This window comes from Tubulanus polymorphus, chromosome 9 (genome assembly GCF_964204645.1).
Source record: "Tubulanus polymorphus chromosome 9, tnTubPoly1.2, whole genome shotgun sequence".
NCBI classification, from domain to species: Eukaryota; Metazoa; Nemertea; class Palaeonemertea; order Tubulaniformes; family Tubulanidae; genus Tubulanus; species Tubulanus polymorphus.
The window spans coordinates 8,211,881-8,499,588 of record NC_134033.1 but is presented as its reverse complement, the minus strand read 5'-3'; the positions used below and the strand labels follow the sequence as shown (position 1 = coordinate 8,499,588).

General features: G+C 34.8%; 5 protein-coding genes across 5 annotated transcripts; 4 read left to right on the top strand and 1 right to left on the bottom strand.

The window, feature by feature from the left end:
- The first annotated feature begins 84,624 nt into the window (after window positions 1-84,624).
- LOC141910519 (uncharacterized) lies at window positions 84,625-85,323 on the top strand. Its single transcript, XM_074801213.1, has one exon. It carries the CDS (start codon window positions 84,625-84,627, stop codon window positions 85,321-85,323), a length of 699 nt encoding a protein of 232 aa, XP_074657314.1.
- A 4,832-nt stretch (window positions 85,324-90,155) lies between these two features.
- Window positions 90,156-91,145, top strand: LOC141910518 (uncharacterized). The gene has a single exon (XM_074801212.1). The coding sequence runs from the start codon at window positions 90,156-90,158 to the stop codon at window positions 91,143-91,145; it is 990 nt and encodes a 329-aa protein (XP_074657313.1).
- Window positions 91,142-92,110, top strand: LOC141910517 (uncharacterized). Its single transcript, XM_074801211.1, has one exon. The coding sequence runs from the start codon at window positions 91,142-91,144 to the stop codon at window positions 92,108-92,110; it is 969 nt and encodes a 322-aa protein (XP_074657312.1).
- Window positions 92,111-111,900: 19,790 nt separating this feature from the next.
- On the bottom strand, window positions 111,901-184,586 carry LOC141911320 (uncharacterized). The gene is given in 27 exon segments (XM_074802319.1): window positions 111,901-115,609; window positions 116,071-116,357; window positions 119,358-119,549; window positions 119,688-119,951; window positions 120,981-121,115; window positions 127,740-127,874; window positions 127,954-128,256; window positions 128,327-128,614; window positions 135,463-135,526; window positions 140,278-140,585; window positions 140,688-140,831; window positions 140,952-141,284; window positions 141,568-141,789; window positions 141,898-142,288; window positions 142,429-142,544; window positions 142,725-142,794; window positions 145,437-145,915; window positions 146,490-146,697; window positions 148,699-148,863; window positions 148,968-149,066; window positions 154,107-154,229; window positions 154,396-154,458; window positions 154,541-154,585; window positions 174,581-174,715; window positions 178,385-178,432; window positions 184,005-184,053; window positions 184,256-184,586. Coding segments are annotated over 27 exon segments (5,025 nt in total). The 5' UTR covers window positions 184,357-184,586; the 3' UTR covers window positions 111,901-115,351.
- Window positions 184,587-185,376: 790 nt separating this feature from the next.
- LOC141911379 (uncharacterized) lies at window positions 185,377-279,253 on the top strand. The gene is made up of 36 exons (XM_074802378.1): window positions 185,377-185,593; window positions 190,866-190,925; window positions 191,012-191,146; window positions 192,091-192,135; window positions 193,293-193,355; window positions 193,470-193,550; window positions 194,039-194,122; window positions 196,533-196,595; window positions 197,041-197,118; window positions 197,232-197,399; window positions 197,632-197,694; window positions 198,008-198,160; window positions 198,593-198,809; window positions 203,614-203,814; window positions 209,894-210,079; window positions 214,538-214,635; window positions 215,216-215,407; window positions 217,263-217,431; window positions 226,448-226,558; window positions 227,084-227,295; window positions 227,655-227,808; window positions 229,784-229,897; window positions 229,977-230,147; window positions 230,291-230,380; window positions 239,706-239,864; window positions 240,758-240,943; window positions 248,303-248,436; window positions 248,797-249,157; window positions 249,346-249,531; window positions 251,480-251,613; window positions 251,964-252,228; window positions 258,043-258,250; window positions 260,655-260,767; window positions 262,153-262,358; window positions 270,750-270,836; window positions 273,649-279,253. The coding sequence occupies exons 1-36, from the start codon at window positions 185,498-185,500 to the stop codon at window positions 273,901-273,903; spliced, it is 5,298 nt and encodes a 1,765-aa protein (XP_074658479.1). The 5' UTR covers window positions 185,377-185,497; the 3' UTR covers window positions 273,904-279,253.
- The last annotated feature ends 8,455 nt before the right edge of the window (window positions 279,254-287,708 follow it).

Below are 287,708 nucleotides of genomic sequence, written 5' to 3'. Positions count from 1 at the left end.
AGGGCACCGTAACAACGACTGGTATTAAGACTAATGTCTATTTCAACCTGACTTGAGAGCATTCCAGGTGGCCTAGCTCAGTCAGTTTTGGTAGTACATACCTGATAAAGCGGGTCTTAGTAGGACCAGAAAGGACGGGCAGTCGACCTAAATCATCATTTTTTAATCCATTTGAAACTGTATTGAAGGATATCCAAAAAGACTTCACTGAAAGGGGTTAAATGAAGAGAAGTGACTCCATGATTTGAAAGTTCAACAATATGTTTCCATGCCTACGTCACCAAACTTCACTTGAGGCATGGAAACATATTGTTAAACTTTCAAATCATGGAGTCTCTTCTCTCTCATGAACCCCCTTAAGTGAAGACTTTTTGGATATACTTCAATACAGTTTCTAATGGATTAAAAAGTGATGTTTTAGGTCGACTGCTTGTCCTTTCTGGTCCCATTAAGACCTTTATCGGGTATGTACTACCAAAAATTAGCGAGCTAGGCCACCCGGAATGCTCTCAAGTCAGGTTGAAATAGACATTAGTCACAGCCATTGTTTTTGAGACGGGTAGGATGGAAACCGTCCTCCGGTGTACGTCCCTCTGGAGTACATGACCGCGAGGGGTACCTCACTTGCTACAGGGTGCATATACCTAACTTGCCACAGGAAACATAATACAGATATCAGTCGAATGAATGACTCTGTGTATACTGTAGATTAATTGAAGAAATCCCACAAATCGAATTTTATATGAAATAATTTATTAGAACCCTGTAAAAATTGCATGTTATAATAATTCTCTTCTTATAATATTACCAGTTTTTTTCACATAACTCAACTGGCCAAATTCGTTAACGTCCAATTCAGCCCCATTAAGGTTGGACTTCATTCTATTTGCTAATTAGGGTTTTCTGACTTTCGTCGAAAACCCTCTTGTAATTCTGTTGATTACTATTATTATTAACAACATATCTTCCACTTTTTTTCATCACATAAACTTCATCTTCTCTCGGATTCGACAACTAACAGCTACTTAACGGAATGTAGAATTCTGATAGAAATATAACAGACTTTCCCTCCGCGTAGATTCTATCAATGCACTCTGCACCCTATTTTAAACTTAAAAATATAGCTGCAATGGAGCGATAACGGGTTTTCTGCAAATCCACACCATGCCATTCAGGTTGGTAGGAATTATTGAAAATCTAAATGCCGATACATGAAATATAATGTATTGACAGATTTGAACCTAATATACGACCACTGTGTAAACGTCCAATGTGATTCAGCTTTGAAACCGAACTTACATGGACGTAAAATCAATAAATATAAATTGATTAGACCAAGCATTTATTTTGTATCACCACGCTTAAACTAGGGGTCCAGGGACACCATGCCCACTTGGAAAGTGGTTCCAAATGCTCAACAATCTAACAATTTCAATATTCAATGCCCCCTGGTGACCATATACAAAAACCAATGACCTTGAAACTCACCACAATCATAGAACATGTCAGCAGCTACGATTTTGTAATTGATTGTGATAACAAAATATGCCTCGTTACCAATTTAATATGGAAATTCTAAGTTATTCTACTATTCAACGCCCCCTGGTGACCATATTCAATACCAAATGACCTTGAAACTCACCACAATCTTAGAACATGTCACGAACTATAACTTTTGTAATTGATCATGGAAACAAAATATGCCTATGTACCAATATAATAAGGAAATACTAAGTAATTCTACTATTCAACGCCCCCCTGGTGACCATATAGAATAACAAATGGCCTTCAAACTTGCCACAATCATAGATGATGTAATGAGCTACAACTTTGCAATTGATTGTGTTTACAAAATATGCATTAATACGAATATAATATAGAAATACTAAGATATTGTATTATTCAACGCCCCCCTGGTGGCCATATACAAAAACCAATGACCTTGAAACTGACCACAATCATAGAACACGTTATGAGCTACAAGTTTCTTATTGATTGTGGTAACAAAATACGCTAAGGTATCAATATAATGTGGAAAAACTTTTTCCTACCTACGAATGAGTACTGATGACACCAAGATGGCCGCTGATTGCGTCATAATTGGCTGATCATAAATAGGTACCTGCCTCAGGAGTCCGATCGACCCAATTTTTGTTAGGCTGATGAACCCTGGGGGGATTCACATACATCGGAAAGATCAAGGTAATTGATCAAAGCGTCTTCAAAATTTCCCTCAAAAAGTTCAAAAATGTGTAAAAAGTGTTGATTTTGGCGAACAACAATGGCTGCCAGTCGGCCATCTTGATTCTTACAGGGCCCGTTTTTGGGCTGAAGATTTGTCTAGGGTAGATACATGTGTAACCCAAATATCAGGACATTACATTGAAGCGTCTTCAAAACTTCCCAAAATAACTTGATTACGTCTACGGACGGACGAACGGACGGACGAAAAATGAACGTAATAGCCCGCTGGGACTAAAGTCCCAAGTGGGCTAAAAACCACAGCGAGGCTCGTTGCTGCACATAAGTTATGAAAACACGGGAATCGAACCCTTATGATTAATTACTCCAACAATGCGAGAATTACGCGAATGGAAACAAATGACAGAAGCCACGCGACCGAAATAAAGGTAGATAAACCACTTCCAATGTGAATTTACCACCCCGCACCTAAGGATTTAAGTACGGTTACGTAACATAGACAGAAGGAGAAAGGCAAAGGAAGAGAGGAGAGGACACGGAAGCGAAAGAAAACAATAAATCAAATTCATTTCAATTTTTGCTACAATGCCCCCTCTAGCCCTCTGCCTGTACATACAAAGATAAAAGGCAATGGGCGAAAATGCCCAAGAAAATTGCTAGAAAACACCATCCAATACAAGAAAGCATACGAACCAGATCTACATTCTTATTAAATACTACTAATACATGCTAATACTAATATTATGTACTAACATTACTAATACATAGTAATATTACTTATATCACATTGTTCAGTACAAACTATACTAACAGATCAACCAACAAATAACATGAGATAAAACTCTAAAGACAACAGGATAAAAGGAAGGCTTGACAGGTTACTCTTCACGTCGACGTTGGTGAATCACTCTACAGATGTTGCACAGTTGATTCTTTCATACTCTGTAACTATCTCTGATTCGAACATTACGTGGGTATGTAGCTTGCGTCCAAACTTCTCCGCGACTTCCTGAGTAAGTCCTGCCAATTCTCGACACATCATGCAGAAAATACATTGCGGTAGATCATCTGGGTGATGTAATATCTTGATGGTTGACTTGTACATAGAATGACATGTACATGTTTCTTGGCGCTCTGATGATATGATATTTCCGGAAGCTAAGTAATTGTTGAAGTTGAGGTTGACGGCTGTTTCGGTGGTTCCACGGGCGGAATGGCAAACGGGAGCACGGGTGTCGCTAACAGGTCGTCAACAACCGGATTTTTGGTGACAATCCGCCGTTCTGGACTGACGAAAGTTTTCGCCGGCGATACACTTTCTCGCTTGGCAACTTCAGCCGCTACAAAACTTAAAAACAAAGTCTTCGGCGGGGCGGACCTGTTACATCTGGAAAAGTTGGTTCAGAAACGGTAACATTGTCGATAGGCGCTAGGTCATCTGATGCGATGAACTCTGACAAACTTCGACCGACCGTTTCGTCTCGATGTTTCTTCTTTGTACGAGTGCGAGTTGTGTCATACGCTCTTGTAGAGTAGTTGCACACCTTCACAGCGAAAATTTACATTCTCACGTTTGGGGTTTTTCTCCCAAACGCGTAAATGACGGCTACTACTTGTTGAGATGGAGAAACTGCCATTGCAGTGTTTACAGGTCCACTTCTCAATTTATGACTTCATATTACTAAGAAAAGCATGCAAGTATTATATTCGAAGTGGCTACTCGTACGGACCCGTACGCTAACTTCCGTGAATTATTCGTATGTACACCGTATCACAGCGCCACATACATGAATTACGTACGCTAATTATTCGTACACGTCGTACGTACGGCGTTTATTCATACGCACGTCGTACGTACGGCGTTTATCCATACGCACAGTCTTATAAATACGCAAAAACTATATTGATACGCATATGGTGCGTACGATCTTTATTCATACGGTGTTGTGTAGAAAATCTATGCTCTTCTTTTTTAATCAGATTTACGCATCAGTATTTGATGGGGAATGGGTAAAACTGATCATAAAACCGATTGCCATATTTTTAAAATACAACTAACTTCAAATAAACTTTTAAGTTACAAAATTTATTATTAAGAAAAAATGAAAGTAATAGCAAGCACTTAATACAAATATTCGACTATTGGGAGCAAAAGTTTAACTGAAGAAACCATCATGAAATATACTATATACAGCAAATAAAAATCAATACTGGGATATCGTCATAAGAAAATCGTCATGAGAAGTACTATTACAAATGAAATACAGCAAATAAAATTTAATACTGGATTATTGCATTTGAATAAAATGAGATGGTTAAAAAAGCACAATCACATCGTTATAACATCACAAATGAAGGGAATGAAATAAAATATATACAGCAAATAAAAATTAATACTGGATTATTGCATTTAAATAAAAAAAGAAGGTTAAAAAAGCACAATCACATCGTTTTAACAATTTATCACAAATGATGGGAATGAAATATACTATATACAGCAAATAAAAATCAATACTGGAAACTAGTCATAAGAAAATCATCATGAGAAGTATTATTACAAATAAAAATTAAATTTAACATCTAACATCATTTAAGAAATATTATATACACACGTGAATATCTTGCATCACTGCATAAAAGAACAACAAGTTCGACAAAACCATATTTTTTTCTTTGGAGCGGCTGCCAATCCAACACAGCTTAAATGATACCAGGACAAGCATCTATCACAACCAACTGACTCATCATCCCCCAAAACTTCTGAAAAGAATTACAGACCCACTCCCCAGACCTGTTCAGTTCAACCTGAAGCTTCAGCAGTTTTATCCACGCTTGTTCCTTGAAATAATGTTTCACTCTTGATAGTGTCACCAGGTTTTCATCAGTAATGTTCATTGATCAATTTTCTTTGCATAAATGTGAGACAGATATTAGTCTTTTCCCAGCCATCACATTGCTTACAAGGGTATCAGGTACAATCGTCTTCAATATAGCTGTAAAAAAGAATTATAAATCTTAAAAAGTATTATATAGCAAATAGTATTTCTTAATTAATATATACTTAGATAGCCTCCTGTCTATTGACTGAAATCATGGTGCTTGTTTGATAGCTTACCTACCTCTTTTTCAGATGGAGACATATTCAAAAAAGTTGCTGGTTTACATTTCCTTTTAAGAGGTAGACCTATTGTAGTTTGTTCAGCACCTTTCGGTCTACCACGCTTAGCCATCCTTGGTGGCATCTTCATATCACTAAGATTTACTTGGTGAGAGTTGTCATTTTCTGAAACAAAGGTTATCATTATGGAAGGTTATTAATAATGCTATTTCTAGAGGAATTTAAATCATTTCTAACTTGATTAAAAGCTATACCTTTGTTATCCATTTCAATGTCAGTGGTTGGGGCTGGAGCTTCAGTTTCGGTCTCATCTTTCAATGTTATGTTTGCTATCTCAGCGAATTGCCGCAAAAGTACATCCACCAAGACAATCCCAGCACACGCATCGCCTTTTAACCTGGGGTCATACTGCAACAGTATGCTGATAATGCCTTCTAAATCTCCACCCACCTTCTCCATCAGCTGAACATGTACTTTTGAGGCATTATAAATCGTCTGGTTCTTCGTACGATAGTTTAGGAGAGATCTACCCAGTTGGCGTTTCTCTTTAGATGAGGTGACTAATCTTGCCAGGTGTCCTTCTTTGGCGAGTTCAGCTATATAAGCCAGTAATTTCTCTGTAGAATAGAAATCAGATGATATCAATAGGTACGATAGTTATGTATTAAAAGAACAATCCAAAGCAAAGGATACGTACTGTACAGTGACTCGGTTTCTCTGGGCTTTTTATCTCGAGGAAACCGCTTCTTTTTACTAGGCAAGGCTGAAATTAATAAGATAATTTGCTAAAACATAAATGTGAAAATGAAATTACGAAAAATTTGTATGGTCTATCTAATCATCTAGACATCATCATTATTTATTACCTGATATAGATACATCAGATTGAATAACCATGTTGTTTCCCTGTGCAACTCCTGATCCTTGTTGGATTTTAAAAAAAATATTTTGGGGTCATATGGTTTTATATATTAGTATATTTGGAGTTAATATCTAATCATAAAGAAAGTAACTTACCCGAAGAATTGTCGTCTGAAATCTCAACCGAGCCAGTAACTGGTAAATCTATGCGAGGAGTTTCGATGGACAAATAAAGGTCGTCTCTATTTGACGTTTCTGTGTCAACAACTGCTAGATGAAATTCAAAAAACATTCCTAATTTTTAACACGTACTTTTATGTACAACAGGGCAGATAATAAACTAAATAAATTTCCAGTTTCATTTACGTACAGGAAACACCGATGTGTTCATCGAGAATAATGTCGGCATTGTTAGTTTCAGCAACTGCAGCAACATAGAATGTCTTGCCGGTCTGCAGATAACCAAGCACTGACTTCATTATTCCAAAGTTATGATTGAATTCACGCATCCCGTATTCCGACACAACCGATGCAATGTTCTGAGTTATAGCGATCACTTTACGATACTTTTCATGCGCAGATAAAATACGTATACGGGAATTATCGCTACTGGTCTTAGGAATGGATGAAATATCAATTTCATTGACGTTATGACTACTGTTGGAGTCACTAAATGCACGATGATTAGATTGGTAATATGATCTATACCAATGCCGTGCACACCGGGCTGATAAACATCTAATTCTTCTTTCATTCGGACGCTAAATATATGCAAACATGGTAAATTCATGGATTTGTAAACAGTACATGCGCATGAAACAGAAGTTGTTGCATTCTTTGTCAGAACATTTTCACTTATTTCTCCTCGTTTCTCAAATTGTTTTTCCAGATGTCCAAATGCAAATGGTGTAAAAAGACCCATGTACAGATACTCTGGGCTACCGTTTATATAATTTTTCACCGGAACTTTTGTTTTCATTTGTATAGCTCTATGATCCCTTTCCAGATTCAATGACTCTATGCAGAGCATCAAGTCTCTCCAGAAAACAACCATGCTACTGAATCTTGACACGACACTTTTAATTTTTCCGTTTATAAATTCAAGTCGGTTGTTTGTATTCGTCAAGTAATGAGCGTGTTCGTTTTTCAAGCCTTGTACCCATTGATGTCGTATCTCATGCCAGTTTTTATCGAAGTATGTAACAACTCTCACAATGTTCAGATCTTGCAACAGCCTATAGTTCGTGTCATACTGCTGTTCATTCTTCGAATAGACCAATTTAGACAATATTTCGAGCACAGTTATACGCTGGTCGGTACTAATGTTCATTTTTTTCAGTTGTGACCTCACGTTTAAAACTACGCATTGTATGAAAGAGACATATTAGAGGTGTCGCATTTTCAAACTTTTTTGTGAGGTCATCTCTTTCTGTCATATCTTTATCCGTGATTATTACTCTGACATCATCATTCCAACGAACCTTATGCTACTTAAAATGATCTGCTAATGCTTCAATAGACTGACGGGTCTCATCCATAACGACCCACAATCCAACAATTTCGGATTCGCCGTTACCATCGATCACCATCATAACATACAATGGCATACGCAGATTGTTCAGTTTGTGCGTAGCGTCAACCAGAAGCAATTCCGGATAGCTTTCAAACATCTTCCGCATGTTGGGTGACTGATAGAAAATTCCAAACATTAAGACATTTTCTTCATCCACTACAACCTCTACTACAGATCCTAAAAATAGAAAAATTTATTTCACTTAATTGTGAATTAACTTTACAACAACCTTTCATTACAGACATTCTTAGGAAAGTATACCATTAGTTTTTTCGGCTACAAGATCATTCAGATCGTTTCCACCTTTTTTGTCTGCAGTTGCAATGTTGTGCAGATCTTTCAGTGTAACTACTTTCCCACACGACGCTACCAATTTATCTTGTAATATCTTCTTATTAGCTCTCATTTGTAACATGGACTGTGCCATAGCAAATTCATCCCCTTCCAATTTACGCACCTGAGGGAGATGTTCGTAGGCAGCATGTAATCAGAAGAACAGTTTCGTTAGGTAATATAACATGATAGAATAGACAAAAGTTAATGTTAACGCATATATACCAACCTTAGATACGTCATGATTGTGGCATTCATCCATATCTGTGATGACTAGTTTCTGTCCATCGGCAGAAGTACGTATTTTGATAAAGAACGAACAGTTCTTTTGGAATGTTCTGAAAAAGACAAAGACTGCATGAGGCCACAATTCACATGACTGTCAAAATGACCTTACTACACATCAACATGCCTATCAGGCCTTACTTAAGAGAGTTGTTGGCCTATTTTGCTTTGACTTTGATTAAATACTTTTTTTTGACCATGAACATATGAATGTTTTAAGTACTCTAAGTGGTCATCTTACCTTTGATTGGGCCTTGTACCGTTACTTTGCGATTTGAAATTTTTCCCTCCATGGATACATGCGTAGTCAAGATCAGCGTATACCAATTCAGGTTTAAATACTCGTTTAGGAGCCCTGCGCTGAACTATTCCGATTGTCCTTGAGCTACGTTTGTAGAGTTTAACGAAATTTGCATTTTCATATTCTTTTAACTTTCCGGTGAGATCCTTGTAACATTCAAAAGTTGCATTTTTTCGATATAAACAGACGGCACTTCCAAAACCGCCGCCATTCTTCTTCAGGGTTGACGGTATATCCAGGACTGAAAAGTCACCTAGTGACCTTCACCTTAATATTCGGTCGCAATGAATTCTTATTTCCAAGGCCGTTTGACTGCACCAGTTTTGGCGGGACATTTTATGATTTTGGGCGCAGCGGCGCTTGCTGATGTAACTGGTGATGGAAACATGACTACGGCGTATTTTGATTCGTTTGAAGCTGTATGTGAACACATCAGATCCCACGAGATAGAGAATGGGACAAAGTACTGTGTTCAGCATAAAGATCCGATTATTAATGACCATGGTAAATCATAACCACGACACGTGGTTATTTTCTTTCCATTACCATTGCAAAAGTACACACTTTTACCAAATTTTTATTATATACGTAGCCCTAGTCAGTGTAGTGAGTGATTTGTTTGTGGACCCTTGTTTGTTGTCGACCATTTATACTTATTTGATATTTGTACCCCCTTTTTCAAAATGCTTGATCCGCCCTTGGTCTTGAATCGTGTGTGGAAATGTGTATTATAAGTTTTATGCTAAAAAGAGAGAAAGGTTTTTTATTCTTAAAAAATCCCAAATAGGCAAAAAATATATGATTTCATAAAAAGAACTTCAGGTACCGAATTTTATGCAATGAACTCCACTGTTCAAAACCTACTTCACCCGGTCCCTATATCTTAAATGAAGTAGGGATCTTTTTGATTAAACCTGCTTATATGTGTGGTCATTAGGTTCGAGATAGGAAAAATTACGCGGAAAAATTATGTTTTACAGATTGGAAAAAATGGCTTGGACAAAATCGGCGAAAAAAATCTGGTTCTTCCGACGAATACAAGAATGCACCAAACATTCCTTACGACGGTCGTCCATTTATGATTATGGGGAAAATAACATGGAACTGCCATCACGGAGTTGATTATAACAAAAACAAGAAGGCCATGTATGCAAAAAAGAAAGACGAAGAGATGGTTAGTTATACCTACGAGATGATTGCTCGTAGGTTATACCAGTGTTGTATTTCATTTCTAGTTATCCTGGAGCATAGAACTTTTATTTTTAAAACATAGGGCCTAGAAAGATTTTGGCTCAAATCACATTTAGTACAATTCAAATTTGATTTGAAAAAGGAAAAAATGTCCACTCGCAATAGTAAGGTAAATTATGATTTACACATTCTGGAGGTGTTGAAATGATAATTTCATGAAATTACATGAATAAAATTGTAGGATTTGGTTAATATATACCTGGCATTGTAGATTTTCATCTAAGTTTGTGTATATGGATGATGACTTTTGGGGAACCTAAGTAAATGGTTCTTTATTGCTGTATCGATCAAGAAAATTTAGCGAAACGAATTGACGATTGGAAGACTTCTGAAGAAAGTCAAGGAGATAGCTTCTTTTTTCGCCCTTCCCATGAAGCAGACGATGGGGAAATGAAAAACTTTCTTTTTTGTTATCAAGCCTCTTGGCAACGAAGGTTCATCGATCGTTATGGGAGTGATGTTTGTCTCCTCGATGCGACTTACCGTACCGTTCGCTATGCTCTACCTCTTTTTTTCTTGGTTACGCGCACGAATGTTACTCTGTTGTGGGAGTTTTCATTACTGAACGTAAAGATGTGGAAAGCATAAGAGAGGCATTATCTATCTTCAGAAATTGGAATGTGGATTGGTATCCACAAGATTTTCTCTCTGATTATTGCCCGGCCGAAATAAATGTGATTGAGAGTGTTTTCAATGGTAATTAGAAATTTAGGATAATATGTGAGCCTTTGTATTTAGTTTCTCACATTTCGTATTTATTCTTAACTTTTCTCACATGTATTTATTATTAAAGGTGTGACTGTGCGTCTATGTGCCTTTCATCGTGAGAAAGCTTGGAACGAGTGGCTTTCAAAAGTAGATCATGGAGCAACTGGTAAATATTATACAACTTCATATACAAGAGATATACCGGTATTAGGAAAAAATCAGTGCTGTTTTTTGTAGCAAAATATGTCCCCTGAGATCAATCATTATTTAAATTTATTGTACACAGATGGTGTCGTATTTTATATTCTAACAAAATTATTCAAACTGTACTGTTATTTAACCATGTATTTTCTAAATTCTGTCAAAACCAAATTGAAATATTACCGAATATACAAACGAACTAAGCGCGCTGATCATCACGAACGTTACAAGAAATATCGCAACAGGTTGAATCGATTGCTTAAAGCTGCGCAGAAACAGCACTTCGCACGAGCATTAATTGCTGCGAAACATGACCTGAAAAAAACTTGGTCGATTCTAAACCAAGTTATCGGTAGCCCTAAAGATATAAATATATGCCCACCATTTAGAGACATAAATGGTGTAGACCTTGACCCTTTAGATGTAGCCAATAAATTCAATTCTTTCTTTACTAACGTTGGTAGAAACTTAGCGGACAAAATTCCAACAACCGAAATCTCTCCCCTATCATACCTCCAACCCGATTCTTCAAATAACCTGTTCCTAAACCCAATTATTCAGCAGGACATTTTATATATTGTCAATAATTTGGATGCTAATAAAGGTGCTGGGCCTGATGATATAAAACCTAAAATTGCTAAGTCTGCCATCTCTGAAATAATGGAACCATTACTATACATCTTCAATAAGTCATATTCAACGGGGATAGTTCCCGACGCTCTTCAAATCGCCAAAGTTACCCCAATTCATAAAGGCGGTGATAAAAATGAAATCACTAACTACAGACCTATATCAGTCCTTTCGTTCTTTTCTAAAATCCTAGAAAAAATTACCTACGCCCGTATAATATCCTTTGTTGATAATCATCATATCCTTAACCCTCATCAATATGGCTTTAGGAAAAATTCATCTACGGAACTTGCACTGCTTGACTTTACAGATCATATCTCAAAACAGGTTGAAAATGGCCAATTCTCAATAAGTATTTTCATTGATTTATCGAAAGCTTTCGATACAATCGACCACTCAATTTTGATCCAAAAACTACACAGATTAGGCATAAGAGGCTTACCGAATGATTGGATTAAAAGTTATTTATCAAATCGTAAACAATATGTAGACTACAACAAATCTCCTTCCAGTTATCAGCCCATCTCGCACGGTGTCCCACAAGGTTCTATTCTTGGACCATCACTTTTTCTTTTGTATGTAAATGACATAATACATGTTTCTAAGTTATTCAAGTTTATACTGTTTGCTGACGACACGACCATTTCTTAATGGCCAAGACTTTCGTTATTTCTCGATATTGTGTTTGCCATACGTACATTCCAGGTTCTATAATGATTGAATGCTGCAACTGCAAAACATGGTTACATTATAAATGTGCAAAGTTGTCAGCTAATGATGTTGCACATATGGCAACTGATGATGAGTATCTATGCTCTACTTGCAAAAGCAAAAACTAGGTTTTATCGTTTTGTGGTTTGTACATAAAAACTCATTCTAACAAAACGGTCCATGCAGTGAATGAATAATTACCCGGTATATACGGTACAGAAAATGTATTGGGTGTATGGAAACTTCTAGACTTACAAATATCATTTTAATTTGTCATGATATCTATCTTAGATAACATCGGTCAGGATTAAATGTTTCTTTATCATCTTATCTATTCTAGGAATGTTTAAAGTATGTATCAATTGTAAGTACATGTATTATCGATGGTAAGTACATATCCTCAGTATATGCATGTAGCTTGGAGTAATCATTTGAAATGATTACTCTTAGCATGTAGCACTTCTATCAACTTAACCACTCTTGATTTCAATATTTTTATTTTGCACTGTTTTATATGCACTTTATCATATCATTTAATGGAACCACAGCACTTCAATATGATATCTAGTTACAGTGGAACATCGTTTTAACAAACTGATATTGCGATTTTGGATATTAGAATTTCATGACGAGTAAGGCTAAGAAAAATTGATACCTTGTTTCTCTGTCTGCTCGGCTTAAAAGTTGACCCGACCGGCAGCCTATCTACCCTGTACATTACTTTTTTTTAAATCGTGATCAATTTTACCATAACTGACCCGGCAGCTATAAAATTTAACTTATTGAAAATTATATTGTATTTAAAAAAAATGACCCGGCCGCTGCGGAGAAACAAGGTATCATTTTTGTTTAGCCTAAGACATTATTTACTTAACGTACCTCCATACTGAATATATATGACGAAGTATAATTAATACTGCATTATAATGAACTAGACCAATTATTAAGAACAGATTTTCTGGTCCTCTGAAGTTTGTTGTAAAAAGGTTCCACTGTACTCACTTTATTTGAATGACTTGAAAATTACAGCAATTTGGTTCGATTGAAATTGGAGGTGGGTGCAGGTGCCCCTACAAGGATGGTCAGAATGCATAATTTGTAAGCTTGCAATGAAATAATCAGCTGTAGCCTATGCTTTAATTTGTATTCAATATATACGATGTAACATTTGTATCGGTGGATGATCATGTATTTTTGCGTGGTAGCACAAAGAATGGGGACAAGAAAAGCATTGCTGTTTTTCAATTCAAGTGATTGTCTGAAATAAAGGATTTAAATTAAAGAAACTAGTATTGTGTTTTTCTTCCGGATTTTCTCTATCCTCGTATAACGTACCAAACTTCAGTGCAGGAAAGCCAGTAATCTCTCCCATAACTCCAATGATAAACAAGAAGGACATCGCTTGCTCATTTGTTTAAAATAGGAGCCGTGCAACCCGTCAAAAAGTCGTCTGCTCCAGTCCATACGTTTGTTGTCAAAATATATTGTCTGTATATATTTATTGCGCACACCTATTATACACTGTGTTTCATCAACCAGTTGATGTTGACAAATATCGGAAGAAGGAGAAGAATATCCCCCTAGCACGTGTATTCGTTTACAATAATATCTCGGAAGCGAGAAAAACGTGTTGTAACCTGCGCAGATACATGCGCAATGTGAGGTGAGTAATAGGGGTAATGGGCTTTCAGGCCAAAGGTCGAAGGGTCGAGCTCATTAAAAAACAAAACATTAAAAGTAATTTAAAACTATAATATATTTTCATAACCGTGTGTATTTTATATTATAACTAAATATTTATTCTACGATATCAATAATTTAAATTTAAAAAGCATATTGTATTAAATCAATTGGTCGCTCCACTTCGCTACAGCTCCGCTCCGCGACCAATTGATTTATTTACAATACACAAATTCATATAATCAAATATATTTTAATAATAATAATTATTCTATTATTCAACTGAAATACACACGGTTATGAAAATATATTATAGTTTTAAATTACTTTTAATATTTGTTTTTAATGTACTCGACCATTCAACCTTTAACCTGAAAGCCCATTACCCCTATTACTCTTAAAATAATCATATACATGAATAACATTTAAATTGACAGATTATTCAATATAAAAGTATATATTTACAACATTATTTCAATATTCATATTTGTGTGAGTTAGATTTTTAAACATTAAAAGTGTTAGTAAAGTGTGATTGAAATAATACATGATATAAATCATTGAACTTCTAAAATCAATTTTAATAAAAATTTTAGTATTAAAATGGAAGCAAATAAGTACTACTGTCCAACATGTAATATCAATATAGATAAATCCCAAAAATCAAGACACAATAAAACTAAAACACATTTAGAGAATAAATTGAAACTAGAATATAAAGATGATATATTAGAAACTAAATTAGATGAATTAAAGAATGAAAAAGAAACATACAAATGTGATACATGTAATCAATCATTCAGTGATAAAAGATATTATAATGACTATTTAAAATCTAAAAGCCATATTAGAAATAAGAATAATGATATTTTAGGTGAAGATTATTTTGATAAAGATAATGATAAGAAACAGAAGACAATTAAAAGCATAAAAAATAAATTAACCAATAAAAGACAATACATGGAAGATGTAAGAAAATAAATTGATTCATTGAATAATAAAAAAGATATAGAGATAACCGAAGCATTTAAAAGTGATATTGGTCCAGCAGCTATCGAGTTTAAATTTCATAAAGGTAAAATATTAGAAGAAAATAAAAAACATTTAGAAAATATGAAAGAAATAATAAAAATAATTACAGATGTTGAATATCCTAAAATTAGTATATCAGTTAAAGTAAAGTTTATAAAATCTGAAGATAAACCAATATATAATATAAATTCTCATTCACAACATATTATTTCAAAACAACATATAGATGATAAATTAGATAAATGTTATAATGAAGTAAAAACTAAAATAGAAGAGAAATATTTTGAAGGGTCTGGTTTAATATTTGATGAGATAATATTTATAACTTTACATGTTTATAACACAAAATATAATAAGTTAACTAAATCGAAACCAATTGATGAAAATAATGTATCATATTATAAAGAACCAGATATTGAAGTTATATTAAACTACCATTTAAAACTAATGCTGTTATAAATGTACAAAATGAAGATGATAAATGTTTTCTATGGGCTATAATAAGTTGTTTACATCCAGTTGAAGATTATAATAAACATACTTATAGATTAACAAATTATAAACAATTTGAAAATAATTATAAGATAGATAAGTATCCTGTTATAATTAAAAACATCCCAAAAATAGAAAGAGATAATAATTTAAGAATAAATGTATTTGATTTAATCAAATTACCAAATACAAAAGGTAACAACATAAAACATTATACATTATAACCTTTATATCTATCAAAAGATTATGATTCAAATGATGTTATAGATATATTATATTATGAGAATCATTATATGTGGATTAAACAAATCGATTTATTTTTTAAATCAGAAAATGATCACCATAAAATATATCTTTGTAGAAAATGTTTACATAGATTCAGTAATGAAAGTACATTATTAAATCATAAACAATTATGTGAAAATCATGATTATTGTAAATTAGTTTTATCAAATGAAAAAGATAAAATATTAGAATTCAAAAAATATGATTACAAAAATAAAGTATCATTTGTTATATATGGAGATTTTGAATCATTAAATAAAGAATTAACTGATCAAGATAGAAAAGAAATATATTATAAGAGAAAGAAATTAAATTCTAATGAAAATGATTATTCTGAAGAACCACCAAAAACAAATACTATTAAAAAGATTCATCAATCAGCTGCAGGTTTCGGGTTATATATAAAATCGGATTATCCAGAACTAATTGAAAGTGAATATTATCATTATAGAAATGAAAATGTTATCAATCATTTTTGTGACTTATTAATTGAATATGAAATAAGATTTAGTAAATTATTGAATATATACAAATATAGAAATTATAATGACAGAAGAAGATAAAGAAGAATTTGAGTTTGCAGATAAATGTTATTATTGTGTAAAGATATTTAATTATAAAGATAAAAAAGTAAGAGACCATGATCATTTGAATGGAAAGTTTAGAGGCGCTGCACATGAGAATTGTAACTTACAAGCTAAGAAAATTAACTTTGTACCAGGTTTATTTCATAATCTATCTGGATATGATGCACATTTATTCATCAAACAGTTATGCCATAAAATAGAAGAAATTAATAATGAAATAGAAAGATTAAATTCAAATAGATCAAAAGATAAAATACCAACTTATAAATTTAGAATGTTAGCTAAAACATCTGAGAATTATATATCATTCCAGTTTGGTTGCCTAAGATTTATAGATTCATATAGATTTTTAAATAGTTCATTAGATAACTTATCAAAATCATTAGTTGATGATGAATTAAAGATATCAAAACAACACTACCCAAATAATGATGATTTTCAATTAATGAGATATAAAGGCGCAATTCCATATTCATTTTATAAATCACATAATGATTTTAACATAACCGAATTATTGAAAGAACAATTCTATGATGAATTAAAAAATGAATATGTTAAAGATGAAGCATATAATAGAACATTGAATATTTGGAATCATTTCAAAATAGAAAATCATGGGCAATTAGTAGATTTATATTTAAAATCAGATGTATTATTATTATCGGATATATTCGAAAGGTTTAGAGATGTAAACCTAAAATATTTCAATATTGATCCTTGTCATTGTTATTCATCACCAGGATTAACATGGGATTGTGGATTAAAATTTACAGATATAAAAATGGATTTGTTAACAGATATAGATCAATTATTATTATTTGAAAAATCTATAAGAGGAGGAGTTTCAGGTGTATTAGGGGATAGATATTTCAATGTAAATGATAACCCCGGATATAAGTTATTATATATAGATGCAAATAATTTGTATGGTTGGGCAATGATGGAACCACAACCTTATGGAGTATTTGAATTAACTGAAGTTTTACAAAATGAAAATAATGATAAATTTGATTGGAAGAAAATAATCCTAGATATTGCAGATGATTCAGATACTGGTTACTTCTTTGTTGTAGATTTAGAATATCCTGAAGATAAAAAATTTAAATCTAGAAATCTAGCTTACTGCCACGAACATAAAACCGTAACTCATGAAGAATTATCAAATTACCAAAAAAGAATTAAACCCGAAAATCATATTCATACAGAAAAGTTAATGGTAACTCAAGAAGATAAATATAATTATGTAGTACATTATAGAATGTTAAAGTTTTATTTGAATCAAGGAATGGTTCTAAAAAAAGTACATAGATATATTTCATTTAGTCAATCTAAGTGGTTAGAAAAATATATAGATTTTAACACCAAACAGAGAACTGAAGCTAAAACTGATTTCGAAAAAGATTTCTTCAAGTTAATAAATAATGCATTCTATGGTAAGACTTGTGAAAATATTAGAAATAAAAATGATATTGAGTTAGTTAGTAATGGTAAAAGAATTAGACATTTACAATCATATCCTAAGTTTTTAGGTAACAGAATATTTGATGAAAATTTAGCTGCAGTTAAGATGAGAAGAACATCAATGAAATTTAATAAACCAATCTATGTTGGCGCTTCAGTTTTAGAATTATCAAAATTACTAATGTATGAATTCTATTATAATATATTACAACCACTTTTTGGAGAAAAACATATAGAAATATTATATTTTGATACTGACAGTTACATATTAAAGATAAAAACTGATAACATAACTGCTGATTTAAAAACATTAAAACATCATTTTGATTTCAGTAACTATCCTAAAGATCATGAATTGTTTAGCAATAATAATAAAAAAGTTCCCGGTAAATTCAAAGATGAATTAGGTGGTGAAGAAATGATAGAGTTCATAGGTATTAGATCTAAAATGTATTCATATAAAACTAAAGAACATGAAGCTAAAAAGTTAAAAGGAATAACCAAAAGTGTAGTAGAAGAGAATATTCATTTCAAAGATTACATCAATTGTATATTCAATGAAGAAGTTAGAAAACATAAGATGAGATGTTTAAGATCTGAAGATCATGAAATGTTTATTGAAGAAATTGAAAAGATAAGTCTAAACCCATTTGATGATAAAAGAAATATTTTAGATAATGGAATTCATACAGTTGCATATGGTTGCAATTTAGATGAATACTTAAAATTTAAAAGAGAAGAAACAAAAGAGAAAGAGATAATGAAAAGAATTCTAACGTGTTAATCAAATTTTAATAAAAATATGTATAATAAATGGAGAGTAAACAAACACACAGTGAGAACAACAAATTATTTCTAGAGAGAATTAAAGATATAACAAATGTAAAATCTGTAGATTATAAATTCAAAAAGTTAACGGAATTAACAATCCATAAGAAATATCTAATTACAAATATGGATACAGTTACTAATAATTATGGAGATGAATTAGTTATACACTTAGAATATGAAGGATTAAAAGGAAATACGTATAAATTCAGAACATATTTACCGGATAGATTTCATAGTTTATCAAGTGAAGACTTAGAAGAATTATGTTCTGGAGATTTCTATTTCGTATACAAAGGTTAGAATGAAAAGGGGCACCATGAAATAGATTTCGAATAAGAAAATATGTAAAATAAATGGTGGAATTAAAAGAATACAGAATATTTGTTGATTCTAGAAGACTTACAGATTATAAATCACATAATTTACTAGTACAATTAGATAGAGAATTTAAGAATTGTGTCGATTTAAAATTAGTTAATATAAGTTTATGTAATTCTTTTTATAATATATCGGATAAAACTATTGAACATAGAGCTTTTTTAATTTTTAATAAAAATAAAAATGAATGGGCCTATATATATTTAAAACCGGGGTTATATAATTTAGATACATTGGCACAAGAAATTAATAGAAAAGCCTGGCACAAGTCAGGTAATAATTCCGGGTTAAATATTAGATTTTTAAAAAGTGAGAGTACTGACAAAATAAAGATAAGGTTGTCTAATAGTGAAATACATGCATTTATGGTAAAAAAAACCTATAGCTAAACTGTTAGGAATTCCTCCAGATAAATCTTTTACAAATATTGATGCTACACCAAACTTAATACCTTTTACACACTTTTATATCTATTGCAATTTAATCGATCCTACAAAAACATTCGAAGCAACTAAAGATATAACTTGTAATTCTGGTTTACTAAACATTTTACCATTGAAGAATGTTAAAGAATTTGGAACGCAAATAAATTATAATTTAACAGAATGTGATTTCAAACCATGCATTCCTCGTTTTAATAATTTTAGATTAGAAATTAGAAATCACAATGGATACTTAATTGATTTAAATAATTTCCCTGTAATTTATGAATTAGTTATAAGATGTAGAGAGTAATTTTTTTCACTATATAAATGAATATAACTGTTGGACCGAGTATATGTTTTGGGTTTGATTTTAAACATGGTAAAGAAATGAGAATTAAACTAAATGATGTAATTACTGATATAAAAAGTAAATCATTTAACAATGCATCAATGATTAATAAAGAAAATTATAATATAGAAAAAGTAATTGATTTAATCAAATCACCTTTAGAATATTATGAATTAAATGAAGATGGAATTATTGATGATATTAAAAAAATAATAATTGAAATATATACAAATGAAACTAGTAATGAAAAAAATGTTGAATAATTCATAAATGAGTTAACTAAATATTTTGATGATAGTAATTTTTTTGATAAATAAATGAGTGATAATAAGTGGATAATAACTGGATTATATAATGGCGCATTACTATCAGTTGGAACTGTTGGTTATTCAATGGCATTAAAAAAAGTATTTAAAATGGGAAGTGTTAATGTTGATAGATTTGATATAAATGATATTTTAAAATTAACATTAGCAGTAACTTTATCTAATTTAACTATTGATTATTTGGAAAAACAAAAATATATTCCTCCCATATAAATGCGTAATTATTTTACTAAATAAATGGCTTCTGCTGCTGTAACTATTATAGGATCGGCAATTGTTAACGCTTTAGCATTTACTGGTGGCGGATATTTATTTAAGCATATTGATAAAAATGGTTCATTAACAGAACAAAAAAGACATAACTTAGCATTAGAGAAATATAATAAAGCAGCAGAAGAATATAGAGAAAAGAGGCAAAACTATATGGATTATATTAACAAGGAATTATATGATCAGAAGATTTCACATAGAGATTTTCAATCAGTTGATGATGCAATGAGTTCATATAACGCGGTAACCAATAAAGAAAAATCTATACAAACCTAAATTATCAGATTATTATACCCAAAGTAATGAACAGAAGAAATATGAAATAATATGGATTTTAGGCGGAACTGTTATTGTTATATTTGTTGCTTATAAGTTTACTAATTAGTAATTTTTTTTACTAAATAAATGGATGATAAAGTTGATAATATTGATATTATTCCTCATGATATCAGTAAAACTAAATTAAAAACATATTTAGAAAAACAAATATTAGAATTTGAAAGTGACTTAAAAGTTAAAAAGAAAAAATATTTAAAATCTAAAATTATATATTATTTGATTATAAGTGGTTCGGTTACAATTAGTTCTGTAATAACATTTTTAGCAATATTCAGCCCATTAACACCTTTAGCTATATCAATTGGTGTATTAGGATTAAGTTCAAGTGTATTAACTGGTATAAGTTCAAAATTAAATATAAAAAGTAATAAAGAAAAAATTAAAACTAATATAAAAGAAATTAATAAATTAAAGAATACACTAGATTATATAATAAGTTTAAATGGCCATATAACAGTTGAAGAACAAGATAAATTATTAAAAGAATTAGTTAATTATTAATTTTTTAGTTATATAAATGGCAGATAGTTTTCCAAAAGCTTTCCAATATAATAAATCAATTAAATATAATATTCCAGCAATATATTTTAATAAAGATATTACATATAGAAATGAAGTTTTAAATTCATTAATTGATTTATATATTTATGTTACTGAAAGTAATAGTTTTCATGTAAAGATGGAAAATATATTCAATGTTTATGAAATTAATTTTGAAAAAGAATTAAGTAAAGCAAAATTATGGATGTTAAAATCAAATATGCAATTCTGGCAAAACCAATTAAATTTTGCTGTTTATTGCGCAACAACAGGATGCGGAATAAGTTGGAATGATCATTTAAATAAACCAAGTTTACCATTAATATTATCACTCTTTAGATTTCATACATACTTTCAAATAAGATTAATATTAAATGAATTAGAGTGTCCTTTACCAGGGTCTAGATATTTTAAAGAATTAGATAATAACATTAATTTATTATAGTATTATAAAATATGTAATGAATTTAATATAGATATAAATAATTCTGATTTTAGATCAAAGATGGGAACAATTACAGGGGGAGATTTATCTAAAGTAGAGAAAGCTTTGGATGCAATGAATAATTCATCATTTCCAATCGGAGGTTTTGCTGTGCCTTATACTAAAAATATAGAAAAGAAATAAAAAATACAAACTCAAAAACGTTTGAATGGAATGAAATACCAAAATATTATATTTATATCAAACAACAACAAAATAATGATGGTTGGGTTAATTTTATTTTAGAAAATAGTGAAGGTTTTACTAAAGCTGGAATACAAAGAATAAATCAATCTATTAGAACTTATTCGATATGTATTTTAGGTGCGCAAGTTGAAACAAGATCCCCAATAATTGGAAATTTAAATACATCATTTGATACACAGAAACAATTCAAAGTATTATTTGAAGATTCTATTCATAATGATAAAAATAGATCGATTCCGGAAAACATTGTAAGATATCAAAATTATTTAGATAAATCACATATTAGATTAAATTATTGTATAGGCCCTAATCTATTTATTATTTCTAATGATTTAGTATTAAAGATGGGAAATATAATTGGTTATAATAATCTAATTAAAACTGCAACAATAAATAATTCATTTGGATTGAATGATATAAATAAAAAGATTATCACTGCTCCAAAATTAATGGAAGGTTAAAAAAATAAAAAACACATTCAATCAACAGAAACTAAAACTAATAATATTAAATTAAATAATGATTCTAAAATAAAAGATTACAATACATCAGAAAATTTTAAAACTGATAATATTAACATGATATAATTAAACTAAATGATGATAATAAATCCCATGAAAATGCAAAATTAGCTATAACTTGTATATTATATATTGAATATTATATTTTAAATTTTAATTTTTTTATTATATAAATGGATGAAGAAATTCCATTGGTTACTTTTGGTGACGCCCCTGGTATAAGTGATGAACCACAACCTGATTTTAATGAAACTTATATTGATAATGATGATGAATCAGCATATAATTCTAATTTAGCAGATAGTGGTTCTAAAGCCCCATCAACAGATGAATTTGATAGAAGGACTAGATCGAGAATAAATCCTGAAAATGAAAATCAAGGTTTATCAAGACAAAATTTAGAAAATATTGAATTTATGTATGATTTTCAACATGTATTTAAAGATTCTGGATATAATATAAATGATAAAGGCGCCAGACTTTTAGTACAAGAATTAAAGTTTTTAGATGGTGAATATTATTATAAATTGAAAGATGATTATTATATTAACATCTCTTATAAAAATCAAGACAAAATAATAGCAAAATCAACTTTGCTTAAGTCTGACTCATTACTATCTAGAATTAAGAGAATAATAAATAGTAATAAAATTGAAGATGTAACACAAGAAGAAATAAATCAAAATAAAAGAGTATTTAAACAAAGAATTAATGACTTATTTGAAACAATCGATAATAATTTAGAACCGGAAACAACTTCTGAACAGAATAAAACTTCCAAAACTAGTAAACTTAACTCAAACGAAGTTCAAACTGAAAAACTTTTACCGAATGGATTACTTGATGCAACAGATCAAGAAATAGAAGCTTTAAGTATGTTTTCTAAAAAAACAATTAGAGAAATGATAAGTATACGAAATGAAGCTGATAAAATTGCGCGCGAAAAACATATTAGATATAATAAAATTAAACCTTTAGAAAATAAATTATTTGACACCAGAAAAGAATTAGAACAATTAAAATTAGATAGAGAATTTAAAGTTATTGAAGAAATTGAATTTAAAAAAAGAAATGCATATTTAGAAAAAGAAATTGATGATTTAGAATATAACATAGAATTTCAGAAAGAAAAAATGAAATTATTATTAAAATCATATGATTATTGTATTAATAGATTAAAAGTTGTTGTTAAAGAGTTAATACTAAAACCAAATTCTGACATATCACTAAAAGATAGAATAAAATTATTATTTAAGTTTGAAGGAATAACAATTCGTTCAATTCTAACAGCTGTAACTATGTTATTTACAACAATTGGTTTAGCTATATCAAATGCTTTGAAATCTACTCCTACTCCCAATAAACCAGATAAACCTCCAGAAACCAGATAAACCTCCAGATAATAATTCTATACAAGATAAAGTTAAAGATGGTTTAAAGAAATTAGCAAAATATTTATGGGAACTATCAAAGAAATCTGCTGCAGCATTGCCAGGAATTATTGCATCAATTGTTGGTTTTATATTGAAATCTGCAGGAAACATTATTAACTTTGCTGCTGAACATATTATTTTATTTTTAATTACAGTTGTAAGTGCTATTATTTTTGGTTTAGTAAACATGATAAAAAATAAATAATTAATTTTTTTGTTAAATAAATGAGTGGGAGTTATATCAATCCTTCTAAGAATCATAGAATATCTAATGCTATTAAAGCAGAAAGATCACATCATATAATTACTCATAACCCTTCTAATATTAATCCTGATGAAACTTTATATGTTAGAATTCCTCGATTAACACAAATACTTTTTATGTTCCAAATAGTATTTATTTATCAGCCGATATAAAAGTAATCGGTAATAATAATAATTATGTTGTTGATAATGTTGGGAGATATTTGATTAAAAAGTTAACAATAAAGATTGGTCCAGAAACAGTTTTCTCATTAGATGATTATAATTTATTTATGCATTATAAAGATTTATGGTTAACTAAAGAAAATAGAAATAATATGATATTTCAAGGCATCCAATCAGAAAACCAAAATAAATTAAGATCAGAAGCTAATAGCGCAATATTAACTAATGCTGTAGATAAATTGATAAAAAGTATATATGGAAGCAAATATAAAATTCCATTAGACTTTGAATTGATAAATAACAATGCACCTTTATATAAATACGCAATTCAAGAAGACGTTATATTCGAAATAACATTTGCTCCTGTAAATGAAATTGTAATATCTAGCGTTAATAAAGAAATGAGTTATAAATTATCGAATATATGTTTAGAATATGACACAGTAACTGATGAAAATATTTCAAGTATAATTCAAACTAAATACAATCAAGGATTTTCATTATTATATGATTATATTGATAAATTTAAAACTGTAACTATTAATGCAAATGATGAAATTATTAATGAGAATATTAACTTCCCAAGAAGATCTATTAAAGGTATATTAATATTTTTTACCATTGCAACATATACTAATGGCGCAATAAATGTTGATAATTATTATAATCCTGAAATAACAAAAGTAGAAATAACTATCGAAGGAATAGCAAATAAAATATTTTGTCAAGGAATGAGAATGATTGATCAATGGCCAGAAATTAGAAAACATTTTATGAATGAAAAAGTAAAATCATCTGAAAATTGTAACATTAATCAAATTGATTATTATACCGGTAATAAATATGCATTATGGTTAGATTTTAGAACAACAGAGGATAATTCATTACATGGTTCTGGAAAAAAATTACAGAACACTAAAGATGGAATACAATTATTCATGACAAAGAATAAAGGAATCAAAAATTTTGAAATGCACATTTATATTATATCTGACGCACAATTAAATATTGTAAATTCACAATTAGATAGTGTTATGTATTAAAATTTTAACTTTAATAAAAATTTATTATGTAAATGGAAGGAGGTAAAGTATATAAACATATTCCATACATCGATACACATGAAAATAATGATGGTTTGTATTATGTAATACCTTGTAATATAGCTTTGATATTTGATCCTATTTTCAAAATTTATAAAACTAAACTAATAGAAATCGATAATAATAAAAGTGGTGTTGTTGATAATTTAAGTAATGTAATTGATAATAATGTAATACCTTCTACATCTAATAATGTAATACCTTCTACATCTAATAATGCAATACCTTCTACATCTAATAATGTAATACCTTCTACATCTAATAATGCAATAATATTAAATGTTAGTGAAAATAGAAATTATTGTGAATATTGTAAAGGTGAATTTTCAAACGCTCCATCAAATTGGAATAATCATATGAATACAAATTCACATATTATTAATGTAATAGATCGTGTTGGTATAAGAGAATTTATAGAACACCCATTTAATTATGTTACAAAGTTTGTTTCAAATAAAAAAGTAGATGGTAAAGATTTATATAAAGATTTATTAGGTGAATTTTTATCTAAGGAACCTAGTAATGATGAATTAGATTTATCTGCTGCTAAAAAAATACTAGAATCAAGCATTGTAAATACAATATTAAGGTCAAACACTAAGAAAGATGATAATGAAAATGGCGCCGTATGGCACCCACATGGTGATATAGTAACAGATAAGCATATTGATAATAAAGATTCTATCAAACTTAAATCACAAAATAAAGATATAGTTGAGATGACTTATAAGTATATCAATAAACCAATTATTTATGAAGATACGGTAGAGCATTTGAATAAATTGTTAGGGTCTGATGATGAATTGGAGAGTGATGATGAAAGTGATTCAGAAAGTAATTATCTAACACTCAAAAAGTAATAAAGGTTGAAAATTGTATAAAATAATAGTAAATAAAAAAGGGGGTTTTAAGTATTAAGGTATCTAATACGTATTTAATACATATCTAATACGTATCTAATACGTATCATTTGAAAATACCTTAAATCATATTTCTTTTTTAAATTTATATTGAAACCTCAGTAATAATAAATAACCTTTATTATTTTCAAACTTATTCATATATTTGTTGAAAAAAATAAAAATAAATTGGTTGAAAATTATATGAATAATATTTATTTTAAAAAAGGGGGTTTTAAGTATTAATGTATTTAATACGTATTTGATACGTATTAAATACGTATTAGATACATAGGTATACAAATAGTTATTTTATAAATTTATATTCATAGGGAAATTGTAATCTCAGTAATAATTTTGAACCTTTATTATTCTTTAATTTATTCATATATTCATCATGTAATTCAGTAGGTATAATTTGATTTTCTTCCAATGATTGTTGCATAGATTTTTTATCTTTGTTATAAAATAAAACTAGAAATCTTATATTCTCCCTAAAGTCTTTAACAATTGAATTATATTTTTGATTTAAAACCCATGTTGTTATCCCAAAATGTCTCCCAGAGAAAGCTAAGTAACGTAACTCACTTTCTCTCACTTTTGAATCATGTAAATTTGTGCAATCATCTATAATGAATAATGTATTTGATCCTTTATAAGTATCAATTGCTATTTTTATACAATTATCTAAATTTTCTTTTACTGTTTTAGGATCTAATATAATAAATTTATTATTTCTAGTAATATTTCTATCATAAGTTTGATTAAATTCATACGTTGGACAAAATAATACTATATTATCAAAATAGTTTTTATAAACAGTTTCTAACAAGTCTAATATGAAATGTGTTTTACCACAATTGGTTACTCCAGTTATTAACATATTATGCGGTTCAAATATAAATAAATCTTTATTCATTTATTCTTTTAATTTTACTAGATAAAATCCATTCATTAAATTTATCATCGTATCCTTTATATTTCACCAAAGAATACTTTTTTCCTTTAAGAGTTTTTGTTTTCAATACTTTTTCTATTTTGTATTCTATTTCATCTGGATTTGGTACAAGTGATACTTCTTGTTCATAGAAATAACTTAATATTTCTTCATCTTTTAGATCTTCTTATTTATAAACAAAAGGTTTAGTTAATATTATCTTTTTAATTTTAAATATTTCTTCTGTAAAATTAGGGGTATAACCTTTATAAAATGTTTTTCTATATTTAGATATTCTTAGGTGTTGTCCTATTTTAAATTTAGGTTCTCCGAAATCATGTGTAACAAATGCTCCATATAAATTATTCCAAACTATTTCCGAATTATCTTCTTTTCTAGCTTGTATAGGTTTCATATTTATAGAACTATGTTTAGAATTATTATAACCTTTCACCAAATCATCTAACACATCGATATATTTATATGTTTCATTAGCAGTAAAATATTTCCACATTCTAGTTTTCAATGTTTTATTAAATCTTTCTATAATAGATGCTTTTTTATCTGAATGTGTTGAAAAATATTTTACATCGTTATCAGATAATAGTTTTTTGAAATGTTTGTTATAGAATTCCTTACCTTCATCAAATTGTATCTTATCTGGAATAGCTTCTTTAAATATATTCTTAAAAGCATTTGTAACTTCTATTCCAGTTTTATTTTTGATTGGAATTGACTATGCGTATCTACTGAATATGTCTATAACATTTAATATCCAGAAATATCCTTTGTTGTATTCCTCTAAGTTCATCATGTCAATTAAATCTGCTTGCCATTGTTGATCGATATATGAAACCATAACTTTTCTTGTTAAATAAGTTTTATCCATTTTCTTGTGGATTTGATATGTTGGTTGATTTTGTAACCATGATTTCAATTCACTATATTTTATATCACCATGTGGGTGCCGTACGGCACCATTTTCATTATCAGATTTAATTATTTTATTCCATAATTCTGAAACGTTAGAATATGATACTTCACTTTCTGGGTTATAATATAAATCTCTTAAATATTGTTCTTTTTTCATCTTATTTTAATCCATTAATAATAATCTTGGTTTATTTTCAATGACTTTATCATTTGATTTATTTTCTGGTATGATAGGTTTATTATCATTGGAATCATCTTTATCATCACATTTGAATTTTGATTTATATATTACACCGGATGATATAATAACTGTTACTAATCCAATTTTAATATATAATTTATAATTACTTCCAGCATTAGAAGAATCAGATGGATTATTATTTGAATTAATATCAGATAAAGTCTGTGTTTCATTTATATCAGTTAATTTCTTTTTCTTAGCTTTTTTTAATTCTGAAGATCTTTTCCCTAATTCTCTTGCCCATATAATTTGTTTTTCAGATCTAGGCTTCTTCTTAACGCTATCACTCATTTATTTTAGTTAATTTTTGTTCTGATTCATTTTCTGTTTCGACGTTTGGTTGTAGTACAGCGTCATCTGTTTCGTTCTTACCTGATTTATATTCTATAGGCTTGATGTTCGAAAATGTTATGACGCCAGTAGAAATTAATGTCATAACCGATCCTAATTGGAATGAAGCATAACCAACCCATTTTTGTAATTCAGTCATAACTAAGTAGTCATTTTTCAAATCACTATATAATTTATTTTCATCATCAATTGGTATTAACTGGTTACATAACTTAGAATTACATTTGACAATACCATCTGAAATAGAATCATTTATTCTAGCTAATCTAGCTTCTTCATAAATCTTAAAATATTTTATTACTTTATCTGGTTTCATAGAGTCTAGTTCTTGAAAAGTAATGATTCTATTTAAAAACTCTTTAGTTTTTCCACCGGCAATCAATAGTTCTAGATGATGCTTACAATATAAATAGTATTCATAATCTATATTACAATTAACTTGAGCACAATTAGTTACAGCTGTGTCTTTATTATCACTTATACCCAAATCATCTAATGTCTTTTCAATATCAATACTATTCTTACTCGATTTCTTTGACATTTATATTAGAGAAAAAAGCGAAAAAAAATATAAGTATTATAAAATGATACCAGTATCTCTTTAGATTAATACTAGTTAGTTAAAGGTAAAGAATTTTAGTATTAGTTATTGTTTTTTTAGTATTTTTTATTTGCGATATAAAGTATTCTCTTTTGAAAAGAATTGTAAAAGAAAATATTAAAAATTAAAATAGAAATAATGGCTAGTTGAAGTTATTGTTTCTAATTCTATTTGATATCTCACTACTTTCGTTTATCTATTAGGAGCAGTAATTATAACTGTCCAGATAAGTCATTTCGGATCCTTGATATCAAATTCCTCAACGTATTGTTCATTATTTGGATCATTGTTCCATTGATCAATAAATTTCTTTGCCTTTGTTAACTGTTCTAAATATAACTGTAAATCTAGTTTATTAGATTTTATTTGATTTTCTTTCTTTTCTAAAGGCCTTAAATTTTTCCAACCCCAAATAAGTTTTTTATTGTATTCATCATTCATGTTAAATCTAGATATTGGTAACACGTGATCAATATGGTAATAATCCCCGTAATTATCTATATTCATTTTATCATCGAATTGAAATGTAATCCATGATTTGAGAAATTCATCTGAACAACCCAATAGATTAGATAGTGTTTCTGAATGTGTTTCTTTGTTGAATAATTGTGTTAATCTAGATCTTAAGCATTGGTTCAATCTAAAATTAAGATCTGTTTGATATCTTTCTCTCATATATTCTGCCATATAATAATTATAATGTTCTATCTTCTTGTTGTTATCTTCTCGGTATTGTTTGGTATATAGTTTAAAACAAGTTTTACAGCAATATTGAAAACCATCTTTGCTAATCTTACGCTTACTAAATTCTGTTAAAGCTAATTTATCTAATTCACATTTAGAACACTTCTTGTAGTATATATTTATAACACCGGCAGTGTTATTTGTAATATTGATAATTTGTGGTTGTTCTTGTTCCATTTATTATACTTATATTATTGTATTTTTACTAAATTGGTTAATATTTTAGAATCCTCTTCCGTTTCTTCGACCAACGTCATCCTTTTTCATTCCTCGCTGCTTTTGATAAGTTGTTTCGATTCCTTGATATCTAAATAATACCACTGGGCAAAACCGCGCATTCGTGCGCGGTTTTGCTTAATGCGCATGCGCTAATCATAATTATATATAATTATGTAAATTGTGTAAAATAGAAACAACCGACATGAAATATCTAAAAGTGTTCGCATTAGGCAAACCGCGCATTCATGCGCGCTTTTGCTTAATGCGCATGCGTTAATCATAATTATATTTACATAATGAATATATAATTATGTAAATAGAAACAACCGACATGAAATATCTAAATCATACCACTGAGCAAACCGCGCATTCGTGCGCACTTTTGATCAATGCGCATGCGCTAATCCTAATTATATATTCATTCTGAATAGAAACGACCGAACATAAAAATTCACCAATCGGATTTACACAATACATTATACAAGTTGTTCGGCCGTTTCTTCCAATACATCATTTGATTTCTATAAATACAATTTATAATTACAAACATTTTTTCAATTGCTGGTAAATATTTAACTACATCAACAAATGTTAAACTTAATCATTGGAGTCTTAATGTTTTTGAAATTCTTATATAGTTTCTTCGTCGATCTTTTGGCGATTCTTGTGTTTCTTGTGCTAATTTCTATTGGTTCGATATCCCCATTGCTGTTGATTCCTCAGTCAGAAAGAGTATCTTGAGTTTCTCTATCACTTCTTGATGCGTATGGCGTTTTATTAATCTAAAAGATATTAGCGGCAACTCTAGCCATCTAAAAGATTACTAAATACACTTAAATATATCTAGAGGTTTCATATTTAATAGCCCTAATAACTACAAAAAACAGTACTTACATTAAGATTTAGAATTGTAAACTATAAACTCCTAATTTCGTTTCAATAGATAGAATATCCTGAGCACAATGTTACAGCGTCTGTTCATTTCTTGCCACGTCATCTGGTTCCGGTTCTAGAGTGTTCTCTACACGTTTGCAATAATGATTCATATGTCTCGGCGTCATAGTAACAGCTGTAACAGCTGTGAATGTATAGATTTATTCAATCGTTCATTACATGAAATGTATATAGGCTCAAATAGAATCATGTTCTAGTATAAACAGCTATGCATTATTTCAATCACACTTTACTAACACTTTTAATGTTTAAAAATCTTACTCACACAAATATGAATATTGAAATAATGTTGTAAATATATACTTTTATATTGAATAATCTGTCAATTTAAATGTATTCATGTATATGATTATTTTAAGAGTAATAGGGGTAATGGGCTTTCAGGTTAAAGGTTGAATGGTCGAGTTCATTAAAAAAAAATATTAAAAGTAATTTAAAACTATAATATATTTTCATAACCGTGTGTATTTCAGTTGAATAATAGAATAATAATTATTATTATTATTAAAATATATTTGATTATATGAATTTGTGTATTGTAAATAAATCAATTGGTCGCGGAGCGGAGCTGTAGCGAAGTGGAGCGACCAATTGATTTAATACAATATGCTTTTTAAATTTAAATTATTGATATCTTAGAATAAATATTTAGTTATAATATAAAATACACACGGTTATGAAAATATATTATAGTTTTAAATTACTTTTAATGTTTTGTTTTTTAATGAGCTCGACCCTTCGACCTTTGGCCTGAAAGCCCATTACCCCTATTACTGAGGTGACTTTTCAGTCCTGGATATACCGTCAACCCTTCTTCAGTCTGGTGTCAAACAACTTCCTGTGTAGGTGGCGCTGTGTATAGCCTAGGTGGCGCTGTGGTACGGTGTACGTACCATTAATTTGCGGAAGTAAGCGTACGGGTTCGTTCCAGTAGTCACTTCGTATTATGATACTAGCAGACTGGATCGATAGGGCTTATAAAAGCCATTCGCCGAAGCGGTCAGGACGTTTCGTCTGTCGGCCTGAAGACGTCACAACATGATGAGTCTGAGCTTCGACATCATCATCGACGGGCGGCTCAGAAATATATGGTTTAAGCCGGTCATAGTAGACCTTGATCGATCTGTCAGCTTCGAGTTCAGATATTTCATAGACGAAATCGTTAAACAAACTCTTAACAACACGGTCCATGCCAGTGGCACGACAATGTTGACGATCGGCCTGACTTGACTGCTGGTTTGTGTACCCAGACCAGATCTCCAACTTTATATCTCTGACCATAGGCCTTCATATCCTAGTTTTTCTTGTTACGCTTCGCTCTGAGAGCCAGGTGTTTGCGATTGTGATGAAATGCCGACCTTAACCTGTCCTGTAGCTCCAGGCTATAAATTATGATAGGCACAGAAACATTCGTAATAGGACCACCAGAGACTATATCAACAGGCAGGTTTACTTCTCTGCCAAACATCAGATAGTTTGGACTAAACCCGGTACTGTCTTGGACGGACGAACGATAAGCCATGGTGATAAAATGAATCTGTCTATCCCAATTAGATTGGTTCTTATTCACTGTCATAGCCAGACCATCTAATAAGGTTCAATTATATCTTTCGACCAAACCACCAGAACAAGGATGGTAGGCTGTGCTCCTGGTCTTCTTCATATCGAGAACCTGGTATAATTCCGACATTAATCTGGACTAAAAATTTGTTCCTTGATCACTGTGTAACATCCGAGGTATGCCGAAACGACAAATATACTCCGTAACCAGAGTACGAGCCACAGTCTCAGCTTCTTGATTTGGCAAGGGATAAGCTTCCACCCAGCGAGTGAAATAGTCACTAATGACCAAAATCACAGCATAACCCCTGTCAGTGATGGGAAGTGGGCCGAGAATATATAGAGCGATGCGTTCCAAGGGTAGTTCTACTCTGTAGTCGTTTAATGGAGCTGCTCTCATTTTCCTTGGAGACGTCTTCCTGGCACCACACGTCCGGCAAATACTACGCCATGACTTAACGTCCAACCGAATACTATACCAAAAATATCTAGAATGAACAGCAGTTAGAGTTTTAGGGAAACCAAAATGAGCTGCAGTGCGGGCGGAGTGAAGACTGAAAAACACATCGCGTCTGAAAATCTCAGGTAAGAAGATTAACTTTGATTCGGGTAAACCGTCTCTTTCCTTAATGATATATTAAACGCTGTAGGAAACTTCTAAATTCTGCCACCTAGACCAGTAAAATTTACTTTTATCATCACTATGTGATACATCCTGCCACGATGGATTTCCACCCTTCATCGGCGCCGCTATCTAACCATGAAATCGGTGTCCTTTTCTTGTTCTTAGGCTCTTACAAGGAAAGGATTCGTCAAAATTGAGACAAGAAATAGTGACTGGGCCTGTGCTAGACAGAGCAGTAGAAATCCCAACACTGTTGGCTGGACTACTAGATGCTACGTTACACGGAGATACGGCCGAGTATCCGCTCTTCGAAGCAGAAAGACCGTCTGCACATTCCCTTCTGGATAGAGCATCCGCGTTCAAGTGATTTCTACGTGGACGGCGTTGTTTACCAAAATGATATTCCGCCAAAACAGTGAGCCAGCGTGCGGCCTGACCCTCCGGATCTTTGAATGACATGAGCCATCTCAAAGATCCGTGGTCTGTTCTAAGTAGAATTTTCGATCCTCAAAGGTAATGTCGAAAATGCTTTATAATGGTGACTACTGCTTATAATTATCTTCTTGCCACGCAATAATTTCTTTCTTGTTTAGATAGGGTATGGCTACCATAGGCGACAACTCTCTCTATACCATCATGAGTTTGAGATAAAACTCCTCATAAGCCCACTCCGGAAGCGTCTGTATCTAGAATAATCGGCAACCCTGGAGTGAAATAAGCTACGACCGGAGCTGAAGAAAGCATACTCTTCAATGTAGATAATGACGTTTGGCATTCATCAGTCCAACCGAATAGATGGCCTTTCTCAGTAAGTCTATGTAACGGTTTTGCGATAATAGCATTTTTTCGCGGAATTGTCTGTAGTAGGAAGCTAATTCAAGAAATGATCTAACGTCAGTCTGGTACTTTGGAACTGGCCAATTGGCTACGGACTCCACTTTGCTCGGGCCGCAGGAAACTCCAGACTCCGACACGATTTGTCCCAAGAATAATGCTGAAGGTTTGAAAAAGTCGCACTGTAAAGTTGAATCAAAATTCTTTTCAAAAACTATGATGTCATCTAAGTACATTAAGCAGATTTCATTTTGCAAACCACCCAAAAGTTGCTCCATCAATCGTTCAAAAGTAGCTCCAGCATTACATAGACCAAACGGCATTTTGTTGAATTGATAGAGTCCATTTCTCACTACAAATGCTGATTTTATCGATTTTTCAGATAGTTCCACCTGCCAATAGCCAGAAGCTAAGTCCATGGTACAAAAATACTTCGCACCCGATAACGAACGGATAGAATCATCAAATCTGGACAAAGGATAAGCATCTTTAACAGTAAGTTCATTTAATCTTCGATAGTCGACGCAAGATCTAGTACTGCCATCTTTCTTACTAACAAAAACGATAGGGCTTGCCCATGGCGAAGTAGAAGGTTCAATCACCTCTCGCGGAAGCATGTCTTTCACTAATTCGTCTGCTAAGACCTGTCTAGCTTGTGCTAGTCGTCGAGCTTTCTGTCGAGCAAAAACATACGTGACTTAAGGCAGAAATGCAAGCTCCGGTGTCAATTAAACTATCGACCTGTCTATTATTGATATTTCCATTGATGATTATGTTTAATCTGCTTTATTGAATCGTTTATCTGAAATACTTAATCTAACTATTGGTTTATTTGTTTCAGGTTCAAGCGACTTCGACGAGAGCTCTGCTGCCTGGGCTGATACGGCTCTCCTCGGACCAGCCATCTCTCGTTTCCCTGGTGCTTTGAATTTGGGACTCTACAAAATCGAGCAATGTGTCCCATTTCACCACAGTTATAGCATTTGACATTTTTCTTCTGTTCTCTGCGCATAAACTGATCTCGGGGACCATTTTCGTTCATCATTACGGTCTTCATCATGTTGCTGAGTTCCGGATACTTGTTGTCTTAACTGTCGCATTTCTCTTCGATCATCAAGCTTAACCGTGTTAACATGACCCAGACTTCCTCGCCCACGGTACTCTTCGAGCTTGGTAAAACCTCCCAGTTCAACTGCAAAACGAACTAACTATAGTCTACCCCAGTGGTTATGATCGCGGTGCATCAAACAGTTCATATCATCGCAGATCTGGAACCCTGTGGTTTCTATGTGCTAAACCCTACAAGTAACTGAGGTCAGGCAACTACTATATTCAAGAGTGAATAATACTAAAGTTTTCCCATCCTGGTCATTCACTTCTCTTTATTCCTCTAGATTTGGTTTTTTCTTGTATATTCTCAAAGAGAATTACTTAAAATGTATTTAAGCATGGAATTTCGTGGATTAATTTCTTATTTTGTGCGCTTTACAAAGCTAGACATGCGCAAATATGTTAACAAATGACTATTTGTGGATTTGATTATTATCTCATGATTCGTACGTACTGTGTTGCTATTTTGCTTAAACACCGTCCAAATATAATGTTTCAACTTGAAAATTAGTTCTGACACTTTCTAATGTAAACATTGACTTTGGTATCCTCGGAAAATATTCACTCTTGAATGCAACAAGACTACAAAACTAATTTTTCCTTGCTAATTTCTTCATTTTCTTAGTGTAAGCTTCGAAAAGTTTTGCTCTTTATTCACTCTTGCCTGTTACTATAGTAACAAGCAGCTGGGGTCCAGGGAGTCAGGGATGCTCATGGTGAGTTTGACCACTTACAGCTGTCAGTATCAATTAAATTGTTGTTGATACTGGCTCTTTGAGAGTGGAAATGCCGCGATCATAACCACTGGGATAGACTATAGTCTCGCATCGACTTCTATACAGCCGCATTCGCAAATAGTAGTCACCTAATGCGTCGACAAAATGTGTTCTAATTATTCGATCACGCTGGCGGGAATCAAGGTCTGGATACCTTCTAGCCGATAATGTCGTCGGAGCTTAGCAAACTCACGTAACGTCTCATTTCGTCTTCGTTTTCTATTTCTAATTTCAGCCATGAAAAAATCTGCCTGATTTCCGTAACCGAATCTACTGTCAAGTATTCTATTCAGTTCGTGAAAATTGGAACGATCACGTGCCGGGACTGCACACGCCAACTGTCTCGAGCAGGACCACGTAGCAATGCAAACAAGTAATCGGCTTTCATCTAGAGCCATTGATTCGTGACACTGTTTCGAAGACTCGACTGTAGTCTTGCCAGGGAATTTTGCCAGAGTACAACTCGGGCTTCATCTTGCAGACACTAAAAGACTAATCTCGTTGATACGGCCGTGTGTCACTGGGAACTGGAACTGGTGGTTATTCTGGCCAGATAACCTGGAGTAACTGCACACAGCCTCTAGTCCACATTGTTATTCCCTCAGACGCAAATCAAAACACATTCTCACCTCCAGCTACTCCGCGATTGGCTAACGAAACACGTGCAGCAACGTCGCACACAACAACAAAGGCTGTGATTGGTAAAAGACCACAGCGAGGCTCGTTGCTGCACATAAATTATGAAAACACGGGACTCGAACCCGCATGATTAATTACTACAAAAATGCGAGAATTACGCATTAGAAACAAATGACAGAAGCCACGCGACTGAAATAAAGGTAGATAAACCACTTCAAATGTGAATTTACCACCCCACGCCTAAGGATTTAAGTACGGTTACGTAACATAAAAAGAAGGAAAGGCAAAGGAAGAGAAGAGGACACGGAAGCGTAAGAAAACAATATGTAACAATTGTCGTCTTGGGGTATTCTTATGGATATATCGGGGTAAATCGACGCTGTAATAGGGGACAATCAGAATCTTGAACCGGGACAAATAGAAGCACACACAACTCACCAAGACAATGGTTTCTTTTCAAGAGAGCGATAGATACGCCACCTATCGTTAACATTTATTATTACAAATACGAATACACTGTACTAAAATATAATAACGTCGCAGTCAAATCGTTACACCACTCCCCATAAAAATGCGTGCTGAAACACGGTTCAGTACCAAAGATAACTTTCGCAATACTATAAGTCCAACACGATAACATTAAATTCCAACGCGCAGGGTTTCCATCGCAAAAAGTTTACAAGAGATAACACACGATGCTATAGCACAGTGCCCACATGAGTTTTAGATGATTATTTACACTTCCACTGAATATGCAGCAAGAGGTAGACAAGGGTTCACCGCCGCAGGGTTGATGGCTGGCCATTTACCGATATCTGGTGTTGGCACCGCCATCCCCACACCTACTCACGTGTCAGTACTTGCGGTCTATATACAAGTGATGGTCTATGATGTATGATGATTCCAGTAGCGCTGAAAAAGTAATAGTAAGAGGCCAGCAGAAAAAGTTCTAATACACAGAACCAGGACTGAGGCAGGGATGCATGAGTCAAAAGGCCAGGTTTCGTAGAGTGGGTATTGACCGTAGTGAGGTGTCCAAAATTTAGGACTCTAGATGACTCTTGACGGAGGCAATAACATGATGAACTACTTCGTTGACTGCCTTCAGTCGATAATGGATCCCTCTGTAGTCATGGTCTGCGAGATCTGGATGTTCGATGGTGCTGAACCCAGCTTTCATGAAGTGTAGATTGATACGGTCAATCGGGATGACCGTCTCACGCTTGCCTCTCATACATGGGGCCTTTGGAACGCGAAGGTGGAAGATCGGGACGAGTGGATACTTCCGCCGTATCATGTTTGCTAAGGAGTATATCTCCTTGACTGTGTCCCCGAATTCCCGCACGTTATTTACCCCGTGGTTAACGACGACAGCAGAGAAACTGGCGCTCATCAGTCTCATCAACTGACTTACGTCTTCAACTCGCTCTCCTGAGTGAGCGATTACATACAAGTCATCGCTGATCTTGACTCATTTGAATATCGAGTCGCTCAACAGGAGAATCGGACGCTGCAGATCTCCAACTCGAAGCTGCCGTTTAAGCTTCTCCAGCTTATCTTCGAGGCGTAAACTCGTACCCCCATGCTGGGATATCAAACAGCTGAGTTCTGTACCCAGCCGATTAAACCGTCCCAACGACGTATATGGCCGTGAGCGCTTAGCTGATGCCAGAAAAGCCTTGATGCCATCGACTATCGAACCCGCAACCATGTCCCCTGGCTGGTACAAGTGGCGCTCACAAGAACTTACCAGAGCGCTGAAGTCCGGAGTCCATTCAGGCTCAGTCCTCTTTGTGTAGCTTTGTACGTATCTCCGCACATCATGCACAGCAGCTTTCTTCAGATCTCGGGTTTCTTCGTTCAACGTATCCAACTGGAGCACGTCAGACATTTTGGTAGCTAAAAACAGAAGAAAACAGAGAAAAACGTTAAGTTGGCTGGAGAGCAGAGAGTTTAACCAGTGAGGTGTTTTCTGTCTCGCAGCAATTTTCCCGCTGTCTTCAGCCACAGGTCATTCTTCTTCCGGATTCTGGATCATCGCTGACAGCAGGTGGTACAGTCACCATCAACAGCTGTACTTGCTACCGGTATCGAGCAATGACGAACAAAGTCCCCAAATCCGGCTGGCTGTTTCAATGGTCTCCTCGGGCGCAGACGACCAAATTGATCTCCGTTGTCGACCGGTGGATGCGGCTGGGCATTTTCCACAGGCTGACCCGCTGGGGATCGAATTCAGCCTCTGCTTCGATTGGTGCAGCGTTATCTGTCGGTACTGCCACACTCCGGTCGTTTGGGCGCCTCCAGACAATCTCCTCATCATCGCTCCCTGAAAAGCTGAACTTTCACTCTCAGTGGGCTGGTTGGGGCTCTACTGTTCTTTCATCCGTTCTGGCAGGGAAACCCCTCTTAACGTTGGTAGGGGGCTGGCCAAACGCTGGCTTCATATCATTTAAGTTGACCGTCTTTGCTTTGGGAGACCCCCCTCCAGTCTCTCCCTAACCGTATGGTGCGCCTCCTGAAGGTTTTCGTGTACATCACGGCTATACTTAGTAGTGTACACTGGTTCTTCGGGTGGTCCAAACATGATATCCAGAGTCAAGACCATCTCTGAACAAAAGGTCAGGTAAAAAGGGGTTTCGCCAGTGGACTCCTGAAAACTAGAACGGAATGCCATCAGGCAAGATGACAGCTTCGTATCCCAGTCATTGCTGGTTTCATTCACGGATATGGTCAGTATGGCCTTGATTGATTTATTTAAGTTTTCCACCTGACTATTTTCCATTGGGTGATACGAGGTGGTACGTGTCTTATACCTGATACCCAACAGTCGACAAACTTCTGCAAAAACCTTGTACTCAAAGTTGTTTCCCCGGTCCGAGTGAATGCTTTCTGGGCAGCCATACGTCGTCACCCATTCGTCCACGACTTTTCTAGCTACAGTGGGAGCCTTCTCATTCCGTACTGGCCATGCCTCCACGCACTTACTAAAAGCGTCCTGGACAACAATAATGTATGAACCCCTAACCTTAACGTCCTTGCCGGGAGCCGTAACCAATTCAAAATCAATTGGTTTCAGGCACCCCACTTCACCCACATTACTCGCCTCCCAGACTGAAGTCTTCATAGTCACACCAGCGATGTCGAGAAGCGCAGAGATTCTTCCTACACTATTGACTATAGCAGAACAATAGAGGCTAGTGTCATGGATATCTACATTCTACACACTTCTCACTAATGGGGCGGGCCCTCGGTCACTGTCTGTTGGTAGGTCTGCTTCCGATTCCGGGGTGCACTCTGGAGAAGAGCTTTGACCATTAAGAGGTGTGCTCTCCCCGTGGTGTTAACCACTAGAGATCACTCGACGGGTTTTGGCTGGGCCTCGTTTACCATCGCCCGTTTCCCCCTCGACTCTTGTTTTTCAGCTAACCGGCGAGCTGACTCAAAACCCCTAGCCAGGGGCAGAGCCTCTGACAAGGTCTTCGGCTGGGAAACGTACAACGGTTCCCTAGCTGTTAATGGTAGATTAATCCCGGTCAGAAACTGATCACGAGCCAGCTCGTCTTGTAGTGTATGTCCAGCGTCTGGATAGGCGTTTTGGGCAAGCTCCATTAGCGCGTCGGCCAGGTTCTCTGGCTGTTTTTGCTCGCGTGCCTTAATCATGAGCTTATAATCGCCAGGCGATTTTATCAAGGACATACGGTCTTTAATCGCTTCCGAGAATTCATCGTAAGTCGGTTTGTCCAAGTAAAGGTTTTTAATCGCCAGATATGACTCATGGTCCATATACATCAAAAGATGATTCTTCTACACGGATGGATCAGTTATCCCCATGAGCTCACAATAGCTGTCAAATCTCTCGAGCATACCTTAAAATTGTGGCCAGCGCTGAAAGTTTTAGGCGCAGGTACTTTGACCTAGATGGGGTCACTAGGTTTGGCCGGCTCAGAGGGTGATTCGGACCTCGTATTTTCAATTTCATGTTCCACATTGGTGTAACAGATGTGAGGACCTTATTCCCATCGAGGTGACTAGCATCATGTTCGGAATTTTCCCCCGGCATTGACATTATAAGTACAAGTCAGTTAATTCAAGTCAGTCACAATATTATATAAAAAAATATACCCAAAGTTAAGTTATTCGTATACCAGTCTCCCCAGCAAGCAATGCCTATAATAATAAATTTCTTTTCTAATTTTTCTCTTGTTCCAATTCCGATCAAATAGAGAATATGACTAGTTAACGGTTTCAACTGCTATGAGTGTCTGTTAGTAATAGGAAAAGTGGGCTTTCAGATATGGAGGTCGGAGGTCGAGCTCACTCAACCTCTCTCCCTCTAGAATGAAAGCCTCAATTCCCTATTACTCTTAATAATTTCATATAAATGAACATTATTTGCATGAATTTCATTTATTTTAAAATCATTTATAAAACATATAAAATCATTTATACGTTAATTACAAAAGTGTGAGTAAAGTGTGAGAAATAATTCATATTTTAACAGATTTCGAATAAAAATATAAGTAAAATAATTAGATTTTTAAACATAAAAATGTGAGTAAAGTGTGAGTGAAATAACTCATATTTTAGAAAAGTGACGAGTAATTAACGAGTTGATTAAAATTAGATTTTTAAACATAAAAGTGTGAGTAAAGTGTGAGTGAAATAACTCATTTCATACCAGAGTACGAGAGTACGAGACACCCCTCATCACTTTCATTTCCCACATGGTGATATTCAATAAATTTAAAAAAAATTATTTTTTTTGCTTTTTTCTAAAATATTAATCCATTTTTTTTTATTGTCAATTTTGGAATTTCAGAAGTATTTTCATTTTTAATAGCAGTTGTTTCAGAATTATTAATATAATGAATTTTATTTGATTTCTTATACCAACTACACCCAATCAAAATGAATACAATTACAAATCCAGCTATAAATATAGATATTTATCAAATATTCTATTATTAGAAGGAGTAGAAATAACAATATTTTCACCATTTTTATTACTTATTTTTTCTTTTACAGCTTTTTATATTCTTGTGATTTAATTTCTAATTGCCGAGACCATTCAATTTGTTTCGGACTTCTCGGTTTTTTCTTCACATCTTCCACCTTGCTCATTTATTATAGAAATATTTTTACTTTCAATATTTGAAAATGTTATAACTCCAGTTGATAATAATGTCATAAATCCACCTAATTGAAATGATAAATATCCAATCCATTTATTCAATTCAGTCATAACTAAATAATAATTTTTCAAATCGGCATATAATCTATTTTCATCTTGAATTGGCAGCATATAATTACATAATTTACTATAACCTTTTACTACATTTTCTGATATCGCATCATTAATTCTAGCTGTTCTCGCGGTTTCATAAATCTTAAATAATCTAATAATTCCATCTGATTTCATTGTATCTAATTCATTATAAGTCAAATTTTTACATTTCCCAGATGCTATTAATATTTCTAATTGATGTTTGCAATAAAGATAATATTCATAATTATTATTTGTTGTAACATTATTTAAAGCACCATCATCTGGAGTTAATTTTGTTTCTGTTATTCCTAAATCATCTAAAGTTTTTTCAATGGGAACATCACCATTTTTAGATTTTATTTTCTTTTCACCTCCCATTTACATAACAAACAAATTAGTTGTGTTGTTGCAACTAGAATTCAACTAGATTTCAACTAGAATGTAACTAGAATTCAACTAGATTAACAAGCTAGTTGAAATATTGTTGTTTTTATTTATTTCTTGTTGAATTAGATTTGATTTTTGTTTCAACTACTAACAACTAGATTTCAACTAGAATGTAACTAGAATTCAACTAGATTAACAAGCTAGTTGAAATATTGTTGTTTTTATTTGATTTTTTTCCAACTACCAAAAACTAGAATTCAACTAGACTAACAAGCTAGTTGAGTTTGAATAAATTCATATTTAAATGGGTGTTGTAATCGAAATAGTAATTTTGATCGTTTATTATTTTTCAATTTATCCATATATTCATTATGTAAATCATGTGGAATAATATCATTTTCCTCAAGCGCATTTTTCATCGATTTCCTATCTTTATTGTAGAATAAAACTAGAAATCTTATATTCTCCCTAAAGTCTTTTACAATTGAATTATATTTTTGATTTAAAACCCAAGTTGTTATCCCAAAATGTCTCCCAGAGAAAGCTAAATAGCATAACTCACTCTCTCTAATTTTTGAATCATGTAAATTTGCACAATCATCTATGATAAATAATGTATTAGATCCTTTATATATATCAATTGTTATTTTAATACAATTATCTAAATTGTCTTTAACTGTTTAAGGATCTAATATAATAAATTTGTTATTTATAGTAATATTTCTATCATAAGTTTGATTAAATTCATATGTTGGACAAAATAATACTATATTATCAAAAAAGTTTTTATAAATAGTTTCTAATAAATTTAGTATAAAATAAGTTTTTCCACAATTTGTTACACCAGAAATTAACATATTATGAGGTTCAAATATAAATAATTCCTTATTCATTTATATATTTTTAATTTTACTTGATAATATCCATTCATTAAATTTATCTGGCCATCCAACCCATTTTACTAAAGAATATTTTTTTCTTTTAATAGTTTTTGTTTTTAATACTTTTTCAATTTTATATTCTTGTTCCAGATTTTCAGTACTTAAACTTAATTCTTCTTCATAAAAATATCCGTCAACTTCTTCACCACTTAAATCTTCTAATTTATAGACATATGGTTTTGTTGTTATTACCTTTTTTATTTTATATATTTCCCTAGTAAAATTTCGATCGTAACCTTTATCAAATATCTTTTTATATTTAGAAATTCTAACATTATGACCAACTTTGAATTTAGGTTCACCAAAATCATCTACAAGAAATGCCCCATATAAATTATTCCAAACAATTTCAGCATTTTCAGGTTTTCTAGCATCAATAGGTTTCATTCCAATTGAAGAATGATAAGAATTATTATAACCATTTATCCATTTCGGTAAAATATCAATCCATTTATAAGTATTATTTGCTGTGAAATATTTTGATATTCTTGTTCTCAATGTTCTATTAAATCGTTCAACAATTGCTGCTTTTTTAACTGATTTTGTTGAAAAATATTTAATATTATGAACATTTAAGAGTCCATGAACAGATGAATTATCAAATTCTTTTCCATCATCAAATTGAATTTTTTCTGGCTTTAGTTTACCACCTGAAAGAAATTTTCTTAAAACATGTGATGTTTGTGCAGCATCTTTTCTATAAAGTGGGAAGCTCCATACATAACGACAAAAAATATCAATTATGTTTAAGATCCACCAATAATCATCATTATCTTTCTTAACATTTTTAATATCAATTAAATCTCCTTGCCACTGTTGATCTACATAACTTACCATAGTTTTACAGTTACAGTTTTAAATTTATCAATATAATCATATAATAATGAAAATACTTGATTGCATTGAGTTTGAATTGAGTTAGCAATATTTTCATCAGTTACTGTATCATATTCTAAACATATATTCGATAATTTATAACCCATATATTTAACAACGCTAGACAATACAATTTACAGGAGCAAATGTTATTTCGAATATGACATCTTCTTGAATTGCGTATTTATATAAAGGTGCATTATTATTTATCAATTCAAAGTCTAATGGAATTTTATATTTGCTTCCATAAATCTTTTTAATCAAACTATCTACGTCATTGGCTACTACTGCATTATTAGCTTCAGATCTTAATTTATTTTGGTTTTCTGATTGGATGCCTTGAAATATCATATTATTTCTATTTTCTTTAGTTAACCATAAATCTTTATAATGCATAAATAAATTATAATCATCTAATGAGAAAACTGTTTCTGGACCAATCTTTATAGTTAATTTTTTAATCAAATATCTTCCAACATTATCAACAACATAATTATTATTATTACCCGGTTACTTTTATATCAGCTGATAAATAAATACTATTTGGAACATAAAAAGTATTTTGTGTTAATCTAGGGATTCTAACATATAAAGTTTCATCGGGATTAATATTTGAAGGATTATGAGTAATTATATGATGTGATCTTTCTGCTTTAATAGCATTAGATATTCTAGAATTCTTAGAAGGACTTATATAACTCCCACTCATTTATTTAACAAAAATAATTTCACTTACAACTGTAATTAAAAATAAAATAATATGTTCAGCAGCAAAGTTAAGAATATTCCCTGCAGATTTAAAAACAAAACCAACAATTGATGCAATAACTCCGGGTAAAGCTGCAGCAGATTTTTTAGATAGTTCCCATAAATATTTTGCTAATTTTTTCAAACCATCCTTAACTTTATCTTGTATAGAATTATTATCATTTGGGGGTTTATCCGGTTTATTTGGAGTAGGAGTACATTTCAATGAATTTGATATAGCTAAACCTATTGTTGTAAATACCATAGTTACAGCTGTTAGAATTGAAAGAATTGTTATACCGTCTAATTTAAATAATAATCTTATTCTATCTTTCAATGATATTTTAGAATTTGGTTTTATTAGATATCTTTTGAAAACATCTTTTAACCTTTTAAAATTATTTCTAAATTCTTTTAATAATATATCTCTTTCACCTTTCTGTACTTCTAAATTATCTTTTAAATTATCAATTTCTTTTTCTAAACGTAATTCTTTTGCCTATATTCTATTTTATCAATTACTTGTCGTTCTAAATCAGACTTTAATTGTTCTATTTCTTCATTTGCATTAGTCAATTCTTTTTCTAAAATATAATTTTAATATCTCTTATACTTTTATTATGTGCAATTTTATCAGCTTCATTTCTTATACTAATAATTTCTCTAATTGCTTCATCAGAAAATATATTTAAATCTTCTAATTCTTGATCTGTTGCATCAAGTAACCCATTTTGTAAAAGTTTTTCAGTTTGAACTTCGGTTGATTTAAGTTTACTAGTTTTAGAATTAATAACTTCTTTAGGAATTGTTTCTGGTTCTAAATTTTCATTTATTATCTTCAAAAAATCATCATTTCTTCGTTTAAATTCTATTCTATTAAGAGTTATCTCTTCTTCTGTAACATCAGTTATAACATCATTATTGATTTTCTTAATTCTAGATTGTTCTAATTTAATTAAAGTTGGTTTTGTTATTATTTTATCGAGACTTTTATTAGAAGATATCTTAAAATAATAGTCATCTTTCAAATGCCAATAATAATCACCATTTAAATATTTCAAATCTTTTACTAAATAATTCATACCTTTATTAGTTATATTGAAACCAGAATTTTTTAATATTGGTTTAAATTTTTCAGTTAATTCTTCATATTCTAATTCCATTTTTAATAAACCTGGATTTTCATTTTCAATATCCAATGTTGAACGTGCTTTATTAACATATTCATTAGTATCAGGTCTTGCTAAATTAGAATTATATTCTGGATCATTAAAACTTGTTTCACTAATTTTAGGTTGTGAATCATCGCTTATATCAGAGGGGTCATCTAAAGTATCCACGGGGTCATCTAAAGTATCCACATCATCTAATGGAATATTTTCTGTCATTTATATAATAAAAAAATTAAAATTTAAAATATAATATTCCTCCTATAACAATTCCTATACAAGTTATAGCTAATTTAGCATTTTCATGGGATTTATTATCATCATTTAGTTTAATTATGTCATGTTGAATATCGTGCCGTACGGCACCATTATCAGTTTTAATATCAGTTTAGTTTCAGTTGTTTGAATATGTTTTTTATTTTTTTCACCTTCAATTAATTTTGGAGCAGTAATAATCTTTTTATTTATATCATTTAATCCAAATGAATTATTTATTGTTGCAGTTTTAATTAGATTATTATAACCAATTATGTTTCCCATCTTTAATACTAAATCATTAGAAATAATTAATAGATTAGGGCCTATATAATAATTTAATCTAATATGTGATTTATCTAAATAATTTTGATATCTTACAATGTTTTCTGGAATCGATCTTTTTTATCATTATGAATTGAATCTTCAAATAATACTTTAGATTGTTTCTGTGTATCAAATGATGTGTTATCATTTCCAACTATTGGTGATCTTGTTTCAATTTGCGCACCTAAAATACAAATTAAATAAGTTCTAATTGATTGATTTATCCTTTGTATTCCAGCTTTAGTAAAACCTTCACTATCTTCTAAAATGAAATTAATCCAACCATTATTATCATAAATTTTATAATTATGATAAGCTCGAATTTTATGCATATAATCAATTCTTTTTATTTCATACTGTTCACCAATACCTTGTAATTTACCATGCGCTCTAAAATCGGCATTAATATTTATATTAAATTCATTACATATTTTATAAAACTTAGATAGATTAATATTATTGTCCAATTCTTTAAAATATTTAGATCAAAGGACATTCTAATTCATTTAATATTATTCTGATTTGAAAATATGCGTGAAATCTAAATATTGTGTGAATTAACTTTAAATCAGAATAATTCAAATTTTTATCTAAGTTATTTAAATGATCATTCCAACTTATACCACAACCAGTTGTTGCACAATAAACAGCAAAATTTAATTGATTCTGCCAATATTTCATATTAGATTTTACTTTATATATATGATATTCATCTCCAGTAAAAGTAACTTCATACGCATTAAATATATTTTCCATTTTAGAAATAAAAAAACTGTGATTCAGTAATCATTAGAAATAATTAATAGATTAGGGCCTATATAATAATTTAATCTAATATGTGATTTATCTAAATAATTTTGATATCTTACAATGTTTTCTGGAATCGATCTTTTTTATCATTATGAATTGAATCTTCAAATAATACTTTAGATTGTTTCTGTGTATCAAATGATGTGTTATCATTTCCAACTATTGGTGATCTTGTTTCAACTTGCGCACCTAAAATACAAATTAAATAAGTTCTAATTGATTGATTTATCCTTTGTATTCCAGCTTTAGTAAAACCTTCACTATCTTCTAAAATGAAATTAATCCAACCATTATTATTATCAATTTTATAATTATGATAAGCTCGAATTTTATGCATATAATCAATTCTTTTTATTTCATACTGTTCACCAATACCTTGTAATTTACCATGCGCTCTAAAATCGGCATTAATATTTATATTAAATTCATTACATATTTTATAAAACTTAGATAGATTAATATTATTGTCCAATTCTTTAAAATATTTAGATCAAAGGACATTCTAATTCATTTAATATTATTCTGATTTGAAAATATGCGTGAAATCTAAATATTGTGTGAATTAACTTTAAATCAGAATAATTCAAATTTTTATCTAAGTTATTTAAATGATCATTCCAACTTATACCACAACCAGTTGTTGCACAATAAACAGCAAAATTTAATTGATTCTGCCAATATTTCATATTAGATTTTACTTTATATATATGATATTCATCTCCAGTAAAAGTAATTTCATACGCATTAAATATATTTTCCATTTTAGAAATAAAAAAACTGTGATTCAGTAACATAAATTTCTAAATTAGTTAATGAATTTAAAACAAAATTTTTATATGAAATACCTTTATTAAAATCTATTGCAGGAATATTATATTTAATTTATTTATTATATTGGAAAGCTTTTGGAAACCCCATTTATATAATAAAAAAATTAATAATCTATTAATTCTTTTAATAATTTATCTTGTTCTTCAACTCTAATATGACCATTTAAACTTATTATATAATCTAGTGTATTTTTCAATTTATTAATTTCTTTTATATTAGTTGTAATTTTATCTTTATTACTTTTTATATTTAATTTTGAACTTATACCAGTTAAAACACTTGATGATAATCCTAACACACCAATTGATATAGCTAAAGGTGTTAATGGACTGAATATTGCTAGAAATGTTATTACAGAACTAATTGTAACTGAACCACTGATAATAAAATAATATATAATTTTACTTTTTAAATATTCTTTCTTTTTTATCTTTAAGTCACTTTCAAATTCTAATATTTGTTTTTCTAAATATATTTTTAAATTAGTTTTATTTATATCATGAGGAATAATATCAATATTATCAAATTTATCATCCATTTATTTAGCAAAAATAATTACTAATTAGTAAATTTATATGCTACAAATATAATAATAACAGTTCCACCTAAAATCCAAATTATTTCATATTTCTGTTGTTCTTTACTTGGGGTATAATAATCTGATAATTTAGGTTTGTATAGATGTAATTTTTCTTTATTGGTTACCGCGTTATATAAACTCATTGCATCATCGACTGATTGAAAATCTCTATGTGAAATCTTCTGATCATATAATTCTTTATTGATGTAATCCATATAGTTTTGTCTTTTTTCTCTATATTCTTCTGCAGCTTAATTATATTTCTCTAATGCTAAGTTATGTCTTTTTTGTTCTGATAATGAACCATTTTTATCAATATGCTTAAATAAATAACCACCACCTGTAAATGCTAAAGCGTTAACAACTGCCGATCCTATAATAGTTATAATTGCAGAAGCCATTTATTTAACAAAAAAAATTATACACTTCTTATATGGGAGGGATATATATTTGTTTTTCCAAATAATCAATAGTTAAATTAGATAAAGTAACTGCTAATGTTAATTTTAAAATATCATTTATATAAAATCTATCAACATTAACACTTCCCATTTTTAATACTTTTTTTAATACCATTGAATAACCAACAGTTCCAACTGATAGTAATGCTCCATTATATAATCCAGTTATTATCCACTTATTATCACTCATTTATTAATCAAAAAAATTACTATCTTAAAAATATTTAGTTATCTTAGTGATGATTATTTCAACATTTATTTCATTTCTACTTTTATGATTATCATATATTTTAGTTAATATGTTTTTAATATCATCAATTATTCCATCTTCATTTAATTCATTATACTCTAAAGGTGTTTTAATTAAATCAATATTATTTTCTTTATTAATCATTGATGCATTGTTAAATGATTTACGTTTAATATCAGTAATTACATCATTTAGTTTAATTCTCATTTCTTAACCATGTTTAAAATCAAACCCAAAACGTATACTCGGCCCTACTGTTATATTCATTTATATATCAAAAAAATTACTCTCTACATCTTATAACTAATTCATATATCACAGGAAAGATATTCAAATCAATTTGAATATCCATTATGATTTCTAATTTCTAATCTAAAATTATTAAAACGAGGAATGCATGGTTTCAAATCACATTCTGTTTAATTATAATTTATTTGCAATCCAAATTCTTTAACATTCTTCAATGGTAAAATGTTTAATAAACCAGAATTACAAGTTATATCTTTAGTTGCTTCAAATGGTTTTGTAGGATCGATTAAAATATAAAAATGCGTGTAAGGTATTAAGTTTGGTGTAGCAGCATCAATATTTGTAAAAGATCTATCTGGAGGAATTCCTTACAGTTTAGCTATAGGTTTCTTTACCATAAATTTATGTTTTTAAATATGAGACAACCTTATCTTTATTCTATCAGAACTATCACTTTTTAAAAATCTAATACTAAACCCGGAATTACTACCTAACTTGTGCCAGGCTTTTCTATTAATTTCTTGTGCTAATGTATCTAATTATATAACCCTGATTTAATATATATATAAAAATAATATAATATAATATATATAATATATATAGGACCATTCATTTTTACCTTTATCAAAAATTAAAAAGGCTCTGTGTTCAATAGTTTTATTCGATATATTGTAAAATGAGTTAAATAAACTTATATTTACTAATTTTAAATCAACACAATTCTTAAATTCTCTATCTAATTGTACTAATAAATTATGTGATTTATAATTTGAATGTCTTCTAGAATCAACAAATATTCTGTATTCTTTTAATTCTACCATTCATTTATAACATAAAAAATTACCGCCCATCACTAAAAATTAATTTTAATAAAATTTTTCCTAAATAAATGGATGCGAAGATACCATGTGAAATGTGTGGTGAACTTCTAAGAAAAAGTAATATGGCTCGACATATGAAAAAACATGATGAAAATTATAAACCCCCTAAAATAAACTGCCCAAATTGTAATAAATTATTCTCAAGAAATTATGTTAAAAAACATTCAGAGAAGTGTAAAATTAATGACACAACGGTTAATGTTGATTGTAACGAAAGTAATAGTAATTCTGTTGAATGTGAACCTGAAGTTATTTGGAAAAGACCTTTCTTATTCTATGATAAGAATAATATAAAAGATCATTTCTGTGAGCATTGTCGAATAAAATATAGCCCTGAAAATATAGAAGATTGGGAGAATCATCAATTTCGTAAAGTACATATAGATAAAATTTCTTATAAATTTGAAACAGAATTCAATGAAAGAAAAAATAATATATTAGAAAAAATAAAATATGGAAAACGTTACCAGATAATAAAGAAACACTTAAAAAGTTAGATAAACAATATAATGAATTAGTAAGAAAAAAATATTATTGTAAATATTGTAAATTTATTATTACAACAAGTAATTTAAATCTACATAATAGAACAATAAAACATAAAGAAAACGTAAGGAAATACCAAGAGCTTAATGAAGATCTATTACCAAGCTATGATAGAAAGAAATGCCCACAATGTATTTATGAGTACTTAAGACAAGAAGGTCCTGTGATATTTTGTAATGAATGTGGATGGTAAAAGAATTTATGGGGTGATGAAGAAACTAGAGATATTCTTATAGAACAAAAATTAAAATATATAGATGAAATATTTGATATATTTTCTATGGAAGATCATACACCAGAATATAAGCAATGGCTTGAAAAAATGAAAATAATAGAAAATGAAAATGGTGAAATGACTAAAAAAAGATATAATAAAAACAATTATTCCATCAACATTTAACACACAAGAAAAGAAAATGTATTTATATTTATTATTTAACGATTATTATAAAAAACCTAAATTAACAGAAGAAGATATGGAAAATATAAAAGAAACATTCAAACAAATATTAAAATATTATGTGGATAATAGAATAACAGATTCAATTAATTATAAATTCTTTTTAAATAAGATTGTTAATTTTTTAAACATTGATATTATAAATTCATTTGATGAATTAACGAACAAAAAGAAACAAAGAGAGCGAGATGAAATGAGGTACAAGATAAGAGAACCTAAACAAATTATACAAAAACAATTAAATGAAAAAGAAGAAACAAGTAGTGATTTCGAGTTTGATGATATTGATCCATTTTGATAACCATAAGGTAATGTTTTTATACCATCATCTGAAATATGCCTTCTATCATCAAATGGATTCAAACTAGTTTTTTCAACTTCATTTATGTACATCTCGTGATCTTCTGATCTTAAACAATTCACTTTATGTTTCATAACAAATGAGTTGTATAAACACTTGATATAATCTTGAAATTCTATATGTTTATCAACCACATGTTTTGTTATTCCTTTTAACTTTTTAGCTTCATGATCTTTTGTTCTATAACTGTACATTTTACTTCTTATCCCAACAAATTCAATCATTTCATCACCCCCTAATTCATCTTTAAACTTAGCAGGAATCTTTTTATTATCATTACTAAATAGTTCATGATCTTTGGGATAATTGCTAAAATCAAAATGATGTTTTAATGTTTTTAAGTCTTTTGTTATGTCATTTGTCTTGATTTTTAGTATGTAGGCGTCCGTATTTTTGGCTATTAATGGAAATCCACAGTTAAATGTACCATCTTCAGTTGATAAATCATAAACATATTCTGACGGGTTATATATTTCCAATAATCTTTAACTTCTTCAGTTAACTCATTTTCTACATGGTTTAAATTAAAGCAATTTGGTTTAAATTTAATCAATCCAATATTCAAAATTAAAACCTAATGAATTGCATAATATATTCAATCCTGATATAGCAACTTTTCATTTTTGAGCTAAAGATATTGTTTTGTGGTTTTTGAAACTTTTTGAACCATCTGCAGCATAGAATCCAATGAAGAATCATTTTCTTAAATTATATTTTGCATTTAATACATAATCTGGAACTATCATTTCTTTGGTTGAAGTATTACTTTTCACTATTGCATGAATATAGAATTCATCATTATATTTAATTGCAAAATCTTCAGGGTTATTAACGAGTATTCTATAAACTGCCGATGATTTCATATGATCCACGATTCTAAATGTTTTATATGAGTAAACTTCTTCACAGAATTTCTTAATTCTTTCTAATAATTTCAAGTCTTGATTACATAAATACCAACAATATTGAGTTCCACTAGCATAATTATACACACCTGCTGAACCATCTCCCATAAAAAATCCTTTGATAAAATATTCTTTTTCTTCTAATGTTTCGGGTTCTATATTATAAATATTATCAATTATTTCATCAAATGACATATGATTCATTCTTTGGAAAAATCTTTTATGTAATAATTCATCTCCAATTTTTATATCAGTTGGTTTCGTTTCATCACCATTTCGTTTAATTAAACTATGATCTTCTGTAACATCTACAAACGCTAATTTAGTTCTAACTCTATAGATTTTCTTATTTGTTTTATGCCTGATTATATTCTTTAATTTTTTCCATCCATTTCTTGTCCGAACATCCATTAATTCATTTATTTGTATTAATTTTTCACCATACGAAATATAACATTCATTTTGTTTTGGAATTATTTCTGAAATTCTTCTAATTAATATTTTATTTTTACATTTTAATAATATTGGGGTGTCAGCTGATACAGAATCAAAATATAATATTTCAATACTTTTCCCCAAAAAGTGGTTGTAAAACATTAAAATAAAAATCATACATTAATAATTTTGATACTTCTAAAATAGTTGAACCAATGAATATAGGTTTATTAAATTTCATTGACGTTCTTTTTAATTTAACTGCGGTTAAATAATCTTCAAATCTTTTATTTCCTAAATGTCTAGGACTTGATTGTAAATGTCTCAATCGTTCAGAATTATTTACTAACAATATTTCATTTCTATTTCTAATATTTTCACATGTTTTACCATAAAAACTATTGTTCATTAATTTGAAGAAATCTTTTTCAAAATCTGTTTTTGATATGGTTCTCTGTTGTATATATTTTTCTAACCACTTCGATTGATTAAATTCAATATATCTATGTACTTTCTTTACTTTCATTCCTTGTTTTAGATAAAATTTTAGCATTCTATAATAAACAATATAATTGTATTTATTGTTTTGAGTAAGTATTAATTTTTCTGTAAAAACATGATCTTTCGGTTTTATTTTCTTCTGGTATTCACTTAAATAACTATCATCTACGGCTAAATGTTCTGGGCAATATGGTAAGTTTCTTGTTTTAAATTTTATGTTATCAGGATATTCTAAATCAACTACAAAGAAATAACCAATTGGTGCTTCATCTTTTAAACTAATAATTGCGCTTTCCCAATCAGTTTTATCATCACTTTCAACTTCTGTTAATATAAGATTTTTGTATGGTTGAGGTTGCATCATTGCCCAACCATATAAATTATTGGCGTCAATATATAATAATTTATATTCATCATTTGCTTTAAAATGTCTATCTCCCATAACACCACTAATTCCACCTCTAATTGATTTTTCAAATAATAAAACCATGTCTGGTTCTTTTAATAAATCGAATTCTACATTTGTATATTTTAAACCACATTGCCAGGTTAAACCAGGACTTGAATAACAATAACAAGGATCAACATTAAAATGATTCGAATTAACTTCTCTAAATTTTTCAAATATATCAGCCAATATCATAACATCTGATTTTAAATATAAATCTACTAATTCAACATGATTTTTTATCTTAAAGTGATTCCAAATATTTAATGTTCTATTAAACACTTCATCTTTCACATACTCCTCTTTTAATTGATCATAAAATTGTTCTTTTAATAATTCTGTTACATTAAAATCATCATGTGTTTTATAAAATGAATAAGGAATTGCTCCTTTATATCTCAATAATTTAAAATCTTGTCATTTGGGTAATAATGTCGAGTTATTACAAAATCAATATCAACTAAACTTTTTGCTAAATTATCTAATGAACTTGCTAGAAATCTATAAGAATCTAAAAATCTAATGCAACCAAATTGAAATGAAATATAATTTTCGGATGTCTAGCTAATAGTTTAAAATCATATTTTCTTACATTTGTACCATTCATAGCATTATATTCTTCTATTTCTTGATTAATTGCACCCAATTTTCCTGATAATTGTTTTTATAAATAGATGGGTATCATAGCCCGATAAATTATGAAATAATATTTGTACGAAATTAGCTTTCTTAGCTTGTAAATTACAATCTTCATGAGCATCTCCACGATATTTCGAATTTAAATGATCATGATCTCTAACTTTTTTATCAAATGAATAAAAACGTTTTTCACAATAACAACAATGAGTTGCATAATTAAAATCAATTTCATCTTCTTTTGTCATAACTATTCTTTTGTTTTTGTTTAATGATTTTGCAAAATCACTTTCTAATTCAATTATTTTGTTACAAAAATTATTAACTACATCTTCACCTCTAAAAGGAATATATTGACTTTGATATAATTCAGGATAATTTGATTTTATGTAAATTCCATAAGCAGCAGCTCTTTGATGAACTTTTTCATTTGTGTTTATTATTGGTGGATCTTGAATTATATCTTCATTTAATTCATTTCCTTTATCCATTGATTTTTAAATTTGCTTTTTATTATATATTTCTTTTCTATCTTGATTAGTTAATTCTTTATTCAACGATTCAAAATCCCCATAAATTACAAATGGAACAATGTTTTTAAATTTATGATTAGTAAATTTCAACTTACAATCTTTTTCTGTTGGCATTATTAATTTGCAAAAATCTTTATTATCACATAATTCTTTATGTTTTAATAATGTATTCTCAGTCATAAATTTAGATAAACATTTCCTACATAGATAAATTTTATGATGATGATCACTTTCTGTTCTAAAGAATAAATCAATTTGTTTTAACCACATATAATGTTCATTTTCATCTTTTTGGTAATATAACTTTTTTGTAACTATAACTTTTTCATCATCATAATATTCTGTTAAATATAAAGCTTCTAATATATAATCTTTAATATTTTCACCTTTTGTCTTTGGTAATTGCATTAATTCGATTTATTTTTAAATCATAATCTTTTTCTATTTTAGGAATCATTTTTATAGTTACTGGATATTGATCAATTTTATATCTTGTTTCATATTTCTGGTAATTTGTTGTACTACAAACATTTTCCTGAGTTGGGTGTTAGCGACTAATAATTGACCATAGAAAACATTTATTATCTTCATTTTGAATATTTATTACTGCTTTTGTTGTAAATGGTATTTTAATATAAGATGATGCTTTAATATCCTTTTCTGTTGTAAAGTTTGAGTTATTTTTAAACATTGTTTTACTTTTTGATGTTTTAATCATTTTTGTATTATAAACATTTAAATCTAAAAATATAATTTCATTCAATGTTAAACCAGAACCCTCAAAATATCTTTCTTCAATATGTCGTTTAAATTCATTAAATATTTTTTCTAACTTCTCTTTTATTTGCGTTTTAAAATTTTTTCTTCAGAGAGTGTTTGAATATCATAATCCATTTTATCTTCTGACTTTAAAAAACTTACTTTCCCAGAAATACTAATTTTTGGATATTCAACATCTGTTATCAAATCTAGTATTTTTCCATGAATTCAATAAATTTACTATAATCTTCTATTTTTGTACCTTTAAAAAATCTAAATATAATAGCTGCAGGACCAATTTTACTACGTAATGTTCCTAATATTTCAATTGTATCTTTTATTTCTAGTGAATCGATATAATTTCTAACATTTTCCATGTAAGGTTTATTTAAAATGGATTTAGTTTTTGAAGTTGATTTTTTTACTTGTTGAGGTTTATCATCAAAATGTTCTGATCCTAAAACATTTTTATTTAAATTTTGATAGTGTTTTTGTGATTCGAGATGTCTTTTATAATTCCTTTTTACTATAAATTCATTACAAACAATACATCTAATTTCATCTTTTTTCATATCATCTAATCGTTCTTTTCTTTCATTGGAATTTTCTGGAGTTTCAAAATCTATTACATTTTTCAGATGATTTGTAGATTTTTCATGACGCGATTTTTGAGATTTATCAATGTATTTTTTACAATATGTACAATAATATTGATTTTCATTAACATCAATTTATCCTGTCTTATTCTCCCCCATTTATAAGGAAAAAAATTACTTGTGGTGATGAGTGGGGATTACTTCCCCTTATATATAACAAGCGCGCTATTAACCGTTGTCATCCAAGCCTCACAGCATCTATTTATCCGAGCACAGCTGACACGCAATCACTGTACTACAGTAATAGTACATGCGTTAATAACCGTTCTCGGTAGCACCTCGATGTATCGATCTATCCACGCGCAGCTGTTGTTACGCGCACTCACTGTATATGTGTATCACAGAGCAATCGACCGTTCTCACTAGCGCCTCGCTGTGATGAGAGGTGTCTCGTACTCTCGTACTCTGGTATGAAATGAGTTATTTCACTCACACTTTACTCACACTTTTATGTTTAAAAATCTAATTTTAATCAACTCGTTAATAACTTGTCACTTTTCTAAAATATGAGTTATTTCACTCACACTTTACTCACACTTTTATGTTTAAAAATCTAATTATTTTACTTATATTTTTATTCGAAATCTGTTAAAATATGAATTATTTCTCACACTTTATTCACACTACTTTTGTAATTAACATATAAATGATTTTAAAATAAATGAAATTCATGTAAATAATGTTCATTTATATGAAATTATTAAGAGTAATAAGGAATTGAGGCTTTCATTCTAGAGGGAGAGAGGTTGAGTGAGCTCGACCTCCGACCTCCATATCTGAAAGCCCACTTTTCCTATTACTTCTGTTATAAATCTGTCAAGGGTTTTCTAATCAATAACGGTAAACGTGCTTCGCTCAGACTAGTAGGTTCCCAACGTGGGGCCGCTTAATTAAAAAGACCATAAAATACACGACAATCGAAATAAAATCCCACTTCGCTGCCACAAGTGTAACAATTGTCGTCTTGGGGTATTCTTATGGATACATCGGGGTTAATCGCCGCTGATATAGGGGACAATCAGAGTCTTGAACCGAGACAATAGAAGCACACATAACTCACCAGGACAATGGACTCTTTTCAAGAGAGTGATAGATATGCCACCTATCGTCAACATTTATTATTACAAATACAAATATACTATATTACAATGTAATAACGTCGCAGTCGCACCGTTACAATAAATCAAATTGAAATCAATTTTACACTTCATTGCCTCCATGGTTGAGGAAAGAGCTCTGATGTCTGCTTTTACACTTCATTGCATCGATGACTTTGGTCCATGACTTTGGAGCATATCGTGTGGCCTAGCCAGCGCCCAGTTTGGCTGTCACTCGATATCTTCTTGAGTCTGAGTTGAGTAGACAATGTCATTTACAATAACTTGTTTATGTTATTCTGTATGAATAACGCATGTGTCTTGTATGTTGTATTTTCTTATTTTCAAAATTTGTTACTTTATTGAATTTGGAAATTTTATATGTAATAAGGATCAATAAAGAATTGAATTGCCACCTAGTAAACATGCCATCAGAGGACGCGGAGCCGTATATGACAGCTATGCTTTTATAAGTTGCTAATCTCATGAAACCTGCATACCCCTAATATCGAACATATTCCTAAAACATCTGAATATTGAAATTACATGTTTACACATTTTTATATTTGCTGCTTGCTGCCCGGGTGGACCACTTCCTCCAACATATGGGACGCACTCGCGTTCTTATTCTCACTACGTGGCGCTGCGGACAGGCGGAAGCCCCCAGAACTCTATCTGTGAACCTCTATCTGTGAGAAGTCAGTTTGGCTTTGGTTATCCTCGCTCTCGGACGTACTTTTACGGTTGTGGTTGTTCACATCTTGGCTTTGTTCTGTGAGCGTGTACTTATGTGAACTGTGTGTCCTTCCTTTGTGCAGTTTGTAGTCTGTCGTCTGGGGTATTCCACTGTGCGTGGAGGTCTAATGTGTTTTTTGCCTGCTGTGTGGGGGCTGGAGGGGCTGTGTGCCCCGGAGTCTACTGTGTGTGGACTAGAGGCTTTGTGCCTCGTAGGACTGTGTCCTGTTTGCTTACTCTGCGTTGGCTGGAAGGTTGTGTGCCCCGGAGTTTGCTGTGTGTGATAAAAGAATGGAAGAATCGTTACGCTCATAAAAAATAAAAATAAATTCTCGCAAGTTCGAATTTATTTTTATTTTTTACGCACACAACCTTTCAAACTTCAATCTGAAACAACATATATACACTTACTCTAATATTTATAAATTGTATATTCATGAATATTATATTTATGAAATTTGATATTTCTGAAATCAATTTTAATAAAAATTTGTATAATAAATGGAGAGTAAACAAGTAAGTAATAGGAAAAGTAGGCTTTCATACCAGAGTACGAGAGTACGAGACACCACTCATCACCACAAGTAATTATTTTTCCTTATAAATGGAGAATGAACACCAGCCAGAAAACAATAATGTTAATAAAAATCAATATTATTGTCCATATTGTAAAAAATACATCGATAAATCTAATAAATCTAAACATGAAAAATCTTCAAATCATATAAAAAATGTTATAGATTTTGAAACTCCAGAAAATTCCAATGAAAGAAAAGAACGATTAGATGATATGAATGTGGATGAAATAAAATGTGAAGTTTGTAATGAATTTATAGTAAAAAGGAATTATAATAGACATCTCGAATCACAAATACACCACCAAAATTTGAGTAATAATGTTTTAGGAAAAGATTATTTCGATGATAAACCTCAAAAAGTAAAAAAAAACAACTTCAAAAACTAAATCCATTTCAAATAAACCTTACATGGAAAATGTTAGAAATTATATTGATTCACTAGAAATAAAAGATACAATTGAAATTTTAGAAACATTACATAGTAAAATTGGTACTGCGGCTATTATATTAAGATTTTTTAAAGGAACAACAATAGAAGATTATAGTAAATTTAATGAAATAATAGAAAAAATACTAGATTTGATAACAGATGTTGAATATCCAAAAATTAGTATCTCTGGGAAAGTAAGTTTTATAAAGTCAGAAGAAAAAATGGATTATAATATTCAAATACACTCTGAAGAAATAATTTCAAAAACACAAATAAAAGAGAAATTAGAAAAAATATTTAATGAAATTAAACGTCATATTGAAGAAAGATATTTTGAGGGTTCTGGCTTAACATTGAATGAAATTATATATTTAGATTTCAATGTTTTTAATACATAAAGAAATAAAACATCAAAAAGTAATGAAATGTTTAAAAATGATTCAAATTTTACAACAGAAAAGGATATTAAAGCATCATCTTATATTAAATTACCATTTACAACAAAAGCAGTAATAAATCTTCAAAATGAAGATAATAAATGTTTTCTGTGGGCAATTATTAGTTGCTTACATCCAACAGAAGATATTACACATAGTTTTAGAATAACATATTACCGGAAATATGAAACATTATATAAAATTGATCAATATCCAGTAACTATAAAAATGATTCCTAAAATAGAAAAAGTTAATAATTTAAAAATAAATGTATTCGAATTAATGCAATTACCAAAGACAAAAGGTGAAAATATTAAAGATTATACATTGGAAGCTTTATATTTAACAGAATATTATGATGATGGAAATGAGTAATTAGAAGATGGCGTTTTCATACCAGAGTACTAGAGTACTAGACACCACTCATCACAGCTAGGCTCTAGTGAGAACGGACGATTGCTCTGTGATACACGTATACAGTGAGTGCGCGTAACAACATCTGCGCGTGGATAGATCGATACGGTGAGTCTCTACTGAGAACTGGATGAGAACGGTTAATAGTGTGTTCGTTATATACAGGGGGGAAGTAATCCCCACTCATCACCACAAGTAATTTGTTTTCCTTATAAATGGGAGATAGAAAAGCATTCTTAGCAACAATAAATAACAGAATTAAACCAGCAAAAAACAATTTGAAATAAAAAAGTTAGTTGATGTTACAAAAGAAATTTAACATAAAATATTGAAATTAGAAAAGATAAAAACTAAATATGGAGAGAAAGTATCAGCTAATTTAAGCTACTGTAATGTTAGTACATCGCGAGAATTCAAAGTATTTTTACCTGATAAATGGGCTTCATTGAGTACAGAGGAATTAAAAGATTTAGAAGGATTTAAAATAATCTATCATGGAAAAAATGAAGATGGCCATCATGATTTAGAAATTGTTGATTAAATTTAAAAAAATAAATTAATAAAAATAATGAATATCTAGAATCCGAAATGACTTATCTGGACAATTTAATTGCTCCGCATAGATAGACAAAAGTAGTGAGATATTCAATTAATTAAAAAAAAATATTTTATTTTGCTTTTTTTCTAAAATATTAATCCATTTTTATCGTCAATTTTGGAATTTCAGAATTATTTTCATTTTTGATAGCAGTTGTTTCAGAATTATTAATATCATGAATTTTATTTGATTTCTTATACCAATTACACCCAATCAAAATGAATACAATTACAAATCCAACTGTAAAATATAGACATTTATCAAATATTCTATCATAAGAAGGAGTAGAAATAACAATATTTTCACTATTTCTATTAACATTTTTATCACTTATCTTTTCTTTTACAGCTTTTTTATATTCTTGTGATTTAATTCCTAATTGCCGAGACCATTCAATTTGTTTCTGTGATCTCGGTTTTTTGTTCACAGTTAATTCCTTCACTTCTTCCGCCTTGTTCATTTATTATAGAAATATTTTTACTTTCAATATTTGATAATGTTATAACTCCAGTTGATAATAATGTCATAAATCCACCTAATTGAAATGATAAATATCCAATCCATTTATTTAATTCAGTCATAACTAAATAATCATTTTTTAAATCGGAATATAATCTATTTTCATCTTCAATTGGTAGTATATAATTACATAATTTACTATAACCTTTTACTACATTTTCTGATATCGCATCATTAATTCTAGCTGTTCTCGCGGCTTCATAAATCTTAAATAATCTAATAATTTCATCTGATTTCATTGTATCTAATTCATTATAAATTAAATTTTTACCGACAAAATTTTTACATTTTCCAGATGCTATTAATATTTCTAATTGATGTTTACAATAAAGATAATATTCATAATTATTATTTGTTGTAACATTATTTATAACACCATCATCTGGAGTTTATTTTGTTTCTGTTATTCCTAAATCATCTAAAGTTTTTTCAATTGGAACATCACCATTTTTAGATTTTATTTTCTTTTCACCTACCATTTATATAACAAAAAAATTAGTTGTGATGTTGCAACTAGAATTCAACTAGAATGTAACTAGAATTCAACTAGATTAACAAGCTAGTTGAAATATTGTTGTTTGTGTTTATTTCTTGTTAAATCTAGTTGATTTTTGTTCCAACTACTAACAACTAGAATTCAACTAGAATGTAACTAGAATTAAACTAGATTAACAAGCTAGTTAAAATATTGTTAAATCTAGTTGATTTTTGTTCCAACTACTAACAACTAGAATTCAACTAGAATGTAACTAGAATTCAACTAGATTAACAAGCTAGTTAAAATATTGTTAAATCTAGTTGATTTTTGTTACAACTACCAATAACTAGAATTCAACTAGATTAACAAGCCAGTTGAATTTAAATAAATTCATATTTAAATGGGTGTTGTAATCTAAATAGTAATTTTGATCTTTTAATATTTTTCAACTTATCCATATATTCATTATGTAAATCATGTGGAATAATATCATTTTCCTCAAGTGCATTTTTCATCGATTTTCTATCTTTATTGTAGAATAAAACTAGAAATCTAATGTTTTCTCTAAAGTCTTTAACAATTGAATTATATTTTTGATTTAAAACCAAAGTTGTTATCCCAAAATGTCTGCCAGAAAAAGCTAAGTAGCATAACTCACTCTCTCTAACTTTTGAATCATGTATATTAGCACAATCATCTATAATGAATAATGTATTTGATCCTTTATAAATATCAATTGCTATTTTAATACAATTATCTAAATTTTCTTTAACTGTTTTAGGATCTAATATAATAAATTTATTATTTCTAGTAATATTTCTATCATAAGTTTGATTAAATTCATACGTTGGACAAAATAATACTATATTATCAAAATAGTTTTTATAAACAGTTTCTAATAAATTTAATATAAAATAAGTTTCCACAATTTGTTACACCAGAAATTAACATACTATGAGGCTCAAATATGAATAATTCCTTATTCATTTATATATTTTTAATTTTACTTGATAATATCCATTCATTGAATTTATCCGGCCATCCAACCCATTTTACTAAAGAATATTTTTTTCTTTTAATAGTTTTTGTTTTTAATACTTTTTCAATTTTATATTCTTGTTCTAGATTTTCTGTAGTTAAACTTAATTCTTCTTCGTAGAAGTAGCCATCAACTTCTTCACCATCTAAATCTTCTAATTTATAGACATATGGTTTTGTTGTTATAACCTTTTTTATTTTATATATTTCTCTAGTAAAATTTCGATCGTATCCCTTGTCAAATATCTTTTTATACTTAGAAATTCTAACATTTTGACCAACTTTAAATTTAGGTTCACCAAAATCATCTACAAGAAATGCTCCATATAAATTATTCCAAACAATTTCAGCATTTTCAGGTTTTCTAGCATCAATAGGTTTCATTCCAATAGAAGAATGATAAGAATTATTATATCCTTCTATCAATTTCGGTAAAACATCAATCCATTTAAAAGTATTATTTGCTGTAAAATATTTCCACATTCTTGTTCTTAATGTTCTATTAAATCGTTCAATAACTGCTGCTTTTTTATCCGATTTTGTTGAAAAATATTTAATATTATGATTATCTAAGAGTTCATGGACAAGTGAATTATCAAATTCTTTTCCATCATCAAATTGTATTTTTTCTGGTTTTAGTTTATCATCCGAAAGAAATTTTCTTAAAACATTTGATGTTTGTACAGCATCTTTTATATAAAGTGGGAAACTCCATACATAACGACTAAAAATATCAATTATATTCAATAACCACCAATAATCATCATTATCTTTCTTAACATTTTTCATATCAATTAAATCTCCTTGCCACTGTTGATCTCCATAACTTACCATAGTTTTACGAGTTTTATATTTTCTAAAAATTTTTTTATGTGTTGTGTATGTTGGTTGTTCTAACATAAATTCATTTATATCTTTATATTTAACTAAATTTTGTGTGATTATCTTATCTAATTTATCTTGTTTTACTTGACGCCATATATTTTTAGTAGAAGAATAAGCAACCGAACTCTCAGGGTTGCAATATAAATTTCTTAAATATTGTTCTTTAGTATTAGGAGTTTTTTTACCACCCATTTATATATCGTTGATTTTAACTTTATATTTCTAATATTGAATACTATCTAATTGTGAATTTACAATATTTAATTGCGCGTCAGATATAATATAAATGTGCATTTTGAAATTTTTGATTCCTTTATTCTTTGTCATGAATAATTGTATTCCATCTTTTGTGTTCTGTAGTTTTTTTCCAGAACCATGTTATGAATTATCCTCTGTTGTTCTAAAATCTAACCATAATGCATATTTATTGCCGGTATAATAATCAATTTGATTAATATTACAATTTTCAAATGATTTTACTTTTTCATTCATAAAATGTTCTCTAATTTCTGGCCACTGATCTATCATTCTCATTCCTTGACAAAATATTTTATTTGCTATTCCTTCGATAGTTATTTCTACTTTTGTTATTTCAGGATTATAATAATTATCAACCGTTATTGCGCCATTAGAATATGTTGCAATGGTAAAAAATATTAATATACCTTTAATAGATCTTCTTGGGAAGTTAATATTCTCATTAATTATTTCATCATTTGCATTAATAGTTACAGTTTTAAATTTATCAATATAATCATATAATAATGAAAATCCTTGATTGTATCGAGTTTGAATTGTGCTAGCAATATTTTCATTAGTTACTGTGTCATATTCTAAACATATATTTGATAATTTATAACCCATATCTTTAACAACGCTAGATAATACAATTTCATTTACAGGAGCAAATGTTATCTCAAATATAATATCTTCTTGAATTACATATTTATATAAAGTCTAATGGAATTTTATATTTGCTTCCATAAATCTTTTTAATCAAATTACCTGTGGCACGAGTTACTATTGCGTCATTAGCTCCTGATCTTAATTTATTATGGTTTTCCGATTGAATACCCTGAGATATCATATTATTTCTATTTTCTTTAGTTAACCATAAATCTTTATAATGCATAAATAAATTATAATCATCTAATGAGAAAACTGTTTCTGGACCAATCTTTAGAGTTAATTTTTTAATCAAATATCTCCCAACATTATCAACAACATAATTATTATCATGACCAATTACTTTTATATCAGCTGATAAATAAATACTATTTGGAACATAAAAAGTATTTTGTGTCAATCTAGGAATTCTATCATATAAAGTTTCATCGGGATTAATATTTGAAGGATTATGAGTAATTATATGATGTGATCTTTCTGCTTTAATAGCATTAGATATTCTAGAAATCTTAGAAGGACTTATATAACTCCCACTCATTTATTTAACAAAAAAATTAATTATTTATTTTCAATCATATTCACTAACCCAAAAATAATAGCACTTACAACTGTTATTAAAAATAAAATAATATGTTCAGCAGCAAAGTTAAGAATATTCCCAGCAGATTTCAATATAAAACCAACAATTGATGCAATAATTCCTGGTAAAGCTGCGGCAGATTTTTTAGATAGTTCCCATAAATATTTTGCTAATTTCTTTAAACCATCCTTAACTTTATCTTGTATAGAATTATTATCTTGGCGTTTATCTGGTTTATTTGGAGTAGGAGTAGATTTTAATGAATTTGATATAGCTAAACCAATTGTTGTAAATAACATAGTTACAGCTGTTAGAATTGAAAGAATTGTTATTCCTTCTAATTTAAATAATAACTTTATTCTATCTTTCAATGATATTTCAGAATTTGGTTTTATCAATAAATCTTTAAAAATAACTTTTAATCTATTAATATTATAATCATATGATTTTAATAATAATTTAATTTCTTCTTTTTGTAATTCTATGTTATATTCTAAATCATCTTTTCTTTTTCTAAACACGCATTTCTTTTTTTAAATTCGATTTCTTCAATAACTTTATTATCTCTATCTAATTTTGATTGTTCTATTTTTTTATTTTTATCAGTTAATTCTTTTTCTAAAGTTCTAATTTTTAAATCTCTTATACTTTTATCATGCGCAATTTTATCAGCTTCATTTCTTATACTAATAATCTCTCTAATTGCTTTATCAGAAAATATATCTAAATCTTCTAATTCTTGATCTGTTGCATCAATTAATCCATTCGGTAAAAGTTTTTCAATTGAAACTTTATTTGATTTAAGTTTACTAGTTTTGGAAGTTATATTCTGTTCAGAAGTTGTTTCTGTCTCTGATTTCTTTTTGATTATTTCAAATAATTCATTAATTTTTTGTTTAAATACGTCTATATTATCATCTCTTTCATTTTGTGTAACATCAGTTATTTCATTACTATTACTTATTCTTTTAATTCTATCTGGTTTTAATTTTTCTAAAGTTGATTCTGATAATATTTTATTTTCATTATTTTTATAAGTGATATCAATATAATAATCACCTTTCAAACGATAATAACATTTACCATTATCTAAAAATTTTAATTGATCTGCTAAAAGTCCAACGTCTTCATCATTTATGTTAAGTTTAGATTTTTCAATTAAATCTTCTAATTTAGGTATTTTGTTTAAATTATCTAAATCTTGTTTTACTAAATCTGGGTCTAAATTTTCAGGATTTAATTGTGATTCTGCATTTTCAATATAATCAGGCATATTCAAATTATTATTATATCCTGACTCATTACCGACATTAAAACTTGTTTCACTAAAATCAGGTTGTTGTTCATCAGTTATACCAGGTTCATCTAAAGGGTCCATTCCAATATCTTCTCCACCTTCTACATCCATTTATATAATAAAAAAATTAAAATTTAAAATATAATATTCCTCCTATAACAATTCCTGTACAAGTTAAAGCTAATTTAGTATTTTCATGGAATTTATTATCATTATTAGTTTTAATTATATCATGTTGAATATTATCAGTTTTTATATTTTCTGATGTATTGTAATCTTTTATTTTAGAATCATTATGCAATTTAATATTTTTAGTTTTAGTTTCTGTTGATTGCATGTGTTTTTTATTTTTTTCACCTTCCATTAATTTTGGAGCGGTAATAATCTTTTTATTTATATCATTTAATCCAAATGAATTATTTATTGTTGCAGTTTTAATTAGATTATTGTAACCAATTATGTTTCCCATCTTTAGTACTAAATCATTAGAAATAATTAATAGATTAGGGCCCATACAATAATTTAGTCTTACATGAGATTTATCTAAATGATTTTGATATCTTACAATGTTTTCTGGAATCGATCTATTTTTATCATTATGAATAGAATCTTCAAATAATACTTTGAATTTTTGTGTATCAAATGATGTATTTAAATTTCCAATTATTGGGGATCTTGTTTCAACTTGCGCACCTAAAATACATATCAAATAAGTTCTAATAGATTGATTTATTCTTTGTATACCTGATTTTGTAAAACCTTCATTATTTTCTAAAATGAAATAAACCCAACCATTATTGTTTTCTTGTTTTAAATTATCATAAAATGTCGGTAATTTATTGAAATTTAATGATTCTAAATCCTTAGTTTGTATTTTACCATAACCTAATTTATTACTATAGATATTATACAAACTATTAGATGGTATGGGAAGTGCACAATATTCTGCAATCTTTTTAGGGCAAGGAAGTGATCTTATTGTTCCAATTTTTGTTCTAAAATCAGAATTATTTATATCTATATTAAATTCATTACAAATTTTATAAAACTTTGATAAATCAATATTATTATCTAATTCTTTAAAATACCTAGATCCTGGTAAAGCGCACTCTAATTCATTTAATATTATTCTGATTTGAAAGTATGTATGAAATCTAAATAAACTTTGAATTAATTTATATTCAGAATTATTCAAATGATCATTCCAACTAATTCCACATCCTGTTGTTGCACAATAAACAGCAAAATTTAATTGGTTCTGCCAATACTTCATATTAGATTTTAATAACCATTGTTTTTCATCTTTCAATTTTTTAAAATTAATTAAATATACATGAAATATATTTTCCATCTTTGCATTAAAATTATTAGTTTCAGTAACATAAATTTCTAAATTAGTTAATGAATCTAAAACTTCATTTCTATATGTAATATCTTTATTAAAATCTATTGCTGGAATATTATATTTAATTGATTTATTATATTGGAAAGCTTTTGGAAAACTATCTACCATTTATATAATTAAAAAATTAATAATTTATTAATTCTTTTAATAATTTATCTTGTTCTTCAACTGTTATATGACCATTTAAACTTATTATATAATCTAGTGTATTCTTTAATTTATTAATTTCTTTTATATTAGTTTTAATTTTCTCTTTATTACTTTTTATATTTAATTTTGAACTTATACCAGTTAAAACACTTGAACTTAATCCTAATACACCAATTGAAATAGCTAAAGGTGTTAATGGACTGAATATTGCTAGAAATGTTATTACAGAACTAATTGTAACCGAACCACTTATAATCAAATAATATATAATTTTACTTTTTAAATATTTTTTCTTTTTTATCTTTAAGTCACTTTCAAATTCTAATATTTGTTTTTCTAAATATATTTTCAATTTAGTTTTATTTAAATCATGAGGAATAATATCAATACTATCAACTTTATCTTCCATTTATTTAGAAAAAAAATTACTAATTAGTAAATTTATATGCTACAAATATAACAATAACTGTTCCACCTAAAATCCAAATTATTTCATATTTCTGTTGTTCTTTACTTGGGGTATAATAATCTGATAATTTTGGTTTGTATAGATGTAATTTTTCTTTATTGGTTACTGCGTTATATAAACTCATTGCATCATCAACTGATTGAAAATCTCTATGTGAAATCTTCTGATCATATAATTCCTTGTTAATATAATCCATATAGTTTTGTCGTTTTTCTCTGTATTCTTCTGCTGCTTTATTTCTCTAATGCTAAATTATGTCTTCTTTGTTTTCCTAATGAACTATTTTTATCAATATGCTTAAATAAATAACCGCCACCAGTAAATGCTAAAGCGTTAACAATTGCCGATCCTATAATAGTTATAATTGCACAAGCCATTTATTTAGTAAAATAATTACGCATTTATATGGGAGGAATATATTTTTGTTTTTCTAAATAATCAATAGTTAAATTAGATAAAGTAAATGCTAATGTTAATTTTAAAATATCATTGATATCAAATCTATCATCATTAACACTTCCCAGTTTGAATACTTTTTTAATACCATTGAATAACCAACAGTTCCAACTGATAGTAATGCTCCATTATATAATCCAGTTATTATCCACTTATTATCACTCATTTATTTATCAAAAAAATTACTATCTTCAAAATATTTAGTTATCTTAGTGATGATTAATTCAACATTTATTTCATTACTAGTTTCATTTGTATATATTTCAATTATTATTTTTTGATATCATCGATGATAAAATCTTCATCTAATTCATAAAATCTTAAAGATTCTCTAATTAAATTAGTAATCTTTTCTACGTTAAAAGTTTCTTTATCTATTGTTTTTTCATACTTAAATGTTGTTTTATTAGAAAATGCAATATTTTTGATATGTGTAATTACATCATTAATGTTAAATTTCATTTCTTTCTCACGTTTAAAATCAAACCCAAAACATATACTCGGTCCAACAGTTATATTCATTTATATAATGAAAAAATTACTCTCTACATCTTATAACTAATTCATATATCACAGGAAAGTTATTCAAATCAATTAAATAACCATTATGATTTCTTATTTCTAATCTAAAATTATTAAAATGTGGAATACATGGTTTGAAATCACATTCAGTTAAATTATAATTTATTTCAGTTCCAAATTGTTTGACATTTTTAATAGTAAAATATTTAATAAACCAGAATTACAAATTGTATCTTTAGTTGCTTCGAATGTTTTTGTAGGATCAATTAAATTACAATAAATATAGAAGTGCGTAAAAGGTATTATATTTGGTGTAGTATCAACATTTGAATAAACTTTATTTGGATTAACTCCTAGCATTTTAGCTAATGGTTTTCTTACTATGAATTTATATTGTTCATTAGTTAACTTTATTCTTATTTTATTAGTACTTTCAATTTTATTAAATTTAATGTTAAACCCAACAAATTCACCCACTTTTAGCCGAGCTCTTCTATTAATTTCTTGAGATAATGTTTCTAAATTATATAATCCTGTTCTTAGAAATAGATTATACCATTTATCCATATTTTTATCATGAATCATAAACAATCTATGATCAAAACTTTTATCCGATATATTGTAAAATGAGTTACATAAACTTATATTAACTAATTTTAAATCTTCACAATTCTTAAATTCTCTATCTAATTGAACTAGTAAATTATGTGATTTATAATTTGTAAGTTTTCTAGAATCAACAAATTTTCTGTATTCTTTTAATTCTACCATTATTTATAACATAAAAAAATTACCACTCATCACCACAAGTAATTTTTTTCCCTAATAAATGGATGAGACGATAGCATGTGAAATTTGTGGTGAACTTCTAAGAAAAAGTAATATGGCTCGACATATGAAAAAAACATGATGAAAATTATAAACCCCCTAAACTAAACTGTCCAAAATGTAATAAATTATTCTCAAGAAATTATGTTAAAAAACATTCAGAGAAGTGTAAAATTAATGGTGCAACGGCTAATGTTGATAGTAATGAAAGTAATAGTAATTCTGCTGAAGTTGAACCTGAAGGTATTTGGAAAAGACCTTTCTTATTCTATGATAAGGATAATATAAAAGATCATTTCTGCGAGCCTTGTCGAGTAAAATATAGCCCTGAAAATATAGAAGATTGGGAGAATCATCAATTTCGTAAATTACATATAGATAAAATTTCTAATAAATTTGAAACTGAATTCAATGAAAGAAAAAATAGTTTATTAGAAAAAATAAAATATGAGAAAACGTTACCAGATAAAGAAACAGTTGAAAAGTTAGAAAAAAAAATATAATGAATTAACAAGAAAAACATATTATTGTAAATATTGTAAATTGATTATTACAACAAGTAATTCAAATCTACATAATAGAACAATAAAACATAAAGAAGGCGTAAGAAAAGATCTATTACCAATAGATTATAAACGAAAATGTCCACAATGTAATTACGCGACCTTAAGACAAGAAGGTACTGTGTTATTTTGTGTTGATTGTGGATGGCAAAAGAATTTATGGGGTGAAGAAAAAACTAGAAATTTTCTCATAGATCCAAAATTAAATTATCTAGATGAAATTTTTAAAATATTTTCTATAGAAGATCATACACCAGAATATATGCAATGGCTTGAAAAAATGAAAATAATAGAAAAAAATGGTGAAATAACTAAAAAAGATATTATAAAAACAATTATTCCGTCAAAATTTAACACAAAACAAAAGAAAATGTATTTATATTTATTATTTAACGATTATTATGAAAAACCTAAATTAACAGAAGAAGATATGGAAAATATAAAAAAAATATTCAAACAAATATTAATGTATCATTTGGAAAATAGAATAACAGATTCAATTAATTATGAATTCTTTTTAAATCAGATTGTAAATTATTCAAACATAGATATTATAATTCCATTTGACGAATTAACAAACAAAAAGAAACAAAGAGAGCGAGATGAAATGTGGAACAAGATAAAACTTTATTTAAATGAGAAAAATGAAATGGAAGAAGAACCTAAACAAATTATACAAGAACAATTAAATGAAAATGAAGAAGCCAATAGTGATTTCGAGTATGATGATATTGATTTTATGTTTTAATGGCCATAAGGTAATGTTTTTATACCATCATCTGAAATATGTCTTTTATCATCAAATGGATTCAAACTAGTTTTTTCAACTTCATTAATGTACATCTCGTGATCTTCTGATCTTAAACAATTCATTTTATGTTTCATTACAATTGAGTTATATAAACACTTTATATAATCTTGAAATTCTATATGTTTATCAACCACATATTTTGTTATTCCTTTTAACTTTTTAGCTTCATGATCTTTTGTTCTGTAACTATACATTTTACTTCTTATCCCAACAAATTCAATCATTTCATCACCCCCTAATTCATCTTTAAACTTACCAGGAATCTTTTTATTATCATTGCTAAATAGTTCATGATCTTTGGGATAATTGCTAAAATCAAAATGATGTTTTAATGTTTTTAAGTCTTTTGTTATGTCATTTGTCTTGATTTTTAGTATGTAACTGTCGGTATTTTTTTTGGATTGATGGGAACCCAGAATTGAATGTTCCATCATCTGTTGATAAATCATAAACATAATCTGTTGGGTTATATATTTCAAATAAATCTTTAACTTCTTCTGTTAATTCTTTTTCTACATGCCTTATATTAAAACAAATTGGTTTAGATTTAATTAATTCTATATTCATATTAAATCCTAATGAACTGCATAATATATTTAATCCTGATACTTTTCCTTTCTGTGCAAATGTTATCTTTTTATCCTTTGTAAATTTTTTAGTGCCATCTGCGGCATAGAATCCAATGAAGAACCACTTTCTTAAATTATTTTTTGCATTTAATACATAATCTGGTACTATCTTTTCTTTTGTTGAAGTATTACTTTTCACTATTGCATGAATATAGAATTCATCATTATATTTTATAGCAAAATCTTTAGGATTATTCACATGTATTCTATAACATTGCGATGATTTCATAACATCTATGATTTTGAATGTTTTATGTGAATAAACTTCTTCACAGAATTTCTTAATTCTTTCTAATAATTTTAAGTCTTGATTGCATGAATACCAACAATATTTATTACCCCAAACATAATTATACACGCCTGCTGAACCATCACCCATGAAAAATCCTTTGATAAAATATTCTTTTTCTTCTAATGTTTCGGGTTCTATGTTATAAATATTATCAATTATTTCATCAAATGACATATGATTCATTCTTTGGAAAAATCTTTTATGTAATAATTCATCTCCAATTTTTATATCAGGTGGTTTTATTTCATCACCATTTCGTTTAATTAAACTATGGTCTTCTGTAACATCTACAAACCCTAATTTAGTTCTAACTCTATAGATTTTCTTATTTGTTTTATGCCTAATAATATTCTTTAATTTTTTCCATCCATTTCTTGTCCAAACATCCATTAAGCCATTTATTTGTATTAATTCTTTTTCACCATATGAAATATAACATTCATTTTGTTTTGGAATTATTTCTGAAATTCTTCTTATCAATATTTTATCATTACATTTTAATAATATTGGGGTGTCAGCTGTTACAGAATCAAAATATAATATTTCAATATGCTTTTCCCCAAAAAGTGGTTGTAAAACATTATAATAAAAATCATACATTAATAATTTTGATACTTCTAAAACAGTTGAACCAATGAATATAGGTTTATCAAATTTCATTGACGTTCTTTTTAATTTAACTGCTGTTAAATAATCTTCAAATCTTTTATTTCCTAAATGTCTAGGACTTGATTGTAAATGTCTTAATCTTTCAGAATTATTTACTAATTCAATATCATTTCTATTTCTAATATTTTCACATGTTTTACCATAAAAACTATTGTTCATTAATTTGAAGAAATCTTTTTCAAAATCTGTTTTTGATATGGTTCTCTGTTGAGTATTAAAATCTATATATTTTTCTAACCACTTCGATTGATTAAATTCAATATATCTATGTACTTTCTTTAATTTCATTCCTTGTTTTAGATAAAATTTTAACATTCTATAATGAACAATGTAATTGTATTTATTATTTTGAGTAAGTATTAATTTTTCTGTAAAAACATGATCTTTCGGTTTTATTTTCTTCTGGTATTCACTTAAATAACTATCATCTACGGTTAAATGTTCTGGGCAATAAGGTAAGTTTCTTGTTTTAAACTTTATATTTTCGGGATATTCTAAATCAACTACAAAGAAATAACCAATTGGCGCTTCATCTTCTAAACTCATAATTGCGCTTTCCCAATTAGTTTTATCATCATTTTCAACTTCTGTTAATATAAAATTTTTATATGGTTGAGGTTGCATCATTGCCCAACCATATAAATTATTGGCGTCAATATATAATAATTTATATTCATCATTTGCTTTAAAATATCTATCTCCCATAACACCACTAATTCCACCTCTAAATGATTTTTCAAATAATAAAACCATATCTGGTTCTTTTAATAAATCTAATTCTACATTTGTATATTTTAAACCACATTGCCAGGTTAAACCAGGACTAGAGTAGCAATAACAAGGATCAACATTAAAATGATTCAAATTAACTTCTCTAAATTTTTCAAATATGTCAGCCAATATCATAACATCTGATTTTAAATATAAATCAACTAATTCCCCATGATTTTTCATCTTAAAATGGTTCTAAATATTTAATGTTCTATTAAACACTTCGTCTTTCACATACTCCTCTTTTAATTGATCATAAAATTGATCTTTTAATAATTCTGTTACATTAAAATCATTGTGTGTTTTATAAAATGAATAAGGAATTGCACCTTTATATCTCAATAATTTAAAATCTTGGTCATTTGGATAATAATATCGAGTTATTATAAAATCATTATCAACTAAACTTTTTGATAAATTATCTAATGAACTTGCTAGAAATCTATAAGAATCTAAAAATCTAATGCAACCAAATTGAAATGAAATATAATTCTCAGATGTTTTAGCTAATAGTTTAAAATCATATTTTCTTACATTTACACCATTCATAGCATTATATTCTTCTATTTCTTGATTAATTGTGCCCAATTTCCTTGATAATTGTTTTATAAATAGATGGGTATCATAACCTGATAAATTATGAAATAATATTGGTACGAAATTTACTTTTTTAGCATGTAAATTACAATCTTCATGAGCAGCTCCACGATATTTTTTAATTTAAATGATCATGATCTCTAACTTTTTTATCAAATGAATAAAAACGTTTTTCACAATAACAACAATGAGTTGCATACTTAAAATCAATTTCATCTTCTTTTGTCATAAATATTCTTTTATTTTTGTTTAATAATTTTGCAAAATCACTTTCTAATTCAATCATTTTGTTACAAAAATCATTAACTACATCTTCACCTCTAAAAGAAATATATTGACTTTCATATAATTCGGGATAATTTGATTTTATATAAATTCCATATGCAGCAGCTCTTTGATGAACTTTTTTAATTGTATTTATAATTGGCGGGTCTTGTGTTGTGTCTTCATTTAATTCATTTCCTTTATCCATTGATTTTAATAATTGCTTTTTGTTATATATTTCTTTTCTATCTTGATCAGTTAATTCTTTATTCAACGATTCAAAATCCCCATAAATTACAAATGGAACAATATTTTTAAATTTATGAGTAGTAAATTTCAATTTATAATCTTTTTCTGTTGGCATTATTAATTTGCAAAAATCTTTATTATCACATAATTCTTTATGTTTTAGTAACGCATTCTCAGTTCTAAATTTAGATAAACATTTTCTACATAGATAGATTTTATGACTGTTAAAATCACTTTCTGTTCTAAAGAATAAATCAATTTGTTTTAACCACATATAATGTTCATATTCATCTTTTTTGTAATATAACAAATCTATAGCATTTTCATCATCATAATATTCTGTTAAATATAAAGCTTCCAATGTATAATCTTTAATATTTTCACCTTTTGTCTTTGGTAATTGCATTAATTCGAATACATTTATTCTTAACTTATTAATTTTTTCTATTTTGGGTATCATTTTTATAGTTACTGGATATTGATCAATTTTATTTAATGTTTCATATTTCCGGTAATTTGTTATTCTAAAACTATGCGTAATATCTTCTGTTGGGTGTAAGCAACTAATAATTGACCATAGAAAACATTTATTATCTTCATTTTGAACATTTATTACTGCTTTTGTTGTAAATGGTAATTTAATATAACTTGATGCTTTAATATCCTTTTCTGTTGTAAAGTTTGAGTCATTTTTAAACATTGTTTTACTTTTTGATGTTTTATTCCTTTTTGTATTATAAACATTTAAATCTAAAAATATAATTCCATTCAGTGTTAAACCAGAACCCTTTAAATATCTCTCTTCAATATGACGTTTAAATTCATTAAATATTTTTTCTAACTTCTCTTTTATTTGCGTTTTTGAAATTATTTCTTCAGAGAGTGTTTGAATACTATAATCCATTTTATCTTCTGACTTTATAAAACTTACTTACCCAGAGATATTAATTTTTGGATATTCAACATCTGTTATCAAAACTAGTATTTTTTCTATTATTTCATTAAATTTACTATAATCTTCTATTGTTGTTCCTTTAAAGAATCTAAATATAATAGCCGCAGGACCAATTTTAGAATGTAATGTTTCTAAAATTTCAATTGTATCTTTTATTTCTAGTGAATCAATATAATTTCTAACATTTTCCATGTAAGGTTTATTTGAAATGGATTTAGTTTTTGAAGTTGGTTTTTTTACTTGTTGAGGTTTATCATCGAAATAATCTATTCCTAAAATATCATTACTCAAATTTTGATGGTGTTTTTGTGATTTGATATGTCTTTTATAATTCCTTTTTACTATAAATTCATTACAAACTTCACATTTTATTTCATCCACATTCATATTTTCTAATCGTTCTTTTCTTTCATTGGAATTTTCTGGAGTTTTAAAATCTATTATATTTTTTATATGATTTGCAGATTTTTCATGATGAGATTTATTAGATTTATTAATGTATTTTTTACAATATGGACAATGATATTGATTTTCATTAACATTATTGTTTTCTGGCTGGTGTTCATTCTCCCCCATTTATTAGGAAAAAAAATTACTTGTGGTGATGAGTGGTGTCTAGTACTCTAGTACTCTGGTATGAAAACGCCATCTTCTAATTACTAAAATGCTATAGATTTGTTATATTTAAAAAAAAGATGAAAATGAACATTATATGTGGTTAAAACAAATTGATTTATTCTTTAGAACAGAAAGCGATCACCATAATAAAATTTATCTATGTTGAAAATGTTTATCTAAATTAATGACTGAGAATACATTATTAAAACATGAAGAATTATGTGATAATAAAGATTTTTGTAAATTAATAATGCCAACAGAAAAAGATTATAAATTGAGATTTACTAATCGTAAATTTAAAAATATTGTTCCATTTGTAATTTATGGGGATTTTGAATCGTTGAATAAAGAATTAACTAATCAAGATAGAAAAGAAATATACAACAAAAAGCAATTATTAAATCAATGGATAAAGGAAATGAACTAAATGAAGATATAATTCAAGACCCGCCAATTATAAATACAATTAAAAAAGTTCATCAAAGAGCTGCTGCTTATGGAATTTACATAAAATCAAATTATCCTGAATTATATGAAAGTCAATATATTTCTTTTAGAGGTGAAGATGTAGTTAATAATTTTTGTAACAAAATAATTGAATTAGAAAGTGATTTTGCAGAATTATTAAACAAAAATAAAAGAATAGTTATGACAAAAGAAGATGAAATTGATTTTAATTATGCAACCCATTGTTGTTATTGTGAAAAACGTTTTTATTCATTTGATAAAAAAGTTAGAGATCATGATCATTTAAATTCAAAATATCATGGAGCTGCTCATGAAGATTGTAATTTACAAGCTAAAAAAAGTAAATTTCGTTCCAATATTATTTCATGATTTATCAGGCTATGATGCCCATCTATTTATAAAACAATTATCGGGAATATCGGGCGCAATTAATCAAGAAATAGAAGAATATAATGCTATGAATGGTGTAAATGTAAGAAAATATGATTTTAAACTATTAGCTAAAACATCTGAAAATTATATTTCATTTCAATTTGGTTGCATTAGATTTTTAGATTCTTATAGATTTCTAGCAAGTTCATTAGATAATTTATCAAAAAGTTTAGTTGATAATGATTTTATAATAACTCGATATTATTATCCAAATGAACAAGATTTTAAATTATTGAGAAATAAAGGCGCAATACCTTACTCATTTTATAAAACGCATGATGATTTCAAAGAAACAAAATTAATGAAAGAACAATTTTATGATCAATTAAAAAATGAGTACGTGAAAGATGAAGTTTTTCATAAAACATTGAATATATGGAATCATTTCAATTTTAAAAATCATGGTGAATTAGTTGATCTTTACTTAAAATCAGATGTTATGATATTAGCCGATATATTTGAAAAATTTAGAGAAGTCAATTTGAATCATTTTAATGTTGATCCCTGCTATTGCTACTCTAGTCCTGGTTTAACCTGGCAATGTGGTTTAAAATTTACAGATACAAAAATGGATTTGTTAACAAATATAGATATTGTTTTATAATTTGAAAAATCAATTAGAGGTGGAATTAGTGGTGTTATGGGAGATAGATATTTTAAAGCAAATGATGAATATAAATTATTATATATTGACGCCAATAATTTATATGGCTGGGCAATGATGCAACCTCAACCATATAAAAATTTTATATTAACAGAAGTTGAAAATGGTGATAAAACTGATTGGGAAAGCGCAATTGCGAGTTTAAAAGATGAAGCACCAATTGGTTATTTCTTTGTAGTTGATTTAGAATATCCTGAAAATATAAAGTTTAAAACAAGAAACTTACCTTATTGCCCAGAACATTTAGTCGTAGATGATAGTTATTTAAGTGAATACCAGAAGAAAGAAGAAAATAAAACCGAAAGATCATAATTTTACAGAAAAATTAATACTTACTCAAAATAATAAATACAATTACATTGTTCATTATAGAATGTTAAAATTTTATCTAAAACAAGGAATGAAATTAAAGAAAGTACATAGATATATTGAATTTAATCAATCGAAGTGGTTAGAAAAATATATAGATTTTAATACTCAACAGAGAACCATATCAAAAACAGATTTTGAAAAAGATTTCTTTAAATTAATGAATAATAGTTTTTATGGTAAAACATGTGAAAATATTAGAAATAGAAATGATATTGAATTAGTAAATAATTCTGAAAGATTAAGACATTTACAATCAAGTCCTAGACATTTGGGAAATAAAAGATTTGAAGATTATTTAACAGCAGTTAAATTAAAAAGAACGTCAATGAAATTTAATAAACCTATATTCATTGGTTCAACTGTTTTAGAAGTATCAAAATTATTAATGTATGATTTTTATTATAATGTTTTACAACCACTTTTTGGGGAAAAGCATATTGAAATATTATATTTTGATTCTGTAACAGCTGACACCCCAATATTATTAAAATGTAATGATAAAATATTGATAAGAAGAATTTCAGAAATAATTCCAAAACAAAATGAATGTTATATTTCATATGGTGAAAAAGAATTAATACAAATAAATGGCTTAATGGATGTTTGGACAAGAAATGGATGGAAAAAATTAAAGAATATTATTAGGCATAAAACAAATAAGAAAATCTATAGAGTTAGAACTAAATTAGGGTTTGTAGATGTTACAGAAGATCATAGTTTAATTAAACGAAATGGCGATGAAATAAAACCAACTGATATAAAAATTGGAGATGAATTATTACATAAAAGATTTTTCCAAAGAATGAATCATATGTCATTCGATGAAATTATTGATAATATTTATAATATAGAACCCGAAACATTAGAAGAAAAAGAATATTTTATCAAAGGATTTTTCATGGGTGATGGTTCAGCAGGTGTGTATAATTATCTTTATCACACTCAATATTGTTGGTATTTATGCAATCAAGATTTGAAATTATTAGAAAGAATAAAGAAATTCTGTGAAGAAGTTTATTCACATAAAACATTTAAAATCATAGATGTTATGAAATCATCGCAATGTTATAGAATACATGTGAATAATCCTAAAGATTTTGCTATAAAATATAATGACGAATTCTATATTCATGCAATAGTGAAAAGTAATACTTCAACTAAAGAAAAGATAGTTCCAGATTATGTATTAAATGCAAAAAATAATTTAAGAAAATGGTTCTTCATTGGATTCTACGCAGCAGATGGTACTAAAAGTTTCAAAAACCGCAAAACTATATCTTTAGCTCAAAAAGGAAAAGTTGCTATATCAGGATTAAATATATTATGCAATTCATTAGGTTTTAATATGAATATTGGATTGATTAAATCTAAACCAAATTGTTTTAATTTAAGCCATGTAGAAAATGAGTTAACAGAAGAAGTTAAAGATTTATTTGAAATATATAACCCAACAGATTATGTTTATGATTTATCAACTGAACATGGTACATTTAACTGTGGATTTCCATTAATAGCCAAAAATACTGACGCCTACATACTAAAAATCAAGACAAATGACATAACAAAAGACTTAAAAACATTAAAACATCATTTCGATTTTAGCAATTATCCTAAAGATCATGAACTATTTAGCAATGATAATGAAAAGATTCCTGGTAAATTTAAAGATGAATTAGGGGGTGATGAAATGATTGAATTTGTCGGGATAAGAAGTAAATTGTATAGTTATAGAACAAAAGATCATGAAGCTAAAAAGTTAAAAGGAATAACAAAACATGTGGTTGATAAACATATAGAATTTCAAGATTATATAAAGTGTTTATATAACTCAATTGTAATGAAACACAAAATGAATTGTTTAAGATCACAAGATCACGAGATGTACATTAATGAAGTTGAAAAAACTAGTTTGAATCCATTTGATGATAAAAGGCATATTTTAGATGATGGTATAAAAACATTACCTTATGGTTATTAAATTATAAAATCAATATCATCAAACTCGAAATCACTATTGGTTTCTTCTTTTTCATTTAATTGTTCTTGTATAATTTGTTTAGGTTCTTCCATTTCATTTTTCTCATTTAAATAACGTGTTATATTGTGCCACATTTCATCTCGCTCTCTTTGTTTCTTTTTGTTTGTTAATTCGTCAAATGGAATTATAATATCGATGTTTAAATAATTTACAATCTTATTTAAAAAGAATCCATAATTAATTGAATCTGTTATTCTATTTTCCAAATAATACATTAATATTTGTTTGAATGTTTTTTTCATATCATCTTCTGTTAATTTAGGTTTTTCATAATAATCGTTAAATAATAAATATAAATACATTTTCTTTCGTTTTGTGTTAAATGTTGATGGAATAATTGTTTTTATAATATCTTTTTTAGTTATTTCGCCATTTTTATTTTCTATTATTTTCATTTTTTCAAGCCATTGCATATATTCTGGTGTACGATCTTCTATAGAAAATATTTTAAAAATTTCATCTAGATAATTTAATTTTGGTTCTATGAGAAAATCTCTAGTTTTTTCTTCACCCCATAAATTTCTTTGCCATCCACATTCATTACAAAATAACACAGTACCTTCTTGTCTTAAGGTCGCATAACTACATTGTGGGCATTTTTGTTTATAATTTATTGGTAATAGATCTTCATTAAAGCTCTTGGTATTTTCTTACGTTTTCTTTATGTTTTATTGTTCTATTATGTAGATTTGAATTACTTGTTGTAATAATCAATTTACAATATTTACAATGTTTTTCTTGTTAATTCATTATATTGTTTTAACTTTTCAACTGTTTCTTTATTATCTGGTAACATTTTCTCATATTTCATTTTTTCAAATATATTATTTTTTCTTCCATTGAATTCTGCTTCAAATTTATTAGAAATTTTATCTATATGTATTTTACGAAATTGATGATTCTCCCAAGCTTCTATATTTTCAGGACTAAATTTCATTCGACAAGGCTCGCAGAAATGAACTTTCATAATATCCTTATCATAGAATAAGAAAGGTCTTTTCCAAATAATTTCAGGTTCAACTTCAACAGAATTACTATTACTTTCGTTACTATCAACATTAACCGTTGCGCCATTAATTTTACACTTCTCTAAATGTTTTTTAACATAACTCCTTGAGAATAATTTATTACATTTTCGGCAGTTTATTTTAGGGGGTTTATAATTTTCATCATGTTTTTTCATATTTTGAGCCATATTACTTTTTCTTAGAAGTTCACCACAAATTTCGCATGGTATCTTCTCATCCATTTATTTAGGAAAAATTTTATAAAAATTTATTTTTAGTGACGAGCGTTAATTTTCTTATGTTATAAATAATGGTAGAATTAAAAGAATATAGAATATTTGTTGATTCTAGAAAACTTACAAATCATAAATCACATAATTTATTAGTTCAATTAGATAGAGAATTCAAGAATTGTGTTGATTTAAAATTAGTTAATATAAGTTTATGTAATTCTTTTTACAATAAATCGGATAAAAGTTTTGATCATAGATTGTTTATGATTCATGATAGAAATATGGATAAATGGTATCATCTATTTCTAAGACCAGGATTATATAATTTAGTAACATTATCTCAAGAAATTAATAAAAGAGCTTGGTTAAAAGTGGGTGAATCTGTTGGGTTTAACATTAAATTTAATAAAATTGATAGTACTAATAAAATAAGAAAAAAGTTAACTAATGAACAATATAAATTCATAGTAAGAAAACCATTAGCTAAAATGCTAGGAGTTAATCCAAATAAAGTTTATTCAAATGTTGATACTACACCAAATATAATACCTTTTACGCACTTCTATATTTATTGTAATCTAATTGATCCTACAAAAACATTCGAAGCAACTAAAGATACAATTTGTAATTCTGGTTTATTAAATATTTTACCATTAAAAAATGTCAAACAATTTCGAACTCAAATAAATTATAATTTAACAGAATGTGATTTTAAACCTTTCATTCCACATTTCAATAATTTCAAATTAGAAATAAGAAATCATAATGGTTATTTAATTGATTTAAATAACTTTCCTGTGATATATGAATTAGTTATAAAATGTAGAGAGTAATTTTTTCATTATATAAATGAATATAACTGTTGGACCGAGTATATGTTTTGGGTTTGATTTTAAACGTGAGAAAGAAATGAAATTTAACATTAATGATGTAATTACACATATTAAAAATATTGCATTTTCTAATGAAACAACATTTGAGTATGAAACAACAATAGATAAAGAAACTTTAAATGTAGAAAAGATTACTAATTTAATTAGAGAATCTTTAAGATTTTATGAATTAGATGAAGACCTTAGAAAAAATTAGATGAAATAGTTAGATTTTATCATCGATGATATTAAAAAATAATAATTGAAATATATACAAATGAAACTAGTAATGAAATAAATGTTGAAATAATTATAACTAAGTTAACTAAATATTTTGAAGATAGTAATTTTTTTGATAAATAAATGAGTGATAATAAGTGGATAATAACTGGATTATATAATGGAGCATTACTATCAGTTGGAACTGTTGGTTATTCAATGGTATTAAAAAAAGTATTCAAAATGGGAAGTGTTAATGTTGATAGATTTGATATAAATGATATTTTAAAATTAATCAGCAGTAACTTTATCTAATTTAACTATTGATTATTTAGAAAAACAAAAATATATTCCTCCCATATAAATACATAACTATTTTGCTAAATACATGGCTTTTGCAGTTATAACTATTATAGGATCGGCAATTGTTAACGCTTTAGCATTTACTGGTGGCGGTTATTTATCTAAGCATATTGATAAAAATGGATCATTAACCGAACAAAAAAGACATAACTTAGCATTAGAAAAATACAATAAAGCAGCAGAAGAATATAGAGAAAAGAGACAAAACTATGTGGATTATATTAACAAAGAATTATATGATCAGAAGATTTCACATAGAGATTTTCAATCAGTTGGCGATGCAATGAGTTTATATAACGCGGTAACCAATATGTCACGACGAGCAGATTATCTGGAATACAAAGTCATTGAAGTGTTCTCGCCATGAACCATGAAGTACTGACGTCTCTCGACCAATCATAGAAATGCATTATTCCGATCGTTTTCCTCTAACCTTTGAACACAATAAATGTTAGACCGTACCAAACCTTGTAACTGTAGACACTGCCTTGTTGTCTCTTGAGTTCTTCTCTGTTTTCGTTCGCTGTACGTATTCGTTGGATTCGGATTGGGTCGTATGTCTCGTCGCTGTTCGCTGTTCGCTGTTCGTCCTTGTAGTTCACAGTCACTACATTTTGGTCCCTCGAGCCGGATCCATTTGTCAGAATTTGAAGAGGGAAGGAACCAGAATTTCACGATATGTCAGACTTTGAAGGATTGAAGGAGCTACGGAAGGTGCAACGTGGTCAATTCACGCGATGGAAAAACAAATGTGATGACCATTTGAAAGGAAAAGACGCGGCTCAAGGTATGTCTACCGTTTTCACTCTAAGACATAAATTTTCGAAATTAGAAGAAATAGAAAAAGACTTGATAATCGCGTGCGAATTAAGAGGAAAAGATTTGAGTGAATTTATCGTCACGGGAGATGAATATCTGTGTGAGCGTCTTACTGAAATTAACATTCTGGAACTAGCTTTTAATCAGTTGTCTGCCAACGTTGCGGACAAAAATTCAGTAACGAACAGTAAGCGTGTATCTTTGCCGAAATTACAGTTACCGAAATTTGCAGGAGATTTGCTCGAGTGGTGTTCTTTTTGGGATCTATTTAAGTCCACGGTTGACGAGCAAAGAAACTTAACTCCCGTAGAAAAATTCAGTCACTTGAAATGTCACCTGGTAAATGAGGCGAAACAAACTATTGAAGGTTTGCCATTGACCAGTATTAACTATGAAAAGGCGAAAGAACTGCTTGAAAACCGTTTCGGACAGGCGCATAAAATAACGGAAGCGAATTTGGATCAACTAATTGAATTGAATTCTCCGAATTACAATTTGAAATCTTTGCGCCAATTCTATGATAAGATTGAAATGCATATTCGCAGTTTAGACTCTTAAAAAACATCAACCGATTCATATGGCACGCTTCTGGTACCAATTCTATTGAATAAATTGCCGGCAGATATAAAACGGAACATTGCACGAGCGCGCGGTAACTTTGAGTTGAATCTGGAAGATCTCCGTTCCGCTATATTGACTGAGATAAACATATTAGAAGTTTGCGACACGTCACCGGGATCGTCATCATTTGGTACAATGACAACACTCCATGTACATCAAAACCGGAAAAATGCTGGTCACCATGCGAATGGAAATTCCACCACTGTTCGTAAATTCAAATGTCGTTATTGTAGTTCAGATAGGCATTTTCCGGTTGAGTGCGACGTTCTCACCACAGCACAGTCACGTTTAGATTACGTATTGAAGAACAAATTATGTTTCAATTGTATGGGTCAGCATACCATGTATACATGTCCTTCAAGGTCAACCTGTAGATCTTGTCGTAAGCGCCATCATACCAGCTTACACGGGGCTAATTTTCCAAGTCGTTTGAATATTAATTCTATCGTAGATAGGTCTCTTACGGACGCCGTTACGCAGCACGTATCTTGTACAGTTTCTGGGACAAATGCAGTTTCTGATTCAAATTTAGAATCAAATCACATCGTTGATAATCATTCGGGATCAGAGATTTGTCAACATTCAGTTATTGATGATCATATAGTTTCTTATCCATCAACGGTTTATCTGAAAACTGCTATAGCACCTGTACAGGCCAACGGAAATCGGGTCAGTGGTCATTTGTTGTTAGACGACGGGTAGCACCGTAGTTTTATTACCTCAAAATTAGCCGACGAGCTAGGGGTAGATACTCATAGAACTGAGTCTATAGACTTAAGCGGTTTTGGGGGTAGAAGTACCGGTTTCAGAAGAGTCAATGTTGTTCGCGTAGATGTCGTTTGCGAGTATGATGACTCAATTGTTTCGTTAGATGTTATCGTTGTACCGGAGATAACCAGACCACTACGAATTTCTACTGATTCTGTTTCTTGTTTAGCTGAATTCAAAACCCTTAAACTCGCTCACCCACCTAGTTATTTAGTGGATTTGTTTGACATATCGTTACTCGTAGGTTGTTGATAATGAATTTGTTAAATCTGAAAGTGGTCCGGTTGCTGTTCCATCTAAATTAGGGTATCTCATCGGCGGTCAGTTTAACGATCGTAACACGGCAAATTGTAATGTTCATACTCTTTCTATTATAGTTGAGCCTGATATCGCAGATCTTAAGCGTTTTTGGTCATTAGAAACTATTGGTATTGAGTCTCCAACAAGCCGTGATACTTCGTTTCTAGATGAGTTTTGTAATTCATCCATTCAATTAGTTGATGGTCGATATATGGTTGATTTGCCGTGGAAAAGAATTCACGACACTTTGCCAACTAATTATAACCTCGCAAAAGCACGACTCGTTCCATGGTTAGACGTTTAGCTAAGACGCCAGGTTTATTAGACAGTTATAGCCAAATCATCCGAGATCAATTAGCACAAGATTTCATTGAGATTGTAACTGATCCTTCCATTGTAGATAGTCACGAGCACTATATACCGCACCATCCAATTTTCAGACAATCATCAACCACGCCTATTCGGATAGTTTTCGATTGTAGTTGTCGAGAATCGAAGTCATCAGTTTCTTTAAACGATTGCTTAGAGAGTGGACCTCCGTTATTGAATGATCTTTGCTCAATTATGATACGTTTTAGGATTTTAAAGTTCGGTATTACTGCAGACATTGAAAAGGCTTTCCTGCAGTTATCTATTAAACCGTCGTGTCGCGATGCTACTAGATTTTTTTGGTTGGTTAATCCCGATGATCCCGAGAGTGAGTTTATCGTGTTAAGATTCAAGCGCATCTTGTTTGGAGCTACGTGCTCTCCATTTTTGTTGAATAGTTTCATTATTTTCCATCTACGGAATATTGATTCTCCTTTGTCACAGCAGCTTCTGAGAGACATTTATGTAGACAATGTGGTCACTAGCGTTCGTTCTGAATTTGAAGCCGTCAAATTTCTCCATGATTCACGTAATTGTTTCTCCGAAGTTAACTTTAACTTACGATGTTGGTCGTCTAATTCCTCAGAGCTCCAGAAGTCTGCTGCAAAACAAGAAATTTTGGAGAAATCGTCCGTAGTTAAAGTTTTCGGGCTGTACTGGCATGTTGAGGGTGATTTCATGTCATTTGTTACCGAAGACATGTCTAGTGATTCCCAATTGACAAAACATATCATCCTACAAAAGGCTGCTTCTATCCACGATCCACTTGGTTTACTTTTACCAGTCACCATTCGATCTAGAATCCTTTTGCAGTCAATCTGGAAACAAAATTATGACTGGGATGATCCATCGTCTCAAGAACTATGTAAAACATGGCATTGTATCGTAAATGACATACACGAATGTTTGAATACTAAATTCTCTCGGATTATGAATTCGTATATCACAGATTACCCGATAGAGTTACACGTATTCTGCGATAGTAGTACTTTAGCCTATGGCGCAGTGGTTTACCTAGTTTGTAAAGACGAATCGTCTATAGTAATAGCCAAAGCTAGGGTGGCACCAGTCAAAGAAATCACTGTTCCTAAACTCGAACTAATGGGTGCATTGATTGGCGCACGATTGGTTACTCATGTATTGAACTCTATGTCTAGGGTTATTGATGAGCTCAGACCACTATTCCAAAATCTTCTATATCCTATAGTAAAAACAAGAAATTCGAGAGTTTAGTTCATATATAAGCGCGTAAATTCAGGGGAAATCCTGCTTATGGCTCATAGGCCAGCATCATAGCTATGCATTGAAGTGGTTTTCGCCCCACATACCCAACCTAACTTTTGAAATAATCAAACCTTTAGAAAGGAGGGGTATCCCAGTACAGGTATGCCAGTACATCCGAGCCAAATATCTAAGGGAATCCCCCTGTCAGGGACAGAGCCCTCGCGATAACATAGAAGTAACTGCGAAACGGTTTTAACAGGAATACTTTATTGAACTTCCGTTAACTGAAAATGCAAATTACATATCAGACAGATGACGTCTAATTATTCAAATATTAATCTATGTATTACATTACTTACAACTTCGTTTGCGAACTATGCATCGAGATCCGTCCGTCAAGTAGGCTGGTGGCGTATTGCGACGAGAACAAGGTATGCGAACGAGTTTATAGCAGGAAATTCGTAGCGTAAAAAGGGGATTACAGCACAGTACACTATGACAACAATAGAGCTACGAGCTAAACCCTTAGTTGACAGATTTGATCAAACGGTTTGTGACACCCCCACCGTGTTTGGTACCCTTACTCCAAGCAAAAAAAGTCCAGGGAATCCCTTATTTCATCATCAATCTGTCTCTCAGGATCAATGGATTTCATACATATAACCGAAATTCGTTACCTATCCCATTTGCAGAAATTATGGCAACATTTATGGGGGACCTCTTCTTCACTCTAGGTACTATTTTTGGGTCCGGCCCTACGCATCTTCGAGCTACTAACCTAATTGTGGTCTGATGCCTGACTAGTACCCAAACTTAAGAATAGCATTAGTTTTTGTACAGTTTTAGAAAGAGTGGAGACTAGCTAGTTATACAACGCAATACAATAGCTCTCGGCCAATTACACATGGAAATACATGCTAATGCACAAATCGCGCGTATGCGACAAAATCCAAGTTTTCTATCAATATCATCTAAGTCAAACATTCATTTCAAAATATGAATAAAACAATTATACAACATTTTCTGAATACTTGATAGATTTTTTTCACTGATGGATATAAATATATGGCTATGGATAAAAATCAGAAACACAATCTTTAAGCATTTTTTGAAAAAATGCCATTTTCATCATCGAATTGGCTGAAACCTTTAGATTTGGCGTTTTCTTGCGCTGAAGGCCTAATTCCAATGAACCCTACTGCGTCCACAGGCATTCGGCCGGGACGAATTTTATATACCAAGCGTAGTTGTCACCAGTACTAGTTAGGAAAAATATCACAACTGGCCTCTGACAATGTCCTTTCGGTTGCCATGGTTTCAACGAAAATATGCATTTCCCCTACCCCTTAAATTCCTGACAGTATCTGGCACCAAAAAGTCAGCCAAACTAGATAACTTAATCAAAGAAAGCTGAATTAATGTGATTATTCTGCATGGGCAAGGATGGCCTTTATGAAATAAATTTATGAGCCTAGACCGAGCCTCCTACGAGAAAATATCTTACGGTTCATGCCTTAAAAATTGACCGAAATCTGCTATTCTAGCCTTCTACAAGCAAAAATATTACCAAATCCTACCATGAAACTGATTAAAATCAGCGAATTAGGTCTCAATGAATGCCTCAAGACGACTTCAAGACAATCTTCTAAATCCTATAGTAAAAAAAAGAAATTCGAGAGTTTAGTTCATATATAAGCGCGTAAATTCAGGGGAAATCCTGCTTATGGCTCATAGGCCAGCATCTTAGCTACGCATTGAAGTGGTTTTCGCCCCACATACCCAACCCAACTTTTGAAATAATCAAACCTTTAGAAAGGAGGGGTATCCCAGTACAGGTATGCCAGTACATCCGAGCCAAATATCTAAGAGGGAATCCCCCACCGTGTTTGGTACCCTTACTCCAAGCAAAAAAAGTCCAGGGAATCCCTTATTTCATCATCAATCTGTCTCTCAGGATCAATGGATTTCATACATATAACCGAAATTCGTTACCTATCCCATTTGCAGAAATTATGGCAACATTTATGGGGGACCTCTTCTTCACTCTAGGTACTATTTTTGGGGTCCGGCCCTACGCATCTTCGAGCTACTAACCTAATTGTGGTCTGATGCCTGATCGCCCAATGAAAATATTTGCCTGGTGCGACAGTCAAATAGTGCTTGGTTGGCTAAACACGGCCAAGAAATTATCCACATTTGTTTCGAATCGAGTCGAAGAAATAAGAAATACGTTACCCGTTGAAAATTGGCATTATTGTCAATCAGCATCAAATCCAGCAGATTTGCTAACGAGAGGCAATATGTCAGAAGTTTTGAAATGTGATTTGTGGTTACACGGGCCTGATTGGTTAGTAAATGCGTCTCGTAGACCAGTTGAACTTCTCGTTGAGAAATCCACTGTGATTGTCGGTAATGTTGAGATAAATAATTGTGATAATATACTCGGAAACAATACGTTTTCAGTTTTTGAAGTTATTAACATTGATTCATTTGCTCTTTTGTATAGATTACTGAGAATTACAGCGTTAGTGCGTCGATTTGTAAGTAACATGAAATCTTCAAGTACTGAGCGTACTAAAGGTCCACTTAGTGCTTCCGAGATTACAGACGCTCAGCTTATATGGGTAAAACATTTTCAAAGTAGTCATTATTCTGTTGTATTAGATTTTTTGTCAGGTAGATCGGGGAACCGAATTCCATTGATTGACCAACTACAGTTGTTTCTCGACAGTGACGGCGTCATCCGCTGTAAAGTTCGGTTACAAAATACGTCCCTGCCCGACGAAACAAAGTTTCCTATTTTGATTCCAAAGAACTCTCGATTGGCCGATTTAATTGTGCGCAACGCTCATTTTGATGTGTTTCATTTTGGTATTTCTACGACGGTTGCCAAAATTAGAGGGAAATTTTGGATCCCACAAATTCGACAATTTGTGAAATCGCAAGTACGACGTTGCGTACCTTGTCGTCGACTACAAGCAAAGCCATTCAAAAAACCTGATCCACCAACGTTGCCATCGTATAGAGTTGACGAATTACCTGCATTTAGTTACGTTGGGGTGGACTATTGTGGTCCTCTAGTTGTAGAGGCGGTATGAAACGCTACATATGTTTGTTTACGTGCGCTGTTTCGCGCGGTGTACATATAGAAATTGTAAATAGTAATACTACTGAAGACTTTCTCTATGCTTTTAGGAGATTTGTTGCCCGACGCTCCGTGCCAAGGATGCTCGTTTCAGATAACGCTTCTACGTTCATTGGTGCTAACTCGGAGTTAAAGCAAATTTTCGAAGATTCGAAGATCCACAGACATTTTTCACAACGGAACGTCGACTGGAAATTCATCACGAAACGGGCCCCTTGGCACGGGGGCTTCTGGGAGCGTATGATAGGTCTCATGAAATCCTGTTTGAAGAAAGTCTTAGGTAGGTCGTTAGTATCAGATACTGAATTATACACTGTAGCGTGTGAAATTGAGTCGTGTCTGAACGACCGTCCGTTGCTTTATGTTTCTTTTGAACCAGAAGAAAACGAGACTCTAACGCCATCTCATTTGATGCTGGGGAGGCGTATAACCGCTCATTCTAAACTGTGTCCTATTGATAATCTCGAAGGTGATACAACGTTTTCTCCCGGTTCAGATACTTTAGCAAAACGTTATTCTTATATTAATAAACTCATTTATTCCTTTTGGCTACGTTGGCAAAAGGAGTACTTGGTAAATCTCCGGGAGTTTCATAGAGTAACAGGAGATAACAGAGAAATAGCCAAACCGGGTTCAGTTGTAATTATACATGATGATAATGTACCGAGACTTAAATGGAAACTAGGTATCATTGAACACTTACATAAGAGCACTGATGGTCTCGTAAGATCGGCAACAGTTAAAACCGCGAACGGTGTTACAAATAGACCGATTTCGAAATTATTTCCTCTGGAAATTGAAAGCAATGTATTGAAACCTTCTGTTGTTACTACAAAGGAAATTCCTGATCGAATTCCATCTACACGTAAAGCCGCGTTAGAGGCAAAGGACAAAATTGATGAATTGTTCAAAAATTAGTGTATTATTGTATCATATTGTCTTTTCTGAATGTTGTAGTTAGTTTAATTATAGAACCTATTTTCCTGGCCGGAGTGTCACGACGAGCAGATTATCTGGAATACAAAGTCATTGAAGTGTACTCGCCATGAACCATGAAGTACTGACGTCTCTCGACCAATCATAGAAATGCATTATTCCGATCGTTTTCCTGTAATCTTTGAACACAATAAATGTTAGACTGTACCAAACCTTGTAACTGTAGACACTGCCTTGTTGTCTTTTGAGTTCGTCGCTGCTTTCGTTCGCTGTACGTATTCGTTGGATTCGGATTGGGTCGTATGTCTCGTCGCTGTTCGTTGTTCGCTGTTCGTCCTTGTAGTTCACAGTCACTACACAATAAAGAAAAATTACATCTACATAAACCTACAATATCAGATTATTATACCCCAAGTAATGAACAGAAGAAATATGAAATAATATGGATTTTAGGCGGAACTGTTATTGTTATATTTGTTGCGTATAAGTTTACTAATTAGTAATTTATTTGCTAAATAAATGGATGATAATATTGATATTATTCCTCGTGATATAAATAAAACTAAATTAAAAATATATTTAGAAAAACAAATATTAGAATTTGAAAGTGACTTAAAGATAAAAAAGAAAAAATATTTAAAAAGTAAAATTATATATTATTTGATTATAAGTGGTTCGGTTACAATTAGTTCTGTAATAACATTTCTAGCAATATTCAGCCCATTAACACCTTTAGCTATATCAATTGGTGTATTAGGATTAAGTTCAAGTGTTTTAACCGGAATAAGTTCAAAATTAAATATAAAAAGTAATAAAGAAAAAATTAAAACTAATATAAAAGAAATTAATAAATTGAAGAATACACTAGATTATATTATAAGTTTAAATGGTCATATAACAGTTGAAGAACAAGATAAATTATTAAAAGAATTAGTAAATTATTAATTTTTTAATTATATAAATGGCAGATAGTTTTCCAAAAGCTTTCCAATATAATAAATCAATTAAATATAATATTCCAGCAATAGATTTTAATAAAGATATTTCATATAGAAATGAAGTTTGAAATTCATCAATTGATTTATATATTTATGTTACTGAAAGTAATAATTTTCATGTAAAGATGGAAAATATATTTCATGTCTATACAATTAATTTTAAAAATTTAAATGAGGCAAAACAATGGTTATTAAAATCTAATATGAAGTATTGGCAGAACCAATTAAATTTTGCTGTTTATTGTGCAACAACAGGATGTGGAATTAGTTGGAATGATCATTTAAACAAACCAAGTTTACCATTGATGTTATCACTTTTTAGATTTCATACTTATTTTCAAATAAATTAATATTAGATGAATTAGAATGTCCTTTACCAGGTTCAAAATATTTTAAAGAATTGAATGATAATATTAATTTTTCTAAGTTTTATAAAATATGTAATGAATTTAATATTAATTCAAATAAAGATTTTAGAGTAAAAATTGGTACAATGGGTGGATTAGGAATATTATATACTAAAGAATTTGGAAAAATAATGACAAATTCAGATATAAGAACACTAAATTGGAATGAATTACCAAAATATTATAATAATATACAACAACAAAATAATAATGGTTCGGTTAATTTCATTTTAGAAAATAGTGAAGGTTTTACTAAAGCTGGTATGCAAAGAATAAATCAATCTATTCGAACTTATTTAATTTGTATTTTAGGTGCGCAAGTTGAAACAAGATCCCCAATAATTGGAAATGATAACACTTCATTCGATGCGCAGAAACAATTCAAAGTATTATTTGAAAATTCCATTCATAATGATAAAAATAGATCGATTCCAGAAAACATTGTAAGATATCAAAATTGTTTAGATAAATCACATATTAGAATAAATTATTGTATAGGCCCTAATCTATTAATTATTTCTTATGATTTAGTATTAAAGATGGGAAACATAATTGGTTACAATAATCTAATTAAAACTGCAACAATAAATAATTCATTTGGATTAAATGATATAAATAAAAAGATTATCACTGCTCCAAAATTAATGGAAGGTGAAAAAAATAAAAAACATATTCAATCAACAGAAACTAAAACTAAGAATATTAAATCAAATAATGATTCTAAAATAAAAGATTACAATACATCAGAAAATATAAAAACTGATAATATTCAACATGAAATAATTAAACTAAATGATGATAATAAATCCCATGAAAATGCTAAATTAGCTTTAACTTTTATAGGAATTGTAATCGGAGGAATATTATATTTTAAATTTTAATTTTTTAATTATATAAATGGCAGAAGGTGGAGTAGATATTCAGTTGGATCCTTTAGATGAACCTGGTATAAGTGATGAACAACCACCTGATTTTGGTGAAACAAGTTTTAATGACGGTAATGAGCCAGGACGTATTTCTAATTTAAATACACCTGCATATATTGATAAAACACGTTCAAAGATAAGTATTGAAAATGAAGTACCAGAAATAACAGAAAAAGAATACAAATATAATGAAATTATTCATGAATTTAAACCAATGTTAAAAAGATCTGGTTTCAATATAACAAATAAAGGTATGAATTATTTAGTAAAAGATTTGAAATATTTTAATGGTGATTATTATTGGAAATTGAAAGGCGACTATTATTTTAAGATTTCTTCTAATAAAAGTCTCGATAAAATAATAACAACATCAACTTTAATTAAATTAGAACAATCTAGAATTAAGAAAAAAAATTAAAAATTAATGATGTTATAACTGATGTTACAGAACAAGAGATAACTCTAAATAAAATAGAATTTAAACGAAGAAATGATGATTTTTTGAAGATAATTAATGAAAATTTAGAACCAGAAACAACTTCTGAACAGAATAAAACTTCCAAAACTAGTAAACCTAAATCAACCGAAGTTCAAACTGAAAAACTTTTACAAAATGGGTTACTTGATGCAACAAATCAAGAATTGGAAGATTTAAATATATTTTCTGATGAAGCAATTAGAGAAATTATTAGTATAAGAAATGAAGCTGATAAAATTGCACATAATAAAAGTATAAGAGATATTAAAATTAGAACTTTAGAAAAAGAATTAACTGATAAAAATAAAGAAATAGAACAACTAAAGTCTGATCTTGATAGTCAAGTAATTGTTGAAATGGAATATAGGCAAAAAGAATTACGTTTAGAAAAAGAAATTAATAATTTAAAAGATAATTTAGAATTACAAAAAGAAGAAATTAAATCATTATTAAAATCATATGATTAAATTTTAAAAATAAATTATTTTTAAAAATTTGTTGATAAAACCAAATTCTGAAATATCATTGAAAGATAGAATAAAATTATTATTTAAATTAGAAGGAATAACAATTCTTTCAATTCTAACAGCTGTAACTATGTTATTTACAACAATTGGTTTAGCAATATCAAATTCTTTGAAATCTACTCCCACTCCCAATAAACCGGATAAACCCCCGAATGATAATAATTCTATACAAGATAAAGTTAAAGATGGTTTAAAGAAGTTAGCAAAATATTTATGGGAACTATCTAAAAAATCTGCTGCAGCTTTACCCGGAGTTATTGCATCAATTGTTGGTTTTATATTGAAATCTGCAGGAAACATTATTAACTTTGCTGCCGAACATATTATTTTATTTTTAATTACAGTTGTAAGTGCAATTATTTTTGGGTTAGTGAATATGATATCAAAAAATATCAAGAAAACATTAAAAAATAAATAATTAATTTTTTTGTTAAATAAATGAGTGGGAGTTATATAAGTCTTTCTAAGAATTCTAGAATATCTAATGCTATTAAAGCAGATAGATCACATCATATAATTACTCATAACCCTTCTAATATTAATCCTGATGAAACTTTATATGTTAGAATTCCTCGATTAACAAAAAATACTTTTTATGTTCCAAATAGTATTTATTTATCAGCTGATATAAAAGTAACCGGTAATAATAATAATTATGTTGTTGATAATGTTGGAAGATATTTGATCAAAAAATTAACTATAAAGATTGGTCCAGAAACAGTTTTCTCATTAGATGATTATAATTTATTGATGCATTATAAAGATTTATGGTTAACTAAAGAAAATAGAAATAATATGATATTTCAAGGCATCCAATCAGAAAACCAAAATAAATTAAGATCTGAAGCCAATAACGCAGTAGTAGCTAATGATGTAGATAATTTGATTAAAAAGATTTATGGAAGCAAATATAAAATTCCATTAGACTTTGAATTGATAAATAATAATGCACCTTTATATAAATATGTAATTCAAGAAGATATTATATTTGAGATAACATTTGCTCCTGCAAAAATGAAATTGTATTATCTAGCGTTGCTAAAGATATGGGTTATAAATTATCGAATATATGTTTAGAATATGACACAGTAACTAATGAAAATATTGCTTACACAATTCAAACTCAATACAATCAAGGATTTTCATTATTATATGATTATATTGATGAATTTACTGAAACTAAAATAACTGTAACTATTAATGCAAATGATGAAATAATTAATGAGAATATTAACTTCCCAAGAAGATCTATTAAAGGTATATTAATATTTTTTATCATTGCAACATATTCTAATGGCGCAATAAAGGTAGATAATTATTAAAATCCTGAAATAGCAAAAGTAGAAATAACTATCGAAGGAATAGCAAATAAAATATTTTGTCAAGATATGAGAATGATAGATCAATGGCCAGAAATTAGAAAACATTTTATGAATGAAAAAGTAAAATCATCTGAAAATTGTAATATTAATCAAATTGATTATTATGCCGGTTATAAATATGCATTATGGTTAGATTTTAGAACAACAGAAGATAATTCATTACATGGTTCTGGGAAAAAACTACAGAACACTAAAGATGGAATACAATTATTCATGAAAAAGAAAAAGGAAGCTTAAATTTTAAAATGCACATTTATATTATATCTGACGCACAATTAAATCTTGTAAATTCACAATTAGATAGTATTCAATATTAGAAATATAAAGTTAAAATTAAGGATATATAAATGGGCGGTAAAAAACTCCTAATACTAAAGAACAATATTTAAGAAATTTATATTACAACCCTGAGAGTTCGGTTGCTTATTCTTCTACCAAAAATATATGGCGCCAAGTCAAACAAGATAAATTAGATAAGATAATCCCACAAAATTTAGTTAAATATAAAGATATAAATGAATTTATGTTAGAACAACCAACATACACAACACATAAAAAAATTGTTAGAAAATATAAAACTCGTAAAATTATGGTAAGTTATGTAGATCAACAGTGGCAAGGAGATTTGATTGATATGAAAAATGTTAAGAAAGATAATGATGATTATTGGTGGATATTGAATATAATTGATATTTTTAGTCGTTATGTATGGAGCTTCCCACTTTATAGAAAAGATGCTGTACAAACATCAAATGTTTTAAGAAAATTTCTTTCGGATGATAAACTAAAACCAGAAAAAATACAATTTGATGATGGAAAAGAATTTGATAATTCACTTGTTCATGAACACTTAGACAATCATGATATTAAATATTTTTCAACTAAATCGGATAAAAAAGCAGCAGTTGTTGAACGATTTAATAGAACATTAAGAACAAGAATGTGGAAATATTTTACAGCAAATAATACTTTTAAATGGATTGATGTTTTACAAAAATTGATAGAAAGTTATAATAATTCTTATCATTCTTCTATTGGAATGAAACCTATTGATGCTAGAAAACCTGAAAATGCTGAAATTGTTTGGAATAATTTATATGGAGCATTTCTTGTAGGTGATTTTGGTGAACCTAAATTTAAAGTTGGTCAAAATGTTAGAATTTCTAAGTATAATAAGATATTTGACAAGGGATACGATCGAAATTTTACTAGAGAAATATATAAAATAAAAAAGGTAATAACAACAAAACCATATGTCTATAAATTAGAAGATTTAGATGGTGAAGAAGTTGATGGCTACTTTTACGAAGAAGAATTAAGTTTAACTACTGAAAATCTAGAACAAGAATATAAAATTGAAAAAGTATTAAAAACAAAAACTATTAAAAGAAAAAAATATTCTTTAGTAAAATGGGTTGGATGCCCAGATAAATTCAATGAATGGATATTATCAAGTAAAATTAAAAGTATATAAATGAATAAGGAATTATTTATATTTGAGCCTCATAATATGTTAATTTCTGGCGTAACAAATTGTGGAAAAACTTATTTTATATTAAATTTATTAGAAACTGTTTATAAAAACTATTTTGATAATATAGTATTATTTTGTCCAACATATAAATTTAATCAAACTTATGATAGAAATATTACTAGAAATAATAAATTTGTTATATTAGATCCTAAAACAGTAAAAGAAAATTTAGATAATTGTACTAAAATAGCAATAGATATTTATAAAGGATCAAATACATTATTCATTATAGATGATTGCGCAAATTTACATGATTCAAAAATTAGAGAGAGTGAGTTATGTTATTTAGCTTTTTCTTGTAGACATTTTGGGATAACAACTTGGGTTTTAAATCAAAAATATAATTCAATTGTTAAAGACTTTAGAGAAAACATTAGATTTCTAGTTTTATTCTTCAATAATGATAGAAAATCGATGAAAAATGCACTTGAGGAAAATGATATTATTCCACATGATTTACATAATGAATATATGGATAAATTGAAAAATAATAAAAGATCAAAATTACTATTTAGATTACAACACCCATTTAAATATGAATTTATTTAAATTCAACAGGGTTGTTAGTCTATTACATATTTAGTTACATTCTAGTTGAATTCTAGTTATTAGTATTTGAAACAAAAATAAAATAAAATTCAGCAATATTTTAACTAGCTTGTTAATCTAGTATATTTTTAATTACATTCTAGTTGAATTCTAGTTATTGGTAGTTGGAACAAAAATCAACTAGATTTTACAAGAAATAAATAAAAACAACAATATTTCAACTAGCTTGTTAATCTAGTTGAATTCTAGTTACATTCTAGTTAAATTCTAGTTGCAACATCACAACTAATTTTTTTGTTATATAAATGGGAGGTGAAAAGAGAATAAAATCTAAAAATGGTGATGTTCCAATTGAAAAAACTTTAGATGATTTAGGAATAACAGAAACAAAATTAACTCCAGATGATGGTGCTTTAAATAATGTTACAACAAATAATAATTATGAATATTATCTTTGTTGTAAACATCAATTAGAAATATCAATAGCATCTGGAAAATGTAAAAATTTTATCGGTAAAAATTTAACTTATAATGAATTAGATACAATGAAATCAGATGAAATTATTAGAATATTTAAGATTTATGAAACCGCGAGAACAGCTAGAATTAATGACGCGATATCAGAAAATGTAGTAAAAGGTTATAGTAAATTATGTAATTATATGCTGCCAATTCAAGATGAAAATAGATTATATGCTGATTTAAAAGATGATTATTTAGTTATGACCGAATTAGATAAATGGATTGGATATTTATCATTTCAATTAGGTGGATTTATGACATTATTATCAACTGGAGTTATAACATTTTCAAATATTGAAAGTAAAAATATTTCTATAATAAATGAACAAGGTGGAAGAAGTGAAGAAAAAACCGAGATCACAGAAACAAATTGAATGGTCTCGGCAATTAGGAATTAAATCACAAGAATATAAAAAAGCTGTAAATGAAAAAATAAGTAATAAAGTTGTTAATAAAAATAGTGAAAATATTGTTATTTCTACTCCTTCTAATGATAGAATATTTGATAAATGTCTATATTTTACGGTTGGATTTGTAATTGTATTCATTTTGATTGGGTGTAATTAGTATTAGAAATCAAATAAAATTCATGATATTTATAATTCTGAAACAACTGCTATTAAAAATGAAAATACTTCTGAAATTCCAAAATTGACAATAAAAAAAATGGATTAATATTTTAGAAAAAAAGCAAAAAAAATAATTTTTTCTAATTAATTGAATATCGCACTACTTTTGTCTATCTACGCGGAGCAATTAAATTGTCCAGATAAGTCATTTCGGATTCTAGATATTCATTATTTTTATTAATTTATTTTGTTTTTTTTTTTAATTTGAAGTTTTTACTTGAATATTGTATTACAGTCGTTTCTTATTATTAGTTTTTTCTTAAATTGAAAGATGGCAGCACTGGGTGTGATGCTAAAATGAATATTTGAATTTGTTAATCAATTAACATGGTAATTGATTACTAATTTGATTGAAAATTATATCATAATTAAGTTAAAAATCCATAATTCATTTATCAGTTTTCATTCCTATATTCTTTTCATTCGGAATAATTTATAATTTCAAATTTCACATATTTCTTTAGTAAACACCAGTAACATTTACTTCGGTGTTTTAGCTAAGTATATAAGGCAATTCATTCCACCACTGGAGTGCCGCCGGGCTTGGCTTGCAGGGGCATTTCGAAAATGCACCTTTGTCCACCCTCCGTGGTTCTCCTTCAGTTTCGACTTTCGATCCTCCTTTCGGGGGTAAGGGGTTGATAGGAAATGCATTAGGCGCCTTTAATATAATGTGTTTCCTGTCAACCATTGAAGGAGAATTGGTGAGGTGTGGGTCACAGGGGTGTAAGTAGAAATGCTTGGGGATAGGTATCTCGTGGCGCCTCTCAATAACGGGATGCTTATCCCCTAAAAACTCTGCGAGTCAAGTCGGGTGGTTTTGCTAAAAACTTACCTTAAAAACACTGAAATATTCCTTTTAATCACGAGAGAGAGAATGTATCCTGTCCTGTGTGTGTTGTATGTATTGCGTGCTTATTATATAACTGCTAGCTATCCAATATAACAACAACGTTGAATTGCAACCACCTGTTTGATCGATCAATATTCAAATGAAGCACTCTCTTATAATAACATGTAACAGATGTTTGCCTGGTATGATTGTAGTTGTTCGTAAAACGACTAAGGTCATTTTTAGATATTCATTATTTTTATTTTTTATTTAATCAACAATTTCTAAATCATGATGACCGTCTTCATTTTTTCCATGATAGATTATTTTAAATCCTTCTAAATCTTTTAATTCCTCTGTACTCAATGAAACCCATTTATCAGGTAAAAATACTTTAAATTCTCGCGATGTACTAACATTACAGTAGCTTAAATTCGCTGATACTTTTTCTCCATATTTAGTTTTTATCTTTTCTAATTTCAATATTTTATGTTCAATTTCTTTTGTAACATCAACTAACTTTTTTATTTCAAATTGTTTTTTGCTGGTTTTATTCTGTTATTTATTGTTGCTAAGAATGCTTTTCTATCTCCCATTTATGAGGAAAAAAAATTACTTGTGGTGATGAGTGGTGTCTCGTACTCTCGTACTCTGGTATGAAAGCCTACTTTTCCTATTACTCAAGTACACAGTGAGAACAACAAATCATTCCTAGCTAGAATCAAAGATATTATCTAATTACTCTCGTACTTCCATATATATGAATATCATATAAATGAATATCATATAAATGAAATCAATTTTAGTAAAAGATTTATATAATAAATGGAGAATAAATAAGTATACATTGAGAACTACAAATCGTTCTTAGATAGTATTCAAGTTACTACAATGCTAAATCTGTAGATTATAAATTTAGAAAGTTAACTGAGTTAACAATTCATAAGAAATATTTAAATACAAGAATTGAAACAATTACTAATAGATATGGTAATGAATTAGTGATACATTTAGAATATGAAGGATTATAAGGAAATAAATATAAATTCAGAAAGTATTTACCAGATAGATTTCATAGGTTATCTAGTGAAGATATTGAAGAATAATGTTCTGGTGATTTCTATTTCATACATAAAGGTAAGAATGAAAAATGGCACCATGATATAAATTTCAGAATAAAATAAAATCAATTTTAATAAAACATTTGTTATCATAATGGAAGCAAATAAGAAGTACTACTTTCCAACATGTAAAATTAAAATAGTTAAATCTCAAAAAGCAAGACATAATGATACTAATTCTCACTTAGAAATTAAAATTTGAATATAAAGCTGATATATTAGAAACTAAATTAGAAGAATTAAAGAATGAAAAAGAAATATATAAATCTAATACATGTAATCAATCATAATAATCATAATAAATAAGAAATAGAAATTACTGGAGCATTTAAATCAAATATTGGTCCAGCAGCTATTGAATTTAAATTTAATAAAGGTTAAACATTAGAAGAAAATAAAAAAACATTTAGAAAATATGACTAATATAGTGTAAAATAATTACAGATGTAGAATATCCTAACATTAGTATATCTGCTAAAATTAGATTTATAAAATCTGAAGATATACCTATGTATAATATAAATTCTCATTCACAGCATATTATTTCAAAACAACATATAGAAGATAAATTAAATAAATGTTATACTGGTGTAAAAATGAAATAGAAGAGACACATTTTGAAGGATCTGGTTTAATATTTGATGAAAATATATTTATGGCTTGACTTGTTTATAATACAAAATATAATAAATTAAGTAAATCGGAACCAATAGGTGAAAATAATTCATCATATTATAAAGATTATAATATAAATGCAGTTATGTCAAATCGCTTAAAACTAATGCTGTTGTAAATATACAAAATGGAGATAATAAATGTTGTTTATGGTCAATTATTAGTTGTTTACATCCTGTAACTGATAATATTTGTAGATTAATTCATTATAAACAATTAGAAAATAATTATAAGAAAGATAGGTATCCTGTTTAAATTAGAAACATTCCAAAAGTAGAAAGAGATAATAATCTAAAAATAAATGTGTTCGATTTAATTGAATTACCAAAAACAAATGGTAATAATATAAAACATTTTACATGAGAACCTTTAAAACTATCAAAAGATTATGATTCAAATGATGTTATAGATATATTATATTATGAGAATCATTATATGCGGATAAAACAAATTGATTTATTTTTCAAATCAGATTCTGATTTTAATAGTAAAATATATTTATGTAGAAAATGTTTACATAAATCCAGTAATAAAAGTGCATTATTAAATCATAAACAATTATTTGATAATCATGAGTATTGTAAATTAGTTTTACCAAATGAAAAAGATAAAATATTATAATTTAAAAAATATGAAAACCAAAATAAAGTGTCATTTGTCATATATGGAGATTTCGAGTCATTGAATAAGGAATGAACTGATCAAGATAGAAAAGAAATATATTACATGTATAAAAGAAAGAAATTAAATTCTGATGTAATTGATTATTCAGAACCCCAAAAAACAAATACTATAAAAAAAATTCATCAAAGAGCAGCTGCTTTTGAATTATATATTAAATCTGATTATCTAGAATTAATTAAAAATGAATATCTATAGAGATGAAAATGTTATTTATCATTATTGGGATTTATTAATTGAATATGAAGTAACATTCAATAAATTATTAAATACATATTAGAAATTATAATGACAGAACAAGATAAAGAAGATTTTAATTGCAGAAAATTGTTAATATTGTGAAAAACTATTTAATTTCAACGATAAAAATGTTATAGATAATGATCATTTGAATGGAAAATTAAGAGGCGCAACACATGAGAATTGTAATTTGCAAGCTAAGAAAATTGATTTTGTTCCAGTAATATTTCATAATTTATACTTATCGGGGTATGATGCACATTTATTCATCAAACAGCTATGCCATAAAATAGAAGAAATCAATAATGAAATAGAAACTCTAAATTCAAATGGATCAAAAGATGTTAACAAAATACAAACTTAAAAATTTAGAATGCTAGCCAAAACATCGGAAAATTATATATCATTCCAATTTGGCTGCTTACGGTTCATAGATTCTTATAGATTTTTAAGTAGTTCATAAGATAATTTATCAAAATCATTAGTTGATGATGAATGAAAAATATCAAAAGAATATTTTCCAAACAATGATGATTTTCAATTAATGAGATTTAAAGGTGCAATTCCGTATTCTTTTTATAAATCGCATAATGATTTCAAAATAAAAGACCAATGGTCTTGTAGCTCACCTGACCATTAACTAATAGGCAGTTAAAGACTTGTTATATCCCATGTCTAAAATGGATTAGACGCTGGTCTTATTGCAAGGGCCGGTGGCAAGATGGGAAGAGGAAAATCGATACACACATTGCCTTTCAGACCTTCAAAGGAGCGATCAAAATCAAACGGCAACTCTTGTTTAAATAACCATATTTATTATCAGATAATAATATTCATATCAAAAGACAGGATAGGAGCCAGGCCTTATCATATCAGAAGTTTTGTCTTAGAATATTGATTGAAACGTGTTTTTTGAAAAAATCTATAATCCCAGCTTCAATGAGTCGAGGTGGTGATTCATTCTTGGGGTACCGGTATCTGTAAAACAATGCGTAAGATCAATAGAAATAAAGTGAATAGATACTATATGACACCTCCGTTAAGAAAATCAGATCTCAGGATCATCTAGATAAAAAGTGTGCCACCCGTTTTACTGAAATTGTTTGCGATAGGCAAATGCATTGGAAGCATGACGTCATCAGCTAGTGATAGCAAAAGCGAACCATAGGCTAATGACATAATTATTAAAAGAACAATTCTATGATGAATTAAAAAATGATGATGTAAAAGATAATGTTTTTGAAAGAATACTAGGTATTTGGAATCATTTTAAAATGAAAAATCATGGAGAATAAGTAGATTTATATTTAAAATCAGATGTATTATTATTATCTGATGTATTTGAAAGATTTAGAGATGTAAATCTAAAATATCTTAATATTGATCCATGTCATTGTTATTCTAGCCCAGGATTAACTTTGGATTGCGGTTTAAAATTTATAGGAATAAAAATGGATTTATGAAAAGAAATTGATCAATTACTATTATTTGAAAAATCTATAAGAGGAGGTGTTTCAGGTGTATTAGGTGATAGATAATTCAATGTAAATGATAATCCTGGATTTAAGTTATCGTATATTGATGCAAATAATCTATATAGTTGGGCAATGATGGAGCCTCAGCCTGATGGAGTATTTAAATAAATGAAGTTTTACAAATTGATAAATGTGATTGGAAGAAAAGAATTCTAGATTGCAGATAATTCAGATAGTGGATACTTCTTTGTTGTAGATTTAGAATAACCTGAAAAAATTGAATTTAAATCTAGCATATTGTCCAGAACATAAAACTGTAAAAACATAATGAATAATCAAATTATCAAGAAATAATTAAACCTGAAAATCATACTCATAAAAGTTAATGGTGACTCAGGAAGATAAATATAATTATGTAGTACATTTAGAATGTTAAAATTCTATTTGCAACTAGGAATGATTCTAAAAAAGTACATACATGTAGATATATTTCATTCGGTCAATCTAAATGGTTAGAAAAATATATAGATTTTAATACCAAACAGAGAACTAAAGCTAAAACTGATTTTGAAAAAGATTTTTTTTCAATTTAATGAATAATGCATTCTATGGTAAGCCATGTGAAAATATAAGAGATACAAATGATGTTGAGTTAGTTAGTAATGGAAAAAGAATTAGACATTTTCAATCATATCCTAAAGTCATGGGTAACAGAATATTTGATGAAAATTTAGCTGTAGTTAAAATGAGAAGAACTTCTATGAAATTTAATTAACCAATTTATGTTGGGGCATCAATTTTAGTAATACCAAAACTATTAATCTTTCAATTTTACGATTACGTATTACAACCACATTTTGGTGAACATGCAGTTTTGTTACGGTTGACACGGAAACTACTGTCTTTGTGGTTTGTTGGAAAATACAGTAAAGAAACATTTTCCATGTCAAAGTTATTGGTTACTGTTGATCAAAGGTTATGTTCTATACGACCACCAAATTTCATTTCACGTGTGCCGAGAACAATTTCTGGACACAGTAAATATTTGAAGGCATCAGAATGTAGATCGCGGTTGTTCTATTATTCTGTGCTTGCATTAAATGGTCCCATGAATGAGGAATTCTTCATTCATCACAAGCTTCTTGTCCTGGCCTTGTACATATTAAAAACCAAAATAGAATATCACTTTACATTGTTAATTCAGTTTGTTTGTATGTATAATGTATTGTATGGTGAACGTCATATGTCAGCTAACGTGCACCTGCTTTTGCACTTGACAGATGTTGTCAAAAACATTGGGCCACTATGGGTTGTATCATGTTTTGATTTGGAAGATGATAATTGACGGTTATTGAAATTGTTCCATGGCACACATGCCATTGGTATACTTCTAAGTTTGCCTAAAATCAATCTGAATTTCCTTCAAACGTCCTGTTCCAAAGAAATAGAGACCTTGTTCAGAAAAATTACCTAACTAAGTTCGAATGGAGATAAGGCAATTTTAACCAGTCATTTAGAGCTATCAAAATTGAGAATAAATCATTGCAAAATGAGATTCGTTGCATTGCTAGAAAAAGCCCGTATGAATTGTATGGCCGATTAAGATATTACTCTATGGTCATCACTTCAGAACACTACTCGGCAGAATAAAGAAAAAAAAAATCTAAATGGCTAATTTTCGCATCCAAGCAGCACAGCACATTGCTTATGACGCCTACAGCTATTAATATGAACCAAATCAGTAATTGCGATATTCTATCATCGACGGCGGACGCTTGTTATTTTCCAAAAATACATTACACTCCGTCTAACTCGGTTCTATTTTGGACCGCAATTTTTAACTGAATTACCGAATACTGACTCAAGAGATCGGGGAATTTTAGCCGTTTTACGCTGGGGATCGGAAATTTTGTAAGGGAATTTCACCGATGCAGCCGGTTTACCGACTAGGGTGGAGTCTTCTGTACACAAGTTGCTATGGTGGGTTGTCTAGTCCACAGTTCCATTCTCTACCTAATTGCCCCTGTTACCTCTACCTCGACGTTGAAAATGATCGTTGACTTGTGTGCTGGCCAAAAATACACACAGATCACACTACTACGGTACCGTTCAGATCCCTAGCTACAAATTGCTTTGCTACCAACCTGCTAATTATCTATTGTCTTTCTCCCTAGATGCCGCATCGGTAACCACGCGTAGCTTCTTCTTCTTAGGATGTATGACTGCGTGATGTGGCAGGAATCATCGTTTCTGTCTTGGTATTGGAGTCAGCTTTCTAACGCTTTCCTTTTCAACATAAGTCAAGAACGTCTTCTCATATACTTTCGCTTTTTCTGGATGTTTGGATAACATCTACTTTCTTCAGACGGTTCAAGCCTAGCTGCTTTTTATCTGGCATCTGTACATCAGTTTCTTCCAAACCGCATGTGTGTTTTATACACGGCGAACTTTGACTGCATTCAGTCTGAATGGTACGACTTACAGTATAACTTCTTTTTCAGACTTCGGTGAGGGCGAGTTTGTGGCCAGACGATTCGTCTGTTGAACTTGGACATCCATAACGGCCTTCGGCTTGGTGCATCTGGTGTTACACTTAGCAGCATCAGTAAAACTCAACGGGATTTTAACTGAAGACACAGCCACCCATCAAAATGTACCAAGGTTGGCCGCTGATGTGCAGCTTCGAACTTAACCATTAATTCTTCTTTCCCAGTTTCGCTTAAGTTCAGCGCCAATGGTAGCTCTTGCACAGCTCTGAGTAGATTCTCAGTACTTAGACGTTTCGATCTCAACGTAGAGATCATCGTCACACCTGACGATTTTGAAATTCTTTTAATTTGTACATACCGGTAGTGAGTTTTTATCTTATCATCCGTTCACCACATTTTGTGGTTATTCTACTAGGTGTGTACAACGACATCTTCGTTACCATATGTTTATCATATTATGTTTGTAAAGCTTGTCTGTAGGCCTATCATCTACCAAAAATAGCATACCAGAGATGAGCTTTTGGCTGGACCCTCTACCGTGCTCTGTGTCATCTTTTCGTCATCAGTTAACGATTTCTGCTGCTTAATGATCAAGCAGAATGGACACCTGGCATGGCATCAGCGGTGTACGGGTGATGAATTCCGTCACCAGCACCTTGTTGACTTCGACTGTCTAGACTATCTCAACAGTGTCAGTAGCATGGTGCTGTGAGTCAATAGCTTGCAAATACTCATCAGCATCACGGACATCTTCAAGCGTCAATACTGCAACCAGTTTCCCATTAAAATACCTGGTGCACTGTAGCATCTGCACACTCCAACAGAACGCACCTAACTCTTCGCTTATCTCGATCGGATCGTCAGCTTTTTTGACACTATCGAGTCAGAACACCCTTTCTTGCACTCTGTTTCGTTTGTCGACATTTGGTCCGCCTCGAGAAAAAAAAATGTGGATACGTAACCACCAAAATACTACTATAACGACAGAAATCTCTCTCCACCTGGGATTTCCTTTCGCCATAGTAGTAATAGGGATAATAGGGGTTCATACCAAAGGTCGAAGGGTCGAGCTCATAAAAAATGAAAAATAAGTTCTCGCACGTTCGAATTTATTTTTATTTTTTTACTCGCTCGCCCCTTCAACGTTTGATATGAACCCCTATTATCCCTATTACTCTTAAAATATTCATATTTTAAAAGTGTGAGTAAAGTTTTAGCATAATAATCTAGAAAAATAAGATCAAATATAGATTTCGAATCATAAAAAATCAATTTTCAATATAAAAAGTGTGAGTAAAGTGAGTGTGAGTAAAGTGCAAGCATAAAAAATGTGAGAAAAAGTAACGAGTAATTACCGAGTTGTTAGAATTAAAATCAATTTTTAAACATAAAAAGTGTGAGTAAAGAAAAATAAATATTGAAACGGAAATATATATGATAAAACTATTTATGATATTTATGTAAAAGACGTACTAGTAAGAATCCAAGAATCCAAGAATTCTTACTTTCTTACTCATACTTCTAGTACATACATATATAAATTAGTTTTTATAAAAATTAAAATGTAAATTATTAATTTAAGTATAGAAATAGTTATAATATAATCTATTTTTATTTTTATTAGGAGAAAACATAATATTTATTCATTTATATAAAACTAAGATAGGTATGAGTAAGAATCCAACAATCCAAGAATTCTTACTTTCTTACTCATACGTCTAGTACATAGATATATAAATTAGTTCTTATAAAAATTATAAATATAAATTATTAATCTAAATATAGAAATAGTTATAATATAATCTATTTTTATTTTTATTAGGAGAAAACATAATATTTATTCATTTATATAAAACTAAGATAGGTATGAGTAAGAATCCATCAATCCAAGAATTCTTACTTTCTTACTCATACGTCTAGTACATAGATATATAAATTAGTTCTTATAAAAATTATAAATATAAATTATTAATCTAAATATAGAAATAGTTATAATATAATCTATTTTTATATATTTCAGCCAATTTAACAGTCATATTGTTATTTTGATTCATACAGTTTATCATCTGATGATTCCTTAATGATTTTTTATTTTTATATCTTTTATTACAAATTTCACAACACTTAATATTATTTATTCGATCTGATAGATAATTTACGTTATCTTTTAATTCTGTATATTTAATTTTACAGCTATCATAGAATTCTAACAACTGTTTCAAACTGTAAACTGAGAAAGAAAATAAACCTGAAATCATAATAATTGATTTGATATTCTGTTGATTTTTATATATTCGATGTAATATTTCTATCACCTTATTTTCGCTCATTTTATAGTCAAAATATATAGAATAAATTAAATTATAAGATGCTGTTTTTTTATCCTCTAAATCATTTAAATCATTAACTTTTTTATTCTTTTTATTTCGATGATTTTTTCCCTTTAACTTTTTACTCAATTTATTATTTTCATTAATCAAATCTTTTGAAATATTCTCATAGTAAAAATATAATGCTGCCAATATTAAACCTCCTGCTACTAAATAATGCTTCAAATCACTTTTTCCAATTGGAATGCTGAAATCATTCATTTATTTAAAGAAAAAAAATTAAAAGTAATTTAGAATATCTTATTTTGAATATGGATATTTAGAGTTGAATTATTATTTTTGAGTTATGATATTTTGATTTAAGATGGTGTGATTTATTGCTTCGAGTATAATATTTTCCACAATTACATAACACTTTTTCATTAGGTTCATATTTAGGTGTATCAATTTTATTGTCTAAGTTACATTGAATCCCAACATCTTTAAATGATTTTTCATTTGGAATGCCGGGGATGAATCTCTTTTCTTGTAATTTGAAAAAACATAACATAGCATTCTCTGAATGGGCAATAACGTAAGTGTAAAAATAATGTTTTATGATTTAATAATGTACTTTCATCATTAAAAAGTGATTGCATTTCATCTGTAATTATTAAAATGTTTATCTATTCCATCAAATGTTGTGAATTTTGGAATCATTGTATTGAATAAGATTTTATCTTTATCATTCGATAACTGTATTATTAGATAATGATTTTTAAACACTAATTCAGTAATATTTTTCACTTGAAAACGAAGACGCGCAGTTTTAATCAAATCTTTAATAGGAATGAAATTTTTAATTGTAGAATATTTTTCTAATTCATTTAAATCAATATCTTTGAACTGTAGTATCTGTTCATTCATATTTATAAGTAATTTTTTAATTAAAATTCATATTTTCATCAACTCGTTAATTACTCGTTTCTTTTAAACATAAAATAAGAATTTAACGCATATAAATATAAATATTCACTGTTTTAAATATGAATTATTTCACTCACACTTTACTCACACTTTTTATGTTTAAGAATTGATTTTAATTCTAACAACTCGTTAATTACTCGTTACTTTTTCTCACATTTTTTATGTTTGCACTTTACTCACGCTTTTTATATTGAAAATTGATTTTTTATTATTCGAAATCTATATTTGATCTTATTTTTCTAGATTATTATGCTAACACTTTTAAAATATGAATATTTTAAGAGTAATAGGGATAATAGGGGTTCATATCAAAGGTTGAAGGGGCGAGTGAGTAAAAAATTTTTTATGAGCATGGCATGGCGGTCTCTTAGCTTGCACTATTTTTGTTTCGCCACTTAAACAGTAATTAGTTTATTACTGATTTTGTTTAGTTAATGTCCACCAGAGACCTAATAAGTATGTCATATTAGACATTCTACATTTGAATTGATATCTTTAACTTCACTCGGGCCTTTTAATTTCCTGGATTTGCTTAAAATTAATTCATTCCATATTTTTCATTTTAGTGAGCGTTGAGAAATACGGCTTTGGCAACATCTGGAGCTATCATGATTTATACTCACCCACACATGGTTTACCACTAAAACAGCCACTCTATCAATCTATCAATCAAATCAATAGGCATCGAGGGCTGGATTCCACATTTCTATTGACCTCTGGATGAAAGGAGAACCAGAGTCAGGAAGCTGCACAGACGGCTGTTATGACTGACATCAATGTGCGTCACTTTCCCAGAAAAATGATACTATAATGATTTACTGAATTCTATCTAGGAAACGTACCATGGATTAAACAAACTTAGGCCAGATTCCAGGCGGTGTGCCCCTGCAGGAGTTAGCCAAAATTTGTTTGTGAAAAATAAATGCAGTCCTTGACAGCATGCTGCCTGAACCGACCACTCAAGGGAACTGGGTGTAAAAAGTAATGTTGAACAAGTAGAATTTGGTGAAGGATGACGTGTTTGTTTATTTCTGTACATTTTATATATCCATATATATACACATGTATATACGGTATACATAAAACATATAATAATATCAACAATATACATTACGCATTAAAACAATTGATTTCATTCAAATCACACCATCTATGTAAACACATTATTAACTCGATTCATCGACTGGCCTTACAGATATATTTGATGTATGAAGTATGATGGGCTTGAGAAAACAGAGCTGGGGTATTTTACAAACGGTTTAAAGAATGGATACTTATGTTGTATAGCAAAAATACCCACTCATCGTGGCTTATGTATGAACATATTTTGCAATTTAAACAAAAAGAAGTTCATAGTTGAATTATACATGTGAGACACGTGAACGCGCACGCACGCACGCACGCACACACGCACACACACACAAAGCACGCTTAATACAGAAAATTAGATTCAGTCTACGATCCCCTTGTAGAACTGGTATAAAAACTGGCTGATCCAGAAGAGCGCCCCTAATATTACATATCAGCAAAAAATGATTGATTGAAGCTTGATTGTATTCAAAGTATGCAGCATATGTAGCACAGATTCTAGAATTCAATTGTTTCAGAGTCCACGGTTCTAGCTTGTCCTGATAGAATTGAGAGCAAACTAAGGATCCTGGTACTTTCCCTGAAGAAACTTGCGTATAAGCTCTTTCATTGCCATGATGTACATATATGATAAATCGTATCTTCCTCATATTTTTGTTAAGCCAGCTCGACCTTTCGCGTTTGACGTTTCAGCCAATGTGTACCTATTATTGATATTGATACATGGAATCAACATATCTAGTGACCTATTCCATCATTTTCATAATTTGCTGCATTGTAGTTAAAACTGTAATCCTGATAGAATACTGAAATAACTGCAAACCATGAAAATTCACGAATTAGTTCACTCAGAAGAAATACGAGATATTCCCTTCATGGAAGAAAATGTTCAAATCCTAGAGATCCCAAAAATCTCTGAATCCATGCATTGTGAAGATAAACTACGGGACAATAAAACTTTCTCGAAAAACACGAGAAATATCTGTCAAGGTCAGAATATCCCTCGCTCCATCTTCCAGACAGTGACATGTGGGGATTTAAAGAACCGGAGCAGTTTTCAGTCAAATTTTAGAGATAAATTGATATAAATTTTCTCTTAAGTTTTCTCTAAGATTCACACCATAGAGATAACTCAATCTGAGGAAAAAAAACAAGTTATATTCTTTTTAAACTCAGTAGGCAGCATAGCCAGTTTGGTAGATTGTTGGTTTGTTTGTTTTGACTTTATGGCGCTTTGACCTGGGTTTCCCAAGACTAACCATATTGGATTATTCATTTAACCTTGCAATGGGACGGCCTTTGAAGTGTTGCCCGCACACCGTAAGCAGCCAGCAGGATTTGAACCCACTTGTCACTCAGCACTGATTCTGGATACAACAGCATCACGCCTTAACTCACTTAGCTGCTGAGACTGCTCGCGTATGTTTAAGTAACGCTTATCAACTATAAGTTTTATACAATCAAGAAACCTGCATAGAAACATTAATGAAGCACTTGATGATACATCATTATCAAAATACTCTCACTGATGAAAAATGAAGGCCTTTGCAGAAAAGATGGCTGCCTTCAAAATTCAAGACACACAAAATGCCAAGCCCTAATGCGAAATGTTTGTTTGATGTTGTTTGATGTTTGAGGTGAGCCAAAATGAAATACCTGGATACCATACACTGGAAATCAGCTTATATATTCGCTTGATATAAATCACAATCCAAAAATAACATTAGTTTCTCAACAGTCAACCGCATATAGAAACTAGAGACAACTGGGAGATATGGTTCAGTTTGGGATGCTCCAGGAGAAGATGATATGTTAGGCAGGGTGGTGGAACTTTTGGGCGCACAGATTTCCTGACCATGTTCAAAATAACGGCCCTGAATTTCAAATAGTTAGGACCATGGCTTGCACCATTTGTTCCATAGAAAAAAGCATGGTCATGCCGGTTCCAAGATAGCAGACAGCTAGAAATTAGTTAAGATTTTGTCACCATATCGGACAGTGGCCAGGATCATTTGCTGTTCAGGTATCAGTTCCAACCATAGTCATGACCACATCTACAGAATTCGACCTACTTCTATGAAATATGTATTTGTATATTTTTTTGGTTGAATACTTCTATTATTAACAATGATGATTTCATCATTTTCTATAAAAGATATACAGTAATGATAATAATTAAGATTATCACCATTATAATTATTAAAATTATAATACATTATTTCAATTAAAGCTTATAAGCTTTATTGAAATTATCATTGTTGTGCGGAATATGCTATAGATTGGTCATGTTTATTGGTTTCATAAATGCATTATGAAAAAATGCTCATAATGAATCATATGATCAAACTATTCGTGCAGCCATAAGTTGGATCCAAGGGAGAAACAACTTAACAATAAACATCATTACAAAGATAAATTTGTAATACTGTAAAAAAAAGCAAGTTGCATGATCATACAATACATCATAACAACACCTAAATTTACAAATAGCCATAAAAAATTACATAAAACATGTTAATAACATATATAATATACATAAAACATAATTGATGTGTTAGTAGTTTTACAATCGAAGACTAATCTCACATCAATTCAATTACTAGTACAAGTATCTAGTATACTGATCTAAAAAAAATCGCTGAGTAGAAATCATTGGTCTTCCACTGATCTTGACAATCCAGTCCTCTCTGGTCTCTCCCCTTTTAAAAGGGAAAAAGTATCCCCATAATCTGCAAATCATGCCTAAGTGGCAGTCAGCGGTACAAGTATCAAACACATTCACAAAGATGTCCCATCACAAGTTTTCCTTTTTTTTTACTTTGAAATGTATACTTTGAATATGCGAATTACAATATGTTTGAATATGTAAATCACAAGTTTTCCTCTTTTTACTTTGAAATGTATACTTTGTAAATTACAAAATAATAGGTTAGCACCAGATTATCAGTTTCATTCAATTATTGAAAAAGAAAATGTCTCGAACTTCATACCAGGATAAAAAAATATATATCATTGATAATACAAGCCTACGACACATTGCATAGATATAAAAATTTCCTACTGTACATACAATAATCTAATTAAAATATTACTTATCATATTAGTGGTTTCATTTGTCTGCATTTCCGTTGAAACCGTAATAACATTTGAGCAACTTAAATAGCATAAGGAGGTACTTCATTAACTGCACCAACCCTTCAATAATCTGTGGCTATCGCAGTTTAAATCTTGCTGTCATGGCAACTTTGCGTCCTTAAATTGTGTTTGTTTGACTGATGAATTGATTCTGCTGTAGCATATCTGTGTTTATCCATTCCTTATATTACCTCAAACTCATTGTTGCATTGTTCCGACGATGATGGTAAGAAGTTTTTTAGGTGTTCTTACGGCAAACCTGGCATCGACTGACTCGTGAACGCAAATTGCCGGCTTTGAGCGTTTCTGGTCGTGGTGATCGGAATTGTTCTGACTCTGTGATTGTTGTCAACCAGAAGCTGTATTTGTTCGCGTAGTAATGGCAGGCACCACGTGCTCCGCTGCATTCGATGAAAGGTGTTGATCGGAAATCTTCCAAACATGAACCAGGACTAGCCAGTGACTGTCCACCACCTTCTGCACCAGCAGCTGTGTGCTATATTGGAAAAATATATATCTTTAGTGAAATTAATATTTCGTCATATCATACCAACTAAAATTAGCTATACTACAGGATGACAAATTGAAATTCCCAATGTCCATCAAATATTATACAATTCCCAACTTAAACATCCTGGGCCCTACATTTTTTGATTGGTGCAAGTTGAGTTGCCAACCATCAATGATTGTCAAAACAGCCCTGAAACTGTTTTCACTGGTATATAGTATGGTACTTGGCTACTCGAGCCTTTTCAGATTATTGCATATAAATTAACTTCCTGGAACATGTTTCAGTCTTTTATAGAACCTTTGACTCAAGAATTAATCTATTAACCATGTTACTTAAGTCTACCCTACCCTGTTACCAGGATTGGGGTTTTTATTCTACTAAGCTTTTGAGACGCTCTTAACAACATTAATATCCCTCAATCAATAAACTTAAAATAATATTCTCACCATGGCGAAGCTATAACCAATCCAGAGGCCGGTCCAGCCACGTGGACACTGTGGTATTTGAGTCGTCTGACTGTGAATTGCGATTATATTTGATGGTGAGTCGCAGACAACACAGCGGCTAATAAACGGAGCGATCTCGTTCTCGAGTACGGGCATCATAGGTATCGCTGCACTTGTTGACAACCAGTATGATTTGTCATTGCGACTGGCGTAGTTGCAGACATTGTTGAAATTACAGAATACGAATGGCATGGTACTGAATCTTTGTAAACAACTTCCAGCAAAACCTGAAAGGTAGATATTTACAATGAGATGATACAAAATTACGCAAGCACTATATAACAATTTTACAGTTAACAACCAGATGTAAACTAGGGGTCCAGGGATACCATGCCCGATTGGGATGTGGTTTCAAATGCTCAACAATCAAACAATTCAATATTTTCATTGCCCCCAGGTGACCATATTACTAAAATCAATGACTTTGAAACTTACCATAATCATAGACACACGTTAATTAGTTATTCTACAATTAACCCTATATAAACCCATGACCTTGAAACTGACCACAATTACAGAACATGTCATGAGCTACAATTTTGCAGTTGATTGTTGTAACAAAACATGCTTAGGTACTGTACCAATATAATGTGGAAATACTTAGTTATTGTACTATTAAATCCCCCTGGTGACATATACAAAAACCAATAACCTTGAAACTCAATTCGGGCCAAAAGTGACATTTTTGGGCACAATAAAGATCACAGGATGGCCATCTTGTGTCCAGTTGACCAAATTTTTCTCATGCCATGATTCCCACAGTAACACCAAATAAAAATTCCCAGGTATTTCCCAATATCTGATAGTAATAGTAATAATTTCCCAGTATCTAATGGGAGATTTATAATTTTTCCAAATGGAAATGAACAGATACTATCATGCTACAGTAAACATTTTCTTGGTGACTGGTTGATAAAGGTGATTCTCAAGGGAAATTGCTGAAGAAAGTTAGTATAGTAGTTTATTTGTCACCATCAATAAGTACAAGATTAATAATAACAATAGTAAATTACAAACAATGAGGTGACAGGAGCCTGAACAGAGCCATAAAGGCTGTATATCCAAAAGGATGTTCAGACACCTTGAACACAAAGAAAAAATTAAAGAAAAGAACAAATGAAGAGGGATGAGTTGATGAAAAATTAAGATGAATTTAAATCATGCAGAGGTGTATGAATTAGGATAGTATTTTGTATAAGTATCTATTTTGTATCAATATTGGTTAAAAATATCTCTTTTGAACCTACTAACGAGTGTGTTTATAGTTTTATAATTTTTTCAAATTCCCAAATATTTCCAAACTGGGAATTATTATTTCAAAATTCTCAAGTTTGTCCCAATTTCCCTGTTCTGTGGGGCCATGTCATGCGGTTTAGTCCTTGGGGGATACAAATATATGTAAAAGACCAAGATTATTGATCAAAAGAGTCTTGAAAATTTCCCTTGAAAACCTCAATTAATTGCCCCTTGAAACTGGAGCTTGTTTGGCAAGGACATTCATTGCCTATGAATAATATTTTCAATTCTAGCGTTCAAAGTTCTATTTTATCTTGTATCTTATCTTTTTCAATGAATTATTTTGTATTCCAAAAAAAGGCCAAAAATATATTTCTTTATGGTCCATGTCCAAAATGTAAATAGATCGTTACCACTAAATTATCGACCTCGACTTATATGCCCAGTGAAACAATAGTTTGCTGCTTAGTATTTTTCAGGTAACACTTAAAAATTTATTATAAATTCAACCATTTTTACATCATTGACTCAATGCCAACTTCGAGCTATAAAATACACCCACTTTCTGTAAGTTGCTCATAAAGTTGTGCATGCACTCTTTTGCGTTTTTGCAAACTGCTCATGCACACATTATTCTTGCTCATGCGAGCAGATGGTACTGCTCATGCGAATATCTTTAAATCATATTCCAATGAAGGCATGGGCGGAAATTCTTGCTAATTCTCGTAAAGTTTTTCCCAATATCTAATAGTAATAGTGATAATTTCCCAGTATCTAATGGGAGATTTTTCAATTTTTCCAAATGGAAATGAACAGATACTATCATGCTACAGTAAAGATTTTCTTAGTGACTGGTTGATAAAGGTGATTCTCAAGGGAAATTGCTGAAGAAAGTTGCCCTTGGCAAATGCAATACGTGAAATGTAAATGAATTTCCCAAATATTTCCCTGATTTGAGGAAAATTTTTCAAATTTATTAAAAAATATCAAAATTTGCCTAGGTACCAATATAAAAAGGAAATACTAAGTTATTCTACTATTCAACGCCCCCTGGTGACCATACAGAATAACCCATGTCCTTTAAACTCACCACAATCATAGACGATGTCATGAGCTACAACTTTGCAATCGATTGTGGTAACAAAATATGCATAGGTACAAATATAATATAGAAATACTATTAGTTATTATATTATTCAACGCCCCCTGGTGGCAATATACAAAAACTAATTACCCAATGACCTAGAAACTCACCACAGTCATAGGACATGTTATAAGATACAACTTTCCAATTGATTGTGGTAACACAATATGCTTAGGTATCAATATGTGGAAAAAACTTTTTCCCACCTACGAATGAGTACTGATGACACCAAGATGGCCACCAATTGTGCCATAAATGACTGATAAAAAAATCTCGGTAATAAAACATCCCTTGCCAAAGAATACCAATCACAAATTGCACTGAGAAATGGCAAACCGGTTGGAAGCTACAGGACTCGATATTCAGGCCAAAATTGACATTTTTGGGCACAAAAAGGGTCACAGGACAGCCATCTTGAGTCCGATCGACCCTGTTTTTCCTACGCTGATGGGCCCTTGGGGGATTCAAATATATATCAAATTGCTGCCAGTCGGCCATCTTGATTTGTCAGGGCCAGTTTTTGGGCTCAAGATGTGTCTAGGGTAGATACATGTGTAACCAAAATATCAAGACATTATATTGAAGCGTCTTCAAAACTGCCCAAAATAATTGGATTCCGTCTATGGACGGACGGACGGACGACGGACGAAAAGTGAACGCAATAGCCCGCTCGGACTAAAGTCCCAAGTGGGCTAATGAATGACAAAAGTTGAAATGGAGTGATGGTTACTGAATTATGCTGTCTGAGGAAAATTTTCGATAAAATGTTTGATAATGTTCGATATTCGAAAAGTGAATAATTTTGCCATATGAAACTCTTTGACAAACCCAGCAAAAGCAAACGTACCCAAATCTTGGTTATGAGCTCTTTCATTTCCTTCAATGTACAGCAAACTGTATCCATCCCACATCTTTGTCTGACCGGTTGGGCATTTAGGTATTTCTGTAGTTTGACTGTGTCGAACTAACAAGAATCCAGATGGAATAGCACTTCCAGGTATACCAATAGGACCAATCTGACCTTTCGGCCCAGGTGTACCTAATTATAATAATAGAAAAGGCTGTTCTGAGTTTTGATGATGCAATTTAAACAAAAAATAGAATTTAGCTTTGACATTACTGGGAATGTTAACCAGTTAGGAGGAATTTTGTTAGTACACATGTTTAGACACAATACCTGGTAATCCATCGATGCCAGGAAAACCTTGGGGTCCAGACTCGCCAGGAGGTCCATCAGGTCCAGGTAGACCGGGGAGTCCAGGGTCACCTCGTTTTCCCGGTTCACCTTTTTGACCAGAGAGTCCCGGAATTCCATTTTTGCCTGGCAATCCATCTAAACCTCGGTCTCCTTTTTCACCTTGTTCACCTTTCTCAGCAATCTTAGCTTCGATAGCCCCAGGTAACCCTCGGATACCGCGGTCACCTTTAAAACCTCTTTCACCTATAATTCCAAACAAATGTTAACTGAATTTTCATTTGCTTTCTTGAAATTTTTGAAGCTTCGGTACTGATTTTATCTTAATTGAAGAAAATTTATGTAACAATTAGTGCTCTTTGGATTATTGATTGATCTGGAATAAGATTTTGAGAGAGGAACCTAAATTTTTCTTGCATTTTTCAACTAACACTGACAGTGCATGTGGCAGTAACAAATACTTCAGGTGGATCGTTTCCTGCGATTCACGCTTAGTAAAATTGAATTAAATTTGCTTTGTTTGATTCGTAAAATCAAATTGAATTTGATAATGGTAAATAACAATGAATTAAATTTATAGATCTGCCACTTCAAGATTTAATCCTAGCAATTTGAATATTAATACATCAAGAGTGTGTTACTCGATGATGACTTAAATTTCAGTGAGAGCGATGGCTTAATGATAGTTTAGAAAGTTACAATATTAGGCACGATGATTGAAAACAAGGTACCAGTGGTGTGGTCATCCGAATATCAATTTACTTGGCACACTTGGCACACAATTTACTTGCACTTTACATAAGCACAGATTTTATTTTGCTTTGAAATATCATTTATTGAATTTATAAAATGTCCATCACCCCTTTTGTTACCAGGTTGATTTTCAACACTGTACCACTCAGACCCTGATTAATTTCTCATAATTGCAGTATGAATAGGAGTCATTTTCAAATCGTTACACTTCCAAATACAAAGAGATATAGCTTTTGATATAGTGATTGAATGTTTGGTAGGGATTACAATGACCTTTCAAATGATGAAAACATTTTCAGCATAGGTAATATATATCCAATGCTCGCAAGATTGTGAGATCGGTAACAAGAGGGAAGAAAAGACATTGTGAAATGATTTCCTGTTTTATAGTAGTAGATACACAGTAGATAGGTATAGGTTCAGACTTCTTTTTTATTGTTTTTTTTTTGGGTGAAACGTTTTAGCGGTCATATTAGTTTCTTAGGTGATTACATCACCAAAGCTAAAAAAGAATGGAACTACCTTTTTGCCCTTTAGGACCGTCCACACCAGCAAGTCCAGGTAGACCTTTTTCACCAGACAAGCCATCAAATCCAGGAAGACCAGCTGAACCTTTTGCACCCTTCATTCCTGGATTTCCAGCTGCACCATCAAAACCTGCAATAATATTTTTCAATCAAATTTATATTAATCTTTTTGGTTTTTGATTTGTGAAACCATAACCTAGTACTAAGAATATGATTTGGCTATTTTATTCTATATGTTAATACTCTATGCCATTGACATAGTTCAGACTCTGAGATGAAAGGGTGTGGAAGAGCAATATTTTTAAAACCAACTATATGTACATACAGAATGTAAAAGATTAATAAATTGTCCATATGCAAAGTGGTTTTACCTTGAAAACTGCATACTGGAGCTTGTTTGGAGAAAGGGCATTGCTTATGAAAAATTATTTTAATTCTTGAGTTCTTAGTTCTATTCTATATTGTACTTTATAATTTTGTGGTCAAATAAGGCCAAATTTGTTTACGGTCCATGTTCAAAATTTGGTAGGGTACACGTAGGTAGGGAAACTATTTCATTTTGAAAAAATATTTTTCACGATATGAAAAATATTTAAATGAAATTCTTATGATATCACCAATCAGAGGTTGGCTGAATATGTGAAATAAATATATTCTCACAAGCAATGAGCATTTGGAATTTGCACGTGTACGGTACCTAGGCCAATGAAACGTTCGCAATTTTATGGCTTTAGTACCCCGTATATCCCAAAAAATATCCCAAAAACCGCCAATCACATTCGCTAGTAGAGGTCAATCAAAGTCATTGCAATTTTATATGCAAAAGCTAAGAATTTTAAGCTAAGAAAACAGTTTTTCGAAGAATTTTAACGAATTTGACCATGTCATCGATGGAAGTTTCGCGTATCTTCAATCGCATCAGTTTATATATCGTTTAGGCCAAGAACCAATGAAACAAATGCTCACATAAAAACATACGGTACATCTTAGAATTAACTTACAAAAATTGCGCATCGTTTGTGTGTTGAACGCGTCGCGTTCTTGTTTATCGTTCCAATTGAAAAGCGTTGTACATGCCATTTGAACACGTTTTAAAACCGATACAACGATGTATGGTATGCGTTTAATTTCGTTCCAAAACGCCAATCAATTTCCGTTTTAAACGTAAAAGAAACGGAACATTAACGTTAACGATGTTAATTTAATTCTAAGCTGTACCATACCACGATTTTACATAATTGGCTCAATACCAACTCAATTACCGCTAACAAAGGTTAACCAAAAATGAATTTCATTGCTCAAGAATTAAAACAAGGTGCCCATGGGCACTGTTAGATTCAGCGCAGAAGTTAGTGAATTGAAGGAGTTAATCATATCCACCATACTAGACCATACATCGGTTTAATAAGGTGCTCTATCAGCTTATACTTGACATAGAAGGAAATGCATGTTACAAAAGTACAAGGTAATTAGATTTTAAATGACAAACAGTTATTCATACAAGGAAGAGAAGGTAAATACGTAATCCATTTTAAGTAGGCCTAATAGATTTTGAAATGAAATACATATAATCATTATAAATCATAAGCCTCCTAATAAATTATAAGGTTTCGTTAAATCAAAAGCATCTCAGATGTCATATTTATATTTTTGTTGCTGAAGCTGAAATCAAATCTAGCTGTATCGGGAGATGAGAAAGTGTTCTAAGTTCCATACAAACTCGGTCAGGATTTTCAGGATTCAAAGCCAAAGCTAAAAAATTGATACCTTGTCTCTCCACTCTTTGCCGAGCTTAAAAGTTGACTCAGCTGGCCACCTATCTACCCTGTTCATTACTTTTTCAAACCATGATCGATGAAATTTTACCATATCAGACCCACCACTTATAGAAATGAACTGATTACAAAGTTTATAACGTTTTACTAGAAACTAGAAAGATTTCTTTCAACAATTTCGACATACAAATGAATTCTCTATCTATTCTCAAACTACAGTAGATCAGTTCGATATGAACAATATGTACGTTTGAGCGATATCTATTCGCAGAAGCGGACATTCATATCATTCTACTTGCAATGTAGGCCTTATGAAAAAGCGCGCGGATCACGCTTATCCTGTTACCAAGCAGTAGTGATGACCCCAGGCGTATGTATTATCAATTTTAGTTCAAATATTTTCAAACAAATCTTTTTTTTATTAACAGAAAATCCTTTATCTAAAGATTAACGGCTTCGTTGATTTTGGTGAGCTTTGGTGAGCTATTATCACAGCTCTTAGTAAATACTGCAAACTACGCCGCACATCAACATGGAATTTTCAGCACAGTACAAGAAAAATGAAAAATCCTCATCAATTTTATTTCTTCTTTTGTAGTTTTCTTATTGAAGAATTTTATATGTTGTATCAGTAATGTATAAAAAGCCTACTTGTAAATTCGACACCAAATATTGTATAAATCCGTTCATGTTGTGTTTACATTAGTAGATCAAGATGACATCACACAACATCACTAAAACTCCCCAAAAACGGCATAAAATTGCCAATTTACCCCATTTAGGCTTCATCATTAGCTTCAAAAGCAGTTGCCACTTAGCTGCCATTATTACAGCCAACTTAATGCAGCCTTAGCCTGTGAATCATTTCATACTCGAAGATAGCAGTCAACACAAATTCAACACTCCGTTTTTTACTAATAGATTCAGTTGCGCTGAATCTTATAAAAATACACAAAGTTTCTAACTCACTAGATATCATCGTAAGATGATCACACAAGGTGACCACACCTTTTTAACTTAATATCTTTCTCCACATTGGAGTGTGGCTCTTCTACCTCACTGATATGATCTTTGTGGATATTGGCTCTGAAATACTCTTTCCGTTATTGTTATCAGCTTGGAGTCATGTCCATTACCCAGGGAGGAGGACAGATTTATCATTTTTGATAGACATGGGCAGGGCCCAGATCTCACACTAATTCATACATAGGTAAGTCATTTCCCAGGCCCTAAATATATGTGATATCATTGCTTGACACAGAGTTCATTACTCTATGATTACTGCCACTTTGAACCCATTCTTAGGGCAAAATTTACTACCAAATATAACAGTTTCTAAAGTAATCAAAACTGAGTTGATACAAATAGAACACGAAAATTAATTTAAACAAGAGGCCCATGGGCCTTGAAGCATTGGTAGATTATACTGCGGTATTAAGTGGTTATAATGTTTTACATCTGCCGGCAAATCTTCTATGACGATGTTGATTGGGAGGACCGCAGGGTAAAGGTCTATTTGTCTAGTACGATTTTATTCCTGAAAATGAATTTATTTTCTGCCGAACGATTTAGCCTAGGCTATTTGTACTGTTAAACCTCATTAATGCGATTCTGTTAAAAAGACAAAACTAGTTTATTCTGATGTTTTCCATCATGTCCCAGCCAAGATATTTATATCAATCAAGATTTGGATACAAAAACCCATTTTTACGCATGAACTGTTAGGCCCCACTGAATAATGAAAACAAAAACAGAACGATTTTTCTGAATGCAATTGCAAGACCCTCTGATCTTAGAGCTCCAAGCTCTGATGCATGTACGCATGCAAAACGTCGCAGAGAGCGATGCCGGCGTTGATGTCACTGAGGCCGGCTGATGATTGTTTGTTTGTCTTTTTGTTTGTTTGGCTTTACGTACGTCGTTTGGATCTTGGTTTCCCAAGACTATTCCTATTGGATTGTTCATTTAACCTCACGACGGTACGGCCTTTGAAGTGTTGCCTGCAAACTGTTCGCAGCCAGCAGGACTCGAACCCACTTGTAACTCAGCATTGATAGTGGATTCAACAGCATCGCGCCTTATCTCACTGAGCTACCGAGGCCACTCGATTCGATTCCAAAAATACTACAGCAGTGGCAAATAACCATCGCAATATTGCAATTTACGACAAACAACGCGTAAATTCAATCACTGTTGTTTAACGCATGGAAAAGATAATAAAAGGTATTTTTTCCTGGCGCGCATTACAAAGGGAATCTCTGCCGAGTGCGTAAGACGGTGCCACCGCCTTAGGAGTGCGCAGCAGGCGGCTAGGGCGTCCTAAAAAGAAAACTTATATTAGAATATAGCCGAATCGAATTTTACAATGTCAGTCAACTGATTGATAATACAACATGGTTGTTCTCGGCGTACTTAACAATGATATTTTCCTCCAATAAACAACTCTGGTAAAATTGAATAAAATGATCTATCTTTATTGGTGATATCGTATCATGGTGGTAGCCTACCGTTTACCGTTCGATGTTTCATGTCATCATGAAATGGTTTTAACTTTAGTAAAGGCGTTCCCGCACGATCACATACGGGTTTCAGTCACGAGTAGGCTGCCATTCCACTGCTCTAGAAATACTATTCTGACGCTGCGAATTAATCCCAAATAATCCTATGGATACTGATAGTTGGAATAACAGTGATATCCAAACACTGTGATATCTATAAACCGGATGTACATAATTCATGTTTTTTTATTCAGAAGAGGCTGTTCCCCATTCTTTACTGCCAATGTCAATGCGGACATATCGCTACGCGATTGTTTAACCCGCTCTCATCTACCAGATAATGACCGAGAAAAATGCGATCGAATAACTTTTTGGACCATTAAATCAGAAATCTGGTGACGCTATGTTGTGGGGAATAATTGAAACATTTTTTTTAGTCATTTTCGGCTGTTTCTAATGTTTTACGTGAACGGAGTGACAATTTTAAGTTACTATGAAAATGAGAGGAGTCTGCGCTATTTTTTCGTACTACTATTTTCGATCCATTTGACTAGCATTGGCATGACGTCATAGACGTCAAGCAATGCTAATAAACTAAGCCTGTGTAAAAAATGCCGAATTTTAGGGATAAGTTAATGTGAAATCGAAGTTTTAAGAAATTTGGGGAATTATGAGATTTGGCGATTGTGTAGGTGATACAGGTCTTCGGCTGTAAATAGTGGTTTGATTTTTTTATTGAAAATTGTTAATAATGGGTTATCTACATTTGAATACGTATTACAAATTATAGGTCGGGATATTTTCAATCAGTTTTCATATGATAAGGCAAATTGTACTAACCTTTGCTTCGGTAATATAAAAGCAAAGGTACCGGTACTAAAGACGTTTGACAAATTGAAACAAAGTGTCACTCAGTCGGATGGAATAATAGGATATATAACTGCAATATCACAAGTAAGTGCCATATAAAACAAGGAGCCTATCGGCTTATATAGCTCCGCTGTGTGATTTGATGAAATAGAAGCTGCATACCAAGGGTGCCCCCTTTTGGCCAAATCCAAAAAGGGCTCTGTACTTAGTAGGTATTGGAACATAGAACATTCATACCAAATTTGGACTAGATCTGATTAAAACTGTAGGACTAATAGCAATTTTAAGAAATAGAAACGCCACCCCCAGGGGCACCCCGTGGTGGACGAATCCCAAAAAATTTGGAATTGATCTGATTATCAAAACTGTAGGACTAGTAGTGATTTGAAGAAAAAGTTGACAGACGCACAAACAAACGAACAAACGAACGAACGGACTGACGACGACGGCCCCCTACCCATTAGCCTACGGTCACAGCGGAGCTTAAAAAAAGTTGTAATTTTGGATTGAAAAACAAAGTTTGTAAGTATTTTGTGATGTCGCCGTGTGTGGAGCCAGCAGCCATTATCTTTTTAAACGTATCGGTGTCAAGACGTTTTTTCTCTGATTTATTGCAGAATAACCGCTCAAAACACAGATACACTATCAAAAACCCCAGGAACTGTATCCCAAGCCCATCAGCGAGTGCCTGTGCATAACTGCTTGTTACATTGACACCTGATACACATGCCATCAGAGGACGCGGAGCCGTATACGACAGCTATGCTATTATAAATTGCTAATCGGGATCGTTCTTATGAAACCTGCATACCCCTAATATCGAACATATTGTCTAAAACATTTGAATATTGGAATTATATGTTTACAAATCTTTATATTGACCGCTTGTAGCCGCCGATAAAATTCACGCTGGCCCTACATAGATCGTAGATAGCTTCCTCATTCCATCAGCATTCCCATGTAAGGGTCTTACTTTTATATCAGACTTCTGCGTCGTGTATACTTCCGCCATTTTGACCGAATAATCCGATTTACTTATCATTTCTATTTATGCCTGCCACTTCTGATATAATCATACATCCATTACTATAACAATACGTCTTCTCATGATATTCAATGCAATATATTATTTCGACATTCAAATAGGGCTCATTATATAATCACAGGAAGACATTCTACATCTTTGTCAATAATATTTTGCCTAAAAGCTTGTATGTGTACACACAGACCTGTGACGTTTTGCACATCGATTTACTGTTGTCCTTTGTAAAATGACGCTGAATAGTTAACATTGTTTAGGTTTCATAATGGTGACGTTTTGCAAGGCGACAAAAAAGACACACATTCATAAAAATAGTTACGTAAGTGGCCCTAGTTGTAAGTACCTGTGTACAAATAGAATATGATAGAAGATGATTTAAACAGTCACTTCCATCAGTTGTTTACTGTTTGTAGATAGTCTCAGTCAACTAACAAGCCACAATATAAAATAACTGACCCAATTTTTTCATTTTTCAATTTCCTTCATGAAAATTTACTACTATAAAAGACCCTGGAAAATTGTATTCCATGTACCTTTATGCCCACAATCAGAGATTTTCTGTTCATTACCTGGTAATCCAGCAGCGCCTGCTGGCCCTTTAATTCCAGGCAAACCGGGAAGACCTGGTGATCCTCGTTCACCCTTTGATCCAGCAAGTCCTTGATCCCCAGGCAAACCTGGCAGTCCAGGAATTCCAGGCAAGCCTAAATATACAAAAGTGTTGAATCATAGGTAATAAGGCACAATAAATGATCAACATTGACAAATGAAAAGAAAATTCACCTCTGTTTCCAATTAAACCAGGTTCACCCATTTCTCCTTTTGGTCCAGCAGCTACTGTTCTTCCTGAAGCTCCCTTCTCACCGGGACGTCCATCCAAACCAGGACGTCCTGGTTCTCCTTTTGGTCCGTTTAGACCATCCAGTCCCTTCTTGCCGTTGAGACCAACTTCTCCCTTGTCTCCTTTTGGCCCATATCCTGGTAAACCACCCACACCAGTCTGTCCAGGTTCACCCTTGAAACCACGTGGTCCGGGCTCACCAGGATAGCCATCTCTTCCATGTACACCACCAATGCCTTTAGCTCCTGTATTCAAAGATAATAGACTCCATAATATGTGTTTCATTTTCATATATAATTTTTGAAATAAACATACCTTTCGCTCCTGGTAAGCCTGAAATTCCAGGGTCACCCTTGGTACCTTTCACGCCTGGATTACCAACAGGACCCTGTGGCCCAGCTTCTCCTTTCATTCCAAGTGGACCTGGAAGTCCACTCAAACCTCTTGCTCCTGTGATACCTTTTTCACCTTCCATACCAGGCAAACCTCTAGGACCATCCGGGCAATCAACAGGGCTGTCACCATCTAGACCTCGTGGCCCGACTGGACCTCTGTTGCCTTTCATACCAGGGCCCCCAGGTAAACCGGATAAACCTTGTGCACCTGGAATAAAGTAGTCAGAGCTTCCTTTAAAGAAACCAGAAAACTGTAGAGCCTGTCATTGATTTAGATCTTTCTGAAACTAGGGGCCCAGGGACACCATGCCAACTTGGGAAGTGGTTAGAAATGCAGAAACCATATGACAACTTAAATATTTAACATCGCTGGTGAACATACCAGAATAATGGACCATTCCATTTTGCATTCAAAAATGGACAAGAGCCCAAAGGGGCACTATGGCTAGCCTGTCAGCTGTTCTGTCAGCTGTTGGCAAAATCTTTTCCCTTTGTCTTATTGATTTGAATGAGGAATATAATTGAATTTTGTGAAATTTTCTCAATAAAACAAAATTTAATTTGATGTTTTTAAAATTTGTTCAATAATGTAAAATTGAATTGGATTTGATATTTTTTTGCAGAATGGAATTTGCATTTTGAGCACATGGCTAATTAGCATATCAAGGTCATCCATCCGATTTGAGAAAAAGGTATATTTTCCGAACTTTGCATAATTGTCAATGATATTATCAGTAGTGCAAATAGAAATATTCCTCCCAAAAAGCCGAATCAACTAAAAACTATAAATTCTAATGAGGCCCTTTTTCAAAATTCAGTTTCATAGGGTTTGGAGAATGGAGAATACTCTAATGAATGATTTGTATGAATATATGCTCAGTTGCGCTGTCAAAGAGCCTTTGCTCTGGAAACCATGTCATTTAAATTTGCTCCATTTGTATAGTAATAGGCTCAGCCTACAGCTGGCCTACAGCTTGCCTGAAAATGAATGCTAAACATGGAATATCATATCAGTTGATAGCTAAAATGTGCATTTTTAGAAACCAAGATGGCTGCCAATCAGCCATCTTGAATCCGATTACCACCAATATCAATCTCATTTGAGATTCTTTGATCATACACAATATACTTGAATTTGAAGACGATTGGTCAAAATTTGTGGTCTATAGAATGTTCACAAGAACCCTGACACATAAACAGCAGACCACCCTATGGCCTAGTGGTACAGCATAAGCACAAATGGCCTCCGGCCAAGGGCTAAGAATACCAATTACCTTAAAATTCACCATAATGATAGACCATGTTATGAGCTTGGTTTGAAATGCTCAACAATCTGTTTTCCTGAACATAGGTATACCCATTACAAATTTCAATGAACAAGATCGGCCCATGGGCCTTGAAGCATTGGTAGATAATAGTGTGTATTAAGTAGTTTAATGCTTTACATCTGCCGAAAATTGTTCTATGACGATGTTGATTGGGAGGACCACAAACTAAGAATTGAATGAATTTCATTTTTCTGCCAAACAATTTAGCCTACCCTATTTGTATTGTTAAGCCTCATTAATGCGATTCGGTTAAACATGAAACTAGTTTATTCTGATGTTTTCCATCATGTCCCAGCCAAGAGATTTATATCAATCAAGATTCGTATACAAAAACACATTTAAATACAACAAATTTCGCCTACACAAGATTCGTATTTAACGTACAACTGTAAGGGTAATCTCAACTGACTGTGGTGTTTCTTGCATGAACTGTTCGGCCCTATTGCTGAACAATGAAAACAAAAACAGAACTGTTGCATAATAGGTAGATCAACCGGAAAAATGTACGAACAGAGAGCGATGCCGGCGTTGATGGACCACTGAGGCAGGCTGATGATTGCTTGTTTGTCTTATTGTTTGTTTACGTCGTTCAGACCTTGGTCTTTAACCCTATTGGATTGTCCATTTAACCACACGACGGGACGGCCTTTGAAGTGTTGCCCGCACACTGTAAGCAGCTTGCAGGACTCGAACCCACTTGTCACTCAGCACCGATAGTGGATGCAAGCATGATGTTTCGTGTCTTCATCAAATGGATCACATAACTTTCCTATACGGGGTTCAGTCATGAGTAGGCCAACCGTTCCACTAGAAATATATATTCTGCCGCTGAGAATTAATCCCAATTAATCTCATTGCTTCTGATAGGATGAATAACAGTGATATTTAAAAACTATGATATTCCTATACCGGGGTTACATAGATTTATGTTTTTCTATTCATTCCCCATTCTTTACTGCCAATGTAAATACGGACATATCACTATGCAATTGCTCAACCCCCTCTCATCTACCACATAATTATCGAGAAAAATGTGACAGAATACTTTGGGCCAATTAATCAGGAATCTACCGACGCTATCTTGTTGGGAATAATCAGGTATGTAAAGGTCAGAAACTGACGACCTGCGCGAACCAGTTACGCGATCGCGTAATGATCAGTTGCGCGAGTTGTTACTTCGCGCAGCTAGGATATTCTCATGATAGGTTGCGCGAGGTAATTAGACCCGGTACTTCCCGCAGCTGATAGTAGATCAGTTGCGCGAGGTTATTAGATTCGTACTATCAAAGACTTCTGTTGCGGGCACGTGGATTTTATTTTACCTCTACTTAGTGCGATGATTTTTCGGGCGAGCGGGATTTCAAGTGACAATTTTTTTCAAAGGATTTCCCGGCAATGACAAACAGACACAAAAACGAAGCCACAAATGTAAGTACATGTAATCAGGACAGAAGCAAACTAAGAGGATTAAAAAAGCAAAACAAACTAGGGGTAATTACCTATGACAAGAGTTGAATACATGTAACGTGAGTGACAATAAACGAGTATAAATTGCTTGTGTTTGGAATTGCTAGCGTATATATGCGAGATATCTACAAACAGTTTAGCAGAGAATATTAAATATACGTATACTGATCGAGAGAAAAGACGAGTTTTAAATAACAATTTTGTTAATGACTGCATAGACGTCAACCAATGCTAAAAATGGCAAACCATAAGGAAACTACAGGTCTCAAAATTCAGGCCAAAAATGACCTTTTTGGGTACAACATGGTCAAATGATAGCCATCTTGTGAACAAGTGACCCAATTTTTCTCATGCTGATGGGCCCAGGGGGGGATACAATACATATAAGTAGTATCGAGATAATTGAGAATCTTCAAAATCTCCCTTAAAAACTTCAACAAGAAACGAAATTCTTAATATGAACTGTCCTTAATTTACATGATAGTGTATGTTTAATCCAGTATCAAAATTAAACGTCAGTAAATATACTCTGGACAAGGTTCACTGTGCCACTGCTGACCCAAATTGCCATTCACTGCCTTTGTTATGCCAAATTCACTACCAATTGCAGCAACCTTTTAAGAAATGAGCTTATTTACGAGCTAGTAACCAAATGTGACATTAATGTCATCTTGATTAGATGGAGTACAGATTTTACAGTAGAACTCACTTAATTCCAATCACCTGTGACTGGAAACGTTTGTCAGAATTAAATTAAATCTGAATTATGTGCTCTCATTCGACTTGGAATGACCTAGCAATTTCGGTCCGAAATCAGTGAAAATCTGAATAAAACCGATCCGAATTAAGCAAGTAATACTTTACCATTAAAAATATAAGGGCAAATGGGAAAAAATAAAATATGACTGCAGAAAAAATGAATTCGAATACATTGGATTGAATTCAAATGATGGGCGAAAACTGGCTTTTGCAGATGATTAGATCGAAAATAAGGACGGAAACTATCAAGAAAAAAAGAAATACCTATTTTCAGCATGAAGTTTATTGGCAGAATTTCAGAGGATCCGTGCTCCAAGTAATCAATAAAGCCTAACATGTCTCCCATTGATTAAATCAAGAAGTTTTAAAGAAAATCTGTCTACTGACGCGATTATATAGTAAACCCTTGTGTCAGAATGCTCTCTGTACTGATGTCAAATTCATTGTTACTGTTTGTATAAATATGTGGTCAAGAATAAATCTGTGTGCATTTTATATCAAATGCTAGTCGTCTTGGGTTGGTCGTTGACGAGTTCCCAATTCTTCACTGGCCTGTACATTCTACAACAGGCCCCGGTTCAGACATTAGCAACGTAAGAACGTGCTACCATCACGAAAATCTCGTGCCCTTTTTTTTACATTTTAACAATCTAACAATTTCAATATTCAACGCCCCCTGGTGACCATATACAAAGACCAATGACCTTGAAACTCACCACATTCATAGAACATGTTATATGCTACAACTTTCCAATTCATTGTAGTATCAAAATATGCTTAGGTATCAATATAATGTCGAAAATATAATGTCGAGAATTGTTTCTTAACAAAGTTCCAGTCATTTGGCAAACAATCGATAACACAATCAGAAAATCTCCATCAATTCATTCATTCACCAGGCTCTACAAAAAACAGCTCATCAATAGATATTGAATATTTATCCCGTCCCCCTAAAATATTCTATCATGGTATGTTTATGGTGTATAATAGTTATTGTAGTATTACCATTGTATGTTGTATATTGTTTTGAAAATAGCTTACCATAGATAAGCCTTATAATATTGACATTTGTATCATTGTCATCATCCATTTCATAGTCACCGGGGCTCGTCCACTCTGTTCAGAGCCACAGCCTTCAGGCTCTGGACGAGTCCTTCATAGTTCATTGTGGTATTTTGTACGATAAATTATTATATTAAACTATGTTCTATGAAAATAAAATCAATCAATCAATCAATCAAAACCCTTTTCCCACCTACGAATGTGTACTGATGATACCAAGATGGCCGCCAATTGCGTCATAATTGGCTGATCAAAAATTCCTGTCTCAGGTATAAAACATCCCTTTCCAAAGAATACCCATCAACAATTGCAATGAGAAATGGCAAACCAGTAGGAAGCTACAGGACTCAGAATTCTACCAAAATTGACATTTTTGGGCACTAAAAAGGTCGTAGGATGGTCATCTTGAGTCCAATCCACCCAATTTTTGTGATGCTGATGGGTGTTTGGGGGATTAAAATATATACGAAACATCAAGGTAATTGATCAAAGTGTCTTCAAAATTTGGCTTGAAAGCACTTAGCACCAGGACATAAATTGCTAGGAAATTGCAGCAAAAAGCAGATTTTCTAAATTCCAGAATGCCGTTTTTATTTCAAAATGCCCTTTGTGTAAGTTGTACTACCTTGACATTGTCCCTGGGTCAGCCCCTGGACAGCCATCTTGATTCTGATGGGGCCGGTTTTGGGGCTGAGGATGTGTCTAGGTTTGGAGTGATGATGTCCTTTATATATTTGCAAATGAGTTTGCAAATAACATACAGTAGTGGACAAGCAAGAAAAAATACCTCAGATCGATTTGTTTTTCTGACTAATAAATGCTGAATGAAATTGGATTAGCCTTGCTTTGAACTTCTTGATCAAAAAAGATGTCAAATAAACGAAGAAAAGTTACAATGACTGCAGATGAAGTGGAACGATGTATATTTAATGACGAAGATAGTGAGGACGAGAATGTAGACTTGGGTGAGTCCAAAGGAAATTCAGAATTCAAAATTATGATTCAAATGATGCGGATTCATCTGATCATGAAATGGACCATTGATGAATGTGATTCTGTTGGCATGGAAACAGCTCTCAAAATGATGCCAACTTCGAATCAGATTTGCCTGGTGATAGGCCTAATTCTGATCATTCCGATGAAAGCTGAAACTGAAATTTAAGAGGAAGACTGTGGGCAGGTGGCTATGGACACGATTTGCCTATGGATATAGGCCTTATGATTCTGGTGAATCAGTGAATGATTTCTATAACACTTTGTACATCCTAATGGAAAAACCAGCTGTTGACTTTTCGGTGGCATTTTCACCCTGAACCCCACTAGATGAATGCTGTTTGGCTCTCAGGTTACTTATTTTGACTTAAGAATGTTCAAAATGGCAAATATAGGGGTTCCCATGCTTTGATAATTGGAATCAAAATTATCAAACAGCATTTTGTAACAACTGGTTTTTTGCACCAAAATGCACTGATATCCCGCCTGAACAAAAATGCATAAATGTTATTATAAATTGTTATGAATTAATAATAAATTAATAAATGTCGTAAATCATTATCATAAATGTGTTTTCAGATTTTTCCCGGTATTTTCACTTCATGAAATTATTGCAAACATCCATAGTTTAGCAGATTAGTTGGTTTAATGGACCTAGTAATTTTTTTCTTGCAATAAATGATGTTTATACGCAATTTTTTGTCCTCTTTTTCATTCACGGTGGCCATATTGGATCACATGACCAAAAATTAGGTCATCCAAAGTATCTTTTCATGAATAGGTAGCCATGGATGATATACACCCCATATGGTACAATAACTGTATCTGATACATTTCTGATTCCTAGTACTCAAAGGGTTAAAACATCTACAAACAATATTTTCAAGGTGTCTGTTCACATTGTATTTGACTTTGTAAATGAATAATTTCAACAACTTGCGGATAAACTTTAATATTTCTAAAACGATTACGAACAACTATCATCAGCATTCTGTGTGATACAATGATGTAAGCTTTTAAAGCCAAAATCCTGGAACGTTTTCGTTCCGGGAACACATTTCGCAGAGACCACGGTGTGTGCTTTGCACAACAGGTTACATACACAACCTATTTCCAGACATTGTCATAATAGCTAAATATCCAAATATCAAGACTATTCCTTGAAGCTTCTTCCAGACTTCCCAAAATAACAGGATTCTGTTAACACGTTCGCTGCTGCTAACGAGATAAATCGTCATGGTGGGTGCACCGCAGTTTGCCATGACTATTTGTGATTTAAGTGCCAAGTGGGTTGAAAAAGCAACTTTGTAGTAGTCCAGGGACAGTAATACCAGACCATCTGCCAATTTCAATATTCAATGCCCCCCTTGAATTTTTTCACACAGGCTTCAGAACACAAGAAGCAGAACATAATAGAAGTGAAGCAGCAAAAATGTTAAATCATCACCTTTCATGCCAGGAACACCGTTTTGTCCAGGAATTCCACTATTGCCCTTCAAACCAGCATTTCCCTACAAGAAATAAGAAAAAACCTATCGAACTGCATTAGTTTCCTATAGGCCAGTATGGTAATCTAAAGTGCAAACAATGAAAAAATAATTATTTTCTTGTTCAATTCAATCTAGCTTTATAAGGTAACAAGAGCCCGATAACTACGGCCAGCCCGTCAGCTTTTCATAAAACGGCAAATGATGCTTTCGGTGGGTTTTGTCAAAATACACTCCCAGCTCACTAAGAGTCAATACCAACAGGGACCTGAAACAAAAAGTTTTTGACCCCAGTGTATCCTAGGTACTATATATAAAAAGCCTTTTATATATAAGTCTTTTTATATACAGTACTTAGGATACACTGGGGTCAAAAACTTTTTGCATCAGGCCCCTGTGTCAATACCAATAATTTACACAGTACAATCGTGTTTCCCCAAGTAGCACATACAGGGAGCTGGCAGGAACAGATACCGCGGATCAATCTTTCCCTTGGTCTTATTGATCTGAATGCGGAATAGAATTGAATTGGATTTTCTAAAATTTGCTCAATAAAACAAATTGAATTGGATATATTTTTTGCAGAATAAAATTTGATTGCATTTACAGTTTGAGCGCATAGCTAGAGCATATCAAGTTCATCCATGTGAAGTGAGAATAAGCTATTTTTCCTGGACTTGGCATAATTGTCAATGATATTTTCGGTAGTGCAAATAAAAATATTCCTCCCAAAAACCAAATCAACTTAGAAATTCACAGAAATCAATCTTGAAATACAATTCACAATCTTAAAATAAAACCTGGAAGTAGACGATACCGCGGGTAAATGTGAACACCTACTGATTTCTACGGCTCAGCCAATCATAGAGGAGTCTTTGCTTTCTGATAAGCAAAACCAATAATTTTGCATTCAAATTTCCTCAATAGGATTTGGAGCATGGATAATGCTTTAATGAAAGATTTGTATGATTATATGCACAGTCAAAGGGCCTAATTAGCTCTGGAAACCATGTCATTTAAATTCGATCCATTTGTATAGTACCTTTTTCTATCTTTAAATGAGGACTGATGACACTAAGATGGTTGCCGATTGTGTCATGCTCGACTGATCAAATAGTATGTCTGATATATTTAAGAGCCCTTGTCAGAATATAACTGACAAGAACTTCAAGGAAAAACGGAAATCATTTGGAACGTACAGGTCTCAGAATTCAGGGCAAACATGACCTTTTTGGGCATGAGAAAGGTCACACGACGGCCATCTTGTGTCCAATCAACCCAATTTTTCTAATGCTAATGCATCATGGGGGATATAAACATATGTTAAAAATCAAGATAATTGATCAAAGCTTTTTTCAAAATATCCCTTCAGAACTTCATACATGTGTAAAATGTGCAGATTCTGTTGAACAGCAATGGCTGCCAGTCAGCCATCTTGATTCTGACCGGGCCAGCTTTCGTATAGACGATGTATCTAGGGTAGATACATGCATAAACCAAAGATCAAGACAATCCATTGAAGCATCTTCAAAACTTCTCAAAATAACTGGATTTTGTCTGAACTGACAACTGACAAAAGTGAATTCCCTGCTGGGACTAAAGATTTATTAGGTTTTCTGTTACATCACAGAAAACCCTATTGAGATTCGCGTGTTTCTTCTTATTATTATTTTATGTCACACTATTTTCACTAAAACAACTAAGGCTTTGTTACCTTGCCACTGTTGTCGATACAATCCATATGATATCGTTCAGCTCACTGAGATCTACAAATACTTCGCGTGTTTTCTCACGAATCATCGTTACAACAGCACTGTAGGGCCGTAAACATCGAAAATCTAGCCCCATTCAATGGGGCGACATGTTTTTCGAGTCGTCATCCCGAAATCAACCCGCAGGCCGATTGTCACTTCGATTATCAATTCAAGTATAAATGAACTAATTTATTGCCGCAAACTTCACATTCAGCCGCGGTCTTCAAACAGTAATTATAACAGTAGCCCATTTTCCTCATCAAGTTGTGGTAGCCAGTATTTTCATTGCAGCTATTAGCTCAACTTGCTTCATGGTTGTATTGTGCTGCCCTCTGAGGAACACCTGATATCAGCTGACCAGATCAGTTTTGCCTGGTCATTGTGAGAATCAGGTTGATGTAATAAACTTCATGATCATATGGTTCATGCTCGTTTTGTTATTTAATATTCAGGTTGTTGTCCCGGATGGTGAGCAGTCAACTGTGAGGATTTTGTCGCTGTTTCTTCAAGCCAGTCGTCGAGGCCTCTTTAATCAGTAACCCGCACATGCTTTTTTTTGCGGTTACAACATTGGGGCCCAACGTGGGGCTTATCATATTACTGATACACTGGAAATTTACTACTTTAGATTTTAAAAGCACCTTTGAGCCGTAAACATCGACGAATCGACGTGTGTCACTACATCGTCATTCAGTGGATCAGCTGCGAGTTTCTCCTCATCATGAGAATCAAATCAAATCGAGTACAAATTAATTTATTATTACCAGTGATTTGGCTGCGGGTTTCAAGGAGTTAGTTTAACAATACCTATTTTTCTTTACCAAATTAACCGTGTATATACTAAGATAAATCTTTAGTGTTCCGGAGAGTCGTAGGCCTAAACTAAACACGCTGAAGAGATATAGCGGAGAAAAGTTGTTATGTCGACGAGGTATCAAAATAAAAGAATATATTACTTTATTCGGCCGCCGGCTTCAACCTCTATTTATCAATACCATCAATACTCTATATTTCCTACAGTACATACCGATCATTGTCAAATGCACAATGTTTTTACTAAATACAAGTATATAACACACTCCTATCCGTATGCTGGACTCACACTTGACATTCGGAGTAAGCGTTCGCTGTGGGGGAAAGGAGATCGTTTGCTGGGTCGCTTGAAGTGTTTATCGAGTTTTCCGCGACCTTAAGGCTTTAGGCCTACCGGTACTGACCTTTACTGTCTCAAACAAACACAGTATAAATGTTGCGGTTATTAACGGACTCATTGGATTGAACTTCAAAACAAAATTTACGATATTTAGGAGGGTTGTTATTCAATAGGCCTACGACAAACCTGTCCGGATGTTAGGCCTACGCATATACATAGGCCTACGTAGACTAGTAGCCTCTACTAGGTTAAAGCTAAATTCACTGTAAAGGAGGAATCAGATTTATTAAAATGCATGTTAATTAGTGATTTACTGGTTCTGACTCGCAACGATCAATCACAATTATCTATTTTATTGGCAAAAATGAAGATTTCTTTTTGAAAATTTCGTCTGAGCAGACAGCTTTATAAGCCAGACTTTTCATTTGAGTTTTTCATCATAAATGAAAGTGGTATTTCATTAATTCCTAATGAGTTAAGGCGGGCGTAGGTTGGCTTTGCGACGGCATGTAACTCACTGCGACGCCATTCACTGCGACCACCAGCGACGATTGTGTCGCAACGACTCATCGACCTACGCTCCCTTTTGGACGGGTTGCGACTGTCAGCAACGCCAGTCACAAGGAGTCGCACGTGTTCTTATTTCTGTCGACTGTCACAACCGACCTATGCGCTCTTGCGACTAGCAGAAGCTACTCGCACACAATTGTATGGCAACCGACTTGCGCCGAAACTTGCGATGCAACGCGAGGATTGCATCGCGTCACAAGGCCGACCTACGTCCGGTTTTAAGTTACCGCGGAGCCCCAGAAATATCTTTTTATTCGTTCAAAAGACCTTTCGCTTGAAAATTCTTTCATCGGAACAAAATTTATTTCGTTCCAACCAATAATATGCTTTTCGATTGAACCAATTTGAAAAATTGTAAGAACAAAGTTGAACAAACTTTTCTTTTTCCAAACGAAAGGTTTTTCGTTCGAAAACAGAATTGTTTTAATTTGAACAGAATTTTCTTGTCAGAACATTAAGTTTTTCGTTCGAACAAGTATATTGTAAAAAGTTTTTTCTCCGAACCAAAAGTATTAAGTATTTCGTTCAATCGAACAGAATTGTTTTCATTCTAACATTCGTTCGAAAAAATTGTTTTCGCTCAACCAAATTTTTCAAACAAGTTTTCATTTCAACAATAACATAGCTTTTCATTCGAACATATTTTTTTGTCAGAATGAAGAAAGTTTTGGTTCAAACAAAAAGCGTATTGTTCAACCAAACTAAATTCACTCGAACAAGATTTTCTTGTCGGAACGTTAAGTTTTTTGGTCGAACTGCGTGTTAAGTTCGTTTTGGACATTTACTCGGTCTGGTATATTTTGGATTACTGTGTATGTCATTTGTCAGGACATTAAACAGAAGACGACTTAGGATACTATCTTGGGCGACCTATCATTGATACTGTTTCCTAATAGCCTGTTTAGTTAGTAATGGCTGATGTTGTGCCTTATCAAATGCTTTGTCGAAATCCACCGTTGAACAGGATTCTAAGACTGTGCAGAAAACCCGTTATCGCTGCTTTGCAGCTATATTTTTTAAAAATTCTCCTAACCCACTGAGCACCGCAGGGCATTATTAGTGGGTTCGATGTTTCTTTTTTTCCAATGGGGGAGAGACCAGAGGAGAACATTCGACCAAGAAACCCTGTCACCACCAGAGTTTGAACCCATAAACCCTGGATTGACTAGACTAGTGACCAGCGGCTTAAACCACTTGGCCACTGCCCCTCTCAACTAAGGTCCAAAGTGGGTTATAACTCAGCATCTCCCCTCATCATCTTTAACATGTGAAATGGTCTATTAGAGGTAACCTCTTACCTTTTTGCCATCCATACCAGGAAATCCAGGCAGACCATCGGCTCCTTTAGGACCAGCAGGACCATCTCTGCCGACAAGCCCGGGGTTACCCTTTCCACCTTTCATACCACGAGGCCCTTCTCGACCCAAACCTGGGTCACCGCGATCTCCTTTTTCTCCAGGAATTCCAGGTAAGCCTTCTGCACCTCTTTCACCTTGTCTTCCTGTTAATCCGATCTCGCCTTTGTCACCTTTCTCGGCAAATGTTGCTTTTCCGGATTCACCTTTTTCTCCATTCAATCCAGGGAATCCGCTAACACCTTTGTCACCTAGAAAATAGGAAAACATGATTTGAAAATTATCATGATCCTTAAATACATTAAATTTTCACAATTTTCATAAAACATGATATGAATTATTGGATAGCAAACCTTTTGGTCCATCAGCACCAGGTAGACCAGGAAGTCCTGCTGGTCCAGGGTCTCCCGAAGGTCCTGAGATTCCAGGGTTTCCATCCTTGCCATTTTTACCATCCATACCTGGGAAGCCCATCATACCCATAGCACCCTTTGGTCCTAAAATAGAAATTTAGGCAATTCATAGAAATGCATCTGTCTTAGTGTCAGAAGCCAAATACATAACTTTAATAAGAGTCACTAAGTTAGAGAGACAAAGCAAGGGATATTATTAGGTACCTATCGGTCCTGGTTTGCCTTCATTTCCCTTTGGTCCCTCGCGTCCTTTCGGTCCATCCAAGCCAGGAATTCCAGCCAGTCCATTCTTGCCTGTTTCACCTTTCTGACCTTTGTCACCAGGCAGTCCGGCGAATCCATTATTTCCACGTTCGCCTTTAAGACCACGAAGACCTCGGGGCCCATCTTTACCAGGTAAACCTGGTAACCCGGGCAATCCTCGTTCACCGCCGATTCCTGGGTCTCCTTTATCACCTTTGTCTCCAACAACACCAGGAATACCCGGGAAGCCATCCATTCCTTTTTCACCGGAGAATCCGCGTGGTCCTGGTTCACCTGAGAATCAAAATGTATCATACTTTACATCAGGATACTCATAGAATGCTGATTAACTGCTAAGAAGATATCGTTCCCAACAATTGTGGAAAAATTGTTGGCTCTCATTTTTTAACAGGATGATATTGAATTTGATTGTTTATTCACACCTATAATTCAACACACGTTTTTAGAGCTGTATTTATCTTAGCTGTATCAAGTTAACTAGCAGTAACCAAATTACATGCATAATGTGATACCATAAAATTTTATTAAATGTGATATCATAAAAAGAGGTACACACCATCAAGACCAGGTAATCCCACTAATCCTTTATCTCCTTTCTGGCCTGGTATACCAGCAACACCTCGACTTCCTTTCAGTCCAACTCCTGGCAGACCATCAGCTCCACGTTCACCTTTAGCACCATTTAATCCGTCTCTACCAGTCAACCCTTTAGGTCCATTCAATCCAGGAACACCGGCAGGGCCTGCTGGACCAAGGTCTCCTTTTTCCCCAGGTAAGCCTACGAATAATCAAATAGGCAATAATAGGAATTTGGAGCCAAAGGTTTAAACCATTTCAACAGCTTAAATCATTTGTGAAAAACCAATTCAGAGCTAGAATGGATTACCAATTCATTGTATTCTATACTTACCATTTACACCAGGTCTGCCAGGTGTTCCAGATTCACCTCTTTCACCCTTCAGACCAGGAACACCTTCTAATCCACGCCCTCCTTTTAATCCAGGTACGCCTTTATCCCCTTTACTTCCATCAACCCCAGGACGTCCTGGTAGACCAGACTGACCTGGATCTCCTTTACTGCCTTTAGCAAGAATATTGCCTGGTTCACCTTTTACTCCTTTGACTCCATTGAAACCAGGCATACCATCTTTGCCACGATCACCTCTCGTACCCTTCATACCAATTATGCCGAGTCCAACCTGACCTTTACTTCCTTTTTGCCCTGGTAAACCTGGTCGCCCGTCAATGCCATCACGCCCAGGTTTGCCAACATCGCCCTAAAATGCCACATCAAAATATCACAAAGATGGATTCATGAAATACTTCAAGGACAGTATTAAAGATTCCTGCACACATCCTAAAACTATCATTGACCATTATATACTTAAAGTAAATATGGAAAATAGAAATATATTACCTTTCCTCCTTTCATACCAGTCAATCCAGGAATACCCTGAGCGCCCTTCATTCCTCGGGCACCTTTTTCACCATCCAAACCGTGTAGACCTTTTTCTCCCTTTTCACCAGGCAGTGCTGAATAAAAATTAGAATATTGGAAAATAAAATTTTTTCACGCCGCATTCAACCAGCTTGGATTCAAATTGGTTTTAATCGATGTCAGACTAATAGAGACATTAACAATCCACTTGCTCATAATTTTCAATTCAATGTGATCCGGATTAATCAGGCTTGAGTGTACAAAGTTTTTCTTACCATCATGTGGTATGGCATCTTCACCTTTTACTCCACGTAACCCTTCTACTCCTTGACGTCCCTTTGCTCCCTGTGAGACAGAATAAGTTGATAAATTGCCCATGGCCAAAGTGGTGTCCCTTGAAAAATGGAGCTTGTTTGGCAAGGACATTGCCTATGAAAAATCTTTTTAATTCTTGAGTTCAAAATTCTTTTAATACTGTATTTTATCTTTTTCAAAGAACTATTTTGTAGTCAAATAAGGCCAAAAAATACATTTGTTTACAGTTGTGATGTGGTCGTGGTTTTAAAATGCGTAAATACTTCATATTTTAGACACGAATACTGGGTGTAAGGTTTATCAATGATTTGTGTATAGTATGCATGGCAACCCAAGCTTTTTTGGGGGAGTTCGTTTTTAGGAATAGAGCGGTGTGGGGTCCTCCCCAGAAAATATTTGAAAATTTTGTGCAAGCAGGTGCGTTCTGGTGCAATCTGAGGCTGATAGGTAAACTGGTTACCGTTCTTTGCATGTATTGATTTTATTTTGCTCATTTAGCAAATGCAGACCATGTGCCGACGTTTGTTGACGTTTGAAAATTTTTAAAAAGGGGGTTCGAACTAGCGAACCCTTCCCCTAGGGACGCCCATGGTACGTATGAAACAATTTGTGCTTTGTGAAAAGAGAGGAATTGTGTGTGTGTGAGGTATGATTTTCAGTATAAGTGTAGTGTGTGTTTGAGAATTTAGTTGCAGGTTGTGTTCCTGTTTGTGAAACTGGTGAGGGAAAAAAGGCTTGTGACCCGTAAGTAATAGGCCTATACGTTTTTGCTATTAAATGGGAAAAGAGAAAATCAAGATAAGTAAGTGTAAGGTATTTGCTATTGTTTAGTTTCAGTGTTTAAGTGATGTGTAAATCAATATAATTGAAGAAAAGCGTTCAAATTTGGAATTTGATTCGTCATTCACTGAGAGCACAGTTTCCAACATTAAAACAGTCCCGTGACCAAAATTTGGTAGGGTGCAGGTAGTTCGGGAAACTATTCTATATTTTGAAAAAATATTTTTTCACAATATGAAAAATATCTAGATATAAAATTCATACGATATAACCAAACAGAGGGTGGCTGAATATTGAATCTCTCAACCTCTTCCAATGTAGGGCCATGGAAGCTAACATTCTGTTACCGTAAAATATTAAAACATTGTTTGTACATGTATGTGGATCGTTTTAAACCCCCGATTTTAGCACTAAAATATTGACCTCGATTTGTATGCCGAGCAAAACAATAGTTTGCTGCTTAGGATTTTATTATAATCACTTTATCAAAAAAAAAAAAACTTATTTGAACACAACTAGAAACGATGCATTCATACGCGCTAGCAAACAGCGTAACAGTATCACTATGTAATAGTGTAACACAACACTGTGCGTGTGTATGTGTCTATTGATTAGAACCTGCTCAGAGAATTTTAAAAAAGTTGAATGAAGTTGGAGGTTTTGCATGTCTTCAATCAATTAAACGTTTTTCAGGCCAAGAACCGATGAAAAAAAATGCTCATATAAAAAAACCTACCGCAATTCTACATAATTGGCTACCGTAAATGCCAATTCCACTATCGCTAACAAAGGTAAACCAAATAATTGCCCATGGGCAAAGATGTTTACCACAGCCTGATGAAATGCAAAAATGAGATTTGAAAAAGTTCAAAATATATCAGAAAATGAAATAGGGATGCAAATTGTAATGTACAAGTAGGTTCGGTCCCGGAGAGAATGATCCATAGCAGACATCCGCAAATCATGAACCAAAGAAAAATCTGTGATACTGCGCCAGCCACAACCCGAGACTAAGACCAATTCCATTGTGCATTAGGCGACATCACGTCTCAGACACAGACATGGCTGTAATGTGGCGGCGAAGTCAACAATATCAGGGAAACCACTTCCAACAAAGAATGACGATTACTTATATCCTAAACAATTCCAGTTCACCTGGTTGGTGTTTTCTATATGCAAATAAGTATTGCGTAAAATTCATCAGCATATTGAAACGCACGTTTTATTCACCAACATAGGCACTGGTGCACCGAAAATCAATTTTAGAATGCAAAATATTTTGAAATCAATATACTATTTGGCAAGGAAAATTGTAACTAAACGGTCAATTGACGGACTCCCTAGCAGTTGCACGTAGCTCTGATAGGTTGTTGTTCTGATTGGTTGTTACAATGCATAGGGAACTCCTTTATTGAGGAATCTCCGTCAAAACGTCATAAATGTAGGTCATCGGACGTTAATGCCATAAAACAGTGGATCGGAAATATTGCTTTAGGCAGAAATCTCCGAGGAATCAATAGCTACGATCCCGTTTCTTTGCATGCGGCTAGGTGCTCATGTCATGAATCGTTTGTTCATCAGCACCACTATTGACATAAAATTTTATGCTAGAAAAAATGACGGCATAGGTAAACCAAAAATGAACATGTATTCATTGGAAAAGGTATTCTTTTAGCTCAGCAGTGCATTTCCTAATCCCCATAAGCTTGATTTTATCACTTTGTACCTTAATATATTACTACCCCTCCATCTTCATAAAATTACCATAGTGAAGTCCTGATTTTTGAAAGTGTGCTGATTGATTAACTGTCAGGTGATTGTAGTAATTCTTTAAAAAAAATCTTGGGTGAAGTCCTGGACACAGGTGAGATGGCTGCAGATTGAAAGCTTACCTTTGGTCCTGGTGTACCCGCTTGTCCAGGTTCTCCATCATCTCCTCTCAAACCAACCAAACCTCGTTCACCTTTTGGTCCGATTGGTCCTGGTGGCCCAGCAATACCATTTAAACCTGTAGTTCCCTTCTCTCCTTTTGATCCAGGCAGACATCGCGTACAAGCTCCACCCAGGTCACCTTTCTGACCAGGAAGTCCGGGAATACCAGCTCGCCCATTGAGTCCTGAAATTCCTTTGTCACCTTTTGGACCAGGTGGACCCTGTGGTCCGATTTGACCTTCAGGTGAATCACCCGGTAAACCACGAGGACCTGCGTAACCTTTATCACCCTTCGTTCCAGGTGTACCATCTTGACCGGGTATGCCATCTAAACCTTTAGGTCCGTGGATGGAAAGGCCAGGTTCTCCTTTTGAACCAGGATCACCTTTCGGTCCAGTTGGTCCAGGAAGGCCACGTAGTCCGTCACGCCCAGCAATACCTGCAGTAAAAACATTTTGATAAAGTAGTTAAAGAATGATAATAAATAGGTCCAATGAAGAAAATGATTGAAAGCCATTGTCTAAGAAAAATATATACATATCTATATGTATACATCTACATGCATTTTCAGGCCCTGTTGTTCTCTAGAACACAGCATTTTTTCAGAGAAACATAGAATAGGGCGCAGTTTCATAGACATAGGGCACATCATTCCCAGGGATGGTTAATATGTGAAACGTAACTATAATAAATGCTTATCTACGTAAAGTATCAAATTCTTTATCTATACGAGCATATTCCATGAGAGAAAACATGCCCAAAGAGAGGTTCACATGATGCCCTGAATTTTTACCAAACGCCTTTTTTTCAAATTCGGCAATACAAAATTAACATAACACATTAAAAGGGGCACATTTGAGGAAAAGGCCTAATCTATTGTCAAAAACCATGCGTGAAATAACCATTTCAGCTAAGTTTAGACCTGCCCTTGAAAGATCCTAGCTTTTAGCCTGCAATAGCCCCTCAATGTTGCTTGTGAATTAAACCCCTAGGTGATTTTAGCCATGACCTACCAGGGAATCCATTTTCACCCTTTTGGCCTTTTGGGCCATCTTCACCAGTGCGCCCTGGAACACCGGGTAAACCATCAACACCGGCTGAACCCTTTGGACCAGTCAAACCAATACGCCCAGTCACACCACGTTTACCCATCTCACCGGGAATACCCTGTGGACCTCGAGGTCCAGGTGGTCCTTGAGGTCCATCAGCACCTGTTCCACCCTGAAATCAATTGGAAATTTCTGACATTGAATTTCGAGATCATCAACAGATTTTCCACAATCAGAATAGAACCGACGATATTGCAGCAACATTTTTGTTTAAACACAACTTATTTCATAAACAGCACCTATGAAGTCAGTTTGAAGCATATTCATATCAATACAAATTGTGACAATGGGCCTTGAAACATGGATAGATAATACTCTGGTACAGTTTTCAGGGGTTAATGTTCTACATCTGCCGGCAAATGTACAAACAGTGGTTGGTAGGACCAAAGACTTTTTGTCTTAATGTATGATTTTCATTCATGTTGAAAATTAATTTCATTTTTCTGCTGATTCGTTTAGCCTAGGCTAATTGTATTTGTATTGAATGTGCTGTACACCCTTCCAGATTAAACCCTCTGAACTCTGGAAAATTTTTTATTGGCCAGCTGCAAAATATCAGCATATTTCCAACCCAAATACATATTGTCTTTTTTGGCAAGTTGGATTGATGCCAACAACTGACCAGATTGGTCAGCTTGTTGCTGGGTTTCGATGCTTATCAACAAAAGTATGTGTAGGGTAATTTATCTACCTGGTGGGTTCTAAGGGCTGATTGATAGCGTATAGGCACTTCATAAATAATTCAGAACTCAAGCTGCACCACGGATGGCATGTAAACCTACTATCACAGCCCGAATCTCAAAGACAGTGAGATGTGACTTAACAGTACACGGTTTACTGACAAATTCATACACACAGACATTCATAAGGGTCATCAACTTACTGACTGTGGTTTTATAATAGTTTCATCATAGGATATATTTACGGTTTAAGCAATAGCTTTATCCGATCATAGCAAGTTTGGTAGCTAATATGTTGATTTTGTCCATTGTCCTATTATTAATACATGGTTGCCAAAGTTCGACACGTGCTTGTACGGATTTGCCGAATAATAAATCTTTTTAAAAATAAAAAAGTGACCACCCAAGGTTGTGCAGTGTATGGGTAGCCATAGTTAGAAGATTTCATCGGTGTGGAATAAAGGGACGATCAGCTCGCTGACAAGCGGTCTAAAACTGATGCACACAGTGAATTGCATTTATGTATGGTGCAACATTACTGCCGCGGATGTATTAACATTTCCACACGCAATCACTGCTCTGCCAATAAACTACTGCCATTGAACATGTGTCCCCGCCGATTCGCATTGGTCATCTGAAATCAATTAGTTGACAACACCATGGCCGTCAGTAACACGAAAAACGTTATTATAAAGGAATTCTTTCTCGATCTGATGCAGGTTAATATGAGTGGGAATGTATCGCGCACTATGCGATTGCTTTACCCCTTCTCACCAACCACATAACTTACAAGCAAAAATCCGATAAAATAACCTTTCGAACCATTAAATCAAAAGTCTGGCAACGCTACATTGTAGGGATTAATAGAAACATTACATTTGAGACATTTTTGGCTGTGTACCCAGTACATTGTATTTAAAAAAGATAAATTTCTTAACGAAATAGCTTTTCAACTGAAAACATATTTACCAATAATTCAAAGTAACTTTAATTTATTCTCAAAATGTTTATCGTATGACCATCTGATCCCTTGCAGTTGCTAGTAATCGTAACTGACTAACTGACATAAGCAGGGAAGCAACCGGGATCTCGTAGCCCGCATTTCAGCCTCAACTGCTTGGAATTGGAATGCAGTTGATAAAAGCTGGGCTGCGATTGCGGTTGCTCTCAGCTGTGTCAGTAAGAGTCAGTAGGCGTCGCATCACTTTTTGACATAATCCAGCCTTTATTCTTTATGTAAACAGTATTTCAATTTGAATCTACTATGACAATGAGAGCGTTGCCGCTTTTTTTCAACAAAGGATTTTCATTGGTACCAGATATGATGTCATAGATGTCAACCAATGCTAAAAACCACATCGAAACAAGATGTCTCAAACACTAATTAGGTGTCGTCTATGAAAACATGAATAGATAATTGATTAAAAACTTACTCCAGCAGGTCCAGTAGGACCACGAGCTCCTTTCATGCCAGGATCACCTTTAAACCCACGTTCACCATTCAAACCGTCGCGTCCTGATAAACCAGGTCTTCCATCTTCACCATGATCTCCTTTAAATCCGGTGAGGCCTTCAGGACCCGGGAAACCCATTTTTCCCTGAAGTATCAATCAAGAATGTTTAGCTGACAGAGATATCTCTTGAAGCATTCAATTTCACATCACCATGATATACAAGAAAAATTTGGTGAGTCGTTACATACTCGAGGTCCTGCTGGTCCTGGGACACCTTTTTCACCTTTCATTCCAACATCCCCAGGGAGGCCAGGCAAGCCTGCATCACCCGGTAATCCATCACGTCCCTTCATACCAATCATACCCTATATGAGAACATAATTTGTATCAATAAAAATTTATGAAGTATTTCTACATATAGATACAATTAGATCAAACCGGAGCTTGTTTTTATAGGCTACTTTAACCTCAAGTCCTGAGACTAGTTTTAGATACCGGTACCAGTTTTGTAATGCTAACAACGAGGCAGGTTCTATAGACAGGTTTGATCTTTAACTCAGAGCCTGGGTTTAAAACCACTTTTAACACATTCTTACCTTCATTCCTCCTTCTCCTTTGTCACCTTTCAACAGGGTGAAGGTACCATTTACTCTACTATGACTATCAGTCCCAATACCTTTTTCACCAGCCGGACCTGGACGACCTCTTTCTCCTTTAATACCTTTTGTGCAAATTCCAATACCAACACTGCCTTTTATTCCCCTCAAACCAGGGGGGCCAATAGATCCCTGAAATACACAGACATTATTCCTATCACATATTCCTTACACAAATTTCATGAGTTTCTAGAAATATACAGGGCTGTAGGCCTCTGTCCCAGTTAACACAAAACATTCCCGAAACGTTTAACTTTGGTTTCAGCTTGGTTCCGTTATTTTCAAACATTTTAGAAACATTCTTAAAACGTATTGAAAATACAGTTTTCTGTTTATATGATATATATCATTACAAATATCGCAATTACAATTTCATGCATTCTTATATTATTAAACTACTATACACTGGACACTTCGAGTTTGAAGAATGATAGTAACAATTCAACATTTCAGAAACATTTTCAAAAATCATTCAGTGCAACGTTTTTATGAAATGCTTTAAGGAACGTTTTCTTACTCTGATACCGAAACCTTATTCAATACCCATTAAAACAGGTATACAAGGTATTGAAAATAGTTTTCAATGAACAATTTAAAGGAAAAATGTATGCTAGATTCGGTTAGAAAAAAAACTTTATATAAGTTCATATTTGTGAGATTTGAAGCTGATCGCGGATCTCTGAGAGAGCTGCCTGTGCGCGCTAACTGCAAACATTGCCATCCTGATCAAGTCTTTGTTAGTTGTCAATATAGTCAATAGGTAAGATTGAAAGAATTTATTCATTATTTACTGATATTTGAAACAGATATTTATGATCTAAACGTAATATCGAAATTTAATGTAGAAATGCTTCATTTTTTTGTGTGCCTTATTTGTTTCAGACCAGTTCTTCAAAAGAATTAATGGGGCCTATGGGGAAAGTTGCAGCAAAGAAAATGCCTATGAAGGCTCGTGGAATAAAGTAAACGCACAACAAAGGAATATATCTGTCCATCCATCAGCATCCTCCCCCGGCAGGGATTCGAACCTGATGGCATCGAGATTGCCACGGCACGAAACCCTGCCATAATCGACCGTGTGCGCAGATACATGCGCAGTTCAGATGATGTGATTTTTAGCCAATCAGAAATCCCGTTTTATTTGAGCCCGGGTTTTCCCATTTATAGTTCTTCCTTGAAATTTGCCTCAACGATTATACAACGATCTGATTGGTGCTGCCAGTTTTCGTTCGGAAAGCTGCGCATGTACCTGCGCACCCGGTCTACGGATGCAGGGGTTCGTGCCGTGGCTGAGTGTAGTGATGCCATCAGGTTCGAGTCCCTGCAGAGGTTGGATGATCCATCAGTAGATTTTGATTTTCTAGTGATGAATCTAGTTTCATTGAATTTCATCTTCAATAATTAATAAAGGTGTGATGATTATTGTTTTGTCCAATGGATATCCACGATACAGGTTCAGGAGGACTTTTGGCTGTTAAAGCTCCGCTGCTTTATGATAAGACTTTACAAGGACCACATGCACAACACGCCCTAGTGTTCAAATCTGGAAAATGGCTCAATAACCTTTTAGCCCTTGGCCCATAGTATCTACATACCAAGTTTCGTCAAGATCGGATAATGATTGTACGACAAATAGCAATTGAAAGATCTTGGGCATGACCTGTACAACCCCGTTAGAGGTCGAATTTGGAAAACGGCTCTATAACATTTTGGCCCTTGGCCTGTGGTATCTATATACCAAGATTAGATAATAATTGTAGGACAAGTAGTGATTTAAAGATTTTACAAGCGCCAAGCGTATAGCACCCCTACAGGTCAAATTTGGAAAACGGCTTTAGAACTTTTTAGCCTTTGGCCGTAGTATCTACATACAAAGTTTCCTCAACATCGGATTATAATTTTAGGACTAGTAGCGATTTAAAGATTTTACAAGTGTGACCTGTACAGCGCCCGTAAAGGTCAAATTGGGAAAAAAGTCTATTACTTTTTAGCCCTTGGCCCATATTAGCTTCATACCAAGTTTGATCAAGATTAGAAAAGAACTGTAGCACTAGTAGCAAATTGAAGCAAAAGTTGACGGATAGACAGATGCAATAACGGACAGACGGACAGACAGGCGGACAGACCTTTGGTCACAGTGGAGCTAAAAACAGAAGAATAACATGTTTGAAACATTTCCACAAGGTTTTCAATGTTTCCTCGATGTTTTATGAAATCGTTTCTGAAGCGTTCAAAATTGTTCACAGAATAACATTTCAGAAAGTTTCAACACAACGTTTCCTATACAAAAGTGAGACATTTTTGAGACGTTTCTTGAATGTTTCCCTGTTAGCTGGGCTAGCATTCGAGGGGCAGAGAAACCCAAAGAAGGGCATTTCTATTGGATATAACAACAATACTTGCAAAACGGGCACTTTTCCAAAATCTCTACGGGAGGGGCAACTGCCCCTGCTAGGTATACATGTGAACAATCAAAAACAATTACATGATAACCCTTAAGCTGCAATGTTGCAAAAATATAAAAACTTTTAATTTTCCCTCTTTTCTAATGTCAGAATTGTGGTTCTTTTTCATACAAAGTTACATCTTAAGTGTTTGGCATAGACTTCAGTCTGAGTATAGATTAGAAAGTGACCAAAACACATCACATTGAACCAGATGATGACCATCCTTAAGATTTGAGATACTAAATATCTAACATTTCAGAGATGAGTATGTGTATAGTGCTTTATCAATTGACCGTGCATATATTGGTCTAATATGGGTAAAACTGCTGGCATCATATGAGAAAAAGTCAACCTACAACCTAATCAATACCGGAACACTCAATTTGGTACTGTTGAAAACAATTACAGACATTCACATGCATGACATTGGTCATTGAACTGAATTAACATGGTTATTATGTGAATCTGGTATGGTCTAAATATGTAGGTCTGACTAGGTAAGGGCCAAATGAGTTTCGATACACGGTACAAGCTTAGCTATGGACCTAGCACAGGCTAAATGGTTTTGGACCTGGTATGGGCTATATGCATATTGAGGCAAGGCTAGGCTCTAATACCACTGGAATGGCAAAACAGATTGGACATTTTCAATATTGATTCAACTGAAAGTTCCATAAAGCTGAGTTTGACCCCGCATTATAACCATGTCATTTCCGATGTTTTTTAAATTTTGAAAAGAGTATATAGGCCAAATTCTTTACAAATACTGATAACATATGTTTCGAATTCTCTCGCACTTGTAAAAATATCTGCAACCCATATTACATCGTCATTTCAGCTGATGGCTGGCAGCTTCCTGTTATTTTTTATGTCGGCTGCCACCATTCTCTTGAAGACTCTTGTGGTGGGGAAAAGCTGATTATAACTACAACAATAAAACCAAAAGGGAAGCACAGACATCAAGAAAAAAATGTGCAATTTTTCCGGCTGGCAGCACAGAGACGAAATACTTCATGAAATTTTATGAAATACCAGGCTTGTGTCCAGGAGTTCATTTGTTCATAGAAACCCCCTAGAAGCCCTCTAACACCCTTATATCATAGCAGGTTCACTGATATGATTTAAGGGTTATCTGCTCAGCAAAAATTATGTAATCATAATCTGTAAGAATATTGTTCATTGAATTATAAATCAATTGGCAAGCAATAAAGTTCATTACTGCTTGCTTGATTGTCATAGTTGAAGAATTGACCAAAATCTGGGGATAATTTGCATATTTTTTCATACTTTAATTTTGCCCCTGTTTGGAGGAAAATTTGTCGCTTTTAGGAAGAAAGAACTGACCTTAAAAATCACAGGCTATGAGTCTATGATATCTGTAACTTACCCGAGGACCTACTGGTCCAACATCACCTTTTGGCCCAAGTAGCCCATCTCTACCATGAGGACCCTGAAAGTGATAAGAAATATATTTTTTTCAGTTTACGAATAAAATTCATTTGATTCTTACTCTGATTGAGCTCTTGGTGAGGTGGAAGAAGCAGGTATTGAGGTTTCCTAAGCATCCCTAGAAATTTCAATTTTTCAATTTTTTGCTACCTCATCAAAGGTTATCATTATCTTTTTTTTGGGATTTCAAAAACATTTTGGTGCAAACTTGCCAGAATGACTTAAATTGTTATAATTAATCTAATTTTTCAAAATGAAAATGTTTCCACACCTATGGCACTCGTCTTTGATACAGGTGTCTTGCCATCTCACAAAGCCCTTTCTTACAGGAATAACCACGAGAAGCTGGCTCTGGATCCAACCTTGTGAGTACCAGTAGGCCTATGTTAATTCATTATTAACTCTGTCCCACAGTTTGGGGTTTAAATTTGACTTAAAAACTACAAGTGATTCAAAATGAAACTATGTAACTTAAGTTAAACCTTATCTATGGTAATTCAGTTGCACCCAGTCCCACAGATTTGAGTTTAATTTGACTTAATGACTGGCTGGCAATTCAAAATGAAACTTACTTTAATTCAGAGTAAATTCCTAATCATGGAACTGGATAAAAGGTTTGATATAAAAATTACTTACCGGGGGCCCTGGTCTTCCATCACGACCGGATTCACCCTGGAAGTAAAATAAGATATGTGTATACAATGACTTTATGAAGTCTAATGGTTAAGAAAAAGAACTCTTTAAAATGGAATTTGTGAAAAATGACATGCCTTACTATGTACCTGTATTCGAAATATAAAAGGCTGAAAGGATAGAATTCTCCATATTTCATTACCTTTAGTCCTTTGGTTCCTTGTTGTGCAAGAGCAGGTTCACCTTTAGAACCTTTGGGGCCGACTGGACCTGGGTCACCACGAGGCCCAGATACACCAGCTCCACCAGGCAGACCTGGATCTCCCTTGAAAAAAAAAAACGTGGAAAACATTTGATCATAAGTAAATAAAAACCCAAAAAAATCAGTCAAATCTTAAGCTCATTTCTAATTAAGGAAAAAAGCATGTCAAAACCAGATTCAGGTCCCATTTCAACAACATGGTCCTAACTCATGGTTGAAATATATCTACCTTTGTTCCATTACAACCATCTTTTCCAGGTGTACCACGTGGTCCTGTTGGACCAGTCAAACCCTAAAATAGATGCAAAAGGGAATAATATAAACTAATTCAACTATGCAATGATTTTACAGAATACTGTTCAGTCAAAGCTTACAGGAATGCCATTGACACCTGGATAACCTGGAACACCAATTTTACCCTGAAATAAGGAAAAAATAAAATATAAATGATACAATGATTTGATGCAACCCAAAGGCATATTGTGAGTTGAATTCAAATCCAAAATTAAGTGCACAACTAGACTTAAAAGCTTATTTTAGTTCTGCCCACCAAGTTATCTCATAAATAATCTGGCAATTTTGAGATTTCTAGAAATTCAAAAAGAGACATTTTAAAATGAATTCAATCAAGTGCCTATATTCTCAATGCTAATAAGGGATATCATATACAGTATTTTAAGCCCATAGCCAGGCCTGTTCTGCACATTTTTACGAAAAGTGGACTTCTGTGACTTAGGTGAAAAATGGATATTGAGAGTGCTGAAAACGTGAACGGTTTTTGAATAGTAGCCAAATAAATGCAAAGTCTGAGAATGAAGGATGATCCGAATTTCAAATCTAGATACTTTGTAATGATTGACGGTTAGATAACACTACATTTGTGTTGGGTAATAAGTCCACTCTAAGCAACTGCTTGATTTAAAAAAAAACAAATTACCTTAGGGAAAATTCTCCCTGCTGCACTAAATACATTGTTTTTATGCCATCATGGGCTGTCGCATGAACTAATATATCTATACATGTATATAAAATATTAGTCCTAACAGGTAACAGAATAACATATTCTAATCTGCGGATGATAAATTCACCAACATGTTTTAAAATGCACTGAGAAATACCTTCACTACAGCCCTAAAAATGTCCCATCAATAAAACTGAATTGAACTGAATCCAACTGAATTCAGCACTTAGGCAATTCGGTGATTCAGGGAAGTTCCTATCTCTTGTAAGCTACACAATAAAATGTTTAAAAGATAATCACTTTCTGAGGCTGTTCTGGTGGGGCACACTTTTTTCTAACTTGTTTAAATACATGTCAGTAGTTTATTTTCTTATGTTTGAAAAAATGTTGGCCTTGGCTCCGTACATCTGTTGCACTACCCTTGGCTACGGGCCTGAAATTTTGAATGAGGAGTTTGGGTGGGCAGTGGTCAGTAAAGAAAATCTGTTAGGAGATATTCAAGGCGTTTTATGAACAGTGATTCGGATTGCAATTTATTTCTAGATCCACATTTTTATCATCATTATTTAGTAGTCGTCAGTAGCTGACAAAAGAAATCATACTTTGCATTGCCTAGTGATTGACCAAAAACCAATAAGTAGGCCAAGCCTAAATTGCCCATAAATTCAATCACAAATAAGCCCAATGTACGAACAGTGTACAGGGATTGGTTCCATAGTCATGGCTTAAGAGCAGTTTAAAGGCTGGTTTATGTCAACAAGCAATGCGACGCCTACCGACGCAACTGGGTTTATCACCGATTAGCAGCAACTAGCGGCCTAAGAGAGGCCGCCAGTTGCTGCTCTATCGGTTCGACATAAGCCGGTTTGCGACGGCAACCCGACGCCTACCGACTCGTCGCAAGCCGTATCCGGCTAGTTGCCCATGTTCTACTCCGGCCTACGGTAGGCGGACAGTTGCTTTCGATCGCAGCCGACATAAGCTCATCTGCGACGCGACGGAACTGAGCGCAGGGGTTCCAGCCAATGAGAGACCGCATATACATCGTACAAATTATCACCGCTAGTTAGCGTCATTTGTAATTAGTCATAAACTTTCAAATTCAAGTATAGTTCAAAACGTAAACCAAACCTTCAGCACGGCAGAGGACTAGACCGAAGATCTAGAAACGAAATTGGTAGAATTATGGTGTGAGCGGCCATTTTTATATGATGTCGCTAGCACGTTGTATTCAAAACAGAATCAGAAAGATCAAGTCTTCAAGAAATAGCTTTGTTCTAATAGAAATATATTTCCTAATAACTCAAATTTATTCTCAAAATGCTTATCACGTGACTATTTGAGCCGTTGCAGTTACTAGTAATCGCAACCGACATAAGCAGGGAAGCAACTGCTCATATCCCGCTAGTCGGCCTCAGTTGCTGCGAATCGGAGCGCAGTCGACATAAGCTGGGCTGCGATCGCGGTTGCTCTCAGTTGCGTCGGTAGGAGTCGGTAGGCGTCGCGTTGCTTGTCGACATAAGCCAGCCTTAAGACCATCTTAGTTCTGTAGCCTCAATTATGGATCGAGCTCCAGAACGTTTCAATGACATGTTTAAACTCTAAACTGCAAGCTAATATTGCTGGAGTTGAGTAATAATCGTCCACTACATAAACAGACTGTGTAATATTCATCTGCACGTATAGATGATATCATCTACCAGTACTCCAGTAGCGATGATCACATGGGGAAAATTTTGCCCGGGCCAAATTGGACGGATCAAGCTCGAGCCTAATTAGGTATGAGCCTAATTAGAGAGCGCGCTCACATGCAAACTGCTCACTCAATACTAGACAATGCTAAAACAAAGTGAAATGGGTCATTTCCGGTGTTACCAGTTGCAATTGAAATGCAATCATTTGTCCCGTGCTAACATTCGTCCGATGGTTTTGGTCGGGTCAAACAGGCTTGGCCCATTTGGCACTCGTTTGAACAGTTGTTCTGGGCTTGTGTGATCATTGGTTATTTCAGCTGTCTACAAAATAGCGGCCTCCTAGTGACATTACATCCCATTAAAAAAGTTCTCATTCTAATTCCAAGGGGTTTGAGGAGGAAATGGAATTGGAATATCACGAGATTTCGGACCAGTCTAATTTCAAGCTATACAACAATCAAACAAAAAATGTTTCCTATTGAAAGCACATATGATCTACACTATGAGACAGTAAAAATATACAGCAAACATATATGCTAAAATCTCAGCAGTCAAATTCTGGACAAAAATTTTACAAGCTGATAGTAACTCTCTCGTGCGTAAAACACATGACCTACTTTGTACACAGTTTCAAACTAACTTATCCGTATCAAATTGGGTATCAAAACTGCGAGACTTATTAAATAGTCTTGGCTTTGGTTACTATTGGCTAGCGCAATCTGTTGGTAACCGAAATGTCTTTTTTTAAATTAGTCGAGCAAAGACTAAAAGACCTACATATTCAATCGTGGTCTGAGGCGCTTAACAATAGCCAAAAATGTTCATTGTACAGAGAATTCAAAAAAAACTTTGAGTACGAAAAATATCTTGATATTATATTACAAACATTACAAATATTATTTCAAAATTTCGATGTAGTAGCCATAATTTGGCAATTGAAAGCGGCAGGTGGACCAGAGCGGTAACTCCTAGAGAAAACCATATCTGTACAATATGTCGTAGTGCTGTTGAAGACGATTTTCATGTTCTCCTTTCCTGCCAAGCGTATATTTCACTTAGAAGAGACCTTTTACCAAGATAATACACTCGTAATCCAAATATCTTCAAATTTGTAGAGCTTCTGTGCTCGCAGTCAATCGGCAGATTAACTAATATTGGAAAATATTTGTTAGGGATGTTCAGACACAGAAGATCTCTACTAAGTGACACTAATTAAATGATTTAGATAATTACTTATCTATATCAATTAAGATATGGTATTGTGAAAACGTAACGCCATCTGTATTTATGATTTTGTTCAGGTTATTATTATTGTCATACAAGTGTAAACACTTTGACGAAATAAACATTATTCATTCATTCATTCATATACTGCTAAAATTTTTATCACTTATGTGTGCCTAAGCAACACCTTGGTTCAATGACCTTATAGATCTGAGTTAAGATGCTATGTTAAAATAGCTTCTTCACTTCACCTGCCCACCTACCCCATCTGGATGTGAAAGTGATGTATTTAACCTAAGGGAGGATCTGCGAACAGCATCCTTGAATAATTAATCAATAAAGCATGGGTTAGAGATCAGTCGGTTGCAATGGATACGCAATCAGTGCCTTATTTTTACACAAGCAAGAATTAGACAAGATCTTAATAGATCGCATGAAGCTTCATAATGTAATGAAATACACTGGCCAAATCAATCACCACAAATTTGAGTGACCTTTACTTGGAATTAGACCACTTTTCAAAGGTTCAAACTGAGTGACTTAGTGAACTGTCTTGGCAATTGCCAGTATCAGGGAAACTGATTCTAATACCATAGCTGCCTGGATCTGCCCTTCTTATCATACCTCATTGAACTGCCCAATCCTACCTGTGTGTTTTATATGCCACTGATGCATGAAACAGGTTTCCTTAGGATTTGAACACAATACACAAATGTAAGATAGACATCAACTACATATGAATCCAGTTCTGAAATCAACATTTTTGGATACATTTTGCTCAGAATTCGAGATCACTTCTGATAATCCTGTAGGATGTGTCCAATAGGGTTTAACATTCTGGTGGCCAATGGAGTGAAACACATTTGAATTAGTTTGACTTGCTGCACAAAATGTTGAAGATAAAAGATAAGCTGAATCAGAGCCTATGTTTTGGACCGCTGATATGAAAAAATTCTAGAAACCAAAAATTGCTTTTTTTTAAAGACATCAGCTGATCCGATTTCAACTGCTTGCGTAGGCGGTTAAGTTTATCAGATGGTGCCTTGTGTACTTTACTTCCCAAAACTTCCCTGTCTATGACATTTAAAGAGATGAATTTTTATCATATCAGGTTTCTGTAGACAATTATTATAATCCTTTTCAAGAGAGAGATTGCCCAAAGTACTCACTTCCTATTAAAAACTGTGTGGAATTTTTCAGAGCTCATTCTCTTTTTTTTTTTTTTAACTCTGTTAGCGGTGGTATGAAAGATTCAATTTGCAAAATGTTTTCTTATCTATAAAGCTAGGTGGATAGATTCAAACTCGATCTAAGGACCCAGTACCATTGTTCATGATATAGTCACACAGTTAGTTTAGAATTGACACCAGCTCACTTAAACTCATTTTAATAAGTCAAATTTTAACTTAAAAGGTTTACTCTAGATTAAAGTTTTGACTCTGTGTATCAGAGTCATGGGTTTGTTGTTTTTGGGAGCTGAATAACCTGGGGATGGTTAGTGGGAATCTGAATATCTTAAGACAGTTGTATGGTGATCTGGGAGTTATGGGGCTTTTCTCTAGGGGTCTCTGGTCATGGCGTTTTTGTGTGGAATCCTTGGAATCTTGGAGCTGTTACGGGGAGATCTGAAAGTGCTATATTTTGTGGGGACTTGGGGCTATTTCTGAATTATAGTATTGTTTCCTGGGGTCTGATAGTCTACGGTCTGATGTTGTGGTGATCTGAAAGTTATGGGGCTGTGGACTGAGGCAGAGAAATCCATTCTCAAATCCATTTTGGGATATTACTGACATTAGGGTTGTTTAGAGTGGGCTTAATATTTCGTCTGAGGGCAATCAAGTACTAACCAATTAATCAATAAATGTACACTGTAGATAAGTAATAATCAATTGTCATAGTTTCGTTATTGATGTATATTGTTTTTATAATATTATTGAGGCATCCAGAGATAAGAGCAGTAGCTATCTTGGCAAATATTCATGCAATGCATGTACCAGGTAGTTTTCATTCTTTCCTTTCATGTCTTTTGTTAAGATGAAGGAACATAGCGAGAAGGCTAGCATTACGATATCAATTTCGTTTCTATGATTTCAAAATCTTTATTTTACAACATATACAGTTGTCACACCACGCATTATGATCAGCATTATGGGTATAATTTACGTAAAAACGAAATGTTATACATAGATAATATGACCGGTAAATTTCTTAAAAACAAGGTAAATACAGAGTAAAAAACGAAAATATTATCATCTGTTACAGTCATTGTCGTCTAATTTTTGTTGCAACAATCATAATATTCAGCAATAAATTTTGCTACTTTTGAAATAATTTGGTGGTTTAAATGAGATGTATGGATATCAGGGTCACCACATGATAGGAAGTTACATTTTCTACGATTTGGGAGTAAACAAAAGTGGGGTCCTACTTGCAGCTGGTCAGGCTGGTTGCAGAAATTGAAGATATGCGCGGTGTCCAGCTGTTTGTTACAATAGTTAGTTACATAGAGGATTTGAACATGGAGATTGTGCTTAAAAAGATAACTTTTTAGCAGGAAATTAACTCTTAACATATTAAGGGCTCCTCTTTGTGGGTTATACCTTGAAGATCAATTGTGTAAATAATATGAATTCCAGTGTATTTAAAAGAAACTTTTTTATGATCACAGAAGATGATCTGGCCCAGGTCAAACTAACACTTGACCAGACCTGGGGCAAATTTGGCCAGTGCATAATGCTTTATTAGTGTCTGTGTTCACACAATGAATCACTCACTCTTACCGTGGAGTAATCACTTGATTTCTCCTTGGAGTAATCATTTGACTGATTGAAATGATTACTCCAAGATTTCTCCAAGCTCTTACTTAAATGCTATCAAAACGAAGCAGTGGCAAGCAAGGTGAGTCAGTTCCAGAACAGATTAGTGTTAACATAGTATAATTTGACCCATTCTTAAGGTTGGCGCATGCACCTGGTCACATTTTTGGTTGCACCACAAAGAGCCCGCATCAAACATTCGGCACCACGGTGAATGGGCCAAATTTTTACCTGGGTCAAAAATCACTTGCAGCTTATGTGATACCAAGGGTAGAGAAAGTTCCACTCGGACTTAGCTGCGTTGTCACAAGCAAAGATTTTTTACACTTTATCAATCATGGTTTACATTGCAATAAGGAGGAGCCCTTGTGGATCCAGGACTGATTGATTACTAAACCCATGCGTCTAAATTCAAGTAAGGGGACTGTTCGTGATTCCTCCGAGCGAGTTACAAGGCGGTTAATGAACTGTTTGGGCGAGGGGGAGTTTCAATATTGAACATTTTTTCATGTATGATTCAGCCATTTGTGGCACAAAATAAAAGATTTATTGCTTAAACTGTGAGGAGGAGGTCTGCAATATTAACCGGTATTACCAGTATAATTCAGTCAGTTTGGGCAGATGGGGATTTACAGGTGGCCCCATAGTTGATGTAAGTATGCACCTTCTAACAGGGAAACCTGTGTACAGGTAATGGAACACTTACAAAAACAATGTAACAGACAATGTACACAGTGCTGCTGTAGTTACACCAGGTAACCCGCCCAGGTAACCCACACAAACTGTGGTTCGATGTAGGTATGCCTTATCAACGTAACGTGACTGGTTGATAACAGAACACAACCAACCATTTGAAAGTGAAAGCATAACGCTGTTCTAGAGATTTTATTTCAAAATGAGATGCAGTTGGCTTCAAGATGATCTACAGTGTTTTTCACAATCGATGATTCAGGATTAAACCTGCCACATATTTTGCTCCCTTCATTCATTTCCTTCCACATTCTGTATACTGGTACATGGAAATCATGATGTCTGAATGATCACTTAAGGAAATCTCTGAGCATTATCATGCTGCCAAGCGTTTTGGGCTATGTGCTATTGTGGAGGTTTGTCAGACAGAGCACTTGGGAGTCACTTGACTGTTCATGAAGGTTTTGGGAGCCCTGGGATACAAACAAAAATAACTCAGAAATCAATATAACATAAACTGAATGAATTAAGAACCCATGATGAGGCGAGGTTCACCATGTTCTGGGGGGAGGGTCTGCGGGGCATTTGGCTGTTTTGGTAGTCCTTCCATTGATTTGGGGTGTAGTAGTTCTGTGGCTGTATTGTGAAAATCTGGGAGTCATAAGCTGCGTTCACACTAGTATTTCAGTACGGTACTAAGCGTTCACACTAGGAAATTATTCGAGGCCTATTCGCGGCTTATTCAGTTCCGTACTGAATTACGCGGCTTATTAAGCACGGAATGCGATTCCATGCCGAAAACCCGATCTCAGCAAGGCACTGAGCTGTCCGCGTATTTTATGTTGTGTGAACGCAGATTCAGCGCTTAGCTAGCCGCGTATTTACATCATCGTATTACAAAATTACTAAGCTTACTAAGTGCCAAATTGCCGACTCGTAGTATGAACGTAACTGGCTGTGTAAGCGCCGTATTTTTGTGAATTCGGCACCAGCAAAGTACGGTACTTCCTAAGGGCTGAATCTAGTGTGAACGTGGCTATAGTTGTTTTGCAAGTGTCTGGGATTCGTGAGCCTATCCTGTGAGGGCATGGAAGTCCAGGGGCTATTTTGCAATGACTTGAACATCCTGTTGCTGTTTTGAGACGATCTAGTGGAGCAGTGTGGCTTAGTGGTAGAGTGCTCGCCCCCCAATCGGGAGGTTGTGTGTTCGAACCCCGGCTGTGCTGTAGTGTCCTTAGGCAAGGCATTAATTCACAATTGCTACTGGCTGACGGCGCCTTGATCGCTCTGCAGCGTATCGGTGTTGCATCTCCCCAGGGAGAGTAAGAATGTACTGGATTGGTAACAGAAGCTGGGTAATAATTGAGTGACAGCGCTTTGAGCATTCATTGGAAAGGCGCTATATAAGCACTAATTATTATTATTATTATTATCTATACATTCTGGGGCTATTTTGTGGAGATCTATGATCTTAGTAGCTTAATTGGAGCAGCCTGAAATTTAAGAATCATTGGGTGTTAAAGTTGTACCAGAAAACTATCAAAGATTATTGTGATAAAACTACCAGATAGGAAGAGAAAAATCATGTATCTAATGCAAAGAACATCAATTTTAAGTGGGTAGAGGGAGAAAGTTGATTTGTACTGCACGCCACAGACTGATGAGCCAAGAATAGAACGATGGACGAGGAGACTATAAACAACCTACACCATGCAGCTTACCAGTGTGGTATGAGGTAGGAAAACTGATCAATTAAATCAGCTAGGTTTCTTTCCCGACTTATCTTCACAAAGAGATAAGTTGCCTACATGAGTTACCCAACCAAACTGATAAAAGATAAGACTGCTATTGAATGGTTTAAATGCTGATAGACATATTTTTCATATTTGCTGATTACTATAACCTGATTAGAAGAGCCAATTCTATTAAGTTGGTTCAATACCTTCATTCTAGAGGGGTCCCATTCAAGTGACACTTTATGGACGCCAAATTTGCCAAGCTTTTTTCCCTCCCAAAAAATATTGAAAATAAGGCTTAACTTTGTGGTGCAGTGTTATGGGTGGATGCAAGATCCAATACACCAATTAATGATAATAACGATGTGATAGCGCGAATGCAGGATGACGCTGCCATCCAGTTGCAAGAGCTGAAGACACGAGGTACCTCTAGAGGATTTTGAAAAATTAGATGGTGCATTTTGAGCACTTTTTGGCTAACAAACAAAAGATTACAATACAAATGTTTAGTCAAATTGTTGAGCAAAGTGTCTTCGCAATGACATAATTGACCATGTTTTTGAAATGTTAAGTTGGCCGAAAAAAAGGGCCACATGCCAAGTTCACCCCCGCTGGATTCACCACTGAATATTTGATTTACAGAAAATTGACATTGAAAGTAGCTGATCTTGTAAACCAGGGCAGAAATTTTTAAGTGGGGTGACTGGGTGGTTGCCTTCCTTAAGCCTCATTGACCCCATGTAAACATTTTCTATTTTTCTATATGTGATAATGATTTTGTATTAATTCAGTATTCCCATGATACCATTACAGTATAGATAGCTATCTTAAGTTCAGTTATGGTTCATATAACTTCATGATTCTCTGTGGTACCCTAAAACGATGCAATCCTCAGGATTAAGTAGTCAGGTGAGCCTAAATAAGTAGGCCCAAAATAGGTCCTTTCCCACATCAAATCGAGAGTTCATTGGTTCAACTTATGTTTTTTGGACGAGAGTTCTTTGCAGGTAACTGTCCTCAGTGGCCCTATGTCACCACACTTCCCTAACATATAACACCTCATCTATTTCATTTCTTATTAATTATCAGTTATTTATCAGCTCACAAGCCCCTGAATTCATACCCAGAGGAGCTGACTTTTTAAAAATCTGGGGCACCAAAGACCCCACATTGCATAGAGTAATTTACTTTTCAGAATTCTCAAGGGAAGGTAACTTTAGCTCCATATCCAACTCATGATGTGAGTGTCTATTTTACATGAAACGTAACTATCATCAGTTGACTCTATGGCCAGTCAGTAGTCGACGTACAGATTTCTTGCATGAAACTGTTTATGTTTGCAATATCCTGTGTAAACATAAATTCATACTGCCTATTTTCAAACCTGTAAATTGTGGTAGCCGCTGACTTTTTGGTGGCGGGTTGCATCTCGCATTCGCTTAATTCACCTCTTTGACCCACACTAAAAGTTTGTTATTTCAAATACGCATGTCCTGTACTCATATTCAGCACCTGGATCTACCACTGTTCCCCCATAAGAGGCAAAAAGAAACCCCAAACACCATTAATGGGGGGGGGGGATAAAAAACGATTTTTTTACGATTCATTTTCTAGAATTCTATATAATGTGATATGATTAATCATGTATCATGATTTCCACACATTCGAAGACAGGTGTATGTGGTTAGCCGTTGCATAGCATTGTATACAAATCAAATTAGTTACAGCAGATGCGCATCAGCTAACTCTTCATAGTAACGCATACAAATAATTCTCCATCTTCATTCCTGATTCGAGAAAAACATTTTTTGATGTACAGGAAAAAGAGAAGCATGCAACTGGTGTGCGCTGTTTGATGTTTTTCCCCTTTGAATGAAAATCGCGTAAACATTAAAAAAGAGGTGAATCATTGCAGCAACTGGATAGAAAACTACATTTGCATCTCTTGTCTGCTGTAGAAAGGAAGATTCTAGTTCCCTGATATTTCATCCACACTTTAATTTGTTGACTTATCCACACTCAATCTCAATGACAAAATAAGGAAGAGTATCTGAGGATGATGTAAGTTCGGCTCCAAAATCAGATAACATGCCACCCATGAGCCAATTTTTGGGACACATAACATGCAGGAATTCTATAGCATAAACTCTTTAATAAAAGACCAGGGATAACCTTTGCAACTTGGTGTAACGATTGACAATCAGAAAATATAAATAGAAAAACCAACTTTATTTTATTATCTAATGCCCCTGACGACATTGTAACTCACCATAATCATAGAACATATCGAGCTACAACTTTTAATGAGGTAGCGACAATGCTACTGTGGCAAGCGACTATTCCAGCAGGTAAGCTAGTGGCTATGGGTTACCAAGCTTTAATTGCTTCTACATTTCAATTGAATTTTTATCAACTTTTTTGATCAGTAATTCAGTTCACAGAGAAATCTATAACATACACTGAGTAAGATTGTAAATCTTATGTCAATCTGATGACTTGTTTGATGTTATTCGGATTTGGAAGCTTAAAAAGTTCAATAATCCAGTTGAAATTTCATCGAAAATGAACTGATTTTCATTACAAATGACCCAGTGTTTTGTGGCGCCATGTGGCGAGGGCTAGTACCCCATTGATTGCAATATAAATGGAAATACCATGTCATTCCACTAATCAACGCCCCCTTGAGAACATTTACAAAAACCTATGTGACCTTGAAATTTTCCTGCATATAAAGGGCCACAGCATTCTTCAAGAACCCAAAACTATTTTAACACGATAGTTATTAGGCACAATTGCATGGGGCTTGAAGAAAAGGTCATGGTTAAACTAGACCAGCCCGAAAAGCAAGATCAAGGTCGTAGTGATGAACTTAACTAAAACAGCCATACGAAAAGAGGAGTCAAGGTTCTGCCAGGGCAGCATTGAAAACAAGATCAGGATGCTCCGCAGTGCAAGAGAAAAAAGTAAACTAATTTTAGGCAGAATTAATGGCGGTAAAGTAAAACCCGGTAGAGTAAAGAGCTATTAAACATATCTGGAACTAATCGAGAACTGTGAAACCCCTCATATCTACCCCCTTCACAGAGAATTATTATATAATTTCACCTGGCAGATTCGATTTACAGGACGCTTTGATTATTTGACTAATTATCAGAAAGATTTGCTCCTTGTGGCGTTAATCGGTAAACAGAACGTCTTAGTTTAAAGAGTGATAACAGATGAGGATAATTTACATACATACCAAATATCAGTCCATGGTAAGAAAAATTGCCACGTAAACAACATGTTTGCAGTCCGTAAGTATCAATCTGGGCAATAATCTATAGATTCACTATAATGATAAATCAACTAGTATTTATGATATTTAGATCTGGAGTGGTAAAAGGTGCAAATCAGCTCAAAACCCTGAATAGAACTGGTAGAAACCCCCCTTTAGACATTCCCATCCGGTGTTTGGTATTTATAGTGAATTTTCATAGACATACACACAAAACACTTGAGACCTCCTGTATTTGTTTTCTGTTGTTTTGGCCAAACTAGAACCGTTAACCAAATAAAATAAAGTTTTTCTTTGTTTGCTAGTGTTGCATCCTGTAGAACAAAAACACATAGTATATAGCCTAAACAGTTTTTCTCTTTTGGAAAGCCTTTTTTGATCACTACGTGCGCTTACTCGCCACCGCAAACACACCGCCATACCATAGATTGTGCGAGTGACATGAAGTAAATTTACTCAGACCAGCAATACGATAAAGAACTAGACGATATATTTTCGTTACACATAGTGCGGTGCTGAGGAGAGAGATTGCTAGGATGATACAATCATATATCACCCTCGAGAATTTGTATAGCTCTTAGGCAAAAAATTGAAGGCGACATCTTACATGATCTGATAAGGCACTCAATAAAATCATTGGGGGAAGCATATCCAATCGGGATTAGAATTTTATATTTAATTTGATGCTTGTAGTTATGTTTGTACAGTACGGTACTTGTTTCATGCACTTTTTCTTGTAAATATTTTTGTAATTCTGGTATTGTATACCGGTACATGTATATATTGTTTTCTTTTTCTATTGTTTCGGTTCATTGACAATCATGTCATTTGATTATGATGAATAAACTAACTTGTAACTTGTAACTTGGGATGACCTCAACATATTCAGCATTAAGAGAGCTGAGACACACTGTTATCATTCATTCAACAATATCCCGTCAATAGATTTTATTAATCAATGTATTTAACTGATTTTCAACTTAACTAGGCGATTTGGTGATCCAGCCAATTTCATACATCCTTCTCAGCCGACCTGGGTTTTCTATTTAAATGAGGCTGTATATTGAGGTGTCTGGCACAATTTTTTCAATAAATCATTAATTTCCAACTTCAACCGAAATACCACCTACCATTTATCTTTAGTTAGTAGAGGGTACCTTAAGCCAGCTGCCAATAGGGGATTTTTAGTTGCAAATGGTAAGATTTAACATATAGCCGGCAATCCAAACAATCGCTTACTAGATGATTCTGATGGCCGAAATACAGGCCGCAAAGTGATGCTACTTTACTTCAGGGGTCCGCCATTTTGTAAATCGCACATGATTCTCTATCGTGGCGCCGATTTGCTGTTTGTTATGGGATTCGAAGTGACTTGTCCCTAGTAGCCGTAAACTAGGTGACTGATCTTGTTGCTAAATATCTTGCATGCTCGAAACAGCGACTTTTTTGTTGGCTAACAAGGGTTGCCAGCACTACGCCAGCACTACGCCATATCCTACTATACTGAATTTACTGCTTGCGATAAAAATTGTCAAAAAATTGCCTAGTGTATGGGGAACTTTATTGTATGCAAAGATCTGGTGAGTTTACTGAAAATACAATATGGTCGGAATATCCACATAGGCCGGAGGTGATGGTTTTCTATGCGGTCAGAGCGACAGCGGATGGCATAATATGGCAAGAAAGTGAAAATTCAAATCTACAATAATATTTTAAGTTGAGGAACTGTGGAATGATTAGCATTTCATTAAAGTTTTGTTTTATCTTGACTAACAAGACTATAGTCTCATTAGTTAAGCCCTATGGGATTTTTCGACTTATAAGTCGTTCTATAAAACTAGCCCTAGGTAAAGGACGCTCACTGACTAACTGATCAATGAAACATAGTGTTGCCTATTTGAAAGATGCGTAAAAAACATGGCTGTTTACAAAACAATATTTAATTTTAGATCTTCAATAGACTAAACCTAACTGTGAGGTTTTAAAGAGATACCCACACAGCCACATGTGGCTATCTTTTTAAACGGTATCACCTACTTTTGCAAGAGTTTGGCTTCTGAAGAAGATTCCTTATTTAAAATTTTAAGCGAATTTAACCAAGGGTCAGTTGCATAGTCATGGCTTAGATTTAAAGGGCAACTGACAATAATTGCCAATCTTAGACCACCTTTGTACAGAATACCTGGGCCCAGTTTTATAGACTGGTATCATGGGGCTAACTCAACTGAAAATAAATTGAGTTAACCCCCGGGTTAAAGTTAATACCAATCTACATACTTTTGGACATCAACTAGGGCTCCACAGACACCATGCCCACTTGAAAAGTGGTTCCAAATACTCAACAATCTAACAATTTCAATATTCAATATTGCACATAAAACTAGGTGATATTGACCAGGAAATGTATTTGGACAAAAGTTTATCATGGGGGGAAAAACCAAGGTTACCATTGACACAGGAATTGGAATGGGAATGAAAGCCGACTCAACTATGTGACGTCGGGTAATACTGTTGGACGGGAAAATTATACGAGAATTATTAAAATCAAATTGATGATCATTAGAATCTCAAACATGGGTAGCTACAGTACTTTGGGGTTTTTGTTTAATCACGTCGTTTTAATGTTCTTAAATATGAACACTGAGTGAGCGGCCTATATAAAATTTTATCACAATCGAGGCAAGGGATGTAAACACCGGCATGTAATAAATCCAATTTTATTTCATAATGAAATTGTATTGTAGATTTGGGCCCAAAGCATTGAATTCATGAAGCAATTAAATTAATTCTTAGTTAAAACTTGGAAAATTGAAAATTAATGCCAGAGCTTAAGGGGTCTATAGAAAGAAGATTAAACCGTAACTCTAAGGTTTGATTCATTTCTGAAATTTGGGCTAATAAGATAAGAAAATTATGCGGAAACAGTTCAATTGAAATTTTCAGCGAGAAAAGAAAATGACAAATGTAAACTAGGTCCCTTTACCACTATCTGCTAAAAAGATAACTATTTCGATTTAGATAAAGTGTATCAAGAATCTTTTAATGGTTTAAACCTCTTTGTGAAACCATAATATAACATTTCTATGGTGAAACTGAGAGGGTTTTTTGCGAGATTGAAGAATTTTGACTTGATGGTTAATTTAGAAATTAGCTGCATTTGAAAATAAAAGAGGACGAGAAGATTACAATCAATTTCTTAATTACCTTCTAAGAGAAAAAATTAGAATACGTGTTGAAAGTAGGAAGTAACAGGACACAGAATTCGGGCCAAAATTGACATTTTTGGGCACTAAAAAGGTCACAAGACGGCCATCTTGAGTCTGATTGACCCGATTTTTCTCATGCTGCCTGGTCCCTTGGGGGATACAAATACATACAAAAGATCATTCCTCTAAAAAACTTGAAAAATGTGTTAAAAGTGCTAATTTCGGCCAATAACAATGGCTGCCAGTCGGCCATCTGGATCTGACAGGGCCACTTTTTGGAGATGGTGTAACCCAAATATAAAGACATTACAATGAAGCATCTATAAAACTTACTGAAATAACTGTTTTCTGTCTACGGACGAATGGACGGACGAACAAAAAGTGAACGCAATAGCCCGCTGGGACTTGAGTCCCAAGTAGGCTAAAATTTATGAATCCAAAACTGGGCTCAGGGTATTTTTCCACTCGTGGAAAACCTGCATTTCAGACTGAGGGTTGGTTTGCTTCATGGGTGTAAATTTGGTAAGTCTACGTCCTCTAGCCTTAGGGACAAATTATTTCACAATAAGTTCCATTTCATATTTATCAAATGTGAACATTTTATGTAGGATTAATTAGAACCAGGTCTATCAATATAACTAGCTTTACGGGTTGGACGAGTTTTCACAAAAATGAACTGAAAACAAGGAACTGGAATTATCATTGCACAGAAGGCCACTTAAGCCATAAAAAACCAAATTGTTTCCAATAGATTTTAAATTTTTTTAAGCGAACCAAATGCGGTTTCTATTAGATTTTAACTAATGTGACAAGAAAACAGTAAATTTTTTCGTTTTGCAGCAAAAAAAAGTTTTTCTCTTGCAACAAAAAAACAAGTTTTTCTCATTTCGCTGTTGTCATAAAACAATGAAACAGTCATGTATAATTTGCAGTTTTCGTTCAGCTGCCATTTGCCGTTTTTCTGGGCCAGAAAAAAATGTGACCGTCAAAACTATTCATCTGACCCAACCCTACCCTTCAAAGGCGCTAGCTTACGTAGCTCAATTTCTAATTATCGTTAATTACGTATCGGAATGTAATCAACCTAAAATCGTTGATAATTAGATTCAGTCAGATAAAGACCACTTTAAACTCCTCGAAACATTTGTATAATTTGTATAGTTATTTTTAGCCTTCACAATCACCGTATATATTTCTGATTAAGTAGAACTAATGAATTATGAATACATCATAAAATACATCGAGTCCCATATCCATTTGCTACTAATAGAATATTTTTTTCTTTAAATCTTTGGTTTTTTACCCCTTACATGGTGGGTTGCTAGGCTAATACAATAAGTTCATTTCTAAAAGTTTTCCCTGGAAGCCCTAAAAAGGAGATCCAGGATTTTTCCAGAGAAATTTCTCCGTCATCTATAGTGAAGCCCCTGGATCCACCCTTGTTCGAAAGGTGAATAATGGAAAGGTGAATAATATACATGTAGCTATATAGCCTTTACATTGTATGAACTTTTGATACAGAGGATATGATCATTCAATCAATTACTTAACGCCACGTGGAGTCTAATGGTCAATGCTTGTTTGGCACAGGCCAAATTTCAGAATAGGTCAAAATGAATGCTAGTAGGTTCTGGAAGACAGTGACTCGCCTCACTTGTCACAGTATCATTTTTATAGAAAATCCCCCCTAGGCAAAATCCCCCCATATTCACTTTTCTATCAAACTAGATTATAAGAACTAATTAAATTTTTACAAGTATATTTCGGAATACATAAGTACATAGACATTTTAGCATTATTTTTAAACTGTATTTTTACCTAGAGGGATTTTCTACCTGTTACCACAGATTAAGTCCAGAACAGAAGGTTTGCCCATCTGAATGCTTGGTCTGGTCTAAATTGGAACCGACCAAATTTAGACCGGTCTAAATAACGTCATGTGAATGTGGCTTATATAGCTCCTTATTGTGACACGAAAATGATATCAGTTTTCATTGATATCACCTTGAACATGTTAAAAATTGTTTGAATTTACTATTGACTTCTTACTGATATCAGCCATTCATAAAGAATTCTATTACGCAATAAATAAGTTTGGACTTATGTTCATAGTGATTTTGTGATTATCTGATAAGCCCTACTTAAGTTATCTCTGTTTATCCGTATATCTTAAGGCTGGCTTATGTTGACAAACAATGCGACGCCTACCGACTCCTACCTACGCAACTGAGAGCAACCACAATCGCAGCACAGCTTATGTCGACTACGCTCTGATTCGCAGCAACTGAGGCCGACTGTTGAGATACAAGATCCTCCCAGTCGCTTCCCTGCTTATGTCGGTTACCATTACTGGCAACTGCAACGGCTCAGATGGTCACATGATAAGCATTTTGGGAATAAATTTGAATTATTTTGAATTATTGGGAAATATATCTCTATTAGAAAAGCAATTTCTTTGAATTTCTATCTTTCTGATTCTGTTTTGAATACAATGTGCTAGCGACATCATATAAAGATGGCCGCTAACACCATAATTCTACCTATTTCGTTTCTAGATCTACGGTCCAGTCATGCTGAAGGTTCGGTTCATGTTTTCAACTACTTGAATTTGAAAGTTTATGACTAATTACGAATGACACTAACTAGCGGTCATAATTTGTACTATGTATATTCGGTCTCTTAATTGGCTGGAATCCCTGCGCTCAGTTCCATCGCGTCGCAGATGAGCTTTGTCGGTTGCGATCGAAAGCAACTGTCCACCTACCATAGGGCGGAGTAAAACATGGGCAACTAGCCAGATACGGCTTGCGATGAGTCGGTGGGCGTCGGGTTGCCGTCGCAAGCCGGCTTATGTTGAACCCATAGAGCAGCAACTGGCGGCCTCTCATAAGCCGCGATCACAGGGAGACGATTTGGCCCGGGCCAAATTGACACGGGTTAGGCTCGGGCAAAATTTGGCCCGTGCTTATTAGAGAGCACATTCACACGCAAACCATTCACTCGATACTAAACAATGCTCAAACAAAGCAAAGTGGATCATTTCCGGTACCAGTTGCAATTCAAACGCAATCATTTGTCTGGTGCTAAAATTTGGCTCGGGCCTGGTTCGACGTTTTTGGTCGCGCAAATTTGGCCCGGGCCAAACAGGCTCGGGACCATTTGGCACCCGTGTGAACAGTTATTTGGGCCAAAAATGCTTGTGTGATCGCGGCTATTGACTGCTAATCAGTGTCAGTAGGCGTCGCGTTGCTTGTCAACATAAGCCTCTAGGTAAACAATAGCGTTGAGCCTTCACTTCAATAATTCAAAATAAAGTTCAATTCGTGTAAACTTTTGTTACATTGAAACAAAGAATATCAAAAGTACGATTTGAGACAAGCAGGTGCATATTCAGGGGGTCTTTTGACGTAACAGGGGATTTTTACTCGGGGGAATATTACCTACATTCGTCTTTTGTTCAAAATAACGGATTTCTGTGAAATTTTCAGAATTTTCTCAGCAAGCACCAGCAAGTGCCCTTTAAATCAAGATAGTCTGTCAATATAATTCATTATCAAGTGACAACTCAGTGCTTTAATTCTAGACTGAGTTTAGATGATCAAATTAAATCAATCAATTTGTAGAATCAAAATATTGTCACTAGAGTTATCCTTATCTATAATTATTCCGTTGATCATATTGCACTGGTAAGTGAAGCTAAAAGGTAAATCCCACAAGGTAGAAAGGAAACGCCCCCTCCCGTGAAAATTTCATTCATACTTTTAAACTGAATTTCTTCATAGAAATTTTAAAAACAATGACAATGTCATTTTGATGCGTAAAGCTTGCATGTTGTTTGCTACAAGAATAATGGCATTTTATATGAAATATTTCTAACAACACATTTCGAGATAATTGGACATTAGAAAATGATGGCACAGTTTAGAAATAACACAGATCAATTTCTTGTTGTAATTTGAAATATCAAATCAAAGAATTAAATAAATAGTTTATGAGAAGCTTTTGACTAGCTAGTTTGTTGAAATTAATAATATCAAATCAACAATGAAATGAGTTCATGAAGATTTGACACACTAGTTTGTTATAATTAATCGAATCAAAAATTTGGTTGAAAGCGTTAGATTAAAAATTCTTGTTTTTCTTGTTACAGTTCTTATTTTGAATATGAATTTACCAAATAAACTGCATATATCCCTCTGACATTTTTACCTCTGGCATTATTACCGATTAAATGGTTTCAACAAAACATTGTTTCACTGCAACAATTAGGCAACATAAATTCAAATTATTATTGTGAGAAAACCATAAAAGATAGAAACCTACAAGCTATGGGAAGCTGTTTGTAACAGTCTAAACTTTTGGATGGCGTAACTTTTATGCAGAGGTTTGCATACGAAAATTAATCGATTGTTAGTTAATTAGCAAACTGTATGCAAAATCAGTTGTTTCTTTCTATTTTCATCGACAAGTCATAAAATTATAACTACAGATGATTTTAATGCAGTGTGATTGTAATAACAAACTTCAGATAGTCCTTACAGCCATAGCACAATAGCCAACCTGTAGTTACAATACTCTCATCCAACCAAGCAGAATGGTACTTTTGAACCTATCCAATCCTACCCCTTACTGACCCTAACATAACAGAATTTACCCATTGTACCCTATCCTGCGTTATCCTTCCTTCCCTGCTTTATGAGATCTAACAAATGTCAAGAAGCAGAATGTCCTAACCCCACCTACATGTACAGAGCATCCCTAGTAGAAGTCTGCACTTCAGATGTCTAATTCATTCCTATTCAATACATACCCTGTCACCTTTAGGACCTGTAGGACCTGCCACGCCATCTTCGCCTTTCTGTCCTTTCAGACCAACTAGTCCTTCTGGCCCGGGCAATCCGGGGTTTCCTTGTGGACCAGCTGGGCCAATAGGTCCTGGTGGACCCTGTAAACAAAAACAGAATTAATTCAATCACATTTACTAATCACAGGGACTAATTAACTCACTAAGATTGTTAGTACCCTAAGAACATCTAGAAATCTAAGATGTGATGTATTCTGAGGCGCTACATTATTCTGTTTGGATCCACCCCTGATTGCTCACATGTTGATAAGCTCGCCCATTCCCACTGATAAATTCTCAAGGAAAATCTCAAGGAAGGAAATAATGTAATGACTTAAATGATTGTATTCTAGGTCATTGTGTCATTTGCTATTTACTTTGCTTTATGCGATTGGAACTAGATAACTATGTAAGAAAGGAAGACTCATTACACTTCCCTGGTGGAACTAATTCGATACATAATCCGACAGCAATTTCAACAATGGTTGGAGTTGAGTTCGACTCTGCGCCCAGTTCCACAGTTGTATAGGTTTGACTCTAGATCCAGTTCCACAGTTATGTGGGTTTGATTCTCTAAATCTAGTTCCACTCAATTTTAATATCAATTTTCACTTTGTTTATTACTTGGAGTATAGATCCATCGCCCAGAATTCAGGCAAAAACATCATATAAAGATAGTTTTTAGTCTTTATTTTTTATTATTATTTATTTTTTCAATTTCGAATCAAATAATTTGCAAAAATTTAGCCTTCTTTGCATCTCCATTATCATTTGAATTAAATTCAATACAATTTTTCACTCTCTTTTTATTTTTCCACAGTCCTTTCACGGTTTTATCTGGAAAATATTCGAATAATGATCATTTTTGCATTCATCCTTCCGCCTTTTCCTGAAAAATGTGTACTCTAAATAATAACGAATAAAGCCCTTACACATAGAACTGGGCCTAGGGCCAGCATATGTGTGCAAAATGTTCATATAAAATCATTTCAAAGTTTCAAGCCCCGATCAATTTCCTCGATCAAATTTCAGTTTCTTATAGATTTACTTACAAGCCAGACATTGAACTCAGAGCCGGACTGAAAACCAGTAGACCTTTGCCACGTACTTTTACAATTTACTGCTCAATTTTACGAGCAAAACATAACTCAAGAACATCATTTCAGATGAAATCATAAACCATCCAACTGCAGCAGTTTTAACAGTGAAGTTCTTGTGTCTGTTTTGAGTATATGCTTCTATGTTCTATGTGATTTTTGTATATCCGAAAATTTACAATCACGAAAGATCTAATTTATGACATTTCGAGTGGGATTGTAAATTTCAAATAAAATGATCCAGGGGTGAAGCTAGGATTTCCACAATGTAGGAGGTCCGAGCACATTAGCAGTGAACGACTGACCAAAGATTGTCGTCATTGGATGCGGCGAAGAGGTCCAGGGGCGGATCAAGTGGCAAACTTTGTAAGGAGCACAGAGAAATGAAAATGGCATATACCGTACACTGAAAAAGGGCATGTTAAGCCAAAATATGGGCCATGGAAAATTTGGAAATTTCTGTGCAATTTCTAGGCACTTAGGGGGCATTTACGTTAATCCATTACATTAAAACTAAGCTAAATCTTGCGTTGCGGACTACTATTTATTTGATGCGGGTGGAAAAATTGCCCTGAAAAATATTGCCATTGTATTTTCAAAACAGCACAGGTAAATTGCGACGGGAGCACATGCTCCTTGCGCTCCTTCATTCCTGGGGGTCAATGCTCAATCATAGAAAATTTGGCAAAAATGGTCACCGAAATTTGCAATTGAGTTTTTTGGTCCTTCACTTTGGTTCTTCACTTCTCTCTCCCATTAGTTGGGAAAAAAGATTCATCAAACCTGCTAACAATGCCCTCAGTCGGCGTTTAATGGGTTAAGGAAAAACAAAAAATATGGATATTCTTTAATCAGAAACACAAAGTTTGGCCGCAATAGAAGGAAATATAGGCCACTGTCAAATATTCAGAGACTCTAAAGGTGCCCCTAAACTTAATATCCCCAAATATGCAGTTTTTCGGGAGTGCTTCTTGTGAGATTCATCATTAAATGTTTCTTTTAATGTACTTTGACACTATCAAGCTGTGGAACTGGGTAACGAGGCCAGGGACCTGTGGGGAACCTAGATATTACAGTTATTTATAACTCATACACATGCTGAGATCGATCAAACAAACCCAGCAAAAATATAAATCACAGAATTTATTGACTTATCAGTAGGAGAAGTTTATATGGGCCAATCACAGCTAATTGTCCAATGATGTTGTAATCAGTTACCCAGTAGTAATATTACTGGCCTTCGAGAGTGAATATACCTTGAGAAAAATTAAGATCGCTTTTTGCGTGACTAGGTCGCAGGGCCGACGGAGTGAGTGTGACCCTGGGGGCCCCAAGCCCACCCAATATTTTTTTCCACCAACAATATTTTTAAGGCCTTTTTTCATTGTGCCCATTATCGCTTTCAGCGGCCTGGGATTGCGCTGTTCTCCTTGATGCAAAATAAACAAATCCTGGTAATGTTTATAAATCTAGTTATTTCCAAGAGTTTGTTGACTTTGGTTCTTTTCGAAAAAATGTGAGAATCCTGAATATTATAATTCCGGCATTTAAGGGCACATATTGGGAGGGGGCCCTACCAATAATTTTGCTTCCGATGGGCCTGGATTGAAAGTAGGTAATAATAGTGAAGATTTTTGCTGCCTGTGACAAGCCTCAGATGTATCGTATATTGCCAGCGAGTTACAAGCTAACTCGTCGTAGTGGATGTACCCCATTTCTTGTCATTGATACAACATAATTTCTAGCTTCCTGAGAGATCTGGTAGACTAGAGCCAACTAAAAATCATTAAGCAGTTAGACAAAATATGATTTGGTATACAATAAATTTGGGCATTGGCAAGGAGAACAAATCCAACTGCTGAGTGATCAGTACTGGCACCAATGTAATCAACATCAAAGACCTTTAAATCTTGGCCCTGGTGTACATTGCTGTAGTGGCTGTAGGCGCCTTGTTTCATGGACCAGTTCCTGCTTGTACAGGAATTTTCATCTCTGGCTACTCCAGCAGACATCTGTATGGTATGGTATGTTTATGTATGAAGGCACGTACGCAAGATGTAGTAACATTTGTAAAAGAGAGGGAGTTACAGAAATAGCAAACTAAACATCGCAACGAAGCTGTTAGAAAAACAACTGACACAACTGCTGCTGCCGAGGCCACTATGTATAGAGTAGGCTTACACTTCGGGTTTATGCAGTTTACGTTGCATACTTTACGTTGCATACTTTACCCGATAGACAGTTTTAAAAACAACTTGCTGTACCTCAGGCAAGAAAAAATACTATCGAGTAAATTATTTAGTCTAGTTAATTTAGCGTGTAGTATGTGGGCACATACGCACTAAGGATGAAAAAAACTTCTATATGTTGTAATCTATTCTCATTCATTCATCTTCGCTTTTGGAGGCTCTCCACCGGTGTCAGAAGCAGTTTGATCAGGGATGCTTGTATACGTATGTACTCAAGATAAAACCCTAGATCTCAAGGTTTAAGTAGATTTTAGATAGGGTGAAGACCATCTATGCTTGGTGTTCTTCACTCAGCGGGATCCTGATGCCCTGTAAGGTCATCCACAGAGCTTGGAGCCCAAAGAAGCATTCCTGAATAAAGTAGATAGGCCTTTCTCACTATTCCATCCAATCTCTGTATGACTGAAGATAATGATGATACATACCCGATTTCCTTTCTCAGCCAAACATCTCGAATTCTTTCCGCTACATTGCTGAAAAATTCAAGAAAAAAAAGTTAAAATTTATTTTTTTCAGAGGAAAATAAACAAAAAACAATCAGTAGTTCAGTTAGTTGTATATATTCCCAGCAATATTATTTTATTGATGTCACGGGTTATCCTGAGACAGAAGAAGTCACTGTTTATGTGCAATTTAAAAAAAAGATCAGCTGGAAAAATCTTCTGAGCGCACTTAAATTGTGTGGGTGTCCTTGACCCTAGTACTGATTGTATTTTTATTGCTATATTTGGCTTATTGTATTAATGTCAATTGGCCTGGGTAGTTGAATTGTCTCAGAGCACTCAGAGTACTCATAGTGTTTGAGTGGCTCTTCAGAAATAGGAGGATCATTCAGTGTTTATGATAAAGCCTAATCTCACAACACTGTCTGAACTTGAAGTAATTAACAATGATGAGGATTCAGTGAGACCAACCATACAACCTGATGGCATAGCGAGCAGTAGATTATTCAGATCGTACTCGTTAATTCTAAATCAAATCCACTTTAGATGTTAGCATTTTTCCAGCCATCATAAGATCTACTGGCCAGTTTTATCAGGTTTACAGAATAGGCCATTCCAGAATTCATAGTGTAGGCCTACTCTGGACGTCCTAGGTTTGGGTTGAAATTATCACCGGGTATTCCAGACGAGTATTCCAGAATCACTACAGACCAAATCTTAGACGGAATCATGTTACGAGGTCTATTCGGATGATAATCGGGTTCATGTATATTATGATTTTGTTTGAATCTAAGAAGAAACCAACCGCTGGTTATAGCGAACCTTGTGGATACTAACTAGCTACTATTTGCCCTAGCGTATTGAGCACTGATTAATCCTGGAGTACCGGGTAATTGTATATACTGGCAGTTTTACAGAATTATTCAAAGTGATTTCTTTCATTGATCCACAAATGATGTCCTATCTGTTTTTTTCTCAACTTTCTCAATACAAAAACTTCACAACGTTCCCGGTTTTATAGATCTGTTTTAACTTTAACGATAAGGTAACCAAAAAACTTGATAAACCATGGCTCTATCAAACTGTTCATATTTGACTGGCAGAGTTTAAATCTATAATCTAAATCTAGTCTAATTTGAACAGGTCTATAAAATCCCCTACATATTTACTTTGCCTTTCAAATTATTTCCACTTGTCACTCTTTACAATAAAATTCTTATCAAAAGCAAAAACCCAAACAACTCTTTCCTCAAAATGTGGGTGTGCTAACCATTTCAGGAAATACCCTTTTCCTTTTAATCAATTTCATAAAAACATATTATACATATATATCTGTATGTTTTCACGCGGCGAGACTAATTTTCTAGCCACGCTGTGGTACGCTCTGCGGTTTGCATTTTCTATTTCCTGGCAGATACCAAGACATTTTAAGCATTTTTGCGGCGACTGCGGTGAACTGAAGCCATCTGTATTTTCCAGCTTTTTCACAATCTTCTGCGGGGGTGGGGGGGTGTCTGGTGCGTAGGATCTAGTGTGCGTAGGTGCTGCTGTGTGTGTGTAGACATAACAGGATGTCCTGACTATATCACCACCTCCTAACGCAATTAAAGGATGAAATGACACATCTGGGAAGCGGAACTCAACACGAAATATTTCACTCAGCTGCCGATTAGAGAGATTTCTGAGAAAATTGGCCCCATCTAGCAAAGATATTTCAAGATTTCAAAACAAAACATTTCCTTTTCATAAGCTAGATAGCATACCTATTTTTAGGATACTATGATGTATGTGAGTCGAGTGTGTGTAGTTGCTTGTGAAAACAGAGAGTTTGATTATGAAATATTAAGTGTCCGAAGATACCAGAATCTTTTTATTGGTCTTCTTTCACAATCTATTTGAATCCTGGTGGTAGCAGTCAGTCACTCTTTCACTGGTCTCTCGTCATACCGGGGTTCATGTGTTTGAATTCTGATGGTAGCAGTCAGACAGTCAGTTAGTTGTCGAATAAACACTATAATCCGTGTATACTGCAGATAAATGAAGAAATCCAACACTTCGAATTTAAAATTATACAATCAAATTTATTATTATGAAACCACAACATTTCGGCTGTTGACTAACAGCCATCATCAGGTGGAATATCTACATTCAGTCAGTCTTTCATGTACTGGTCTTTCATCACTTCAGGGTTCATGTGTTTGAATCCTGGAAGTAGCAGTCAGTCAGTTTCAAAAAAGTTTCATTACTCAAATTCTAAGACTTCTTTAATTTATACATCCAAGTTGGAAGGATAGAATACTAGACTTTCATTTACTCAATTAATTAACATATGGAAAGAAGACAATAAGCCATTGTCTACTATAATTGTTCTTCCAAGTGATATAAAAGATAAGGAGTTACATGTATCACTACTGTGTGCCTTCCAGCATCTTTCATCTTAGAGATCATGATATTTCACTATCAGATGCCTCCCACATGCAAGGCCACAGCAGGTCAACTGCAGTTGATATAACTTGACCTGATTTTCTGGTTGGGATGAATGAATCCCACAGTGTTTTTTCAGTGATTAAATTCACAGTAAGCATATGAGCTAAATCACCAGATGGTTTACACAGGGATAGGTCTTGGTCCTCAAAATTCTTCTGAATACACCATTCCAATAAGTTGGTTAATAAACTTAACTTTCATGAATTAAGCTCTGTTACGGGGGCGGATTTGAGGCAAGATTTGAGGTTTGAACCAAACGTTGGACAAATTAGTAAAAAGGGGATTCTGGCTGCCTTAGCACAAAATGTTGCCCCTTTCAAACATGTTGCGCAACACCAGGACATTGACAAATTACGGTTTCCTCCTGAACAAATGTGCAAATGTGAAAACCATCTTAAGTAACAATAACCAAGACTGTGATCAAATTCATAATGAAAGCAGCCAGATAAGACCAGATAGGCTGAATGAGTCATACCGGTTTTTCTTCTGATGGGTTTATATGGTCTATTCCGGTTTAGGAGCAAAAATAACATCCCTATTGATAGCAAATTCTACAGAAAACTGGGCCAGTATTGCATCTCTTCTTTCTGTGACCTATGGACCAGACATATTTTCTTAAAGACTATTCACCCACAAAAATATAGCGCAGAGTTCACCTAAATTTCTCTATTGCTTTTATTCATTTGTCAGTTTTTATTGTTATTCGTTGGTTTTTTACAATATATCAGTCTGTCTGAGAGTAAATATGAGAAAAAACCATTGGCCTGACGGGTACAAGCTCTTTACTACCCTAGGGAAGACCCATGAACCCCATTGAAAAAACAAACACAAATCTTTTAGGGGGTTTACAGCTTGCCAGCCCTGTAAATAGATAGATGCTCTGGACCAGTCATATTCTAAATTTCACTCTGGATTCAATAGCACAGTTTAATCCAACTCTGGACTTATTATCACTGTTGTGTGAGTTTGTGCAGTCTACGTGTTGCCTGTTCAAAAGGATTGAAAATAAACTGACATTTTCGACTGTTGATCCTCTAGTCTACCCTTTTACACTTATTACACAAACCATTCATTGTTCTGGTGTATGTCTGTCCTAGAGGCACTTACTCTCCAAACTAAATTGAGTGCTCTTTAAATGACTTAAATCTTGACTTTTGAATCTGATCTGACAATTAAAGCCTAAGGCACAGAACAAGACATAATGAAAGTTATACAAGCAATTATAATACTTTGATGAATGAAGAAAAATATGAAAAATATCATAAATATGAAACATGAAACAGAGATGATTGTTTTTAGCTTGTTTCATGTTGCTCTGTTCTTAGCGATGTACACAATCACTAAACGAGGCAGAAAAGTAAAACCGTTTTTGCTTTTCGTGTTTATGCTTTGTTGTGTGCACTAAGCTTGTAATTACAGCCAATGCTCTGAAAAACGAAAATGATATATATATACAGATATTCGAGCATTTTGTGCATATCTAATACAAACTTCAGATTAGTTCAATACAGACAAAAGGCACAGTTAACCATTATTGCCGATGAGTCAATAAACTTAAAACCAATGTAAGATAAGTTCATATCTAGAATTTCTTCTTATCTGCAAAGCTGTTGCATAAATATTTCAAATAAGGCCTGGATTATGAACCCATGCAGCTCACTAAATATGACAACATCCATGTGAATCCTTAGTCCATTTGGCTGCTTAAGTATTTTCATCAGACTCAACTTTATCAAGTGCAATCACAAACCCGTGTTTAATGACTGAAACTTCCAAGATGTGGTATTATACCATTGTTAACCGTTTATGCATTTGTAATGATTTTGAAAAAACTTCCACGATACGTCGTAATTCAAACCTCCAATGCCTTCTGTAGACATGTTTTTGCGATTTATCGCATCTTGTCACAGGTTCTCCCAAATAATTATACTCAATGATTACATAAAAATGTTAGGAAACCTAACAAAACGTTTATAAAATATGCACTTTATTTCAGTGTCTGGAAAATGATTATCTAAACGTTATAAAAATTGTAAACTTTTCAATGGTTTCGAACCGACATCAAATCGGTTTTAAAGCAGATTTTACGCACAATCGTCGAGACTTTGATTACTCTCGACACTATTCAAATATCAGTTTATTTACGAAGAAATCAGAAATGTAATGTTTTTTCAAGTACAATAGGAAATGAAAGGAATCTCCAGTTAAAAAATAGAACGACCACCACAATCGGGTCGTAAACGAAAAAATGCGCTATTCACAGCATCAAGGTCGATACACTTAAACATAATTTTACTCAAAAATCTCCGAAGTTCCCACCCATGAGTTTGCCTTTGATACCCTCTTCCGCCAGGGATTGGACTACAATTTTTTAAGAATACCCCTGGGGGCACTCTCTTTCCTTTTTTCTTAACTGCATTGAGTATTGTGACAGCATTTTTCTATTTTGCTGTTTTTAGTAAAGAAATAAATTAATAGAAAAATACATGTAGATAAAATGAATTGATCAAAATTGATTCAGACCGTCTCACAGTATAGCGCGTAAATGACGCACAATATTAACGGTTTACAGCAAATATTCATTAAATATCACACATTTTGGGTAGAAAAACTTTTAACATTTTCAAATAAATCTCCAAAGATTGGTAGTAGCCAGGTTTTACTGAAAACTACTGATTCAAATGAATAATGCTCTTTCAAAATCTGAAAAATATTGAAACTTATTCCACTGAATATAACCATGAACAATGAATATTTGCTGTTTAAAAAGAATTGTTAATATTGTTTTTCTGATTTCATATTTTTCAAAACTGTTTTAACACGTTGAATCTAATTATTGATTCTTAATTACTTAGAACTGCTTTATCTGCAAAATTCCGATTGCAAGTTTTCTGATGGTTGGGTGGGTCTGTTCCAATGAGTATGGTAAAGTAAAGTTAGGATTAGGGTTAGTTACCATCTTTATCACTGTAGTTGAGCTTTAATAGATGTGAGGTTATCCGATCATGATATTATGAAATTAAATCATTGTCAGATTAAAAATTACCAGAAGGGCTTAGGAAAATTATGTCAAGAATAATATACATTTTTCAAATTCCGAAAAATTACAACTTACCGCGTTCGTAATATCCACGAACAATAACATCACCGTTAACAAAAGCAACCTGCAAAAAATCGTCAAAATACTTTTTCTTTATAGAGAGTATGTGTGCAACGCATTAATCAATTGGCTTGGCCTTATCACCGTAGTCCGTAGAAAGCTATCGGCGAAAGCACGCGAATGAAGTTAATTTTCGGGCGAATGGTACCGTGTCAGCTCGTAAAACCCTATTCTAAACACGGTTTCTCTATCTCACATCGTCTTACCATTTAAACGAAGTCCTAAACGTACTGCAAACCGCTCGTATATGGTTTGGTAATCGAGGATGGGACGCTAACATCCCGACTGTAGTGTCGCGAGACCACATTTTCTCTTCCTCGCTCAGCAGATCGGGCTGAGTTCGTATCCCAAAACTTTGTACTTATCCTTGGCCAGTGATTCTTATTAATTTAATCCGAATTGCGATAATTTCCACACGTCGTCATTTGCTGTTTCGGTGGCGGCGTGTTTTTCGGGGCCGAGAATGCGGCTTTCAAGCACTCAGTGCGTTCTCAAAGCCTGGCGGGTACAACACGGGCGCTCAAACAGCTGATAAAGTCAGTGCCGCACGTGTTAGCAGACACAACTAGGCGGGGCTTACGACTACTACACACCAATCACATAAGTGGTGCGGCCAATCGTGTACACGGTGTTGCAAAATATAAGTGACTAGGCTACCCCATTGAAAATCTTATCACTTTTTAGGATTTTGAAATAAATCTTTCAGTGCATCTTGTATGATAATAAATCTCTGATTTAAGATTTACAAGAAAAAAAAGATTTCATATGCTCAATTTGAATGTTACAATACTTTACAACTCGGAGGGACCAGGTCTGGGGAGTTGAGAATGTGGATATAGCCTACAGTGTATGACACGAAGTCTAGATGCCATGTAGGCCTACGACACCTACATAGGCTTAGATTCGGTCTTAAAGGACAATACGGGCCTAATTACAATAACTTAACTCTAAAATGTCTAAAATAAAAATATTCGAGTAAAAATCAATTAGGTAAAATAAATTTTTGGGTAGGCCTACATGGTATCCTTGATGAACTCTATTCTGTCATCGTCTTTTGCCGATGATTGTTTACTACATGTTACGTTCCAACGATTGAAAATTTCGTTTAATACCGGTAGTTGGAATCAAACCTAAATGGCTCCGTCACCAATGACACTTCATATGTGCACGGCAGAGCCGAGGTTTCTTTGACATACCGCGCGTCTCATTGGTTATGCGCACCACTGTATTGAGATTGACGCGGGAGTTAACGCGCCCGCCCCGAGTAGACGCGAAGTAGACTCGGTAGTCGCACCATCATGGGTGCTCTGAAGTGAGGATCTCTCGTCGAAGACAAGCGGCCGAAATTGTCGAATTTCTTGCGATCACGTGCGTCGAACGGATGCTGCATGAGCTGAAATAGTGGATAACCATAACGGATTATTGGCGGACGTTAATCGGAATCAACGATGAAGTTTCGTGAAGTTCTAGAGAGACATACTTTGATCAGTTTATTAGCGCTTGGATTACTACTGCTGATGCTGGTGTCATATGCCGATGCGGCGGTAAGAACCAAACCGAAATGATTTCTTAAATCTGAATTTCATTTTAAAGTTACCTTTCTTATTGCACACATCATTTTGAGATTGAATTGTCCTTAACATAATTGCGTGAATATCTCTTCAATACGGCGCGAATATATTGAGGCGATTTGCTCGATCGAGTATTAAGGCCAAACCGATGAATTTCACTGTTTTCTCTGTGGCAGTTCACAGGATGATGGATAGATGGCGCACGATACTTTTGTTTAGGTTCGTTAATTAGAAATGATAGATTATGTTCCGCTTGTATGTTTTAAGGTTATAAATTACATTTTATTTTTGACTACAACTTACTGAATAAAATCCGTGAAAATATTTTGAATGTGAACTCTTTTTGGCAATCTAGATATTCTAAAAAATCCTAGGCTACTACTGATCCACTTTGCAAAATTCATTAAAAAAGGCTTAGATGCATGTAGATCCCTCCAATAATTGAGGCCCTTTGTTTTGAATAGTGTACCGTATGTAGGTATATATTGTTGATAACAATTTTATACTTAATTAAGTATGTTCAAGTTTATATTTTCTGTTAATTGTAAATATTGTAGGGGGCCTATACTTTATATAGCCTAGGTCTCCTTCCATGTTCCATAGAAGAGTGTAAATGAAATCCTAATCCTAATCCTAGTTAGCTTAGATTAGAATGGATGATCCAAGATCCAGTAGATGTCAATGGTTTAAAATAATTATATGAAATTATTCCTTAAAGATCGATTTATTCAACAGTCGTGGAATGAAATGGCTACCAAAGATACCCTGTTGTAATTATAGAATGATAAAAAGAATTTTGAGTTTGAGAAACCTTGAGAAAACCTTATTGAGTTAGGGTACCACCGAAGTACTGTAACTATTTGCCCTATACCGTTCAAAAAAGAAAGAAAGACTACAATATGTAATTCAGGTGAAATTGGTGAAGAATAGGCCTACCATTTAATGATCTGTCATTCTCACTCCAAGCTGAGAAGACGATACATTAAAGACGAAATCATTAATGAATATTATAGACATGTTCTGTGAATATTTTGTTTTTTACATAATTTAGACCAGTCTAAATTTGGTCCGGTCCAATTCAGATGGACCAAGCGTTCACACGGGCAAAAATACCATTAAAAATTAGACCGGTCTAGTTTAGACCGGTCTATGCACGGTCTAAAGCGTGCCGCACACGGCACCGAAAACACATTTTCGATGGTTTTTGTTATGCCGTGTATAGGGGAGTCAAAACAAAACGCCGAACAGAAAAATTTTTTTTCGCGAAACAAGCAATGCTTGATTTGCAAAAAACGTTTTCACCCTGTGTGCGATGGATATCTTGTGTTTTGCAAAACATCCATGGCTGAATAACCAATCAGCGAGCAACAATGCATCACATGGCATTACAAAAATTGATGTGAATCACTGAGTTTATTGTTGTCTCCATGGATTCCATGGCGCGAGAAATGTTTTCTGTGTCCGTTGAACGTTTTATCGTTTGCTGGCAAACCGTTTTACGAAAAACATTTTCTGAAAAACATGTTTTCTGTTTTGGCGAAACAAATGTTATGCCGTGTGCGGCGGACTTTAAAGAGCGAACCAGGTTCAGTCTTAATCTATGTGTGGACAGAAACAGCAGGTCTGGTCTAAATCGCAGTTCTGAATCTCTGTGGTAGATGTCGCAACCTCTGCAGTGAGTCCAGTCTATTAAGTTTTAAATGCTTTTATTACAGTTTATACAATTATTTTTTAGTAGGCCTACTGTTTTTTCCTCCCTATACCATGGAAATGTTTGGAGCATAACAAATATTCGTATGTCGCAATCATAATTCGATTTACTTCTGTTTTGAATCGTGTTTAAACGGCACTTAGAATTTCAGCGTGATAGAATAAAATGGAATTCACCAAAATTTCTAAACCTGACAGGATCAAATTGGTCTAATGAAGAATGTCTTGCTCTGCTTGCTCCAGGCCCAGTTAATTATTTAGCAGATGGCAACATCTTGTGGGCCCGGTGACAAGCGATTTTATCAATGCGTTTCAAAACGCTGTGTAAATGCTCACCAAAATTTGGTCTGGTTAAAATTTGGACCGTACCAGGTTCAAACCCATTTACCGGTCTAATTAGTTGTCATGTGAACACGGCTATAGTGTATCAATGGATATTTTTCTATATCCGTATCTAAGCTTACAATTGACATTAGCTGCGTTCACACTAGAATTTCCGTACGGTACTAAGCGTTCACACTAAGAAATTATTCGAGGCCTATTCGCGGCTTATTCAGTTCCGTTGTGAAATAAACGGCATATTAAATCCCAATCTCAGTATGGAACTGAGCTGGCCGCATATTTTCTGTAGTGTGAACGCAGATTCGGCGCTTAGCTAGCCGCGTATTTACATCTGCGTAGTACAAAACACTAAACACTAATTACACTCCCCTCTATTGGCACCCTGGGTGACTTCTATACTGGGCTTATTAAGTGCCGAATTGCCGACTCTTAGTGTGAACGTAACTGGCTGTGTAAGCGCCGTATTTTGGTGAATTCGGCACCAGCGAAGTATGGCACTTCGTAAGTGCCGAATCTAGTGTGAACCCGGCTATTATCAGGATGGATGAAGTTATCTTCTTATCTTAGCACTTCTGTCATAAGGCGTTATCAATGGATTGATAAGAAGTCGAACCCTCTTTCTGTGTCAAGTCAACTGTAGATCAATGAAAGGTCCGACATAAGCATTTCTTGATTAAAATAATTTAATTTTGATGGAATGTGAAACCACTAAATTTCGCTTGACTACCTGCTATTGTCATATTGTATTGATTTATTCAATTCTAGATAAACTTATTCAAACTGTGGTCACTTAACCAATGATTCTAACCATTATAATGTCCTTTCAATCTCATATTTGTAACACTGTGACAAAAGGTAGTCATTTAATTCTATCTGCCTGTATAGGCCTATACATATTAAGAATTTAATACCCTCGAAGTGAATTCGTTAAATTTGTCTATTGTAAAGTATTTTATTCTTCAATATTATTATCTTAGAGAAGATTCGCCAAAAATTGTTCCCAAGAACAGCAGGTAGTAGATATTTCCATTGCTAAGAAACAAATTGGAATTAATTCTGACATAATGAGAAAAACTTTCTGGGTCATGTAAGTAATCACCCCTCCGTAGAGGTGTCAATAGTGCAGTGACTGCAGCGTGAATGCCGCAGCAATAATTTACTGAATGACGTTTTCTCTTTGAATATCACGTTTTTATGAAATTGAAGTAAATTCGCTTGTCAAAAATCAGCAATTAGCGAATAGCCGTGGCAATCTAAAAATGCTTCAAACGTGCATGATCCAGCCTGAATTGGCAAACGACTGATACAGGTTAATTTTGGTTGCCTGCCTAATTAAATGCATCGAGATTAGGAAACAACTACAAGGGCGGGAGACAAGATCAAATTTTCCATTTTTATATTTTTTGGCCATAGTAAGTCTTGAAGTCTGGATTTAGTCTGGTCTATCATTAGTCTGGTAGTTTCTAAGTAGATGTTGATGTAAAAGTCCTATGTGCTGTTGAATAAATATAACCCTGTGGAAAGTAGCATCAAATTATCCAGATTAGACTGAGTATTGTCCTGATATCAGAAGGTTTCTCGATACTAAACTCAGAGCACCGTAGGGGGACTGGCAGTACCCAACACGCTGTATCTCTCCCGAGCCCGATTAGCTTCCATTTGTGAACTGACAGCACCAAAAGTTCATATGTCAGTTCAGTCCAAGCCACTCTTTCTTTCCATTGTGTGTGGGCAAATAAGAAAAGGGCTGTGCCCTTTGCCCCCTTTCCCAAACTTTTGACTAACCGTCCTTCATGGGCAATTTCTGTTAAACACAGAAGTACAATATTGTGGTAAATTCCATAGGACCCTTAGGATAGGAGTGGCTTGATATTTAAAGGTACTTTTTCAAAAAGGGCTGAATTTGAATGAAAATTAAGAAAACTTAATCCTAGATTTTTTTCAACTAAATTGAGGCGACTGGAGTAAGACCACATGCTGGAACCAGCCTTTACAAGACAAAAAGGTTTCCTTAAAATTTGTTTATCATTTAATTGTAATTTCCTGCATTGCAAAAATAGTTTTCTAATTTGAACATGTAAATAGGGTGGATGGTGGTGGGTGTTTCCATGATTTTTCCTCGCGCTTGTGGTTAACCATAAGAGGCAAATCTAGGGAAATGTAAATTCCTGATGTGGCTGCGAGTGGCATACCACCCTCGGTGTATTTGGAAATTTTTGAAGAGATATATACATCCGAAAAGATGCAATTTCTGAGGGGATGAGTCAGGTTTGCAAGTTTTAGACCAAAAAAAACCATCCTTGCAGGAAGGCAGGAGTCTGGACCTCAAGCCTAGATCCACCCCTGTTACACATAGGTCTTCACCTCTTTGAGCCATCCTGAGAAATATGAACAACTCCTGGCCTCCAATTTCTTCCGATGTGTAAGATTTCGATTTAAGATTTTAAGAATTTCGTGGAAAAAATTGTGTATTTGTTTCTTTCCTGCGGTAAATCTAAGAACATGCATGAGGGCAGACCACAACTTAACTTTGTTATTTATCTGTGTGGATCCACACCGTGACAGACTGTGTCAGAAATATCTGTTAGAAATTCTGATTCTTTGGCCTTGGATTTAGTTGGAGAAATTTAAAATGTTATGAAAAGTACGTAAAATGTATATTCTTCATGTATTTTTGGTGTTATGTGATGGCCGCGTAGACTACCAAGGAATTTTCTGAAAATTGAATGACCTGGCTTGTGGAGACTGGGTCGTCCACAAATGAGATTGACCAAAGATTGCTATGCCCATAGAGTCCATATTGCAGAGAAAAGAAGTATGATATGTAGTTTTAGGAGGGAAAATATATTCTGAGTCAAACTCCTGGTCTATCAACTGATCGACTGCTACTGTATCCATGAGTGATGTAACATAGTATCATCAGATGGTGCATGCATCTGGCAGACTTCAAACTGCCTCAATTGATTAGATTTGGCATAGCATTGCTGTCAAATTACTGTCCTATGACCTACACATACGCTCTGACTTGTATCATTAGGCACTCATTTGATTTGTAAAGGCAACTGGATCTCGGAAACTTGGATTACTTAATCCCGTGGAGACTGGATCCTTTTAACCTAATGAAGAGAAGATATCCGGTCCTATAATTGTCCACATCTAAACACTATATTTTTCTGAATTTTTTCATTTTCAGGCTTGTAAAGGATGTGTAGCTGGGTCAAGGTGTGATTGCAAAGGAATCAAGGGGGAGCGAGTAAGTTTCCCGAGAAAAGACAGTTACAAAAGGAATTTGGTTTTGCGTGATGAACAAACTCTAAGTATTTTCTCTTTATCTTCTAGGGTAATATTGGTATTCCTGGGCTGCAAGGACCGCAGGGTGTGCCCGGAATTCCCGGGGAGATGGGTAGACGCGGCCCAGCTGGAGAATTGGGTGGTCGAGGCGATATCGGAGTTCACGGCCTGAAAGGCATAAGAGTACGTATATATTAGAAGTATGAAAACAATGAGACTAGATTTAATATAACCCAGGCTTCGATTAATTCAACTATTTAGACTAGGGTAGATTGGGATTGGGACACAACACGATCAGTTGCAACTGGTCACAAAACTGGGACAACCATTCCGACTGGTCTGCTAAATGGACCCTTGTCTGTTTGGCTATGGTCAAATTTTGTCCAAAAAACATCGGACCAGGCATGGGTCAAATTATTGCATGTGAATTGCAACTGGTTCCAGAAGTGACTCACTAAGCTTTGTCAAGGCATTGTTTAGTATCAAGTGAATGGGTAACGAGTGAATGCGCTCTCTAATTCGGCACTGGCCAAATTTGACTCTGGCCTAATGTGGGCCAAATCATATCCGTATGATCGAGGCTAAAGCATTTTATCCCAGATGGTTAACAGAAGAGACAATCCCATTGCAAAAAGTAGCACATGTGCAACTTGGCACGACGTCACAACACATGCGACTCGTTGCAAGTGGCTGCATGAGTCGGTGGAAACTGTTGAGGCCGTCGCAGAGGATCAAGCTGCTGACAGTCGTCAATTGGCCCTGGCCTATGTTATCAATAGAAAAAATGTATTTCAATTTGTGGTAGAACCTGCTTTCAAATATATTGTGGCCAGGCCAACGAACTGTTCTATGAGAGGGTATAGGTGGATCGAAAATATATGGTATAGTCGGATTAGATCAAAGCTGATCAGGATTATTGGGGTCTTCCGTACTGGGAATAGTTTCATTAAGCTAGGCTTGAGATACAAAACCTCGTTTGAATAGCTAAGAAATAGAGTTTTTCTGAGAATAAACCTGAAGAAAATATTTTTACACAGATGTGGCTCCAGGTCACATCCATGATGTATTGAAAAATTAGGTTGATTTCAAACTTTATTTAATGTTAATTTTGTTTTTTCTAATTTTAGGGCGAAAAAGGACCCCCTGGTTTTACTGGTGTACCTGGGATACCTGTAAGTACTGCCTTAAAATAGTTTTGTTCTATTTGGGAAAATTCTTGATAAACGTAGGAAGCCAGTTTTTAGAATCAGGGTTTTTAGAATCAGTTCACTTTCAATTCATGAATGTTCAATTGAAAATTCTAACACAGAATCAGAATTCATTTCAGATTAAACATTCATACATTAAGATTGACCATAAATGATGTCTGCATTAGATAAAAATCTGCACTTGAGAGCAAGTTCGACGTTATTATACTTATGAGTCAAACTTGAATATATTGTGGTTAAACATATTTTGCTAATTTGAACTAAATAAATCAAATATAACTATAAGGGCTATGGAATGAGGTACAAATGCAATTTTTTTGTCATAGCACGTTTCTAATGGTAGGAATTCCTATAAGAAGAGAAGATTGGTGGATAAGAGTAATTCATTTTGTGCTAGCATGAGTTCACTGTCCTAGTAAGATGTTTCAATAGGCTTTTAAACCCAAAAAATTGTGAAACAATATAAATTTGACAATTTGACTAATGAGATAAGATTAGTTTCATGGTTCTTTCTTATTATTATTCAAACCTGATTACATCTTGGAGACTGCCACAGTACAAACCATGCCTTAGTCGACACATCCCCATCAGCAAGAATTTAAGAATACAATGATTAAACATGAGACTGCCACTGTACAAACCCCTGTCTTATAGACACATCCACCCTCTACAGGGATTCAAACCTGGTGACGTCATGGGGCTCTTGTCAAAGTACAAACCCCTGTCCTAGTAGACACCCCCGGTAGGGATTCGGACCTGATAAGATCATGGGGCTCTTGTCAAAGTACAAACCACTGCCCTAGTAGAATATGTGTGCACATCTATCAAAAATTCATCGAGCCAATTATTTCCCGTTGTATGTTGATATTCGCTCTGTAAAGCGGATTTCTGATGATGCCCGGCTGACTAGAGCAGAGTTTTGTTATTCTGTGACTATCAGATTCAAATCCTTGCCGAACAATTGAGAATCAAGTTATCTTGCCTTTGTAGTCAAGTTTCTAAAAAAAGTCAGTTTTATCCTTACATATGTTTAGTTGATATAAGTGTTGCCAGCTTAAAATCAAACCCTGCAACTGTTGTATTTAAACTTTTGCCCAGGTTAAGTGATATTTTTCCTTTAGGGACGTGATGGTGCTGCAGGATCACAGGGGCCACAAGGATTTGATGGCTGCAACGGCACCAAGGTAAAGATCAGCAGTTTTTTATATCTCTTGAGCGTGGAGGGATTTTTTCGACAATTTTTTATTTTTAGAGGGGTGCTGACATAATTAAAAAGAGGTGCTTTAATAATTTTCCAGGGGGCGAGAGGAGAACCTGGGTTACCACTGACTGTTGGTCCTAAAGGACCCCGTGGATTCGCTGGACTTATTGGTCCAAAGGTAAATAATATCATATTTTCTCCAATGAAAAAGCAAAGAAATGATTCGATTTTTCTCAAATCCTCAAACTATGATCCAGGGGGATATTCGGAAAAGTTGAATGAATATTTCAATCAGGTGTTTTCAGGAAGGAATTAGTTTTCTTTTAAATGCAGCTTAAAGTTTTTTAAAGTGAATTTGGAAACTCAAGGAAGAAACTAACTTTTTTTGTCGAAATGCAGCTTTAGGTTTGCGAACCGGTAATGTATGAACTGCAAATTGTTTTCGAAAATCAAATGCAGGAAAAGACTAGTTTTCTTCAAAATTCAGCTTTGTATAAAACTTTTTTATAATGAAATGCATTTTTGACTTTTTTAATTTCTAGACTCAAGGCGAGACTAGTTCTCTAGGAGCTTCACGTTTGCAAATTTAATGATAAAATTCTTTGTCTGATATTTCTGAGGTTTTCATTCATAGAAATGTCTTTTTTCATTACTAATTATTTTTAGGGAAGTCGTGGTGAATTGATTTTACTTGGAACTGGTCTGGGATTGAACGGTCAACCCGGTGACTCTGGACGAGATGGACAAATAGTAAGAAAAAATTAAAAGTTTTTGCGTCGCCAGATTTCTGATTTAACGGTCCAAAAAGTTATTTTATCGCATTTTTCTCGTAAGTTATCTGGTAGATTAGAGCGGGTTTAACTGTCGCGGAGTGATATGTCCGCATTGACATTGGCAGTAAAGAATGGGGAACGGCCTCTTCTGAATAGAAAAACAAGATTATGTACCTCTGATTTATAAATATAATGTTTGAATATCACTGTTATTCCAACTATCACTAGCCATGGGATTAATTGGGATTAATTCTCAGTGGCAGAATACATATTGCTAGAGCAGTGGAATGGCAGGCCTATTCGTGACTGAACTCGTATAGGTAAGTTATGTGATTGTGGTGTTGGAACGCCTTTACTAAAGTTAAAACCATTTCATGATGACACGAAATATCAAACGGTAAACGGTAGGCTACCACCATGATACGATATCACCAATAAAGATAGATCACTTTATTCATTTTTATCAGAGTTGTTTATTGGAGGAAAATATCATTGTTAATTACTCCGAGAACAACCATGTTGTGTCATCATTCAGTTGACTGACAGTTTATTGTAAAATTCCATCGGTTCGGCTATATTCTAAGACAAGTTTTCACTTTTTTCACTCTGTCCGCCTTCTGCGCACTCAAAAGGCGGTAGCAGCCCGTTACACACTCGACATATAGATTCACATTGTAATGTGCGCTGGGAAAAATAACTCTTTTCCATGCGGTGAACACCACAACAGTGATTAAATTTACACGTTTGTTGTAAATTGCAACATTGCGATGGTTAGATAAGGCGTGATGCTGTTGAATCCACTATCAGTGCTGAGTGACGACAAGTGGGTTCGAGTCCTGCTGGCTCCGTGCACAGGCACTCTCCGATGGGTTTGGAATACAGTTGCTGGGGTTTTTGATAGTGTATCTGTGTTTTGAGTGGTTATTCTGCAATAAATCCGAGAAAAAACGTCATGGTACTGATACGTTTATAAAGATAATGGCCACTGGCTCCACACACGGCGACCTCATAAAACACTAACAAACTTCGTTTTTCAATCTAAAATCAAAACTTATATTTTATATGACACTTACTAGTGATATGACAGTTATATATCCTATTATTCCATCCAATTGTGAGACACTATCAATTTGTGAAACGTCATTAGTAATATAAAAGAAAAGGTAGAAAAGGTAGTTGACGAAGCGTGAGCGTATAGGAAAAACTTTACAGGCGTTGAGACGGCAACACTAGGTCACCGAACGTCGTTCAACCGCTGAGTGACCTAGTGTTGCTGTCTCAACGCCTGTAAAGTTTTTCCTTTACGTTCACGCTTCGTCAACTACCTTTTCTTTTATATTACTAAAGACGTTTCACAAATTGATAGTGTCTCACAATTGGATGGAATAATAGGATATATAACTGTCATATCACTAGTAAGTGTCATATAAAATATAAGTTTTGATTTTAGATTGAAAAACGAAGTTTGTTCAGTATTTTGTGAGGTCGCCGTGTTGTGGAGCCAGCGCCAGCGGCCATTATCTTTCTAAACGTATCAGTACCAAGACGTTTTTTCTCGGATTTATTGCAGAATAATGGATGAAAACACAAATACACTATCAAAAACCCCAGCAACTGTATGTATCCCAAGCGAGTGCCTGTGCTCCGTGCAGTGTGCGTGCAACACTTCAAAGGCTGTACTGTCATGAGGTTAAATGAACAAGCCAATAGGGTTAGTCTTGGGAAACCAAGATCCAAACGACGTAAAGCCAAACAAACAAAAAGACAAAAAAAACAACCATCAGCCGGACTCAGTGACACCAACACCGGCATCGCTCTGTGCGACGTTTTGCATGCGTATATTTGACTGGTTGATCTACGTACCTGTTATGAATCAGAGGATCTTGCAATTGCATTCAGAAAAATCGTTCTGTTATTGTTGTCCATTATTCTTCAGTAGGGCCTAACAGTTTGTGCGAAAAAATGGGTTTTTGGATCCAAATCTTGATTGGTATAAATATCTTGGCCAGGACATGATGGAAAACATCAGAATAAACTAGTTTTTCGCCTTTAAAACTGAATTGCATTATTGAGGTTTAACAGTACAAATAGCCTAGGCTAAATAGTTTGGCCGAAAAAATGAAATTCATTTTCAGCATAAATGAAAATCGTACTAACACAAATTGAACTTAAGTCTGTGGTCCTCCCAATCAACATCGTCATAGAACATTTGCTGTTAGATGTAAAACATTTTAACCACTTACCACGCTTTAATCTACAAATGCTTCAAGGCCCATGGGCCTCTTGTTATAGATCTAAATACAGAATTGCATTTGTTTTTGGAATTTTTGCTGATTTTTATTAAAGTTGCCTGCCGACAGTCCTATTTATTCCTTGTCCTTTTTTAGGGTCTACCCGGTATAAATGGCTCACCCGGTGAGAAAGGTTTCCCCGGAGATCCCGGGCCACAGGTCAGTAAATTTATTCAATCATTTGCCTACGATTCATCATACCTGATATGTTCCATTTGTAGCTGAGAACACGCATTGTCCAGACAAAATCATGTGCAATGCATGTAATTGACTTCACATCGAGTCGGAATATTTTGATCAGCTGGAATATATTAATTATATATAATATATTTCCGTAATGTTACTAGTAATTAATCACTGAAAGCACTATAATTTAAGAAAATCTTTTCATTTAAGTACATGAAGAATATAGCATGTATCATGATTGGTTTCCATAGATAAGTGACTGTGGGTTTTTACTAGATGTCCAATGAACTATCAAAAAAGTCACATTTGATAGAATTACCTTATTTCATCTGATAATGTATATATCGGTTATGTGGAACTTTTGATGAATCGAATTTAAGTACAGTACGATGTCATTAATTTTGAAGCATCATTTCAGGGTCCAATTGGAAAACGAGGTGTTCGAGGATTACCAGGGATTCCTGGTGGAGCTATCCGAAACCGAAAGGGAGGAAAGGTTTGTGTGAAAAATGCCTGGATTGATATATATATATATATATATATATATATATATATATATATATATATATATAATCTGAACATGAAGGCGGGATGAAAATGTTTTTTCAGGGTGACCAAGGAGATGTGGGTCCGCCTGGACCTCCAGGGCCGCCGGGCACATTACCGAGTACCAGTTTGCAGGGGAACCTAACACGTGGAATGAAAGGAGATAAGGGTGATCTGGGTATAAAAGGCCCAACTGGTCCGGACGGTTTCAAAGGTCGTCGAGGACCAGATGTAAGTATACTGACATACTCGTCTAGAAAAGATGACTTCCTTCGTAGAAAGATTGCTTTGCAATATCAACAATTAACTAAAAAACCTTTATGGTTATTCTTAAGGCAATTGGTGATGTGATAGGGGAATTTTATGTAGTCAGCCATTTTGTCTAGTATCTACATGTGAATCGGCTTAAGTTTTAATTTTCTAAGTTATTGAGTGGATCGTCTGATGAAATGTTTTTTTCTAGGGTTTGTCAGGGTTACCTGGTGAAAAGGGTGTGAAAGGAGAGGAAGGAGGCCCAGGGCGTAGGGTAAGTTGTGGAAAAGTTATTTTGAAAATGTTCATATGTCTCGAAGCATATAAATCAGGTGATGTTAAGCTCTGGCTCTACCCAGTTTGTTCACCGCACAGGGAGAGGATCGAATATTGTCCAAAATGATTTAGCCTTTCACAATTAACAGTTTCTCTCGCCCTGAACTGTGGAGAAAATTTGAAATATTTCACTTGCGGTGCAAAGTATAATGGACATACCGCCATACAGTATCAACTCCTAAGTATATATAGCTTAATTGTTGGTTTATATATACAACTTTCACAGATTTATGGGTCATTTTTGTCAACAGGGAAAGCGCGGCAAAGAAGGCCCGTCAGGAGCTATGGGCCGAAAAGGCATAAAAGGTGACACTGGTTCGCCAGGATCAATCGGAGAAAATGGCTCAAAAGGAAATCGCGGTCCCAAAGGTTTTAAGGGTGAAGATGGTTTACTTGGTGAACCAGTAAGTATGATTTTCTCGCCACTTGTTCTCAGGTTTTTCCAATCGCCATGTCCATCTAAGATGATAGCTGATTTTGTTGCATACATCGGATGATATCAAATATGTTTCACCGGCCCAGTTTAGTCAGCAGCAACATGCCAGGAAGGACTTAGTATGAACCGTGTATCAGGCCTATAGACTGACTTTCACTAATGATTAGTGAACACCAGAGCCGAGGTCAATTTGACAAGACAATTTGCTCAGGTACCTCGTGAGGTTAAATCTTACTAGAATTTTACCTTGGCTGATGGATTGTATGATTTAGTTGAAAAGAATTTTTTAAGTCACATTATGCAAAGTAAATTATATGAATTCTAGAAATTAGAAAAGGTCATGACATAATTTTCGAGATATTTGTGATAGCCGTTGTAAGTGTAACATTTGTAATTGCAGGGTTTATCAGGTGGTGGAGAAGCAGGTGGGGGTAGAATCGGGCCGCCAGGACCCCCCGGGCCGACTGGACTGGCGGGTGAGACCGGTGGTATCGGCAGACCTGGTAAAGATGGTGAGATCGGGTTACGTGGACCAAAAGGTGAAGACGGAAAGCCTGGTCTTGCAGGACAAGCAGGACGTCCAGGTTTCTCTATGAAAGGTGAACGAGGATTGCCAGGTAAATTGATTCCTTATATGTCTTGTGTTCTTATGGATGTTTACGGGGCACAAGGTTATCTATGTGATCATAGGAGGCATGTGTCCTGATTCAGTCATAATTAGTCCCAGCGGGCTATTGCGTTCACTGTTTGTTCATCCGTTAGACGGAATCCAGTTATTTTGGAAAGTTTAAAAGATGCTTCAACGCAATGTCTGGATATTTGGGCTACACATGAATCTACCCTCGACACATCTTCAGCCCAAAAGCTGGCACTGTCAGAATCAAGATGGCCGACTGGAAGCCATTGTTGTTTGCCAAAATCAGCATTTTTTCACATTTTTTAAGTTTTTGGGGAAAATTTTGAAGACACTTTGATCAATTACCTTGATCTTTCGTATATGTAACTGATTGTGAATGACATACAACAAATAAACCTGAAGAAAGGTACCTAGTGTCTGACATTCTACTGAAAAATTCCGGATTGATTCACCGCATAGTTTTTTCATAGTGAGCATTTTAGTATATGAATCAATTAAGACGATTGACAGACACGGGTGCGGTTATATCAGCTGTTGAAGACGTTTGATGTTAACAATGATTTGAACCATGTGAACGATGAAAACAGGGATAACAAACTAAGAACCACTGAATTTTTGAATTACATGTGATATTAATAGGCATCTGTGCTGGTTTTTCAAAAAGTTGAATCTTAATTGACTCCCATTGCATAGGCCTAAGCCAGGACCTCTGGAATTGAATTGAATTCGACACAGTAATTTGCCTGTAATTTGCGATGAATCTTTTTGAAAATTAGCTTGAAGATTGGGTCTGGCGAGATGTCCACCCCCCTATTGTGAAAAAAGGTCATTGGTGATCAGATATGGCTGCCATGGGGGTGGCCATCTTGAATTTCTTGTTTGCACAATGCAGCCCGCAATTCTTGATGGATTTAGATGGGGTAGGTAAGCTGTCCATGCCTATTGGATATGGAGGTCATCGGCTTTTAAAAATGGCCGCCTGGTCAGCCATCTTGAATTTCTAGCACGAAATGGCCTTCAATTATTGATGCATTTTGATGATACTAGGTGTAAGAATTTTGGTAGGTCAGATGTCTACTCCTTATTGAAAATTGAGTTCAAGTATAGCCGCCAGGGTTGCTATCCATCTTGGATTTTTTTTCAGCACGATACCTACACCAATTCTTAATGCATTTCTTCATGTAGTGTGATCTGTGGAGCAGCTAAAATTGGCTTGTCTCTTCATGTGAGGATGAATTAACAGAAAATTAACATTATCGCCACATAGCCTATACCATCTTAACTATTTTAAAACTTGTTACATTGTTACAATGTAGATCTTTCAGTAAAACTTTGAATACTGGATCATTCTTCTTCTATTGCGTCATGAAGGTATAAAGCCCGTGGGCCTCTTGTTTGGGGGAAGGGGACTCACACAAATTTCGCTGTGCTTGCCGAAAGGCTAAGCGGGGCACCATCTGCGACTGCTCCGCTACCTGCAGGGGATGCATGAAGTGGTCGGAGGAATTATGGGCTCACCAAATTAGCACATTTTACACATTTTTGAAGTTTTCAAGGGAAATTTTGAAGACGCTTTTATCAATTACCTTGATCCTTAGAATTTTGAGTCATGCAACTTCCTAATGGTTTGCCATTTTTCATTGCAATTTGTGATGGGTATTCTTTGAAAAGAGATCTTTTATACGTGATGCAGGTATTTTGATCAGTCATTTATAACGCAGTTGGCGGCCATCTTGGTGTCATCAGTACTCATTCGTAGGTGGAAAAAAGTATTTCCACATTATATTGATACCTAAGCATATTTTGTTACCACAATCAATTTCAAAGTTGTAGCTTATGACGTGTTCTATGATTGTGGTGAGTTTCAAGGTCATTAGTTTGTGTATATGGCCACCAGGGGGCATTGAACAATGCAATAACTTAGTATTTCTCTATTATATTCCTATCTATGCATATTTTGTTACCATAATCAGTTGAAAAGTTGTAGCTCATGACATGTTCAATGATTGTGCTGAGTTTCAAGGTCATTTGTTATTCCATATAGTCATCAGGGGGCATTGAAAGTTGAATAGCTTAGTATTTCCTTATCATATTGGTATAGACATATTTTATTACCATGATCAATTGCAAAGTTGTAGCTCATAACATGTTCTATGAATTAAGTGAGTTTCGCGGTCATTGGGCTTTGCATATGGTCACCAGGGGGCGTTGAATAACTAGAATAACTTAGTATTTCCATATTGTATTGGTAACTAGGCATAGTTTGTTCCCGCAATCAATTACAAAATCGTAGCTGCTGACATGTTCTATGAATGTGGTGAGTTTCAAGATCATTGGTTTTGTAAATGGCCACCATGGGATGTTGAACAATTCAATAACTTAGTATTTCCATATTATATTCGTACCTATGCATATTTTGTTACCACAATCAATTGGAAAGTTGTAGCTCATGACATGATCTATAATTGTGGTGAGATTCAAGGTCATTGGTTTTTGTATATGGCCACCAGGGGGGTTGTGCAATACAATAACATAAGTATTCCCTTATTGTATTGGCACCTAATTATAGTGGTAACTTGGCATATTTTGTTAGCACAATCAATTTCAAAAATCGTAGCTGCTGACATGTTCTACATGGTCACCAGGGGGCGTTGAATAGTAGAATAATTTAGTATTTCCATATTATATTGGTAACTAGGCATTTTTGTTACCACAGTCTATTAAAAAATCGTAGCTGCTGACATGTGAGTTCAAGGTCATTGCATTTTTTTAAGGTCAATGGATGGGGTATTGAATATTGAAATTGTTGAGCATTCGAAACCACTTCCCAAGTGGGCATGGTTTCCCTGGACCCCTAGTTTGAATTTGACCCCCATGGGATGTTCTAGAGGCTAGGTCCCATATTTCTATGAATTGCTACTAGCCCTACAGTTTTTATCAAATCAATATAAAACTTGGTACCAATGATCTGTGGGCTAGATCTCTTCTCAATTTTCTCTTCGTGTTCTATCTGGCTGAAAGACTACAATGATGTAGACCATATAGGCAATTAGATAAATGAAGAATGGTGAAGTATTATTATTAGTTTTCGATATCCAGTTTTGTTAGTTAGTGTGAATTCGGTAACAGTTCCTTTCTTCAATTTCTTTTTTAAAGAGTGATATCATCGAGCTCACCGTATGCCTTAGCTCCTCTCGTACATGAGTGATAAGGTTTCAAAAGTAATACTTAATGATTGTCGAAAAAATTCGAAATGAGAAGGTCTTGTCATTGGCTAAATATCATAATTTTTGTATTTAAGCTATTTTAGGGTTTTTAATTACAATTTTCGTCATCGTATTTGTTTATCAATGATTTACAACAAATTTGTTTTCTGCAGGAAACGATATGTTCATTAACTATCTCAGTGTAGAGTTAAATAAAAACCCATTGTAGGTATGTATTGATATGTTCATTGATGTACTTGAACTTATATTTGTTGAGCCATATATAACATTCATAGGATTATACATGTAATAAATTGACAAAATAAAACATTGACAAGACATTCATTAAACTAATTAACTACTTAAGTGTATACATTCTCCCTCTGCTGGGAGTCGAACCTGATGGCATTGCGAGAAAACTGGAAACAAGGTGTTTTCAGTCACCGGAAATACATGTGCTTTGTTACTAAATATAGACCGTCATTTCAGTGGGTACGTATTAGATCGCACCATAAACTTTTGCATAAACTTTATCGGGTGATCATATAGTGGATTGTCAGTTGAAGGAAATGCAACTTATTCTTGCTTGATGTCTTAATTATTTTAAAAAGAAAAATTGTGCACTTCTCTTCACCTGAAGTCACTCAAGTTAGTCACATTTTTTCTTTGAGCTGTAAATTTTTCTGTTCAGCAAAATCATTTCAACACAATCCGATAAGTAATCTAGCAATTATCAACATGATGATAGATTCTGTAAAGACAACACAATATTCAAATAACAACCATCAAAAAGGTTGTACTAATTTGGTCCACGTCTACAATAAAATCATTCCGAACCCTAGTCCCCGGGTGTAACATTTCATGTAACAATGCAAGACAACACCAATCTCTTAGCTCTTTAAAAAAATTCAGTTCAAGGTTCGATTAATTCTACTACAGAAATATAAAACCACTAAGCAAGCTTTCAGTACAACCATGTCAGCAAGCCCATTTTTATAAGTTCATTCTTGTTATGGTTAACATCAAACATAGTTACCAGGTACCTATACATAGTAACTGTGACTTCGATACCCTTCTTTAAACCAGGCCCAGTGATATTTGTTCTTGGTAATGACTCTTTTTCAGCGTTTAAGCCCACTTTTCATCCATTCCTCAGTTTTAAGGCGATGATTTCTGTATATGTTTGTTCATCTCGTCCACCAGGGGGATTGAATATGGATTAATAGGTATCTATGCATATTTTGTAACCGCAATCGATTGCAAACTTTTGGCTCATAACACGCTGTATGATTGTGGTGAGTTTCAACGATTTCTATACATATTCACTAACGGGTAGTTGCATAGCGGAATTAAAAATGATTGCCTAACACCCATGAGGGCATTAGTCAGAACAATTTTGATATTGTGAATGGTAAAAATCAATTGTATAATGCATCTCAATCCCACTTGAGAAATTGAATTGTCTAACACATTGTTTCAAAAATTCTTTTCTGTACAGAAAAATGGGTTTGGTTCTAAATGTGTTGTATACATATCTATATAGGTTGATACGTGTTTTTTTTCTCATTTGCTTTCTAGGTTTGCCCGGTATCGATGGCAAATCCGGTGAAACTGGTATCATGGGACCTCAAGGTCAGATAGGAAATAAAGGTAGCGTCGGTGAAACTGTTGTTGGTGAACAGGGCATTGATGGGAATCCCGGTATTGATGGTCGTGACGGTCTCCCAGGACAACGGGGTATTCCCGGCGATCCTGGTGTGAAAGGACTTCCCGGAACAGGTAACAAATCAATTCAATCAATACTCTATCTCTCATTTAGCTTTGCTTTCCTTAGCTATAGAGATCATTTCAATTGAAATGGTTCTAATGAAATTTCCTCAAATCTTTTTTGTCAGATTTCAAACAAATGGTCTCAGTATTATCGACCATGTATTAATGTAATTCTTAGAAGTTTCAACCCTAAAATCTTGAATCTTGAATCAACCCAGTTTTATAGAGCTGTATTAACTTAATCTGCCAAACTGAACCAAGTTTTGCGGACCAGTATTAACTTACAACTTCCGTTACATATGACATCTTTATGGTCGCCAGCCACCATATTTATATATTAACCCCCTATATATTAACTCCTCAGCACCTAAGCCATCTGGGTCCATCTTGTTGAACTGCCCATTCCCCAGTGTGCGAGTTTTTCGAGTGGCTGCACAAGAATGATTTGATCAGGACAGGAACTTAATACACAGATATTAAGTAGACATCGAGCATGTAAACATTTGAAATTATTGAGAATTTTAGCTTTCTTTCAATATTTTTGACTAGCCACACAAATGTTGAAATTGCTGCAAATCATGTTCTGGACCTCACACAAAATAGCAGACTTTCGGTGTCAAAAGGTCCTGATTTTGGTGGCTCACCGTGTCATACTTTATATTAAATAGCCCTATACTTTGTAATGATCCTTACTTGTTATCCATGAAAATGAAATAGGTAAGGAGCTATTTCGATCATATATATATGTATATATATAAGATGCCTTGAAATGCCTATTTTTAAGGTACATCTACTTCCATCCAGTGAGTCACTCATTAGAACAATGTTGTAATTGCCTAGGTGCTAACGGGTTAACTTAAATTTCTATCTATAAACCAGATCCTAGTGACATTCAAATATAAAAAGATGTTTTGAATATTTTTTCATTAGAATTCAAGTATTATGATAAAAAAGATCCTTTAGATAACACATGCTAAATTCTCTTGCTTGTGCTCCACTATAGGCATTTATGTTTTAATATACATGTTTAACAAATTTTCATAATTGTTTTTAGATAGGGTTAGAAAGGCTTAATACATAATTAATGCTTTTAATAAGTTGTTACCACACTGCTGCTGCTTTATCTACTTAATCGCTGTTTTAATTTATGGAGCTTTGAAAATCGATATTTCAACACCTCACATATTGAAGTGAATTACGGATATGTTGATTGATGTTCTATTATTGAGGCTCAAATGGTGCAATGTTGCCTATTCAGAGCATGGATATCACAGGTAGATCTAGGTGTGGTTCCTAGTGGAAAAGAAAGGCATTCCTAGAATAGAGCAGCCATGCCGAGTTCAAATGGGAGGGCCCTCTGGTGTTAAAAATAGATGAAAATGGAGATGATGAGTGTCTAATTTGCAGGTTTTAACGATATCTGTCTTGACAAAAAAGGGCCACCTCATTGGGAAGGTAGAGGTCCATACCCCTAGATTCCTATACAGAGCTGCCAACCTCACCGGTTCAAAGAGTTGTATGATATAACTGTATTTTACTTTACATGTTTTGAGGTGTCATAAGCAGAATATGTATCAGCTTTTTTACGTTGTTGTTGTGTTGGGCCGATTCAATTCTACACATTCCATGCTCAAAAATCAAAAGACCCAATTTATCACAGTTTCAAAAATTGTGCAAAAACTGCCTTCGCACCATGCAATATGACAAAATGAAATATATCCATGATTTCACAAATTCTATGAATCCTGAAAAAAAATTGTGCTATACATAAACCTTATCTAGAGTCGTGGTTTGCCTTAGTCTGATGTTGGAGGCTGAAAAAATAGATGTAAGTTCATCGAAGATTTACTTTAGTTGAATGTGATAGAATAGCTTTATTCTCCTGACCAAGATATACATATTAAGGAGGTCTAAAAAATTCAATCATAATCAACAAAACGTATATACATTGATAGAAATAGGTGAGACAAAAAGTAACGAAAATACAATGCTTTACGATTAAAAAAATTATAACTACGGTATACAAATTCTGAAAACCTTTTTACAATAGAAATTTTGAATAAAGTGATTTTTCATAATGCATCGTGGCTTTTGAGGAATTTTACAAGGTTAGATCTGGTAACTTCATCTTCACAATTTATTAGTTCACAGCATTTTACAGTGTTCGGGTGATTCCAGTATTTTTCCGGTATAAAACGCTTCCTCAACTCAGTATTTTGAAGGCAAACAAGTTGATATCCTATTGTCATGATCGCCATCTTGTGGGATAGTTGGTGCAGCGCAGTCAGGCTCCTAATTACTCTTGAAATCTGAGAAGGAATCCACCAACACAACAACTTGTTTAGCTTTGCATAGTCAATTTATTGTTCGTACATAGTTAAGAATATCGATTAGATTTATTTGTTGTTTTACGGCTTTTGAAATTGTTAGTGTTACTTGTAATATTGTACATCCCAAATATTCTTCTTATTATCCACTTTAGGGAAAGGTAAGTTTATGTTATATTATATTCAGTTGTATTGAAAAAGGTGACGGTTCCCTCAGAAAATCACGTAGTTTTAAGCCATGTTTAAATGTGAGATTTATGGTCACAGGAGTGAATGGCTTGTTTGCCCCTGTGGGTTTATGTGCTATTCCTTTAGACTTAACCCAAAGCCTAACAACTCGGTCGCTCTATGACCTGCAATTTGGTCTTAAGAACACTTATGTCACATCGTGAGGTTACACTCAGGTGATCTGAAATCAACGATCATTTTGAACTGAACGCTTTAATCATGTGATGTGTACATCGCCGTTTATTGGCTACAACCTTTAGATTGGTCTTGATTACGCACAGGTCACATACCATCCAAATTGATAATCGTAAGAAATAGTAGAACATGGCATTTGTGTCTTGATTCCTTACGATGTGTTCATTGCGTCAGATCTTATGCGACCGGAGTCAGGCTTAAGATCCATAATTGGGGAAGGTGATCAAATACAAGTGTGGATACCTAGCCTCATGCATTTGGGGATACCAGGCCAAATAAATACAAATGCGGCCTACCTGTGCTAATGGTGTATTCACCTGGGTTAACTGTGATAACTAAGCTCGGCTGACCAACTGCTCCACCGTCGCCTGTTACATCTACACATGGCTGTAAACTAGGTTTCATCTTTGAGTGTTCAGCTCAGAAATATTACTCGATGGTTTGTGTTTGTGACCCAATCAGTTTCCTAAATCATTGTATGTTTTCCTAAATCATTATATGTTTTCTGATTCCTGTTTGTATGTTATATGTATGTCCTTATTTTGTGGTGTTTTCCAATTTTTCATTTAATTGTATCATGCGTATTTTTGATACAATGTACTAACTCCATCCTTTAGATGAAATCCTACAATACCAGGAAAACTCTGAATTGAAATTTCACCTTATTGTTATCCTAGTCTCTCGAAGGAGTTTTCATTCCTGGGATCAAGTTCTGAAATCATTACGAGAATGAAAAAAAAACCCTATTCGCTGTAATCAAATTATTTGGACTATATAGATCTGTACTTAAGTTGAGTCGGAGAGTAACTAATTTTCGAGTCCAATGGAACTGGCTGATTTTAGCTGAGCCCATTGTACAACAAAACTTTCAAAATTGATTATGAATACCCCTCAGCCCTGTGTTATATACAAGGGTATTCTTCAGACTTTTAGGTCTATGCCATTGTTATTTTCTCAAATATACAATCCAGAAATAGATATAACCCCTGCCCCTGAGTTTGAAATATTGTCTGATACTTCATTTTTTAGGGAAAAAATCTTAATGATGTTTAGGTAAATATTGTATAGGGCAATTAAGATTAAGGCATTCTGGCAGCACCTTATTGACCCTTCTCTGGAATTTCCCACAAAATGATTCTTTAGATTTCTTATTCAGCGAAATTGTGGCCTTTTTTCGAAAAATTATCTTTGAATATAATGGGCACTCAACATTTTGAGAGTCTCAGTAAAGTATCATTAGATCTCCTGGATCTGCTGCCTGTCTTACCATGGGTGTCACTAGGAGGGTCCATACCCCTTATTTGAATTTTCAAACGTCAACGAACGTCAGCACATGGTCTGCATCCGCTAAATTAGCAAAATAATAATCGATACATGCAAAGTAAATGGTAACCAGTCTCAGGTTGCACTAGAGTGCGCCTGCTTGCAAGAGACTTTCAAAAATTTTCTGGGAAGGAACCCCAGACCCCTCTATTCCTAAAAACGAACCCCCCTAAAATATCCTGGGGATGCCGCTCATGCTTACTGGTCATTTTATAATCTCTCCTCTGCTTTGGTTTTGGTGTCAGAACATGAGTTTTCTCAATTAGGTACCAGCATATGCATTCAATTCCAGGTTTGATGTTCCGACCTGTACGCATCCCGCCTCAATAATCCTCGCTCATCCTTCAGGACCTGGTTTTCTACCTAATCCCCCACCCTATAACCTTGAGATTAAACCTCAGTTTTCAACTATATCCATAGATTTGTACATCAGCTAAAATAGTCTCACGGTGATCCTTTCCAGTCTGCTACATGTATTAAATATGTCTATTATTCATTTAACTGTTTAAGACTACATTTAAAGAATATTCAACAATAATTCAACAAATATGTATAAATTTTTAGAAAGTCTGTTGACTTGCAGTCATTCCCCTGGAAGCTCCCAGATCATTTCGAGACCAAATACATTTATCACTTATCACTAAGATTTATCAGTTTTATTAACATTTATCATTAAGTGAAAATAAAGGGAGGTGCAAACTCATTGGCAACGAAAACATACTTCAATGCTTTCATCAGACAAAGCAATGCTTACTGATTTCCTTACCTGATTGATGGGATTCCAGGGGAAGGTGTACAGTACTTGGTTAACTCATTTCTTTTTGTTATGATTACCAAACAGTTTTTGACTGGAAAGGTTTAGAAGGTGTATTTTAGCTGTGTTCACACGAGATATCTGTTCAGATGAGGAACAATAGACATCGGCTATTCAAAATAGACCCGGGTTCAAATAGGCTATCCGTGTGTTGACAAATAGACCCCACTTAAGACGTTCGCTGTTGGAATGATAATACAGTGCTTCTGGAATGCGTCTACAATGGCACTGGAGCTGTTATATAGTCAGCCTCTGTTCAAAATTGACCAATGAGCATTGCAAATAAAGCAGAGTTTGTTCACATTGCTAGCCAAAAAGGAACTGTGTCATTCCAATGTGCTGGAATGCAAATACGAAGAATCAACTGTAAATAGGAAGAATCAGCTACCGGTACTAATATATTCAATATGTATATTCAATTATATATTGTGGCACTGGTGACACAACCGGAAATACGAGTATATTTGTAGCCGGCAGCAAACATGTTATTCTAGATCATTAAGGGCCAATGATCTTTATCAGGATTATGAGATATCGTGATACATTGTTTTTTGAATAAATTTATGTATATATAGGTGGCCCTGTAGATACTGTGCAGATTAAGCTGTATCTATTACATTTAGCTCTACTAAAAACCATTCATATCTTGAGTTAGTAGAATTAATATTTGTATGATGTTTTCATTTTAGTGAGAACGAAGGTCGATATCATTTCACCATAATGATGTTTTGCAACTTATCCTAGATACAGGAAAAAAATACCACTTCATTCCGAGTCACAAAAATATATCGATTTAAGAAAAGTCTGAATTTACTCTGACTAATTTCATGATTTAGATCATAACCAGGATCCAGTTGCACATTTGTGAATCAAATTCTAACTATTGGCAACTGCGGTACTGGGTCAGGAAATCAGATTTTATAGTTGAGCCTTTTTGTCTTCAATATTGTGGGTTTCTGATATTGACCAGATACCAGGCCTTATTTACATACCGGTATATGTATCATACATCACATGGTTTCGAGGTGTTAATGAAAAGACATAAAAATTCACGAATGGTTTTAGAACCTTATTCATACTTTTGTAGTGAGCCTACTGAAAAGATAGTCCACTGCAGGTGCAACATAAACTGAAAGGATAGTATTTGCCTTACTTGTTTAGTATTTCTATTATTATTTGATTCGATTTTGTGAATTTCTAGGATTTCAAGGCATAGGTAAACAAGGACCGATTGGTGTACCTGGTCCGCCAGGTGATACCGGTGATGACGGGATCGATGGGCGTTCCGGACGCAATGGACTGAAGGGTATGCGCGGTAGAGACTGTGGAACTTGTCCAGACGGCAAGCCTGGTGCTAAAGGTGACCCTGGTGATCCAGGGTTTATAGGTATGGGATGAGTAACATTTGTTACATATGTTCTGATTAGGGTATCCTTTGTAGAAAATCACATTGGTAATCGCTTGATTATAGTCATTACCAGTATATGTGATAAGAGAACTGACATTGAAAATTGTGGCTATTAATTTTTCCATTTATCAGTTTATATCGTCAGGTATATTCTAAAAGCTTAACAGCTCCTCATATAACAATGTACCTTTACAATCGGTGAGAACATTTATTCTAAAAATTCATTCCTAGATGAGTCTATATGTGGGACCTCTTAAGTGCATGGAATTTAGTTATTTCTATGCACATCGGCTCATCTATAGCAGGGCGGATACAGGGGTTGCACGTGCGACCCCTTAAATTTGTCAAGTGCCCTTTTCAAAAAAATTCTCATAACAATACCACCCGGCCCGCTACAGTGCCCGCAAAATTCAACGTCGGGACCTGTGTCTGAGGTGAAAGGCCTGTATGAATTAGAATTTGAATCAATTGGGCATGTTATATTGCGAAAAAGGGCACATTATATTGAATCAATTGCCAAAAAGGGCACATTATATTGAATCAATTACCAAAAGGCACGTTATATTGTCAAAAAGGGCACATCATATTGCGGAAAAAGGGCACGTTCAAATTGCCAAAATTCAGAAAATGGCTCCAAAATAGGTTAAAAAAATTCTGTTCAGGGCAGAATTAATCTCCATAAAGAGGGCGCATTCAATCATATTACTGAAGTGCTCTAAAGGGTACGACTCAATGACTACCTATATCCAAAAGAAGCACGTTCAAATTGTAAAAAATCCTAAAAGGCACATAACATTCCCAAAAAGGGCACGTTGAATTACCAAAAATTCAGAAAAGGGCTCTAAAAATAGTTGGCTCAAAAACATGACTCAATAATTATCACATTCTAAAAAGGGCACGTTCAAATTGCAATAAATACTAAAAGTGGTATGTTATTGCCTAAAATTCAGACAAGGGTATTTTTTTGCTATTATAATTCCTCAGGTGCTCTGATAGGGCTTCAAATCAAAAAAGATTTCTTGGGGGAGGACCCCATAACCCCTCTTGATGGCTTCGCACCTTCGGTGCTCGCCTTGTTGTTGTGATACATGTAACGTTTTACGCGTTCTGGCATTTTGCCTAGCCTGAATGTACATGTACCCGTTATAACTGTTGGAACAACTCCTTCATAAAACACACAAAATGTATATCTATGTAAATATATGTATGGTGAGTTCATGTATTCTGGACGATCACTGGAGTTATACTGATGAATCCTCTTCTCTTGCGAATGTCTCCTCTCCATTTACGAATGAATCCTCTCCTCTTTTACGGATAAGAAAGAGATGTATCTCCATCTCCGGGAATGAAAATTGGTATTGTACACAATTGGGTAAGGTAACTGCTTTAGGCAGTATAGGCAGCGTTACGAAGAGTCCTCCTGCGTCCACATAACTATAATTAGTATAGTTAAGAAGGGGTAGCTGTACCTCCACAGGAAAAAGATAGTGTTCAATATTCCGAAGATTGAAGTGGCTTTAAAGGAATGCAAAAATCCCCGATTACACTCAGGTGTGCGGCTCCCGGAACTCGTACGGCTTGAGGTGAGAAAAGTTACCACACAAAGCATCACGCCTAGGGTTATTGGCCACTCAACGGGAACATGATACACAGTAACCGGCACACACCTACTCCAGACCCAAAATCGCCCTATCTCATTCTATAAGGGACTCCGCCTCAACACTCATTCCTCCTGCTGGCGTGACAGCATGTCCAACGCCACAGGATACAAAACCGACGAATGCTGCATCGAAGGACTTCAGGGCCTTATTCGATGATCCTCTACTGCCGAGTCGGCAGCACATCTGCTCAATCACAATCCAGGGGTACTCGCTCATACAAATAGCCACAAACAACCAAAATCAACCTAAATGACCACATGTTTAAAGGAAAATGAATCGGTGTACACTTTATTTTCATTAGAAATACACTGTACGTAATAACGGGCTAATCGACTATAACTGTTCTCTGACGTATTCTTCCACTACCGGCAGCTCAGCTCTATCTACGTTGACACTAAGTTGTGAGGCTCCCATCAGCTCAACGGGGCGTATCAGTGAGAAAGAGGGAAATAACTCTTGACTATATACACAGACTTAAGTATCCCTCACCGAAACTTTCGCGAGCCACGCGACTCAAGGTTCATCATACAAAACGTTTACGGGAACATATATTTATTTCACACTGTTAAATGAGGTCATCTCGCTCACCAAAACTGCAACTTATATACGATGTGAACACGACAACAACCGGGACTATACAATCATTAACTTCGGTCGACCCGCTACCCTGAACAAACTATGCGACCAGATATACTGGTAGGCCTACTACTATACGCAGCCAGGTATACGGACTACCCTGCGAGCAATACGACTTACCCGCCTCGGGTACCGCCACATTAACATTTCCCAATCATGTACTTCGATTTTAACAAAAAAATATATAAACTTGACCGCCGATCACACAACTATAGGCCTATCAGTACTTCGATTTCCGATTTCAAAATCAAACCCCCTGTTTCGCTCCCGGCAGGTGTGGTGGGTCTGTAAAGGACACTCAATCAGAAAATCAAACAGAATTTACCAACCAAATAAATAACAATCCCTATTTTATGATCAAACATTACATATGTAAACTTTATTTATCCACTTTTTCCCATATCATAGGACATTGAACATTAAAACAAAAGACTTATATAAAAGACACATATCTACCTCGGAAACATATAGGGGACTTGTTTTACTATATACACAAAAGTACAGCCGACTAAACTACGACGCGTACATATTACAGACCCTTCAACTAATAACGCGCCCATACGGCGCCACAGCCCTGCAGGGCGACCACACGACGAGATTTGACCACATACATCTTGAACATGACCCCACAATGGTGGAGAGAAGACTGTCTGAGTCGGCGAATTGCGCGCCTTTTATTGCGAGATTGCCGACTGCCGAGTGTTGCATCACGCTTTTTGTTGGTTCTCCGCCGTGTGAGTGACTGTGCTCGGTTCAGACTTTCAAAGTGCTCCAAATTCACCGATTTCTATCAAGTAAACATTTCCTAAAAGCTTCTTTCTGGGGTTAAACTAGTGAACCAAAAAAAAAAATTTTTCCTTTGTACGGGAATGGAGGAAAGGGCGCGTAGAAACCGGTCTCGGCAGCTGGCGCGCACTTCAAACCCTGGATAAAACACTCGATCTATAACTTCTGATTTCTTCACCATCGTTTTAGTGTACGTAAAAACTATTTAATATTCACAACTATCCATTCCACCCAAAATTTTGTTACACATATCCAGACAGGTGCCCCCTTGGATTTGGGCCTGGACGTATCGGCCCCACTCCGCGCGGTTGCGCCACCGCGCGGGATTTACGCCAAGCAGCAAACTCCACTCTCTCAGTGGCCACTCTCTCAATTTTCAGTGATAGAAATCGTGTGTGCATTTCAATTATTTCGGCTGTTAGGGTTTTAAGGCACAATATAAGTTGATGATGTGATATGGCGATGTTAATTAATGATAATTCCGCAGTGAAGCTAGTCACGAATGGTGCCGATTGAGTGTACAGCTGCCAAAAACACTGAAATGTGTGTAGTTGCGTAACTATTTGCAGTGGATTGCAGACGAAACATGAAGCCTTAACGGCCGTTTAAAAAAAAAATTATACCAATCGCAATTGTAAAATAAAAATGAGATTCTAGAATGGAATAGGCCATTTCTAGAATGTTATTACTAATTATTAGTCAGTGCCGAATGTTAGTTTTTCAACAATAATGAGGGGTGGTAGGTAGTCATGCAATTCAAGTCATCATTTATTACACGTTACTTCCGTGTTGTTGAAAATCACGCGAGTCCTGGACCAAACCCCATTGAACAATGTGATCTGTGTGCTGGCCACAAATGCACACAGATCACACTACACTACCCATTACACACTCCAGTACCCACAGCTTTCGTACATCCATCCAAATATTTAGAGTGTCTTTCTTCCTGGATCCGCCCCTGTATAGTATATTTAGTATATTTATTTTTCATAACTCATAGATACAATATAGCAGACATGGTACAACATTTAAAAGACTGTCTGATATGGGGTTGAAAAACGTGTATTATGCAAAATTAGCAGGTTAAAACTTTGCACCCATTGCCTCAAATGGTTTAATGTATGATTTCATTTAGTGTAACAATTTGAGGTTCAAATCATAGAGATTAAAAAAGATTTTTCTTGCAGATTAAATCCTACATTGTAAAATTTTTCATACAACCATGAAAATTTATTCATTACAATTTATTTTATTCATTATGATTTTAATTGAAACGTGCAGTTCTTATTGATATTTCTTGGTATCAGAATATATTGAAATGCCTTGTTTGAATGGCCGTGTGTGTTGTTTGTAGGGCTACCAGGGAAAAGAGGTTCTCCGGGACTCACAGGTGAGCATGGAACTAAAGGACAGAATGGTCGACAAGGACGAGAAGGTTTTCCCGGTTTAATTGTAAGTCACTATTTTGGATAATTAAGATAAGTCAAAATTCATAAATTCAATACTCGTAATGGTCTTATAATTCTTGAGAAAGGGCACCAAAACCAAAATACATGTATCCTCTATTCCTTCTCCATTCCTTAATTAACTAACACAGTCTTATAGAACTTTTCTGGGTTAAGGTCATTTACCTTTATACTGTTATTCTCAAAGAATGTCACAAAAAGCGGATTGTAAAAAAGTGTGGTTGATTAGAAAAAGGGCACTCGATATTTCGGCCGTAGTATGAACTACATGTACCACCTGTACTACAGTATCAATATGCTCTGAATGCTGTGACATTTCTCGACCGTAGTATGTATGTACTACTGCATTACGTTCTGGACCTTCCTGTTGAATTCTGTAATGTTTCTTCAAGGAGGGACCAAGTAAAAATCAGTTCATTTCTGCAGATTCAACTCAAAAGATGAATTTCAGCTCACAACTGCGGGATTGGATTTTGGACTGAGTGTTTTTGAGGTCAAGAACTTTCTAAATGCCAACATTGTGGCGATTATTCTTTATTAGTTGATTTGAATTTATCCACATTTAGGGTGAACAAGGAGATGATGGAGATCCGGGACTCGAAGGCCCGAAAGGTTTACCTGGAGAATCGATGGGTGGAGACAGTTTCCGTGGCCCAAAAGGCCAGCACGGAGAACCTGGTGATTCCGGGCTGTTTGGGGAAATCGGCGATAAGGGATTCCCTGGTGAGCCAGGATTCGAAGGCATCAAAGGTGGGAAGGTACGTGATTTTTGCAAATGATCAATATTGATATGGGTAACATGCTTTCATTTTTTGTGAGCGTAATAACATATTTGAAAAGAGAAGAAGAGGACCTGTTAAGTCCTGTAAGCACGCTCAGATCTAAGCTTCAAATATTAAAACTTCCATAAAATATCCTCAAGTCGGTCTAAGTTTACCTTATATATTCGCTGACTAGATCATCCTTTGAAAGGAAATATTAGTGAAGATAGATTCGGAATGGCAGCCGAGTTCAAAAGACATTGCCTTATACGTGTGTATGGCTGCATCGCTACAATGTCTCAGATGAATATAAGTCCGATAAGTCTGACAAAACAAGCGTTTCAAATCAAGCCGCATGGCCATACCTTGCGTTCTCCATATCGGATCAGGTCACAGCATTAGCCACGTTGGTGAAACGATGTCCATCCAGAGGCGTAGAATTGCTGCGATGATACGATAAACCAAGCATATGGAATTTACTATATACTACTCCTCAATATCGCTCCACCTGTATGGTGTTCTCATTTGCATAATAAGTACGGCGTAATTGATCTATCTTTCAGTAAATTGCCCATTAAACCAATTAATTTCATCGATGGCAAAGTAGCACCCCCACGCGCGGCACCCACAAGGATAATTGTATAAATATATATATTCTGAAAATTTAAAATGAATATAGGCCCCTATATCCATGTTCTGAAAATTTATGACCATATTGCATTTTGCATTTGGAATTTTGATTTGAACGTTCAATTGAACACTTGCCTGGTGTTCATTTGGTATCCCGACAATTGCCCCCTAGGAAAATTGCCCCTGGACAATTGCCCCCAAATTAAATCTTTTTAACCTTAAAATAACACAGATATTTACTTCAAATTAATTAGACTAAGTGAAGTGAACTAATTCTTGCTAATTACTCTAGGACTTCTTTTAAGTTTTTGAATGGCTAAAAATACACTAAAACTAATTCCAATAAATCAGCCATCGTTAACTAATGCACCAATAAGTGGACTTATTAAGTTTCCTTTAATTTGGTAAGTGAATTATAATTACACAAGGACTGATTTAAAGTTTTTGATTTGCACACAACATCAGTAATTCTATATCTAATAAATCTATATTCAATAATATACAAATGAATTTCTAAGTAAAGTATTTAGGTGGTGTTAATCCAAATCAAGAAGGATTGTCTGGGGGCAGTTGTTTGGGGGGGGGGGCAATTATCCTAGAATCTTTAATTAGATTAATTGTCAGAATCGAACCCTGGACCAAAATGGCAGTAATTCTCAAGAAATGTTCTTCTTTTAACGTGTCGATTCAAAAGAAAGAACTTGCTGGGTTCGAGTAGAGATCTGTTTGGATGCGCCGGTATGTCCAAAACTTGATGCAAATCATATATTTATTCATATATCAAAAATGGTACAAAGCAATGACAGCGATTCAAATCTATGAAAACCAAAATTAACCTTAAGTAGTTGTAATATTTGAGAACAATTTATTTGTCATTTCTCTAGATTAATTTACTTATTAGTTAATACAAAATAAGGAACAATTAACAAACTTGAAATACGGTGCATAGGCTAAATCTTTTTGCCTGCAGAAATTGAAATGTTATTACTTCCCAAAACGCCTGTCATTAAGTCATTGAGTCAAAATTAAAACTTACATAACAAATAGATACTCACTGAATTTAGCAATAAATCTTTCTAAAGGGATGATTTACGTGATGAAATAAATATGATTATTTAGAAATATTTCAATAGTTTTAATGGTTTAATAGTTAATAGTTTTTATGAACATTCGATGAGGCAAAGTCAATTTGTGCACTAACGTGCTGATTATCTATAAACAGGGTGATCCCGGTATGTTAGGATTGGATGGATTCAATGGGCGTCTCGGTCGCAATGGCATTCCGGGTGAGAAGGGAGATCGCGGTAACGACACTGTTGGACCAAAAGGTCAAAAAGGTGAAATTGGAGAGATGGGACTGATGGGAATTCCAGGAACAGCTGGTCCAAAAGGTAGGCGCACAAAATACAAAAATTGCTCTGTCTTGGCATATTGCTGTAAGATTTTATAAGTCTGCCTAGATCTAAAGCGGCTAAATGCTAACTCACCTGTGGTTACCCACAATTTTCAACGATATATTTTATTGTTCTTCAACGTTGCATGTATTGTGGGTTCTTCAATCTTGTATTGTATGCATTTTATGTAGAGAGACCGTTCGTACCAACTGCGTGTGTAGGTGCGTGCGTGGGTGTGTGAAAAATGGATTTAAAAACATTTTAACAGCCTTTCATGCACTGCATTGGCTCAGTCTTTTGTGGTGTTAAAGTCTTAATTTAATATCCTGTTTGTTACAATAGAGAATGCAAATATTTATATTCTGTGACTTCAATTTTTACCTAAAACAAAGCGATTGACATCACATTATTCCAAGCTTTAGGGCTTTTCCTAATTTGGCAGGCACTGGAATGATATCGCCCAAAAACATGGTGCCTGTCATATGGCAAATAATTTCCAGCCTTGTGAGGGCCTAGTTGTGCAGTGCAAAGAATGGGCCTAGTGCTCCTCCTAGCGGTGGAACTAAAATGCAATGGGAACTAACGCATGGTAATTAAGGAGTTAGAGCCTAAGCCCGAGAACTGTTGTCACCTATGGCTTGTTCTAATCAGGGAGGTGGGAGTGAATGGAGTATGAACGAGTCAGCTGTCTTTGATCGTATCAGCGATGACACCGTACTTGGCGGAGCTTATTACATAATACGATATGTGCGAGTTTATGTTTACTCGGTACTCTCAGTCAACACTCGGTAATTTCCGTATGTTGATAGTTACCGGTTGTTATTATACAAAATGGCGGCAGGCTATTCTAGCGATGCAGAAATTTCTGACACAGAATTTGATCTCATAGAGCTTCAAATGATAGAAACAAATCATTGCAAAGAACAATTCAACCTATCTTCTGCCAATGACAATAAAGGTAGGTTATACCGCTTCCTAACTGAGCATGAAAAGCCTTATATTGAAGAGGGCTGAAAGTAGTCTGTTTTAATCCTTTCAGAAAAACAACATAAAAGTCACTATTTTAAGCAAATACTTTTTATTTATGTAGACGTGGAATCGCCGCGAATCGACGATGAGAGTTTCCAGAAGGATAAGAAATATTATGCGTGAGTTCACTTGAAGTGATTATTATTCATATATTCAAATAAAGCTTAAGGATAGGCTAACATTTTATATTATTTACAATAATATTTACAAACATTAATTTAATACAAACTTTAGTTGATGAAATGTAATATACATGATAGGATATAACAATAAAATGGTTTTTTTCTTTAATTTCAGCACGTTATTACACAAATCACTCCAAATCGTTGAGGAAAACCGACTATTTGCGTATAGCACTCACGGAAAATTGGCGAAAATTTATGCAAACTTAGTTTTAAATGTGATTCATTCTATATTCGTTCAGAGAATATTGTTTGCCCTCATCTCCAAATAAATGATGTACACTCATTGAAGGGATTAAATATCAAAGAAAAGCTGCTTCATCAAATTGAACTGAGTGTAACCATTAAAAAATCTTGGAAGACATTGACACGTTTTGTCAGTGACAAAAATCTGAGTCACAATTTGCTAAGACGAGTAATAACACACTGGATCGACATACTGGATCGTATTTGCTAACAAGAACTGATCTTCTGTGTACCTGTGTATTCACTTTCACATTTGTACTGCTTACATACAAATAAATTCACTTTTATACTTTTAAATACGTTTTTTTCTTTTAAGAGGCACAACCGATTCAATGTCTATGTCGTCGTCTCTCCTGAATCGACCGACGAAATTGCCTTTTGATGATGCCTTAGCACAATTTCCTGCTCATTAGTTCATTGTGGCCAAAAGCGGCAGCATTGGGGATGTCACTGTTTCCTCCACAACTTCTTCATTTTGAGAAGTGCTCCTCTAGGCTGAGCTTCTCACTGAGGAAATATTCGACTCCATTGATATTTAGTAACTCGACTGTCAACTCAGTAAAAGAAAACACTGAAAATATATAAAATCAAATTTTTGTCAATATAATGCTGATCACATATAAAGGTTTTCTATCGATATAAGGAGAAGAAACACACCAGTTATCCGGAAGCCTTCAATTGTTTCCCAACCCAAACATTTTCTTGCGTTTTGAGCCTTCATCAAACCTTCATACAGGTCTTTTTCTCCTTCCCACTCGTCCAGGAATGGTATGAATTCTTTGAGAAGCCACTAGAATCACAAGAATATTCAATTATAATACAATTATATGTGAAACAATACATTCCAAATGAAATAACTTTAAATGTACCTTTAATCGTCCGTCTGATTCACTGCGATATTCCTTTAAATCTGGATTCCTCCTTCTTATGCTCTCATAAGCTGTCGAAACATTCAGGCAATCGAAAAATTTGTTCATCACCTGTATGCAAAGAATCAATCAACTGTCGAAATTTTCTCAGACGATTCAGCCGTGGAGCCTGCCTATTAATTCCAACTTCTGCTTCAACTAATCGTAGCAATTGAGTCCATTTAACCACGGAACTGAAATATACAAAAATTCACCATTAGGTACATTAAATAAATCAACAAGACACAATTAGATCTATTAAGACCTACCATTAAATCCTGTGATTTTCTGTTGAATTGTTGAGGTTGTTGCGGCTAGTTTTGATCAAGTGCGGCACGTCACATTATAAAATAAATTCTCCGAGACTTGTCATATCCAAGCAGAAGTTTCATGTTAGAAAACAATCCCCGAGCCATAAAAATACACACGTGGGTCGCTAGATCTTTCTCATTGTTTTCCAATGATCGATTAAATTTCTCAATTGCGTTATTGATGTCTCCCATTTGACAAAAGTTTTTTTGGAATAGATCAGTTCCGATTTAATTTTCATTTCATCATATAGCAAACACATTTTTTTGAAAATCTGGCATTGCCTCAAAATTCATGTCATTTAAGGCATGTTCAATGAATTCACTATTAAATCCTGAGCATGGATCTGTAAAGCGTGTATACAAAGTACTAGAGTGGAATAGCTGTAAAAATCCAGAGTCTCGAATGAAGTTGTACACCGATTTCGATTTGTGTCGCAAAGCTATGCACCACTTAATTATCAAAGGATGCCATCGCATATGTTTGGTGGATTTTGAATTTTGGAGACGCTGTTGTTGCCAAAGAAGTTCTTGAACAGATCCACTCGGAAAGTCGTTATTGAATTGGTCAATATTTTCCTCAACCGATTTCGTTAACAACACTGATAGTTCAGGTGTAACGACGACATTTGCAGCTTCAAAATTATATTGTTTTAGCCGTTCTTCAACTTTCTTAAAATGTTGACGTTGACCTTGTGTTTCACGGAGACAGATCTTAAGCTGCTCATTTGACAAATAATTGTATCATACCTTACTATTTACACAGGTTCGCAATGAAGTTGCAGATGTCAAACGGTGTGCATTGTGAAGAGGCATCCACGAAATGTTTTACACGCATCACAGCGATCGACAGATATATTATTTACAATTTTACTTAAATTTGTTGTCTGAAGGGTAGCTATCACAAATCCCTTCTGATTTCAGAACTCATTCAGACCACGACCAGCTACGACATCAACGATATCAGGGTTACCACAGCACAGTTTAAGTTTCTTAAATTTCAGCGATTTGTCCTCGATTTCAAATTTATCACGCAAAGAATCAGTCACTTCTAATTGATCGATAAAGAATCGGTGTTCAGTGCTGTATTCCACCATTCGTATGCAGTTATCAGAATAGAATGAATACGTTTTTTCATTCACTTTCACATTCACTTTTTCGACGCAATGTACTGAAAGTTATCTGGCGGAGGGGTTTCGACGTTCCATGTTTTTAAAACGACATTATTCGGAATATTTCTCGATTTATTTTTGGTCTTACGGCAACGTTGTAATTTTTGTTGGCAAAGATTGCAAATAAAATTTGGGTGTATACCGGTGGAGTCCGCAGCGAAAATCAATGCCAAATAATATTGAAACGTGTGAACTGAACTTCATTTTGTTGTATCGATTACGGTCATTATTGGCTGCAGATGAACCACACAAGCGACAAACATCATCCGCCATGTTACTGAAAAAAAATTTTTAAACGCTGACATTATCTTTAATCTATAATCATTGATTCTTGACTTTGTGACTAAAAGAGGGTAGGCCTATTGATAGCAGGATGGTATTGTATACTTTTTTCTTAGATAGGCATAACCAATTGACACGTTGTTGTATATATGTATCATAGCAACATGACTACACATATCCGGATATGCGCAGTCCTCAATGAAATAATTCTCATATTTCAATCATGCATTTATAAGTGTTCCGGTTAGTGGCCACTACATTGATGAAGGTAAAGAAATGCAATGCATTTCAACGTATTTTATGATGTTAAATTAATATGTGGCCAGTTGTCTCTTCAAGGTATATTTTATGTCAAAGTTTTCTTACTAACTGAGGTTTTTTTGCCATAAAATATTCAATTTTCATCTGATTTTTTCCTCTGAAAAACGTTTAAGTTGACCGCGATACGCCGAAAATCTCAACTGCGCATGCGCATGCGCATGGTTGATGCTACTGTCAGTACAGCATGTCCTAGTGTAGCATACTTGATGGCACAGGCCTAACGTCTAGGAAACGGACCTGTGTGATGGGAGATTTTACCATCACACACTCGCTGCAGCTGTGACCCAGTTAGCCGTGGGCGGTATGAAAATTCTGATCATGAATAGAATTGCCGACCATCTGATAACATATGTGACTCGTTCATACTCATTCACTCCCACCTCCTTTTCTAATTTACAATTGGACTTTCTAGTGACATCATCATTTTTAGCCCACTTGGGACTTTAGTCCCAGCGGGCTATCGCGTTCACTTTTCGTCCTCCTCCATCTGTCCATTCTGTTCGTCCATTCGTCCATCCGTAGACGGAATCCAGTTATTTTGGGAAGTTTTGAAGACGCTTCAAGGTAGTGACTTGATATTTGGTGTATACACATATCTTCAGCCCAAAAACTAGCCCTCTCAGATTCAAGATGGCCGACTTGCAGCCATTGTTGTTCGCCAAATTCAGCACTTTTTACACATTTTTGAAGTTTTCGAGGGAAATTTTAAAGACGCATATCAATTACCTTTATCTTTCAGATATATTTGTATCCCCCGAGGGCCCATCCGCATGAACAAAATTGGGTTGATCGGACTCAAAATGCTGTGACCTTTTTTGTGCCCAAAAATGTCAATTTTGGCCTGAATTCTGAGTCCTGTAACTTCCTAATGTTTTGCCATTTTTCATCGCAATTTGTGATGGGTATTCTTTGAAAAGAGGTCTTCTTTGAAAAGAGGTCTTTTATACCCAAGACAGGTATTTTTGATCAGCCAATTATGACGCAATTGTCGGCCATCTTGGTGTCATCAGTACTCATTCGTTGGTGGAAAAATGTATTTCCACATTATATTGATACCTAAGCATATTTTGTTACCAAAATCAAAGTTGTAGCTCATAACGTGTTCTTTGATTGTGGTGGGTTTCAAGGCCATAAGTTTTTGTATATGGCCACCAGGGGGCATTGAACAATGCAATAACTTAGAATTTCTATATTATATTTGTACCTATGCATATTTTGTTACCACAATCAATTGAAAAGTTGCAGCTCATGACATGTTTTGCTGCTTGACTTATTGTTCTGTTTTTGTAGTTTATAATTTCGCAATTGTGAGTAACTTGGTAACCACCTGTTTGTATTGTTCAAATGTGTTTGTTTTTTTGCTCTTTCTCCTGTTATTGGTCAGTGTCTCTTTGTATGTATATTTTATTGCCATGTCTGTCTCATGTAATCTCTGTAATTATAAGGACGCAATAAATTTGGAATTGAATTGAATTGTTCAATGATTGTGGTGGGTTTCAAGGTCACTAGTTATTCTATATAGTCACCAGGGGTGTTGAAAAGTAGAATAGCTTAGTATTTCCTAATTATATTGGTACCGGTACCTAGACATATTTTGATACCATGATCAATTGCAAAGTTGTAGCTCATAGCATGTTCTATGAATTAAAATAGTTTCGAGGTCATTGGGCTTTGCATATGGTCATATGGGCATGAATACTAGAATAACTTAGTATTTCCATATTATATTGGTAAGTAGGCATAGTTTGTTTCCGCAATTACAGAATCGTAACTGCTGACATGTTCTATGATTGTGGTGAGTTTTGGAGGTCATTGGTTTTGTATATGGCCACCATGGAGTGTTGAACAATTCAATGATTTAGTATTTCCATATTATATTGGTACCTATGCATATTTTGTCACCACTATCAATTGGAAAGTTCTAGCTCATGACATGGTCTATAATTGTGGTGAGATTCAAGGCCATTGGTTTTTGTATATGGCCACCAGGGGGCGTTGAACAATACAATAACATAGTATTCCCTTATTATATTGGCACCTAGGCATATTTTGTTACCATGATCAATTGAAAGGTTGTAGCTCATGACATGTTCTATGTTTATGGTTAGTTTCAAAGTCATTGGCCTTTGCATATGGCCACCAGGGTGTTGTATTGTAGAATAACTTATAATAGTAACTTGGCATATTTTGTTACAACAATCAATTTCAAAATCGTAGCTGCTGACATGTTCTACAATTGTGGAGAGTTTCAAGGTCATTGAAATTTTTTTCAAGGTCATTGGATGGAGGCGTTGAATATTGAAATTGTTAGATTGTTGAGCATTAGAAACCACTTCCAAGTAGGCATGGTGTCCCTGGACCCCTAGTTGAGAAAATGTCATTATACTTTGTGGTGTACTGCGTACCTACATTTCATAGCTTGCCTACATTCCAATATACAAGCTACTAGCGTATCTACAGTTGTCTACTTTGTGTTTCTGCTAACGTCAATGATATCACATCAAATGAATAATGTTTCAACTTGATGAAAAATAATCTTACAGCTTTATTTTAACATCTGCTTTTATATCATTTGCCTAAAATGTATTCATAGCTTTAGTAAATGCCAGGATACGAAATATGCCTTTTAATTTGCTTACTCAATTTATTCATTATTTTGCTTCGCTTCTTTATCGCTTTAGGTCAACAAGGTAAGATTGCAAATAAACTCTAAACTTGCATTAGTTCATTGCTAGTTTTAGTAAAGTGTTGCCAACCTTATTAATTTTCGATGCCCGTTTAACAAACGCAAAATAACTTTGATTTGAATTAACCTGGAAATTTAACCCTGAATTCAAAGAAAATACATAACATTCAAATTCAATTGTAATTTTGTTCAGGTTATAGGACTAATGTATTGTGCGAAGCTAATTTGGAATTAACTTCAGAGATAATTCAACTTAACTTTTTTTTCATTAATTCGCGTTTGTGAAACAGATTTAATCATTGAATTAACTGATCCATATTAAGCATTTTTAATTCGAAATTATCACCTAATTCGAATAAAAAGTAAAAAACCTGCTCTTGAAATCGGGCTCTTATTTGTCAGAAACAGTCGCTGAAAAAGGTTTATCATCCTGATTTCCAGGAACAGTGCCTACTACAGCTTACTGTCCCTGAATGTCAGTTTCAGTACCTGATAATGGCTTACTATCCCCTGATTGTCTGGGACAGTCTCTGAGAATGGCTACCTGTCCCCTGGTTATCTGTGTCAATCCCTGAATATAGTTACTTGATTAAAGAATTTAGGTTTGTTGGCAGCCCTTGGGTTATGTATTAGTTCTTTTGCACTTCTCAAACTATTGATTTGAAAAACCAATAGAATTGTTTTGTAATGATATAAATTTCAGCCCACTTTGGACTTAATAAATCAGATAGGTATTTTCGATCAGCCAATTATCACGCAATGGTTGCCATCTTATTGCTATCAGTACTCTTTTGTAGGTGGAAAAGGTTTTTTGAGGAAAATATCAACAGGGTTTAACTTATTTGAATTTTTTTAGCACTGGCTCTTAATATTTGAATTTTATTAGTACAGGCATAGGATACATCTATCTCCTCATGTGGTATTGGGATGACCCAATTCTTTGTTCTTGCCACCAGTATATTTATATTGCCACCAGTGTATTTATATTGGCACCTATCGATATTTTGTAATCATAATCAAATGCTAAGTTGTAGCTCATGACTTATTTTATGATTGTGGTGAGTTTCAAGGTCATTGGTTTTTGTATATGGTCACCAGGGCATTGAATAGTACAATAACTTAGTATTTCCAAATTATATTGGTACCTAGGCATATTTTGTTACAACAATCAATTTCGAAATTGTAGCTCATGACATGTTTTATAATTGTGTGTTCTATGAGTTTCACAGTCATTTGGTTTTGTATGGCCACCAGGGGGTGTTGAATAGTAGAATATCTTAGTATTTCTATGATTGTGGTAAGTTTTCAAGGTCATTGATTTCAGTATACAGTCACCAGGGATTGTTGAATATTGAATTGTTAGATTATTGAGCATTTGAAGCTACCTCCCAAGTGGCACGGTGTCCCTGGACTCCAATTTCTTTTTTTCATACCTCTCAGGAAAGGATTAGTAGTATTATGTCCCCCTTATTTATATTTCACTCAGTGTCAATAATTCTTACAAAGTCAATGGACTATTAAGTAAACTCGGTAATGGTAATGTCCTTTACCTAACCAATCACCCTAATCTTTACCTACACTGACGGAATGGTGAGGTAAACTGCACTCTTACCTAAGGGGAAAACGAATGAATCCTGAATTGACAAAACCAGTGATTTGGTTGAAGAAAAACCCACAAAACTTCATGCTGTTAATTACTGAAAAGCAGCTCGTGAAAATGCAGAAAATGGCCCCAAGTAGGGAAAAACTTGTAGCCAAAACCAAAATTTTTCAATCTAATCTTTAATGATCACTGAGTTCACTGGTAAAAGATACTTTAAAAAAACTGATGTGAGAGTTACAAATTTGTGTGACCTTGATATCTATATCTTATCAACAGGTGAGAAAGGCGATGAAGCACCGCTGCGAGTCTGGAATGTTGTCAAGGGAGACAAAGGCTCTGACGGTTTCCCGGGAATTGATGGCACTGATGGAATTCGAGGACGCCCAGGTAGCCTTTAGTTTTACCATTTACATATAGTTTGTGATTGAGTGAATTTTTAAGCTTTAGATGACAACTCTTCAGTGATATACTTCAGCAGTATCAAGGATTCCACTAGTGATTTAGTTGGGATAAAATAACATCAATGCTCGATTTCTTCTCAGATTAGATTCAAATCTATTCATGATTTTCTCAAATTCAACTAACCCACCTTGGATAGGGATACCAGTGCTGTTACTGGGAAACTCCAATAAATGTTACTGGGAAACTCCAATTAGTTGCGGGCTAATTTGAAAAGTACACTCAGACATTTTGGAACCATTGTGTAATCTGTCAAACTGGTGATATTACTGAGAAACTCTTATATGTTACTGGCAAAATTCAGAATTGTTCAGACATAGTCAAACTCAATGTTGGCAGGTCTGCTTAAGAGTGAAATTTAGAACCAGGTTCAGTTGTTGAGCCAGGCACATCTTCAATGAAACCTATGATTAATGATTATGATATATTGCATTGAAACATTTTTTAATTTAGGTGACCCCGGTGACATAGGCCCAGCTGGATTGCCAGGCCGACCAGGATTCAAAGGTCAAAAAGGTGAAATAGGATATGAGGGAATCAGTGTAGATGGTCGACCGGGACCACGAGGTATGATTGGGGATCGTGGCCCAGGAGGTATCCTGGGTCGAACTGGCTTAAGAGGAATGATTGGTCGTCCTGGTCGTGATGGACTTAAAGGCATGAAGGTATGCAAGCTGCGAAGTCTGTGTAACATTGTCTGACATAAGTACAGTACCTTAATTAATGCCAGAAATCCCACTGAACGTCCTAAGTCACTGCGAAATCAGCAAGAAATACAACCTATGGCTTTTTATCAACCGGCATATCTCATTGTTTAGCCATGTTTTCCTTAGATACAGAATTCTTTTGATGATCATTTTGAGTGATCGAATATTGTACCGTTGTACTGTATTTGTAATTTGTAGTTGGATAAACAAGAATGGGCTTTGTGTGAAGACAATGCATTTTTTTCTGGGGATTGTGAAAAGAACCATGCCAAGTGTTTAAATTCAATAAAATGCTTCTAGGTTATTGTGTATTTCAGGGTGAATCCGGTAGACCTGGTCCAGCCATCACCCGTGGACTACCAGGTGATATGGGTCCTGATGGGCAGAAGGGTGAACGAGGAGAAATGGGCGAACGACCATCTCCGGGTATACCAGGTGTTCGAGGTCCAGAAGGATTAAAAGGTCTTCAAGGTAACTATAATTGTGTAGAATATATTTCTATACATGTTATAGCGAGATGACAGGAACTGACACTTTGTCAATGTCTATAATACGGATTTTCTGTTTTTGGTTCGAAGTTGTTTTACAACTTCGAACATACTTCATGTATGAACCTCTGTGAAGTTTGTTAAAGAAAACCTCTGCCAGTATATGCCTTGGCTAAATATTTTATAATGCGTACTGATTGGCTCAACAAACAAAAATGTTGAAACATGAAAGTCATGTTATTATTTAACAATCCGGGCCTTTTAGGTAAACAAGGTTTGTCGCGGGCTGTAAAATTAATGAATAGCAGGGAATTGAAAAAAAATGAATCTGAATGAAGATGAATTTCATTTGACGAAATCGGCGGAAAATATATAATAAATATAGCTGCAAAGCAGCGATAACGGGTTTTCTGGATGCATGTGATCGAAAGGAAAAATTAATTACCGGGTATTCGATGGAAAAAATAAAAAGAGATGATTTGGATATTATCGGAGCAATCCTCTTTTTGGTTGAATGGTCTAACCCCTGTATAGTCCCCCGCGATTTGGAAATTCTCGGAGCCCTCCTTTATTTACTTACTAAATGACGTCACAAACTTTTATTTCGCCGGTGCTTGTTGTCTAACAATTCAATTCAATTCTTTATTTACAGTAACCTAATAAGTAATTTTAAGTTTCAAATAGGATGGAAAGTACATTCAGACAATCTGTTGGTTCAGAGAGACCGTTATTACAGTATCAATTTATACATTTCGTTTCGAAGCTGTCAGTTGCCGAATCTGAATGAAGATGAATTTTATTTGACGAAATCGGCGGAAAATATATAATAATAATAATCAACAGAATTTCAAGAGGGTTTTCGACGAAAGTCAGAAAACCCTAATAACCATTCATAGCAGGAAAATGATACTTCATAGTATGGTTATCCCTGGATACACTCATCATTTTTCTATACCAAAGATCAGTGTCTTCAGGGGTCATTCATTCCCTACTGGCTATCGCGGGGGACATAGATACGTAGTATCGAATTGCCTTGTTTGTATTAATTTTGTTATCGGACAGAATGTCCTAAACTGTGCTCTATGAACTCTTCTTCCAAAGAGCACTGCATTGAACACAAGATTTCAGATTGTGTAGATGGTACAATACAAGAATTAATGGGAAAACGGAATAAACAGTAAATTTCACTAAGCTGCTGTTAAATCATTCATCATCATCATTTTCAATTAGCGTTCCCTTTAAATCTTCCAACAGAAATTTTGCCCTTAGTTGATAACCTCGATTAATGAGCGGCATTGTGCAGATCTCAAAATTAGCAAAAATAACAATTATCTTTTTACTACAAATGGTTTTTATCATGTAATATGTACACGTCCTACATGTTCATGATGTACATGTTGAGGCACCTGTGGTCAATGAATTTGTATCTAACAGGCCCATCAACAAACAAACATTGGTTGGGTAGGGCAAACCATGATAAGTTCGGGTGAAATGGCTCCAGTTCCACTTGTAAAAGTGAAAAAAATTATTGATTGAGTTGGCCTATTTTGATTGGTTCATGTATGAACCTCAGTGAAGTTTGTTAAAGAAAACCTCTGCCAGTATATGCCTTGGCTAAATATTTTATAATGCGCACTGATTGGCTCAACAAACAAAAATGTTGAAACATGAAAGTCATGTTATTATTTAACAATCCGGGCCTTTTAGGTAAACAAGGTTTGTCGCGGGCTGTAAAATTAATGAATAGCAGGGAATTGAAAAAAAAATCCCTCACGGCTGTGAAAAGCAGTGAATTTTTGAGGAGGGCAGTGAAATTGGAAATGGGGGCAGTGAATCTTGTTTATCGTTTGATTTATAGAAATATATTTTCAACAAACTTCATACACAGTATACAAAATGCATTTGATGGCATTTTATTTGATCATATTAGCAGTTGATATGCAATTACTGTTTTATAGGTAATTCAGGGGTAAGCGGCTTACCAGGAATCCAAGGACCAAAAGGAGAACAAGGTACTGGCAGACCAGGACCGAATGGTTTCCCTGGTCGTGATGGAGCAGATGGAAAATCAGGTAAGCTCAAACAACTAGCTAATGAAATGATTTGTATTTTGGTAAAGATTTGTTGGCTCTTAAATGTGGAAGTTTTCAGGTTTGACTGGAGAGAAAGGAGAACGAGGAGAGCGAGGTTTGGCTGGATTTCCGGGAGTAAGAGGGCAAAAGGGTGATTCTGGCAATGATGGTGCTCGTGGGCTCCGAGGTAGTAATGGCCGTCCCGGTATTCCTGGTGAAATTGGACCCAATGGAATGATCGGATTAAGTGGTAAGTTTTTTCAATGAACTTTTGCGGCTTGAAATTCAAGCCCTTTCAGATAATATAAAAATCAGGACTTGATTCCATTGTTTTCAGATAGAATTGACTCGAAATGAGTTCAACGTTTTTTGCGTTATATAAATGTTTTACAGGCAGAAAAGGTGAAATGGGTGACATTGGAAAACCAGGAGCCGATGGACGATTGGGATTGGATGGCAAAAATGGAGTCAAAGGAGAAACTGGTAAGTATTCATCAGGGGCAAATCAAGGAAAATTGGAAGGCTTGGGTCCAGAAGAAAAAACAAGGTATTTCTTGGATAAAGCAACCATGTCAAAGGCCAATGGCTGGGTCCCGGGTCCCACACTCACTATTTTTGGCTCGTGTTAGCAAGCCTATGTCAACAGTCTGGGTCCAGTTCCACAGTTCCGAGTTATGATTTAACTCTGAGTTAAATCATTGAAAATGAACTAACTTTAACTCAGAGTTAACTCTAACCCACAACTGTGGAACTGGGTCCAGGTCGATCGATAATCATTCGTATGCTTAATACACTACGCTCGAAGCTATTTTTAGCACACTCAAGACGCAATTTCAGTAGCCTGTAATTTCACTACTAATGGGCGAATTGAGCGGATTAAGCAAAAATATATTTCGTAATTTGATTTTCTTTATGGTGCGAAAAGTTGAAAGCCATGGGTTTCATATCTTTTGAGAAATTAACCAAAAAAAGGTCAAAAATTCGATTTATTTGAGCACGTTTTCTATGCAGCATCTTAAACTGTCCAAAATAACACGTGTGAAAATTCAATGCTATTTGCATCGGAAGAACTTCATCTCGTAAAGATCCAATGCTTTGTTCGGTAGTTATGGGCTTTCAAAGACGAAACCCCCCAAAATCTCGGTTATATGTAATTTGTGTTGACCCGGTTTGAACTCCATCATGATGTCATAGCATTCGTTGAATATGTTAATTTTGTGGATCAGCAGGTGCGCGTTATTTCGCTAAACAAAATGGCGGCACAATTTGAAAAGGTTCATATTCATCATTTCTAGTGCGAATACTGATACTCAAGGCGTATGATATAACGATTTATTGTGTGCAATGTGTTCAATGATTCATCTAGTTTTGAAATCCCGTGCATCAGGTAACGTTGCATCAAGATATCTGACGAACTTCTTGTTTCAAATTGCGGAAATTTACTTCTGTGTTCGCCACACACGGCTGATTCACTGATGATACTGATCAGCTGATAGCTTCAAATTTTTTAAGATGAGTCTGATATTTACACGACTGGAATAATTGTTTTATCATCATTAATTGAAGTAATTTCATTTAATGTTCGCATTAACGATCCGTTTTGGAGCCTGATTATTTGTATTAGTTTGTTATTCACGGCAAAGTAATGAGCGTTCGCATTGAAAACAGGCGTGTACAGTCGCATAGGCAATATCGCCTGATACTCTCGTGTTCACTGCTTGTATGTATCAGTTATAGATAATGCGCGCCAAGGCGCAGGTCATGCGTAACAACGATTCTGAGTGAAGATGTAAGCTTGCCTGCCAACTAAAGGCAATCCTATCGTGAAATTATTAAAAACCATGTCAGTCGATAAACTTTATTTCGTCAATAACCCGCACTGGCCTCAACTAGACTTAGGAGCTTCTTTCCTAATTGGGCTGTATGATTATGAAAAACCTCCGATAAAAAACCCAGGCTCTCACTTTGCCGGGTCACTCATAGTTTTAGTTGTTTTATATGTCATCTTATGAATGTATAAAAATTATGAACATTAATTTGTCGAGGCAAAATTCCAAAAATCAATTTTTCGAAGATTTCATTCTCGTTAAAAAATAAGTTATTACTGACCAAAATCAAGTCCTTTTTGATACATGTTTATTTAAAAAGTGATGGCTTTTCAACTATTCAATACTGTGGAATTTTTCTACAAGAAACTAGAAGGCATCAGAAAATCTGTCCGATATAAGGCCAAATAAAAAGAATTAGTTGTTTATCGTCCTTTTTTTTCAAAAAGCTTGGGTAGGGCGGGAGGTTTTTATTTTTATTTTTTATTTTAGATCACGGCATGCGACTGGAAGTGTGGCGCCACAAGCTATACAAATACAATTCAATTCATAGAACTTTATTAACTTAGATTTTAAAATCAATCTAAATACGCTCCACAACCGGAAATCCACGCTGTGTACGCTCCATAACCGAATATTGACTTCAATTTGTTATTCAGTGAATGCACTTCGTCGATCGATAAATCGTTTTGTTTGCTGCTATACTGTCCTACAATCGACATGAAACGGTAGCTATGGCAAATATTTTCGATTGGAACCAAAATAGAACACAATAAAAAAAAAATTGGGTCGGGTATTTTTTCGTAGGGTCGGGCGGGGACGATAAAAGACAAATTTTTTTTATTTGGCCTAACCTATAGAGTTCAGTGTTATTTTCAGTATGAAATAACTTAAACTCTGTAAAACATCCCACTGCAGGGTAATTGAACATAGCTGTACATTCATTATAAACCTCATTGTAGTGTAGTGGCACAACATAAATTATTAAAAACCATGTCAGTCGATAAACTTTTATTTCGTCAATATCCCGCACTGGCCTCAACTAGACTTAGGAGCTTCTTTCCTAATTAGGCTGTATGATAATGAAAAACCTCCAATAAAAAACCCAGGCTCTCACTTTGCCGGGTCACTCATAGTTTTAGTTGTTTTATATGTCATTTAATGAATGTATAAAAATCATGAATATTAATTTGTCGAGGCAAAAATTCCAAAAATCGATTTTTCGAAGATTTCATTCTCGTTAAAAAATCAGTTATCACTGACCAAAAACAAGTCCTTTTTGATACATGTATATTTTTTCTTTTGAAAATTTTCAATGAAATAAATTTTTGCCTACTAGTAGCCTATACATGGCAAATCTTTTACTTTACACTAGTTTGGCAAGCCACTGGACCATTGGTCCTTTATTTTTAAGAAATACATCCTAAACGATAAGAATTCCAAGAGGATGAGTGTCAAATTTGCGGTTTTAAACTATTTCTGTCATGATGAAAAGGGCAACTTTTTTGCAAGGGTAGGGGTCTTGACCCCCTAGACTACCCCCTAAATCTGCCCCTCATTTACATGAGAGAAATCTGTAAAAAAGGCCACTTTTTGGAAGTAAGAATAAAATGAAGCTTTGAAATGTTGACCTGAGGTGAAATTTAGCCATTGTATTCTAGATCCCTGTCATTTTGATTGCCAAACGTTTACTTTTTAGATTTTGCTTTAAAAGGCACTTCATAACCCCTAGGTATAAGTTAAAAAAGATCAATTCAATCAGCCCCTAGTTGAAGTTAAGATTGGTCTCTAGGTTTGAATTTAATCTGGCCTTTAAAACCAGATTGATATTAAAGCCAATTTATCAAACCAATTTTAGTCTTAAGTTGAAACTTGTGGGCTATGATTGCCACATTAAATGGTCCAGGTTTGAGTAAAATAAGCAAGACCGCCGGAGAGGTGAACAACGACCAATATGTTTGGTGTCTAAGTAAACTCTGATTTATTTATCTACTCGCTACAGCATAACTTCATGCGGGGCTTACATAGGCGGGGTTACATGAACTGAGGGGAGTGCGTTACTGGTAACTGACATATAACAATTCCCGACATTCTCCCGGGCGACAGAAAATTACTAGATAGATGTAATTAAGAAAAATGTTACTACAACTAAATGATATCGATATTCGAATAAATGATGCATGTATATTGTTATAAATTTATGATAGTCAGATAAGGAACTACTGACAACTAAAAATGATGTGTATAATTGAAATTAATTCTAAAACTAAGATTATACAGTCTATTACATTGCGTTGTGTTTGTTGTTTAGGTCCGAGTGACCTAGCGTTGACCTGAGCGGTTATCAATTAATTAACTACTACATGTATCAGACAGCACGTTAGCCCATCTACTGATGTTATTTCTAGCCTCGGCAGCTGCCTTTCTCGTCGAATGACGTGTGACGGGTGCAGAATTTACGTTTGAGTCCGGTTTGCACGTGTTCGAGGGATCTGCGGCGCGCACTTCAAGAGGGTAGAGTTTGCTAATTGGTCGATTAGTCCTGCCATTCGAAATTTTGATCTTAGCGGTTCTAACTAAGCCGTCGTTCCCCGGAACGAGTTCCTCGACCAGTGCTAGTTTCCATTTCAGACGCGAATTATGATTGTCGTCGTGTACTAACACGACATCACCCTTTCTGATGGTATTTCCAGTTAATCCGCGATTTTTAAACTGGATGTGTCTTTCGCGTAGGGCTGTTACGTATTCCTCAGCCCAACGTTTCCACAGATGTTGTTTTAATGAACCGATTCGCACCGAACGTTTTTCGAATTCTGACGGCACATTTCCAAGCGTCGGGTCGGTCAGTTCATCGTAACTTACGAACAGATGCGGTAAACTCGTGAGAACGCGACCGTGAAGGAAATGTGACGGGGTTAAAGGTTCTGGGTCGTCCACATCAGATGAACAGTACGATATCGGGCGATTATTTACAGCTTGTTCAGTCTCTGATACGATCGTAATCAATTCCAGCAGGGATATTCGCGCACGCCCCAGAACTTTTTTGATCGCGGTTTTTGTTATTCCAACTAGCCTTTCGTAAAATCCACCAAACCAGGGGGCTCGACGAGTTATCATGACCACTCTGATCGGTGTAGGCTGAAGTACTTTCGGGTTTCGATCGATTCGTATATCTTTTTGATAGCATTGTTACTCGCAATAAAGGTTGATTGGTTGTCCGATATTATTTTCAGTGGTAACGAACGTCTGGCAGCCATTCTCCTCAACGCGTGTAGGAATGTTGACGTAGTCATGTCCGTTACCACTTCCAGATGGATGGCACGCGTGTTGGCGCAAGTAAAAAAGCATATATACGCGAGTGACTCCTCTCCGGATTTCGACCGAAGATGTAGTGCACCGGTGAAATCTAAACCACAGACGGTGAAGGGTGGAGCCTCTTTCAAACGCGAAGATTGTAACGGAGCGCAGTTTGGTAACGAGTACGGTTTACCGGTGATATATTTGCATATGACGCATTTTCTCAACAACTTCCGAGCCACTTGACGAACACGAGTAATCCAATACTTTTGTCGGACTACGGTTATAGTAGATTCTGTACCGAGGTGTTTGACCTTATTATGGGAATCCAGTACGATTAATTCACTATATCTACAATGAGGTAACAATATCGGAAACTTTGCATCGTATCCGATGGGCGCGTTGGAGACGGCCTCCAACACGAATGATATCATCTTCTAAAAACAAACGAAGTTTCGTTACGAGTGATGGCCTTTTCTTAGATTTATGTTCTAAACTAACTTTCACGTCATTGAAGTAACTCGATTGAACACCTTTGTTCCATAGATCTTCGCATTCTGCTATTTCGTTAGTAGTTATTTCATCCGATTCATGGTTTTCGCGTCTTAACTTTTTAATAAATCGTCGAACTAGCGCGGTTACGCGTAATAGCCTTGTTAACGAAGTGAAATCGTTCTGATCTATTACGTTACATATTCCGACTTCGTTGTTTTCGCAGATTTTTTCATCAGGCTGTTTGTCCTCGACCATTTCGGTTATGAGCAAAACTGCTCGATCGATCGTGTCGCAGGTGGGATAATTACCGTTGCTAAGCCAGCTAGGGCCATTCCACCAGAGCGTGCATCGCGTAATTTGTTCGCACGATATTCCTCTGCTTAACATATCAGCCGGATTGTCACTCGTCGGACAATATTTATAGCGACCGATAGTTGTCACCGATTTAATTTGACGCACGCGATTAGCTACGAAGACGGGAAGCTTTTTCTCGGAGTTGATCCAGTGTAACACAATCTGGCTATCTGACCAGAGCACGCACTTTGTTATGACTATTTCAGTAATCAGACTGTTTCGAACGTAATCTGTTAATTTAGCACCAATCAACGCGGCCATTAATTCTAACTGCGGTATCGTATGTTTTTTAACAGGTGCCACACGCGATTTAGACATGACGAGTACCGTCTGATCTCCACGTTTTAGATAGACAATATGCCAATTGGCTCGCATCGCAGAAAGTGTGCAATTCGTACTTAGCTTCCGATTTCGCTTCCGATTTCGAGTAGCGTCGATCAACGCGTATTTCGCTAATTTCACGCAATTCCGTTATCAACGAGATCCACGATTCGACTACGCGCTCGGGTAGGGTTTCGTCCCACTCATAACCTTCCGTCCACAACTGCTGTACGAACATCTTCGACTTAATATGGACAGGCGAGACGTATCCTAACGGGTCATAAAGGCTCGAGACAGCCTTAACGATTTCGCGTTTGGTAATTAAGTCAGGATTGGCGAACGCTTGTTTGTTTTTGAATGACAGCGTATCATTCACCGTATCCCATTGGAGTCCGAGCGTAGAAACAATAGTTTTCTCGTCCGATAAATTATCGGAATCTGCTTTGGCCTTTAGTAACGAAGAGTTAGAAGCATAAGACTGAAGTTTAAATCCGCCGTTTTTCATTATGCTATTGATATTCGTATAGTATTCCATGAGATCGCTCTCAGATTCACATCCACTAATCGCGTTGTCGACATATATATTTTTAACTAAGTCACGTGATACATGGTTATTATAATTATTTAGATGAAAACGAACAGTAGCATTCAATATAAAGGGTGAACTCACCACGCCGAACAATATAACCTTGAAGCGATAGGTTTTGAGTTCACTTTCTGGATTCTTAGGATCAGTCAACCATAGAAATTTCGTATACTCGCGATCATCATCGTGCAGACCAACTTGAAGAAACGCCTTTACGATATCCGCCGACAATCCGAATTTATGCAACCTGAATCTGATCAGGATTGAACCGAGGTCATTCAGCAGCGTCGGACCGGTCTCCAAACAATCATTTAAACTAGGGTTTCCCGCGGTCGATAAAGACGCGTTATAGACGATACGGATAGGGGTTGTTGACGATTCCTTCTTGACCGCGCGATGCGGTAAATAATGACCTATGTTTCGGTCATCATCTGTGACTTCTTCGATGAAGTCTCGCGATAATTGATCCATGATAATGTTGTGGTAAACATTTCGAATTTGCGGCGATAGCCGACGAATCATCGATTGTGTTATGTTTCGAGTAACATAGTAATTTGTCGGAAGGGGGGCGTGTCCACTCTTCCACGGCAACTTCGCAGTATACCGTCCCGTGTCGGATGTCGTCAGGCTTGATTGACAGTAGTCGAGTAGATTGAATTCTTTTGAAGCCGCATCTGTTGCATCAGTTACGCCTATGGATTCGAGATCCCAGAATTTTTGGAGGTTGACTTCCTCCGAACGATGTGACGTAACATCCACGTTGTAAACTCGTGCAGTATTTATTGGATCGCAATCACTAAACGGTCCAGAGAGAAGATACCCTAATTTCGAAGATACTGCCGTGGGTCCATTTCCGCGGATTGTGTGGTTACCGACCACTGACCAATAGAAATCGGCACCGATTAAAATGTCGATTTCGAAGTGTGATTCGGTAGAAAACGGATGCGCTAATTTCAAACCTGTCAGATACGGTAAATCTTTGATAGATCTGCCGGTTTGGTTTCGCATTGTCGACGCAATTTGTGGAACAATTAACGCCGTTATCGGTATGTCGGTTTCATCAGAACATAGTGTAAAGTTCGCAACAATCAGTGACCGCGCACTTGATTGTTTCGCGCCAAATGTGTTGATCGATATAGTTTCGGTTTCTTCACTGTTTATATATAATCTTTCGGCTGTTCTTTGAGTAATAAAACTCCGCTGAGCGCCCTCGTCGAACAAGATGTTTACGTTAGTCGTTACGCCTTCGCGACTTTTTGCGTTCGCGATAGCTGTTTTTAATAACACTGTTCCATCGGCGGCGCCCAGATACTGATGTCAATCCCTGTCAGCTTTCTCATCGGTTGATTTTGCGGCCACATGTGTGGTTGATTTTGCATCTAAATGAACTGATGTGTGATGCTTTTTGCCACAGTTTGTAACTCTGCATCTGTTTTTCGATAAGCATTTCGTCGATTTGTGTCCGCTCGAGAGACAATTAAAGCATAAATTATCCCTAGCAACAATTTCTCTGCGTTTTTCAGCATCTGGAAACGTTTTACAGTCCACCGCAACGTGATTGATCTTTTTGCAGAACGCACATTTTCGATCGTTTTCCCGTGAAAAATTATGTCTGTTTTTCGCCGTAACTGCGAACGCTCCCACGGTCGGCAAGTTGGTGGGAAAATCATCCCGTATCGTAAGGCTTTCGATACTAGCCTCGAAGGCCTCAATTTCTTTAAGGAGTGACTTTCTTAGATCAGTCAGGCTCCAAGCATTGTTACCGTGGTCTCTGGTAATCTGTTGTTTAGTTCCGCTCGGTAGTTTTTCCATTATGATGGGTACTAACAGATCTCCGTACGATTCTTCGGATTTTCCGAGTGAATTTAATCCACGAATATAAGATTCCAGAGAGTCATAGAAATTCCGTAGTGAGTTGTCGCGATCACTCGGTGGTGAAAGCTCCCACAACGCTTTCATGTATGCGGCCACAATTTTGTGTGGTGTCCCGTACCGGTTTAACAAAAGTTCCAAAGCTTGATTATAATTTTCGTTTGTTAAACTCAGGTTTTCGATCGTTTTTGCTGCGTCGCCCTTTAGCTGTGCGGACAGATATTGGAACTTTTGGATATTCGTTAAGTTCTCATCACTATCAACTGCCGAGAAAAACCCATCGAAGAACGTTTGCCATTTCAGAATATCGCCATCGAATGTTGGCAAAGATAACTTCGGCAACTGGATCGGTCTTTTCGCAGTTTTTTGTTGCTCGGATTTCATGCGCGTTGTCGGTTCGATTTGATTCTTTTTCCGTTCGAGGTATCCGATGAAGATTGATAGTTCGATGTTTATTTCGTTCATATAATCATCGGTTTCACACACGAGGTCTTCGAGTTTCCCTAACTCTGCGTTCGCAATCAGTTCCGAATCATATCCTGCGATAACTTCCAATTTTGTACGTATTCTAGTTATGACGCCAGACAATTTGTCTAGGCTTTCGTCACTTTCCGAATGAAGTAACTCCCTCGCCTGATCAAAAAGTTTCGTCATCTGTCGAATTTGCGCATTTCGCATGATCTCTTCTTTCGACGGCATCTTGGCTGAGTTTCCGAATTTACTGCTTGTATATCCTGGTCACGGCACCAAAATGTGGGCTATGATTGCCACATTAAATGGTCCAGGTTTGAGTAAAATAAGCAAGACCGCCGGAGAGGTGAACAACGACCAATATGTTTGGTGTCTAAGTAAACTCTGATTTATTTATCTACTCGCTACAGCATAACTTCATGCGGGGCTTACATAGGCGGGGTTACATGAACTGAGGGGAGTGCGTTACTGGTAACTGACATATAACAATTCCCGACAAAACTAGCCTTGGGGCTGCCAGACTCCAATTTAATCAATATTGGATATTTAAACAACGTTTGAAGACATGCATTTCTTTGTGTTCCAGGAAAGAAAGGTGATGCAGGTATCCCCGGTCTTCCCGGGCGTGATGGCGTTAAAGGTTCACTCGGTGACCATGGCGGTGATGGATTACTAGGAATTAAAGGTCAAAAGGGAGAACCAGCTCTGGAAGCGGTTGGAGTTAAAGGGGAACGGGGTAAAACAGGTAAATAAAGTGAATAATTTGCAAATGCAGTCATCCCACCAGGTGGCGTTATTACGGTCCAGAGAAGAACCATCAAAAAGCTTTGACATAGCATGAATCTAGGCTTAATATGCCATTTAAAAAGTGATGGCTTTTCAACTATTCAATACTGTGGAATTTTTCTACAAGAAACTAGGAGGCATCAGAAAATCTGTTCGATATAACCTATAGAGTTCACTGTTATTTTCAGTATGAAATAACTTGAACTCTGTAAAACATCCCACTGCAGGGTAATTGAACATAGCTGTACATTCATTATAAACCTCATTGTAGTGTAGTGGCATAACATAGTGTTACATCCATTATAGACTGCACTGCGAAGTAGATGCATTATAGTGGTATGTATGTTATACACCTCACTGCAGGGTTAACTCAACGTAGTGGTACATCTGCTATACACCGCACTACAAGGTAGAGGCAATATAGCAGTACGTCCATTATCCATGGCAGTACAAGCTATATATCTGTTATACATCGCACTACAAGTTAAATCAATATAGTACATCTGCATATAAACTTCACTAATGGGTAGCTGTTAGCTGTTATACCCGCACTACCAGCTAGATGCGATATAGCAATATATCCGTTATTGCCTTCACTGCAGGGTAGGCACAACATAGTAGTGATACATCTGTTATACAGCACACTACAAGGTAGCGGGTTCATCCGTTACACACCGCATTGAGTGATAGAGGCAACATTGTAATATATCCATAATTTTGGGATGAGATTCTTCCAAGTTAATAATTATTTCTGATCATTGTTATCTGAATACATTATAATGAGGTTTCGCTGTGATCATCTCGTTATATGCCTTCTAGAAGTAATTTCTTCGTTGTTGTTTTGTTTTTAAGGTTTACCGGGCGCTAAGGGTGTGACTGGTCTGCAAGGATTACCAGGACTGAGAGGACAAACAGGATTGCAGGGTGAAGGAATACCGGGAAAATTTGGTCCAAAAGGTTTTAAAGGCGACACTGGGGATAAAGGTCTACCTGGCCTTCCTGGAAAATCAGGACTAATGGGAAAGATGGGTCTTCCAGGTAATAATGATTAAATGGTTGCGTATTTACCAGATGGAAATGAAACTGCGATTTCAAATATGAACTTATGGTGGATATAGTGACCCATCACCAGATGGTACGACTAACCGTGGATTGTCGATCATAGGGGTTCTTGTAACATCTCAGACATTTTTGATAACTCCCAAACCCTCATTGTAAAGCTACTTCCAGTTCAATTGACAATGTAATTTGTTTATAATTTACTTTATATCTGGCCCTTGGTACTAATTTCAATACAGAAGAACATTTTCTAATTCAAATCATTTGGGACCAATGAAATGTTTGTGGTTTATGGGAAATACAGATTACACATATTTTGCATACGTTTTTGTTAGCCCACTTGCGGGCTATTGCGTTCACTTTTTGTCCGTCGAACGTCCATTTGTCCATAGATAGAATCCAGTTATTTTGGGAAGTTTGAAAGACCCTTCAATGTAATATCTTTATATTTGGGTTACACATTTATCTACCATAGACACATCTTCAGTCCAACAACTGGCCCTGTCAGATTCAAGATGGCCGACTGGCAGCCATTGTTGTTCGCCAAAATCAGCACTTCTTACACATTTTTTTTGTGGTCGGTTCAAGTAGTGAACGACCACTTTGTTATCCTGTTCAAATGACGTCATGTTGTCTCCTAGGTCAGTCAAATTCTTACCGTTCAGTTTTCTACGTACAACTTGCTTGTACTATTGAATGTTAGATTAATTTTGCGCTGTCCAATATTTCTGTCATTTGATGTAAAAAATTGACGGGATTCCTTGAAAGATTATGGCTAGACTATGGCACATATTGATGGTACGGCACTGCTATGTCGAGCGCTCTTGACGTGATTATGGAAACCCCACGCTCTGATTGGTTGTTTTGGGAATGCCAGCGCTTTTGACATAAGTATGGGAAACCGCACTATGAGTGGCTGCTTTGGGAATGTCTGCAGTTTTGACGTAACTAGGGGAAACCTGTGCTCTGATTGGTTGTTACTAGTCTAAGTGCCGAAGTGATCAGTTCAACAAGTTTAGTCGCTTATATACGGTAATCGCTTTCTAGAGGGCAGTTTATTTATCCTGACATATATGGATTTCATTAGACTTTGCCGATTAGTTTGTCTGATGTAAGAGGCTAACACACGCGCCGCCGATGTGTGAGAGTGCTGTTCATACAATCATCACTGATGCACACATGCAGCTGAATGCTGACCGCGTGCATACAAACGTACTACATTTATATAGCAGACACGATGTTCTATTGCGCCGATGCGCATGTTTATATGAATGTTTTATCTTGCCGCTGTGAGTTGATTAAATAAACAAAATAATGCAAGAGTAAGATTGGGAAGTCATTTTTAGGCCAGCCGTTTTGCTGAGCCTATTACTATAAAAATGGAGCGAATTTAATTGATCATGGTTTCCAGATGAAAGGCTTTTTCACTGTGCAACTGGGCATATTCATGATACAAATTGTGCATTCAAGCGTACCGAATTTTGAGAAAGGGCCTCGTTAGAATTTACAGCAGGTTTTTCAGGAAATTATGAACGCAAATCTGTCAGTTTTAAAAAGCCAATCAGAAAGCTTTGTCTCCTACGATTGGCTTAGCCGCAGAACCAGGTGTTTACGTGAATCCGTTAGTAGTGTACTTTTAAAATGCGTCAATTGTCTATTGATCGGGATTGGGGGAGAGTTTTTTGACAACTATAACCTACAGCGCACATCATTTGATTTATGAAAAGCGAATGTGAAAAGCGTAGCGCCCCATCATCATCATCATCATCATCATCATCATCATCATCATCAATTGACGTCCCCCCCGGCAGGGATTCGAACCTGATGGCATCGAGATTGCCACGGCACGAAACCCTGCCATAATCGACCGTGTGCGCAGATACATGCGCAGTTCAGATGATGTGATTTTTAGCCAATCAGAAATCCCGTTTTATTTTAGCCCGGGTTTTCCCATCTATAGTTCTTCCTTGAAATTTGCCTCAACGATTATACAACGAGCAATCTGATTGGTGCCGCCAGTTTTCGTTCGGAAAGCTGCGCATGTACCTGCGCACCCGGTCTACTGATGCAGGGGTTCGTGCCGTGGCTGAGTGTAGCGATGCCATCAGGTTCGAGTCCCTGCAGAGGGAGGATGTCAATTGACGGATCTCTCAAAGACTTTTCAGCCTATCTTTACTTGACAGTCTCTGACAGTTGGAAACAAGCAAAAGATTATCTATCAGGTTAATTTTCATTGTTTGTAGAACAGACTGTCATTTCTCAGTCAATCTAATGAAAAACGATCTTTGTCATTCGAATCTACCAGGGCAGGAGAACCGACCACATGTTTGAAGTTTTCAAAGGAAATTTTGAAGAGGCTATGATTAATAACCTTGATCTTTCGTATGTATTTATTTCCCCCAAGGGCCCATCGGCATAAGAAAAATTGGGTTGATTGGACTCAAGATGGCCATCCTGTGAACTTTCTTGTGCCCACAATGTCTATTTTGGCCCGAATTCGGAGTCTGTATATTCCTACTGGTTCGCCATTTTTTATTGAAATTTGTGATGGGTATTCTATAGAAAGGGATCTTTACGAATTCGGACAAGTGTTTTTGATCAGCCTATTATCACGCAATTGGAGGCCATCTTGGTGTCATCAGTACTCATTCGTAGATGGAAAAGAGTTTTCCCACATTATCTTGATTGGAAAGTTGTAGCTCATAACATTTTCCATGATTGTGGCAAGTTTTAAGGTCAATGGTTTTTGTATATGGCCACCAGGGGGTGTTGAATAATACAATAACTTAGTATTTCTATATTATATTTGTACCTATGCATATTTTGTTACCACAATCAATTGCAAAGTTGTAGCTCATGACATGGTCTATGATTGTAGTGAGTTTTAAGGTCATTAGTTATTCTATATGGTCACCAGGGGGCGTTGAATAGTAGAATAACTAATTAGTTCCTTATTATTTTTGTACCTACGGTACAGCCTAGTAGAAACTTAACTCCCTTTTTAGCCCACTTGGGACTTAAGTCCCAGCGTCATAGCGTCCGTCTGTCCGTCCGTAGACGGAATCCAGGAAGAAAGACACTCTAAATATTTGGATGGATATATGAAAGCTGTGGTTACTGGAGTGTGTAATGGGTAGTGTAGTGTGATCTGTGAGCATTTGTGGCCAGCACACAGATCAAATTGTTCAATGGGGTTTGGTCCAGGACTCGCAAGATTTTCAACAACACGGAAGTAACGTGTAATAAATGATGACTTGAATTGCATGACTACCTGCCACCCCTCATTATTGTTGGAAAGCTAAACGTTCCGCACTGACTAAAAATTAGTAATAACATTTTAGAAATGGCCAGAATTTTAACTTAGGTTCTACCTCATCTTTATTTTACAATTGCGATTGGTATAATTTTTTTTTTAAACGGCCGTTAAGGCTTCATGTTTCGTCTGCAATTCACTGCAAATAGTTACGCAACTACGCACATTTCAGTGTTTTTGGCAGCTGTACACTCGATTGGCACCGTTCGTGACTAGCTTCACTGAGGAATTATCATTAATTAACATCGCCATATCACATCATCAACTTATATTGTGCCTTAAAACCCTAACAGCCGAAATAATTGAAATGTGGACACGATTTCTATCACTGAAAATTGAGAGAGTGGCCATGTTTGTATTTGCTGCTTCGCGTAAATCCCGCGCGGTGGCGCAACCGCGCGGAGTGGGGCCGATACGTCCAGTTATTTTGGGAAGTTTTGAAGACAGTTCAAGATAATGTCTTGATATTTCGTTCATACATGTATCTACCCTAGACACACATCTTCAGCCCCAAAACTGGCCTTTTCAGAATCAAGATGGCCGACTGGCAGTCATTGTTGTTCGTCAAAATCAGCACTTTTTACACTTTTTGAGGGAAATTTTGAAGACGCTTAAATCAATTGCCTTGTATCTTTCGTATATATTTCGATCCCCCAAGGGCCCATCACCATAAGAAAAATTGGGTCAATCGGAATCAAGATGGCCGTCCTATGACCTTTTAAGTGCCCAAAAATGTCAATTTTGCCTCGAATTCCGAGTCCTGTAGCTTCCTACTGGTTTGCCATTTCTCATTGCAATTTGTGAAGGGTATTCATTGGAAAAGGATGTTTTAGACCTGAGCCAGGTATTTTTGATCGGCCAATTATGACGCAATTGGCGGCCATCTTGGTATCATCAGTACTCATTCGTAGGTTGGAAAAAGGTTTTCCGCATGATATTGATACCTAAGCATATTTTGTTACCACAATCACTTGCAAACTTGTAGCTCATGACACTGTCTATGATTGTGGTGAGTTTTAAGGATATTAGTTATTCTATATGGTCACCAGGGGGCGTTGAATAGTAGAATAACTATTTCCTTATTAGATTGGAACCTAGGCATATTTTGTTACCATGATCAATTGCAAAGTTGTAGTTTATGACATGTTCTATTATTGTGGGGAGTTTCAAGGTCATTGGGTTTTGCATATGGTCACCAGGGGGCGTTGAATAGTAGAAATACTTAGTATTTCCATATTAAATTGGTAATGAGGCATATTTTGTTATCACAATCAATAACAAAATCGTAGCTGCTGACATGTTCTACTATGATTGTAGTGAGTTTCAAGGTCATTGGTTTTTGTATATGGTCACCAGGGGGCGTTGAATATTGAAATTGTTAGATTTTTTTAGCATTGGAAACCACTTCCCAAGTGGGCATGGTGTCCCCTGGACCCCTAGTTAGTTCGACTGATCTCAATGTACTTTTCGACCTACAGTCCCTCACTTTATAAACCCCCTAAATTTCCTTGCTTCTATTTATTTGAGTTGACCTTGTAACCTGAGCTACAATGAATGTGATTGGCTGTCTGTGGGATAGACGGGAAATTCCTGGGATTTCGGCGTTTCTGATGTAATTTGGAAAGCCATTGGGAAAGCCTAATGTGAAACCCAAAACAAAATGGCGAGCATTTTATTCGACCGACGTTCGACTGGGTATCGTACGTTTGCTTATAATTTGTTCGTTGTCACTAATATAAGTGAGTAGGCTATTTAATTCAGTATCTGAACTAGCAAGTACGACGATACCAATGGCATTGGTCTTCCAAGTTGGTATTTATTTGTATATTTAAGAAAAAAATCATAGCCGGTATTCGTTTTGATTTCTAGAAAAAAAAAGTCTGTATATGTTTGTATTTTTTGACATTTTGTGGATGGATGGATTCTGACTTGTGAAATTGCGGTCAATCTAATACTGCGTCGCTAGTACATTTGTATATACGCGCGTCAGCAGTCAGCCGTGTGTGTTTGAATATAGGTTACAGTATATGGCTGCGCGTGTTAGCAATCACCTGAGCGAGACTATATATAGCACAGTGACTCGGCAATGATAGTACAGCACTCTCACACATCCTCAGGCGCATATATTGTCAGCCTCATACATCATCAATCCAAATTGATTTATATTTAGTATGATATTTTTGACAATATATGCATTCAATGATTTAATGGTGAGCCACAGGGCCATTTGACCTTTATATTTCTAATTTGTCCGCGTTTTTTAAACGCCTCTGTTTTCATCCCAGCATTAGGGACAAATATCCATTTTAGAGTTATGCATTTCGCTGCACGCTTATGGGTGCAATGAAACTTCGAATGCTCCTATTAGGCGTTTAAAATGTTACTGCATGTATTTTACCATGTAGTCATCCAAATACAAGAAGTTGCACTCAAAAAGATGGGAGCTGCTATTTATACGTATGTGCATTCTATGTGTGCACGCTAGAGGCGTTGAATTTGAACCATGGTAGTAACTAGTTTGATTGCGTTTCTATTTCGTTTTATCGAAAACAAAAAACGAAAATGCAAAGATCTCCGATGAACGCCAGACCGTTATGAGTTATGTTACTTCCAGTCTGTACCGTAGGCATATTTTGATACCAAGTCAATTGCAAAATTGTAGCTCATGACATGTTCTATAATTGTGGTTTCAGGGTCATTGGGTTTTGCATATGGTCACCAGGGGGCATTGAATAGTAGAATAACTTAGTATTTCCTTATTATATTGGGACCAAGGCATATATTGTTATCACAATCCATTGCAAAATTGTAGCTGCTGACATGTTCTTTGATTGTGGTGAGTTTCAAGGTCAGTGGTTTTTGCATATGGTCACCAGGGCGTTGAAGATTGAAATTGTTAGATTGTTGAGCATTTGAAACCACTTTTCAAGTGGTTATGGTGTCCCAGGACCCCTGGTTGTGGTAACAATGCAGATGGGAAAGCCGGTTTCAAAAAGCTAATTAAAATCAAATCACATTGTTGAAGCCACTGAAAATGAGTAAGTTTCCATAATATAAGTAACTTATCATTATTTTGATTTGTGGAAATATGAGATATATTAGAGTGGGGAAGTGTAGACTCTGCTTACTTCAGACATGATTACTCAAGATTATCAGCTGCCCCGGTGGAAAATTCTTCCATTTTCATTTTCAAATAAAAATCCATCTTGAAGTCGCTTACATCAGATTATCGTTTAGTTCGGCCATATTTTATTCGCTCACATCGGTATTTTCTTCGTTTACCTCAGATATTCTGACGATTACTTTAAACACATACTGTAGTTCACTCATATAGGTCACTCAATGTAAAATTTCATCTTATTATTATAGTATACTGGTACCGGTATGCCTCTTGGAGTGGATAGGCATACAATCATGGTCTATCGGTACTCGATAGTAATCATAAAAAATGTCATCACTGGTATTTCAACACAGATTAAAATTTTCGTATCTGTGTTTTAAACAATAACGGCTTGCTTGATCATTCTTTTACACAAGACAAGTTGGTAAGATTCCATGTTTGCCCATTTTCAGAGAATCAATCCATGCTCATATGGTCACCAGGGGCGTTGAATAGTAGAATAACTTAGTATTTCCTTATTATATTGGGACCGAGGCATATATTGTTATCACAATCAATTGCAAAATTGTAACTGCTGACATGTTCTTTGATTGTGTTGAGTTTCAAGGTCAGTGGTTTTTGCATATGGTCACCAGGGCGTTGAAGATTGAAATTGTTAGATTGTTGAGCATTTGAAACCACTTTTCAAGTGGTTATGGTGTCCCAGGACCCCTGGTTGTGGTAACAATGCAGATTTCATTAGAATCAGACACCTGGATTTGATCATAATCCAGACTGAACTGATCCATATTAACAGTGTCAACTGTAATAAATTCCAAATTGTCTCATTTCTTATTCATGTATAACTCTTGCATCTTCATTTACCAAATTGCCCTTTACAACACTATCAATAATTATATTATAGGTGTTGATGGTGGGAAGGGAATGGCTGGCAATCCTGGGCCTGTAGGAGTCGATGGAATACATGGTCTACCCGGTCTCAAAGGAATGCAGGGGTCAGTTGGAACAAGAGGGCCTTTTGGGCCAAAGGGAGAAGTGGTAAGAAACTTTTAATTAATTTATGTTCATGATTTATCCAGGTATTGATCTGTAAGATGGAACCACCCCTTCAGACTTTACTATACTAGTGTCATATTTCATGCTATGTGTCAAGTTTGTTTCAATTATTTTTTGAAAATGTGCTTGAAATAACAGATGACATTTCTGATGCCTCAAGTTAGTTCATATCAATTAAAATAGTCCTTTTAAGTCAGGTCAATTGTGATGAATATCAGAGTAGTAGTGGGTGCGAACAGAAGATTGTTACCTGTATAAGTATCTCGAACAGTTGTATGCGCCGGTATTTGAAAGGTTTTGGCTTAAGTGTATATATGATTTTGAATAATTGTCTTTTTAAAGGGTGAATCAGGGCCTCGAGGATTAAAAGGTCGTCAAGGCCGGCCACCATTACCTGGTCGTCGGGGCAGTCCGGGTTTAAAAGGCAAACGAGGTGAAAAAGGCAATGATGGATTGCGCGGACTGGACGGTGAAGTCGGTCCTAAAGGCACAATCGGTGACCGCGGCCTGCGTGGACACAATGGTTTGGATGGTTTACCCGGAGAACAAGGTGTACCTGGTTTACCTGGTATAGATGGTGGAAAAGGCGATGTTGGTGATGTAGGACTCTCTGGTAAAGATGGAGAACCTGGCATCGATGGCCCGAAAGGCACAAAAGGAGTCAAAGGATTGTCTGGACTACCAGGATTATCTTTGGGATCAGGTTTGTTTTCATCTAAATACAGCAATGTTGGTCCCAACCAATCTGATATTTATGGTAGCCCTTCCATTCAAAGATAACCCTTCAAGTGACAACCTGTCATTGCAGAACCCTATAACTAAGATGACAAATTCGAAAACAAATGAAATTGATTGACCACATAACTGTCATATATATAACTACATTCATAGGTCCAAAAGGTGTGCATGGCGAATCTGGTCAGAATGGCATGCCTGGTATGCCTGGATTGAAAGGACAACCAGGTACTCCGGGCATTAATGGACGTAATGGTTTGAAAGGAGTCCCTGGTGACCCTGGATGGGCGCGAATCGGAGAAAAAGGAAGTAAAGGCGATCCAGGCGCAGACGGAATTCAAGGTAAAAAAGACAAGGGAATCTGGGGTAATATTCACAGTGGAGGACAATATGAAATCTAGAGATCAGAAAACAGTTTCATAATTCAAATTTAGTTTATTTTCAATATTTCAACTCAAAGATCAAATTATAGCCACCTGCCTACCCGTCACTGTCAGCGTTCCAGATCCAGATAACCCAGGTCTGACGAACAAGGTTGCAGCGTTTCTCCCAAGAATCAAAATTTGTTCATTTTTGATTATTTTGACTTCTGAGTCAAATTGGGATGGGGTGGGGGTAGAAGCATTTTGTTTCAGTGTGTGCCCTCTCCTACGACTTGGTAGCGCAATACAGCCTCAAATTTTAAATGTATATATGTACCGTATATGAAATAGTAGTCATCTAGAATTTTCACACCATGGGCTGCAAGCAAATCTCAATCCAATTTTCTTGAAATTTTTTGCATGAGTTGGGAAGATGTCTACACCTATTGTAAGTGGAAGCCATCTTGAATTTCTTGATGGTGAACTGGAGCCTGCAAATCCAAAGGGAACATTTCAAAACTTCAGTTGGATGGGTATGAGATAAAACTGTGTCATTGATCATTGTCCATATCAGCAGGGTGCTAATAAGAGATTCAAGATCGCTACTGTCTACTTTTTGCCGGGAGACATACCATATTTTCGGTTGTACAAGTCAACCCAGTGTAAAAGTCAAGGTCAAATTTTCAGTTCAAAAAATTGTACTTGCTATAGTGGGTGTATATGTCTAGTCGCTTCTTCGTGTGTGTACATTAGTCACTTAGAAAACGGTGAGAGTCTTTACCACGATTTGCAATTAATCATTGGAATCTGTTGTTTCTAATATCAAATTACTGGATTAGTGCTCATTATTTGTATCCATGTGTCATAGTGTCTAATGTCTATTTATTTTCATCTGACATCAATCATTTTGGGATATTTCGCTTAATATTTTGATCACATACCTCAATTTGGTCCTTAGTAAGAAAAGATCAACCATTTTTGAAATTCAAACAATATGCTTCCTGTGTTTCTATGTCTACGAACCATAGTTTTTCAGAGAAATATCCCCAAAAAATTGATGTCAGACAAAAATAGACTTTAGTATGATTGCTGTGTATTGATTATTGGCACACTTCCACAGCGCGGCTTATATAAATACTGTATAATGAATACACTTTCTTTCTCTTTTGATTTTTAACATGAGTTAATTTTGAAACATTCCCAAAGTATAAGAAACTATAGCCGCGTTCACACTAGATTCGGCGCTTACGAAGTACCATACTTCGCTGGTGCTGAATTCACCAAAATACGGCGCTTATGCAGTTATTTATGTTCACACTACGAGTCGCGATTCGGCACTTAGTAAACCCAGTATAGTAGTCACCCAGTGTGCCAATAGAGGGAGTGTAATTAGTGCTGAGTGTTTTGTACTACGAGAATCTGAATACGCGGCTAGCTAAGCGCCGAATCTGCATTCACACTACAGAAAATACGCAGCCAGATCAGTGCTGTACTGAGATCGGGTTTTCGGCACGGAATTCGATTGATAAGCCGCGAATAGACCTCAAATAATTTCCTAGGGTGAGCGCTTAGTACCGTACTGAAATCCTAGTGTGAACGCAGCTTATTTTACCAAAATCCTAAATTCTTTGTAACTGGTATATGTAGCCTAACATAAATTGATATTCCATTTCATCATGGCGACCTTGAACTCTAATAAACATCGTCAGTTTAAAACAATATCAAAAGTGTAGCCAGTGTATAAGTCGACCTACATTTTTGGGACACGATTTTTGGTCTCAAAAACTTATACACCAGAAAATATGGTAGGTATAATTGACAATATGTAGAATTTGTGAGAGAATTTGCCATATTCTGTTGAACTCTCACCTGAAGAATTTGTGGTTTGTGGTCACCAAATGATATTGTGAGATGGGTGTTTTCTGTAGGTCTTGATGGTTTAATGGGTGAGAAAGGTTATCCAGGACTCCGGGGTCCGAAAGGAATGAAAGGAGATCAAGGCCTTCGTGGTCTACAAGGACGCCCTGGTGATAAAGGAGAAATGGGAGTTCTCGGAGTTCCAGTAAGTTTTCTTTAAATGCGGGACATCTGTATTAAACCTTTTGTTCACCAACTTTCATAATGGTTTAATTCTGGACCAAGTTCCATAGTTCTCTTTAAAAATTTGATTCTTGAGTTAGAAACATCGGAACTTATTTTAACTCTTCAAGTCAAACTTAAGCCTAGCCCACACGGCAAATGTTTTCAAGCAATTCGCGAGCAACTGCCCGATTGGCTCGATGTCAAACGGAAAAATTGCTCATCTGCGGCAATGGGAGACAGTGATTCCTCATTGTCAAGAGTTATCCGTATCCAATTATCCATCATTTCACAAACTTGTAAACTTGATTGCTCATTGTAACTTGATTTAAGGGAATGAATGGTCAAGACGGCTTGAAAGGAATGAAGGGTGAATCACAAGGTAGAGCAAGCTCTGGTTCTAAAGGTCAACGTGGGCCACGTGGAGAACCAGGTTTACCAGGTCTTACTATGAAGGGTGCAATTGGAGATAAAGGTGTACAAGGAGAGCCGGGTCTCCCCGGATTACCTCCTGAGGATATCACGTTACCAAAGGGCGAGAAGGGTATCAAAGGTTACCTTGGTGTGTCAGGCCGACGTGGAAAGCCTGGATTGCCAGGTAATTTATTCTCAATATTGGATGACATGAATGTATTGAAAATTGTTATTGAATCCTTTTGAATTTTCATTTGAATGGAAGTGTCATTTATAGTTTTCATTTATATTTACTAGTTACCTTTATGATGGTTTTTTGACGCCTAATAAAATGTAACCATTTTGAAACCTAAACAATGTTAACCATTCAGCATCATTTTACAAATCACATCAGTAAATCGATGTGCAAAACGTCACGGGTCTATAGCCGCGTACACACTAGATTCGGCGCTTATGAAGTACCTTACTTCGCTGGTGCTGAATTCAGCAAAATACGCCGCTTGCGCAGCCAGTTACGTTCGCCCTACGAGTTGGCAATTCAGCACTTAGTAAGCCCAGTATAGTAGTCACCCAGTGTGCCAATAGAGGGGAGTGTAATTATTATTTAGTGTTTTGTACTATGAGGATGAAAATACGCGGCAAGCTAAACGCCGAATTTGCGTCCACACTACAGAAAATACGCGGCCAGCTCGGTGCCATACTGAAATCGGGTTTTCGGCACGGAATCGCATTCCGCACTTAATAAGCCACATACTTCAGTATGGAACTGAATAAGCCGCGAATAGGCCTCGAATAATTTCCTAGTGTGAAAGCTTAGTACCATACTGTAATCCTAGTGTGAATGCAGCTTATGTGTACACATACAAGCTATTTGGCAAAATGTTATTAACAAAGATGTAGAATGTCTTCCTGTGATTATATAATGAGCCCTATTTGAATGTCGAAGTATTATATTGCATTGAATATCATGAGAAGATGTATTGCAATAGTAATGGATGTATGATTATATCAGAAGCAGCAGGCATAAATAGAAATGATAAGTAAATTGGATTATTCGGACAAAATGGCGGATGTATACACAATGCAGAAGTCTGATATAAAAGTGGGACCCTGACATGGGGATGCTGGTGGAATGACGAAGCTATCTACGATCTGTGTAGGGCCGGCGTGAATTTTATCGGCGGCTACAAGCGGTCAATATAAAAATTTGTAAACATACAATTTCAATATTCAAATGTTTAAGAAAATATGTTCGCTATTAGGGGTATGCAGGTTTCATGAGAACGATCGCGATTAGCAATTTATAATAGCAAAGCTGCCATGTACGGCTCCGCGTCCTCTGATGGCATGAGTATCAGGTGACAATGTAACAAGCTTGAACTTGAACTTGAACTTGAAGTTATATATTGCGCCGTATATAACATTTATACATAGGTTAAGACATGCAATAAATTGACAGAACAAAACATTGAAGAAAGACATTTAATATTAAACGGCCAAGTGTTCAATGAACATATTCTCCCTCAGCTGGGACTCGAACCCGATGGCACCGCGCGACTGCACGTCGTAGGAGTTTATGAAACCAAAGGGTTCGAGGCTGAGACTCCACTGAGGGAGAATAAACAGGAGCGTATTTGCATATGAAGTATACAAGCAGTTATGTTATGTCTGTCGTAAAATTTCCTTATCAAATGTGGTAAGATTTCTATTTGCCTTATTATATGAAAACTGAATGAAAATATCCCGACCTATAATTCGTAATATATATTCAAATGTAGATAACCCATTATTGACAATTTTCAATAAAAAAATTAAACCACTATTTACAGTCGGATCCCTGTATCACCTACTCAATCGCCAAATCTCATAGATCCCCAAATTTCTTAAAACTTCGATTTCAAATTTGCAATCCCACATAAGCTTATCCAAAAAATTCTATATTTTTTTTAACAGACGTCAAATGATATATTAAAGTTAATTTTCTTGTTAACATTGCTTGGACGTTTAGAAACCATGAGGGAAAGCCGGTTTCACAAACCTAATTAAAATCAAATCACATTGTTGAAGCCACTGAAGATGAGAAAGTTTCCATAATATAAGTAACTTATCATTATTTTTGTGGAATTATGAGATATATTAGAGTGGGGAAGTGTAGACTCTGCTTACTTCAGACATGATTACTCGAGATTATCAGCTGCCCCGGTGGAAAATTCTTCCATTTTCATTTTCAAATAAAAATCCATCTTGAAGTCACTTACATCAGATTATCGTTTAGTTCGGCCATATTTCATTGGCTCACATCGGTATTTTCTTCGTTTACCTCAGATAATCTGACGATTACTTTTACTTTAAACACATACTGTAGTTCACTCATATAGGTCACTCAATGTAAAATTTCATCTTATTATTATAGTATACTGGTACCGGTATGCCTCTTGGAGTGGATAGGCATACAATCATGGTCTATCGGTACTCGATAGTAATCATAAAAAATGTCATCACTGGTATTTCAACACAGATTAAAATTTTCGTATTTGTGTTTTAAACAATAACGGCTTGCTTGATCATTCTTTTACACAAGACAAGTTGGTAAGATTCCATGTTTGCCCATTTTCAGAGAATCAATCCATGCTCATAAATGAAGTGTGACCATAATTAATTGGCACGTAGTGGACATCGGGTACTTAAAAAATCCATAATGAGATTTCCAAAATGGCCTATACTTCACTCATCATGATCAATTGAAAATAGGTGATAGCTATATTCAATAACGCCCTAAATGAAATAGTGATATAATGAGTATATAGTAAAAGTCATTACTGCAACTTCTACATGCATAGGTTATGATAACAAAGCAAAACTTTTCTCAACCTTTACAAAGGTCAAAATATCAATTTTTAGGGCTATTGCGTTCACTTTTTGTCCGTCGTCCGTCCATAGACGGAATCCAGTTATTTTGGGAAATTTTGAAGACGCTTCAATGTAATGTCTTGATATTTGGGTTACACATGTATCTACCCTAGACACATCTTCAGCCAAAAAACTGGCCCTGTCAGAATCAAGATGGCCGACTGGCAGCCATTGTTGTTCGCCAAAGTCAACACTTTTTACACATTTTTTAACTTTTTGAGGGAAATTTTGAAGATGCTTTGATCAATTACCTTGATCTTTCGGATGTATGTGAATCCCCCCAGGGCCCATCAGCATAACAAAAATTGGGTCGATCGGACTGAAGATGACCGTCCTATGACCTTTTTTAGTGCCCAAAAATGTCAATTTTGGCCTGAATTCTGAGTCCTGTAGCTCCCTACCTGTTTGCCATTTCTCATTGCAATTTGTGATGGGTATTCTTTGCAGCGAGATGTTTCATACCTGAGACAGGTATTTTTGGTCCGCCAATTATGACGCAATTGGCGGCCATCTTGGTGTCATCAGTACACATTCGTAGGTGGGAAAAAGTTTTTCCACATTATATTGATACCTAAGTGTATTTTGTTACCACAATCAATTAGTAACTTTTAGCTCATAGCGTGTTCTATGATTGTGGTGAGTTTCAAGGTCATTAGTTTTTGTATATGGCCACCAGGGGGCGTTGAATAATACAATATCTTAGTATTTCTATATTTTATTCGTATCAAGGCATATTTTGTAACCACAATCAATTGCAAAGTTGTAGCTCATGACATCGTCTATGATTGTGGCAAGTTTTAAGGCCATTAGTTATTCTATATGGTCACCAGGGGGCGTTGAATAGTAGAATAAGTTAGTATTTCCTTATTATATTGGTACCTAGGCATATTTTGTTACCATGATCAATTACAAAGTTATAGTTCGCGACATGTTCTATGATTGTGGTGAGTTTCAAGGTCATTTGGTTTTGAATATGGTCACCAGGGGGCGTTGAATACTAGAATAACTTATTATTTACATATTAGATTGGTAACGAGGCATATTTTGTTATCACAATCAATTACAAAATCGTAGCTGCTGACATGTTCTATGATTGTGGTCAGTTTCAAGGTCATTGGTTTTTGTATATGGTCACCAGGGGGCGTTGAATATTGAAATTGTTAGATTGTTGAGCATTTGGAACCACTTCCCAAGTGGGCATGGTGTCCCTCGACCCCTAGTTAATGTTGAACATGCAAAGGGAATCAACCAAATTCAAAAACTATACCTGACCCGACAAAACTTTTTTGTGGGAACCATGACAAGGGAGGCGTGGATCTTAACAAATTGGAGAAATAGTGATAAAGTGAGATAAACACCCACTATGTCCAAATTAAAAGAATTTTGAAATCAAGAATTTATTTATTAAAAAAATCTAAAATGTAAAATACACCACGTTTCGATCTCACCCTAGAGAACATCGTCAGGTGTGATTTTTTTAATAAATGAATTCTTGATTTTAATAGTCTTTTAATTTGGACGAAGTGGGTTTTTATTAGCAATGGTTGATGTCTATGACGTCATGCCAATGCTAATAAAATGGATCGAAAGTCCTAGTCGAAAAAAAAGCGCCGACTCTTCTCATTTTCATAGTAACTTCAAATTGTAACTCTGTTCTCATAAAACAGTAGACACAGCTGAAAATGACTCAAAATAATGTTTAAATTATTCCCTACAAGATAGCGTCGCCAGTTTTCTGATTTATTGGCCGAAAAAGTTATTCTATGGCAATTTTCTCGTTAGTTATCTGGTGGATGAGAGGGGGTTAAGCAATCGCGTAGTGATATGTCCACATTGACATTGGCAGTAAAGAATGGGGAACAGCCTCTTCTGAATAGAAAAACATAAAATTATGTACCTCCGATTTATAAATATCATAATAGTGTTTGAATATCACTGTTATTCCAACTACCAGTAGCCATGGGATTATTTGGGATTAATTCTCAGCGTCAGAATACGTAATTCTAGAACAGTGGTACGGCAGGCCTACTCGTGACTGAAGCCCGTACAAGTAAGTTATGTGATCGTGCGGGAACGCCTTAGTTAAGGTTAAAACCATTTCATGATGTCATGAAACATTAATTGTTAAACGGTAGGCTACCACTATGATACGATTTAACCAATAAAGACGGATTATTTTATTCAATTTTACCAGAGTTGTTTATTGGAGGAATATCATTGTTAAAGTACGCCGAGAACAACCATGTTGTATCTTCAATCAGTTGACTGACAGTTTATTGTAAGATTCCATCGGTTCGGCTGTATTCTAAGACAAGTTTTCACTTTAAGATGCTCTGTCCACTTCCTGCGCACTCATGAGGCGGTAGCAGCCCCTTACGCACTTGGCAGATAGATTCACTTTGTAATACGCGCCGGGAAAAATAACTCTTATCTTTTCCATGTGATGAACAACACCACAGTGATTAAATTTATACGTTGTTTGTCGTAAAATCAAATATTGCGATGGTTATTTGCCGCTACTGTAGTTGTTTTGGAATTGAATCGAGCGGCCTCAGTAGCTCAGTGAGATAAGGCGTGATGCTGTTGCATCCACTATCAGTGCTGAGTGACAAGTGGGTTCGAGTCCTGCTGACTGCTTACAGTGTGCGGGCAACACTTCAAAGGCCGTCCCGTCGTGAGGTTAAATGAACAAGCCAATAGGCTTAAAAACCTCTTGGCTGGGACATGATGGAAAATTAATTAATGAGGTTTAACAATACAAATAGCGTAGGCTAAATCGTTCGGCAGAAAAATGAAATTCATTCAATTCTTAGTCTGTGGTCCTCCCAATCAACATCGTCATAGAACATTTTCCGGCATATGTAAAGCATTAACCACTAAATACCTTACCACAGTATAATCTACCAATGCTTCAAGGCCCATGGGCCTCTTGTCTTATCATCCGTTCACCACGTTAGTGTGGTTAGTGTTTCTATACTGATAAAGTGTTTGATTGGCACAGGTCCAGATAGCAGATAAAAACTTTTATTAACCCCATACAATTCGTAAGGGACTGACGATCTAGACCTATTGTACATTTTAACTGTAGGTTTTGATGGACCTAAAGGTGAACCCGGTACAAATGGACCCCAAGGATATGTCGGGCCTCAAGGTCCCGAAGGTCTGCCAGGTGTTGGAGGTTCCCGAGGTCCTAAAGGTAGTGGAGGAACTCGAGGTTATGAAGGTACTCCTGGCTTGATTGGAAATCCTGGATTACCAGGTCCAGTAGGAGGAGATCATGGATTCTTTTTCACAAGGTAACAAATTAAATCAAAGTATGTTATTCCTTTCTTTTGAAGGAGCAGTATAAAAGCCCAATCAATGTCAAAGATGGCAGTACCCATGAAGCAATAGTGCAGTAGAGAGCTCCAACGGTTGAAACTAGAAATCTCCTATTTTCTCTGTCAGTTATCCGATTTTGACCCTCCTTTTTGTCAGACATATGTATTAATGTGTAATATATTCATTTCTGCAGTCAAAAATGTGTTTTAGGCCCTCCTCTACGAGAAATTAAGCTTTTTAGTTGGTATTTCCTTCAAAATTTGAATCTTTGAATGACATAGAGGGAGGAGTTATCCAGTGAATTAGTATAGCTCACAGAGCACAGTAACAGTAATTTGATACCTATAGTCATCAGTATACATAAACAAAACATAGCCTCATTCATAGTACCAAAATTTGGCAACATCAAAACTTTTTCTATGGTCAATGGATCAGTCTGAAATTTCGTACACTTGTTTAGCTATCTACCATCAATGTTGTGTCCAAATTTCATCGAAATCGGATAAAAATTAATGATTTTCAAAAAATTTGAAATGTCTCTAAAATCTTTAATCTTGGCCCTATCTCTACAAAAAAAGATCGCCAGCATCAGATTTTCATTCCCACTATGACTAGATTATCTAAAATTAGTTTAGAACTTGATATGAAAACTTTTATGAATTTGTAAAATTTAACTGTGTGTGACCTGCTTTTCTGTTGTGAGCCAACCTCGCTCACTCTAAACATTATAAACAAGATACTGTAAAAGTGGGACGGCCGATCTCAAGTGTTTGCCACCCGGTTAACTAGCATCCATACTCCTCGGCCTTTAAGTAGTCATTTTGACACATATATTGCCCCAGTCATTCTTCCTTCATACTGATATGAGTGATGAAAACATTGTGTTCAGAATTGATTGTTAATGTTGCCAACCAATGAGCATGACATTCCATTTGCTGGAGTAGAAATACCAAACAGTGAACAAGATGAATCTTGCTACAAAATTCTACCAATGGTATGGTACTTGTCAGATTGCTTTAAGTGATTACTATTAATGAGTCCAAATTTATATCTCCAATTCAATTCATGAAGTGTAAGTTGTCATTTGAATAGGTTGTTAACGTAATGGTCATCCCAACAGGGATGAGAATTCCCCGCAGATCCACAGTTTCCTGCGGATTTCGGTATTGAAAAATATCAATTTTCCAAATAGTCCAAAAATGATGTAAAAGTATGGGGGGTGATGATCTCACTCAATTGGTCAGGCGCGATTGGTAATCAGGTGACCCGTAAAAGCGTTCAGTGCCTGTTTTACTGATCGTCACGTAAAAGTATCGCATTTCAATGCATATTCATTGCAACACAGTGATTTTGTATCTACATTTGTACTACAATGAGTGTGTATGTATTTTATCGATACACGTGCGCGGCAACAGTAGTAATGTATATTATAGGCCTACTTACTGTTGACGTGCTTGTGTGGCGAACGCCTTCAGATATTATGGTGATGATTTTTAGTGAGCATTCATCGGCGCATTTTTACTGCAATAATTCAGGGCTCGACCCGTAATGCATGAGATGCTGAATGTCATCGGATGAGGATGTACCACATTGGAACTAGCCATTACCTTCCAAAATAAAAAAGTCGTTCATGGGTTCAATATCGCTCTAAGTGCTCGGAAAACGCTTTTAATTTCTAAAATTTTCTTGGGGGAGCCCCAAACCCCCCAAAATAGCTTCGCGCCTTCGGCGCTCACGAGTGCTGACGGCTAAGCCGTCAGTAGTCAGTAACCTAACTGTGGTTTAGTTTCACGATCGGATATTTTCACAAACTACATGGTAGTCATCACAAGCTTGCCACCAACGATTAGGTAACTAACTAAGCCGTCAGCTGGTTCGCGTGTGTAACTAAAAAAAAAAACGCGGATTATATAGGTCGGCGTTCTCATCTCTGTCCCAACTACAACTTAAGCAAGTTTGACCGTAGTATGAGATATCTCATAGTCGCATTGGTGGTAGAACTGAAGCTATGAGATATGAGTTCAATGAGATATCTCATAGTGATAATGGTAGTAGAGCTGGTACTTTGAGTTATCTCTTGGTGATAATGGTGGCAAACCTGGTACTGTGAGATATCTCATAGTGGCAATGGTAGCAGACCTGGTACTATTAGATATCATAGTCATAATGGTAGCTAACCTGATAGTATGATATATCTCATGTTGGTAATGGTACAGGGCAAGAACCATGAGGTATTTCATACTGGCAAACTTGGTACTAATGGTCACTGACCTAGTACGTTATATCTCATAGGTGGAAGCAAATATGTTGAATAAATGTCAATTTTTATGACATGAAACAGCTTAACCGAGGCAAATTCGTGTACTTTTTGTCTACTAGGCATAGCCAGACAGTTGATATACCTGAATGTCCTGTCGGAACTAACAAACTATGGGATGGCTATTCATTATTGTTCTTCCAAGGCAACGGACGTCCTCATGGTCAAGACTTGGGTAAGTTAGGCTTACTGTAAATAAATGCTTTATGTCAATCAAACTAAAGCACGGTGTTGTCATATCGCAGAATCAGGGAATCACGGAATTTTCATAAAAACACAGAATTTCTTCATTTTCATTATAAATAGTAACTGGGTTTTTCCATAGTGATGCCCTTTGTTGGACAAGGCGCCGGATGCATTTTTTCATTACCGGCACCCGGTAGGCCTATGTAATAATTTATTATTATCTTCACTCAACCAATTAACGACACTTCTCAATGACAAAATGGAGAACCTAGGCAATTAATCTATCAACATTAACTGCTGACCCCACAGTGACTGGGGTATCTGGCCTGTACCGGAGGCAGTACATCGGGTGAGACCGCAACCGCATCTACGAGTTCTGCATATTTTTCCACTGATAAGCCTTCATTTAGTCCAACTAATGCTGCATTGTAAAATGGATATAAAAACAATGATTTATTTAGACCGCACGGTTTCGCTGGTCATAAAAAGACCAAACTGAGGTATGTATTCAAACGATCAACAGAAATATGCCGAAATAATCTATGTCAGACAAAAAATGAATTGACACAATGCATATTCTGGCTTAGGATTTTTCATGCGTTTCATGCATCTAAATTGTGATTGAAGCGAGTGTAGTGTGTCTAGAAAATCTAATTAAAGTTGAATGATATTTAAGATTATGAAATGGTTTGTTTTATTAACTCCGTTATTTGTGAAGAGAAAGCTGTTATATAGTTGCTTCTCCATGTGCGTCGGCGCCTTGTCCGACAAAGGATATCCCTTTGGAAAACCCAGTTAGTATTTGAACATCTCATGAATATAAAGACATTCCGTATTTTTGGAAAATTCCACGATTCCGTGATTCCACGATATGACAACACCGACTAACTGTAGAGCTGTATTGAATGATATTACGATTTCCATGTCCTGCTGATAGGACATCACGTGATATTACAACTGATGGACATCCGCTGAGGAGGGATTTGAACACTGTAGCAGTATAAATCCCTGCCCTAGTAAACGCATCTTCCCTCAACAGATATTCAAACCTAATAACATCATGAGACTCTGCCACAGTAAACACCCCTGCCCTCGTAAACGCATCCTCCCTCAACAGATATCCAAACCAAATAACACCATGAGACTGCTACAGTTTAAACCCCTGCCCCGGTGGACACATTCTCCCTCAACAGGGATTCAAATCTGATTGCATCATGAGACTGCCAGAGTGAAAACCATTTTCCTAGTAGACATCCTCCACTAGGATGGATGAGTAATTGGTTGATTCTTTAAGTAAAAAAGGATATAAGCCTAAGAAATGGTAGTTTCACGAATAGCTCGGTAATATCAATGTTATTGATTTTTCTTTTTCAGGATCTCATGGCAGTTGTTTACAGCGTTTCAGTACAATGCCGTACATGTTCTGTAATGTTAATAATGTCTGCTACACGGCATCGAGAACAGACTATAGTTATTGGTTATCAACCCCGGAGCCAATGACTCCGATGATGAACCCGATTAAAGATGGAGGAATCAAACGATACATCAGTCGATGCTCCGTATGTGAAGCACCTGCTCAGGTATTTGGGATAATACATATCTACTGAACATCAATTTTGAATTGATAAGGGTGACCAAGGGTTGATTTTGCCACTATCATTCATATGGCTACCTTGTCTGTTTGTACCATGTACTTACTTAGCTGTTGTTCAAAATCTATCTATCAGTAATGAGTATGAAGCAGAGTTTTTCCACACTACTAGCCGATCAGGAAACACGTCATCCTAATGAATCTCATTCTCCAAAAGTTCTCTCCAGCATTGTCAAAGGGTCACAGCTCGAAAGCAATCCCCAGAGACAGATCTCGCCAATTCAAAAAGGGGGCGCACATTTGATAAAAAGAAATATCTTGTTTCACGATTGCCAGGGCAGTAATCTTGAATTCTCTTGTTAGCACAATACTATGGTGGCTGATAAGGGCCATGGAAATATTTCCAAATTATTGTCAAAAAAATAATTTTGTCATGAAAAATAAATTTCCATCGAAAAATATTTCCATCAGAATTATTTCCCTATGTCTAAAAATATCCATTATTCCATTTTCACGCGTTGTATGTAGTGTGTTTGTAGTGTGTTGAACGGGACATCAAGTAAAAGATGTCTTAGTTTTTGATCCTACGGCTACAGCAACTTGTATCCATTATTTACTTGTATCCACTTTTTATTGATCTGCAATAATTACTATTTCCATCGAGTACTGTACCCTTTCCTATGGTTTTTGCCAATATTTTCTAAATTTGGATTTATCGCCAATGGTTTTTCTATACGACCCGGCCCTGCGGTATTGCATTTAGCCACCGGCGAAATCCGCCATCTTTTTTCTTGGCGTTCTCGCAGTAGAACGCGTTGGATTTTTTCGCCGTAAAAATCTGGGAATTAGAATATTAGGGAGTTTTCACTCTCGTAACGGTGAGTCCGTTCGGTTTGGGGGTTATCCCTGATTTCTTTTTTTCCGTAAGAATTTTATTTACAAATATAATTTGATTGAATTGAATTGAATTGTTTTGATTTGTAACAGGATAATTATGCCACCCCCTCCTAAGGGTCATCATCGTGGTGGGGAAGGATGCGGGCATTTGTTTGGCGCCTGGGACAACCACGATTCATGTGCGTCGTGCAGGCGCAAATCCGGTCAAATATGTGCAAGGAGCAATCCTTGCAATATTTGCGTCGTGTGGTCCGAGGACCTTTGGCTTCGGGCCGATAAGGCTCTTAAACTAAGAGATCGTCGTCGAGTTAGCAGGGATTCGTCGGTTTCGGCCGATGTGCCAACCGACGTTTCTAATCCTGTTTCTTATCGTAAAGCGGAGCGGTCGCCGGTCATTCAGGTACGATCGGCTTCCCAACTCCGTTCACCGGGGAGGAACGCTGGTTCACCGGCACCGGTCTCCGGTCATTCACCGGTCTCTGGTCGTTCACCGGTTCGGCCGGTTTGGCCGGTTCAGACTACATGTTCGGAACCGAGCGCGCGCCGCGGTAGTCGCGAACGGCCCGCACCGGTTCGGTCGGTACCGGTCCGGGTCGGGCATCGGTCCGGTTCGGCCACCGGTCCGGTCCAGACGTCGTCTGGTTCAAAACATCCGGTACGTTCATCGTCTGATTCTGATCGTCGCTCCGGGGATAGAGCTCGCTCTCCCACTAGATTTAGACGCCGTGAGCGTAATAAACGAGCAAGATCTCCTTCTCGCAGATCAAGGTTTGATCGCGAGAGGGACTACGATCGTTATTGTCGGAAGTTTCGCCGTCGGTCTTCTCATCGTTCGTCGACGTTGGTTAGCGATGAAAGCGATTCTTCTAGTAGGTCGCGATCCCGTTCGAGGGACCGTCACCGAAGTCGGCATGATCGTCGGGATACTGGAAAATACCTGACTCAGAAGGATTTCCATGTATTTGAGGAGAAAATTTTAAACTTGTTATCTTCGTCGCAACAAGTCGCTGCAACTTCTACAACAGGTAAGCCTATTCCTGATTGTCCGGTTAGAAGTTCGCCAGCCCACTCAGTTTTTCGGAATTCTGACTCTGAATTCCTGGATGCTGCGGTAGGGTCTGATTTCAATGAGGATCCGGTCCCAGAGGCGGCAATTCCTTCTGGGGTCGTTCCTGTCGCAAGCAATTGTGGGTTGCCCCAGACGATGGGGGCTTCCCTGGCTCGCAATGTATCTCCGTCCCGTTCAGTTTTATCCGAACCAGCGGGGGACATGCCATTTAGAGCGATGATAAGTGAGTTCTTTGTCAAGCATGGGGCAACTCGCGCTAAGCCCACAGCAGCTCCTCTGGTCGGTGAGTCAATGGAAGCTTATCGCCCTCCGGACTCCGATCTTAACGTTTTACGGGAATCGTCAGCGGTTTCAAGAGAATGGGCTCGATTGGATACGCAATTATGGGGTGAATGTCGGCCTGGAACTTTTTCATTTCCCCCTCCAGAACGGGGTATGAAATCTGGGAAATATTTTAGTTCAACCGATCCACCTATAGGCGCATTTCGCTCGGCGTATTACGCAACTCCAGGTGTCGTGGATCACAGTCATAACTGCCTGGATGCTGATTATACTTTGATCAGCCCGGATACTGTTACAGCACAGTCGGGTATTCGTTTGCCTAAGTCCGGTTTGGTGGCCATGACGTCAATCCTGGACAATCTTACCAGGGTTGGTTCGTTTCAAGATATGGCACTTAAGGTGTTGACGGGTGAGCTTCGCGAGACTCACGCCGCCGTTCATGCGGGCTCCGACCCAGAGTCAGTTGCCCTAAAACTGGAGGGAATGGACCGGATTATCCAATCTTTGGCTCGGTCTGTTTCGCATGTAATTCCGTTGTCGGTTCGGGGTCAGGCTAATCTGGTGTGAGCCTCCCGTCAGTCAGTGATGGACTCCAGTGCCAAAACTCGTCTACCGGATATGGTGTCCAATGCTTTGCTGAGAGCCCCATTGGGGACGTCTTCACGTCTCTTCTCCGGTTGGTGCGCTCCGGTGTCCGCAGAGCTGAGGAAGATTCGGGAGGTTCAGGCCAAGTCCAACCCCCGAACTCCGTGGAAAAAGCGTTCTGGTCCGACGCCGGCGGCGCAAGGTTCGGCACGGACGCAAACAGGACCATCTCAAACTTCAGCGCTTTCTCAGGCGGCTTCGGATGCCGGTTGGAGAACTAGCGCGCAACTTCAACAATCGTGTCAAGCCTCGTCCGGTCGTAACAGTTCCGGTTCGTATCGAGGCAAGGGGAAGGCTCCAAAAAGGGGCTCTTCCTTTCGGAAAAACTCGAAATGAATTCTTGGGACCAGTGGGAGGTTGTCTGCAGCAGGCAGCAACCCACTGGTCCGACCTCTTTGGAGACGGTTGGCCCTCCCGGGTCGTCTCTCGGGGCTACCGTCTCCGTTTCCTAAGGCGACCGCGCCTGATGAGGTCACCTCCCGACATGCGGCCAAAACCAGGTCAGGAGGCCTTAATCTCTCCGGCTCTCAAGGAACTGGCAGAGAAGGGAGCGATAGAACCAGTTTGCAACGAAACTTCTCCCGGCTGGTTTTCTCGAATATTCATGGTACCAAAGGCCACAGGGGGTCAACGGACAGTGATAGATCTGTCATCCCTCAATCGGCACCTAGACATTCCAAGGTTCCGGATGACCAAGCCCAAGGACGTGATTCAAGGGCTCCGTCCGGGTCAATGGGCGGCTTCATTGGACCTGAAAGATGCTTACTTTCAGGTTCCAATTCACCCAAAATCTCGGCGATTTCTCAGGATAAAGTGGAAAGGCCGCCAGTTCCAATTCAGGTCTCTTCCATTTGGCCTCAGTACGGCCCCGTGGGTTTTCACCAAGTTGGTCAAGTCAGTTCAGAAGGTACTTCAGTCAAGGGGTGTTCGACTGTTCGTTTACCTCGACGACTGGTTAATAGTCGCGAATTCGGCTCAGGAATGTCGGGAGGCAATGACCTCAGTCTTGGACTTAGTCCATCAGCTAGGGTTCCGCGTAAACAGGGAAAAATCTCAGTTGACGCCGGCCCAACAGTTCACTTATCTCGGCATGGACTTCGATCTCCGAATCGGCAAAGTCTTTCCGTCTATGGTTCGAGTGGCCAAACTTCAAGAAGCTGTAGCGGGAGTGTCCACAACCCCGAGAACAGCTCGTTACTGGTCACGGCTTCTAGGCTCCATCAGCTCCATGGGTCTGGTGGTGCCCTTAGGCCGCCTCAGAAGCAGGCGTTTGCAACAATATTGGAAGGTGGTCTGGTCTCAGTCGAAGGGCAACTGGGAGGCCTTGATTCCCGTACCTCCAACCGATCTAAGTCCGGATCTTCAGTGGTGGGCGGCCACTACGAATCTTCGGCTCGGGGTGTCACTAGCCCCGTTAGAGGCTCCAGTTCGTGTTTTCACGGATGCCAGTCACCAAGGTTGGGGGGCACATCTGGAGAACCGAGTCAAAGCCGGGAAATGGTCTCGCTACGAGGCCACCAACCACATAAATTTCCTAGAAATGCTGGCCGTGTGGAAGGCCCTGAAGTTCTTTCACAGGAGAGTGGAGGGCCACCACGTTTGGTTAGCCACAAACAATTCAACAGTGAGGGCTTACCTTCAGAACCAAGGGGGCACTCACTCAGAAACCCGCACAGGTCTGTCGGCCAAAATTCTTCTTTGGTGCCAGACAAAGGGCGTGTCCCTGACTGTGGCACATTTAGCAGGGAAAAGGAACGTGATGGCCGATGCTCTGTCTCGTCGAGGTCAGGCTATTGCGACAGAATGGGTTCTCCACCAAGAAGTAGCCGATCGGGTTCGGGGCATTTTTGGCAATCCGCTGCTGGATCTGTTTGCCACCCGGTTCAATCGGAGGTGTCCTCTGTTTGTGTCCCCGTTTCCAGACGCGGAAGCGTGGGGGGTCGATGCCTTCTCTCTGGACTGGTCGGGGATGCATGCGTATGCGTTCCCGCCCACACCAGTCCTGCCGCGCTTACTGGATCAAATAGAGAGATCAGTCAATTGCAACATAGTTCTGGTAGCACCATGTTGGCCGGCTCAGAAATGGTTCCTACCACTTCTCAACCTACTGTGCGACAACCCCAGGATTCTTCCGGATTTCCCATCGCTTCTGTCTCAGGGGATCTTTCGGCATCATCCAAACAGCCAGTGGTTAAATCTGCTCGCCTGGCCATTGTCCAGCGATCCTTGTCAGCTTCAGGCTTTTCAGAACAGGCTGCCTCCTTTATCGCAGGATCTAAGCGGCCATCAACAAGTACCATTTACGATGCCAAATGGAGTCATTTTGCGGATTGGTGTGCTGCAGGGGAAATTGATCCATGCTCACCCTCTGTAGCTCAATTGGCAGATTTTTTACTGCACCTATTTGTAGCAAAAGGTTTACAGGTCATAACTATTAAAGGTTACCGCTCCGCGATTTCTCATACATTGCGTGCTTCTGGATGGCCAAATGTAGCAGGGGATCATCGGATATCCCAGCTGGTTGCTGGGTTTTCCATTTCCCGGCCTCGGGTAACAAGGACAGTTCCACCATGGGATCTGTCTGTAATTTTGAAGAAGTTAATGGAGGCTCCATTTGAACCTCTTTCGGCAGCGTCTTTTGCGAATTTGTCATAAAAGACTGTATTTTTGCTGTTCTTGGCTTGCTCGGCCCGTCGCTCTGAGATTCATGCGCTTTCAGTCCGACAAGGTCACATTGTCTTTGGGCCAGCGAATGAATTTGTTTCGCTGCGGCCTGCTTTGGAATTTTTGGCAAAGAACCAACGACCAGGCTCGGTTGGGCGTCAATGGCGAATTGAAGCCCTAAAACATCGAGTGGAACCGGGCATCCCGGACAGGACTTTATGTCCTGTGCGGGCGTTGTGTTTCTATTTAGATCGCTCTGCTTCACGGAGGGGTTCACGGGAGCGGTTATTTATTCCGCTGCTGGATCACCTAAAGGGTGATATTTCGCGGGACACAGTAGCCCGATGGGTCTCTTCAATGATCAAGGACATTTTATTGAAGGAGAATCTTTCCTCGGAGGGAGTCGTTTCTCATCAAGTGAGGTCTATGGCTACTTCCTGCGCAGCCTTTTCGGGTGCTCCGTTGGAGGAAGTCTGTCGGGCCGCCTTTTGGAATTCACCGTCGACATTCACGTCATTTTATTTACGGGATGTTTCAGGCCAGTTAGGCTCATTAGCTTCACTTGGTCCTGTTGTCATGGCTCAAGGTGTCCGTTCTTTCCGATCGGACCCTTTAGTGTAGAATATTTATGTAGCATTATCAGGATCACAGGGGGTGTATCCTTGTACATAGTTTGGGCTCATATCTGCAAGTATTAATTTCGCAAAATTCTGGGGGGGGGGCCCCTGAGCTGGACGGACTCACTGTGGCCAACCGGTCTTCCCTGTGCTACAGTGCTCCATTCCGTGCTTGGGTAAGTGCTCTCTTTTTCCCTCTTACCTTGCGTTTGAGCGGTGGTTTTTCTATCTACCTTTCCCACCATCCTTGTGCTAGGCTAGTCTAGCAAAAACCATAGGAAAGGGTACAGTACTCGATGGAAATATTACAATTTTTGGAACTAAAATTTGTATTTCCGAGTAGTACTTACCCTTTCCTATGGTGGGAATCCCGCCCACCTGCCCCGCATAGCTGTTTTTTGGTCTGCTATGACGAAAAAAGATGGCGGATTTCGCCGGTGGCTAAATGCAATACCGCAGGGCCGGGTCGTATAGAAAAACCATTGGCGATAAATCCAAATTTAGAAAATATTGGCAAAAACCATAGGAAAGGGTAAGTACTACTCGGAAATACAAATTTTAGTTCCAAAAATTGTAATTTTCATTGCATTGACCAAAAATAGTTATTTCTAGATGGACCGGAGGAATCAAAATCAAGAGCCCTAATTTTGATTGTGACTGTACAAAATATTTGATATTTTTGGCCCTATTTGTGTTCACATGGACCCAATGACAGCATTCCACCCTTCCTAACGTTAGGTCACAAGGATTCGTCACAACGTTTTCAGATGAAAACCAAAGCTCTACCCAAGTACCCTGATTCATGTGTAAATGAGAGCCATGCGGTATGCCCTGTGTAGTTCAAGTATGTTATGCACGCAGTGTGTATTACGATACTATACTTAGGGCTAGTAGCATAGATGAAATAATATACGCATGCACTAGCGGAAACCTCACACTTATTTCTTACACTGCAAAAATATTTTAGTCATCGGAATATATTTTGAAGGAAGGCAATTTATTTTTCATAGCGGAATTATTTTTACTGGCGCATATATTTTCATAAGAAAATAGTTTTCGCTTACGAATATTTTTTGATGGAAATTTATTTTTCACAGCGGAATTATTTTTACTCACGAAATATTTTTTCATGAATGTGTATTCTATTATCATTAGTTTTTTCTTGTATTGATCGTTCATTGTCCATCATTATCTGATGCTAAATTACATCTGAGCGCACAATGTAAAATATACTCTACTTTTGAGGAAAGGATTTCTTATTAAGAAACTATTCTACTGATGAGGAATGTACAACTTTTCATAATCTATGAAAAAAACTACGATTTTAGGAGAAAGACTACTATCAAAACTACTCCAAATAGAGACATAGATGGCGGTATTCTAACTACAAAGATATGGGTTCAAGATCACATTCTACCCCATACAATTTTGAATTGAATTTATTTTCTCAAATATGGACAATAGTGTTAAAATTTTTGATTACATATAAGTTAAGAATTTACATATTTGAGGGGCAACTCCGAGCCCTAAGAGCTGTACATGAAGGGGATGCCCTCTATAAAGAAAATCAATAAAATTATATATATTTATAGATGCAATTAAACTGATATCATATGAATGATAATGGCTTCCAGTGGAGAGTGTATTACAGGAGTGAGGGGGTTTTTCAGACCGCAAGGCGTGAGTTTAGTCTATGAAGAAGTTTGTCAGCAATTCTTACTACTACGCTTCTACCATAACAAGTCGATGATATCTGAAGTAAAGACTGTGCTGCATTTGTGATATAAGACCCTAGTAATTTGATCATTTCACTGAATATCAAATCAAGTTAAAGCTTTTGCCTAACTTCCCACATCTACATAATTCCATATAAAAAAAATTCCACCAGAAATGTCCCAAGATGAACAAGAAAAATGATGTTCACTATATACTGGATCTTCCCCTGACAGATACTCTGAAAACTGGTGAACTTTCAAGGAACAATGAGCTAGGCACGCTTTAAAAAATTGTTTTACATAAAATATCTACATGTATTTGATCGTTCATAATCTTTCAGTTAGTGGCCATACATAGTCAGAGTCGGGAAATCCCCGATTGCCCAACCGGTTGGGAGAGCCTTTGGATCGGTTACAGTTTAATTGTGGTAAGTTGAAATATTTTCACCTTGTAAAGTAATGCCGATTTTCTCATTTCTTGTCATTCGTAGCTCATGGCTGTTCATAGTCAAACTATGCAAATTCCGCGGTGCCCGAACGGCTGGCGTGGAATGTGGATCGGTTACAGTATAATGATGGTAAGACGATAAGATGTTTAATGCTTATCGTTGTGTACTCTGGCTTCTCATTTATATGCTGACTTTCGCTTTGCTGTATGACCGTGCACCACTTATGACCTTGCATCCTGCTTATTAGCATTGGTCTCGCTTATGGCTATTTCACTTGAGCTTTCAGGAAATGAAACCAATTAGTGCTATATTATTTCAACATGCTTGTACCGTAAACCCTACTCAATCGGGATCATTTGTGACCACGCAAAATTCCAGTCATCCACCACCAGATGCAGTTACTTAGCAGTTAGTCTCAGGTCATTTTCAATTGTCTTGGAAATATTATCATAATTACAAGCCGTGAAATTGATAGATGGGCTTTTCTATTAATTCATCTGGTTTTTGAGAAATCTAGATTCGATGGAGTAGGTTTTGCCAATAGATGTGGATCCAGCTTTCTGAGAGTATTTTCGCAATATATTTCACTAAGTTTTTTTTGGTTTTAAGCCTCACCCGCTACGATCAGTGCTTGACTAAAACCTTCATTGATAAAGTATAAAACATGTACCCAGCTATGAAGTGTTTGCATTTTGCACCCATCGTCTGCTTTTTAGCCCACTTGGGACTTTAGTCCCAGCGGGCTATTGCGTTCACTTTTCATCCGTCCGTCCGTTCGTTCGTCCGTCCGTCCGTCCGTAGACGGAATCCAGTTATTTTGGGAAGTTTTGAAGATGCTTCAAGGTAATGTATTGATATTTGGTTTATACATGTGTCTACCCTAGACACATCTTCAGCCCAAAAACTGGCCCTCTCAGATTCAAGATGGCCGACTGGCAGCCATTGTTGTTCGTCAAAATCAGTACTTTTTACACTTTTTGAACTTTTTGAGGGAAATTAAGGAAGACGCTTAAATCAATTACCTTGATCTTTTATATATATTTGAATCCCCCCAGGGCCCATCACCATAAGAAAAATTGGGTCGATCGGACTCAAGATGGCCGTCCTATGACCTTTTTAGTGCCAAAAAATGTCCTGTAGCTTCCTACTGGTTTGCCATTTCTCATTGCAATTTTTGATGGGTATTCCTTGGAAAGGGTTGTTTTATACTTGAGCCAGGTATTTTTGATTGTGACGCAATTGGCGGCCATCTTGGTATCATCAGTACTCATTGGTAGGTGGGAAAAAGTTTTTCCACATTATATTGATACCTAAGCATATTTTGGTTCCATAATTAATTGCAAAGTTGTTGCTCATGACATCATCTATGATTGTGGTGAGTTTTAAGGACATTATTTATTCTATATGGTCACCAGGGGGCGTTGAATAGTAGAATAACTTAGTATTTCCTTATTAGATTGGTACCTAGGCATATTTTGTTACCATGATCAATTGCAAAGTTGTAGTTTATGACATGTTCTATGATTATGGTGAGTTTTAAGGTCATTGGGTTTTGAATATGGTCACCAGGGGGCGTTGAATAGTAGAATACTTAGTATTTCCATATTAAATTGGTAATGAGACATATTTTGTTATCATGATCAATTGCAAAGTTGTAGTTTATGACATGTTCTATGATTATGGTGAGTTTTAAGGTCATTGGGTTTTGAATATGGTCACCAGGGGGGGCGTTGAATAGTAGAATACTTTCAGTATTTCCATATTAAATTGGTAAAATCATAGCTGCTGACATGTTCTATGATTGTGGTGAGGTTCAAGGTCATTGGTTTTTGTATATGGTCACCAGGTGGCGTTGGACATTGAAATTCTTAGATTGTTGAGCATTGGAAACCACTTCCCAAGTGGGCATGGTGTCCCTGGACCCCTAGTTGTATTTCTTATTTGAATGATGTACTGGGTATTACATTGTTAAGCAAAGTGAACTTAGGATGCAGTTCCATAGTCGTGAGTGAGGTTTAATTCTATATCTAATCTATTAGTTTTTGATGCAACTGCAGTTTACATAAGTATCTGAACCTAACCCTAACCCCCTCAATACCATTGACAAATTTGGTTAGATCATCACATCACTTATGGTAAGTTGTCTATTTTTGAGTCCCAGTGTTTATTTCCATAAGTCGTCTGATCGCCCAGCTATGATGACCTAAGTGAGTAGCAGAGGTCGCCTAAACAACTGTCATACCAATTTTCGAACACATGAATCAACTATGGAACTGGCACTCTTGATGAATCAAGAATTGAAGGAAATGTGTGTGGACTCTGCCTCCCACATTCTCTCCTTAGTTTGAAAAAATCAGCGTGAGCTCCGATACACTATATCTGTTTTTTTTTTTCTTTAATTTTAACACCTCAACCCGCTAAGCGCCATGCAGGGCATTATAAGCGGGTTTTATGTTTCTTTTTCCCAATGGGGGAGAGACCAGAGAAGAACCTTCGACCAAGAAACTCGCCACCAGGGTTTGAACCTGTAAACCCTGGATTGACGAGGTCAGTGATCTGTATACCAGACTAAAAGTGGTGATCACACTAGCGTTTTTTACCTGCAACAAATTTGGTCCATGCTAACCTAGTCCAAAAGGGTCCATGCAAATTTTAGCACTGGCCAAATTACTCCTCGTGAAAGTTCTGTATAAGGTTCTGGAAGTGACTCGACTCACTTGCCACAGCAACGTTTTGATACCATTTAAGTAATGAGTGAGAGATATACGTGTGATTAGGCAAAGGCTTAATTCAACTAGGGCCTGGTCCTGATCAATCTTTTCAGTTTGATGCAGCTTATGTCCTCTAGATCAATGAAGCAACTAAGCCCAAAGTATAAGACATGGTTTCCTATGTTCTTATGATCTGATAATTGTACTGACTTCGATATTGAATTTTTCAGCACACCGGCGCTGGTTCAGCAGCCACTGGTCAGAGTATGCAGTCGCCAGGTTCATGTTTGGAAGATTTCCGACCATCTCCGTTCATCGAATGTCATGGGCGCGGAACGTGTAACTACTATGCAACAACATACAGTTTTTGGCTGGCAACGATCGACCAGTTCGCACAGTTTAAACAACCTCGTTCCGAGACGCTGAAAGCCGGCAGTTTGCGTCAGCGTATCAGTCGGTGCCAAGTTTGTCTACGAAGTTCGTAACTTCAGCAAAAGTGATAGATTATTACGCTAGTAAATAATTAAATAATTAATCATTCTTTTGATTACACAAGCATAATCTACCATCAATGACAAAATCTTGCCCAACATCTAAGTACTCAAACTTTATACTGAGTGGTCCTAGAAATAAAAGAGTAATGGTGTAATTGAGGGCATTTATTTAGGTGTAATTCACCCATGGGGGTCCAATTGAAGTACACATACTCTAAATTGCGTTTTCTACGTTTTATAAAGACAATGATAGGGAAAATCGAATAGATTTTTATGCTGCATGCAATCGTAACTGAAGAAGACAATACGGGGACACTTTGTTCAAAAATTTCCCTTGGTCCGTTTTTGTTCTGGAGCCAGCCTAAAAAGATCTTCTAGATGTTCTTATCTTATTCTTCTTAACCTTCTCTATGTCTGGACAAACTGGGATCTATCCTTATCATCAGTAAGTTAGGCTTGGCCCTGAGTGAGAGCATTGTGTAAGTATTCGAAAATTTATTCCCAATGTCACTATATAATTATTTGACCTAGTTTTAAAATTGTGGAAGTTACCAGTTAGTGTTTAAAGACCCAGCTTTTTCCACAGCTTTTGGTCAACATACTACTGCAAAAATAAACGAAAATTAAAGTATCTCATGGTCAAATCTAACTCCAGGCCCATCCATGTGCCCCTTTTCCCCATAGATCTGTCTATGTTTCTGTTGCAAAATGCCAAAAGTGTTGTGATTGAATACAGTTTTTAAGAATCTATAACCAGTAGTTCACTTTTGGCAAAGGATTGCTTATTACGCATTAAGATTAGAATAATTAATGTTAGTTGATTATCGATATCATAACGTATTTAGAATGTTTTGCACATGGTTGAAAGCACAAATAGAATTATGTTGAAATGTTTTGCATTCATTTCGCTTTGGTATCTGCAAAATAATCGCTATATTTTTTTAGTTATCATACACACTTTTTGCACATATGCATGAGTGAGCTGAAACATGCACATGTGCAAGAGCGTTGCGTTGGTTTTGCTAGCAATATGAAGTTAATTCAGGGGTGGATCCCGGGTGCTTTACACTAAAAAAGAAGTAACCTAACCTCCCTCAGTTATTCATATAATCTGCCATAATGCCGACCAGTTTTTTGGCAGCCAACATTTTAAAGTTCGATCGCTAATGATTAATTACCAAGGCGCACCCCAGTTGCTGGAAAGAATCTATATGTGAAATTTTCTTTGCTCGAGGGGAGGCAAATCTCCTCTGCTTTATGATTGATAAAGACCCCTGAATCCATGCCCTATACAATATCAATTGATTTCATTGTGTAAAGTTACAAACTCTGTAAACTACAATTTTTTTTTTCTCCTAATAAAACTCTCACTTGAGAGAAAATGTATGAAAAAATTTAAAAATGAAGCGATGACTGTATTAAATGTTTATTCAATTTCTGTATGTTTTTATAATATGTACTTATATACATACGTATATGTATAAACGTGTACATAAGAATATATCAATTAAATTGGATGGGAACAAACAGCACTATCTATATACCATACGTGTACATAAGAATGTAAAGATTTTTTGATATGCCAAATCCAGTTCCAGTTGATGTGAATTGATTTGAAATTGTAGTATATTTTCGACTATTTAACTCAATAATTTAGACAGACAATTGTAGAAGTGGCTAGGCCCTGGTGTTTTTTGTTTCGTTGAAAACTCTTGTGCTATGAATGTCTGGATGTTTGAATGTTCTTAACATATAAGCGCGCTGGTATATAATATCTGGTATATATATTTCATGAAGTCTTGTGGAGTTAAGATTATCATCTTGTGGCCAGAGAATATTTTTATGGTCAGAGACCATAAAAGGCATCGTATCAAGTAAAAATCCTGCGGTTCACCGAACAACACCTGTAATAGCTCCACTACCATGGATGTAGTGCCATAACTATGTAACACATAGATCCGATAGAAAAATGCCTGTTACGCATCATTTACCTGTATCCGTGATTCTAGCTATGGGCATTATAATTCTCAAATTTCTGATGAAATTATGACAAGTTTTAAGGCGATATAATTAAGGGCCTACCTCGTGGACTGATTTATTCAAAAGTAGTTCATAAAAACTACTGTGCATGGTTTTACACTGACTGGGAGAGGGTCATTTCTGTCACTGCAGGGTTGTAAATGAAAACTTGCTCGAAAACTGGCCCGCATAGTGCGTGTAAGGGGATTTTCAAATGAAAATTACCAGTAATGCGTGTACGTACGCAAACTGCGCCGCTTGAAGATACTGTACTCTCGGGGAATCACCCTACGTGGTTGATAGTGTGGCTTTTGAGACTAATATATACTACATGGTGCTGTGGCAAGGTGAGCGGCATTCCGGCTCGTATATATAACATAGACTGACTCACAGAGTGACAGATAAATTGAAAAAAAAATCCTATTCATGGTGTGCGCTGTAGAACAAAAAAATTTGATAAGAAACTGAAATTTGTTATCACTGACCAAAAATTCTCCTCATGCTTCCACTATTAATCATTACTTTATTAGTCAATTTTAATCATCTGTCTCCGACCATATGGACCTTATGGTCCTCTTGTTTATGCCAGCTTTGGCTGGATTGTGGTAAAAATCTTTCATCTGTAGTTAATGATTTTACGAGGGATGAAATGAAGCTATTTTGCAAATGTATAATTTTATGGATGAAACATCAAAGATGCATGGATGCCCTCCTCTTTTTAGCCCACTTGGGACTTAAGTCCCAGCGGGCTATTGCGTTCACTTTTCGTCCGTCCGTAGACGGAATCCAATTATTTTGGGAAATTTTGAAGACGCTTCAATGTAATTAATGTCTTGATATTTGGGTTTACACATGTATCTACCCTAGACACATCTTCAGCCCAAAAACTGGCCCTGTCAGAATCATGGCCGACTTGCAGCCATTGTTGTTCGCCAAAATCAGCATTTTTTACACTATGTAACTATGTAAACGGTCTGGCCGATCGATAATCATTTGTATGCTTAATACACACGCTCAAAGCTATTTTTAGCACACTCAAACGCAATTTCAGTAGCCTGTAATTTCACTTCTAATGGGCGAATTAAACGGACTAAGCAAAAATATATTTCATAATTTGTTTTCTTTATGGTACGCAAATTTGAAAGCCGTGGGTTTCATATTTTTTGAGAAATTTACCAAAAAGTGTCAAAAAATCGATTTATTTGAGCACGTTTTTTTATACAGCATCTTCAACTGTCCAAAATAACACATGTGAAAATTCAATGCTATTTGCGTCGGAAGAACTTTATCTCGTCAAGATCCGATGCTTTGTTTGGTAGTTATGGGCTTTCAAAGATGAAACCCCTCAAAATCTCGGTTATATATAATTTGTGTTGACCAGGTTTGAACTCCATCATGAAGTCATAGCATTCGTTGAATATCAGGGGCGGATCCAGGGGGATGGGTAGACAGTATTGGAAGGAAATTTAAGGGCACCTTTCTGATCTAAGGGCACACCCAGTATCCAGGTCAATGCGAACGCCTTACAGGGGGGTCTGGGGGCCCACCCCCAGAAAATTTTGAAAATATGGTGCCATTTAAAGGCTTTTAGAGGGCTTCTAGAGGCTAGCAGCGCAATCCAGAATAAACGAATTCGAGACAAGATTTCAACATATGCGGATAAAAACGAAGCTGGCGAACCCATATGAAAGAATGGTTGTCGCCAACTTCGCCTAGTGCCCCTATAATCTTTAAAAGTGCCCCTTAACAATTATACAGAATACAGCTAACAAGTGCCCCTTCATTGTTAACAATCGGCAAAAATTGCCTCGTCTTCACATTTATCCTTATGTCGTGTGCCATCTTCTTAACCAAAAGTGCCCCTAAAATTTTCAAAATTAGGCAAAAAAGTGCCCTTTTCTTCAACATTTTCCGCGTATAGTGCCCTCTTCTAAAGTACGAGTGCCCCTTTAGCCCTCCCTGAAAAGGCAAGGACAAGGTGCCCTCATCTAAAGCATGAGTGCCCCTTGCAAAAGGAAAGTGCCCTTTTTAATTTATCATGATTAAAGGCGTTACAAATATGATTATCTCTCCTCACTTTCTCGGCAGCAGTATATACCGATTAATTTTATAATTATGCCCGGATTCCGGACACGGAATTAGCGGTTGCTGAAATAATGCCGTCAAAAATATTTCCGGTGAAATTTCGAAGGGCACTTAAAAATTCTAGACCGTATTGGGCAATACGGCTAATACGGTCTGGATCCGCCCATGAATATGTAAATGAGGTGGATCAGCAGGTGCTTAACAAAATGGCGGCATAATTGAAGAGGTTCATATTCATCATTTCTAGCGTGAAATGATTAAAAACCATGTCAGTCGATAAACTATATTTCGTCAGTTATCAGCACTGGCCTCAAGCATAGCAAGCAAGCATTGCATAGCGTTGGGAGCTTCTGTCCTAATTGAGGCATATGATAATGAAAAACCTCCGATGAATCCCAGGCTCTCACTGGTACTCGGGTACTCATAGTATTATTTGTTTTATATGCATTCTATGAATGTATAAGAATTATGAATATTAATTTGTTGAGACAAAAATTCCCAAAATCAATTTTTCGATCAATCAAGATTTCATTCTTGTTAGAAAGTAAGTTATCACTGACCAAAATGAAGTCGTTACTGATATATTTCTCTTATTCAATTTTCAATGAAATGAATTTTTTTCGCACTAGTAGCCTATACATGACAAATTTTTTACTTCACACTATGGTTTGGCAAACCACTGGACCATTGGTCCTTTATTTAAGTTTTTGAGGGAAATTTTAAAGACGTTTTGTCAATAACCTTGATCATTCATATGTATATGAATCCCCCAAGGGCCCATCAGCATAAGAAAAATTGGTTCGATCGGACTCAATTTGGCCGTTCTGTGACCTTGTTTTGTTCCCAATAATGACAATTTTGGCCTGAATTCTGAGTCCTGTAGCTTCCTACTGGTTTGCCATTTCTCATTGCAATTTGTGATGAGTATTCTTTGGAAAGGGATGTTTTATACCCGAGACAAATATTTTTGATAAGCCAATTAAGGCCCAATTGGCGGCCATCTTGGTGTCATCAGTACTTATTTGTAGGTGGGAAAAAGTTTTTCCACATTATATTGATACCTGAGCATATTGTGTTACCACAATCAATTGGAAAGTTGTACATGTAGCTCATATCGTGTTCTAAGATTTTGGTGAATTTCAAGGTCATTGATTTTTGTATATTGCCACCAGGGGCATTGAATAATACAAAAACTTATTTTTTTATAAGTTTATTTGTACCTATGCATATTTTGTTACCACAATCAATCGCAAAGTTGTAGCTCATGACATCGTCTATGATTATGGTGAGTTTTAAGGACATTAGTTATTCTATATGGTCATCAGAGCGCATTGAATAGTAGAACAACTTAGTATTTCCTTATTAGATTGGTACCTAGGCATATTTTGTTACCTTGATCAATTGCAAAGTTGTAGTGACATGACATGTTCTATGATTGTGATGAGTTTCAAGGTCATTGGTCATATGGTCACCAGGGGGCGTTGAGTAGTAGAATAACTTGGTATTTCCATATTAAATTGGTAACGAGGCGTATTTTGTTATCACAATCGATTACAAAATCGTAGCTGCTGACATATTCTATGAGTCTGGTGAGTTTCAAGGTCGTTGGTTCTTTAATATGGTCTCCAGGGGGCGTTGAATATTGAAATTGTTAGATTGTTGAGCATTTGAAACCACTTCCCAAGTGGGCATGGTGCCCCTGGACCCCTAGTTTCACTAGGTCTCATAATGTGTACTAGTAATCTGTTTCTGCCAGTTTGTTACTATGGAAGACCACATTTTTGAAATTTTCTTTTTTTCTAATGTAGTGTTAAAAGATTTTATGGGAGCTTCGCATGGTCTTCTTATGCATTGTGGGGGTCAGCGCGACGATTTCATAGGATTTTTCATTATTTGGAAAATTGAGATGGAATGATTATGGTCATTTCATCAACGCATTTTCTACCATTAAATTAGGGGGCAAAAAAATAAACCCAACTTTAAAAAGGCCATGAATATGTGATGTATGCAGTAACGTAAAACCGATTTTGGCTTGCACAGCAAAAACCAACCTATCTTTCAAATGACACCGAGAAGAACCCAGAGAAAAACACCTAAAATTTGTATCTGATATGTATATCGATTTCATCTTTCTCTAACGTTTGGTACGCGTATATGCACACCCTAAAAGACATATCATGATTCAAATGCAATAAAATAGCCACGTTATGCGAGAGAAACAATTTTACAATGAATTCTTGCAAAAGAAAGATTTTTTTACGTAAACAGTTGAAATATTCTGTTAATGATGCTTCGTAGAATTTTATATATACATATACAAATAAACTTTAATACCAATTGAAATTTAGGATTTTGTAATAAATCTATGAAGATTTTGAAATGGTATCGGTTGATATTATTGGCTCATTATCTCTAATGACCGAACTTTTGTTGTACATTGTATTTTGTTGTAGATTCTTTGTACTGTACAATGTGTATTGTTGTAAGAGGAAAATATTGCTGTCATGGTAACCTATGGATCACGCCATAGTTTGTAAAGTGATGAAAAATGATTCTATATAATCAATCAACTTATAAACAGAAATAAATAAAACACTGCATTTCCATAAATAATACATGTTGTATCTTTTATTTTGTATTTTTGTGAGATCTTGCAGTTTCACAAACGGATTGATTAGTTCTTAAATTGATCCTAATTCCTTAAGATGTCGATCTAAACTGAATGAAGATACTGAGTTGATTTAAGAGTTGAAACTTTTTGTGAGTCTGGACCCAGGTTGTTACCAGTATAACCCGAGTACCTACCCTGTTTAGCCCGCTTGGGACTGAAGTCCAGAAATTTTGAAGACGCTTTGATAAATCATCTTGATCTATCACATATGTTATGTCTCCCCTATGGTGCATCAGCGCAAGAAGAATTTGGTCAACAGACACAAGATGGCCATCCAGTAACCCTTGCCCAAAAAACACATTTTGCTCTGAATTCTGAGACCTGTAGCATTCAAATGATTTGCCATTTAAATTTTCATTGGGTACACTTAGGGAAGGGATCACAGACAGATCTTTCGACTGGTCAAGTGGCAGCCATCTCTGTGTCATCAGTCCTCATTTGTAGGAAGAAAAGGTTTTTTCAGCAAAATATTGACAGGTATGATATTTGATAAATTTTACAATGATATGTGATAAATTAGGATTCTCCTCACATGGCATTGGGGTTATGCAATTATTTGTTCTCGCCACCAGAGGAGTTGAATATTGCATTATGTACCAACTTGCCTTTTTATATTGGAACCAATGAATATTTTGTTACCGCAATCAATTGCCAAGTTTTAGCAACATGTACGATTGTGTTGAATTTCAAGGTCATTTGTTTTTGTTATGGTAACCAGGGGGCGATTTTTTTTCACAGAAAGTTTCCACCATTTTGTTCGCAGTGCACATGCTCGGAATCGCTGAACACCGCCGAGAACTGTGTCACTGTAGTGTGCCTGAGCCCGCGTACCATGAGTTCTATATGCGCGTACGTAATAGAAGTGTGTACACTACTGTTAACACACTGATACAGTATATGTGTACGCATATACGGTCTACTACTTATGGGATGGAAAACCTGATCATGAACCCTGACTGTGTTTTCTTACTCGATCAAAATGTTTTAAACGTACACAGAAAAGACTTTTTGTGTTGTTGATGAGTAACGAATTAGAAATTTGCCCCACAGAGATCAATTTTTGAGGAGATACTAAATGCATAAAAAACTCTGTTTATTTCCAAACGAAATTATCCATGCAGCCTTTGAAAGAGAATCGAATGATTAAGATTTCAATCTTTTATTTTCAATCATACTAATTCCCATTTCAAGCACGCATGTTCGATCACCTGAAAGCTTAACGACCTCTTTAATTAAATCCTCCAAAATGTTATGAGTTGAAATATGAATGAAGGGCGGTGGCAAAAAATCCATTCAAAAATTTTTCATCACGTTGAGAAGATGCCCGGGTTTGCGGGTATATTTGATGCGGTTTTGTTTGTAGGTTGATAGCCGCGAACGCACTGTGACTACAGCGAATGTAGTGCACACGTGTGGATTGTGTTTACAAACAGAATGCCTGGGGATCATGCGCACTGCAAACAAGATGGCGGAAACTCTCTTGTGAAAAAAAGATTTCGCAACAAGGGGGTGTTGAATAGTCGAATAACTTAGTATTTTCATATTATATTGGTACCTAGACAAATTTTGTTACCATGATCAATTGCAAAATTGTACCTCAAGACATGTTCTATGATTTTCACATTTTATTGGTTCCCAGGCATATTTTGTAACAACAGGGAATAACAAAATTGTAGCCTGTAACATGTTGTATATGGTTGTAGTGTGTCAAGGTTACTCTAGATTTTTTTGTATGGTCACCAGAAATTGCAGATTGATTCCCTGGCTTGAAATCGACAATACATGTTAACAGTTGTCGTTTTCGTTAGGGTTTATCATTAGAATAGAAAAATATTACTGATGTATTTCGGTGTTTATAAGTAATTTCTTGTACATGTTGATTTAATTTTTCCGTTTAAAGAAATTGATTCTCATGTCGTAGACCTGGATGGATGAGCACTACAGTGTTTTTCAGTGGCCATGAAAATTGAGTTGAATCAAAAACTACGGATGGTTCCATTGTGTACATCAAAAATACATAAAGAGTTGTATTTTTGGTACATCTATTGTTAAATGACCAACCAGCTGGCAGTTAATATATGCAACTAACGTATTTCTCAAATCATTTTTTTAATTAAATCTAAGATCTACACAGTACGGTACAATACATATCTCGATTACAATATAAAATGGGTTTAAAACCCCAAAACATTTAACAACCTGTATATCATACATATCAATTCGAGGCCTAGTTGTATAGATTGGGTATTAAAAGCCGCGTTCACACGAGATTCTACGCTTACAAAGTTCTGTACTTGTGTGTAGTTACGAAGTTGCCAGAATACTGCCCTTACATGGCGAGATGCGTTCACGCGTGGATTTGAGGGTGATTTCAAGATGCCGTTTCCTCCATATCATCCTTTTCTTGTACGGTTTATATTCTAAATCCATTCTTTACCTACTCGCCTTTCAATTGATTTGCTAATTACAACTATAAATGTAGCTTATATGAGCAAAATATGTTTGTTAACGTATATTGTTGAAAGTAATAGCGTCAAATAATGTGAACTTCCCATACGTTTTTAGTGGCTTCTTATGTTAAAAACTGGTTAAGTGGAGCGTACTACAATACGCTGCTTGCTAAGCGCCGAATCTGCATTCATACCTACAGAAAATACATGGCCAGCTTAGTGCCATACTGATATCCGGTTTTCACTGAGGTATCACTTTCCGCGCCTTATCAGCCCAGTATTTCAGCATGGTACTGAATAATGTGAATGCTGGTAATGTCAAGTTTAAGGATTGTTCACTAATGAAAAGTAGTTAAGTCGGTAGGTAACAATGACAAGAAAAATACGATAAAATATCGCAAAATTTTGTTTCAATAATCCTAAGGTTCATTTTCCTAGATCCACTTCCTTTTCTTGGTAATTTTTCCAGATCATTAGCCTGTTGTATCGTAATACCAAGGTTAACTTCAACCACAAGGAGCCAGTTCCTCAAAAGTTGGTTATGGTATTTTTTCTCTCTAACTTTTCTCCCCAACCAACATTCAAGCAAATGTCTACAGGATCTTGGCTTGACTAGAGTTCAGACTTGAGTTTAAAATCTTGAGTCAAACTTAACAATCGGAAAACTGTGGAACTGATGCGCTGTTTCAATAATCACTATGCAATATCAATTATCCACAGTATTGAATGAAATTCAGAATAATATTAACATACCATACATACTTTTCATTGAAATATTTTCATTTTAAACATATTCTATTTCCAATGCCGTATACATTTCTATGTATCGAAATATGATATAATATACATATCTAGGCTACAATAAATAACTTGTTTCTCAAGGTTCCGATCAAATCCACCTATCCACCTGATTTTATTAAATTCAGAAAAAAGCCTAAAATTGTTTTAAGTATAACCAGCAGGTAAATTTTGTCTGAACTAGCAGCAGTCAAGACTTGTTTTCAGAATCAGATATGGTACATCCCGATATATAATAACGACATTGATAAACACATTTTACACCCCATCTGTATTCAATTTTTTGTCAATAAAAAAAGAAAATCTCAGGAATCTGATCATTTTTAGTTTTTGCTGATTGATTTGATCTATTGTTTTCACTGATTTTAATGCGTCAGCCATGAGAAACAAGGCATTTTTTAGCCTTACAATATACATTTTACTAACATGTAATATACTGTACATTAATCAACATTTTATCTCAAAGGGGCACCAGGGACTGACTTGCAAGACTTACAACAATATCCATTAGTTAATGTTTTATCCAAACACAGGAGCTGGCTAACAGATAGTGTCTTGCACATTTTTTTCAAAATATTCACACGAAAACGTACAGGAGGGGTGAGTTCAAAGCGTACATACTTTTCTAAGGGGGAGGTGGTAGAAATCCCCTTAAGTCAAGGGTACATGATTTATGCACAGCCCCATAGTTAATGGTTAGGCCTACTAGTAGTACTGTTGAACTTGCTTAATTTGTATCACTAGGGGAAACCAGTACCCAGATTTCTTCGCAAGACTCCCCCATGCAATCGTTGATGTAGGTGCAGTTTAGAGCCCAGAATATCAAAATTTTAATCTAAACTAGGGGTCCACGGACATCATGCCCACTTGGTTAGTGGTTTCAAATGCTCAACTACCTAACAATTTCAATATTCAATGCCCCCTGGTGTCCATATACAAAACCCAATGACCTTTAAACTCACCACAATCATAGAATATGTCAGCAGCTACGATTTTGCAATTAATTGTGATAACAATATATGCCTCAGTAAATCTTTTCCCTTGGTTTTATTGATTTGAATGCGGAATAGAATAGAATTTTCTGAAATTTGCTCTATAAAACAAAATTGAATTGGATTTGATGTTTTTCTTTGCAGATATTGATATTTTCATAGATTTTGATATTTTTTTTTGATTGAACTTGCAGTTTGAGCACATGGCTAATTAGCTTATCAAGGTCATCCATCCGATTTGAGAAAAAGCTTTTTTTCGGGACTTTCTGCACAATTGTCAATGATATTTTCTGTAGTGCAAGCACAAATATTCATCCCAAAAACCAAATCAACTAAAGATTTCACAGAAAACGATATTGAAATACAATTTTAGATCTTAAAATAAAACCCGGAAGTAAAATGGTAGACGATACCGCGGGTTCACGTGAACACCTGCTAATCTCTGCGGCTAAGCCAATCATAGCGGAGTCTTTGCTTTCTGATTGGCTTTTTAAAACAGATATTTTTGCGATCAGATTTTCACGAAAAATCTCATACAAATTATAATGAGGCCCTCTTTCAAAATTCAGCTTCATAGGGGTTGGAGATTGGATAATGCTCTCATGAATGATTTGTATGAATATATGCTCAGTTGCACAGTCAAAGAGCCTTAACTCTGGAATCCATGTCATTTAAATTCGCTCCATTTGTTAAGTAATAGGCTCAGCCTTCGGCTGGCCTAAAAACAATAACCTTGAAACCCACCACAATCATAGAACATGTTATGAGCTACAACATTCCAATTGATTGTGGTAACAAAATATGCTTAGGTATCAATATAATGTGAAAAAACTTTGTTCCACCTACGAATGAGTACTGATGACACCAAGATGGCCACCAATTGCATGGTAATTAGCTCATCAAAAATACCTGTCTCAGGTATCAAAGATCCCTTTCCATAGAATAGCCACCACACAGATGGATGGACAGATCGACAGACAAAAAGTGAGCACAACAGCCCGCTGGGACTCAAGTCCCAAGTGGGCTAAAAATCATTCCAGGTGTAAACTGCAGTAAGATCCCTTCTCAAAGTGCCCCATCTCAAATATACATGTAGTATGGCCACAGATTTCGTACCCATTTGATAAGTTAATCAACCTTTCTAAAACTATACCACTCAAACTCAATGAAAATTGGCAAACTATGTAGAGAAGCTAGAAGCCTTGGATTTCAGATCAAAATTGATAGTGTTGATACAAGAAAGGTCTACAATGGCAGTCAGGCAGCCATCTTGATTCTGACCGCGCCAGTTTTTGACCTGCACTGCAGATGTATCTATGGTGGATACATGTTTAAACTTCCCAGAACAACTGGATTCCATCTACACACAGATGCAATAGGCCACTTGGCTAAAATCTCCTTACAACACGTATCAAATTTCTACATACTGCTAAATGCGGTGTTGTCATATCGCGGAAAGACAGAATCGCGGAATTTTCCAAAAATGCGGAATTTCTTCATTTTTACTTTAAATAGTAAACGGGTTTTCCCACGGGGATACCCACTGTCGGACAGGGCACCGGACCCAGGTTTTCAACACCGGGAATTAGTATTTGATAATTTATTATATCGCCAATTCAATTCAATTCAATAACTTTATTGGTCCTTAATGTTACATAACATCATCGGTAGCAGAAGTACAATAAAGCAATACACAGTACAAAAATATAGAAAGTGTAATACAAAAAACAAACAAACAAAAAAAGAGCACAAGAAGAGACCGGTAGGGTATACATACAATACAATTGCCTCATCCTCGCTTGCCAGGGTCCGACGACCTAGCCGAATCAATGAATGAGCTTCGGCGGGAGAGACGGTCAGGCGAGGATGAGAGGTTAACCGCAGCATACAGTATACGATACAGTCAACAGTCAACAACTTAATGATACTGTTCCAAATAATGGAGAACCTAGGCAATACGTGCTTTGCGAATTCAGTGATACAGAGTATCGCTGCATTAACTGAAGGAATACAAATCGATGGTACGTAAACGTAGGATTTGTGATGACACCATGGGTCATTCTCCAGGACTCAGTTCCGAGTTAAGATTTGACTCTGGTCTCTGGATTTAAAACATTGGAAATGAATTGATTCTAAGTAACTCAGAGTTAACTCACAACTGTGGAACTGGATCGATGTCAGACGAAAATAAATAGACATTATGTATATTTAATTCTGGCTTAGGATTGTTCATGCTTGTTGTGTGTCTACATTGTTGTTATAAGCGAATGTGGTTTATCTTTTAGAATTAAATGAAATGAAAGATTATAAAATGGTTTCGTTTTTTTTTAATGTTTACTTTGTGACTGCTATAACATATATGTTCCTATGCTGATTATTTGGATCAAAAGAATCTTATTGGTACCGGTACTGGACGGCTGTAAAATTATAATAATTTCAAAGGAATTTGAACCGGTACTTGTTTGGTCGTAGGATTTCATGTTTGCAACCATCTACAACTACGGTCCGACACCGCGAACGTGCTTAATATTCATCTGATAATATTCGTTTCTGAAGGTCTCAAAAAGTCGATGAACTTCGATAACCGAAGTTTGCCTAGTAGAAATAGACATTAGGTGCCTGGTCTCTTTCACCCCACTTGATTCTGACTTCTTCTACAGGTGGCAGCCTGGGCCAACTTCGGTTATCGGAGTTAGTCGACTATAGTCGAACTACATGAAACCGAATGTCCGTTAGTCGGAACTATGGTCCGGAAATGGTTGACCACGCAATTGAGCACGG

Coding starts and splice junctions, on each gene's coding strand:
- LOC141910519 (XM_074801213.1), top strand. CDS start 84,625: ATGTCAGACTTTGAAGGATTGAAGGAGCTACGGAAGGTGCAACGTGGT.
- LOC141910518 (XM_074801212.1), top strand. CDS start 90,156: ATGCCTGATCGCCCAATGAAAATATTTGCCTGGTGCGACAGTCAAATA.
- LOC141910517 (XM_074801211.1), top strand. CDS start 91,142: ATGAAACGCTACATATGTTTGTTTACGTGCGCTGTTTCGCGCGGTGTA.
- LOC141911379 (XM_074802378.1), top strand. CDS start 185,498: ATGAAGTTTCGTGAAGTTCTAGAGAGACATACTTTGATCAGTTTATTA. Junction 198,161..198,592: donor ATGGTTTACTTGGTGAACCA/GTAAGTATGATT, acceptor TTGTAATTGCAG/GGTTTATCAGGTGGTGGAGA. Junction 227,296..227,654: donor ATGGACTTAAAGGCATGAAG/GTATGCAAGCTG, acceptor TGTGTATTTCAG/GGTGAATCCGGTAGACCTGG.